Source organism: Anser brachyrhynchus, assembly GCF_964034855.1.
Source record: "Anser brachyrhynchus genome assembly, chromosome: 25".
Taxonomy (NCBI): domain Eukaryota; kingdom Metazoa; phylum Chordata; class Aves; order Anseriformes; family Anatidae; genus Anser; species Anser brachyrhynchus.
This window is the reverse complement of record NC_137718.1, coordinates 7667730-7929495: the sequence shown is the minus strand read 5'-3', so window position 1 is coordinate 7929495 and position 261766 is coordinate 7667730. Positions and strand designations below refer to the sequence as shown.

General features: G+C 51.6%; 14 protein-coding genes and 1 long non-coding RNA gene across 60 annotated transcripts; 8 read left to right on the top strand and 7 right to left on the bottom strand.

Annotated features, from left to right (window-relative positions):
- Positions 1-14263: 14263 nt before the first annotated feature.
- On the top strand, positions 14264-20276 carry PUS3 (pseudouridine synthase 3; the record flags this gene model as incomplete). Of its 5 annotated transcripts, none has more annotated exons than XM_080567599.1 (6): positions 14264-14462; positions 15740-15893; positions 17086-17628; positions 18669-19237; positions 19628-19818; positions 19939-20276. In XM_080567599.1, 5 exons carry the CDS (start codon positions 15774-15776, stop codon positions 20190-20192), a joined length of 1677 nt encoding a protein of 558 aa, XP_080423725.1. In that variant the 3' UTR covers positions 20193-20276. The 5 variants fall into 5 exon arrangements, with proteins under 5 accessions (XP_080423725.1, XP_080423727.1, XP_080423726.1 ...); XM_080567601.1 differs by having other exon boundaries at positions 14307-14462; positions 17086-17523; XM_080567600.1 differs by lacking the exon at positions 14264-14462 and having other exon boundaries at positions 15629-15893; positions 17086-17523.
- A 783-nt stretch (positions 20277-21059) lies between these two features.
- Positions 21060-23871, top strand: RPUSD4 (RNA pseudouridine synthase D4). The gene is made up of 7 exons (XM_080567607.1): positions 21060-21249; positions 21354-21507; positions 22075-22276; positions 22507-22600; positions 22679-22829; positions 23095-23192; positions 23327-23871. The coding sequence occupies exons 1-7, from the start codon at positions 21085-21087 to the stop codon at positions 23522-23524; spliced, it is 1062 nt and encodes a 353-aa protein (XP_080423733.1). The 5' UTR covers positions 21060-21084; the 3' UTR covers positions 23525-23871.
- Positions 23872-24011: 140 nt separating this feature from the next.
- PANX3 (pannexin 3) lies at positions 24012-28356 on the top strand. 3 transcript variants are annotated; one of them, XM_080567605.1, is made up of 7 exons: positions 24012-24746; positions 24836-24861; positions 25087-25248; positions 26037-26179; positions 26368-26582; positions 26705-27348; positions 28180-28356. In XM_080567605.1, the coding sequence occupies exons 1-7, from the start codon at positions 24685-24687 to the stop codon at positions 28239-28241; spliced, it is 1314 nt and encodes a 437-aa protein (XP_080423731.1). In that variant the 5' UTR covers positions 24012-24684; the 3' UTR covers positions 28242-28356. The 3 variants fall into 3 exon arrangements, with proteins under 3 accessions (XP_080423731.1, XP_080423730.1, XP_080423729.1); XM_080567604.1 differs by having other exon boundaries at positions 24997-25248; XM_080567603.1 differs by having other exon boundaries at positions 24836-25248.
- Positions 28357-35881: 7525 nt separating this feature from the next.
- Positions 35882-40524, top strand: NRGN (neurogranin). Its single transcript, XM_080567908.1, has 3 exons — positions 35882-36167; positions 38121-38327; positions 39384-40524. Exons 1-2 carry the CDS (start codon positions 36153-36155, stop codon positions 38325-38327), a joined length of 222 nt encoding a protein of 73 aa, XP_080424034.1. The 5' UTR covers positions 35882-36152; the 3' UTR covers positions 39384-40524.
- A 5-nt stretch (positions 40525-40529) lies between these two features.
- Positions 40530-48025, bottom strand: ESAM (endothelial cell adhesion molecule). 3 transcript variants are annotated; one of them, XM_080567905.1, is made up of 7 exons: positions 47927-48025; positions 42790-42947; positions 42116-42329; positions 41884-42039; positions 41530-41652; positions 41295-41433; positions 40530-40965 (listed from the first exon to the last, which is right to left on the bottom strand). In XM_080567905.1, exons 1-7 carry the CDS (start codon positions 47970-47972, stop codon positions 40632-40634), a joined length of 1170 nt encoding a protein of 389 aa, XP_080424031.1. In that variant the 5' UTR covers positions 47973-48025; the 3' UTR covers positions 40530-40631. The 3 variants fall into 3 exon arrangements, with proteins under 3 accessions (XP_080424031.1, XP_080424032.1, XP_080424033.1); XM_080567906.1 differs by lacking the exon at positions 47927-48025 and adding an exon at positions 46827-46919; XM_080567907.1 differs by lacking the exon at positions 41884-42039.
- A 2241-nt stretch (positions 48026-50266) lies between these two features.
- MSANTD2 (Myb/SANT DNA binding domain containing 2) lies at positions 50267-80463 on the bottom strand. Of its 14 annotated transcripts, none has more exons than XM_080567585.1 (5): positions 79896-80439; positions 66954-66998; positions 66109-66367; positions 60989-61049; positions 50267-52059 (listed from the first exon to the last, which is right to left on the bottom strand). In XM_080567585.1, the coding sequence occupies exons 1-5, from the start codon at positions 80394-80396 to the stop codon at positions 51201-51203; spliced, it is 1725 nt and encodes a 574-aa protein (XP_080423711.1). In that variant the 5' UTR covers positions 80397-80439; the 3' UTR covers positions 50267-51200. The 14 variants fall into 14 exon arrangements, 7 of the variants coding, with proteins under 7 accessions (XP_080423711.1, XP_080423712.1, XP_080423713.1 ...); XM_080567586.1 differs by having other exon boundaries at positions 66954-66995; XM_080567589.1 differs by lacking the exon at positions 79896-80439 and adding an exon at positions 73770-79814 and having other exon boundaries at positions 50465-52059; positions 66954-67760.
- A 5302-nt stretch (positions 80464-85765) lies between these two features.
- On the top strand, positions 85766-96671 carry ROBO3 (roundabout guidance receptor 3). Its single transcript, XM_080567870.1, has 26 exons — positions 85766-85894; positions 86023-87660; positions 89623-89949; positions 90581-90738; positions 90810-90930; positions 91006-91144; positions 91488-91615; positions 91701-91825; positions 91908-92079; positions 92184-92392; positions 92541-92622; positions 92707-92872; positions 92959-93125; positions 93214-93335; positions 93426-93642; positions 93710-93822; positions 94101-94272; positions 94393-94578; positions 94656-94797; positions 94865-94953; positions 95036-95224; positions 95308-95470; positions 95537-95698; positions 95991-96097; positions 96175-96429; positions 96509-96671. Exons 2-26 carry the CDS (start codon positions 87513-87515, stop codon positions 96667-96669), a joined length of 4020 nt encoding a protein of 1339 aa, XP_080423996.1. The 5' UTR covers positions 85766-85894; positions 86023-87512; the 3' UTR covers positions 96670-96671.
- Positions 96672-96707: 36 nt separating this feature from the next.
- Positions 96708-103498, bottom strand: ROBO4 (roundabout guidance receptor 4). 6 transcript variants are annotated; one of them, XM_080567873.1, is made up of 14 exons: positions 103070-103498; positions 102697-102975; positions 102484-102622; positions 102282-102409; positions 101544-101659; positions 101226-101445; positions 101031-101152; positions 100266-100437; positions 100035-100185; positions 99816-99946; positions 99140-99262; positions 98987-99058; positions 98773-98908; positions 96708-98652 (listed from the first exon to the last, which is right to left on the bottom strand). In XM_080567873.1, exons 1-14 carry the CDS (start codon positions 103188-103190, stop codon positions 97119-97121), a joined length of 3444 nt encoding a protein of 1147 aa, XP_080423999.1. In that variant the 5' UTR covers positions 103191-103498; the 3' UTR covers positions 96708-97118. The 6 variants fall into 6 exon arrangements, with proteins under 6 accessions (XP_080423999.1, XP_080424000.1, XP_080423997.1 ...); XM_080567874.1 differs by having other exon boundaries at positions 98773-98806; XM_080567871.1 differs by having other exon boundaries at positions 98773-99058.
- A 135-nt stretch (positions 103499-103633) lies between these two features.
- HEPACAM (hepatic and glial cell adhesion molecule) lies at positions 103634-109568 on the bottom strand. 3 transcript variants are annotated; one of them, XM_080567900.1, is made up of 7 exons: positions 108876-109568; positions 106900-107241; positions 106379-106660; positions 106196-106289; positions 105620-105690; positions 105447-105517; positions 103634-105364 (listed from the first exon to the last, which is right to left on the bottom strand). In XM_080567900.1, exons 1-7 carry the CDS (start codon positions 108937-108939, stop codon positions 105146-105148), a joined length of 1143 nt encoding a protein of 380 aa, XP_080424026.1. In that variant the 5' UTR covers positions 108940-109568; the 3' UTR covers positions 103634-105145. The 3 variants fall into 3 exon arrangements, with proteins under 3 accessions (XP_080424026.1, XP_080424025.1, XP_080424024.1); XM_080567899.1 differs by having other exon boundaries at positions 105447-105690; XM_080567898.1 differs by lacking the exon at positions 108876-109568 and adding an exon at positions 107940-108278 and having other exon boundaries at positions 105447-105690.
- Positions 109569-110487: 919 nt separating this feature from the next.
- On the top strand, positions 110488-127500 carry CCDC15 (coiled-coil domain containing 15). Its single transcript, XM_080567897.1, has 11 exons — positions 110488-110548; positions 110626-110776; positions 113015-113164; positions 114026-114214; positions 115075-115191; positions 119102-119257; positions 121547-121666; positions 123599-123702; positions 125777-125956; positions 126024-126172; positions 127114-127500. Exons 2-11 carry the CDS (start codon positions 110645-110647, stop codon positions 127227-127229), a joined length of 1413 nt encoding a protein of 470 aa, XP_080424023.1. The 5' UTR covers positions 110488-110548; positions 110626-110644; the 3' UTR covers positions 127230-127500.
- Positions 127501-130295: 2795 nt separating this feature from the next.
- On the top strand, positions 130296-138835 carry SLC37A2 (solute carrier family 37 member 2). 7 transcript variants are annotated; one of them, XM_080567880.1, is made up of 20 exons: positions 130296-130455; positions 132004-132085; positions 132171-132258; positions 132598-132676; positions 132809-132944; positions 133184-133260; positions 133337-133503; positions 133892-133929; positions 134225-134377; positions 134459-134549; positions 134637-134699; positions 135191-135276; positions 136112-136160; positions 136497-136570; positions 136897-136975; positions 137091-137188; positions 137315-137379; positions 137598-137646; positions 138137-138169; positions 138623-138835. In XM_080567880.1, exons 1-18 carry the CDS (start codon positions 130397-130399, stop codon positions 137638-137640), a joined length of 1527 nt encoding a protein of 508 aa, XP_080424006.1. In that variant the 5' UTR covers positions 130296-130396; the 3' UTR covers positions 137641-137646; positions 138137-138169; positions 138623-138835. The 7 variants fall into 7 exon arrangements, with proteins under 7 accessions (XP_080424006.1, XP_080424012.1, XP_080424007.1 ...); XM_080567886.1 differs by lacking the exon at positions 137598-137646; XM_080567881.1 differs by lacking the exon at positions 138137-138169.
- A 4532-nt stretch (positions 138836-143367) lies between these two features.
- On the bottom strand, positions 143368-145263 carry TMEM218 (transmembrane protein 218; the record flags this gene model as incomplete). The annotated part of the gene is made up of 4 exons (XM_080567904.1): positions 143368-143761; positions 143850-143986; positions 144948-145062; positions 145154-145263. The coding sequence occupies 4 exons, from the start codon at positions 145261-145263 to the stop codon at positions 143710-143712; spliced, it is 414 nt and encodes a 137-aa protein (XP_080424030.1). The 3' UTR covers positions 143368-143709.
- Positions 145264-152459: 7196 nt separating this feature from the next.
- Positions 152460-240689, top strand: PKNOX2 (PBX/knotted 1 homeobox 2). 10 transcript variants are annotated; one of them, XM_080567894.1, is made up of 15 exons: positions 153614-153712; positions 156067-156209; positions 203884-204006; positions 204385-204469; positions 211583-211683; positions 212854-212962; positions 218255-218394; positions 222836-223007; positions 225870-226058; positions 232299-232431; positions 232506-232603; positions 234241-234360; positions 236523-236599; positions 237019-237197; positions 239040-240689. In XM_080567894.1, the coding sequence occupies exons 6-15, from the start codon at positions 212879-212881 to the stop codon at positions 239288-239290; spliced, it is 1443 nt and encodes a 480-aa protein (XP_080424020.1). In that variant the 5' UTR covers positions 153614-153712; positions 156067-156209; positions 203884-204006; positions 204385-204469; positions 211583-211683; positions 212854-212878; the 3' UTR covers positions 239291-240689. The 10 variants fall into 10 exon arrangements, with proteins under 10 accessions (XP_080424014.1, XP_080424015.1, XP_080424013.1 ...); XM_080567893.1 differs by having other exon boundaries at positions 203884-204035; XM_080567895.1 differs by lacking the exon at positions 211583-211683 and having other exon boundaries at positions 156067-156169; positions 203884-204035.
- Positions 160249-198785, bottom strand: LOC308182776. Its single transcript, XR_013942072.1, has 2 exons — positions 197830-198785; positions 160249-197541 (listed from the first exon to the last, which is right to left on the bottom strand). It is a non-coding gene; the product is annotated as an uncharacterized lncRNA (long non-coding RNA).
- A 960-nt stretch (positions 240690-241649) lies between the features above and the next one.
- On the bottom strand, positions 241650-257352 carry FEZ1 (fasciculation and elongation protein zeta 1). Of its 3 annotated transcripts, none has more exons than XM_080567901.1 (10): positions 257226-257352; positions 254104-254398; positions 249920-250016; positions 248558-248647; positions 247702-247915; positions 245744-246018; positions 244157-244237; positions 243676-243751; positions 242810-242875; positions 241650-241819 (listed from the first exon to the last, which is right to left on the bottom strand). In XM_080567901.1, exons 2-10 carry the CDS (start codon positions 254376-254378, stop codon positions 241803-241805), a joined length of 1191 nt encoding a protein of 396 aa, XP_080424027.1. In that variant the 5' UTR covers positions 254379-254398; positions 257226-257352; the 3' UTR covers positions 241650-241802. The 3 variants fall into 3 exon arrangements, with proteins under 3 accessions (XP_080424027.1, XP_080424028.1, XP_080424029.1); XM_080567902.1 differs by having other exon boundaries at positions 245744-246015; XM_080567903.1 differs by lacking the exon at positions 254104-254398 and having other exon boundaries at positions 248558-248695; positions 257226-257263.
- Between the last annotated feature and the right edge of the window lie 4414 nt (positions 257353-261766).

The following is a 261766-nucleotide window of genomic DNA, read 5'->3' as shown; positions in this document are numbered from 1 at the left end:
CTCCCTGGGGGAGCCTTTACGCAACCCCACACTCAACAGGACTCTGCCTCTTCACTCTTTCCTAACAACCCTAAACATAACCCTAACCGGAACAAGAAGCTGAACCAGAGTTAGACCCGAAAAAACACGCACGGTGCCACTTTCTGCCATCAAAAAGTGCTCTCAGCGGAAGCCTTTGGGTACACCTGAACTCCCTGGGGGAGCCTTTACGCAACCCCACACTCAACAGGACTCTGCGTCTTCACTCTTTCCTAACAACCCTAAACATAACCCTAACCGCAACAAGAAGCTGAACCCGAGTTAGACCCGAAAAAACACGCACGGTGCCACTTTCTGCCATCAAAAAGTGCTCTCAGCGGAAGCCTTTGGGTACACCTGAACTCCCTGGGGGAGCCTTTACGCAACCCCACACTCAACAGGACTCTGCGTCTTCACTCTTTCCTAACAACCCTAAACATAACCCTAACCGGAACAAGAAGCTGAACCCGAGTTAGACCCGAAAAAACACGTACGGTGCCACTTTCTGCCATCAAAAAGTGCTCTCAGCGGAAGCCTTTGGGTACACCTGAACTCCCTGGGGGAGCCTTTACGCAACCCCACACTCAACAGGACTCTGCGTCTTCACTCTTTCCTAACAACCCTAAACATAACCCTAACCGGAACAAGAAGCTGAACCCGAGTTAGACCCGAAAAATCACGTACGGTGCCACTTTCTGCCATCAAAAAGTGCTCTCAGCAGAAGCCTTTGGGTACACCTGAACTCCCTGGGGGAGCCTTTACGCAACCCCACACTCAACAGGACTCTGCGTCTTCACTCTTTCCTAACAACCCTAAACATAACCCTAACCGCAACAAGAAGCTGAACCCGAGTTAGACCCGAAAAAACACGTACGGTGCCACTTTCTGCCATCAAAAAGTGCTCTCAGCGGAAGCCTTTGGGTACACCTGAACTCCCTGGGGGAGCCTTTACGCAACCCCACACTCAACAGGACTCTGCGTCTTCACTCTTTCCTAACAACCCTAAACATAACCCTAACCACAACAAGAAGCTGAACCCGAGTTAGACCCGAAAAAACACGTACGGTGCCACTTTCTGCCATCAAAAAGTGCTCTCAGCGGAAGCCTTTGGGTACACCTGAACTCCCTGGGGGAGCCTTTACGCAACCCCACACTCAACAGGATTCTGCGCCTTCACTCTTTCCTAACAACCCTAAACATAACCCTAACCGCAACAAGAAGCTGAACCCGAGTTACAACCGAAAAAACACGTACGGTGCCACTTTCTGCCATCAAAAAGTGCTCTCATTGGAAGCCTTTGGGTACACCTGAACTCCCTGGGGGAGCCTTTACGCAACCCCACAGTCAACACGACTCTGCGTCTTCACTCTTTCCTAACAACCCTAAACATAACCCTACCTGGAACAAGAACCTGAACCTGAGTTAGACCCGAAAAAACACGTACGGTGCCACTTTCGGCCATCAAAAAGTGCTCTCAGCGGATGCCTTTGGCCACACCTGAACTCCCTGGGGGAGCCTTTACGCAACCCCACACTCAACAGGACTCTGCGCCTTCACTCTTTCCAAACAACCCCAAACATAACCCTAACCGGAACAAGAAGCTGAACCCGAGTTAGACCGGAAAAATCACGTACGGTGCCACTTTCTGCCATCAAAAAGTGCTCTCAGCGGAAGCCTTTGGGTACACCTGAACTCCCTGGGGGAGCCTTTACGCAACCCCACACTCAACAGGACTCTGCGTCTTCACTCTTTCCTAACAACCCTAAACATAACCCTAACCGCAACAAGAAGCTGAACCCGAGTTAGACCCGAAAAAACACGTACGGTGCCACTTTCTGCCATCAAAAAGTGCTCTCAGCGGAAGCCTTTGGGTACACCTGAACTCCCTGGGGGAGCCTTTACGCAACCCCACACTCAACAGGACTCTGCGTCTTCACTCTTTCCTAACAACCCTAAACATAACCCTAACCGGAACAGGAAGCTGAACCCGAGTTAGACCCGAAAAAACACGCACGGTGCCACTTTCTGCCATCAAAAAGTGCTCTCAGCGGAAGCCTTTGGGTACACCTGAACTCCCTGGGGGAGCCTTTACGCAACCCCACACTCAACAGGACTCTGCGTCTTCACTCTTTCCTAACAACCCTAAACATAACCCTAACCGGAACAAGAAGCTGAACCCGAGTTAGACCCGAAAAATCACGTACGGTGCCACTTTCTGCCATCAAAAAGTGCTCTCAGCGGAAGCCTTTGGGTACACCTGAACTCCCTGGGGGAGCCTTTACGCAACCCCACACTCAACAGGACTCTGCGTCTTCACTCTTTCCTAACAACCCTAAACATAACCCTAACCGCAACAAGAAGCTGAACCCGAGTTAGACCCGAAAAAACACGCACAGTGCCACTTTCTGCCATCAAAAAGTGCTCTCAGCGGAAGCCTTTGGGTACACCTGAACTCCCTGGGGGAGCCTTTACGCAACCCCACACTCAACAGGACTCTGCGTCTTCACTCTTTCCTAACAACCCTAAACATAACCCTAACCGGAACAAGAACCTGAACCCGAGTTAGACCCGAAAAAACACGCACGGTGCCACTTTCTGCCATCAAAAAGTGCTCTCAGCGGAAGCCTTTGGGTACACCTGAACTCCCTGGGGGAGCCTTTACGCAACCCCACACTCAACAGGATTCTGCGCCTTCACTCTTTCCTAACAACCCTAAACATAACCCTAACCGCAACAAGAAGCTGAACCCGAGTTACACCCGAAAAAACACGTACGGTGCCACATTCGGCCATCAAAAAGTGCTCTCAGCAGAAGCCTTTGGGTACACCTGAACTCCCTGGGGGAGCCTTTACGCAACCCCACACTCAACAGGACTCTGCGCCTTCACTCTTTCCAAACAACCCCAAACATAACCCTAACCGGAACAAGAAGCTGAACCCGAGTTAGACCGGAAAAAACACGTACGGTGCCACTTTCTGCCATCAAAAAGTGCTCTCAGCGGAAGCCTTTGGGTACACCTGAACTCCCTGGGGGAGCCTTTACGCAACCCCACACTCAACAGGACTCTGCGCCTTCACTCTTTCCTAACAACCCTAAACATAACCCTAACCGGAACAAGAAGCTGAACCCGAGTTAGACCCGAAAAAACACGTACGGTGCCACTTTCTGCCATCAAAAAGTGCTCTCAGCGGAAGCCTTTGGGTACACCTGAACTCCCTGGGGGAGCCTTTACGCAACCCCACACTCAACAGGACTCTGCCTCTTCACTCTTTGCTAACAACCCTAAACGTAACCCTAACCGCAACAAGAAGCTGAACCCGAGTTAGACCCGAAAAAACACGTACGGTGCCACTTTAGGCCATCAAAAAGTGCTCTCAGCAGAAGCCTTTGGGTACACCTGAACTCCCTGGGGGAGCCTTTACGCAACCCCACACTCAACAGGACTCTGCACCTTCAATCTTTCCAAACAATTAAAACCCTAACCCTACACCTAACCCTAACCATAACCCTAATCCTAAACCCTAAATCTACCCCTCACCTTTATCATAAACCTAACCCAAAACCCTAAACCCTAACCGCATCCCTAACACTAACCCTAACCTTAACAAAAACCCTGAACCCTAAACCCTAAACTCTAAACCCTAACCTTAACCCTAAACCTAACCCTAGCCCTAGGCCTAACCCTAAATTTAACCGTAGCCCTAAACTTAAACCTAAACCTAACCCTAACCCTAAACCCTAAACCTAACCCTAACCCTAATCCCCACCCTTACCTGGCCTTCCGCCCTAATATTAGGCCTAACCCCTAACCCTACGGCACCCACGGATCTAACCCTATCCCCCACCCCAAAAAACTCTAGAAACCCTAACCCTAAGAACCCTTACAGCCCTAACCCAATAAAACTTACCACACTAAAGCCCTGAAGACCTATGCCTAAACCCCCTAACCCTAAAAATTAAGACCCTCTAAACCCTAACCCAAAAAATTAAGACTCTCAAGGCCCTAACCCTGGAGCCCCTAACCTTAAAAACAAACAAAAATTGAGACCTTAAAACCCTAACCCTAAATACCTTACCATAAATAAAACCCTATGACCCTAACCCCTAAAAACCCTATCAACACTAAAACCCCAAAAAACTTTAAAACCTTAACACACTAACCCCCAAACCCTAACCCTTTAACTCCAACCCTAACAACCTTAAAATCCTAACCCTAAACCCTGGAAATCCTAATCCTGAAACCCAACCCTAGTGCCTTAGCCCTGAAACCTTAAAACCCTAACACCTTGTTAAAAACACTCTGTAACCAACAACATAGGCTCAGGCAAGGATCTCAGTGAGGTAGCATTTTTATTCACGAGTGCAATGGCAGGTGTCCCGCAAGCCACGTACTAGTTCCATAACACAGTTTATATAAATTTTTTGTTTCCTCTCGGTGACCAGGACCCTCCCCAGTTTCCCAATTGACCAGGTAATCCATGTTCACAATCTATCCAGTGCTTCACAGAAAATACACAGCTGCTGGCCTGTTACAAGTCAATTTTCTTTTTTTCTTGACTGTTTTCCTCTTTGAGGTGGTAATGTTTCTTACACCGTGATTTCCACCCAATTGCTCTAAGGATTCTGGTTGTCTGCATTTTACAAGGTTGTCTGGTAAGCTTTCTTATCACTGCAAGCATATCTCAATACCACCTTCCTTCCCTCTAAACGATGTAACTCTGTGCAAAAACATTTTTATTCCCACAGCCTTGATCCCCTTACCCTAAAATCCTTATTCCCTTTAACCCTAACAACTCTAACCACAACCCTAACCCTTCATATCAACTCCCCAACGCTAACGACACTAATGACCCAAATCCCAAACTGCCCCTAACCCCAGGCAACTGACAAAGAAACTGACACATAGCTGAAAACTACAAAAAAGGCAAAACCCTGGATACACACCCCAAATCACAAACATGCGACCAAAATGCTACAAAAAAGCCCCAGACGCAGGCCCCAAGCACTACAGCTAGGCCCCAGAAGCTCAAGACACATCCCAAAGCCAAAATGCAAGCCCCAAACGCTACAGAAGAGCCCCCAAACACCAGACGCAGGCTGCAGAAGTCTACAAGCAGGCCCCAACCACACCCGGATGCAGACCCCAACTGTTCACAAGCAGCTCCCAACCCCCCCCATGAACTGGACCCCACCCCACCCAGATGCAGGCCCCAGCCCCAGCCCCCACGCCCCAGACTCTGGCCCCAAAGGTGTACAACCAGCTCCCAACTGCCCCCCTCAAAGGGAGGCTCCAAAGCCCACCAGAAGACCCTAGAGTGTAAAAGCAGCTCCCACCCCCCCCAGCACAGACCCCAACCCCCCCCAGACACAGGCCCCAAAGGTGTACAAGCAACTCCCCACCCTCCCCAGAGGCACACCCCAAAGGTGTACAAACAGCCCCAACCCCCCAAGACCCAGACCCCTACAGTGTACAAGCAGCTCCCACCCCCCCCAGACGCAGGCCCCACCAAAGGTGTACAAGCAGGCCCCTACAGTATACAAGCAGCTCACAACCACCCCCCCAGAGGCAGGCCCCAACCCCCTCCAGATGCAAGCCCCAAAGGTGGACAAGCAGCTCCCAACCCCCTCCAGATGCAGATCCCTACATTGTACAAGCAGCTCCCAACACCTGCCCCCAAACGCAAGCCCATACTGTGTACAAGCAGCTCCCAACCCCCACAGATACAGATCCCTACATTGTAGGAGCAGCTTCCAACCCCCCAGATGCAGGCCCTGACCCCCCCCCAGCCACAGTCCCCAAAGGTGTACAAGCAACTCCCAACCCCCCCCCCAGATGCAAGCCCCTAAGGTGTACAAGCAGCTCCACACCCCCCCAAGACACTGGCCCCAAAAGCCTAAATATATGCCAAGAAAGTATTAATGCAAGTGCCAAATGCTACAGACAGGCCCAAAAGCACAGGCCCCAGATGCTCGAGGCCGAGACGTAACTTGGCTTTCTGAATTACTGGAAAGCGGCTTTCGTTCTCAGCGAGGTGTGCACAGGCTAGACAGGATGGGGCTTCAGGCACCTCTTCACCTGTGGAAACACACTGCCATCAGGCACTGCCATGCCAGACAAGCTTTTTCTGTTAAAACACCCTTCTCAGATGCCCTGCGGCATTCAAGTGACCTGCTTTGCTCCAATTCTAAAGACTAACGTCACAGCCCACCTTGCCTGTGGCACCTGATGAACAGAAGAGAAAGCAACCATACCGTTTGGAAACCGTCACTGCACGTGCTGCTCCTTGATGCTCTGTAACCTCTTCTCAAATCCTCAGCCACTTCTGTGTAGAGCCTGCCATGACACCTGCAAAGCAAGATGGATACCCTTCGCAGTCACCTTGCGCAACTTGGCCATTCTGCTCCAACCCCACTCACGACCAGCCTGCCCTTCTCGTGCTGCTCTTCAGAGTGCAGCTTGGCCCCTCTGAGTCTGTGCAGGGCACCTGCGAAAGAAAAAGAAAAGCATAGGCCGTGGCAGCATCCAAAGCCGCAGCACAGCTAGGACAGGTACTCTCACCTGCTCCCTTACTCTGCCCCCTCACCTGCCCTCGAGGCAGATGCTTCCATCTGCTCTCTTAAGCCAGCTACAACACCTCTGGAATATAAATAGGACTTTAACTGTATTTTGTGTAGTTAAGTAACTGCAGTGACAACCGCACCCCTAAAATAACTGCTACATCTGTTCATCGCTCACCTCGCCAAAACCAGCTCTGGTCGTGAAGTCCCAGGTTGTACGCTGTGTTTCAGCTTTAACAAATGAAAACAGTCAGAAGGTAATCATTCAGATGCCAGCATTAGCACCCATCCCTCAACAACACAAGGGACCCCATGGCTAATTTTATCATTTCAAAACAGCAGCCCCCTTGCCTCAGCACCTGGAAAGTAGATCAAGCCAGTCACCGGGTTGCCTACCGAGTCCTTGACAGTTCCAAAAGGAGCTCTTTCCTGTGACCAGTTCCTCCTAAGGTTTACCCCTCTACTGGGGAGGGGAAAGAAATACAAACAAAAAATCAAAACCCCACATCTGTGAGCTTTCAAGATTCAATGACAGACCTCTCCTCTAGCACTACTCAAGCACTATGCAAACAGCTGCTCGCAAGCAGCTCAGGTCTCCCCCTCCACATTTGCCAAACACCACGGAGATGACTCTGTGCCAGCTGCCCTTCAGTACGTGCCCAGAGGCAGACCAGATGTCTTTGCCAAAACAGTCCGGACAATGTATTAGTACACCGATGGACTGCCACGGTAGCTACCATCACTAACTGCCAGGCAGGACAGCTCCAGGCCAAACACACACACACAGGCACGCTACAAACATTACGAACAAAACACAGAACACAAGGCGCAAAAAAAAAAAAAAAAAAAAAAGGACTCCCAGAGGGAAGCCCTACAGCGACAGCTAGTCAGAACAGGTGCTCTGCAGCAGACCCAAGGAGAGACTCAAATGTCACGACCTGCGACTGGAAGCAACTGCCAGAACTGGGATGATGGAGGCATACAAAGCCTGCCTTTAAGACAAGAGACCAGAAGGATGGGGAGTGCAAACCCCGGAAGAAAAATGCTTCGGAAATGAACTCCCAAGACAGAGCTCCTGATGAAGCCCACATGACTTCCGCAACAGCGAGGATGGAAACAGATGCCATCTGAAACCGAATATGATGCACAAGACCTGAAACACATCTGCGCTTTAAGCTGCGACTGCCAGTCAAGAAGTGCTCAGATCAGCCCTACGATGATGAAACAAGCATTTAGGACCTTTGGTGTGGCTACCGAGTTGCCCATCTAATCTGTCCAGTGGAAAAAGGCAATGAGGATATCAAGACCTGAGGAGCGCGTAACATATGATCATCACATCAGGAAACATTTGATACAAAAAGTTACACGCATAGAAGAAATGATCTCTTTAGGCTCCCGCTGCAAGACAAGAAATGCTCGGTTTCCGATTGAGCATCAGCGTTATTCCAGTGAGGTCAAGTGTTCAGCACCATCAGGATGGCTTCCCCAGGGCCTGCCAAGCACCAAGAGCAACAGCACAGCACAGACAACACAGAACACAGACACCAAGCTGGAACTGCCCTGCCTGGCACGTGCTCAAGCCTTACCTGACAGAATCCCACGCCCCCACACACACTGTCTGACCGTGATCAACCCTAAAAGGCCCCATCCACTGCAATGACTTAAAAGCACAGACCCTCGCCCTATGTGTGCATTCAAAACCCGAAAGCAAACATAGCACTTGCCCCACAACTTACCTTGGGAATGATGGGAGGCGGGTTCCATCCTCATCAAGGAACACAAAGGCCAGCCAGGATATTGCTTCCGGCATGAGGCTCCTCTTCACCTGTAGAAATAAAGCGCCATCAGGCACTGGCACACCAGCCAAACTTCTTCCAGTGAAACACCCACCTCAAAAACAAAACAGTAGTCCACTGACCTGCTCTGCTACTGAAGTCAGATAGACCAACTCGAGACAACTGCCCGCCTTCCCCTGCCAACCACCCCCAAACACACAGTATTTGCCCCTGGACTTAAATCTCAAGGGTCAGAATCCATCCTCAAGGTGGACCACAGAGGCCAACTAGGATGTTCCCAGTATCTTCTTTGTCCCCGGAAAAGAGGAGTCACCAAGAGGTGGGACCAATAGACTACCAAACCAAAACCAATGCCCTTTTTCCAACTGTACTCCACTCACCTTCCCGATCCAGGCTTAGCGCTTCCATTTACGGTGCTGAGCCAAGGTCACGTAACTTAGACCAAGGAGAAAGAACAAACAAAAATGACAATCCACGAAACAGTCTATACCCACTCCTCTTCTTTCCTCCCCTACCCCAACAGCCAGGAAGCCCCAGACCCACGTTCCCCAACCCAGTACCACCGCTTCGCTCACCTAACATCCCAAGGAGATGCATCACGCTCCCAGCTCCTCTTGCGCTCCGAGCATCTCCAGCATTTCAGGAACTGGAACCGCTGACGCCTGGCACGCCTCAGGAACGTGGCAGGAGATGTACTCTGCTGTCGCAAGGTGCTTCCAAAGCCTGCCAACAGGCAAAGCAGACTAACACAATCCACTGACCAACTCAGGGCCCACACTGCTGTCTACTCACCCTCATGCCTCATTCAAGTGTTTGTGCCCATGCCCTGGGCTACAAGAAACAAAAAGAGAAGGTCATATCCGTGATGGACACGCAAACAGTACAGCTCCTTGCAGAGGACTCAAACAGAGACGAGAGCCAGAAAAAAAAAAAAAACACACCTTCGGGTCCACAAATGCCAAAAGGCCATGAATGCACAGCAGCCCCAACAGGGGTAATCACAGACTTATCCTTTACAGATGAGAACGGTGACCCTGCTCAGTCTCTCCATAATACTGCACTTATGCGGTCAAGCCCCTTGTGATGCGTACTGAAGCTCCTTGTGAAGCCTCTGGACATTTATGCAAATGGCTTGATATACCTAGAGATTAAAAGATAACTCAAAAAAAAGGAACCGTACCCCACCATTTCTTAAAAACGAGTTAGCCAGCAACACCTCCTAAGCACACCTCTATTACGTGAATTCTAAGCACTTAAAATCTAGAAGGCTGCAAGGTCTAAAGACTCTACAGCCACCCAAACCGCAGGCAAAAGCTCCAAAAATATAACAAACTGTCCCTAACCCTGAGAAAGATTACCCCTTACACGCCTACTGCTGCTGTTTTCAGATACATGCTTACACAGGGAGCTTCGATGATACTTATCTCCTAAACCCTGCTCCATCAATTTGCCACTAAGGTTATAACTTTGATAATATTTGCCTTAATTCTGCAAAAATCATAAGTGACCCAGAACCACAAAGCAAACACACAAAGTAAGATTGCCATCCTATCCGTAAACATGCTATAACAATTACTCACCTGAAGAAGACCTGCATGCAATACAGGCACCTATTACTAGATTGGTTTGCTCTAACAGATCCTACTAGTTGTTACCTCACAAAGATGGGCGTACCGGTCTCTACTTGGAAACACATCAGTCCATAGACTCTGACCTACCTAAAGACCCCTGCAAATGACTGAAGGAAAAACAAAGCACTTACCCCAAAGTGCAGCCCAGGCAGAATGAGCTCTCTGATGGGATGCCTGTGACTCAATTACCACTAGGCCCTGCCTGGAACCCAAAGCCAATCACCTGGGAAAGGGGAGGGGCAAAGCACAAGAAAGTAGAAAGAGAATTAGCAGCAGCTGTGGTTTATTTTTGCTTCAGCTTTGAATATTGAAAGCTTTTCTCCTCTACAACACCTGTCTCAGGAACCAAACAGCATTCAAGTGACCTGCATTGCTCCTATTCTAAAGCCTATCACAGCCCACCTTGCCTGTGGCACCTGATAAACAGAAGAGAAAGCAACCACAGCAGCAAAAGCCACTGCACCCTCAGGACAGTTACTCTCATCCCGTCCTTTACCTCAGCCGCTTACCTACCCCACATGGCAGATGCTTCCACCCGTTCTCTGAAGCCACCTATAGCACCTCTAAAACAGAAACTGGAATTTTACTCTATTTGATGTAGTAAAGTAAGTGCAGCAACAACCGCACCCCAAAACTAACAGCTACCTCTGTTCATCACTCACCAGAGTCACTCCAGAGGTAGCTCGGGTCGTGACGTCCTGTACTGCACACTGCGTTTCAGCCTGCACAAAGGAAAACACAGTCAGAAGACAAACATTCAGCTGACAGCATTAGCACCCATCCCTCAACAACATAAGTGACCCCATATTTAATGTTTTCGTTTCAAAACAGCAGTCCACTTGCCTCTGTACCTGGAAGTTAGATCCAAGCTCGAAAGGAACGGCCACCATCACCCATGTGCCACCTGGGAACACAGAAGGACAAAATGACCACTGTGCTTGCAAGCCACCACCTGCCACACTGCTCCTCTGTCCCAGCCAGCCTCACCTCAGACCCTCAGAGGGAAACACCTGAATGTCTTCCCCTGTGGTAGTTTTACTGGGGTGGGCAACCAAGCTCCACCACAATCACTCTCTCACTCCCCCTCCTCAAAGAATAACAGGGAAAAAATATGATGAAAAGGGCTCAAGGGTTGAGATAAGGACAAGCAGATCACACAGTAAATATCGTGACGGGCAAAACACGCTCAGCATATGAAGATAGTCAGATTTATTGCTTATTACTACACAACCTAGAGAAGCGAGAAACAAAGGAAAGCAACCAAAAGCACCTTCCCCCCCCAACCACCCTCTTCCACCTTCTCCCCCCCAGCGGTGCAGGTGATCGGTGTTTATGGTCAGTCTATAGCGCTTCTTTGCCGCCACTCCTTATCGGACGCCCTCATCCCCTGTGCTGTGGGGTTCCTCCCACAGGATACAGTCTTTGGTGAACTGATTTGGCATGAGTTGCCCACAGGCAGCGGCTTTTCAAGAACTGCTCCAGATGTAGGTCCATACCACGGGGTCCATCCCTCAGGAGTAAACTGCTCCAACCTGGGTCCCCCATGGGCAGCAGTTCCTGCCAGCTTGCCAGCTCACCTGCTCCTGCGTGGTCTCCTCTCCACAGTCTACGGGTCCGGCCCGGAATCTGCTCCGGCAGGGGTCTTCCACAGGCCGCAGCCTCCGTCAGTGCAGGTCCACCTGCTCCACCGTGGCCTCCTCCACCAGCTGCAGCATGGAACCCTGCTCCACCGTGGTACTCCGTGGGCTGCAGGGGGACAGCCTGCTTCACCATGGTCCTCGCCACAGGCCGCAGGGGACTTCTGCTCCGGCACCTGGAGTACCTCTCGCCCTCCTTCTTCACTGACCTTGGCGCCTGCAAGGCTGTTCCTCACTCCTCTTGCTCTCCCAGCTGCTGTGTGGCACAGCATGTTTTGTTTTTTTTTGCTGTCTTAAATATGCTCTCACAGACGCACAAACAACATCACTTATTGGCTCTGCTCGGCAGCAGGGCCCTTATCTAACGTGGGGCAGCTTCTAGATTCTTCTCACAGATGCCACCCCTAGAGCCCACTGCTACCAAAACCTTGCCACATAAACCCACTACATCCCTTCACTTCGGTTAAGGGATGATCAGGCTGACAGCACTCTCACCTTCCCTCACTGCTCCCTGACACGGGGATTTCCCTGTCCAAGACTGCACTAGGCACCTGCAGAGGCAAGAGACAAAGCACACCCTGAGGCACCTCACAGCCACAGCGTACCTGCTGCAATACCTCCCTCTTCCCAGCTACTTTACCTCAGCTGCTTGTTAGCTCGATCTCAGATAAATGTGCCCGGGCGGCACCGCGTGAAAATGTGCCCAGGGGTTTCCCCTCAATTTCGGGTTTTCGCCTCTCCATTTCAGGGTTCTTCCCCACAATTTCGGGGTTCCTTCCCCTAATTTGGTGCTTCGCCCCCCCCAGTTTTGGGGTTCCCCCTCCATTTTGGGGATTCCCCCCCAGTTCCAAGCCCCCCACAATTTTGGGGTCCCCCACCATCTTTTTTTGGCCTGCCACCCTAATATTAAGGTTCTTTCCCCCAATGTAGGGGTTCTCACCACATTTTTGAGGTTCCTTCCCTTAATTTGGGGCTTTGCCCCCCAAGATCTGGGGCTGGATGCTGAAACAAATCCTTTTACTGGCAGGCGGCAGCCCCTGGGCTATGGGGCTCAGGGCCTTGTCCCCTTGCCAAGGGCAGGAGGGACAGGAGCACAGTGGCAATGCCAGAGTCCCCTTGGCTGAGGTAAAATCCAGCTTTTTTCATTATTTTTTTTCCCCCAAAATGAGCTTTCCACTAGCAAAAGCCCTGTGCAGAGGATGAGTGGTACCAAGGCAAGTGAGTGTCCCTCCTCTCCTGTGTCTTTGCCCTCCCCAGCATCCTTGTCTTCCCTAACTAATGTTGTCCCCAGGTTCCTCGCACCTCCTGATCACTCTCATCCTTCTCCACCATCTTCAGCCCTCCCAGATGTCTTTGTCCTCAGGCTCCTCCACCTTCCTTAACACCCTCATCCCTAGTAACTGTCCTTGGCCATTCCGAACCTTCTCATCCCTCCTGAGCATCACTGTCTGTCCTGACCATCCTTATCCCCAACCAAACACCCTCATCCCCTCGACTTGCTGCCCACTTTGCTATCAGCTGCTGGCAGCTAGGTGCACTGCTTAGACAGAAATTAATGAGCATCCTCTGTCTCCCCCAACGCGCTCTGTGTCACTGCCCACACTGCTTCTTCTCTCCCCCTGCAGGGTGACAGGCGGCTGGGTGGCAGTGGTGGCCATTCCCTTGCCACAGTCCCCTGTCATCCAGTGGCACCCCAAGGACCCCCTGTGCCGTGCTGCACCAGAGCAGGATGGAGTGGTACTGCAGTGGCACAGCTGGGTGACAACAGCACATCTGGGTGGCAATGACATGGAAGGATTGAAGCAGGACAGCTGGATCACAGAAGCACAGCTGGATTGCAGTGACATGGCTGGACTGCACTGTCACTGCTGGATCAGTGCCATAGCTGGATCACAGCTGGATGTCTGGGTTAAAATGGCATAGATAGGTGATTGCAAATGCACAGCTGGATTGCACCAGCACATCTGGCTTGTGACAGCACATCTGGATCACAGGCGCATTGCTGTAATGCAAGTGCATGGCTGGAATGGGATGGCACAGCTGGATCACAGCCACGCATCTGGGTTGCAATAACACAGCCGGACTGCAATGCCGCAGCCAGCTTGTGGTGGTGCAGCTTGGGTTGTGGTGCCCTGGCCAGACACACCGCGCCTCAGAAGGGTTGTGGCAACGGGTCAGATGCACATCTGGTCCGAGTAAGGGTCAGGTGGCAATGTCCTCGCTTTGGGGTTCATGGCCATGGAGCCCTCAGCCTCGTGGCAGGCCCTAAGTCATGCCTCAGCTGTGCCTGGGCCCCTGGTTGGCCCCAGCCCTTGTCTCAGCCCAGTGCAGGGTAAAAATGTAATCAAAATGGACAGTCAGGTTGGTTTGTAGATTTTCATGTGCCCTTTGCAGAATGGGAAGGGTGGGCAGCTGCTGAGGTGTGTACCACCCTTTTGGTGAATAATGAAAGGGCTGGGATGAATTAGGGTAAATAAAACCCTTTTGGGGACAGAGCCAGCTCTGCCTCCTTCTGGAATACCAGACGGTCCTGGACCAGGAAAAAAGGCCAACAAAGCGGACAGAAAAAAAAAAAAGGAGGGGGTGAGAGAGGGGGTTGGGGAGAAGAAATGCAAAGGACTTCCCAGTCCTGGGCTGGACTTCAACTGGGTTGGCATTTCTGGGTTTTAAATCCAGCCCGGTGTCAGCCCCGCCCCCGGGAGGGAGCTTCATGAATATTCCGTTCTCGTGCACATTCACGGGGGGGGCGGGGCGGCTGACCCCGGGCGGGCGCTTCCGGGGTAGCGGCACCGGCACCGGCACCGGCAGAGGCAGCGGCGCAGGTAGGGGCGGCCCTAGGGCGGGTGCGGGCGGGGGGCCCTGGGGGGCGGGCAGCGCCGGGAGGAGGCAGCCGCGGCCCTGCCGCCGAGGAGCGGGGGCCCGGCCTTGCTCTTGGTGCCTCCGCTCCGCAATCGGCGGGCGCGGGCGCGCGGAGCGGCGCGGGAGGGGCTCTGAACGCGCGCCCTGGAGGTCGTTGTTAAAATGAGGTTAAAAAAAAAGAAAGAAAAAAAGGGGGGGAGCTTAGAGTTTGGCGGTGCAAGGGTATGCCTGGGACGATAGGCGCTCACCGTGAGCTTTCGGAGAATCCTGCGCCACGTGGTCTTTCTAATTAATCCACCCAGCTATAACAGAATCTTCTCACACGCTTTATTAAAGAAGCATATTGCCAAGACGCCTTAAATAAAACAGCTCACACAGCAACCGATTCAGGGGAACTGCCCCAGTTCAATGCAAAAAATCACAAGCCTCGTTTTATTGTTTATTCTCTAGAGCATGAAAGTCTTGTAATTTGAGTGGGTTTACCCTGTCTGCTTCCTATACCTTCTGATAGTTACTCCAAATGAAGCCTTGCATGATGTAATAGGGAAGCAGAGATGTTCACAGCCCCATAACCTGAGGAGCTCGGTAAAGTTGTACATCATAACCAACACACTTGTACATCATAACCAACACACTTGTATAAACGCAAAGGAGATTTTCAGAGTTGTTGAGGAACTGGAGGAGGAGAAAACATCCGTGAATAGAGTGTGGGCGCTGCGGGACTTCAGAGAAAGGTGCTTTTTCGGGGGATGAGGCCGTTGGCCAGGTCCCAGCGCACCTCCCACCGCAGGGCAGCTCTCTTCTTCTCCGTGGGCACCGTGTAGGCATTGGGGACGCAGGTGCGCTGCGGCCTGCTGGGGAGGCCAGGCTGGTCGAGCATCTGCTCCCGAATGCCCCAGCGCAGGTCCTTCCGCTGGTCCTCGCCTGGCACATGGAACCTCTCCCACTCTCGCTTGTATTCAAAGTACTTGGCAACCCGATCGGTTTTGCCACGGTTTCGGCCCAGCGCTTCTAACCTTGGCGGAATGAAGGACTTGGGTGGTCCTGTTGTGGCCATGTACTGAGAGGTGGGAGAGCCCTGGAGGACCCTGAGAAGAAAGGGGGGACCGTCCCCAGGGGTCTGTCGGTGACAGTAAGGCTCCAGGGAGGACTCTTCAAGGGAGCTGCTGCTTGTCTCAATTTCCCCCTCAGAAAGGCTGTCTTCTGGGCCAGTACTCAGCTGACACATTTTCTGTCTCAGGCTCCAGACCTCATCGCTGGTCTCCCATGTGCTGATGACCGACTCGTCAGAGACCTCAACTCCTCCATCAGGTCTCCGCCTCAGCACCTTCCTCTTCATTGCCAGCCTCCTTGAACTGCCAGGGGACCACGGTGCGGCGGTGGGCTCTGCAAATGTAGGAAGGGCTGGCTTCAGCCCCGTGGTCTCAGTGTAGGGGTCACAGTGGGGGGGTGGTCTCCAGCTTTCACTGCTGCCTTCCTGCTCCTCATCACTCAGAGTGGCCCACCTATACCGGTCTGCTCCCCGTGTGTTCTCCATGGTTTCTGCTGGGCTGGGTGGATCCTGCAAAAATAAACTTGCAGTTAACGTCTTGCAGTGCATCCAAGTTGGATGAAGGCATGTAAAAAGGGGCTCTGAGAAAGCTATCTCTGACTCTTGGCCACCCTGAAGCTTCTCAGGTTTATGGGTGTCAATCTAGGCTCCGGTTACACAGAGGAGTCTCTATATAACTATATACAACTCTACTGAAAACTGTGGCATTGCATATGAAGTATCACTGTGAGATTGGACAAAACACGGCAGATTCACTTCGCTCTGTGGCTGTAAGCCTTGTCAGAGGTACTAATGATTCTCCCTTTATGCAAACCACTGTGCTCTTTCAAAAACACCATACCTAGTTGTGATTAAATCTAGGGACATCAAAGAAAGGGTGTTCTATTTCCACAGATGAGGAAAAGATGTTCATTTAGATGTTGACCATCACAGCCTAAAGGCAGAGCTCCAGGCTGAGTTGTGTGGGGGTCTGGTTGAGGTAAGCGTCTGCTTAGACTGGCTGCTATAGGGATGTGGACACTGTTCACATTCAGTGTGCAGGCTTGGGGCTATCTTTATGCCGTTAAACAGGGTTGGAAATGCAAGTTTCAATCGTGTAGCAGCAATGCCATTATGAAATGTTAGAGCAGATGGTGCTGCGAGATGACTGGTAGCTGTTAGCAGGCTGTCTGAAGTGTTGATGCTAGCTGAGCACACGGCGAGAACGGGAACCGCTCCGTGACAGCTTTGCACAGGAAATGTGGGAATGTGCTGCTGCCGTGCTGGGCTGCTGGAGCAGAGCTGGTCTGACAGCAGTGGCTGGAGGAAGACGAGTGATTAAAAGTGCCAAAGAGATTTGGAGCCTCGAGTAAGATAAAATTGCCCCAGCCAAGCCCCTTGACTGTTCCCACATGCTGCTAGGAACACTGAATGATGAAAAAGAGGCAAAAGAATCATTGTGCAGATAATAATTCCTTTACAGAAAGCCTACAGGCACTTGTGTAGTAAAAACTGCACAAAAAGGCAGAAACACAGATTTTCTCCTTTCTCTGCAGGACCTGAGGAGCTACCAGCCACCAATTAAAACTCCAAGGGACGCACTCACTATGGCAGATGGGAGTGGGGCTACTGATCGAGAGCAGCTCCTGAAGAGGGTGCAGGACTTGGAGGAGGAGGTGAAGCGACTGCAGGAGAAGCTGTTGGAGGGCAAGGAGGGCACTGCGGCAAAAGACACAGTTTCAGCCTCCAGGAAACCCAGGAAGCAGCAGCAGCGGCCATTTGATTTCAGCGCCTACGGCCGCAGGCACGTGGCACTGAAGATTGCTTACCTTGGCTGGGGGTACCAAGGCTTTGCCAGCCAGGAGAACACCAGCAACACAATCGAAGAGAAGTTGTTCGAAGCCTTGAAGAAGACGCGGCTGGTAGATGACAGACAGACCTCCAACTATCACCGCTGCGGGCGGACAGACAAAGGAGTCAGTGCCTTTGGGCAGGTCAGGATGGTTTTACAAGCTCCAGTGTGGGGAGCTCGGGATGGAGATTCTGTGGGATTAGTGATGAATGGTGATGAGCCCGGTGCTCACTACATGGCAGTGCAGGTTGGATTTGTTTTTAAAGAACTTTTTCAGACACTAATAGATCATTAGTGCTGTTTTTTTCCAGGGGAGGATGGAATGCACTTTAGGCTGCCATTTCCTGAGCCAGGGCAGCTACCAGAACAGCTCAGCACTGCCAAAAAGGGGAGATGCCCCTTCTTCCCCACATGCACATGTTGCTCTTCCTGTGCCAATTGCAATGCTTGGCAGACCCCTCTCAGCTGAGTTAACTCACTAACACAGCAAAAATAATAACTGGATGGCTTCCCACAGAGTGAGAAAGCTGAATTCCCGTGCAGAAGGGTCTGAGGAGAGCTGCAGCCAGCGGAAGGGAGCGTGGGAGTGGGAGCTGGAGGGAGGGGAGCAGCTGGCCCACATGGTGGCAGGGAGCCATCAGGAAGGCGCAGCCTCCTCACGCTGCCATCAGAGCTTAGGGTGGCTTTGCTTTCCTCCTCTTCCTCCTCCTGCTTGTGCTCCGAGAGCAGATTGTACTTAGCTTTTGCCTTGCTGGGATGGTTTTAACCTGCATCACTCATCTGCTCTAGGTCACAAAGCAAACCACATGAAATAAAGGAATGGACCACCTCTGCATGTGCTGCTTGATGCGCTCACAAACCTGCAAGTGTTAATTCACCTGTTCCCGTGCTAGGTTTCTCAGCAAGTTGAACTGTTAGTGGGTTCAAGTCATGATCTCCAGTTTGGGGGGGGAGGGAGGTGGGAGGAGTGAAAAAAAAAAAAAAAAAGCACATGGGTATCTTGCAGACTGATTAAAACTGAAGCCATTTAGAGACCATGCTATGTAGGCAGTTTGCAAGTTTCTCTGTTTTATTAAAGGAATCTGTAGCATCTGGTAGGAAGCTTAGTAGAGGCGCTTGCAGTTTTACCCACAGGAAGGAGTGGTAAGACAGACCAATTTAAGATACCTTCCTCTGTAGGAGATCCTGAATTTCTACCAAAATGTAAGGCAGAGGTGTAGGAAGACTTGGCTTTACATGCCAAGTACACCCATCCACTACCTAATCCCAGTTTTCCCAATTTTGCAGGTGATTTCCCTAGATCTCCGCTCAAATCTGTCAGAGGGGAAGAAACTAAATGGTTGCAAGGAAGACTCAGAAGGGAAAAACAGTAAATCAGAGGAAGAGCTCCGCTACACCCATATTCTGAACAGGGTGCTCCCACCAGATATCCGCGTGCTGGCCTGGTCCCCTGTGGAGCCTGACTTCAGCGCCCGGTTCAGCTGCCTCAGGAGGACCTACCGCTACTTCTTTCCCTGCGCGGACCTGGACGTGGCCCTCATGCATGCCGCCGCCCAGAGGTACGTGGGGACACATGATTTCCGTAACCTGTGTAAAATGGACGTGGCCAACGGTGTGATCAACTTCCAGAGAACAATTCTCAGCGCCCAGGTGATGTGGGTGGACAGGGGAGCTGAAGCTGGGCTGCGGGACCCTTTTCGACTATGCCAGTTCGAGGTGACGGGACAGGCATTCCTCTACCACCAAGTGCGCTGCATGATGGCCATCCTCTTCCTGATCGGACAGAGGATGGAGAGCCCAGAGATCATTGACGAGCTGCTGGATGTAGAGAAGAACCCCCGAAAACCACAGTACAGGTATGGACAGCTCAGGAAACCTCCCAGGCTGCTTCTCAGAGACCACTGTGCGAAGCACTGCGGGCAAAGCCCTCTTCTGCCAGCCTGCAAAGCCATCTTGTACAGGAAGGAAGCAAGCTGCCAGTGGCCTCTCTGTAAGATAGCATTAAAGATCCCCTTTTCTTGTTACTGCTTTACTCTTAGACAAGTTATTGGTGGTTTTAGCCCTAGGCATTTGGTAAAAAACAACTCAGAAAAGCAGTTTTGTGAGAGGCAGCACTGTCGTTAGCAGAAAGAGCTGGCTGTTGTGCTGTTGCATTAGCCCTGTGATCCTTTTTATCGCAGGCCCTCTCTAGGATGCCTCCAAACCCTTGGCCATCTGTTTGTAACACCTTCTCTCCTTTTCCCTAGCATGGCCGTGGAGTTTCCCCTGGTCCTGTATGACTGTGAGTTTGAGAACATTCAGTGGATCTATGACCGGGAGGTACAGGAATTCAACGTTACCCACCTGCAGCAGCTCTGGGCCAGCCACGCAGTCAAAACTCAAGTGCTGCATAACATGTTACAAGGCCTGGATGCTGCTCCAGTGGCTGCAGGGAAAGGTAAAAAGATGGCAGAAATGATATAGGGATAGGATTAACAGGTTTTTAAAAAAAACACTAAACAAGGGGATAATCAAACAGATGTTTGAAAGCATTGCTATTTCTTCACTTGTGTTGCAGGCCCAGGGGATGTCACTACTACTGTCCTCTGGGGAGATCTGAAGCCTCCAGTGCAAAACCAGGCCAGCAGCTTCATGGAGGGCGTCAAAGCCCGCGCATACAAGCCCTTACTAGAGCGGCCCAGGTGCGAGGGGCTGGAGTCCCGCATCCAGCACTGCCTGCGGAGGGGCCGCAGCCAGGCTGCCGAGCGGGCCACCAAGCGGCTCCGCAGCACGGGGGGCCCGGAGCTCGCCTCACCAAGCGGTGACTCCTGAAGGGATGCTCACCTTTTTTTTTTTTCACCTCCTCTCCTCATTTCCCCTTGCGAGTTTGATAAATTTCCGTCAATTTGGGTGAAACGCTGCTGCGTCGCGGCCTGTGGAGGGGCACGAGCTGGGGGGCGGGGGTTAGCCTCTTCAGAGCAGCCCCCGTGCGGTGTGGCAGCCCCGGGCTTGAAGTACCGGGGCCTCCCCATGCACTGTGGAAGGCGGGACGGGACGGGACGGGACGGGACGGGACGGGACGGGACGGGACGGGACGGGACGGGACGGGACGGGACGGGACGGGACGGGACGGGACGGGACGGGACGGGACGGGACGGGACGGGACGGGACGGGACGGGACGGGACGGGACGGGACGGGACGGGACGGGACGGGACGGGACGGGACGGGACGGGACGGGACGGGACGGGACGGGACGGGACGGGACGGGACGGGACGGGACGGGACGGGACGGGACGGGACGGGACGGGACGGGACGGGACGGGACGGGACGGGACGGGACGGGACGGGACGGGACGGGACGGGACGGGACGGGACGGGACGGGACGGGACGGGACGGGACGGGACGGGACGGGACGGGACGGGACGGGACGGGACGGGACGGGACGGGACGGGCTCCGCTCCCCCCCCAGCCCGGTACCTGCCGCCCCTCAGCTGCTGCTGTCCTCGCGCCGCGGCCGTTACCGACCCCCAACCGCCGCCCGCCTTCAAACGGCCGAAGGGGCGGGACGGGAGGGCTGCCCTGCTCTTTCCCATTGGCGACGCGCCTTGTCGCTCATCTCCCTCCGCCTTTCCCCGTTGGGTGGGGAGGCTGAGGGACCGCCTTCGCGCCGCCGCCATTGGCCGGAAGGGCGGAGGGGGAAGGAGGGAGGCAGGGAGGGGAAAATGGCGGCGGCGAGCGGCGGGGCGCTGTGGCGGCGGCGGGCGGCGGCCCTGAGGCGGGCGGCGCGCTCCGTCTGCGGGTGGGCGGCGGGGGCGGAGCGGCTGGCGGGGCGGCTGCGGGCGCGGCGGAGCCAGGAGGAGGAGGAGGAGAAGAAGAAGCAGCGGGAGGTGAGCGCGGGCGGGCCGGGGGCGCTGCTCCCCTCGCTCCGCGGGGTGCCCGGCAGCGACCGCCGGGAGCCGTCCTCCCGCCGCCCGCCTCTCGTCCCCCGCAGGTGCCCGGGAACCCGGCGCGGAGACGGGCCCGAGAGCTGGCCGCGCTGCAGCTGGTGCACCCCAACGTGTTGGCCAGAGCGCTGAAGCAGGGAGCCGTGTACCAGGACGAGGAGGTGGTGGTGCTCAACAAGCCCTACGGCCTCCCCGTGCACGGTGAGGGGCGCCCGTCCCGCCGGGTGGGACGTCTGCTGGTCCCCCTCACGGGCAACAGCGCCTTGGGAGGTGGTGGAAAACACCCCCAAACGCGAATGCAGCTGCTGCCGTGCTAGCTGCTGTTACGTTATGAGACTGCAGATACCTCGCGTATTTCCCGCGCGGTGTGGGTCGTTGCTTTGGGTTCAGCACGTAGCGAGTTCAGAAGGGGCCTTGGGCTTGGGGGTTCTCCCATCTGACCAAACGGGAGAATAGCAATGCCCTTCACAGTGCCAGGGGGGTCCTCTGTCCCTGTCCTTTTTGTGCTGAGGTTTCCCTTCTTCCTTTCAGCTCCAAGGAAAGGTGTGGGGTGTTTGCCATCTTTAGATCATGGCTCAAATTGAGTTGCCTTAGCAGCTTGTTTTGTAGAAGAATTACGTAGTGCTGCCTCTCTCACTGATCACTGTTAAGAAGAGAAGAATCCCGCTATATTTTGCAGCCCATTCATCTTGCTTTGTGGGGTTAGTTTAAGCTAGACGAGGATGTGAATACCTGCCCTTATTGCCTTGCTGTCTGTGGGTTATGCAGGTGGCCCTGGGGTCAAGAACTGTGTCACTGATGTGCTACCAATTTTGGCCAAGATGCTGAAAAACATGAGAGCTGAACCTCTGCACCTGTGTCATCGGCTGGACAAAGAGACCACAGGTGTCATGGTACTGGCGTGGAGCAAGGAGGCAGCAGACAGGATCCGACTCCTCTTCAAAACTCGCCAGGTGGAGAAGATATACTGGTAGGAACGGTTTCGGAGGAAAAAAGTCTTTGGCAATTCTCCTTTTGCTCCTCATCAGTGTGCAGATGTTGGAAAGTGGGGCTCTGTGGAAATGATGGGTATTTGATCATGACTATTTGGGTCCCCCATTAGAGGGCTGGCTCCTGGGAAGAGGGATGAGGGAGGGTTCCTATCCTAGATGTGCAAAGGGCTGGAGCCGCACCCCACAGACCTCTGCTTTCCCTCCACAGGGCAATTAGCGTAGGGCACCCTGACCCTGCTGAGGGCATTGTGGAAATCCCCATGGTGGAGAAGGAGGTGCGGAGCCACCAGCCTCACTACAAGGTGAGCGAGCATCCTCTCAGCCACAGTTTGAATGCTTTCTTCCCTTTCCTATGGGCTCACCCTCTCGTTATTGTTCAGATGACACTGGCTCCAAACTACCGCCTGTCTCCTGAGGATGGGAGGGTGCTGAAAATTCGCAAGAATTGCAGTGCTGAAAGCGCTGTGACACGGTACCGCATTCTGGCTAGCTCATCTGCCTGCTCTCTGCTGGAGCTCCAGCCCATCACAGGTGAGGTTTGGCCATGTTTCTGCATTGTGCCAGCTACCCAGCTGCTTTGTTACCCTGACTGTGCTTTCTGTGCAGTCAGGAGCAGTCCTGGAAGTAGGAACAAGCTGTAGAGCTTGGCCAAGGCTCTGGGAAGTAACGGTTTGCTGCCAGCGGTCTCAGCACAGGGTTATCTGGTGCAAGAATGCTGGTGGATGGATGGCAAGTGCAGAGCTGATGCCCACTGTGGCAGATGTGATGTTTCTCCTCTTCTCCCTCTTCATCTCAGGAGTGAAGCACCAGATCCGGGTTCACCTGGCCTATGGGTTGGGGTGCCCAATACTGGGGGATCACAAATACTCACACTGGAACAAGCTGGCACCCCAGGTAAGGCAGGTACCGTGCCACAGAGTGTTGCAAAGACCAGCTGCCTGGTGGCACCTGCTGGGGTTTTGAGGTCAGGCTGCTGACATGGGATTGTGGAAGGGATGTCCTCATGCCACTCTCTGTCCTCACTGCAGAAGCTTCCTGAAGTCACCCTGAGGAGGCTGAAGCTGGAGCAGAGCAAGGCTCGCCACCTCCCCCTGCACCTCCATGCCCGCCGCCTCTCCCTGCCACTGGGTGCCAGTGGGGGCAAGTGGATAGACCTCGTGTGTGAGCCACCTGTCTTCTTTCACAGGACATTGAGGAAGCTGGAGCTGGACATTGATAAAAACTAGGATGAGGCTCATCAGCAGGACAGCACTGGTCCTGTGCATCTCCATGCCTCTAGCACATGGTAGTGCTGGATCCAGCCTTGCTGCAGTGATGCCTGCCTTGCAGCAAGCGGTGTGATATGGTCTGTGGTCTCTGCTGCTTGGGAGAAACCTCACCTGATGGGTAACAGCGTTGCTGGCTTCAGCATGTGCACTTTTGCCCATAGTCCAGGCCTGATTTAGAGCAGAAATGCGGCTAGGTGCACTCAGGAGCCTCTTGTTCATGCTGATAAAGCTGGGTAGAAACTGGGCATCACCCAGTCTGTGTTTTGAACTTGACCCTGCACAATAAAGGACCCATCTCCTGCGGAGGTGAAGGTTGTGTGGTTCTCTGTGGGCAGGGCAGGACGATCTCAGTGCCTGGGCAGGTTTGAGCCCATGTGGGTGCAACCCCACCTGGTTCAGGGCCTCCATGGCTCATCCCTTCTGTGCCGTCTATCATCCTGGCACTCTGATTTGGAGACTCCCTTTGTCTGAAAACGCAGCAAAAGTGAAATTTGGCAGCAGCTGTGAGTTTAGACTGTGTTGAGAGACTGTTCAGAGCTGCAGCATGGTGAGGACTCCCTCTCGGCTTGGCTGAGCAGCCCAGGGCTCCCCCAGCTTGGTGCTGTCAGCACAGGGCTTTGGCTGCCTGCTTTTTGGGCAGCAGCCGTACTGCCAGAGTGGGGGAGCTTTTCTACCCTTCTCTTTTCCATCCCGCCACCCCCCTTCTGATTTCCATATTGCTTATTTCCAGATCCCTCTACTTGCATTGCTCTCCCACTGGAGCTTGCTGCCTTGTCCCTGATTGTGTGGGCTGCTGGTCCCTTGGTGCCAGGCTGGAGAGGGTGACAGAGGGAGAGATTAAAAAGCTGGCATGCAGGGAATTGCAGCCTATGCTCTGCATCAGTAGTGCAGCCACTGACATCTTCTCAGCTCCCACTGTCCCTTGGCCTGTCCCCAAGTCTTGGGACTGGGCAGCAGGACCTTCAGGAGCCCTAGCTCTCTGCCCGTGCAGGATTGCTGGAAAGGGCTCTTTGTACCCTATGGGGCCACTCCGTACCTGGCTGGGGCTTTTTCAGTAGGGTGATGCCCCATACTTGCTTGTTACAGGACGCAAAAATAGCTTGGGAGTCCCACACCCCATGAACATGCTGCTGGAAATACATCTGCTTATGAGAGAGGGGAGTAAAACCACGGAGATCTGGTATGCAGTGGGACAAGTGGTGGCTGGGCAGGAATGCTGTCTTCCCGGCCATGGTGCCGTGACCGCGAGGTTTTTTTTTTCTATTTCAGGGTATGCTATTTGCATCCTCACCAGGGTAAGGCTTCCCCTGTAATTATCAGTCAATTTAATGCACTGTCTAAGCTGTCGTTTACAGCTGCCTGGCTGGTAGTGCTTGGCATGCGATACCTTCAGACATACAAAATCACTTGCCACGCTGTTTGCACCTCAGACAGCACCAGAGCCCCAGGCAGCAGCACCAACTTCCATTTCCCTGTGGCGTGTCCTGTCCCAGATAGAAAAATGTCCCTGTCACACACAGCCGCCGAGTACATGCTTTCGGATGCCCTCCTCCCAGACCCCAGTGGCTCCCGTGCCAAGGGCTTGCGTCTGGAGCTGCCGAGTGACCGCGTGCTGAAGTTCATCACAGTGGGGCTGCCCCTCTTCCTCGTCTCTCTGGCGTTTGCACGGGAGTTCTCTGCTGGTGAGTTGTGGGGGACGGGGGTTTGCACCAGCCAGTGATCACATTTTGTTGCTGAGACAGATTTGGTCTATGGGGGTGGTGGGTGCTGCAAAAGCTTGGTGTTTTCGCACACATGGGCACGCCCTGAGACAGAATGCTGAAATCCCCTAAAATGGGATTTCCAGGTTTTTTGTCTCGGGTCTATTAGTTGATTGTGGATTTTAATTGATTTTGATCAATCTGATGGGGTTGTATTGTTTCGTCTAATTTCTGGTAGCCATCAGAGTGCACGAACAGCAATCCTAATACCCCAGCAATCTTAAAGGCACTGGTGTGTCTGTGCTCCGCTCCTCACCTGCTGCTCTGCTTACAGCACTCCTGTGTGTTCCCACTGCAACAGCAGGGTTGTTTCAGAGGAGTTGCTGGTGGGGTGTCGGGGTTCCCCATGGTGCTCTCTGGGGGCTTTACTGTCCCAGGGTGCTTCCGTGTCTTGGTGCTTGCCTGGATGATGGGGATGGGCTGGTGATGGCAGTACGCAGGGCTTCACTGGTAGAGCTGTTGGGTGTTTCTCAACCTCAAGCCAGAACAGGATTTGGCTAATGTTCTGCTGCAGGGTTTGGTTTCACGCTGGGTTCTGGCTGGGCTTAAATATTGCTGCCATGAACCCGTGGCTGTGCTCAAAGCGAAGTGTTCAGAAAGTGATGGTAAAGCCCATCTGACAGCCAGAAAATGCAGTGGGGACAGACATTTACAAGAGACATTCAAAAAGAGCCCTGTCCCACCTGCTCAGCTCCTCTCCTCCTTTGTAGGCTCGCAGATCAGCTGCTTCTCCCCTTCCAACTTCACGGGGAAGCAATCTGCCTATGCTGACACGGCTTGCTGGGACTCACTCCTCCACCATGGCTTTGATGCTGAAGGACATGCTGTCACCAAGTCCCTTTGGGTTCTCAAGGTATGTCGGTGGGCCAGGATGGGACCACCAAGATGGCGTCTGGGCACTACCGGCTCTCACCATGATGTCAGTGGGGACGGATCTTGCAGGAGCAAAGTAGTCCGGCACCTCAGCCCCCCTAAAATCCCCCTACCCTGGGGATACTCTAAGACGATTTCTCTAACCTGGGGGTGGTCTTCTCCACCCAGGTCTTCCCATACTCGCTGCTGGTGGTGGCAGTGCTCATGTACCTGCCCTACCTGCTGTGGCGCTACGCAGCCACCCCTGCCCTTCACTCCGATCTCCTCTTCATCATCGACGAGCTGGACAAGTCCTACAACCGCTCTGTACGGCTGGTACAGCACATGAGGAAGGTCCAGCAGTCCAGCACTGAGCCAGAACAGTTTTGGGAGGAATATGAGAGGTGAGATGGTGGGATGGGGACGTGCTTCTTTAGCCCCTCTGTGCTGCATTTGGGCCACATCCTCACTCAGGGTGGCTTCAGTGAAGCAGTGGGGTGGCTTCAACTCACCGCTTTCTTTCCAGGGCTCGCCAGGAGAGGTACTTCGAGTTCCCACTGCTGGAGCGCTACCTTGCCTGCAAGCAGCACTCCCACTCCCTGGTCATAATCTACCTCCTGAGGAACCTTCTCCTGCTCTTGTTCTTGGCTGCCACTTGCCTCTACCTGGTCTTTCTCCATCTCAACATCTTCTTTCAGGATGAGTTCAGCTGCTCCATCAAAACAGGACTGCTTCAAGCTGAGCCCCATGTCCCCCTGCTCATCCCTTGCAAGCTGGTCTTCTTCTCTGTCTTCCAGCTCATCAGCCTCACGGTTGGTGGTGTCTATGTCCTCCTTATGCCTGTAGTCATCTACAGTGCTCTGCAGCTCTGCCAGTGGGACAAAGGGCTCCTCTCTGTCTATGAGATGCTGCCTGCCTTTGACCTTCTCAGCCGCAAGATGCTCACCTGCCCCATCAATGACCTCAACATCATCCTTCTCTTCCTCCGGGCCAACATCTCCGAGCTGACATCCTTCAGCCGCCTCAATGCTGTCAGCGCCTTGCGGGAGGCCACTGCTGACAAGCAGGACATTGATACCGTTGTTGACTTCATGACCCTGCTGGCTGGGCTGGAGGCCACCAAGCCGAAATACCAGGCTTGTGTGCCCGTGGCCAATGGCGAGGCCATAGGTAGGTCTTTGGGGTAGCGATGACCTCTTTGCGGTCTTCTCAGCACGCACGCCGTCACATCCTACCTTGTGGATGAGGCTGAACCTGTCCATTCTGTACCTTAACCTTTTGCCGAGACCTTAAACCTTTTTGGGCGAGGGTTGGGGTGCTGCAGGGGTCACTGAGGGGGCTGGTGGCTTTCTCTCCCCTTTCATGTCCAGGGACTGGTTTGGCAGCCAGGGCCGTGATGCTACCACAAGCCCACACGTAGGCAGGGGTTGCTATAGGAACAGTTTTGCTGAGAAAACTGCAGAGCTTAAACCCAGGCTCTGGGCAAACTGGGGGACTGGGAGGGTCCTCATTTTTGAGGAAGACGACAGTCCAGCCTATTAATGGGTGGGGGCTTAGCCTTAAATTTTGGGGTGCTGGTGTAATATTCTCATGTTACCATGGTTGTGGGTGGTGGATGGGCTCCCAAAGCACCAACGCTTCCTCTAGCACGTGCTTAGATTTTGTGGGGAGGTGGGGGGGCACCTCCTTTGTCATCTCCTGGAGTAGCTCACAGTGGTTTCTGGGCTCTGCAAAACAGCTCACCCCTGGCAGGGTGGGAGCCAGGATGCCTCTGCTCCTTTCCTGACCCTGAATATGCAGTCTGAGGTCTGTGGTTTTAAAATGAATAAATATGGAAAGAAAGAGACATTGAGCTGTATTTAGCATCGTTGTTGGCATGGCAACTGCAGGGCTGGCACAACCAGCTCTGGGTCTAGCTGGTAGAGAAAGCCCAGGATGCTGGTGTGAGGTGGCTCAAATGCCCAGGTACTGAATTCTTCCTCTTTTCCCTGCCCTATCCAGAAATGAAGCCTGGAGTGGAAGCAAAGGGAAAAGCTACCCGTGACTCCCTCGGCTCTGCCTGAGCCTGGCCTCAGCAGCTTCTGGATCTAAGCCTGGTCACTTTGTTGGGATCCACTTCCATCCTCTTTGATGGCAGCAGCATTGGTTGTGTACATTAAACTCAGGTTTTGATACAGGTGTGATGGCCTCTGTAATATGGCACTGGCAGCCGGGCTGAGCTCACCTGTCTGTCTCCCTTTCCATTGTGCTGGGGTTGGATCTTCCCCACCTCTCCAGCCAAAAAGGGCCAAAACATAAAGCAGTACAGTAGCTCTCAGACATCTGAGTGCTGCATGCTGTAGTGCTGCTTCCATGAGAATTTTTCCTGATGTCACAGCAGGAGCGGGAAATGAGTGTTTGAGTGATATGATTGGATGGGGTGGGGGGGAGGACCCAAGAACCCCCTAGCCATTCTCTTGTTATTAACTAGGACATCCTCTGCAGCAGACAGTCCTGTTACAAAGAGATGTATGAAACAGGAGCCCTTGGCTATACCTCTGCCCCTTTACCTGATGGGATGTGCCCTGTGCTTTCAGCCCTAGAGGGAAATCGTCCTGCAGGGGGGTGAAATCCTTCCTAGAATGACTCCTGGCACGTTGGGGAGAGCAGTTGGGCTTGGGGGCCACCCAGTACTGCTACAGCAGAGCAAGGGCCAGAAGGTGGGTGGGAAGGGAAGGGAAAGAGGAGCTGCAGGGACTGGGATGCTCCTGGAGTGGAAGGGAGCCTTTCTGCTGGAACACAGAGCCCTTTGCCAGGACCAGGCAGCTTCTGGCAGCTCGGTGGGGACTGCAGCAATGGAGAAGTGACATCCCTGTGACCCAGGTTTCCTCCAGGTCTCCAAAAGCCAAAGAAAAAGGGGGAGGGAAAAGAGAAAGAAACAAAAAACACTTAAAGTGTGTCAGAGCAGATGATGCCAGGAGGAACAGGCTTGCAGGAGCAGCTTGGTGCTTGTGACACTGCAATGCCTCCAGCTAAATTTAGAGGTGTAGGGTGGAGGCATGAAGCCACACTGGGCGTGCGTGGCCAGGATGCTCTGGGGCAGGAGCTGCAGCTCTCACTTGGAGCTCTGCCTAGGGGTGGAAGAAGAGCGAGTTGCAAGCTTGTGGGTAAGGATTAAAGGGCAGGCTACCATGCCTTATACTGTTGTGGGTGTTTGCTATGGGCCACCTGATCAGGAAGAGGAGGTAAATGAAGCCTTAAGACAGCTGGAAGTAACCTCTCAGTCACAAACCCTGGTTCTCCTGGGGCACTTCAACCACCCTGAAATCTGCTGGGAAGACCACGGAGCTAGGTACAGAGTTCAGGAGGTTCCAGCAGTGCACTGATGACAACTTTTTGACACAGGTGGTGGAGAAGCCAACAAGGAGAGTTGTGCTGCTGGACCTTGTATTAACAAATGAGGAAGGATTAGCTGGAGATGTGAGGGTCGGGGTCACTATGGGGGGAACTACAGGCCAGTCACTCTTCTCAGTCCCTGGGAAGCTCATGGAGCCAACTAATGCTGAAAACCGTTTTCAGATGCATGGAGGACAGGAAGGTGATCATCACTAGTCAGCAGGGAATTTACAAATGGGAAAATTGTGCCTAAGCAGCCTGATAGCTTTTTACAATGAACTTGGTGGATGAGAGGAGAACAGTGGAGGCTGTTTCCCTTGGCTTTACTAGGGCTTGACACTGTCTCCTGTAACACTGTCTCCTCATAGACAAACTGATGAAGTATGGGTTAGATGAGTGGACGGTAAGGTGGACTGAAAACTGGCTGAATGACTGGTCCTGGAGTATGGTGATCAGTGTGGAAAAAGTCCAGATAGAGGCCAGTCATGAGGACAGTGCCGCCTGGGTAGGCACTGGGTCCAAGAGTATTTAACGTCTTCGTTAATGACCTCAATGCCAACCTTAATGCCAACGTTAATGACCTAAGCCAACAAGGAGAGTTGTGCTGCTGGACCTTGTATTAATGAAATGAGGAAGGACTAGTTGGAGATGTGAGGGTCAGGGGCAGCCTTGGCTGCAGTGACCATGATACGGTGGAGTTCAGGATCTTGCGAGGAGGAAGCAGGGCAAAAAGTAGGATTGTGACCCTGGACTTCAGCAGAGCAAACTTTGGCCTCTTCAGGGATCTACTTGGAAGAATCCCATGGGTAAGGACCCTAGAAGGAAAGGGGGGTCCAAGACAGGTGGTCAATATTCAAGCATCACTTCCTCCAAGCTCAAGATCGGTGCATCCCTATGAGTAAGAAGGCAAGCAAAGTGGGCAGGAGACCTGCATGGATGAGCAGGGAGCTCCTGGCAAAGCTCAGACAGAAGAAAGAATTCTACAGCATGTGGAAAAAGGGACAGACCACTTGGGAGGAATATGGGGGCCCTGTCAGAGTATGCAGGGATGTGAGAAGGAAGGCCAACGCCCATTTGGAATTAGATCTGGCAAGGAATATCAAGGACAATAAGGGCTTTTTCAAATACATCAGTAGAGAACGGAAGACTGGGGAAAATGTCAGCCTGCTGCTGAATGGGGTGAGTGCCCTGGTGACAAAGGATACGGAGAAGGCAGAGTTGCTGAATGCCTTTTTTGCTTCAGTATTTCCTGCTAAGATCAGCCCTCAGGAATCTCAGACCCTGGAGACGAGAGAGGAAATCCGGAGAAAGGAGGACTTTCCCTTGGTCTAAGGGGATCGGGTCAGAGATCATCTAAGCAAACTCGACGTCCACAAAGCCACGGGCCCTGATGGAACGTACCCACAGGTGCTGAAGGAGCTGGCTGATGTTACTGTTACGCTACTCTCCATAACCTTTGAAAAGTCGTGAAGAACAGGAGAGGTGCCTGAGGACTGGAAGAAAGCCCGTGTTATCCCAGTCATCAAAAAGGGCAAGAAAGAGGACCCAGGCAACTACAGGCCAGTCAGCCTCACCTTCATCCCTGGAAAACTGATGGAGAACGTCGTCCTGGAGGTCTTCTCCAACCATGTGGAGGATAAGAGGTGATCAGGAGTAGTCACCATGGATTCACCAAGGAGAAATCATGCATAACCAATCTGATAGCCTTCTGTGATGAGATGACTAGCTGGGTAGATGAGGGGAGAGCGGTGGATGTGGTCTACCCTGACTTCAGCAAGGCTTTTGACACTGTTTCCCATAACATCCTCATAGATAAGCTCAGGAAGTGCAGCCTAGATGAGCAGTGAGGTGGATTGATAATTGACTGGATGGCAGAGCTCACAGGGTTGTGCTCAGCGGTGCGGAGTCTAGTTGGAGGCCTGTAGCTACCAGTGTCACCCAGGGGTCAGTAATGGGTCCAGTGTTGTCCAACTTATTCATGAACGACCTGGATGAAGGAATGGAGTGCGCCCTCAGCAAGTTTGCTGATGACACGAAGCTGGGAGGAGTGGCTGATACCCCAGAGGCTGTGCTGCCATTCAGAGGGACCTGGACAGGCTGGAGAGATGGGCTGGGAGGAACCTCATGAAGTTCAACAAGGGCAAGTGCAGGGTCCTGCACCTAGGGAGGAATAATGCCAAGCACCAATACAGGCTGGGGCTGACTTGTTGGAGACCAGCTCTGCAGAGAGGGACCTGCGAGTCCTGGTGGACAGCAGGCTGACCGTGAGTCAGCAATGTGCCCTTGTGGCCAAGGCGGCCAAGGGGATGCTGGGCTGCATTCGGAAGAGCGTTGCCAGCAAGTCAAGCGAGGTGATCCTCCCCCTCTGCTCAGCCCTGGTGAGGCCACACCTGGAGTGTTGTGTCCAGTTCTGGGCTCCCCAGTACCGGAGGGACATAGAACTACTGGAACGAGTTCAGAGGAGGGCTACTGAGATGATTAGAGAACTGGGGCACCTGTCATATGAGGACAGGCTGACAGAACTGGGCCTGTTTAGCCTGGACAAGAGAAGACTGGGGAGACACCTCGTTAACGTCTGTACAAATGGCTGAGGGGAGGGGGGCACGAGGACCGAGCCCGCCTCTTTTCTCACCCCGTGGCTCTGTGACGGGAACGGCCTCGTCCCGGCCGGGGGGGTGGGGTCCGCGCTCGGGGGCGGGGTCAGCGGGGACGTGGCCGGGCAGGCGTCGCTCCGCCCCTCCGCTGCCGGTGCCCCGCGGCCGTGGTTCGGCGGCTGTCTCCCCGCGCCGGGCGGCACCGGCGGGGCCTGGTCGGGCCCGGGGGGAGGGGGAAGGGGAGAGCGGGAGGGGGGGGGGGGCTGAGGGCCGGGCCGGGGGGGGGGGCCTGAGGGCCGGGCCGGGGGGGGGGCCTGAGGGCCGGGCCGTCCCGCTCGCCCCGCCCACGCCGCCGCCGCGCGCGTCGGGCCCCGGGCGGCTTCTGCGCGGGCGCGGCGGGAGGAGGGGAGGGGCGGCACCGGGCGGCGCCCCCTGGCGGCGGCGCGGGGCGGGGCCTCCTCCCGCCCCTCCCGGCGGGGCCGCCGCCGGTTCGAGCCCCGGGGCGGCCCGCTCGGGGCCGTTCCGGGAGGGCCGGGCCAGCGGCCCCCGGCTCCGGCCCCGGCCCGCGGCCGCCGAGCGGCTTCGAGGGGAGCCCGGCCTCCGGCCTCGCCTCTGCCCCGGAGAGCTCCGCCGCCGGGGGGGCCGAGGAGGACGAGGGGGCCGAGGCGGGGAGCGGGCGAGGAGGCGAGGAGCCCCCTCGGAGCACCCCATCGCCCGCCCGGGAGCGGGCTCCGAGTGCCCCCCGTAACGGGGACGCCTCCCTCGGGACCCAGCCCGAGCGATCGCCTCAGCCCCCGCTGGGAAACGTCCTAACCCAAAACGAGGAGCCACGATTGGAAAACCTGAATTTCCCTACCAGGTGGTCTCGCAGGGCAGAAAATAATCTCCCACGCTGCCACCGAGGCACTTCCATAATAAGAACTTAATAAAATGCGGCAAATAATCCTCTCCCAAGGTCCCTGCAGTTATTAGCAGCTCTCACCTGAGGTCTCTCCACATAAAGCTCAAATTTAGGAGCTTGTTTGAGTGCACCCTGCCCTTCCAGCATGACCGAAGGAGGGAGAAAATCTCTGTAAGGATGCGAGCCTTGAGATGATATTTAATGCTCTATATTTAGGCCCCTGCATCCCTGGAGGTTGTCAAAATTTAATACCGTCCCTGTGAGAAGGAGGGATGTGACATTGCTCCTCTTCCACCACCCCCCCACCACGAGTGGGGACGAGGTGCTGAGACACCTTCCTAGCTCTGCCGCGATTTGGGGGGGGGGGGGGGGGGGCGGCACGATTCCTCCTGGACACATTTGGGAAGCACCAGTGAAACCCAGCAAAAATGAAAATCCCTAGAAAAGGGGTGATGGGGGGGCTGCTCGTTTTTGGAGGGTCTGCAGCCTCTTCCCCGCCCCCCTCCGCTCACCTCGGGGGGAAGCCATGCCACCCCACAGAGCTGGCGGCGGGAGCTGCCATATGCAGCCTGAGAAAAACAGGAAGGAGGGACGGGGACAGCTGGCGGGGACCCTGTGCGGGGCCGGTGCCAGCTGCTGCACGGTGACCCCGCAACGCCCCACCGACTGCCAGCCCTGGCAGAGCCCTGGCAGCTCCCCTTGCCGCTCCCCAAAGTGCTCGGTGCCGGTGCCAGTGTCCCCAAGTTGGAATGTGCCATCCCCTGCAAGTGCGGCGTGGTCACCCATCTCCATCCCCGCGCTGCGTGGACATGAGTTTTTACCTCTGCGTCCCGGGGTCATGTCTAGGAGATGCTGAGCGCCTGGAAAGCATCACCCAGGGCGGGTGGTTTTCAGGGGGCCCCCACCATGAGCAACAGCCCTGGTAGGAAAATGCACAGGCTGGCTCAGGCTCAAAACACTGCTAATGATTAGAAATGTTCTGGCATTTTGCGTCCCTCCTCCGCAGCCTGCGGGATTTGCGGCGCTAAGAGGCTCTGCCAGGACTGGGGGGCTGCGGATGGAGCGGGTTTTGGGGGGACCTGGGGCAAAGCTCCCCCCAAACTGTGGAATTTTTCAGGTTTTGCATGTAACTGGATGATGCTCCCAATGTTTTGCACAGTGATTTTGGGGGGGGCCTTCCCACTAGCACAGATTTTCCTGGAGCCATCCCCGTGATGCATAGATCACCCCGGCTTCGCTCAGCTCCCCAAGAAATGCCTCGTCTTGCTTTGCTGCAGCAGGCAGCCGTGAGCCAGCGATCAATCTGGAGGCTCTAAAAAGGGAAGGGGGATTGGTTTCCCATCTAAAAGCGCCGTCTGAGCAGTGCAGCCTTTGTCTTGAAGCTGGAGCAGGCTTTTGGGAGCAGATCGGTGCTGGGAGCGCAGCTATTTTTTCCCCTCGCTGGTGGGAAGAGGTGGCATTTGCAGCAACTCGAAACTGGCTCAGGGAGAGCGGGTGCGAGCGGCTCGCAGGGATTCAAGGGATGCTCAACCAGCACCCTGCTCCCCTGTGTGCTGCCTTGGCTGATGCGCCCTGGGGGGGCAGTAGCTGTGGACCCCTCCCACCCCCTCTTGGGCCCTGGAGTGGGATGGGGATGTTGGGATGGGGATGAGATGAGGGACGGGGAGGGGGACAGGGACAAAGACAATGAGGGAAATGAGGATGGGGATGGGGAGGGGGACAGGAACAGGGATGGTGATAGGGACAGGGATGGGGATGGGGACAGGGATCAAGCTGATGGGGACAGGGATAATGATGATGTTAAGGCTGGGGATGGGGACATAGGTGGGGATGATGAGGGGAATGATGGCAGGGATTGGGAATGGGGACGGGGGTGGGAATGGGGACATGGATACAGGGAGGGGATGGGGACAGCAACGGAGATGGGGATGGTGGCAGTAGCAGCAGTGGGGACTGTGACAGTGACAGGAATGGGGATGGTGATGACAATGGGTCAGGTATGATGACCACCTTGATGGTGAACGAGGGTACTGGTGATGCCATCAAAGGGGCAGGTCAGTGCCACCAGACACCCGAGCTGGTGCAGCCCCACAAGCCAGCCTGCCCGGGGGTCCCTGTCCATGCTGGGGGGTGGGGGGCCTCAGCGTGTTTTGGGGGCTGGTTGGAGCGAGCACCAGTGCACGGAGCCCACAGGCGAGTCGTGTGGTTGCTTAGCAACCCCAAAATGGATTCGAGGCATGTGAGGTGGGTGATGCAGGGGGCTGCGGGGCTGCACCCCCTGAGGTGCCCTGTGGGTCCCCCATCTCGGTGTCGTCTGAGGGGTCTGCACACTGCCCCCAAGGGCTGGGAAAATGGCTGGGCTCAGACGTTCTGACAGAAAACATCCCAAACTTGGGGAGCAGATGCTGCTGCAGGCATGCCCCGCATGCCTACCCGGCCTCACCATCTTCATCCTTGGCCCTCCTTCAGGTTTGAGCTCTAAGTAGGTCAGAGCTGGTGCGAGAAGGTTTCCCTCTGCTCCCACAAAAGCAAACCTGGGGGCAAAGCCCCCAGTGTGGGAGCTAAGTATCACCCCCAAACAGTCGCATCACCCCTACTTGCTGCAAGTTCATCCATGTGTGCATGACCCCGGTGCAACCGCTTCCCCAAATCAGCACAAATTCAGGCACAACCCTAATAAATCAGTCCCGCTGAGCACAAAGCACAGCCCCCTGCCCTATTACGAGCCCCAAAGCCCCATGCCATAGGCACAGAGCCTGTCCCATTAAATATTTGATAGCATCCTCTGTGCTGCTGAATTTATATTGCATGAAGCCCCCACGCAGGCTGACGGCTCCTTTAAGCATTAGGAGGGAGTTGGAGGCGAGGGGAGTTGCTGCAAGAGAAATTGGAGGAGGCAGAGAGAGAGAGAGAGAGAGAGAGAGAGAGAGAAGGGGGGAAAAAAAATTAAAAAACTAAAGCCCAAGCCTGGCAGGAGCAGCAGTGCTGGCGGGGAGGTGGGCTGATAGGCTCGCCCCGAGGAAGCGCATTACGTAGGCAAGCAGCTCTGCTCAACTTGCCACCTGCGCCGGGAGAGCGAGCCCCTGCGTGAGCCCCTCACCACCATGGACTGCTGCAACGTATGTACCTCGCGCCCTCCGGCTTTCTGGGTTTAATTACTTTTTTTTTTTTTTTTCCCACTCCTGTTTTCATGCAGGGCACGGTGGCAGGGATGTGGGGTGGGGGGGTGGGGGGTTGTGCTGTTGGGGGGGGGGTGATGCTGCAGGAGTGTGGGTGCAGCACCCAGGAGCCAAACCAACTCCATTCCCTCCCCAAGATCTGCTGCAAAGCCTTGCACCCCAAGGTCCCTGCTGCTCCCATGGGTGCTGCCGGGGCTTGGAGGAAAGCACCCCAAAAATCCCTTTTCCAGCCAGTTTTGCATGGCATCCCAATAGGGCAGGGCAGGAAACCCCCCCTTTCCCCAGACCCAGCGGGCAGATGCCTCTTTCTGCTCTTCTCCAGCATTACATCCCCCCAAAAGCCTCTCCAGGAGGCAATGAAGGTTTCTTACAGTCAAGGGAGAAGCTGGTGCTCCCCCCCGCTCACAGAGGGGATCGCAGCGCTGCACCCTCCAGCCTCACCCCGGGGTGAGCCCCCACTGCCACCCAGCCACCAAACAGCTCAGAGAGCAGATCTAGCAGAATGACCATATGGTTTTTCCTCTTTTCATCCCCCTCTTTTTTTTTTTCTTAATTTTCCTGCCTTTTCCCCTTTTTCTCTCCTTTTTCTTTTTTCTTTTCTTTTTTTTTTTTTTTTTTAACCCTCTTGCCCCAGCTGGCATTACAGCACTTCTGGCTGCATCTGGGGTGGCAAAGCCCACCCTGGATACGGGATTTCCCCCAACAAAGCCCACCCTGGATATAGGATTTCCCTGTGGATACACAAATCCCCCCCCACCCCCACCCCCCCCACACCCCGGATATAGGATTTCCCCTGTGGGTATAGGATTTCCCCCGTCTATAACATTTCCACCCTGACTATCACATTTCCACCCTGGACCTGCCACTTAAGCTCCTGTCCCCCTTTCCATCAGTTCAACAAACCTCGGCGCCTCCTGTGCCACTTTGCAGTGACATCGTGTCGCCTCTAAGGCAGCGCAGGGCTTTAGTGTCCCATGCATCCCCAGTGCTCCCACAGAGCCCTTGTGAGAAAAGGAACACACACACACAGCCAGGGCGCACGCTTTTGCATGAATCAGTCCTGGGCGCTTTCTCTCGTGGGTGGGATAAGCCACGGCTGCCATTCCCCCCCCAGCCCAAACATGCAGCTTGCAAAGAACCCGAAAAAAAAAACTCTTCAAAAAGTCCTTTAAAGCAAACAGGGGTGGTGATGTGAAGGATGCAGTGGGCTGCCCAATGCCAGCTCCCTCTGGTCCCATTTGGGTGCTGTGTGCTTTTCCCCCCCTCCCCCCCCCCCCCCCCCTCCAGTTTTTCACCTGTTTCACTGCTCAGCAGTGATAACTTTAATGGGGTTTGACCACTCCAATTGCAGTGGCAGGAGGGGACTGGGCTGCAGGGCGTTATATGGGGGCCATTGCACAAGGAGGCATGCTTTGGGGTCATGCAATGCACAGGTTGTGCATTTTCAACAGAGTGTAAATGTAGTTATTTCCCCACCACTACTCCTTCCCAATTTTCCCATTGATTTTCTGCATTTTGCAGCACTTTCGGTTAAAAAGACTTGGGCAGTCAGCGGGAGCAAAGCAGGGTGAAAGTGATGACCACCCCAAAACCTCCCTCTGTTCGCCTGGATGGCCCCTCCTGGTATCCAAGCACTCAGGGGACCAGGATCTGGCCCTGGCAGTGCAGTGGGTCTGGATGGTGTTTGCAGCAGGGTGGTATTGGAGGGTGGCTATGGGAAAGAGCAGGGTTAAAAGCGTCTTTCTGACACTGTAACCATGCCCCGTTGCTTGCATGCACCATGAATCCCCTGAGGACCTTGATTTTTTTTTAGCAAAAGACCAGGTTTAGGAGCTCCTGGCATGGGGCAAAGCAGGGTCCCCCACCCCGTAACTGCCCCCTCACTGCCAGCAGGAGGGAGCCTGCACGAAGCTGGACGAGGACATCCTGGACATCCCCCTGGACGACCCCGACGCCAACGCGGCAGCGGCCAAGATCCAGGCCAGCTTTCGTGGCCACATGACCCGCAAGAAGATCAAGGGGGGGGAGATGGACCGGAAAACCAAGGATGCTGAGTGCGCCAACAGCACCCGCGGTGGAGACCTCCGCAATGGTGACTAGGTACCCCCTAATGTCCCTTTCTCTTAAAGCAGGGATTCTTCGAGTAGCCTTCCCCATCCCAGCTCCTGCTGGACCACTTGGGCTGGAGAAGGGTTTTTCTTATTCCAGGAGTCAAAAAGCAAGCAGGAGGCGTTCAGGCAGCCCTGCCTTGCCCTAATTTTGCGGGCGCGCCGTAGTAGTTAGCATAGGAATGGCGGGGAAGGCAAAGCCCTAGATTTGAATTGAATTTCTCCCTTAGCAACACCACCCCAAACGCCTCGCCTCAGCACATGCTATTTTTAAAAGCCTGTGTCACAGTCTCCTGGCAGGAAAAGGGAAATTTAAAAGCGCCCACGGCACCAGGGCTGTGGGGCTGGGGGTGCTGGGGGTGCCGGGGGTGCGGGGAACAGTCCCAACCCCTGGACACTGCTTTGGGGTTGGCAGCTGTGCCATCCTACTGCTGCCCCAGCTCCGCGCAGGGCACTGGAGTGCAGATGCAGCTGGGATGCAGTGGGGCTGTAGCAGGGATGCAATTGGAATTCAATGACAGTGCAGTAGGGCATGGACTTGGGATGCGATGGGCATGTGGTGGGGATGCAATGGAACTGCAGTGAAAATTCAGTGGGGAAGCAGCAGGGATGCAGCTGCCAATTGCCGGTGCTGCAAAGCTCATTAAGGCCACAAGGCTCATTAGGGCTGCCTCTCTGGGTCGCCTGAGCAGGGTCTCTTCCTGTGTCGGCTCCAGCCCACAGTGAGCAGGGTTCAGCTCCCACTCCCCACTGAGGTCCTTGGAAAAGAGGTGCCCAGGCTGGGTGTCTCTGCCCCCCAAAACCCAAAGGTCACCCCAGTGCCCCAGCTGCCTGGACAGGGCAGGGGACGGGCAGGGGACAGGCAGGAGCAGGGGCAGTGGAGGACAGGCAGAAGTTGCAAGGACAGGGTGCAGGCAGGGCGTGGAGGAGGTGCAGGATGCAGCAGCTGGGTGCAGGAGCAGGGCTTGAGCAGGGTGCAGGTGCAGGGTGCAGGTGCAGGCAGGGCCGTGCATGCAGTCTGACTGCTCTGCTCTCTTCTTGCTTGCAGGGCCCACCGGAGCCACCCTGCCGAGCCCCCTCAGTCGCCAAGGCGCAGGAGCCCCCGCTTTGCCCTGACCCCGCATGCATCCCCTGGGCCCCCCAGCTGGGCCCCCCCCTCGCCCCCACCCCAATAAAGGTCCCTGCCGGAGGCCGGGCTGTCCTTGCCACCGTGGGGACATCACAGCGCCGGGAGAGACGTCACCCGATGGGGGGAGTGAGGTCACGCTGGTGGAGCTGCGACAGCCGTGGGTGGGTGGGGTGGGGTAACCGGTAGAACCGCGATGTCTGGTGTGAGGTCACACCTGCACGTGTGATGTCACTGGCAAGCATGCAATGTGTGACGTCATGCAGGCACGTGTGACATCACTGGTGGACATGTGATGGCTGGCATGACGTCACACAAGTGTGCGTGGCACCCCTGGGGGACGAGAGCTAGCTCTGGTGATCCTCTGCAGCCCTCGGTGGGCGGTGTGACATCCCCACGGGACACGTGGTGGCTGGAGGGACATCATACGGGTGTGTCTGATGTCACGACTGGATGTACGATGACGGGTGTGACATCATGCAGGCATGCGTGATATCTCTGATGGACCCGTGACAGCCAGCCTGAAGTCACACAGGCAAGAGTTGAACGCTGTGATGCCACACGCCCCCCCCCATGACATCACACCACCGGCCACTGCAGGCGTGATGCAGACATGGCAGGCTGTGACATCACAGCGAGGGACAGCGGGGCAAGTGGTGCACCAACACACACCGTCAGCGTGACCCCGAGGGCCCTGGCTGCCTGGTGTGACGTTACACAGGCATGTGACATCGCACACTCATTGCGGCTTCACCCTGAGGGACGTGGGGCCAACAACCCACTGCATCCTCACAAAATCAGCCCAAAGCATTTTAATCAAAAAAAAAAAAGAATTTAAAAAAGTGCTCCTCCCACCTCCCCCCATGGCTACCTCCAACCCCCACCCCCAACACTTTTAATGTTCGTTTGTGAAAAATGCCCCATTTCCACTGATACATAAAAAAAAAGAGGACCCCTCCTCCAGTTGGGGCTGTTTCGGGGTGCTGGCATCGGCGGGGAGTCTCGGGCCACCAAAACCCGGAGCGCGGGCACCTCCCACACCCATTAAATAACTGCAGGACAAGTGCAGCTGCTCCAGGTGTCTTTTCAAAAAAAAAAAAAAAGTGGAAAAAAGCCCCCAAAAGTGGGCAGGGTGGGATGTCAGAGGGGGACATCCCATTATTCGGGGGGTCACACCAAGGAGCCAGCCCGGCTCTGCGCTGGCACCATGACAGGGATGGCGCCTGCCCGTGCCAGGCTGGAGGGGGGCAGCCCCCCCGGGGGGCCAGGGGCTTGCGGGGGGTGCCAGGGGGCCCCGTTGGTGGGGGGGGGACGTCCCCCGGCCCGGGGGGGTCCCCGGTAGCTGCCGGCAGCTGTGAGGACAGAGGCAGTGTCGGAGGGGGGTGAGGCCCCGTAGGGTCTGTCCCGGACACCCGCAATAGAAGACAAGGTGCTGGTCTTGGAGATGGCATCTGCGGGGGGGGTCCGCGTCCAGGAGGGGGTTTTGGGGGCCACGGCGTCTTCCCTGTGGACAGGGGAGAGAATGGCAACACCTGCTGGAAATCTGACTGCTCCCCGCCACGAACTCCACCAAATCACCTGTATTTTTGGCTGACACCCCCCCAGCCCCCAAAGCAACAGAAGAGCTCAGCCCTGATGAGCTGCAGGAGCTCCCCCACGTAGGGGACAGAAAGAGGGATTCACCCAGTAGGGAGGGGGAACAGAGGTGGAAAATATCCTCATTAACTCTAATGATGACCAGAAATCTCCTCCCCTCATTAATTCCGAGACATAGCAATAACTTGTTGAACCTCTGTCACAGTTTTGGGGGGGGGGGGGGGGGACTGCCCTTACTTGATCTCGTTGGCTGCCTCCTCCTGGCCGTCACGTTTCTTCCTCCGGTAGCCGACGAGCCGGCGGGCAAAGAAGGCGACGGTAGCTAGAGCACCCAGGGAACCCAGCACGGCACCAGCAATGATGGCCCCCTCGCTGGCTGCGGGGAGAGAGGTGGCAGGGGCAGTTTTGCCTCTCCCTCACCTCGCTGCGAGGACCGTGCCCCCGGTCCCCAGCCCTGCGGACACGTACTCACTTGAGTGCACCTCCAGGATGATGCTGCACTCAGCCGACCCCGCTTGGTTCTCAGCCACACACACGTAGAGGCCCGACATGTCCAGCGAGAGGTTCGTCAGCTTGAGGGTGCCCCTAGCCCGGTCTGCAGGGGAGGAATTGGGGTGCTGCCCCACGGCTACCCCCCTGCCCCACACCCACCTCGGTACGGCAGGGATAGCAGGAAGCAAGGTTAAGGGGATGCTCACCCTCCTCCCCCCTTCGCACAGCAAGGCTGGGAGCAGGCAGAGCTCAGGGGACGAGACCCCAGCCCCTCCACCTCTCCCCCTCCTCCAAAGCTTCCCAGGACTTCCCCCCACCCCCAGCCCCACCTTACCCTGGGCAGGGGGGAAGAAGACCTGCAGGGTGGGTGCCCTGCGCTGCCACTGGTAGGCGGGCGAGGGCTTGCCCTTCTCGGAGGCACAGCTCAGCGTCACGTTGGCCCCCACCGCGGGGCTGCCCCGCAGCCCGCAGGCGGGGGGGGCTGGCGGCACTGCGGGCACCACATTAGTCCCGGCCCCAGGGACACGGAGGGGCACAGGGGACCGGGGCGCCCTGCAGGCCCTTACCCAGCACTGTGAGGTTGATGACGGCCACGTTCTTGCCCGTGCTGGTGGCATCATCCACCACGTTGACAGTGCACATGTACTGGCCCGAGTCACGCTCCCGTGTGGCATTGATGAAAACTGAGATGTTGTGGGTGAGGACAGGGTACAGGAACCCCACGCGGGGCTTCAGCTCTGTCTCCTCCACCTTCACCACCCCATCCAGGTATGTCAGGATCTGCGCAGAGAAAACGCCTGCTCGCACATGTCCGGATGGCACTGCAGGAGGGGAAACCCCTCCAAACCCCACATTTTGGGGAGCAGCAGCAGTCACGTGAGCTACCTCCATCCTCACCCACCCTGAGCATCCACAGCATGGGAACCAAGGGCACATCCCCACCATGGGCACCATGAGCACCCTACCACCATAGGCACCTCCCCATTGTGGGCACCAGGAGCATCCTCCCACCATAGGAACCTCGCTATCAGGGGCACCCCAAGCATCTCTCCATCATGGGCAACCCCCCAGCACGGGCATCCCTCCCAGTGGGCTCCACGACCATCGTGGGTACCATGGACATCTCTCCATTGTGGACACCTCCCCACCGTGGGCACCCCCCCGCACTGTGGGCAACATGAGCATCCCCCATGTTGAAGGCACCACAGGCACCTCCCTACTCTGCCCCCCCCCCAGTCACCTGGAAGGGGTCAGCATCAGCCTTATCCAGCAGCCAGGTGACATAGGGTTTTTTCTGAGAGCGGCTGGTGTACCAGGCAGGCAGCACCACTCCCTGCCCCTCCACGGAGAAGACGGAGCCTGTCCCCACGTGCACCTCCAGCACAGCCGAGCAGACACCTGCCCAGCAGGAAAACGGGACGTGACTCAACCCCAGGTGCCAGTTTTACAAAAAAAAAAAAAAAGAAAAGAAAAGAAAAGGAAAAAAAAATAACAACCCCACCAATTGTTAGAAAAACACCCTGTTCCAAAGAAAAGAAAAGAAAAAGCATATTATCGCCTGGAGGCTGGGACAGGAGGAAATTTTTCCTCCTTCCCTGCCACGGGAAGGGCTTTCCGGCCAGCCAGAGGATGCAGGACAAAGCCTTCCCCTCCCACGGCCACTTCCCCCCACTAAACGAGCATGGGAAAGCCTCTGCCCCAGGCTGCCGGGTGCATCAGGGATAAATCCCCAAGCTCCCCAACCGCTTTTGGAGAAGCCCACAGGATGCCACGCAGCCCTGGGGCTGGGGCTACCTCCTGCCCCGGGCGATTTCATTTTTTATGGGGGACACCCATATAGCACCTGCTTCAGTGTAGGCACCCAGCCAGCACCCCCGCATCATTTTGCACCCTCCCAGGTCCTTTGCCACCCCCACAAGTGCTAAACCAGGATAATTGCTGTGTGGCCTCCTGTGCCCCCCCCACCCCCCAACCGTCATCCCACGGGGCTGTGAGGGTGTCAATGCCCCCACCAAAGTATCCCCCCCCAGCGTCAATTCCCTCAAAAATAAAGTCAGGAGCAGGGGGGGATCAGAGTGGGTGCCACAGGTCAGGGAAGGGGGGTGCCTGGCTTGCGGGGGGTGGGATTATTTCCCAGCTTTGCTCTGAAAAGGATCAGCTGGAAAATAATCTGCTCAGGCGAGGTCGGTTGCCCAGAAAGGGTTTGCATTGGGTTCCCTCCAGGGCTGAGAATTAAATGCCATGGGTGACCCCAGCACGGCTGCCCCATCCCCACATCGCTGGCTGTCCCCATCCCATTGTCCTCATCCCGAAAAAATGGGGGGGTGGGGGGCTTTGCTGCTCCATCACAGCCAGGCATCGTGGCCTGGGGGGGAGGGGATTTGGGGCAAATTTTGCAGGAAAAAGGAGAAAAGGAGCTAACAGGGGGATTTGGGCATCAGTGCACAGCCTGGATGGGTTTAACCCTCAAATTAACTCACACCCAAGCACAGCCCCCGCTCTCACAGCCCCCTTTCTCTCCCTCCCCCCCCCCCCCCCCCCAACACGCACACAAACTTCTCCAGGATTTTTTTTCCAGGGCGGGAAGATGAAAACAAGGCGCCTGGGGGTATTTTTAGCCTCCTGCATGCATCCGCTCTTCCCCCAGCAAGGCTTCGGCGCAGCTTCCCGATGGCGCCTTGCGGCCCCAGGCAGGAAGCCTTGCGCCAGCTGATAACACAGGCTCCCCCTGCAAATTCAAAGTCCTAACACACACGCACACACACACACACCGGTCCCCTCCTTGGGCCGGTTTGGCCAAGGAAAGGCAGGAGAAATCAGCCCTGGCTGGGCGAGGGCGGACACCTCAGCGCTTAAAAATAGCTAAACCCAACCTAAGAACATAAAACCTTAAGTCCTACCCAGGGGGGAAAACATGGTGGAGACAGCAGCGCAGGTCACTCGAATGCAAGCAGCATCACAGAAATAAAAAATTAAATTGAATTAAATTAAATTAAAAGAAGTTAAAATAAAATACAGAGGATGGTTCATTAACTACTCAGATGAGCCCAAGTCGCACAAGTGGTTTTGCATTTTTGATTTAAGGTCGGAAATGGGAAGCCGAAGGGTCACAGCAGGTTGGGAGTGAAAAGCAGTGATTTGGAAACCAATCACCCCCAACATCTGCACTCTTCACCCCATGAAAATTCAGGATTTTCAGCCCATCAGCATCTTTATGTCCCAGGTAAAGCACAGCGAAAGCCGTGCACAACAGGCAAAGTTAAGGTAGAAAGCCAAGTTCTTGGAGCCGAGCAGCGGCCGGGCACCAACATTGGCTCAAGAGGGAGTGAAGAGCAAGATGCTCTTGGCACCGGCCACAGGCTTCCCATCAATTTTGCCTCAAGATAAAGCCCTGAAATCTTTCCAAGATCAGAGACGGCAACAAATACATATATCATTACTCACAGGGTTACCATGGCCATGAGCAAACACTTCTGCACCGAGCTCCTATGTCATCGAGTTGTTATTTCAACAGAGGGCTGCAGGACCAGCCTGAAGTTGTCCCAGTGTAGCCAGCCCAAGCCATGTTTTCCCAGTCCCACTGGGAATCAGTGGCAAAGCTCAGCAGACGCCTTTTTCCAGTGGTTCTATCCCTCCCTGTTGCTGGTTAGTACCCATACACGTGGAAATGTCTAAAACACATCAAATCCACCAGCGCTTACCCCAGACCAAGCTCCCTTTGCTGTTACAAGCATGCATTAATGCTGAAACCTAGTGACAACCAATTCGATAGCGATCTGTGGCCGCAGCATTGCTCTGTCATCCTTCAGCAATGGAGATCTGAGATCGCAGCTCCATCATCACCCCCAGCATGCTGGGGAGAAGCGACGCTATCATCAAAGCACAAATGTTGTCTTTCTGGAGGATGCTTGCTTCCAAAATCACCTTTTTTTTTTTTTTTTTTTTCTTGGAGAACTGACCCACAGCCTCTCGTGCAGGAGGAATCGCCCCAAAAGGTGCTGGAAGAGCAGGTGCTTGAGCTCAGGCCAGGGATGCAGCACCAGTGGTCAGCTCCCTGGCGATCAGGACCGAACCCTTTGGCGCACGGGTGCTGCTGCTGGCATCAGCTCCAGATTTAGCCACCTCGCCGCTGCAAATCCTCTAATGCTTTAAACAGATAGAAAAAATTAAGCTGCTCGGGGTGTGCATATGCATATCGGCATGGGTGCCCGGGGCACTCGCCTGCTGCCGTCCCTGGGGGCCATCCGACTGCTGTTTGGGATGAAAAACTCAGGTTTTTATCCAACTGCCTTGAGCTAAGCACCTGCCTGGGGAGGGCTTCCCTCTGCTTGAGCCCATCTGCCAGTTTTTTTCCTTCAGAAAAAGCCTTTAAATCCCTGCACACCTCTAGCAGTGATTGCGCAACCTCATTGACAAACTGCAGCACCTGTATAAAACACTGAGCTGCCCTCTCCCCCTCCTCCCCCCCACCCCACTGGCTAAATCCTACCATTTCAGCCCAAAATGCTGCCTCCCACATTAAAACGCCCCCCTCCCGTCCCCCCCCAAATCCTCTTGCAAAAAGCATCCTCCCCAAAACCGCAGTGCCCAGCCGGACCCTATAAGCTATTAACCACTTGGGAATTAATGGGCTGAAGACGGATTGTGTTTGATGCCCTCACTCTATAGGATTAAGGCAATCTGGCCATGTGAAACCGAGAGAGAAATTAAACCGAGAGACGACGGCTTGGGTTTAATACGCTCGGCTCGTGCTTCTCCAGAGCGGAAACGGTGGCCGAGCAGGAATCTGACTGGAAAAACGGCCCCTAAGAGCCTTGGAGAAAGGTCAAGAGACCGCCTTGCGTGGCCCTTCAAGGAAACGAGCCTGCACCCACCCAGCCGTGGGGTTTTCTTCCCTCCCTCAGCTCCGGACTATTTATAAATGGGCCGATAGGAGCTGCTGGTCTGCGGAACGGCGCCCGTTGGGAAAATCCACAGCGGCTTTTCTCACGACCCAGGGGCAGAAAGTGCCGTATCCTCTGGAGAGCCAAAATCAGGAAAAAAATGCGACTTTGCTATAGATAGACACGGGCAGCCAGCTTTAACCCCCGCCATGCCCAGCCCCAAATTTCACTGCGCGGCCGGTGATGCGGGGACAAGGAAGAAGCAACGGGGCCACCAAGCATCATCCCTCGTTTTTCTTTCTTCTTTCCCATCTTTCTCCCATCACTAGTTTTGCTATGATCCCATGTGGACCCCATAGAGTAGGATGGGATGTTTGAAAGCATCTGAACCCACCGATTTGGTGCCCAAACATCTTTTCACCGCATTTCTATGCTATGGGGTAATTTGGGTCTTGTAGCATCATGTCCCAAGACTTCATCACGACTTCGTCCAGGCAACCTGGCACGACCCTATGCAAATTTACATTGCAGACAACACAGAAGCTCATCCCAGCACCCTTTAATGGCTTTTTAATGGAAAAAAATAAAAATAAAAAGGAAAAAAAAAAAAGAAAAACAGCTGTCTCCTGGGACCGGGGACCCCTAGACAGTGTCCCGCCATGGAGGAAATGCCACCCAAGCACGCCACACCACTGCCATTGTTTTGGGGGCCATTTCCTTTGCCAGCAACTCAAAGGGCTGTTTCCCTTTGAAGCACACCCAGCACTTCCAACCTTTCCCTTAAGATCACAAAAAGGGATGGAAATGGATGGGGGGGGGGGGGGGAGGAGGAAAAAAGCCCCTAGACAGAGAGGGGTTGAGACCCTCTCCACTTGGCATGGCCAGGCCAGCTTGGAGGCATCGGTAAACAAGGGGGGAGGCAGCAGGTTTTATCATGGGAAAAAAATAAATTGATTTTTTCTGCTCAGCGCTGCGCAGGAGAGCAAGTTGTCAGCAGGGGAAGGGGAGAGCGGACCAGGAGCACATCCACATCCCCGCGCCCCAGTCCCGTCGGGGTGATTCGGCTCCGGGGCTTTGGGGGCGCAGCGGGGTTCCGCACCGCCCCGGGGTAACTCCGCGGCCCCGTTTGCTTTCCCCGCCTCGGAGCACCCAAGGAGCGGCAGCTGCCCCTGGCAGGGATCGGGATCGGGATCCCTGGGATCGGGATCCCTGGGATCGGGATCCCTGGGATCGGGAACACGGAGAGGAGCCGGGGGTGCCCCCGGGGCTCCCCCCGTCGGTCCCCGCTTCCCTCCCGCCCCGCAGGTCCCACCGGCTGCCCCCCCCCCCCCCGGTACCCCCGCGCCGTGCCCGGTGCCCCCCGCTCCCCATCGGTCCCACCGGTATCCCTCCGCCCTCACCCCCCCCCCGGCTTCCCCAGCCCCCGGGAGCCCTGCCGGGAGCCCTGCCGGGTGCCCCCCAGCTCCCCGCCCGGTGCCGCGCCGCGGCGCTCACCCAGCAGCGCAGCCAGCGCCAGCGCGCCCGGCGGCAGCGCGCCCATGGCCGGAGCCGGAGCCGCAGCAGGTGCCGGGGCCGCGCCGGGGCGGGGGGGGCGGGGGGGGGCCGGGGGGGGTCTGGGGCGGGAGGGAGTGGGCGGGGCCCAGGTGGGGCCGCCCCGCAGGTGGGGGCGGGGCTCGGGGGGGGGGGGGGCGGGGCTCGGCGGGGGGCGGGGCTCGGCGGGGGGCGGGGCTCGGCGGGGGGCGGGGCTCGGCGGGGGGCGGGGCTCGGCGGGGGGCGGGGCTCGGCGGGGGGGCGGGGCTCGGCGGGGGGCGGGGCTCGGCGGGGGGGGCGGGGCTCGGCGGGGGGCGGGGCTCGGCGGGGGGCGGGGCTCGGCGGGGGGCGGGGCTCGGCGGGGGGCGGGGCTCGGCGGGGGGCGGGGCTCGGCGGGGGGCGGGGCTCGGCGGGGGGGCGGGGCTCGGCGGGGGGCGGGGCTCGGCGGGGGGGGCGGGGCTCGGCGGGGGGCGGGGCTCGGCGGGGGGCGGGGCTCGGCGGGGGGCGGGGCTCGGCGGGGGGCGGGGCTCGGCGGGGGGCGGGGCTCGGCGGGGGGCGGGGCTCGGCGGGGGGCGGGGCTCGGCGGGGGGCGGGGCTCGGCGGGGGGCGGGGCTCGGCGGGGGGCGGGGCTCGGCGGGGGGCGGGGCGGGGCTCTTCTCCCCAGCCACACCCCGGGGGTCCAAACCGCCCCCCCCCCATTCTGGGCAATCACGGTTATTTGTTAATTGGCAGGATTATTAATAATCAATAATTAATAATTAATAATTAATAACGAAATTAGGATATTATGGCGGGGGGGTTGCTTGTCACCTCCCCAGGGGTCACGCCACTGCTCCCCTAGGGACCCCAGAGCCCCGCAGGGCGCTTCCTCCCGCCAGCGGCCCCTGACCGGCCGCATCCCTCCCCAAAAAGCGCCCAAAAGCCGCTCAGAACCGGACCAAAAGGACAAGACGGGGACGTTCCGACCCCCCGGCTGGAAGCAGCCCCGGCTCGCTGCGTGGCCTGGGCCTGCCTGCGGCTGGGGTGGGCAGCGGGGACGGGGCCTGGAGCAGAGGCAAGGTCCCAGAGGGATTTGGGGGGGATCTGCAGGGCGGGGGGACGCGGCGCATCCTCCCAGAGCGAGGACTGCGGGTACCCAGGAGGCAAGGAGCTTGGCGGGCCCCAACCGACGGAGGACACCAGCGGATCCCTTCGGCAGCAAAAGCAGCCTCGAGCGTGGCAGGACGCGGCCCTGCGGACAGGCGAAGCTTTGGGGACCGCTGGGGGATCCACCCCGGGCCGGCGGAACAGATCTTGGCAAGGGAAGAGCGGGGAAGAGACGGGCCGGGGGCTGCAGGCCGCCGATCCCGGCCGCCGGATGCCCTCTGCTGGGAAGAGCACCGGGAGAGGCTTTGCTGCTGAGCCTGGCCCTAACGGGCGGTAGAACCCTTATTTCTCCCCGAAAAGCCTCCCCACGTGCTGCCATCGCTCAGCACTCCAGGAGAAACAAAAAGTCCCTCTGCTAGGCGAGGCCACGCACCGGACAGCCTGAGAAGCCTTAAACCCACGCAACCCCCCCCTACTGCCAGAGGATCCCAAGTGCAAGAGCCCCATTTCCACCCATTTTTCCAGCCCCACGCTCAGCGCCTGGCCGCATTTGCAGCTTTTTTTGACCTTAGCTTGCTTTTTCCAGTCCCAAATTGTCAGGGAAAGTCGTCACTGAACACACAAGGAGTCCTTCAAATGCTGCCGTGCAGCAGCCAGGAGCCGAGCCACATCGAGCGTGAGGAAAATGATGGGGGCAAAGGCGTCTCCGTGCGTTTCCTAAATGGCGGGGGGTCGATGCAGCTGGGAAGCGGTGCCAAGGGCCACGGAGCACTTCCAAAGGCTGTTTGTCTTCCCTGCTGCCACTCCGCAGATGATGTTCCCAAGCTGAAGACATGTCCAGAGCTGGGGGGGAGGGGGTCAGAAGGCAGAGGCTGGAGGCAAAGGAGGAGACTCAGCTCCACCACGGGGCACGCTGCTGTCCCACAGCCCTTGAGGCACAGCCACCAACCAGGGCCACAAAGCCACCTCCACTCCCTCCTCTCCCCAAACCTTCTGTCCAAGCCTGGCAAGAGGGATGCTCACGCACCCATGCTAGTAACAAAACAAGCAGAGCCGCACTCACCATTCTCCATAGCTGCCGACCCCGGCCACAATGCAAACGAAACGGAAAGGCTCTCGCAAGGACGACCTCTGGAACGAAGCCCCAGGAACGAAATTTCCAGGGTGCTGCTCAGAGCAGGAAAGCTGTCCCCCTGCAGATGGATCCCACCCCAGGAGGAGAAAGACAGCTCTAGGAGTCCGTGCGCATTTGCTTGATTTTATTAGGACCGACACATTCATCGTATGTCACAACGTCACTGATCAATGAGCTTTAGAAAAACCAAAACGCCAGCACCAGCCAGCAAAGTAATGGGGCTTATATAGTAACACTTCTGAAAAGGCTTTAAATGCTTCCTCCCGGCCCTCGTGCCCCCCGCCCCACCCACCCCTTTCCCCCCACCCCAGTTCTCACAGCTTTGATTGTATCCATAAGCATGGTTTGACAAAATGTTTCCCAGCTGCCAGGTTATTCTCACAGAGGCTAAAGAGAACTCAAAAAAAAAAATAAAAGCCCAGGAATTATTTTAACGTTAAAAATAAAATAAAATAAAATAAAAGCAGATATGGCAACACTACTAGTAAAGTGGAATACATCACAGAAACAAAAGTCTTTGCAGGCAACACTGTTTGGATAGGAGAACACTTGATGGGTGAAAAAATGTGAAATTCTAAATTATATACAATAGTATCTAGGGTGGCTTTGAAAAACAGTCTCATTTAATGTGATTCAAGGTTTAACTTGCCATTATCTATTGCTTATTTATTCAGATCTGTAATAACACTTAGAGACAGATGTGTAAAAATGAGACAGTGGAAAAACCGCTTTTCGTATGAAACGCCAAGCGTACGCTCAGTCCGATGTGGAATGTACCTACAGTCATTTCATGTCCAGGGCTCTCATCGCAGCGCTGCTCGGTGCAGATCCGGCTGGTCTACGGCTGTCCCGCATGCCTGGGGCGAGCTCTTTGAAACCGCCCGCAAGCATCTTTCCCTCTGAAACGCGTTTCAAGTGGAAAGTCTTACTTGCCCAGCTGTGAACAGACAGGATCTGAAAACGTCCGGTAGTGAGATGGAAACAGGCACAAGCCCTAATCCTTATGAAGGACGAGATTCAGTTGTTAAATTTTAAGGGGTATCCAATGGCTTTTTCCAGGCACTCTACCAAAGAGCCAGCAGAAAGAAAATCCCTCTCCACTTCCACAAATTTGATGTAGATGGATTTTGGTGAGACACCGGGCTCTACAATGCAGTTCTGAGATAAAAACGCATTGATCCCAACCCACTCTTTGCTGAAGGTTTTGGTGTTTGCCTGAAAATGTAAAAACAGGCACTGCTGGAGAGTCCTGACCTCGGCAATGCCAAGGTAACAGTAGATAATTCGGGCAGACTCCATCTCCACCCCCACCCGGAGAGAAGCCTGCGGTGATGGCACCTCCAGCTCCCCTTGAGTCTCATTGCCAGGATCGGGGCCTCGGTGCTCTGTGAGAGGCGAGTGGGGCTTCTCATGACACTCTTCATACCCAATGGCATACAAGCCCGGGCTTTTGGGGATGCCTCCTGGTAATAAATACTGAACGATATTTCCTCCCGTTGGCTTGGAGTGAGCAATGGGTATCCAGTCAATCTCCATGTGCAGCTCGAGGCACCTTGCTTCACTAATAGTGATCTCTAGGAATTTGTAGTAAACGTTTTTCCAGTTCATTTTCTGTACTCTGGTCATGATAACCCTGCCCTCTGGCTTCTCCGAGTTGAAATACTCCCGGAGCCGTTTGCCAAGGGGCACCTGCGAGCTGATCTCTGCGTAGTGGTAGCGAATGTCCTCCTTCCAGCGCGTGTTGTAACCGATGCCAAAAATGGCCAGTTTGTTAGAGAGATGTAGCCTGGAGAAGTCTGTCCAGCTCTGAAACAGCTCCCACTTCAACTGGACAGACTCCAGGATTTGCATAATGTTCTGCATCACGTCACGCTTCCTGGAAAAATGAACAGAAGGGTAAGCTGTCAGTAACCGCTCGGCTAAAATCAGAGCTGCTAAACCACCCCAGCCAACACACCAGCTTTCAGAAAACACTAATCTGCTGCTCGGCACAAGGCACAGCAGAGAAGGTGCGAGCAGGGCTGCTGCTGTCTGCATGGGGAAGGCTCGATCTCAGCGCTGCTTTACAGAATCTTTATGAATTGGGCAGTGTCAAGGCTGAAAAGACAATTGCGAAAATTCACGTGCTGAGGAGCTGAAGAACCACCACGCTCCACATTTGCTAGACTGCTTTTTAAGCTGTGGGTATTTAATTACTGTATACATCCTACATTGCTACACGAATTTCCAGACTGCAACACCACACTGATGTCTTTTAATTAACCTCATCAAAAACAAAACAAAAAAACTCTCAGAGAAGAAACTGAACTCCATCCAATCCCCTCTAGCAAACTGTGCTTTCTGCTGGAAATAACCCGGAGAAGAAAACGTGAGCTGCCCTGCTGAGAGATCTCCAAGTTCAGGTTCAGAGAAAGATTTCTGCTCTTATTGCTACCACCACACCCAGAACCACGCTGTAGAAATGTACCTGTATTGCTTAAAAGCAACTGCAAGCATTTCTCTGGTACTACTAAATTAATGTGAACTTTTTTTTTTTAACAGATGCATGTACAGCCCTGAAATACTTTGCTTCAGCTTGTCCTGCTGTTTCCTCACAGAAGTCTAAGTGCATTTGCCTTCACCTTGCTCAAAAAAAAAACCAAAAAAACCCAGAACTTCCTTTCTTCTTGAAGCAAAAGGGTTGTCTGTTTTTACCTCCATGCTTCCATAATTCCAAAAATGGAAATGGATTTTGTTTCAGCTTCCCAAATAAAAAAAAAAGTTTGCAAGCACAGTGAGCAACTACAGTGAAGACCAGGGCTGACTTTTCCAGAGCAATCCCCCTCTTTTCCTCTTACCTAAGGCTCTCGTTTCAACCAGCTGCATGCAGACATCCTCTTCTTGCTTATTTGGAAAATTACTATCTTGCCCAGAAGCTGTGCGTGCACATCAGCACGCGGTCCATCAAAGACAACTGAAGCTGCATCCCTAATTTGTTACCAACACTCACATGCTTCCACCTAAGTCATTACCCTGAAATTAGTGTCAGCGAACAACGGGTTGTAATTGTAAAAACACAAAACAAGCCAAGGAGATCCAAAGGCTTGCTGCCAGCACTGGGCAAGAAACAGGGCTCCCGGGACGTGGAGAACTCACCCAGGCCACAAACCACAACCCAAATCCACCCACGACAAGTGCGCCTCTGCAGAGCAGAAGATGCAAGCGAAGATTCCCTACTCCACAGCTCGCTGCTGGATCGGGACACAAGCGAAGCATTAAGCTGCACCATGGTGCATATCTGAAATCCCTCCAGAGATCAAATAAAGAAGCGCTTGCATTACTAAAGATTTCTTTTGGCTGCTAATAACAACGCCAGTGTCAAAGTAAGTTTCGCTGCAGGGATTCACACATTGCTAAGCGATCAGGCAGGAGCATTTGCATACATCTGAAGTAAGCTGAACAGCTTCATTCAGGATGAATGAGACACTTCGAACATAATTAGTAGACAGAACTATTGATTTTGAGAATTCTTGCCCTATAATCCAAGTCATAGGAAGATAGCACAATACTGTTGGTAACTGAGAAACATCTTGGTCCAGCCAAGGTCATTTGAGAGCTAGCTCCACTCAACTCTCCTCACCTACCTGTTACACTACATCTGTAAATCTGCACTGCAATCATACAGGTGTCACCACATCCCAGAGAAGATCAGGGGCTGAAGCTACTGGATGCGTTTTCTCCTCCTACTTCCCATCAGAACAACATAATGCACCTCAGTCCCTGCAGCGGGTGACAGAGCTTTCTTCTGCAGGGTGCACATGAACTCCCTTCTTCGTACGGGCTCTTACCACCCACCTCTGCCGATTCATCATGGACCAGCACCAAAGGCAGCAGAGCTGCACAAGCATGCAGTAAGTGAGGAGCTGCCAAAAGCTTCTTCTTTTTACCTGAGGCAACTTGTGTTTGCTGTGTTCACGAAGATTGCTTTAATTCCCTAAAATCAGCCTTCTGTAACAGCTCCCTATAGAGTTAGGGCATAAGACTGGTGAGACAGTAAGGTCAGAAGTATCAACCGGTTATGAAACAACTCCTTAAGCAATAGCAGACAACACCCCACAAACTGCACAGGACAGACACGGGGCTGAGATTCTCACAGTTACTTTTCTGCCCAAAAAATCTCTACATGGAACACAGGCAGGTTATAAAGGTATCTCTTTCCACTTTTGCATTATATTGATCTAACGGTTCAAAGGAAAAAAAGGGTTGGGAGCTTCAGACCCTTTCCACAGTGCGAGAGGGGTTCAATCATTCAATCAACTTCACAGCTTCTCAGCTCAAAAAGCTTTTTTTTTTTTTTTCCTCTAGGTGCTGCACATCCAAATCAAGCCTAGTATGCTCCAGCTTACTTTACAGGGACAAAAATGAAGAGGCAACAGCATCCCAAGTTTTATCTATTTTACTCAGAGGACTGCTGGGGACTGACTTCAGTTTGCCAGGCAGGTGGTTCAACTCCACAGTGAAGTTTAATATAAAGGAACACGGACTGGCACACTGCGTTTTCCCAAATGCAACACATGATTTTGGGAAAGCTCTCCAACTGCTGGGTTTACTCTAAGCTATCCATTTCTTCCTTGGCAGACTGAAGTCGGCCTGGTCTCAGGACTGTTACGCTCCCTGCTGAACAACTTTACACGTGTTAGGTGACCACTGGCTCTGCAAGCTTCACACAAGCCCAAGCCCAACACACTGAGTCTGAGCAGCCCAGGTCGAAATCACTCACTCTACCCAGTGAGAGGTAGGGCTTTATCCGTCTAGCATGCAGTGTATTTCAGCTTTCTAGCAGCAGCAATCTTGCCAACCAAGCAGAAGAATGTCTGGATAAACCTTAAAAGGCATTTTGGTAAGTGCATCACTACTGTGATCAACACATAACAGAGTTTGTAGAGCACTAAGGAGGGAACCTGCTTGGAAAGCACAGGATAAGAGCCAGAGGTTGTTAAAAACACCTGTTGCATTGTCAACAAACTCTTATTTTAAATTACTTCTAAGAAGTCACTTCCACTTTCCCCAGCCTAGCAGCAGAAGAGAAGGCAAGGAGAGAAACGCCATACAAGAAAAGCGCATGAGTATTTACTTCAAATACATTTATGTTTACAAACCCTACAGCATACAAGCCTGAACTTTTTCAATGGATAAAAGTGGAAAGAACATTCTCTATAGCTTTCCTGATGCTTCTTCAGATGCTGAGCAGCAGTGTCACTACGCTTGAAGATGTCATCTCAGACTTGCACTTTAGACTTTTGGAAGTGTAAGTTCATCCTCTGGGGACAAGACACACAAGGTGACATAGTAAACAGCTGGCTCAGTGCAGGGCTGTGCAACAGCAGCCTGTTTTTACCAGCGTTACACATTCATTCCATTAAAGAGAGACAGCCAAACTCAGTTTAAGGAAACGGTCCCATCCAAACTCAGATACATGAGAACACAGTGTGGGTAGATTTTCATTCAACAGTGAAGGAAAGAAGCTAGGAACAAAAAAAAAAAAAAGCCACCTTTATTAATTACACCATAAATACTATTGCTAAGCTTAGTTCAGCATAAAATAGAGCTGAAGCTCTGGTAAAAAAAAAAATTAGTCACTCATCAAACAACTCCTGCTTGGAACAAGAATAACTTCACTAGAGACAATCTCCAGCAGCACCTCACATATCAGAGAAGATACGGGCTTCCCATGGAGGGAATCTATCAGCTTGAGCACAGAGGAAGCAGTAGGGAAAAAGAAATGTTAAAAAAATGCTCTGCTTTTCATTTTAGCATCTCCCCTTCCCACTTACACCAGGATTCAACAGCTCAGCAGCAGTCCCACTGCTGAGCTTCATTTTCCCAGTCCCCACCCAGCATGTCCAGGTATAAGGGCACTCTGCACCTTGACCAAAACACTGGCTGATGAAAAATGGTACCAAGTACCCCCAAATCATGCTACAGTCACGACTACACACGGGGCCAAGCCCAGCAACTGGGAAGCATGCAGTACTGTAGCTGTGCTCCCCCATTCTCCAGAGCCAAGAGCTTAAGGCACAGCTAACTCTGTGAAGACAGCCCCTCCTTTCACAGGCATGCAAAATTTGGGCAGGGGAATGACACACTGGGTAGGGGCGCAATTGAGTGGGAACTGGGAATAAACCTGTATAAATAAAGCTGTATATGTATATGGAATAAAGCTGTAGTTTTGCAATCACTTACACCGCAGCTCTGTCCTGCTAGGTAACAGCTAAATTAATGTGATGTGGCTCAAGCACAGGCAGCTGCTCTGCCAGAACACAGAGCTGAGAGTGCTTCTTGTCTTTCTGCTGGTTGCAGGAAGACAGAAACACCTAACATGGCACGGTCAGTAGAAGCCGAACTGTTATTTCTCTCTCTCTTTAGAACAAGGAAACAAAATCTGAGCAAGTAAAGAGTTTACCCTGGTTCAGCCCTGTGACACACAGGGCCATCTCATTTTCCATCTGCAGAAGGTGCCCTAGAGCTGCATTTTACCACGTTGCATACTACGACCCTCAGCACCTGGCTCAGACTGGTCATCTGCACTTCCTTCTCAGAAGCTTTTGCAACTCAAATGAGGAAAGTCTCAAGACTTGGTGCAAATTTATTCTCAGGCACTGTTTCTAAACAAAAGCAGACTTCAAAGAAACTGAAACAGCTGGTTTCAGTGAAGGATCTAACTCCCCAGGCTTTTTCTATTTCATCTTCCAAAAGCCTGCAGTGAAAAAAACAAACTCCTCAAATTTAAAATAGTAGAACAGCATCCTAAGTAGCATTTCACTTTTCAAAACAGTTTACTGGGAGGCAGTAGCATGCCAAGGGAATGTAACAGCATGGCCAACAGGGGAGAGTCCACCTGACAGAGTAGTTGTTTTAAAGAGTAGTTGTTTTCTATCTGAAGTCAAGAGGTGCAGTGCTGTCAGTGCTAACAGGCTGTGCAGCTTGCTTGGAGATACAAGGCACTAAGTTTGTTGGTGCATAACCAGGTCCTGGTGCTGGCTAAACTCCAGGAAGAGCTCAACCCCTGGCACACAGCAGGCAGAAGCAAAGCACGCTGTCTTGCTTCTGCAGACCTCTGGTCTGTTGATAGCAATGGTGACTTCTTATGTGTATGTTTTATCGGAAGAAGAATAGTCAGAAAAAATTCCAGTGCTCAGAGAGCTCAGTATTAAAGCCTGAAGCTGTGCACTTGTAGTGGAAAGATAAGTTTCCTATAGCAAGCACGTTAGAGACACCCTCGCCTTCATCCCTCCTGTTAGGGAAATAATCTTTATGTGTTTTCTACAACCATGCTCCCATGTTTTTCTACAAGCTGCTCAGCTCAGCTCCTGGAATCTGCTCCCTCATAAGGGGAGCAAAGGATTCCTGCTGGATTGCTGCTGGTTTTCACAGTGCCACGCTCAGCCTCAGGAGGCTACCACCTATGGAGGTGATAGCACTGCAGAGAAATCCCTTCCAAAACCCCATGGGAGGGAGAAGCAAAGACAGCAATTTAGGAACACATGTGCAAATAGCCAGGCATCTCCACACTGGAAATTCTCCATTTTAAACATCTCAACACAAGATTCACCAGAAAACGTGAATGTATCTTCTCAGAACACATCATCACTTCCACCAATTTTACTGAGATTATTTCAGCTTTAACTTTCCACATGCCCAAGAAAGCAGACAAACTGGAGGCCTGTGTTCTTTGAAATAAGCTACATGCATTTTAAAACACCGTCCAAAAACATGAATAAGTTTGGCATCTATTTATTCTCGGCAGCTTTCAAAATTAGACATTTTTCTCCTTTTTTTTTTTTTTTTTTAAGTTTTTAAAAGTTTTTTAAGTTAAAGATAATAAATACCCAGCTTATCTACAGTATCTGTCAGGCTTCTCCAGACTGCTTGTAATCACTCCAATCTGAATGTTCATTTCCTTATCTGATTTCCAACTGCTGATTTTCCAATTGCTGATCAGCAATTTCCAATTGCTGATTCCAACTGCTGACAACTGCTGAGGTGCTAAACTGGACAAAGTAAACCCTGGCACACCAGCATGCAGCAATCTTCCACTTTTCAAACCCCTAACTTGAAAATCTGCTTTTGACACTGCTGGGCCACACTGCCCAACCACATGAAGTTTAGCAAGAATGCGTGCCAGATTCTTTACCTGGGAGGGGACAACCCTGTCTATACGTACAGCCTGGGGGACAAGAGGCTGGAAAGCAGCTGCAGAAAGAGATCTGGGGGTTCTGGTTGACAGCAAGGTGAAGACAGGTCAACAGAGTGCTCTGGCAGCCAAAAGGGCCAACCGCACCCTGGGGTGCCTCAGGCACGGCGCTGCTAGCTGGCGCCAAGGGAAGGGACTGTCCGGCTGCGCTCTGCCTGGTGAGGCCTCACCTCAGGCACTGTGTGCAGGTTTGGGCACCACAGTATGAAAAGGACATAAAACTACTAGAGAGTGCCCAAAGGAGGGCTAAAAAGATAGTGAAGGGTCTGGAGGGGAAGACGTGTGAGGAGCAGCTGAGGTCCCTTGGTTTGTTCAGCCCAGAGCAGAGCAGGCCGAGGGGAGGCCTCATGGCGGCCTGCAGCTCCCTCACGAGGGGAGCGGAGGGGCAGGCGCTGAGCTCTGCTCTCTGGGGACAGCGACAGGACCCGAGGGAACGGCATGGAGCTGGGACAGGGGAGGGTCAGGCTGGGGGTTAGGGAAAGGTTCTGCACCCAGAGGGTGGTCGGGCACTGGGACAGGCTCCCCAGAGATGTGGTCACAGAATTGAGCCTGTCAGAGGTCAAGAGGCGTTTGGACAACGCTCTCAGACACATGGACTGATGTTTGGGTTGTCCTGTGTGAACCCAGGAGCTGGACTCGATGATCCTTATGGGTCCCTTCCAACTTAGGGTATTCTATGATTCTATAACACCTTCTACTTCACATCCCTGACAGTGCAGAAGGCATGAAGAACGCTTATTTACTTCTTTGCTTTTCATTGCTTGATGTAGCGAAACAGCATATTTTTCAGGTTTCTTTACAGCTTTAAAAGACACAATCTGAGTTGGTTTGATCTGAGTCTGACTTCCTTGCTCCTCAGAGGGGAGAAAAAAAGCCACTTTCTGCAAATCACTGTGTTGGAAAATGCTCTGTGTTTCCACTGAGCACGTAAGATTGGCTTTTCACCTGCATGCTTCACAAAATGCCCAAGAGTTCAGAGACACCCGTGAATTTTAGAGAGCTTGGGAGGAGAAAATAAAACCCCAGCTCTGGACAGTCTGATCCAGCCATGCATCTACACAACAGAAATCTGGAAGAGAAGATCAGATAGTATGAACGCACCACATGCTCCTCTGAGCCTTGACCTCAGAACATTCAGGTTTATTTTCAATGCAACTCCCTAAGGCACATCCTGAACGTGAAATTAACCGTGAGGAGCTTCTTAGGGCTGTTCTAAGAGGCGACAATAATGATTAGAATGAAAAAAAAATATTTTTCTCCAGTTGCTAACTGGAATTTGCTCTACATTAAGGAAAACAAAAGTGACCATCAGGTACAGGCTAATCCTGGAAAATGAATCTGAAGAGAGGAATTTGATGAAGCTAAGCCATTACAAAGGTCACTTTAAAAAAAAAGACTTGGGAGATTTTTTTTAAAAAATTACTCAGTTATAGTAAAAAAAAAAAACTGTTACATTACTAGCTAGGGACACTTTGTAGATGTGTACAGCAATGATGAATTATCATCATACACAAGCTCACTTTCCAGCATAGGAAATACCGTATTTGCTTTAGCCAACCCTATAAAAGGGTTGGTGGTGTAAGACACCATGGTCCACATGTGTTCCCACCCTAAAGGGCCTGCAAGCCAATTTGAAATAGCTCAGTTCATCACATTCTGATCTACAGTTACCCTACGAGTATTAAAACACGAGAGGCTGGAAGAAAGTAGCCCTGGTCTGAAGAAATACGGCACAATTCCTTTCATTTTTTGAAACACTCTGTGTTATTGTTGGCGAGGCAATGGAGATTCACATGCTCAAAACATTTTAAATGCTCCAGTATTTGTCAGATTAAACCAATCCAAAAGGTTACAAGTCAGATCTGGAAAGTTATAAAAATAAAAATCACGAGCTTTGGCATGCCTTCCCACCAAGGAGGGGAAATGCATGAACTTTTCATGCAAGCATTACTCACACCAAGCCAAGTCAACAATACACACTACTACAGAGATGGTGTCTCGTCAGTCTCTTTCCTCCACTTCACCTGTATCCTCCTTTTGATCCATTTTAAATATCTAGTCACTGTGCATCATTGCACATGTAAACACCTAGGTATCCAAGTTATGATCCTGTAATTGGTTTAGTGGAAAAAAAATGTTACAACATAAAGACTGCTTTATAAAAAAAAAAAGTTATTTTTCCTTATGTCCAAAGGGGCAAAATTCAGGCAAGTTCAAGCAGATGGAAAAAACAGATTATAAATAGATTGAAGAGTTTGGACTCAACTCATGACAACTGCAGCCTGCCCACACACATCCCTAACAGTTCTGATGTGTATTTTATCCACGTTGTAAGTCCTTGCATTCATGCAGTGAGTCTTATTTGCTGTATGATGAAGCCAAGAATGGACAAAGTTGTGAAGCTTTTCAGATGTTCTGAGGTAACTGGAATAATGCATAAAGCAGATTCAACTGTATGAATAGTCTTGCACAATGTATTTATAATTATAATCAGAAGTTTCAAATATCCTCCCTCCTGCACAATATCCCCAGGGAAATACATTCCAGGGTAAAACATTCATAAATTACTTACTGAGTGTCTTCTGAAGATTCCTGTTTTATCTTTAATGTTCTTTTTGTGGTAGGCATTTCATCTGAAAGGTAGAATTCCAACACACGGTTATGTTTTAAATAATGTTCCTGGTGTTTTTTTTTTCTTCCCTTTTTTTTTTTTTTTGTGTCTCTGTGTGTGTGTTTTTTAAGGCTGAAATTAAAATCAAACTTGCTTCTTAAGTCCACTAAATTCTGCCACATACACAAGACAGCTCCAGATCCTACACCCTTCTTACAAGAAAAAAAAATAATTCTTTTATATGACATGGTCAGTTACAAGATCTGAATCTCTCTCTGCAAGTGCAAAACCTTTCGAGGACAATAGCATAATTCCTGTTATTAAATCACAAGTCAATTTAATTACGAACTACATTGTGGGGAAAAAAAAAAAAAAGAAGAGAGACTATTCTGCTTTCAATGGCACATTTGAAGAGCAAGCACCAGAACAAATGCATCTGTATTCCATTTGGATTTTGTGTGCTAAATGCTTTTCTCATAACTTCTCTGAACATTAAGAATATTGTAAGCCTAAGTGCACCCAAATGCCTCTGTAATACAACTGAATGAAAATGGTGACAAACTAGGAGACCACAGTTTGAGTCACCAGAACAACTAGATGGAATTAGCTGTCATTTACTTATGTTTTGAAACATCATCATCTCCCCACCATTTCTCTCCTAAGAGAAATCCTCTCACCATATTTCTGACTCCTAAACTCCTTAGGGAAGAACTCTAAGAGAACTAGAATATGGTTAATTTGTAAGTTGGCTGTTTTAATATCAAATTGCAATTCAATCCTCTTTCGAAGCATCTGCATTCACTGGTCCCCTGAACACAGATGTGTATAGGTATGTGACTGCAACTCCAGTTCCTGTTCAGCCTACAAATCACAAGGAAAGGCACACCAACAGCTTTTCCCCCAATTCATCTTCTAACTACTGCCTCACCTGAGTCTCTGCTGAATTTGATCAACTTCAAGTTTCTGACATGAAATAAGACCTGTTTCTCTATGCTTACACAAGGGAAGAACACGCACCATAAGGTCCATAGCTCAAGAGATACAAATATGCTTAAGGAAACCCACTTTTCCACTGCAGCTGGACAAAACTGCCCAGATTCATGTGCTTTCTTTTTTGATTAAGAATATGGTCGTTGGCTCCATTTGACGACATTAAATAAACCACAGGCAACAAGCAAATCTCCAAATCAATTAATGTACTGATTCTTACGCAGAGAAACTGATACCACTAATTCAAGCAGGAAAAGCATGTGAGCTTGCTTACTTTTTGAAAGCCACATCTGGACATAAGCATATTTACATGTTTAAAGCAAACATACCAGTTAGGACAAATGGGAAGAAGGAAAAACATTCTTATAGTCCTTGGTATCAACAGCAGCAGCTTGGACATTGTTGACCTGACCTTGTTCACCCCTCTGATTATTACCCATTAGTGATAATTCAGGCTGGCAGAAATGAAATTGCTGAGAGAAGCCTGAGGGCTATCAAAAGGGACTTCAGGGGATTGGGGTGGTTGCTGGATGGAATGGGTGTGCAGGTGGTGTTTTCCTCAATCCCTTCAGTGGTGGGGAGGGATACTGAGCAGACCTGGAAGGCCCAGCTGATTAATACATGGCTGAGAGGCTGGTGCTGTCACAGCAATTTTGGCTTTTTTTTTGATCATGGGGAGGTTTACTCGGCACCTGGCCTCATGGCTCCTGATGGGTCCCACCTGTCCCAAAGGGGAAAACAGACTCTAGCCCGAGAACTGGCAGGGCTCATCAAGAGGGCTTTAAACTACGTATAAAGGGGGTTGGGGGGAAAAGAGACTCGACAGAGATAAGCCTGGTGGAGCAGTCCCAGGGTTGAGGGCGAAGGCAATGGTGCAACTCAAGTGCATCTACGCCAATGCACGCAGCATGGGCAACAAACAGGAGGAGCTGGAAGCCATTGTGCAGCAGGCAAACTATGACCTAGTCGCCATCACTGCGACGTGCTGGGACCACTCCTGTAACTGGAGTTGGCTACAATGGATGGCTACAAGCTCTTCAGAAGGGATAGGCAGCTAAGGAGGGGCAGTGGCGTGGCTCTGTATTAGAGACTGTTTCAATGCTGTTGACCTCGGGGTTGGGAATGAAAAGGTAGAGTCCTTGTGGATAAGGATCAGGGGGTTGGCCAATATGGCAGGCATCCTGGTGGGGGTCTGTTATAGACTGCCAAACCAGGATGAAGAGACGGAGGAGGAGTTCTCCAAGCAGCTGGCGAAGTCGCTCAATCGCCAGCGCTTGTCCTCATGGACAACTTTAACTTCCCAGACATATGTTGGAAAAACAATACAGCCCCGAGGAAGCAGTCTAGGAGGTTCCTGGAGTGCATGGAAGAGAGCTTCCTGTCTCAGCTGGTTATTGTGCCTACCAGAGGGGGTGCCCTGCTAGACCTCCTGTTCACAACCAGAGAAGGACTGGTGGGAGATGTGGTGGTAGGGAGCTGTCTTGGACAGAGTGACCGTGACATGGTAGAGTTCAATATTATTGGAGAAGTCAGGAGGGGCATCAGTAAAACTGCTACCTTGGACTTCTGAAGGGCAGACTTTGACTTGTTCAGGACACTGGTAGGGAGGGTCCCTTGGGAGTCAGTCCTGAAGGGCAGAGGGGTCCAGAAAGGCTGGACACTCCTGAAGAAGGAAGTCTTCAAGGCGCTGGAGCAGGCTGTCCCCGTGTGCCATAAGATGAGCCGGCAGGGAAGAAGACTGGCGTGGCTGAACCAAGGACTTTTGCTGTGTCTTCAGGAGAAAAAGAGTTTATGCCTGGTGGAAGAAAGGGCAGGCAACTCAGGGAGAGTACAAGGAAGCTGCCAAGACATGAAGAGAAAAAATCAGGAAGGCCAAAGCCTAGCACAAGCTCAACCTGGCCACTAAGGTCAAGGATAACAAAAAATGTTTTTCTAAATATATTAATGGCAAGAGGAGGGCCAAAGAGAATCTCCATTCTTTACTGGATGCAGGGGGGAACATGACTGCTGAGGAGAAGGAAAAGGAGGAGGTTCTTAATGCCTTCTTTGCATCTGTCTTTACTAGCCAGACCACTGATCCTCAGAGTACTCAGCCTCCTGACCTGGAAGTCTGGGATGAGGAGCAGAAGAAACCCCCCACAGTTCAGGTGGAACCAGAGACCTGCTGCTCCACCTGGACTGTCACAAGTCCATGGCACCAGATGAGATCCACCTGAGGGTGCTGAGGGAGTTGGCAGATGTGATTGCTGGGCTGCTTTCCACCATCTATCAGTGGTCATGGTCATTCGGAGAGGTCCCAGATGACTGAAGACTTGATAATGTGATGCCCATCTATACGAAGGGTCATAAGGAGGACCCAGGGAACAACACGCCTATCAGTCTGACCTCGGTGCCAGGAAAGGTGACGGAACAGGTCATCTTGAAGGCAATCATGCAATGTATGCGGCACCACTGGGGGATTAGGCCCAGTCAACATGGGTTCACGAAAGGCAAGTCCTGCCTGACCAACCTTATCTCCTCCTATGACTGGTGACCCTCCTGGTGGATGAGGGAAAGGCTGTTGATGTCGTCTACCCAGACTTCAGCAAGGCCTTTGACACGGTCTCCCACAGTGTTCTCCTGGAGAGACTGGCAGCCCGTGGCTTGGGCAGGTACACGCTTTGCTCGATTAAAAACTGACCGGATGGCAGGGCCCAGAGAGTAGTGGTGAACGGAGTGAAATCCAGCTGGTGTCTGGTCACCAGGGGTGTTCCCCAGGGGTGGGTGTTGGGGCCCGTCCTCTCTAATATCTTTATTGATGACTTGGATGAGGGAATTGAGGGCACCCCCACTAAGTTTGCAGACAACACAAAGCTGGGGGGAAGTGTTGACCTGCTGGAGGGTAGGAAGGCCCTGCAGAGGGACCTGGGCAGGACAGGTCGATGGGCAGAGGCCAAGGGATGAGGTTCGACATGGCCAAGTGCCGGGTTCTGCACTTTGGCCACAACAACCCCATGCAGCGCTACAGGCTGGGGGCAGAGTAACTCAAAAGCTGTGCAGAGGAAAAGGATCCGGGGGTGATGATTGATGCTCAGCTGAACATGAGCCAGCAGTGTGCCCAGGTGGCCAAGAAGGCCAACAGCCTCCTGGCTTGTGTCAGGAACAGTGCAGCCAGCAGGATCGGGGAGGTGATCGTCCCCCTGTACTCTGCTCTGGTGAGGCCGCACCTCAAGTGCTGTGTTCAGCTTTGGGCTCCTCACTACAAGAAGGACATCGAGGGCCTGGAGCACGTCCAGAGCAAGGCTACGAAGCTGGTGAAGGGCCTGGGACACAAGTCCTGTGAGGAGCAACTGAGGGAGCTGGGGTTGTTTCGTCTGGAAAAGAGGAGGCTCAGGGGAGACCGTATTGCTCTCTACAACTACCTGAAAGGAAGGTGTGGGGAGCTGGGGGTTGGCCTCTTCTTGCAGGTAACTAGTGACAGGACTAGCGGGAATGGCCTCAAGTTACACCAGGGGAGGTTTAGGTTGGAAATTAGGAAACATTTCTCAGAAAGAGTAGTCAGGCATTGGGACGGGTTGCCCAGGGAGGTGATGGCGTCATTGTCCCTGGAGGCGTTCAAGGAAAGGTTGGAGCTGGTGCTTAGGGACATGGCTTAGTGGGTGACATTGGTAGTAGGGTGATGGTTGAACCAGATGATCTTGGAGGTCTCTTCCAACCTTAATGGTTCTATGACTCTAAATCCTGCTCATATTTAAGCGAACAGCGTTTGAATGGTAGCTGGCACCCAAGGGCCTCCAAAGCAGAATACTGCTGACAGGGAAAACATCTGGTAAAACCAAGGTAGTGGGTGGAAGGAAAGGAGAGACAGGGAATGCATTGTCTTCTTTTCCAAGGTTTCTGGCCACATAACCCTTTTCTCCTGATCTGGATACTCCACCAGCCTTCAAGAACCACTGTTTGCTTTTGGTGATGAACAGGGAGCAATTTCTCTCCATGGAGATCAGCTGTTTAGCATCTGAGCACATTATGTCCCAAACATCAAAGTCAGTACTGTATGAATGCAGAGCACAGGTAACATCAGAGGGTGGAGACGCACTAACGGGATTTCTTACCCAATTCCTGTTCACCAGTCTGGTAGCAATGAAGATCCTGACTGTGGTTTCCCCAGTCCTCCTGCGAATACTCTTCCATCGTGCTGCCATCTGACTCCAGCTCTTGGTACAAGCCACTGCTGTTAATGAGGACAGGCTGGCAGGGCTGGGAATCCCATCCTCCCTGTCCAAACACCTGCTCCAGCTGTTCAAACGTGTAGCTGCTTTTCCTCTTCCCAACACCATGCTCCTTCACACGGCTGTAACACCTGCGAAGGGTCTAAGACAGAAAACTGCATGTTAATCACCTGGAGGCGATGCTTCGGAAGAGCACACATTCACTTGCAGACAGTTACACAACTGCTAGGCAGAGTTTAGGTTTTTACTTCTGCTGCTCAGTATTTGCCACACGCTCACAAGCTAAATGCAAGGCTGTCAAGTTAATCTATGCCTGGCAGGAAGCATCGTTTTTATCCGAGGTTCCTGATGCAGTGTTTTAGCTTTAACATCTACAACACAAAGTTGCATAGCAGCTACAGGTTCATCAGATTTAACTTGGGCAACTTATTCTCCTCCCCACTTCAGAATCCCCAGACCTGCTATGTAACATAGGGAAAAAAAAAATAGATCCCCAGTCAGAGATACCAACCAGCCAAGAAAATGCACACCTATTACAAGGAGGAGAAAGCAGAGCTGGTGTTGTGGCCACAGCTTGGAGAAGGTGAAGCAGGGAGGAGAAGGAAAGGAAGAAAGAAAGAAGAGTCCCCAAAAGCACAGACAGTCCAACCTTCCTTACTCTGGTAAGAAGACATAAGGTACAAAATGTATGCCTAAGCTATTCAGCTAATAAAATATATATTACTTACATATTTTGCATTCCTTACTAACTCACTCTGTCTCTTGTGAAGCTGCTGAAATTTAAAAGAGGTCAAATCAATAATGCTCCAAATTCCCAGACTTCGATATCAATCATTAAGTAAGAAACAGTACTCAGATGGCTCTGTCTAATAATCCATTACAACAGATTTCAGTGCAGAGGCCAAAACCTCCAATAAAGACAGATGCAAAAACCTGTTCTGGTTTTGGTGATCTCTGCAACATCCTGTACTGATGGCCAAGTTGGCGGCTATGCATAGGACAAAGCCATAACAAGCCTATGAATTCCATCTACATTTCCCCCCTAATCCAGAGCTACAGGCAAGTTATTTGGGGGGAAGTCTTTATGAGCAACCACCATTCTGCTTTTAAAAGATAACACCCTGCTCCAGGTTTATTGTATCTGAGCAATTTGCTGTTTGGTAGATTTCTAGAAAGCGTTTTTTCCACATTAAATTTCTTAGATTGTTCAGGTGCTAACTTAAATGGCAATCAGAGCCAGCTCTAGAGTTCAAAAGAGGCATTCATTTGGGAATAACTAGTCATGTCACCTTGTTTTCTGGTGGAGGATTACAGCTCTTAAATGACTAGCAAGTACACAGCATTGCAGAAAATGTTTGGTTTTCCCCCAAAAGGAACCTTACATCTCCAGAAAGCTCAAACGTACCTAATGCTCCTCATATACTGGTTTAACAGCATCAGCAGGAGAGGAATATATTTCTAACCAGTTTCCTCGTGATATTCAGAGCCCTGGGGGCAGCAGCAAAGCTGCTAAGCAGCAAGTCAGTTTTACCCTGCTGTTTCAAAAACAAAACACAACAGAAAACCCACATAAGCACAAAGGCAGCAATAAGCACAAGAGTCATCCCATGGTTTAGGAAGAGAACCTGAAAGCTTTCACCTCACCCGCTGTTGGGAGGTTTCAAAGCAGAGACCCCTTCTTCCACCACGGCAGAGGCAGTTTCAGACCACTGCAGTTCGGGTCACAAGAGCTACAGCCCAAGTGACACCCGAGCATGATTTTCTAGCAGCCACTTCGGAAGAGTGATCGGGGCAGCCCGACACATCAGCAGTTTGAGGTTTGGTGACCTGATTTTGCCTTTGCTACCTCTCAGGATAAGCAGGCAGGTCCTCTTTGGATGGACACCAGCAAATTTTAAGATTCCGTCACCTCTGCTGCAAATGGGGTAGAAAACAACCGTCTACATAATCCTGAAACCAAGAACCCATCCAAGAAAAACATCAACACTCACTGGAGACAACTTCCATTCCCAGTGGCTGGGCATACAGATGAACTTGGTTGTTAAACTTGGCACCAAGAACCCCTCGGGAACACCGAGGCAGTTTTAAATGGTCAGGTTTGCCCTGTGCTTCCCTTTCAGAGAAGCGCACTCGAGAATATATTGCCTATGTCTTTTAATCTAACTTCTCTCCACTCAGTTCAAGGCTCAGAGCAATACAGGCAAACTCACGTATCCGGCCCAACTCTCTTTTTAAAATCCATACAAGGCAGATTTGGGAAGTATGCTTCCCGATCTCTAATTCCTCCATCTGCCCCAGCTCATGCACCAGAGATAACTACAGTTAGAGTCTCTAGCTGATTTTGTTAGCAGTCAAGCAAAACAAACAATCTTTAGCACAAAAAGTCTGTATTCTTGGACAAGCTCTTTTGGGAACGCTCAACATCTGCAGTTGCTTGCTCTATTTTAAGTGTGTTTCAAACAACACTCCCTACTCGAGTATCTCACACTGAGCTGCAGCCTAGTAGCAATTAGTTATTCCATTCAGGTTATGAACAGGTTTATTTTGTCATGAATAAGTGAACTGAGCATCAACAGAGACCGGTATAAAAACTAAAGGGAGTGATGGAAAAGGGGGGCAAAAATAAGCAAGCAATATTCTTGGTCAAGAGTACTTCTGAGGTTACTGCCCAGATGGCTCTGGACAAGGCTGCGTGATCCACCTGCTGGATCCACCTCCACTTCTGCTGATACGTTATCCAAAGTTTGAGCATTCAAGCACTTCCCTCCGGCCTTCAAAAGCAGGAGAAAGCCTGCAGCCAAGCAGCTGGTGGCTCCTCGGCCCAGTGTCCTGGAGACTGGAGTTTCCCAACAACTCTTCCTTCTTGGAGGTGTTCTCCAGTGCCTCCAACAGACAGGCCCTATCACCTACATGATGTTAACCCTGCACAACACGAGCCAGCTCTGTTTCACAGACGCCCGCAGGCTTCTGCATGGCAGGGATGAAGTGAACTAGACCAACGGCTTTCCCTCTGCAGCTCCTGCAACGATTTTCTTCACTTATTCTCTGATGAGACCTAAAGAATTGCTCGGACTTCAGCGTAAGCTCCCTGGACATTTTATGGCACTCAATGGCTTGGACACCCCTTTGCCCCAGCAGGGTATTTTCCTCACTAAGATTTAAGATCTAGTTTTTCCTAACACACCTCCTGGAGTACAGCTCAAATCTTGCCAGGTGGTTCCTAAAGCAGATATACACGTTGACACATTGACACAGATACAGACAGAAAACCAGCACGTTTAGGGCCAGTCTGTTTTCAGTTCCTTGATTACTGATTGATTTCAGTTCCTCGGTTACTGGTGATTGCGCAGACTGGAAAACACAGAGCCTTCTGCTTACTGTTCTGCAACACTGCCTGCAATACAAGGATAAATTACCCCCACTTAAATTATAGTTTAAACACTACGTCGATATCCAAAGGAGAAGGGAGTTAAGAGGCTCAGTGTGGAGGCTTGCCACCTTCTGATTTTAGCACCACTTGTAGCTTCGGAGCCCTCACCTCCTCTGTGAGAAGCAAAACCACCTGACGGGTGTTACTCTGCAGGAACTGCAGCACAAAGGGTAGGAACGCTGCTCAGAAACACCCTACTAAGAGGTGTGGAGGAAAACTGTAGATGCAGTCCTTTTCCCAGCAAAAAGATGAGGACAAGCTGTGCCACAGCAAGCTTTTCACGTGCAACCCCAGAGAGGTGGTCCAAGACAAGAAGCTTCAGATCTCTGCTCTGAGGTGCGCCCTTACTCAGCCAGACGCTACAGGCTCCACCGAGCAGCTAAGTGGTCTATGTGCGTGTCTGCATTCAGTGGCCACATTTACCTATTGGCATCTATTAAATGAGAGCTGCTGGCCTAGCCCAGGTCCCGGCGGCCCAGAGTAGCACTTAAGTGCTATTCAGCCTTGACAACGCGCTTTCACTTAATGGAAGAGAGGAGTCCTTGGCTTTATACGCTGAATTAAGAAAGGCAGTATCAAACAGCTGCCTGTGGTGCCTCATCGTGCCAGGACACTCGCAAGTAACAAAAGACGAAACCATACGGGGATGAAAGAAATGGTTCTTCGAGTTAGGAGAGGTTGCACCGCACGTGGGGATGACTGGCAGAACGAAAGCTCTTGAACCCTTCATTCCCATGCTGGCAGGTTGGAGCACAACGAAACAAACGACTACAGATGGCCGATACCTCTGCTCAACACGCTAGATCATGAACTGCCTTTGTTAAAAGATGTGAAAGCCAGGAGACCATCAGACGCAAATGGGAATATCACCACAAGAAGCCCTATTTCTGTAGGTTAGGTGTCGTTTCTACCTAGAATAAAAGGAGAAGAAAGCACAGCTTGAACTCAAGAAAACCGTATACCACGGCAGAAAGGCAGCTGAAGACTTCAGTGCATCTCAAGCAGTGCCTGAGACACTGAGTTGTTGCAATGCTCCACAAAGAACACAAGCAGCCTCACAGAAACCCACCCTTAAAACTTTGCAGTCGTGCACTGCAGAAGCTGCTGCAGACCTGTCTGAAGACACTCCAGCCCCGCAGGTGGCTGCACATCTGCCAGATCACAGCACTCGGGGATACGCCGGCAGTCAAAATAAATCATACTTTACACCAAAGAACGAAGCCTCAATTGTATCCTGATGTGCCCCAATGCCCAGAGACTTCCTGAAGGATTTGGCTCCTGCCCAAGGGTGTCCAGAACGAAACAATGAAAGTGACATGAATGTACTGAGGGGAGAAGGCTGGTCGGGGGAATACAGAGAAGTTGCTCATCCAACCGAGAAAGGAACCAGAGATTGCTTTGGTCAATGACTTGAAGAAGCAAAGTCACACTACAAGACGCAGATGAGATGTTCAGTCTGTACAGGTAAGCCACATGTTTTTAAGGTGGATTAGTTAGCAAGAGCTATAACCTAACGAAAAATCACAGTGGATTTTTCGTCACCGCCGATTTCTAAATCACAATTGAATATAATTAAAATAAGCCTGAACAAGAATGACCTGTAGAGGTCAGCCTAGATGATTATCAAGGTCTTCATACACCCCATCGCTAAAGGACACGTGGCTCCCGTTAGCTCTCTGAACTGCCACAGCACACCTCAAGCTAGCCTGTCCATTTTGCTCACCAAGACAGCAGAGTTCAGAAACAGCAGCCCCACAAGCTTCAAGATGCAAGCCTCGTCGTGCTGGCAGGATTTCATAGAGTGCAAAAACAGGCACGGCAGGACTTTGCCAGAAACCAAGAGGGAAAGAAACCAGGTGAAAACAAGCTGTGGCCTGGCTGGGCAAGGAAGACACAGAGTGCCGAAATGGCAAATTTCCCTGCAGTGGCAGTGGGCTGCACCTCGTGGCTCAAAATAGCCGCCTGCAAAGATCCTCCACTGGCTGCTGCTATTACAGAGCTGAGAATAAAATTATTCATACACTTCTCACGGATTTGACGTTGATCAGGCTAGACACCCAGAGAGAAAAAATTCTCCACTACTGCCTGCAAAAAGGCAGACAGTGGCAAACTTCCCTCTCCGGACGGACTCAGCTCCTGGTCTAAGATTGCTCTGGAGGAAAACTACCTAGTTAGCGCTCATTACCTTGAGAAGGCAGATCAGCAAAACCCTCTCTGCCTTGCCAATCTACAACAGCAATGACCTCCAGCTCTGTAAAGCTTTTTGGAGGGATGGATATGTCACAGAGATGGAGCTCAGCTTACAGAGGCGCATGGATAAGGTTCAGCCCAGTCCTGGCACGAACTGCACCTGGCACCAACTGCCCAGTAGCCAGAGGACTGGGATGACATCTCCTCATCACCAAGCCTTTAGTGATGGATCTCGTAATCATGCAACAGCAGCATGTCCAACAAATATCAGGGGAATGAAGTGCCACAGAAACATTGCAAATGCACGTGAAGGAACGCCTGGAGGGACGCAGACTCGTGCTCACTCGGGCTATCAGCTGGCCAAGCCTTTCCCCCCAGGGTTAGACTAAGACTAAGGGACGGCTGGGGGCTTTGCCCTTGCGTAACACAGGACAAATTCCACTTCCAAAGCGCATATGGGACTGCAGACACCTTCACTGCAATTCAACCAATACTAAGGACTTACTTTATTCCCACTAAGACCTAACAGCAAAACTTTTAAGGGCTATGACACCTAGCAATAGTCTTGCACACCTGTTTGCTCAATAAATGTATTCTTTCCTACACTACCCAAAAACAGTTTAAAACTCATTGCTACTTACTCCAAAGCAATGAAGACTACGCTTGTGCAGATCATCTTTTCTCTAGAAACAGAATCACTCCTAAAAAAAAAAAAATCAATCATACTTGGGCTTTCATGCTAACACTGCGAATGGGACAAATATTTCTATGACACCTATCAAGTCTGCCCTGAAAGAAAAGCCCTAAGTGCAGCAGTCTGGACCAAAGAGATCCAACAGGTTAGGTTGGAGGAGAGAGACTGCACAGGTCTGTCCCTGTTGGTTCTAGGTCTCAAATGAACTGGCAGAGCGAGGCCACTGCCTCTCCAGAAGACGAAGAGCAGCACAAATCCTCCTGCAGGTGGGAGGGAAAACACTCCACTCCAAAACAAGCTCCAGATGGGTGGCAGAAAGCATCAACACGGGTGGCACCCCACAGCACACAACTTCTATAGTTCTAAAAGCTGAAAGCTTTACACACAACCTTAGAAGGATGCAAGCGCCCGTCCTAAGGCTGGAGTCCCCAGAGAAAGGTCCCTGCCAGGCAAGTCCAACCTCAGCCTTTGTGCTTCAGCTGCACTGAAAAATCGTTATCAATGGGGAGCAATGTCTACATCCAGAGCAGCAGGAAAAACTGGAAGTGAAATATTAAAGGTTGCTTTAACTCCAGTTTTCACCAGAAATAACGGTCAAAATAAAGGCTGGTGACTGGTGAGACCACAGAGGTCCAGAGAGCATCATCTCCTTAGCCCCCAGATTTACACATTTAACAGGATGCTCATCTGGAACAGTGGTTAAAGTGAACTGGTTCCCACACAGGCACTTGAAGCTCTGCTCTTTCATGCCAGCTCCATTCTGTTGAGCATTTCAGGTGCATCCAGTTGCTTCTAAAATAAATATAATCCATGATAAACCACGTAACAACTCCTGCATCACTGCCACTGGGACTCTTTTCTGACATCAAAGAAATTTCTGCCAATGCAATGTCCAAAATTTCAGCCCACCTTTGTGTGTTGGCTAAGGACAAACGACAAAAATCAGCAGGATTTTAAAACCTTTCCAAGTCTTGCATGGTTCTCCTCCTGAGGGGGACAAGACGTGCTCTCACCCTAAGATGTAACGTTCATAAACATGACTTGCTGCCCGCTTAAAGACACGCGTGAGCTGCTTTTAGCCCTGTAACTTGCAGTAGAAGCAGCAAGCTAACTTTGCTTGCCTGGGTGTGCAACCTTAGTGCACGTCCGCATCATAGAACCACTACCAAAGTGCAGCTGGCAAAGCTGCCCTCCAGAAAAAAGGCAATCTGGCCTGTGGTGCTAACCTACCTCCCTGAATGGCTTGAGACAGCATTCTGGCAACAGGTCTGCTTCCATGGCTAGCTTCTGCCAGCTCTGTTACAGCAACTGAATTTTCTTCCTCCATGCTTTCTTCCATCTCTGCCAGCCAAGTTGTAAGATGTGAACCAAGCTGTAAAGGTAATACACCACCTACAGGACTTCGGGGAAAAATAAAGTTTAACCATTTTGTCCCTCTGCAACGAGTTCCTGGCCTCGACTGTGTGTGTCAGCAGGATAATCTGGTGCCTCACTCCCAAAAAGACAGCAGAAGCTACTGGACAGTAAAGATACTCGTCCAGCACATGCAAAGCAAGACAGATGGAGAAGAGCATGACAGCACTCTGCAAATACACTATAGCAAGTGGCCCAGCCAAAGGGGGCAGATACAGCTGCTGCGCAAGAGGGTTCACTCCACATGATGCTCACATCTTCCAGAGATCCTTCTCTGCTGCAGTACCATAATACATCCAAGAAGGAGTAAAGCAAATAAATCTGTTCTTTGTCACTGAAGAGTGTATTTTTTTCCAGCTTATAAATGTCAACAGAAAGTTGCTCCCACCTACTGGGGTCAGTGAGATTCTCCTGCAAGAAGTGAGTTCTTGGAGAGGATTCAGAACAGGAACTGCAAGAAATGACCTAGCCTGGAAAACTAAAGGCATCTGAATCTAAGCCAAAGAAAGATCAAGAGGTGACTTGAACACTGCCTGTGCACATCTCAGTGAGTAGAACCACAAGGACAAGGATCTCTGCCTGAGGTAACAGGAGAGGAGGTAACAAACACAAGACAAAGGTAAAACATGTAAATTAATAGAAGGCAAAGCTGTTCTGAAGGTAGTCAGTTGGATGGGCTGCTACTAAAGGTACCGATACTCCATCCTCTGAAATATTCAAACTAAAAGACAGCCACTGCTTTAGGTTATTAAGCCCAATGACGAAATTCAATCTCCTGCATCATGCACGAGGTCAAACTAGATTACTGCAGTAGTCTCTTCTGAGACAGTCTGGTTAGCACAGCATTTCCTTCCTTAAAAACACCTTCATGCTACAAAGATTTTAAAATAGATTGTTTACATTGTAAAGCAGCAAAAACCACAGCCACATTAAAGTAAGCCCCTGTCATCATCGTTTTACTTATAGCTTAAAGCAAGAGAACATGAACAGCTGATATTCAAGTGTAATTTTTCATTCCATCCTGTTTCATGTGGGTTAGTGGCATTCACTTCTCCCCTCTGCGCCTACATTCTCCATGTGAAAGCATGGAACCAGTGTCTTCAAGGTGTTTTTTGTCTTTGCGAAACAAATCACAGATTTGCGGACAACCACAACCCAACAGAAATCTCCAGTAACCTGTCCAGGGTGACAGGCAGGTCACCGTGCACGTAAAGTCAAACATGAGGGCAGCAGGCTTGCAGTCAGCAGTAGAACGTGTGAATTGTCACAGCTGAGAGTTAGGTACTAGGTCTGTTCTTTGAATGAACAGCTTGGCACCCACTGCTGGGAGAGGCAAACAAATTTCAGCATCAGTGGCTAAATAAAAGCAGAACCCATGTTTTCACAATTTTACACGGGAGCTGAAGAAACGACACGTTAAGAATGACCCTGAACTCATTTTAACAGTCCCCCAGCTGCTGAACTGCAACTTTTAAGGAGCGATTTCTCTTTGCTCGAGAGAGGGTCGCTAGCTGCAATTGCAGCCAGTGAACTTCTAGCACCGAAACACTCACAGCCCAGCTAAATGACGCGCTGTCAGGACAGCAAGTCTTTTGATTTCACCTTTGATGAAGAAAGACGCACACGGCAGAAACAAATTATTTTTCTGCAGATTTAAAAATGCATAAGCTCCAGTACTGAAAAAGAGCTGAAGCACTTTATAGAACGATCCTTTCAAAAAAAAAATTTCCTGAAAGTTGTCCTTGACTTGCATGGCTCATGCTATGCCACACTGGTCAGTGAAAACCGTAAAGCCTGAGCTCATCCGCACTCCCCCAGAGCATCCACCTCTGCCGGACATTGCAGCCATATGCAGAGGCTGGAAGAGAATGAAACAGCAATGTCCAAGTGCGTTTATGTGACTGAAAGCGATGACAGAACATACGTATTGGATACATCAGCTTTCTTGGCCGTCATATGGGAACTTCAGAGCACGAGGCGAAAGCTCATTTTTCTGCGGTTGGCAGCCTCTGCCCTTTGCAACCCCAGTCAGTAGCTAACCTCCCGCCCTCTGGCTGAAGTAACGGCACTGCTAGGTGAAGGGCACAAAACAGGGGTGACTGCATATAAATCCGGAAAGGGTTTTGCAAAATATCCCGTTCCTTTGCTTTTAAAAAAATAGTTCTAAGGTCAAACTGAAGAGCTGAAGATGCTCCACACCGCTGCATAGAGGGACCAGTTTCAGGACACACAGATGCTGAGCCAGGCTAATTCCCTCGTTATCATTTCTGAGTACGAACATACTTAGCAAAGAGGAGCAGGGCTGGAAGAGAAGCACATGTGTTTTAGTAAACAATTCTTTAACAAGAGCTGTGAGACCACAGTCGTAGGAACAGTCGGAGCAAATTACCAAACAAGTCATGATTAAGGATACAGCTTGGCATGCCAGGATGAGGAAGCTATGGAGCACAACACGGCTTCTGGGAACCCAACCGGCAGAAATCAAGACGCTTCAGTTCTTCTGCAGTTCCTGATCGCTGAGCTAACTTGTCCACACACATCAGAGCAATGAAGTCAGGCTCAAGATCTCTTTCTGCAGAAATAAACTAGGAATAGTTGTTGGAACTGTTACGTGTGAATCCCCAAATTTGAAACAGACGCCCAGGAGTGGCCAAACTGAACAGCGGTCTCATTTCCAGACTGCAGGCCAGCACTGCTTATGTGCAGAAAAGCACATGCAGATGTTAAGAAACAGACAAGATTTGAACTGGGACCTTACTTTACATCCTGTTTGAATTAGAAGAGAACGCATATATGTGATACAACTGGAGAACTGGAAAACTTTCTTCTTCAGAGTTGGCTTTTTCCTTTCCACTTGCTTCTAACTCACTCTTCAAGATTTGGCAGAGCCCAGGAATTAGATGTCCTGAAGAAAGCCAATACAGAGTTCTTATCTAAAATGTATTTATAAGGTAAGTTGGGTCCAAAACATTTTAAGCATGATTTACACTTATAATCAATCAGCAAATACTTACAGTACTCTCCCTTGAGGGACATTAAGTCAAAGTATCCTATAAAGTCATGGAAATATGGAACATTACGACTACAGTAGGCAAGTGGAATGATGCAACTAAGCACTCATTCATCACCATCGCCCTTGGCTCTGCTTTTAGCTCTGACGACCGACAGCATAAGACTGTGAAGTACCTGTGACCTGCCCTTGTTCCCGCAGCAAGTCCAAGTCTTCATGCTCCATCTTAAGAGCACCTTCAAACATCAACCACTCTGCATCCAGAAGTGATTTTCACCCTCGGTTGAGCATGAAAGAGCCAAGCAGCCAATTCTGCCTGGAATTCTACAAAAAAACAGGATTTTAGGATTGGCAGCAGCTACTGCAACTACTTCAATAATTCCCGTAACAATGTCAACTCTTGGCTCTCTCGAAAACCTCAGCTTTCAAAGAGCGCTCATTTTACAGCGATTCTTGAAAAACCTACTGCAAGCCTGAAGGCTTTGTTAAAGCTCCACCATCGCAATGTTTTTGCATCTCCAAGACCGCAGCGATGAAGACCCTCACACCAGCACGGATCCAGGATATGCAAAAACTCGGGCACCAGCAGGACCTCACCACCGGGCGCAGGGTAAGACAGAAGCCCTGCTCCAGGATGTGCACGGGATGCTGAAAGCCTGCAACGAGGAGGCTCCATTGCTGACGTCAAACTGCTGCTGTTCCCCTGGCCATGCTGGCAGAAAGCCCATGACCGAGTAGCGCAGGACAGTGCACCGAGGGGAAACAGGCAGCCCCTCCACGCCGAGCCTTTCAACCAGATGCCGCGGGGCACGTTATTTCAGACTCCATGCAGACGCGCGATGCATCGATCCAGAAGCACCTGTAGACAAACGCCTGGCAGATATTTCGAGCGGTGCTCTTGAAGCCATCGCAATGCGAAAAGTAAAAGCCTTGTAGTCTTTCATTCCCTCTAAACTCTTTGACGCATACATACGGAAACACAACTTGTGGTTTCTTTGCAACTTCAACGTTTCATTGACGACAGATCTGTTGAAGCACTTCTCAATGGGGGAGAAGTCTCTCCTGCAGTAAAGTGGCCAACTGCTGGGAAGAGGGGATCTTTCACCAGCCACAGCCCCTGACCAGCATCCTCCAAAAGCATCGTATGACCAGGACGGGCAGCTCTGGGCTGCTCTGGTAGCCAGGCTTCTCCTTGCTTCTCCCTCGCTTTGCATCCCGCGAGGCAACTGCTTGCGGAGCCTACAGTCAGAATTAAGGTAGCAGTCCTCAACCGCCTCTGCAGGAGCTGCTGCAACAACCAGAAACCATCAGAGCCTTACGGATGAGGAAAACTGCCTGAAGTAGGTTTTCCGTCAAGCAGTGGACTCTAGCAAAACCCAAAGCGTCCCAGTTTTGCGGAAGAAATGATTTATGTTGGAAGCTGCTCAGAAAACAAGGGACTTTGAGAAGTTTTGCAGTGGATGAAGCATCTGTTTAAAAGCAACATTTCTCTCAAAAACATTTTGATGCGTTTGGGGAATTAAAGCCCTACACAGCAAATGCATGGAGACAAAGAGATGACACGCGAAAATACGTTTAGAAACCATAACATCCTTAGGAAGGGGCTTTGCCTCGTTTCAACCATCTTTCCAAAAATGAATGCTGATCTAATTATCGGGTGGATGCTGAAGGCGAGTCCCCTTCTTGCTTATTGCTGAGCATCTCTCAGGATGCTCAGCAGCACGCGTAATTGCCTACAAGACATAACTGCCACTGGTCTTCTTTATCGATACTGCAGAATTGGAGTCCCTTATTTCGCATACTTTGCGAATCAAAGACAGCCTGGGTACGTGTGCCTAGACAATTCCAGACAGGATGGGCCAGCACAGCCGTATTTAGTGGCTAAAACAAGGCACAGAGGAGCAAACGTCCTTGCTGATCCCCAGCAGTAACAAGAGACAACAGGATGTTACTTCTTAATCCGTCAACATTTCAAGTGACTGCACAGAAGACCTAATGGGTCACGAGAGGGAAAAAGAAAAGCCTCGAGGGAATTCAGAGCATTTAACCTGCTGAGTTTCATTCACACTTATGAACTGAAACCCGTAGCAGTACTTATGGACTGCGGGCACTGCTGGGGCACCGCTGCCTGCCCATCGCGTGACCCGCGCCATCCCTTCCACCCCACCACGTGGTCCTCCACGCAGCTCCCTTTGTAAAAGCACACCGAGTAAGGGCACACCGAGTAGCTACTCCCAAATGGAACCCAACCTCTCCCTTTTCGCTAGGGAACGCTGCGACTGGAAACCCTCTAAAACCTACCACCGGAGGAAACACAGCTGTAACACGGCTCAATTGCCGGAGAAGCTTTCTGAGATTGCAGCATGCTCTATGAGGTCGTAACCCAGAGAGAGCTTCTCATCTGCAAAGCGAACCCCGAGCCACGCAGGGACTGCAAACTCCACAGGGCCAACCTGAACGCGTGCTGTTCCTCAGCGCTGCAGAAGCTCCCTTTCCCACAAGGCTGCCAATGCCACCCTGCCGGTGGCCGAGGGCCGCTGGAGGATGCCTCAGGGGACTGATCCAACCCACCCAGGGCCGTGGGGCTCTGCGGAAAGACCTGGGGCTGCCTGGCACACCCACGGCATGGTGCCACGGGGCCACCGGGCCTCCCGCGGCCGAGCCCTGAAGAAACTGCCCGCGCAAGGGGAACCCAACGGCCGAACCCCCGAGGGCGCAGCGACGCCCGCAGCCCTGCAACGCTGCCGGGGGGGGCTCCCCGCGAGGGGCGAGAAGCGAACAGCGGGGGGGGGAGGGGGAGAGGGACCCGCACGACCCCGAACCCCCCGGGACAGGAGATGCCACCGCCCGCCCGCGGTGTGTCCCCCCCCCCCAACCCCACCCACCCACCTCGGGCCCGCCACCCCCCGGTGCCCAGGGCCGGCCGGGGGTACCTTGATGCGCTCCCGGCACTGCGAGGGGGTGCGCTCGTAGCCCAGCTCGGCCAGCGCGCGGGAGACGCGCTCGTACATGGCGGGCCCGGGGGCCTTGCTGCCGAACACGGTGCCGGCGCCCTCCAGCTGCTGGTAGCGCGCCTCCACCAGCCGCTCGTTGCCCCACACGGCGATGAGCGCGTTGGTCTCCGCCGGCGTCCAGGACATGCCGCGGCAAGCGGCGGCGGCGGCGGCGGCTGCGCCGCCCGGCGAGAAGGAGACGGAGGGCGAGGCCCCGCCGCGGCCCCCCGCGCCGCCGCCGCCGCCGCCCCCCAGCCCGGCCCCGCCGACCGCCGGTCCCGGGCCGAGCGGGGAGGCGCCGCTAGGGGTGGACGGGTCGGAGAGGCTGGGGTTGCCGTCGCTCAGCGCGCCCGGCGAGCCCGGCGACAGCACCTCCATCTTGGGGATCTTCAGCGGCGGCTCGGCGGCGGGGAGCTGCGAGGAGCCGCAGGACGCCGCCATGTTGGAGCTGCCGGACCGAGCGGGCGGAAGTGACGCGCAGGCTCCCCTCGGGAGGGGCTTCCGGCGGCCCCGAGTCGACAGGACTGGGGGGGGGGGGGGGCGGTGGAGCGCTGGGGGCGTGGCCACGACGGATGGGGGCGGGGCTTCGCTGGGTTTGAGGCGTGGCCGTGGGAGGAGGGGGCGTGGTTAAACGGCAGGGGGCGGGGCTTCTGACAGCGGGGGTGTGTCCTAACCGGGCGGGGCCGAGCGGGAGGGGGCCTGTCCCGAGGGGGCGGGGCCTGTCCCGAGGGGGCGGGGCTTACCACGAGGGGCGGGGCTTACCACGAGGGGCGGGGCTTACCACGAGGGGCGGGGCTTACCACGAGGGGCGTGGCCTGTCCCGAGGTGGGTGTGTCTGTCCAGAGGGGGCGGGGCTTGCCTCGTGGGGGCGTGGTCTGCCGAGGGGGCGGGGCCTGCCTCGCGCGCTGCCCCGCGGCCTCGGGGTGCCGCCGCCCGGAAGGCGCCGGGCGTGCCCCGCGGCGCCCCCCCCCCCGCCCCCCCCCCCGCCGAGACCCCCGGCACAGCGGCTGCGGGGCCTCGGTCCGTGAGCCCGGGGGGCGCTAACGAAGGGCAGCGGGGGCCGGCTCCGCGCCTCGCCCTTCTCCCGGGAGCCTCCCCGAGCCCCTCGCGGGGTCCCCACGGGTTGGCACCGCCCGGCTCCATCCCCGGCCCGTCCCCGCCCCGTGCAGCCCGTTAAGCGAAATGCTTTAATTCGCGCCGCGGTGGTTAAACAAACCCGTGCTTGGCACAAGGCGGCTCTTCAGGCAGGACTGGGGGGGGGCGGCGGGCTCCCCCCCCCCCGGCTGCTGCAGCACATCTGGCGGGGAGCGGCCCGGGAGCAATCAGAGCCGTAATTATCCAATTCTAATTACGGGGATTACCGCGGTTGTGGCGTTACAAATTTCATGAGCTGCAGGCGCTGGAATACATTAAACCGCCTCCACCCCAGCGAGGGGAACGCTGTCGGGGCACAGGAACGCGGGGCTCTTTGTGAGCGGCAATGGGGGGCAAGGGGCACCCCGTGGGACGCCGCGTGTCCCCGAGGGGTGCACCCACGGCCAGTTTGTCCCCAAAGGGGTGAACCCACCGCCAGCCCTGCAAAGCGTCCCCCAAGGGATGCACGCCCTTGCTAGCACGTCCCCAAAGGGTGCCCAAAGGGACGCACCCGCTGAAACCCTCCCAGCGCGTCCCCTGACGGATGCCCCTGCTGCCTGCCTTGCTGCGTGTCCCCCAACCCAGGTCCCCAGGCAGATGTCCCCCCCTCAGTCCCTGACGGTTTGTCCCCCCAGCTGGGTTCCCGAAGGGATGTGCCCGCTGCTGGAGTGTCCCCAAAGGAGTGCACCCATCACCACCCCTGCCGGCGCGTCCCCAGAGCACATCCCCAAGACTGCGTGCCCCGAACGATGCAGCCGTTGCTGCATATCCTCAGTGCTGGGTGTCCCTGTGCCCAAGCCCCCAAGTGTCCCCGTTACCATCCGCCCCTTCTCCCCCCAGCACTGCACACACACACACGCCCCATTTCTGAGCTAATCAGAACCCAATTAGAGGGGCTCTCCATAATGCAGGGGAGCAGGCGGAGGGGAGGGATGCAAATGAGGTTAACGGTTAATTACATATTGAAAAATTCATTATTCCTCTAGAGCAGCTGATTGCGATGCAGCCCTGCATCTCCATTAGGGCTGTTTGACCATTTGCAAATGAAATGTTGGCATGGGGCTCGTCCCCCTCCTTGCCCTGCCAAGGAGCTCGTCAGCAGTGCCGGTCATTCCTGTAGCGAGTTGTGCCCATCCTTGGCCACCCTGCAGGCTCCTGCTTTGCTCCCAGATATCTCAGGACAGAGGCAAATTTAGAGCATTCTTGGTGTAATGGAGAGGAAAGGGGTGCAAATGGGAGCCAGGATCTCTGCGGTTGCCCCCACACCAGCAAAAAGCTCACTCCGTGTTAATTGGTGCTGATTTCCTCTTCCCTCAGCTTTCCTATTTCATTTGAAGCTCTCTGTTTAATTGGGGAAAGCAGGGAAATGCAATAAAAAATAAAAAAAATAAAAATAAAGACTCTGTGCCGTCTTTTGCTGAGCAGCAGCAAGATGCAGACTGAGCTTGGCACCAGCTGGGTGAGCGTTCGCATCGCATCGCATCAACCAGCACCGCTGGCAGTATACATTGGTCAGGATTAATTTAATTAGGGATGGATGCGGGGTCTGAAATGCCACCACGAAGGCACCCCAGCCGCACACTCTGGGTTGGTACTGGTGTCAAGAGAACGAACCACGTCTCCTTCATTGCAGTGACACCAAACCCAGGCGGTTCATCTATTGACCACAACACACAGTTGCTGTTGTGGTGTCTCCGGGGGTGTTTCCAGCCATGCTGGAGGGTGCTGGTGCAGGTGGTATGACGAGCGGTGGCCATTCTCAGCTGGCATCACCTGTGCAGCGAGGCAGCTTTGGAGACACACGGATGGGGGACAAACAGCCAGTGGCTGCCCCACCATGCTGCCACCCTGGGGACCCCAGCGCCTCGCTCACACCACCCTTCCAACCCAATCACGATGATTAACAATCAGCAAAGAGCCAAGTGGGCAAGCCATTAGATATTCCCGGACTAGTGTTTACTGCAATTTACTGACCTGTTCATAATTAACCTCCCATTGCAAAAGTATGTTGATGAAAAGAAGTGTAAACTTATTAACAGTGATGGTGGCTGATGCCAATTAAAGCAGAAGCTCAAACGGTTTTCCCGGCATGTGGCAGTGGGCAGCAAAGAGCAGGGGCTGATGAAAGGAGATAAAAGGCGTTGGATGCCTGTGGTGGCGATGCAATATTTAGGAGGACGTGGGGATGCCAAGCAAGGCAGCACACTGCCACTGCGCCTGGGGACACCCTCGGGGTCCACATCCCAATGGGCAATGGCGAGGAGGAGGAGGCAGCATCCAGCTGCCCAGCCCCACGCACAAAGGGGCCCAGGCAGGCTTCTTTGGTGGGGGCGGACTGTCACGCCTCCGCCTTTGTCTCCCTTTCAAAGCCAATATCCCAGCCCCAGATGGGTTAATACATAATGCAGACAAGCAAGTAATTGGTTGCCTTTGTATGGCCGTCAGCTATCAGTCCCTGGCCCTCTGATCCCCCATTAGTGGCCATGCAAACAACCCTTCCACCCAATTAAGCACAGCTTTGATAGCGCCTTTCCCAATGATGCGCCAGCCCCAAAGCAGTGATTCGCACATGAGCCACTACCTGTTAGACCCGGCTTCAGGGACGCGCAGCCCTCGCTGCTCGCTGTGGCCCAGCTGCTGGGCTCTGCCTGGCTCCCCTGGCCCTGAAGGGAGGCCCGGCTGATGAATGATCTGGGCAAACTCTGTATTGAAGAGGTGGAAATGGGATGTTAATATACACCAAGCTGCTCATCTCGAGAACACATGGGCTCCGGCTTCCCAAAGGCAGTGGTAATGAGGCAGGCTGTGATGCCCTGCAAGGAGCCCCTGACTCACTGCCCTGCTGCGCCTGCCAGGCATGGGGGAGAAGACATCCCGACGCCACTCCTCTAAGGCACGCCAGAATCTTCCCACAAAGCATCCCGGCAGCAGCCTACAAAGCATCCCAGTGTGCTCACTGAAATCATCCCAGCATCATCCCCTAAAACATCCTGGTATCCTCCCTTGGTGTATCATAGCATCATCTCCTAAAGCAGCTCAGTGTCAGCTTCTAAAGTACTCCCCTAAAGCATCCCAGTGTGCTCACTGAAAGCATCCTAGCATCATCCCCTAAAGCATCTGGCTCCCCTCCTCTAAAACATCCCAGTATCATTTCCTAAAACATCCTGGTATCATCCCTTGGTGCATCCCAGCATAATTTCCTGGAGTATCTCAGTGTCTTCCCCTAAAGCATCCCAGTGTGCTCAACTAAATCATCCCAGCAGTGTCTTCTAAAGCTTCCTGGCATCGTCCCCTAAAACATCACACCATCCTCCCCTAAAGCATACTGGCATCATCACCTTATGCACACCAGTTTGCCCTCCAAAAACATCCCAGCTTCATGGCCTAAAGCACCCTGGCATCGTCTTCTAAAGCATCTCGGTGTCGCCACCTGAAACATCCCAGTACACTCCTCTAAAGCAACCTACGTCAACCCTAAAGTAACCCCTGAAGTGTTATCCCATAAAGCATCCCTCCAACACTCCTCTAAAGCATCATCTCCTAAAGCCTCCGGGCATTATCCCCTAAAACATGCCATTATCGCCCCTGCAGCATCCCACCGCACTCCCCAGCATCACCCTAAAGCATCCCACCACCATCCCCTAAGACACCCCGCTTTGCTCCTCTCCAGCACCCCGGTGTCACCACCTAAAGCGCCCCGTCCCTTCCCCCTTGCTGCGCCCGGGGCCCTCCTCCCCGGTACGCCGTCCCGTGCCCTGTATAAATATTCAACGCGCCGCATTTCCAGGCAGCCGCGGACACAGGCGATAGCGGGGAACTCCCCGGGGGTATGCTAATAGCCGGGCTGTGAGGGATTTACATCCCCCGCATCGGCATGGGGGCTCCTAGCCGCTCATTTGCCCGTACAAATGCCTCGCCGCTTGTCATCACCCCGCTCCCGCCTTGCGGCTCCGTGCCTCAGTTTCCCCACCCCGATGCCACCCGGCGACGCCGCAGAGGGTTGGGAAAGGCGGGGACGGAGACTGCTGAGATAAAGAGGGACGCGGAGGGCGAAGCCTGGGGAGAGCCTCGCCCTTGCCCTAACCTGACGCAAAAATGCCGAGGAGCAATTTTTGGCCACGCCGAACGGCGCCCAAGCCCTGCGCAAACAGCCACTAATCGCCGAATTAAAGGGCAATTAGGCAGCGCGGCGGCGGTGATAAATCTGCTAAGGAGGAGGCGATGCCCCCAGCACCACCCCGCGCTCGCTGTTTGCCCAGCTGATTAACAGGGACAAATCGGGGGATTAGCTGCCGGGACGAGGTGGTTCCTTTGTCTGCTTTCCCCGTCCCAAGAGGAGGTTTTGGGGGCTGGATCTGCGTGTGCCGCCCTCAGGAGCCTCTCTCGCCTGTCTTAGGCCTTGGGTGACCCAGAGCAGGGTTAATGTAGAGGATTTCCAACAAGCCAGGGCTGGGTGCTTTAATCCCCAGGGCTCCCAAAACCCTCGGATTCACATTAAAAACTCTCCTCTCTACAGAGCACTCCATTAAAAGAGGCCCAAAAGCTCTCTGGGGACGGGTAGCTGTGGGATCCCCGGTGCACGGCTTGTCACCGCCTTAGAGGGGTTAACATCCTCCTCTACTCCCTTTCCTGGCCAAGGAGATGCTGGAGGTGCCCTGTCCTCGCTGCTTGGCTTTCGGGGGCACACAGAAACCCGAGGCTTGGGGGGTGGAAGATGCCATGGCATTAAATATGCCAGCACCACTTTCAATTACCAGTGCAGAGAATTGTTTGTATAGTAGTTGGATAAACCTGTTATTCTGCAGGTAATTTATTTCCACTTTTTCCTACCGGGAGTCCCTGGACTGCTGAAAGCCCAGCAGGAGAAATGGAAAAGCTTTGTGTTACTATTAAATTAATATTTATTTGCTTTCTCTTCTTGCCCATGAACAAGAGGAGGCATGAATAATGCATGCCCTGCAGATGCCCAGATAGGAGCTCTGTGGTCGCGGCGGTGACTTTCCTGGCTGGGGCTGAAAGAGGCGGAGTGGCTCCCAGGTGTTCACAGATGTGCCAGAGGGCCTCAGGAATCCAGATGTGCACCCAACACACATGCCAGCATGCCACCAGATGTGTGCATGGCCCGTGCCCCTCCAGTTGTGCACGCCTGCACATCTCTGCACCCCTCTAGATGTACACCTGTGGCCCCCAGCACAGCTCCATGTGTGTGCCCGCTCTCCAGAGCCCTCCAGACGTATGGCCAGATGTGAACTCACCCAGATCCTATTCGCACGTCCAGTTGAAAGCACGCTAAACATTGCCATGGCTCCAGGTGCACACAGATTCAAAGTATGCAGCTCTCCAATTGTGTGTGCACTTCAGCACAAAGGTGCCTGCATCTATGTGCACAGCTGTGGCACCAGGGACCCGTCCAGCTGTGGGCACGCACAACGCCCAAGCCTCCCAGCTGTGCACACCAGCTGCACCCCACTTCTGCATCATAAAAGCCTGCTGTCTCCCAGCTGTGCACAATGACCCAAAAAAAGCCTCCAGATGTGAACCTGTGTTGGAGCACATTCGTACCACAGATGAGCTGAGCCGCACAGGCCCCCTCTCATCTGCAGGTGTGCATCCAGATGTGTGTGCCCGGTGGCTGCTTCTTCCAGCTTTGTGGCAAGGGGGGGTCATAGGCACCTCCAGATGTGCACACAGCTGTCACCCCACTGTATCTCCATCACCCGTTCCCCTTCCCAGCCACCTCTTCCCATCCGCCCCGCACACCCCGAGCCCCCTCGCTGCCCCCACCCTGTCGCCAGCCGCAGCTTTGTGCTTTTCCAGCCTGGTCATTAGTGCCACCCTAACGAGCCCCTTCTCACGCCGGGGGGATGCAGCTGGGGGGCCACGCTCAGGCTCCAATTAGCGCCGGGAGCAGCCAGCTCCGAAAAGGTGCATTGCTTCACACGGTAGCCCGTCGCATTAATAAAGCCGCTAATTGCCAATTATGAATTCGGGAGGCGTTTTGCAAAGGCAGAGCAGGGGGTGATGGCAGAGCTGGGACCCGACATATTGTGGGATCGTCCTGGGCTCCCCAGCAGCCTCTTCCTCCCCTTCATCCTTCTCCTCCTTCCACCCCCCTCGGCTGTGGGGAGTAGCTCAGGACCCTCTGCCCCCCCCCCCCCGAGTCCCCCCCTTTTCTCTCCGCCCCCCACCTCTGAGCCCCCCCCCCCCCCCCCCCGCTTCTCGCTGGCCTCGCCCCCGCTCCCCGCCGGGACCGGGGGGCGGTGCCGTGCCGCGCCGAGCCGTGCTGAGTCCGGCCGTGCCGCGCCGAGCTGAGCCGAGTCCTGCCGTGCCGTTCTGGGTCTGGCAGTGCCGAGCCGAGCCGAGCCGTGCCGTGCCGGATCCGGCCAGGCCGTGCCGGGTCCGGCCGTGCCGAGCCGTGCCAGCATGCTGCGGTACCTGCTGAAGGCGCTGCTGCAGATGAACCTGTTCGCGGACTCGCTGGCGGCCGAGATGTCCAACTCCTCCGAGCTGCTGCTCGGCCTCAACGGCAGCATCACCGCGCTCGACCTCCGCAACCTCACCGCCGGCAACGGTACGCGCCCGGCCCCGCCGTCCCGGCCCCGCCGTCCCGGCCCCGCCGTCCCGGCCCCGCGGCCCCGCAGCCCCGACCCGGGACCCGAACGGGGACCGGCCCCGCGCCCCCACACGCAGATCCGTCCCGCGTCCCCAGGGCAGCCCCATTTTCCAAAACCTGCTCCTTGTCCTGCGACTGGGGGCGGCTTCGCATCCCCCGAACAAGATCCGCGTTTCCCAAACCGACCCTGCGACCCCGAGCCGGGGGCACCGCATGTTCCCAAACCGTCTCTGTGCCCCAAACCGAGGCCGCTCTCGTGTCCCCAAAGCCACCGCGCTCCCCGAGCCGGGAGGGTCTCCGGGGCAGAGGCGGTACCAGAGGGACGGGGGCGTCCGGCTGCGTTAGGGCACTTCTGGAGCTCTTCCCCTCTCTTTGAGCCCCAAATTTTTGCTCCGTTTGGGTCAGGGCGGGCCGATCAGGGAGGGGGAGCCTTGCTGCAGGAGCCCCCCTGCGGGACCCCCTTGTCCCATCGCAGCCGGCTGGGCTCGGGAAGGGGCCCGGCTCGGACCCCCCGGCTCGTCCCAATTAGCCCCGCGCCCAGCAGCGCCCCCCGGGGTGCCTGGACCCCCGCAGCATCCCGTCCCCACGGCAGCACGTCCCTCTCGCCCGGGGCTCCCCTGTGTCCCGCAGGGGTGACCCCCCCGGCTCCCGGTGCCACTTGCCCGCACGCACCCCCCCCGCCCCATCTGCGTGTGACAGCAGTGACCCTCCGTGCCCGAAGCTCCACCTGCAGCGCCGGCGCTGGGGCACGCCGAAATGGCACTGGGGGACCCGTCGGGACACACCGTTGGTGGCCCTGGGGACACAGCGGGCTGTGCCGCTCGGTCACAGCCTGGAGGAAGCCGGGGCTGGGGCGTCATTAAAGTCTCGCTCTTTAATTAACTCCCGAAGGGCTCACCGAGGGGCTGGGATTTCTTGGCCCGCCCCGGTTTGGGGGGTCTCTGCGTGGCAAACGCTGCTCTGAACTCTGGCTTGGCACAAATACAATGCAGGCACCAGCATTAATGAGCGTTAATTAATTCTCCTGCCTTAACGGTAGGGATTTCCCTGGATCCATTGAGAAACAGCCACACAGACTTGATGGGGAGGGGAGGCATTTTATTTTATTTTTTTTAATTAAAACCAAACATTTTCTGCACCTTGATGTCACCAACTCCTGGCGTGCCGCATCCCAGGGGAAGCAGGCAACAAAAGTACCAAACGGGGACAAACTGTGCTGCACTGAGCCGTTCCGTACAGCACCGGGCCAGGCCCCTTAATTACTGAGCCCCCCAGCTGCAGCCACTGCCCTGCCCTGCCGGCCCACCATTCCTGGGACAGTGCCTGCACACTGTGGGCTCTGACTACCCTTCTCCTCTCCTCCACTGCCCAGGCTTCCTGGTCCAGCACCCTCCTCAGGCCAGGACACGTGTCCCCCTCCCTGTCCTTGTCCCCATCCCTGTCCTTGTTCCCACCTCCATTCCCATGCCCATCCCCACCCATGTCCCCGTCCTCATCCCTGTCCTAGGCTGCATCCCCCTCCCCATCCTTGCTCCCATTCCCATCCTTGTCCCCATCCTCATCCCTGTTCTTGTCCTTGTCCCCATTCTAGTCCCCATTCCCATGCCCAACCCTGTCCTTGTCCCCGTCCCCATTCCAATCCCTGTCCTGACTCTCCCTCTCTCCCCCTCTCCCTCCTCCTTCTCCCATTTCCATCCTGTCCCTATCCCTATCCGTGTCCCCATCCCCACATCTCCTGCCCTGCACCCTCCTGGCCTTGCTCCCAGCCCACACAGGGGGACCAGGGAGGGGGACGCACAGGAGCGACATGGGGGGGAAGGATGCATGGGAGCCCTCCCCACTGCCAGCTGAGCCCTGGCCACACTTCATCTCACCTCCTGGGGGCTGAGCATCCTCAGGGTATGCAACACACTTCCTCAGGGTCCCACCCACAGCTGGAGGACTCGGCACCCCGCATCGTGGAGCACCCCTCGGACCTGCTGGTGTCCAAGGGTGAGCCGGCCACGCTGAGCTGCAAGGCGGAGGGACGCCCCCCGCCCGCCGTCGAGTGGTACAAGGACGGTGAGCGGGTGGAGACGGACCGTGAAGACCCCCGCTCCCACCGCACGCTGCTGCCCGGCGGCTCCCTCTTCTTCCTCCGCATCATCCATGGTCGCCGTGGCAAACCTGACGAGGGCGTCTATGTCTGTGTGGCCAGGAACTACCTGGGTGAAGCCACCAGCAGGAACGCCTCGCTGGAGGTGGCTGGTGAGCACCCTCCATACTGCCACCCCCCTTTTCCCAGCTGCTGGCTTGGGGCAGAGCTGCTGCCCCGGTCAGCGCTGGAAAAGGTCACAGGGAATGGTTCATTTGGAGGGGCATCGGGGGATATCAGGGGTCTTCCAGTCCACCTCTGTTTCCCTGTTGTCACCTCCGATCTGCGCTGCTGCCACCCTATGGGGAAGAGGGGGTGAAACCCCCCCCCTCCCCCAGCCCTGGTGCTGCTAAATGAAAACAAGTGAAAATATTATCCCTGGTGGCATCCCCTGTCTTCCCTTGCTTTGTTGGGTGGCTCGGTGGCACCCTGGGGTCCTGTGGGGCTGAGTGTCAGCCCTGGGAATAACCCAGGGTTTGGGGGTGATGGGGGACACGAGAGGGGTGGGGGTGGATGCACAATGGGGGGCAGTCTGCACTGGGCTTGGATTAAGCACCAGAATCGCTCCTCGGTCATGCAAACATTAATTGCAGCATCACCGGGTTTTATTGCTGTCCCCTGGGAAATCATTTCCATGCTGGGAAAGGGTGTTTTTTGCCCACAAAAGGGGTTCCCGCTGCAGAAGGAGCATACAGATGGGGAAACTGAGGCAGGGCTGACACCGTGGCATCCCTCCCCTCCCAGTGCTGCGGGATGATTTCCGGCAGCCCCCCGGGGATGTGGTGGTGGCAGTGGGTGAGCCGGCTGTCCTTGAGTGCGTTCCACCCCGTGGCCACCCCGAGCCCACTGTCTCATGGAAGAAGAACGGTGCCCAGCTCAATGACAAGGACGAGCGCATCACGGTGAGGGACAGGGTGGTCCCCAAAAACCAGGGTTGGTGTTTGGGCCCTGGCTGAGCTTGGCTTCCTGGCAGATCCGTGGTGGGAAGCTGATGATGGCCACCACACGCAAGAGTGACGCTGGCATCTACGTCTGCGTGGCCACCAACATGGTGGGGAAGCGGGACAGCGAGCCGGCTGAGCTGGTGGTCTTCGGTGCGTGGGGGCGAGGATGTGCTTTTGGGGGGGCTGGGGGTGGCAGGGCTGTGACAGACAGCAGCTGCCCCACAGAACGCCCCGCGTTCAGCAAGCGGCCACTAAACCAAGCGGTCCTGGTGGACGAGATGGCCGAGTTCCCCTGTGAGGCGCTGGGGGACCCCCGGCCCACAGCCCGCTGGCGCAAGGAGGATGGTGAGCTGCCACCGGGAAGGTAAGTGGTGGGCGAGGGGCTGGCACAGAGGTTGCCACGGCCGGTGCTGGGGTGGGCATCTGTAATGGGGCTGGGTGTGCTGGTACCTCATCCCATGTCCTCACTGCATCCCACATCCCCACCGCATCCTTGTATCCTGTATCTCCACCACACCTACATCCTCATCACATGGTGCCTCCCCTTCACATTCCACGTCCCCAACACAATGGTTCCATACTGCAACCACATCCCTGCTTGCATCCTGCATCTCCCTCCATGTCCCCATCACACCCCACGTCCCCATGGCACCCTCGTGGCACCCCGCTGCCCCGCCGGTGCCGTGGGCTCGGGGGTTCCTCCCCAGGTGGGAGCTGCTGGCTGACAACACCCTGAGGATCAGCCAGGTGCGCGTGGAAGATGAGGGCACCTACACCTGTGTGGCCGAGAATAGCGTGGGCAAGTCGGAGGCCTCAGGCACCCTCATCGTGCGCGGTAAGGGGGGACCCCTAAGGAGCACCCCAGCGTACTTGCAAGTATGCAACCCCCCCCTTTTCTTTCTGTCTCCCCCCTGCACCAGTGCCCCCCCAGCTTGTCACCTGGCCCCATGACCAGAGCGTCCCCCCTGGCCGCAGCGTGACCTTCCAGTGTGAGACCACGGGCAATCCACCACCGGCCGTGTTTTGGCAGAAGGAAGGCAGCCAGGTCTGTCCCCAGCACTGTCCCCAGCCCTCCGACACCCCTGCCCCCACCATACAGCAGAGCCTTGCCTCCCTTCCTCCCCCAGACGCTGCTGTTCCCGGGCCAGCCCCCCCAGACGGCCAGCCGCTTTTCGGTAGCCCCCGGTGGCGCCATGACCATCGCCGCCGTCCAGCCGACCGACGCAGGCTATTACCTGTGCCAGGCCATCAGTGTGGCCGGCAGCGTCCTGGCCAAGGCACTGCTGGAGGTGGAGGCGGGTAGGTGGGCGCCAAGTCAGGCAGAAAATGTGCATTTTCAGCTCACGTGCTGAACCGTGGCAGGGAAGGGGGGGATTCATTTGGATATTTCCCCCACCCTGCAGCGCCCGCCGAGCATGGGCCACCTGTCATCCACTGGGGCCCCGCCAACCGCACGGTGCTGCCAGTGGGGGCCACGGTGTGGCTGCCCTGCTGGGTGGCCGGTGACCCCCAGCCCCACGTGGGGTGGCTGAAGGACGGCCGGGCCATGCCGGGCCCCGAGACCCGCGCCAGCCTGCTGGAGAATGGCACCCTGCAGATCACCAGCCTGCGGGTGAGCTGTCCCGCTGGGGGGAGCCCTGAAGGGCTGGGGGGGGGCTGAGATGGGGGCTTGGCTGCAAGGGGTGCTGGGTGCCCAAGGTGCCGGGTGCCCAGGGTGATGGCTGCGCAGGGCAATGGGGCAGGAGCTCTTCCCTTTGCAGGTGACAGACTCGGGGCAGTACGAGTGTGTGGCCACCAGCTCAATGGGTGAGACGCGCTGGAGTGGGACCCTGCAGGTGCAAGGTGAGTCGTGGGGGTGCTGTGGGACCAGGGAAGCCACGGGACTGGGGAAGCAGCTGCCATGAGTCTCGGCGCCTCTCCCCACAGGTGATGGATCTGGACTTTCCCCACTACCCCCAGCACCTGCCATCATCCCTCGGCCACCCTCCACCCCCCTGGTCACCAACGTCACCAAAAGCAGTGTCACCCTGAGCTGGAAAGGGAACGAGCAAAGCGGCGGCACTACTGTCACCTACGTTGTGGAAGCTTTCAGGTATCCCACAGCTGCCCTCTCCAGGTTCAATGGGGACCTGGTGGCCCGGTGCCACCCTGCCATGGGTCACCCCTGTCCCCTGGCAGCGAGGCAGCAGGTGGCCCGTGGCAGACAGTGGCAGCCAACGTGGAGGGCGAGACACACACAGTGAGCGGCCTCGTCCCTGACACCGTCTACCTCTTCCTGGTGCGGGCAGTCAGCGCCCATGGGCTCAGCGACCCCAGCGGAGTCTCGGAGCCCATCCGCACCCAAGGTGAGACCCAGAAGAGGTGCAAAGGGACCCAGAACCCTTTGGTGCATCCCTGTGGCCGTGCACCCGACACCGTCTTGCTTTTTGGCAGATGCTAGCCCCACGCAGCCAGGCCTGAACCCTCAGCAGGTGCCAACGGAGCTGGCGCAAGTGGCCGTGCACCTGCAGGAGCCAGTGGTGCTGCCGCCAGGTGCCGTCCGCCTCTCCTGGACCGTGAGTGCAGGGACACAGCGGGAGGGGAGGGGGACATGATGCTGCACCTCCCACGGCCCCCCCACCCCGCCCCATCCCTTGTGTCCTCAGGTGGAGCCCCCGTCACCCTTTGTGCAGGGCTACCAGGTGCTGTACCGGCGGCGTGGTGGGCGCTGGGAGGCACGGGACGTGCGGGCACCGGGCGAGCGGGGTGCCCTGCTCACTGGGCTGCGCCGCGGCCAGGACTACGAGGTGAAGGTGCGGCCCTACTTCCACCATCTCCACGGTCCCGACAGTGCTGTGCGTGCCCTGCGCACCCCCGAGGCGGGTGAGTGTGGGGACAGGATGCGGGGATGTGGGGCAGCATGGCCATGACACCCCGTGTCGCCCTGCAGCCCCCAGTGCCCCACCACGGGCCGTCAGTGTGGTGGGGAACGGCACCAGCGTCCGCATCTCGTGGCAGCCGCCACCGCTGGCTGAGCAGAATGGTGTCATTCGTGATTACCGGGTAAGTGGGGCCAGCAGGGGCCCACATCCCCATCACATCCCGCATTCTCATCGCATTCTCATTGCATCCCACATCCCCATTGCATCCTACATCTCCAGCCCATCCCACGTCCCCACTGAATCCTGTATCCCCATCGCATCCCACATCTCCATCTCGTTCCACATCCTTATCACGCACGTTATTCCCATCGCCTCCCAAGCCCCCATTGCATCCCACGTCCCCATCACACCCCACGTTCCCCTCCGGCCCCCTGCCATGAAGATGCATCCCCCCACCAGATCTGGTGCCTGGGCAACGAGAGCCGATTCCACATCAACCAGAGCGTGGAGGGGACGGTGCTGGCAACGGTGCTGCAGGGGCTGGTGCCTGGTGTCCCCTATCGCGCTGAGGTGGCAGCAGCCACCGGGGCGGGTGTGGGTGCTCGCAGTGCACCTGTCCCCATCCGTATCGGTGAGTGCCCCCGCTGCTGTGCAGCACCCATGGGTGGAGGCTACAGGGGTCCTCCCTGGGGTGGGTGCCATGGATGGCTCCTTGGAACCCGCCGGTGTCCCCATCCCCCTCTGCTTGCAGCACCTCCTGTGGAGCAGGAAGCGGGGCCAGTAGGCCGGGGCGGTGTGGCTGAGCACTTGGCGGAGATGGCGAGACGGCCGGCCTTCATCGCTGGCATTGGCGGTGCCTGCTGGCTCGTCCTCGCCGGCTTTGGCGCCTGGCTCTACGGCCGCCGCCGGAGGAGGAAGGAACTGAGCCACTTCACGGGTATGGGTACAGGCACGGCCCTGGGCGCCCCAGATCCACTTGCCCCCAGCGCCCACACAGGGTTCCTCTCCTTGCAGCCTCCTTTGCCTACACGCCCACGGGTGCACCCATGGGTGCTGCAGGGACCTGCCGCGGCCCCACTGCACCCTCGGCCCAGCATCCATCTCTCTCTGCGCTCGCCTTTCTGCACACCCCGGCTCCGGCGCGAGGCAGCCCCAGGTAACAGCATGGCCCCCTGGGACCTGCAGCCCACCCGGGGATGCGCCCTCAGCCTGTGTCCTCACAGGGCTGCTGCTGGCGGTCACCCATGGCTGGTGGACACGTGGTGTGGCGGTGGCACCAGCAGCCTGGACACCGCTGAGAGATACTACAACGGTGAGGGGTCAGCTTGGGGTTGGGGGCTGGCAAGGGGCTGGGGATGGCAGCCAGCTCTGACAGGGCTGGCCGTGCTCTGCAGAGGCCGGCATCTCCCGCTACATCGCCCAGACGGAGCCATTCGGGGCAGGGGCTGCCGAGGGACCCATCTACAGCAGCATCGAGGCGGGCGGCGAGGAGCTGCGCACCTTCCACCGCCCCTGCTCGCAGCACGGCCTCGAGCCGCCGGCCACCCTGTACGCCCACCTGGCCCCCGGCCGCCCCGAGCACGGTAGGGCCATGGCAGTGCCGGGGGGATGCGGGGACGTTGTGGGGCATCCCTGTCTCTGCAGCCCCGCGTCCCTAACCCCAAAGGGAAAAACCTGGGGAAAGCAGTGCAAACGCCCGTGCTGAGCTGGACAGAGCTGCTGCCCCCACCACCCTCGGCCAGCGAGCTCAGCCAATATGCTGAGGAGGAGGAGGGGAAGGAGGAGGAAGGGGAGGAGGAGGAGGTGGAGGAAGGAGAAGAGGAGGGCAGGTAAGTGCATGTGGCCAGGGGGGCTGTGGCACGCTGGCCCCAGTGCCCACCCTCTGCTCCCTGCAGCTTGGGGCTGGAGGACCGGTGTCCCCTCGGGGAGGGCGTCCTTCAGCCCGCCACCTCCTCACCCACCACCCCTGCCGGCTGCTGGTCCCCTGCCGTGCTGGCACCCACACCCCGCGAGGACATCTGCAGCCCCCACCGCTTCGACAGCCCCCGCCTGCCCCGGTAGGAGATGCCGCTTGCTCAGGCTGCCAGGCCCGCCTCAGCCCATGTCCTGCCGTGACACAGCACAGTGGGGACATGGCACCGCGGCCCGGGCGTAACACTGAGGTCCCGCCAGGGCAGCGCCACCCGGCTGTGCTGCCACTGCGCAAGCTGGCTGGGGCTTTGCAACCCAGCTGTGCCGCCAGGACACCAGCACGGCACGGGGGGGCCCACTATGCTCCCCCCACTTCCCCACCCCTTTCAGGCAGCGGCGGTGACCCCCAGCCCCACGTCACCCCCCCCTCTTTCCCAGGAGGCCCCCCCGTGGCACAGGACTGCCACCAAGCCCCCCGCTGAGCCCCCGCAGCCCAGACACAAGCGAGGGCCGCGTGCCCCGAGCCCACCGCCCCCATGGCACAGGTGAGCCCCGGGGTGCCAGTGCAGGGGCTGGGGATGTCTCACCATCGGGGGGGGGTCTGATGCTCCATCACTCCCAGGGAAAACCCGCTCAGAGACCCTGAAAAGTCGCCCGAAGCCCAAAGGAAGCCGCTACCGCCGGGAGCAGCATCTGGGAGGTGAGTGGGTGCCCGGGGGGCGGCGGGGGCCGCCCGTGGCGCTCAGCCCCCGCTCCCTCCCTGCAACAGACCTGCCGCCGCCCCCGCTGCCACCCCCAGGTGAGACCCCCAGCCCCTTGCCCAGCCAGGAGCCGAGCGGTGCCGAGCGCAAGGCTGCCCATCGCCCACCCCGCCAGGGTAAGCCCTCCCGGGGAGCCGATCGCGACGACAAGCGTCAGGGTGGGGGCCGCCACCAGCTGTGTCCCTTCCCCTGCAGGTGACATCGTCCCCTACAGCAAGCCCTCCTTCCTGGCCCGCGGCTGCTCCACCACTGGCAGCGCCTCGTCCCGTGGCTCCACCAGCTCCCGTGGCCACGGCTCGGGGCGCAGCCGCCACCCGGACCCGCTGTCACCCTGCCCGCCACATGAGGAGCGATGAGGCTGCGTGGGGACAGTGACACAGGGACGGGGACGTCGGGGTAGAAATGGGATGCTCGTTAATTTTTGTCTGAGATGCATAAATAGGTGTGCACAGAGCCAGCGGGGTGGGCAGCAGCTTGAGGGAGGGACAAGGATACTCTGGGTGGGGAAAAGGATGCTAAGGATGCCTGAGGATGCTCGGAAAGGACAAGGATGCTTGGGAGGGATGAGGAGGTTTGGGACAGCCCAGGACAGTCACAGGGGATGAGGGTACCCCAGAAGGATGAGGACCCTGAGGCCAAGGCTTGTTGGGAGGGACGAAGGGAGGAAGAGCAGGAGGGGCACCTGCTGCCCCGGTGCTGCCCATCCTTTGCATGTAGGTTTTTCTAGCAGAGAGCCCCTTTTGGGGGAATCAATGAATAAAGCTGGATTTTAGCCAAGCCAGGCGGGCTCTGGCCTTCCCACCTTCTATACCCTGGGGACCGCTGCGTTCCTGTCCCTCCTGTCCCCGGCAAGGAGCCCGCCCTGCTTGCTGGCCACCCTGGCCCAGGGGCTGCCCGTCCCTGTCCCCAGGGCCACCTCCCCACAGAGAGGGAACGATGCCTGGTGACTCAGGGGGGCAAGGGCTCCATCGGCATCCTCAAGGCTGAAGCAGAGGCTGTCAACAGCCACAGCCAGAGCCCGGGCAAAGCTGGCATCGAGCAGGAAGGAGCCGTCGGAGGAGCTCGCCAGGCTGCAGCGGGTGCTGGGGACGTTTCCCTCCGAGACGGAGCCCCAGCCGTTCAGCAGAGACCCCCCCGGGGAGCCTCCCTGGTCCCACGTGTCTGTCCTCTCTTCCTCCTCGTCATCCTCCTCTTCTTCCTCCTCCCCCTCGCCCAGCTCTGAGGCAGGAGGTCCGCAGATGTACCCGTAGGTGTGCGGAGGGGAGAGGGGCCGGGGCACAGGGACACACCGGGGACGTGTTGGGGACACCGCTTGCATCAGGGGATGCTCCATCCCTGGGGTGTCCATGGGGTGGATGGCCTCCCGTGCCTGCTCCAGGTCCTCGGCCACCTGCTGTGGCGTGAGGACCCCATCGCTGAGCGCCAGTGAAAGGCGGGCAGGGTCTGGGGACACGTCTTCAGGGTGCCTGGTGGCCAGGAGCATGTTCTTGGGGCGTCCAGTGACTGTGGCCGCATCCCTGGGGTGCCTGGTGACCACGGATGTATCCTCAGGGTGCCTGGTGTCTGGGAACACATCCCTGGGATGTCTGGTGACCAGGAACATGTCCCTCGGTCGCTTGGTGTCTGGTGATGTGTCCCTGGGGTGCCCAGCAACTGGGGACTTGTTCTCATGACATGTGGTGAGCAGGGAGTGCCCAGTGGCTGGGGACATGTCCCTGGGGCACTTGGTGACTGGGGACATTTCCTTAGAGTGCCTAATGACTGGGGACATGTCCTCGGGGCACCTGCTGACAGGGGACATATCCCTGGGGCACCCCCTGGCTGGTGACATATCTTTGCCGTGCCTGGTGGCCAGAAACATGTCCCTGCAGCTCCCTGCGACTGGGGACATGTCTGTGGGGCTCCTGGTGACTGGGGACATGTCCCAGGGGTTCCTGGTGACCAGAGATGTATCCTTGGGGTGCCTCATGACCAGGGACACATCCCTGGGGCTCCTCGTGACTGGCGACATGTCCCTGGGTCTCCTGGGGCCTGGGGACGTGTCCCTGGGGCTCCTAGTGTCTGGGGACATGTCCCTGGGTCTCCTGGGGCCTGGGGACGTGTCCCTGGGGCTCCTAGTGTCTGAGGACATGTCCCTGGGTCTCCTGGGGCCTGGGGACATGTCCCTAGGGCTCCCAGTGTCTGGGGACATGTCCCTGGGTTGTCTGCTGACCAGCAAGATGTCCCTCGGTCTCCTGGTGACCGGAGACATGTTCCTGGGACTCCTGGTGACTGGGGACGAGTCTCTTGGGTTTCCAGTAACTGGGGACATGTCCCTTGAGCACCCAGTGGCCGGGAACCTGCAGGCACAAGGGACATGCTGGCTTTTGCCACTGGTCCATCTTGCAGCATGTGGCTGGGGTGCAGGAAGGGGCCACCCCATATCACCCAGGGCATCCGCAGGAGATGCGTAGACTCACCGAGTCCCTGCAGGGTGCCAGGCGCGGGGCTGCCCTAGGGGTGCCACCAGTGTCTCAGTGCCGATGGATGCCAGCAAGGCACTGCCCCGCCGTGCTTTCGGGGAGATGACGGCTGGCAGCCACCATAGGTCCCCTCCTGCCAGCGTGGCGTCACTGTCCTGTCCCTTCTGCTGAAGCCACCCAGCCTCCAGGCCAAAACGTGTCCCCCACTCACCACCACTCGCGGGGATGGGGATGGTCCCGAGTCCAGCTGCCTGCACCGGGGTGCTGTGCACTCGGTCCAGCTCTGCGTGGGGACACAGCCACCGTGAACAACCTCCAGGTGTCCCTGCGGCGCACTCCCCCCATCCCGACGCTCTGTCCCCACCTCTCTTGTGGATGTGCTCCCAGGGTGCTGGGCTCAGGGTGCTGAGTTTGGGGTGTCCCCTGCGAAGGTCGCTGCAGTTGGGGGATGTCGCTGGACTGAGGCTCGGAGGCTCCGAGGACAGGGCTGTCAGGGCAAGAGCTGTCAGGGCTGGGCACCCACAGGTGCTGAGCCCCTTGCCCCCTGCACCCCAGGCTCTGTCTGTCCCCGGGTTCCTGCTGCCTGCGGAGAGGGTCTGGTGGCACTGAGGGGGACCAAGGAGGGGGGGTCCTGTGGCATCAGGGGGTCCCATGCATGAAGTGGGGATCTCGGGCACCCTTTGAAGGTCCCTTAATACCCTGTGGGGGTCCCAGGTACTGTTTGAGGGGTCCCATGGCATCACTGGGGGTTCCCGTTGGGCATGGTAGGGTCCCAGGTACCAGATGGGGGATCCATAGCACCTTAGGGGGGGTGGTGCCAGGTGCTGGGTGGGCATCCCCTGGCACTGGGTGAGGAGTCCCAGGTACTCTATGGGGGTCCTCTAGCACCCGGGGCGGGGGGGGGGGGGGGTTCTAGGCATTGGGTGGGGGTCCCATAGCACAGGATGAAGGGTCCCAGGTACTGGGGGGTGGTCCTACAGCAGCGGGGGGGGGGGGGTGTTCCCATAGCCATGGGTGAGGTCTCCCGACACGGAGCTCACAGGAGGGCTGGGGGTCCCTGCTGTCGCTGCCCAGGAGCCGGCTGCTGAGGCTGCTGCTGCCACTGAGGTTCTGGGGGACGCAGCTGGGTTTCCAGGGGCTGCTGAGCCATGGTGCGTTGCTGTCCCCCTGTCTGCAGGGCAACAGCATCTGCCATCAGCGTCCTTGTCCCTGCTGTGCCAGGGGACCCTGTTGCCACCCCTCCTCCCCAGGCCACTCACCTGTGGCGTGCCAAGGCATCCTGCCTGGCGCGGCGCTGGCAGAGGAGGAGGAGGAGGGCGAGCAGGGCCAGCCACAGCAGTGAGCCGGCAGCTGCGATGACAGCAGGTTGTCGCAGAGCCCGCACCACCCCAGTGCTCCTTGCCGTCACCTCTGCAAGGGCATGGCTGATGTCACCTCTGTGCCACTGCTGCGTCCCCCCACCATGCCCCGTCATGGTCCCCGTCCCCTACCCAGGACACTGCAGGTGGCATTGCTAGGGACCCCCAGCCCCGCGCCGTTGAATGCGGCCACCTGGATGCAGTATCTGGCCCCGGAGACAGGCAGGGGGGTCTCCAAGCGGTGGGTGCCTCCGTCCACTGTCCTGTTGGTGGGGTGCGACCAGCCCTCGCCCAGGGACCAGACCTGGTTTGGGGGGCCAATAGGTGGTAATCCTGCACTGCCACACTGGCATGTGCATGGGTGCCCCATTGAATAGACTCCCATAGGATGGACTTTTATTGATGGGTCCCTCTCGGATATACCCCTTGGTTGATCCCATAGAGAGATCCCCTTGGTGAAAGCCCCTTGAGGAACCCTTTTGGATTAGGTCCCCTTGGATGACCTCCCTTAATAGACTTCTTGGATGGTTCTCCCTGGATGCAATCCCCCCCCCGCCTTGGATGGGTCCTGTTGGATAAACCTCCTTGGATAGTCTCCCTACCTTGGATGGATCCCTCTTGGGCACAACCCCCACCGTGAATGAATTCCCCCTTGGATGACCCCCCTTGGATGGAACTCCCTCCACGAATGGATTCCCCCTTGGATGGACGCCCCCTCCAGAACAGACCCCACCTTGAATGGATCCCATTGGATGGACACCCTGCCATGAATGGATTCCGCCTTGGATGGATTCCCCTTTCACAACCCCCCTACCCCCTCAATGAAACCCTCTTAGATGGGCCCCTCAAATGGATCCTCCTTGGCCAGCAACCCCCAGTGCCCCCTGTCCCCCAAACCTGGTAGCCCCGAATGATGCCATTGTGAGCATCAGGGGGAGGTGGTTCCCAGCTCACGACAACGGTGCCATTCCCTGGCTCAGCCTGGCCCACGGTGACATGCTGGGGCGCCGCGCTCGGCACTGCCGGGACAGCAATGCTGAGACCCCCGGGACCTCCACTGCCCCCCACATCCCACCCACCACCCCAGTGTACCTTCCTCAGGGATCCAGAGGTGCCAGCTGTTGCTGTCCAAGCCCCAGGCCCCCCTGGCATAGGGCCGGACCTTGAACTCGTACTGGTAGCCCCGTCGGAGCACAGGGATGACAGCGCTGAGCTCCCTGCCCACGTCCTGCTGGGACCAGGCGGTGCCGACAGGGAGCAGGCAGCGGTACAGCACCACGTAGCCCTCCGGCGCTGGCCCTGGCGTCATCATCTGGAGGGGATGAAAAGGGCTGTAGGGACACAGCCAGGACGTGGGGAGAGGGCCCCATCCCAGCCCACTCTCTTGGGGTGTCCCAGCAGTACACGTACCCGCCAGCGGAGCCAGGCGGCAGCGGTAGTGGGCAGTACAGTGCCGTTGTCCAGCTGCAGCCGCACGGCCAGCAGGTCCTGCGGCGTGGCCTCCCGCCGGCCTGCTGGCAGCTGGTCTGCAGGGAAGGGCGAGTGTAGCGGTGGCACCTCCACCCCAGATAGCCGTGCCTGGGGACCCTGATATCTCTTTGGATGGACCCACTTGAATGGCCCCCTTGGATGGACAGCTCTTGGATGGCCTCCTTGGATGGACCCCATAATAGACTGCTATTGTTGCATCCTTCTTAGATGAACCCTTTGGATGGATCCCTCTTGGCTGGATCCCACTTTAATGTGAGTCCCCCTCAGATGGATCCCTTGGAGGAACTTGCTTGGTTGGATCCTGCTTATACGGACTCAATAGACTCTCTTGGATGGATTCGCCTTTGACAAACCCCCTTGGATGGACACTCCTTAGTCTGACCCTTACTTGAATGATTCCCCTTAGATGGACCTCATCTGGATGGAACCCCTTGGATGTATCCTCTTGTATGGAACCCTTCCGATGGACCTCCTCAGCCAGAGCCCTCCTTTTGGAAGGACCCCCTAGGATGCACTCTCCCTGAATGGACCCCTTGGATGGCCCTTCTTTGATGGACCCCCTTGGATGGACTCCCCTTGGATGACCCACTTGGATGGGCCCCACTAAGATGGTCCCCACAGACGCCCCCCTAGATGACCCTGTGCACTGGCACTGACCCTCCACTTGGACACGGGCGGTGGCGGCGGCGCTGCCCAACTGGCTCTGAGCTGTGCAGGTGTAGGTGCCGGCATCGGCGGCCGTCATGGCGTAGAGGCGCAGCGTGTGCTCCTGGTCCACCTCGTGCCTGCAGGCACCGGTACCCTGTCACCCTTGTCACACACCCTGGGGAGGTGACACCGCCACCCTGCCACCACCTACCTCCCCCAGGGCAGGTCTCCGCTCTCCTTGTGCCACTGCACCCGTGGCGTGGGATCACCCTGCGCACTGCAGCCCAGCTCCACTGTGCCACCAGCCACCACCACGGCGTCACTTGGCCGCCGCACGATGACCGGCTTCTCTGCAGGGAGGGGACATCGGGGAGGTGACATGGCACATTCCCATGTCCCAGGCCCCTCAACCACCACCACTTACCTAGGACAGTGACGTGGGCACCCCGGCTGTGCCGCTCACCTGCCGCGTTGGCCGCCACGCAGACATAGACCCCCGCGTCGGTCCTGCGCACTTGGGCCACCCGCAGCTTCCCGCGGGTGACCTGATGACGTCCCCCAGCTGGGCGCAGGGTGACGCCGTCCTTCCTCCAGGTGACGCGGGGCTCGGGGTGCCCAGCGGGAGGCACGCAGTCCAGCTCCAGCACCTGGCCCGCTGTGGCCACCAGGTCGCCAGGCTGCAGGCGGAAATTGTCCCGCAGCACTGCGGGAAAGGGGACGCCACCCTGGGTGGGGACACATTCAAGGTGTCCCATCCCCCCGCCCATCACTGTCCCCCGTCCCCAGGTTGTCCTTACCAGCTGGGCGCTCCACCATGGTGTGGGGCTCTGCGTCCCCCTCGGGGGGGTGGCAGCCCCCCAGGCACAGCGCAGTGGCCCAGAGCCCCAGCCCCAGTGCCGTGGCCCAGCCGCCCGCCATGGCCTCCCCGTTTCCTCTCAAGATCCGGTCCCTCCCGGCTAGGGTACAATGGCCGGATGCAGGGGACGGGAAGTGCTGGAGGGACGCAAGCAGTTCAGCTGCGGGAGCAGCCACTGGGTTGAAGGGAAGAGTAGGTTAAGAAGAAATGAGCTGTCGGCTTGGGGCTGGGAGGCCTGAAGGGCAGGATGCCATCAGTAGGGACCAGAGTGAACAGCCTCAAGGGGGCACTGCAATCTGAAATCTGGCAGAAATTTCAGGGTTTCCCAAACTGTCCTTGGTGCTGCTTCTCCCCATCGTGAGCTCTCCCTGCCAGCCGTCCCCCAGACCTCATTCTTTTTGCAGCCAGGACATGCTCAATAGGTGCACCGAGCCCACCCGTCCTCAGCTGCCACCTACCTCCGCCATGTAGCCCCGACCCCCCAGCACACCAGGCACCCTCAGGCTGAGTAACACATTTAGTTTATTGGTTAGTAGCATCCATGGGTGCTCACACACCCCGAGCACCCCGGGGGGCCCCAGCACCCACCCCGGTGACCCAGCCCTCCAGCTTTGTCCTAAACCTATTCCTGGGGAGGCCTGGGGCAATGCGAACGGGTGTGCCAAAAACTGGGTGATTTTCACAGAAAATCCATAGGCAGCAGCGGGCGGGTCTGGCTGGTGGCTGGGAGAGCAGTGTTCACTTGTGGGGCCTGGGCCCGTGTTTTGGGGACAGCACAGCCAGAGAGCTGGGGGGCTTTCCACCTGTGTGCGTGGGTGTGAGTGCACGTGAGAGCCTGCACGCTAGCTCGCGTGCACAGGGCTGTGTGTAGGGGGTGCACAGTGCTCTTGCACATGCAAGGTGCATGCGTGCTCTCTCTGCACACCCTGTGCATGCTCCCTGCACACTCGTGCATACTTCGTTCATGCTCTTCTCACAGGTTCCACGCACGCTCCATCTTCACGCTCCATGTATGCTCTTGCTGAACACTCATGGTCTCTGCACGCTTCAGGCACATGCGAATGCTGACACACTCTTTCTGCAAATGCCATGCACACTTACCTGCATGCCCCATGCACATACCATGCATGCTTTCTCCACATGCTCCATGAGCACTATCTCCACACAATCCGTGCTTTGTGTATGCTCTCTTAACATGCTTTATGCATGGCCTCTTGCATGCTAAATGCGTGATCCCTGCACACTGTATGCATGCTCTGTCTGCACACTCTTGTGCATGCCCTCTTACATCCTTTGTACATGCTCTTTCTGCTTGCTCCAAGCTGCTCTTTCCACATGCTCCTTGCATGCCCTCTTGCATGCTCTGCCTGCATGCTTTCTCCACACATTTCATGTATGCTGTCTCTGCATGCTCTGTGCATGATGTTCCTACACACTCTGCACACACACTCTACATGCACTGCACATGTCCTTTTGCATGCTCCATGCGTGCTCTTTGCACACTGCATACGTGTTCTCTGCACGCTCCATGCACATCTTCTCTGCACACTCTGTGCACACTCTGCATGCTCTGTGCGCACTCTCTGTGCACACTGCACGAACGATCTCTGTGCTCACTCTTTGCCTGCTCTTTCTGCACAAACTGTGCACACTGTTTCTGAGTGCTCCATGTTTGCCCGCTTGCACCGTCCGTGCATGCTCTCTTTGCACACTGTGTGCGTGCTCTCCACGCGTGCTCTGCGCGCACACACTCTGCAGACTGTGCGTGGGCTCCCTCTGTGCATGCTCAGTGCACGCTCCCTCTGCACACCCGATGCACGTGCGTGTGTGTTCCCCGTGCGCCCCACACCCCGCCCCGCAGCCAGGCCCTTCCAGCAACACCCCAGCACCCCTCGCGGGGCGGCAGGGTGCAGCTCCAGCTGAGATCAATACCAAATTAGTGACTTCCCGCCGTGCCCCACATCACCCCTCAACGCCGGGGGGGGCCGTCCACGTGTTCCCCACCACCGCCGCCAGCTCAGGCACTGATCTCCAAGGCGCTGCCTTCCTCCTGCTCCCGGATGGCGGGGACGCCGGTGGCCCGCAGAAGGCGTGGGGCGGTGCGGGAGCGCGCGGGTGAGCCAGGGGGTGAGCGGGGAGGGCGGGCGGGGGCAGGCGAGCGGTGGTAGCGGCGAGCCCCTCGCCCCGGCGAGCGCCCGGCAGGCGGCGGTGAATCCTCCTGGGGTGCTGGGGTGTCCTGCGGGGAGGGCGTGGGTGTTGACACAGGGGCGATGCTCCAGCGTTTGTCCCGGCATCACCTGGCCCTGCTGCCCACTCACCTGCTCCTTGAGGATGTACAGGGCCAGCGGGGTCTTGCGGTCGTGGTCGGTGCCGCGCGGGATGGTGTCGGCTGCAGGAAAGGTGGGGAAGGGAAGGGATGGGAAGGGAAGGGAGGGGAAGGTGGTGGGTGCCCAGGGCACGGTGCTGCCCGTGCTGCCGGCACCACACTCACCCTCGTGCTTGGGGTGCTCCTCGTCCTGCTCGGTGTAGTCGGGGGGAGGTGGCTCCGCTTGCTGCTTTGGTCTGGGGAGGGAACAGAGGCGGTGATGGTGGTGGGGATGGGATGGGATGGGATGGGATGGGATGGGATGGGATGGGATGGGATGGGATGGGATGGGATGGGATGGGATGGGATGGGATGGGATGGGAGGGGAGGGGAGGGGAGGGGAGGGGATGGGATGGGAGGGGAGGGGACGGGGCGGGACATTATGGGGATGGGAATGGAGGTTGGAGATGGAGATGGAGATGGAGATGGAGACAGGATGAGATAGGGTGGGGTGGGATGGGGTGGGATGCGATGAGATGGTGCAGGACAGGGCAAGTCAGGATGAGATGAGATGGGATAAAGGGGGATGAGATGGGACAGGAGAGGATGAGATGGGACAGGATGGGACAAGATTGAACGGGACAGTATCAAATTGGATGGGATAAAACAGGGCAAGAAGTAAGGGGGAAGGGAAGGGCAGGACAGGCTGGGATGGGACAGGACAAGAAACCCCGTTGGCTCCCACGTTCCCCTCAGCCATACTTCTTAGATGGTTTCCAGCAGGCACAAACAGTCACCAGGGTTACAAGGAGGAAGATGCCGCCCGTGGAGAGGATGATGTAGAGGGAGCTCCGGCCTAGGAGAGAGCAGCAAGGGGGGAACCCCCCCCAAAATCTTAACCAGGAGTACCTGCAAGCAATGGCCAGCCCTGGGGACACATCTTACGGTAGACAGTGAGCTTCACGGGGATGCTGCGGCCGTGGCTGATGGGGTTCTCCACCAGGCAGCTGTAGACATCGTCATCGGCCATGAGGACGCGGGTGATGGTGAGGATCTTCTGGTCGGGGGAGAGGAGAAGGCGGGAGTCGTTGCTCAGCGGCCGCCCATCCTTCAGCCAGGTGTAAGTGGGCTTGGTGCCGTTCTCATGTGAGCAGTTGAGGGTAAAGAACTCGCTGAGCTCCAGCACCGTCGAGGAGGCCACCAGCACTTGCGGCTTTGAGATGGGGACTGTGGATGAGGGGAGCCAAGGTGACACCAACACCCCAAAGGACACGGATGGACCCATGGCACGGAAGGGGAGGACATCAGTGCCCTAGTGGGGACCCGACCTCGCTGCAAGCAAGCCAGAGCCACCTCTCTGTATTGCTGAACTCCCCAGACCACCCCCCTGATGGACAGATTCCTCACAAAACACTGTGGGGAGAGATGTCCCAAGGGGAAAACCAAGCTCGGCTGGGCACCCTTACTGTCCACGGTGAGGTTGATGGTCTTCTCGCCGGTGAAGGTGTCATCGGTGATGGAGACCTCCACCTCGTAGGCACCCTCATCAGCCAGCTGCAGCGGGCTGATGAGCAGCGAGCCATTCTCCAGCACGCGGATGCGGTCACGGTAGTCAGGCCGCAGGTTGCCGATGATCTCGGTGCCGATGGACTGGACGACGGTGACAGGCTTGTCCCGCTTCAGCTGCCACTTCACCACCGGCTTGTCGGGGCTGGCGCTGGCGTAGCGCACCGACAGCAGCGCCGCCTTGCCTGCCGTGCCGCGCACCAACGCCGACGGGCTGGTGATGTTCACCCCCGCCAGCAGACCTGGGGACGTGGGGGAGACAGCGGGCGCCGCGTCCCGGCCCTCCGAAAAAGGGGAAAACCCCCTCCCGGAGCCGCGACGAGCGTCCCTGAAAATCCCTCTCCTGCAGCACCCCCACTATTTGCACAGAGGTTTGCAAAAATGCATGCATCGCCCCAAAAAAGTGCTTTGGGAGGGGGTTGATACAACCCTTGGAAAGTGCACTGGAGGAGTTGATGGAACACTTTGCAAAGTGTATCGGGGACATTCATGTAACCCTTGCAAAGATACACACACAGGGTTCCCACCCCGAGACCTAGAGGATGCTCTTGTCCGGCCGCCCCCCCCATGCCAGTGCACAAACACAACACTGGCGACCGAGCCACCATGTCCCAGTTCCGAGGGGACCTCCCGGTACCCTTCACCCCACAGGGAAATTCAAGCTGTCTGTGCTCAAAGCAAACAGCAAGGCTTAAAAATCTAACTTTTGAGGGAAAACAAAAACCAAGAACATAAAAATAAAATGGGTTTAATCTCCAAAATACCCCTGTCCCCACTAGTTTGAGAGCCTCATCCATGAGCCCCCATCCAGACGCTGTCACCTGAAGTTGACCAAACCCCAGACTGAAAGGGGGGGAAGGTGAAATCAGCTGGGGGGGGGGGCGAGGAGGGAGGAGAGCAGAGCAAGAAAGGGTTTAAACAAGCCTGAAAGTCACGGGACCTATTGGTATGCAGCATCCGTCCATCCATCCTCCCCAGCAGCCACAGAGCTCAGCCCCGAAAAGGCACCGTGGGGTGAAATTTGGGATAAAACCCAGGCACATGGTCAGGATGCGACCCCTGCCCCATCCCCACACCCTCGTGTGTCTGGGAGCCCATTCCTGCCCTGCTTTAACCCCATTGCTTTACATTTTCAAGGTCCTGGGGGGAGGGATGGGAGGGATTTAGGAAGCATCACACAAACATCCCCAAAACACCAATTCTTCCCCCAAAAGGCAGTGGTTTCTTCAAGGCCCCCCCCCTTCACGCAATAAATTTTGGGGTGCAAAACCAATCCAATTTGCTCTGCACCCTCAACCTGACCCCGCCGTTGCTGCCTTTGTGTGCAAACTTTTGAGAAATTGTGGAGAAGAATTGCAGCTGCCTTCCTGTGCTGGCCCCAAGAGGCGGTGGGTTTGCTCCTTCAGGGGGTGCTGAGTCCCAGAAATCAGTGTGCTGGCGGAGGGGGGCACTTGGGGCGTTAATGCATTCGGGTGAGATGCAGCGGGATGGGGGAACAGGAGAGAAGCGGGGTGAGAAAGGGGCTTTTGAGGGAAGATGAAGACTGAGCAAGAAAAGGGTTTGGGGAAGCCAAAATCTGTTGTCTGAGCCTGGGGTTCACCCCCCACTCCTCCCCAGCAGGACCGGCTTTCCTCCCACAGAGCTTTTTTCCTCGCTTCTGGGCCCTTTTTTTCCTCCTTTCCACCCCTCTGCCACCGGAGGGGCTGCTCGGCGGCAGCGTGTATCCCCGCCTTGTACCCAAGCCTCCCCCCAACCCCCCAATTTAACGAGAGCCACCGGCCTCCTCCACTCCTGCCCCATTGGGTTAAAACAAACAAACAAACAAAAAAATACAGAAAAAGGGGGGAAAAAGAGAGGAGGCTGGCTGCCCCCCTACCTGCGTGCAGCGCCAGGAGCCAGGCAGCGGGCAGCAGGCATGGGGCGGCCGCTGCTCCCCACATTTCGGGCAGGCTGCAGGGGCCCCGCTCTGCGACACTTCCCCGCTCTGGGCACGTCCCTCTGTGCTGCTGGCCTGCAGCCCGGCCAATTTTTTTTTTCCTTTTTCTTCTTTTTTTTTTTTTTTATTTGTCCCTTGCTCTCTCAATAGAGCCCTGTGTGTTTCGCCTCCCCAGCGGCCTGAGCTGACATTTGTTTGGGGAGAAATCACCCAGATTCGCGATTTTTCCCCCTGCCTGGCTGCACGGGGACGCTCAGCATCCCATGGGATCTGGGGACCAGGGCGTTGCGTCCTGCTTTCTGTTTGTCGTTACTTTTTAAGGGGACGTTTGGGGGGTTATTTCACAAAGCTCCCCCTCCCCCCCCAATCCCCACAAGCCAAGCGTTCCTTTTGCTTTTTCCAGGCTGATGCTTTAAAACGAAGCCGTGGCTGCCCGCGGGCCCCGCTCCAGCTCCGGTGCCAATTAGCAGCGGTTCCCGGCGGCTGAATGGGGCAGCGGGAGCGGGGCAGGGTGCCCGGAGCCGCTTCCCACAGAGCTCTGCCAAGCTCCTCGCACGGGCGATGCTCGGCTCCCCCCAGAGCAGCCTCCCCAGCCCTGGGGTGCAGTGGAGGATGCTCGGACCTTCTTAGGGAGGTGCTCGGGGGAGATTTTTGGGGGGGACGCTCTTGGGAGATGCTGGGGAGGGCGTTATGGGGAGATGCTGGGGGGGGCGTTATGGGGAGATGCTGGGGGGGGCGTTATGGGGAGATGCTGGGGGGGGCGTTATGGGAAGATGCTGGGGGGGGCATTACGGGGAGATGCTGGGGGGGGCGTTACGGGGAGATGCTATAGGGAGGCGCTTTGGGAAGTTGGACCGATGCAATGGGGAGATGCTGGGGGGGGCGTTGGAGGGGAACACCACGGGGAGAAGCTCCAGGGGGCTCTATGGGGTTATTCTGGGGGGGCCTTCAGGGGGGTGTTCTGGTAGGGTGCTCTGGGGATGCTCCGGGGACGCTCTGGGGAAGGCTTCAGAGGGATGCTCTGGGGTGTTTGGGGGGGTGCTGTAGTGTTCTCAGGACGCTCTGTGGGGTGCTGTTGGGATGCACCGGGGGATGTTTCTGAGATGCTCTGAGAACGTATGGGGCCGACACGCCAGGGGTGTTCTCAGGATGTCGGGGGGATGTCGGGGGATGTCGGGGGGGTGTCGGGGGGATGTCGGGGGATGTCGGGGGATGTCGGGGGATGTCGGGGGATGTCGGGGGATGTCGGGGGATGTCGGGGGGATGTCGGGGGTTTGTCAGGGGGATGTCGGGGGATGTCGGGGGGATGTCGGGGGTTTGTCAGGGGGATGTCGGGGGGATGCTCCGAGAGGATGCTTGGGGGAGATGCCCCGGAGCGTTCCAAGGACGCCGAGGGCGATGTTTCAGGGGTGCTCAGGGGGGCGTTTCAAGGGGACGCTCCCGGGGGCGCGCAGGGCGGGCAGCTCCCCCCCACCCCCCCACCCCCCCACCCCCGTCCTCCCGCGGCGGGACGCGAACCCGGGCCCCAGGAGCCGGGGGCGGGGCGGGGCGGGCGGGGCCGGCGGGCGGAAGCGGCGCCGGGATTCAAACGGGCGGCGGAGGCGGAAGCGGCGGTCGGTGGGGCCGGGGGGGGGGCGCCCGAGGGAGCGGGGGCCGGCGGGGCGCACTCACGCTCTGTTTCCTTCCGCAGGCCCGGGCTCGGCGCCGCGATGCCGCCGTCCTGCAGGGAGCGGCCGGCGGGGGCCCCCCGGCGGGTGCTGGCCGCGAGGAGCCCCCGCGTGGCCCCCGCGGGCGCCTGGGTGGAGAGCGGCCCCCCGGGGCCGCGGCACGGCCTGGCCTTCGTGAGTGCTGCGGGGCTCCCGGGCCGCCCCCCCGGCACCCCCAAGGGGCAGGAGCGGACGGAGCCCGGCGTCGGGCCGGGGGCAGCCGGCAGCGTTCGTCTCGGTGGCTGTGGGGCGGGGGCGGCGAGGCAGCGCGCTGCCCGCCCAGCCTGGCTTCCCTTTACATAAGCCCTGGTTTGGTTCCCCTTGAATAAGCCGTTTGTCCTTTTTTTTTTTGGGGGGGGAGAAATGCATTGATTTAAAAATCCGTTGGGTGGGGAATCTGGTTTGTCTCTAGAAAGCGGCAGTTGACTGCCTAATTATTTGCGCCCCGCGCTGTAATTTTAGCTGGAGCTTTGTATTTTCAGCTTGTTACTAGGAACTGACTTCCGTCATAGGTAACGCAGCTAAAATCGTCAGGTTTGTGCCCGCTGCGTGCGTTTTTCCCTCATATTGGTGCTCCTCACCTTGTTTGCTGCCTCCCCGTTCGTCTATAAAGGATGTCTGTGAGCCAGAGCTGTATTCCATGTTGATGATTTGAAAATAGGAATGTTAAATGTTCCAGGCCGTAGAGCCGATATCTGCAGTACCCCATTAGAAACACTTAAGAAAATCTTCGTTGATGCTTTTCTCAGGGATTTCTGCTTTGAGGGTTATTATAAGAAGACTAAAGGTGCATTAAATATAGGATGATGAGTTCAGTCCCCTGTAATTAATGCCTAAACGTTACAGAAGCTCCTGTGCTTCTGAGATGATTTATTTCCATATTGTAATTTAAATTCCGAAAGGTTGAGATAATATATGGAAATGAATTGTCTCCGTATTCGCATAGCTTCCACTGCCAAACTCTGGGGGGAGCTGAAGCCTTCTTGGGCGCTCCTGGTCCTCTGCATTTCAACACGACTGGGAGCTGCTGGTCCTTGCTGGGAGGGCTGAGCCTTGGCTTTGCGCCGGAGCATTGCCTTGGTTTGTCTTGGCACAAATCCTCATCCTCTGCTGGGGAGAGGTGTCCTCACCCTGCGTGTTTGCCATGCTCAGCTGTGCTCCTTACCTCCCCCTAGCCCTTGTGCTATCAGGTGTGGCCAAAGGTGCGCAGGGTTATCAGAACTTACTTAATGCGCTTTTATAAACCAATGGGTCATACTAAAAAAAAAAATAATAATAATAATGCCTCCTCAATCAGAATTGCTAATGAAATTGCCAGCAGGGAGCGTGGCAGGTTGTTGATGGCATCTTCAGCATTTTTCTGTGTAGCTCTGGCTTGCTTTCCCTGTTAATAGTGCAGATTTCTGTCTTCATGCTTTGGCTGTGCTAATGGGGCCCTGCTGCTGTTCGTGTTCCTGACAGCGAGGTATGTGGGGTGCAGACAGCCCTGTGATTTGGGGTTGTAAAAGTGTCTATCAGGAGATATGATGCAATCAGCCACACGGTCTGTCAGCTTCTTACCAGCAGCTCTGCTCATTTCCCTTCGTTCTCTTCCTCACTGCTGTGTTTAATGTAAAGCTGAATAAAACTAAGCATGTAAATAAGTAAAACTGAATCAGCTTGCAGCAGGTGACAGCCTGCCTCTGCAGGTCTCGCTGGCCACCTCTTTTCAGGATTCTGCACAGTTATTTACTGATTTGACAGCCAGGGAAGTGATACTGGTTTTCTTTAAACCTTGGTAGCGCAAGCAGAATTGCCTGGCATGGCTTCAAGTGGGAACCATGGAAAACCTGATTTTTAGGTCATTGCTTTTAATCTTTCACTTCAGATGGTAAAATCATTGTCAGAGCAGTAGCCCTGCCTGTACCGTGGTCAGCAAACTGCTTGATGCACTTCCAGCATGGCTTTTGTGAGACACTTGTCTGAAAAATGGACGTGGGATCTTGTACAGAGTGTTAATGTGACGGAGGTTAGCTTGCTTCTTTGGGTCTAGACTTAGAATTTCTGAGTATTCGTGGGAACGGTGACCAGGAGTCACTGTGTTAGGTTACTTTTTTTTCCCTTTCTCTGCATGTTGCAGAGTCAAAGGAAGAAGCGTGTGTGCTCAGTAGCAGCACCTAGCTAGCTAGATTCAATTCAAGCTAGTAGCAATTCAATAGGCATTGTCCAAGCTGGTGTCGTGCAGTTTATGAAACAAAATGTCATTATTAACTGCTCTGGGTGCTGCTTGCCTGGCCTGTAGATGCAGGTTTTGGACGGGGAAGCAGGAATATGGGCTGCTGTAATGCTGCAACGTAGCAAAAGTCTTGTGGAATCTTCTTTCACCTCTCTCAGGCTTCAGCATTTCGAGTTGAGGAGGAGCTGAAGGAGCAGCAAAGGGAGAAGGCAGCAAGCCTGAGACGCTTCCAGGGAGAAGTAAAGCAGCGAGTGAACCAGCAAGTCAGGATGAGGAGAAAGCAGCAGCTGCAGAAGTCCTGCGAAGCGGTAAGCATCCCTCTTCTCCCTGTCTCACAGACTTCCAAAACCAACGTGTCCCTCTAAGCTGGGGAAAAAAAACAACACTGCAAACCCTAAGTCAAGATGTTAATACGAAAAAGGAAACTTGTGGCTACAGCAGGCCCTGTGGCTGCAAATAGCAAACCCGTGAGTGAGGCCAGCATGGGACCTTGGCTAGCTCTGATGCCAGAGGTGCATTAAGCCTTTTGCCTCCCCATGGAAGGGTCGATGGCTCCCTGGAGCAGTAGCCAGAGAACAGTGTCCTTGGTGCCCTCTCAGATCTACACAGTGTTAAAAAATAGCCAGGCCCGAGTTGTGAATGGTGTGAATGTCTCCTGGTCGCATTGTAGCGAAGCAGCTTGTCCTCTCCCAGGGCAGCTTGCAAGCAACACTTCCACACCTTGTCCATGTTCCCATTTTCTCCCAAGGGCTTGTTTTAGCCTGTGAATACATTTAATCCTTTCTACTTTCAAACAGCCTTCAGTAATACTTGCCAGAAACTCACTGTGCAGCGAGAAGGGGAAGTACCGAAATATCAACAGTTTTGGACACACCCCTAGGGTGTTTGGGCTGTTTCCAAAGATGAGAAGGCATGGTCGAGTGGGTATGTCCTCATGTAACTCTGCTAGCAGCATTCAGAACAGCAGCAAAACTGCTTGTGTTTTCTCATGGTGCCCACTAACGAGTGTTGCTTTAGTGTCTTGTTTTTTTTTACCTCAGAAGGGTGAAATCCTAGAAGCTGAGCATGAGCTGCTGCAGGGACATGTGCCTGCCAAGGGGGAGATGATCACTTGAGATTTACGTGTTGTTTTTTTTTTCTTTTTTACATCGGGGGCTGTGTCCTGGCAGGCAGAGAAGGAGACCTGCCTTGCCATGCGGTACTCGGACTCGGTGCTGCACTTGACTCCCAAGAAGAACACGTGTGTGTTTCGGAGCCACCCTGCACCCGTCATCTGCAGCCCCAGTGCCCGCACCATCCTGGCACAGTGGCAGGAGCAGGGGGTGCCCAGCGAACCCTTCCAGCAGCAGGCCACCAAGGTGTGTAGGTTCCCTCCTGCGCTCATCTTTTCCATCCCTGCTCTGTCGTGCTGTGTGCTTGTTGTTTGAAACAGAAGACGGGCAATATTTGTTTTCTGCCTGTTTTTACAATGGATCCCTAATATTTATACTGAATGAAGCATTGGCTTACATTTTTATTCTGGCTTACAAAATGTTGGTATACCACTCCATGGGATGCTGTGCTTGTATTTTCTCCACTGCTTGTAGACACAGTGAATTTACAGTAAAACCCACGGGGAAACCTGCACAGTGACCTGTTACTGCGCTGGGATGTCATGTTGGAGAGTAGACACTAGATGGTGCCACCTCATTGAAGCTTGTGTCCTGCAAACCAGGAGTGTGTGATTGTGAAATCTTGGAAAATGTGATCTAGGGACTTCTTTAATAGAGATGCTGACGCTGCATTTGGCATCTTATAAGGCATTTGCGTTCACCTAGGAATTGGAGTTGTTCTAGTTGGGGCACTGTTTCCCCTGGGATGTGTAACAATTTCTGGCTGGGCACTGGGGATCTGGCACTTCTAACATCTCAGCAAAGTGATTTGGGAATGGATGAGCTGTAACCATGTCCTTTACCATGGCTGATCAGGGTTTCAGTGCATTTGGGCAGCTCTGAAAGATGCATTGGTGGCAGATTACCCCAATCACGTGTTACACCTGTTGGTGAAGCTGACTGAAAGTTGACCCACACTCCCTCGATAAAGCACTGAAGCTCTCCTTGTTTTGAGCAGGGTGCGTTGCGACATCTCTTCTACGTAATTAAACTTCTTGGCGTGGCCCTCGCAGAAAGCATCTATTGACCTGTTGTTTTGCCTGTCCTTATGTCCCCTCTTACGGCAGCTCAGCAAAACCATGAGGCAAGTTCGTCGCAGGCTGGCATCCTGCCAGACTGTGCCTGAAGGAACGGGGCCCCCTGAGCTCCCCGGTGGCACCTGGAGCCTCAACAGGAGGCATGAGGTGAGTGAGGGCAGCTGGGGCAGGCTAAGGTGAGTTACCTGTGAAGCTGTGGGCAGGTCTGATGCTAATTGGCAAATCCGAAGCATCACTCAGGGAGTCTGTTCAGCAAAAACTGTTTTTGCAACCCAGATGATGATTCACCCATGGATGAATGGGGCTTGAGGGCTCTGTCCCATGCATGACACTTCCACCTTTGTTCTTCTAGGCACCTTTCAGAGAAGGCGGAAGGGTAAAGTGGGTGAAAACACTTCTGTTTGCAGAGACTAATGAAAGATAAACTAGGAAATACAAGTTCAAAAAAGGTTTAAGAGGCTTAGATTGTGGTCTGGGTATCTGGGAGGAATGTAGTGATCGACTCTCCCCTTATGCGCCTTTATTTCTTCAGCAAACCTCAAGAATTGTTTCCATTGCATCAGTCTGTGTTGTGTGCGTGGCTAAGATCTGGAGGGTATTCCTCATCCAGGACTGGCTTCTGGCAGGCATGTAGTTGTTGGCATGCATCTCCTTTTCTCAAAGCGTTAAGTACATAGTAGCCACGTAACAAGATTAGTCCCAAGTGCCTGACCTTTTGTGCTGTTCAATTTCATCCTGTTTTTGTTACTCAAAATCAGCTTTATGCTACAGCTGTTGGCATAGCTGTGTTGTGCTTTCTATGCCAAGACCTTTCTTAAACTGATGTACTTTGCCCACCCACCAGTCCTGGAGAATACCAGCAGCAACCCAAGCTGGTATTTGGTCTTACTGCCTTCACTGGAGCCAGCTTCCTGCCCGTCTTGCAGCTCTTCATTCCCTTCTCTTTTCGGGTTCATCAAGGGTGAAGTACATCTTGGCTAGTTGTTATCTAGAAAATGCCTTTTATGTAAGGGCTGGTCTGGGTCTTCCTACTCCGTGTATTGTTGGATGTCTGTTCAATAAAGTCAGCTTTGAGAACAAGAGTTACAGAAACACTGTAATTATGGGCTCAGAAAACTTGTATCTATTTCAAACACTGCGCATACCTTCTGTTTAAGTCCTCAATGCCTTCAGAATGCTCAGCAAGATGGACCGATAACATTACTTGGCTATTAGCAGTGTTAAAGCCTCACATAAATAATACAGTCCCTGCCCAAGCAAGCCAGACGGTTACAGAAGACAGAGAGCACTTGTGGGATGTGTGGTGTGGGAGTCCTGTGACAAGTCATCCACAGCAGTGAGAAACAAGGCTGGGAGGAATTCTGGGCCACTCCATCCGTCCTCCTACCCGAGCCATAGTGTAGGTACTGTTGCAGAAATATGCTAATCTCCACTCTCTTAAAACTTCTGGCAAGAAGGCTCTAATAGCTTCCCTAGGCAACTTTTGCCAAGAGGGATATGTTGATTTATTGCATTACTCTGTTTTATTACTCCAAGATGGTAGAGAATAAGAGTTCTTATTTTAATGTGACTCTTTCTTCCTATATGAATGCCTTGTTTTCCATATTCACAATTAGACAACAGCTTATTCCCTCCTTTTCGGATGCAAAAGGTTGCCACAGACATCACACCTTGATAATTGCTGCTTGCCCTTTGTGTTTGTTCATGTTGACCTTCCTTGTGTTGTGTTTCCCAGCAGATTTCTGTGATTTGAATTCAGGCGTTTTAACCTGTTCTCAAATATTTCTGCGACTTCATGTAGCCTGGTGGGTTCTTTCTTCTGTCAGTCTGGCCAATGATGAAATTATCAAGCAGAGTCCACCTAGTTCTTCTTCTCTATCTCAGCAAGCTACCTTGACTGAATCCAGATAGCGTTTTTTAGTCAGTATTGCACCTCCCTTGTACTGGTTTCACTTAATGAGTATTTTCCTTACCAAAGTGTTGCATCAGGCCGTGTCAAAAGCAAGGCTAAAATTGAGATGTCTTCTGCTATGGTCTTGCCTGAGGCTTCTTCTCTAGTAGGATAAATTCATACCATCTAGACACTACTTTCTCCTGACAAATTTGTGTTGGTGGCTACTTATCTTGTTTTCTAGCAGCTTACAGGCAATTTGCAAGGTGATTTCTTTTCATTTCTCCAGAATTCAGGCAATTAAAAGCTTTTGAGGCTGAAATTCCTGTAGTTTTCTCTTTAGTATTTCCTTTTCCCCTCCTTAATTTAAAGGCTATTTAAACACTGCGTGTCCTTTCCCAATAACCTGGACCTCCATGCATTTCCAAGGGGGTTGTTAGCAGCTTGTCTGCCAGTCCTGGAGGTAACCCAGGGCAGGTTCTGCCCACTTAAAAAACAAACAAACAAAAACAAACAAAAAAACCCTCAGTTTCTAGGAATAATCTGAATTTTTCTTCCCAGTTCTAGTCCAAGATTTGTCTTGCTTCTGTTACTAGCTCAGGACAACTCTTTGGCTGAAAGCCAATGCACAGAAGCATAAAATCCAGTTTTTCTTGGTGTCCTCTGATAATTTTCCCTCTCCCTGTGTAATGAGTCCTCTTTTGTCCCTCTTACCAAAAGCCTGATTTCTTGTTACCTTGATGTCTCTTGTTTTACTTGGAGCCTTGGCCTTTCTGGCACTTGTTTTATGCCCCTGCATGCTTGTGTTGTCTCCTACATGATTCTTTCAGTAGTCTGACCCATGCTTCATTTCCTCTGTGCTCACATTGATCACAGGCACAAGAAGAGCTTGGGACTAAGCCAGATTTGTCTCACACTATGCATCACGTCTTTCCACTCCAGCAAGGTAGCTTGTTCTTGTTCAGTTAGCATTGTTTAAAGATCTGCTGCTTCTTTGGTTCTGTTTTCCTTTTTCTATTTTTTCTTCTTCCCTGTAAGGAGTCGCATTCTCTGCAATTGTTAAACAAGAAGTCTGTTCCTGAAACCATTGCTGTTCCTCACTTCCGCAGATTTCTTTTCAGGTCAGAAACTGTTTAAAGATCCTGCTGGTCTGTTCCCTGCTGCAATTCTTTCCCAAACAGATACCTAGATTGTAATCCAGTGGAAATTATCTGTCCTGTGTTTCAGGTGATCTTGTTCACCAAGTCTTCATCTGCTTTGCGGAAGGGTTTGTAGGTCTTCAGCATGACAGCACCCAAATTCTTTTCCCCAGCTGACCATTCCCCAGAGATTTTTTTCCCAGCAGTTTCATTTCCTTCTGCCTTCAGGGCTTCAGAGCGTCCTTAGAAAGCAATAACCGTCACTCTCTACTTCCTTGTCCTAACTGAAGAAGCTCCTCTGTGTTGTATTTTTGTCATTACAACGTTGATAGAGTAATTCCTATGCCTATCAAATAATTTCTTGTGCAGACTGGCTCCAGGCTATCCTCCATGCCTCGTATATTGCAGCACAACCATCTTGAGCAAACCCTGGCTTGACCTGTGCTCCTCCTGTTGATCCACCCTCACACTCTATGAACAATCCTACTCTTTCCCACCTGTCTCCCCTGTCTCCATTCCTAGCCTGCTGAAGGGACAGCAAGGAGGAAAAAAAAAATGGCTCAGAGCTTGCTTCTGGCATTTTGATTTCTAGTTTGTAGGAAACAATCTGCTGCCTCTCAAAATATTGTTAATATCCTTTCAGGAGCCTGCCCACTTACCATCTGAACAACTACAGAATGAGTGTCACTCAAGAGATCCCACCTACCCCAAATCCTCGCAGTTGTGAAATAGTGCCTGGAGAGGTCTTTCCCTTTTCTTTGCTTCACCCCACACACATACATCTGTCCCTCACTTTCTACAGTTGGTTGTAGTCACGAGCTACCCTGTTAATTTAGATTTTCTGGCTCTCGTGCCCTGCAGTGATGCTTGAATATGTTGTGTTGCTGCTTGCCAGGTCTCAACTGACTTCACAGAACAAGTACCCTGAGGTTAAAGCTACTTCTAACCCTTGAGCAAGTATATTGCCTTTGCTCTCTGCACCAAAGCAGTCACGTATGAACTTTGCATTCACACCTGTCTCCTCCAGGAACCAGTGCCTCATGCCACAGTGCCCACAGAAGATGAGAGTGAGGAACGTCTAGTAGGACATCATGATCTTCCAGCTGAACTACAAGACCAGGCAACAGCCCCACATCAGGCTGAACAAGAAGATGGCTTCTATATCAAAGTGGAATTTGAAAAAGTAATACTCATATGAGGTTGGGCCAGTTAGTCTGAAGAAGTTCAAATCTTTGGGAGTTGGGTTTGTTTAAGCAGGGATGGTGAGGCTGCTGTTGTAATCAGTTTCAGTTACTCCTTCAGGCCTGGCTAACTCTTATGCCTACTCTCAGCTTTGGTCAAAACAGGCCAGAGAGCAGTGTGAAAGCCAGGTGAGATTGGCTTGGAGAAGGGTCTCTGGCACAGCACACGCGGTCTTGAGGGACACCTTTGCGAGAAGGTGCCTGTGAACTTACGTGTGTCTTGATCTGTGGGCATAAGGTCACCATTTTTAAATACACAAAGCCTGTTAGTGGGTAAGTGTATTGGGAGCTCTGACTGTTGTGCTCTCTTAGAATAGCCGTGCCGTTTCGACATTACTGTTGTACTGCTTTAATCTTACCGCTGTGGCTTCAAAAGTGGTTTATATGTGCTTGCCTCATCATGCCAGTTGGCTGGTGCTCAGCAGAAATCTGAGACTGCGCGTGCAATTGCATCGTGCGCTTAATCTAGTTTCAGGAGGACCTGTGGCTGCCCCTTGTCCTGTGCTGGGGAGGGAGAGCAGTGGGTGCATCACACCAGACAGAAGCCTCCAATAAAATGGAAAAAAAAAAAAGTTTTTCATCAGAGGAATGAACTGGCATCCCTCACCCTTGCCTCAGGGCCGGCAGCTGGTGGGGATGGTACCAAACACCTCCCTTAGAGGCAGCATTTATGTGCCTGCTGCTGGGAATCCGGCTAAGGTATTTACTGATTCTTTGTTTTCAGTCAGAGTTTTGTTAAGCATCTGAGGTGTGGAAATGTTTTGCCCTTTGGATTACTTGGAGTAGTTAGCAAATACTTTATGGATATAGCAACACGTGCCCAACCTTATCTGGTGATTCTGTCCAGCTAGGGAGCAGAAATACTGGCTTGGCAAATATTGTGAGTGGAGTGAAGAAGGTGAAGGTTTGCACTGAGGTTTTGGGAGACGTTGACTGTTGAACTTCCCTGACACTTCCTTTGTTACTATTACTTTCTTGTACTTCGTGAAGTTCAGAATCAAAGTCTGGGAGGTGAGGTGGTAATATGAATCCCTATTTAAACTAATACAGAAAACTCCTCGAAGGATGCCTTTAGAAGTGTTTTGTCAAAGCATTGGTGCTCATGTTCCTATATGGAGGTGTAGAACGTGTCTTCTGTCTGGTGATAGGGAGGGGAGGCCAAACGTAGTGGTGCTTTAACACCGATAGGTAGCTAAGCTCCGCCGTGCTGCTCTGTCACTCCCTCTCCTCAACAGAACAGGGGGAGAAAAAAACTTGAGGTAAGAATAGGGAGATCACTCACCAATTACCATCCCAGGAGAAACAGACTCAGCCAAAGGGAGACTAATTGCCTATTGCTCACAGACAAGAGCAGTGAGGACTAAAAGCACCTTTCCCCCATCCACCCTCTTCTGCCTGCTCCACCTGAGCAGCACAGGGACAATGGGGGCTGCGGTCAGTCCCTGAGGCTTCGTCTCCGCCGCTCCTCGGTCCCTCTCTGCCCCTGCTCCCCACGGGATGCCGTCCTTCCCGAACTGAGCCTGCGGGGGCTGCCCACAGGCGGCAGCTCTTCAGGAACTGCTCCTTACCACAGGGTCTGTCAGGAGCAAACTGCTCCAGCACAGGTCCCCCACGGGCAGCAGCCCCCGCAGATCCCCTGCTCTTGGGTGGGCTCCTCCCCGGGCTGCAGCGTGGGGATCTGCTCCGTGGTGCCCGTGGGCTGCAGGGGGACAGCCTGCTGCACCGGGGGCCTCTACGGGGGAACTTCTGCCCCAGCGCCTGGAGCACCTCCTGCCCTCCTGCCGCACTGCCCTTGGTGGCTGCAGGGTTCTCTCTCTCGCACTTCTCGCTCCCCTCTCCCAGCTGCAGTTTTTTAGCACAGCAGTTTTCCTCCCCTTCCCCTCCCCCTCCTTAATTCTCCTCTCCCAGAGGCCCAACCAGCATTGCTCATGGCTCAGCTCTGGCCAGTGGCGGGTCCTTCTTGGAGCAGCTGGAGCTGGCTCTGCTCTGACATGGGGCAGCTGCTGGGCTCTGCTCACAGAGGCCACCCCTGTAGCCCCCCCCCCCCCCCCCCCCAAATAAAGCCTTACCGTGTACGCCTAATGCACACACATCCTGGAAACGTGCAGCTTGTGTTAGGTGGGTTACCCTGGTGAGGACTGACTCACCTCCAGCTTGGAGGACTTTGCTGAGGGAAGGTGAGAAACTTGGCTGTGAAGATGCTGATGCTGCTCTCTTGTACTGTCTTTCAGTTCTGTGATGGATCAGTGAAGGACTTGAGCCTGCCCAAGTCTCCCCAGAGACTGAACCCCACTTGTCGAGCTCCCCTTGTACTCTGGGCTGGCATAGACCAAGAGGAAACCAAGAAGCAGGTTTGTCTGCTACAGCCAAGCTCACTGCTTTGTCTCCATTTCGGGAGTGAAAGGTATTGAGCCTAGGGAATGCTGCTGGCTCAGATAAGCCTTGGGAGCAGCATCTGCTGGGTTTGTAAGTGCTGATGGTCTACTGGGTTTTCAGCAAACCTACACAGTAGGTAGAAACCTACACAGTATCTGAGATCCAAATTAACACTGAAGTGTTTTAGAAGAAAAGAGCTTGGTTCATTTTGCCTTGCAAAACAAAAGCTGAAAGGTGTTGTGATTTGTTCTCTGTAGTTGCACGGGGAGGGGGCGGAAGACCTGCCAAAAATGTTATTTAAAAAATATGCTGGGGGGGGAAAAAAAGAAAAGAAAAAGAACAAAACCCTACTTTATCTTGTTTGGATATAAGGCTGGAATATAAAGGTTCCTACCATATCAGTACCTAGCAGGAGGGATAATGGCTTTCAGGCACAGACTGCAAGCCTGACACTTGCAGGAGCTTGGCTGTGCTCTCAGCTTGAGCCGCTCCATTCGGTCAGTGCAAGGCATGAAGTTACGTCCCTCTTGGCTGGCTCATGGGCCCTTTACTTGAGCACAGTAACTTTGCCTAACTTGATTCAGGAGTGGTCTAAGCTTGCTGCGGTTTGTTTGTGTTGTTAATGGGGTTTCGTATCTTACTGTAGCACGCTGAGGGTCTGATTTAATCACAGGGGCCAATCAGTCTGTGTCCAACAGTTTGGCTCATGCTAATGCAGGAGATGCAAAGGGATTGTTTCTCTGGGATGCCTAAAGAAAGTGGCTTCTTTTTTTCCTGCTTCTTTCTGACTTGAACATTTCTCTCATCTTTTGTCAGCTTCCTTGCAGTCTACAGCATAAAACTTGAAAGGACTTTGAACAAATTGTTTTTGTTCTTTATGTGCGTTTTTCTAACAAACTGATCCAAAAATCCGGTTGTGGTTTCTAGAAGGCATGACAGCAGCTGGGGCTTGTCAGGCTGTTGCTTCCCCCATCAGTTCCCTCTGCCCCTTGCTTTGTATCTCCTTGGCTCTGATCCACCTTGAGATAACTGGGTTTGCAGCAGGCTCTTCCGTATGGTTTTTTCCACCCAGCTTTCTACACTTTCAGCCTGCCAATCTCTCCTGCGCCTTTATCTCCAGCTGTGCAAGGCTGTTTCCAGTGAACAGGACAGACACATTCAGCCCAGAGCTCTTGGTATTGATGAGAAAATCCATGCCTTCCACTTTCTGGCATCGTGGAGCTCGAATAAACTGAATGCTGACTGTTCCCCATTCAGGTGGCAGGATCAGATGTGAGATTGAGCCAGGAGGTTTCCCCACCCTCGCTGCATCTTTGGGTTTAAGCTGAAGCCCAAACACTGAACCTCTCCGTGTGGTCCAGCTGTGTGAGAGCTGTGTTCCATGTGGGGCTCTCGGGTTTGTCTCAGCAATGAGTTTGCTGCCTCTGCAGTTCTGCATGTGATGGGTTCAGCTTGATGTCGTGCATTATTTATTGATTGATTTCTTTTGGAGATAACAGGATTTTGTGTAAGGCCTGCAAGTGGACCGTGGTGGATAGAAATTCATGCACTGTTGCTTGTAGCACTCTCCTCTATTGGAATGAAGTGGGGGGAGCTGTTTTTTTTTCTCGCCAGGAAAGTAAGAATTTAGGAATTTGTCAGGTGTCCCGTATCCATAAGAGATTCAGTCAAAGGGTGCTGGTACTAAGCTCTGTGATGCTCTGAGATGCCTTGGACTCCCTTCATCTCTCCAGCTTCTCCTTAGTCCTGGGATATTAAGGGACTTTTAAGGATTGTTTGGGGAAGGAGTGAGGCTTCTATCCAGACAACTATGAGCTCCAAAAGTCAAGCCGAGCATTGATATTACCTGACATTAGATAAGTCTCCTACAAGACATCCTTCTTAAAGTTGCATCTTCATTCCTACAGCGTCAGAATGAGTACCTGAGGTGCAAGCGCCTCTTCATGAATGTTGAGCGAGAGCAAGTGAAGGAGCAGCGGAGGCAGAAAGAGCAGCAGAAGAGGATTGCTAAGTGAGTACGTGCAGATGAGCAACACGCTCTCACTTTCCTTTTGCAGCCCAGTAAACAAAACACAAAGGCTTTGAGAAGACTGTCTTGATAGGAGGAAAAAAAAAATGTGATGAGTCACATTCTGACTCCTTTGCCACTTTATCTACTTTAAAAAAATTGATTTTTTTTTTAATTACGCAGTAAGAAATGGGAGTTAGAAATGTCAGGCTGAGAGAGGTATGGTTTACCAAACCACAGCCCTCTGGGGCACTGATCCCAAGACCCTGTGCCCATGTTCAGAAACTTTGGGGTGAGATCACGTTCTCATTAAACTACTTTTCTCTGGGATGTTTATGTCAGACCCTTTACCCTCATAACTATAAACATATATATGGCATAATAAAAAGATTTCTTAGCACTTGTTCCAGAGTTGAAAACTCCTTATCTATGTAAAAAAAAAAAAAAAAATCCTTACCTATGTAAAAGTACCTGTTCGCGTTTTGGTTGTTTCGTCTCCACTTAAGGAGGAGCTCTGCAATTTCAGACCAAAAGAAGAAAGATGCTCTACGCTTTTGTCTTTGACTCGCTATGCAAGAGCATCTAAAAATTGCATCTAAAATGATCCAATTCCACACCGTAATCACCTTGTTTTCTGACACTGGGTTTGCAGTGAGCAGGCTCTGTGGGAGCAGCACCGGTTTGTGAGGGCAGGATTTGGACCTCCCGTTTGATTTGATTTGAAGTGCCATTTCAAAAAAGCAGCGTAACCCAGATGCCACCTGCAACCAGCTCCAGCCGATCCAAGTGGACAAACCAGCAAGTAGAATAAATGAGTGAGCCTTTAAATGAAGGGCTCAGCCTGCTGTGATGCATTGTTCCTGGGGCACAAGATCCTGGTGGTTGGTTTTTTTGTGGCCATTTTTCAGAGAGAAATTGCAAATCTGAGGAAATTCTTCAGCCACATTCCTGAAACTTAAATTGGCGCTCAGAGCTTTGGAGACCCTTTCCTGCCCTGCAAGTGCTGGCGAGACACCAGGGACTTTCTAGTTAGTGATATCTTCTCCCCCCCTCGCCCCTTCCAGTCCCAGGGTCTCTGCTAGACTTGCAAGCTGCTCAGAGCATGTGCAAAAAAAAGCTGGTTTTGCAATTACTTAGTGTAAAGCTAAGTTGGCCTTGGCCTTAGCTTCTACAGTAGAAGATTTATGGTGGTGTAGTTAAGGCTCTATTACCACTTCATTTAAAAGATGTTTTGGAGTTTATAACTTGACGAGAAGTTTGGCTTCGGTACTTTCCTTCTCAATGTGTGAGTACTTCATTCTCATATCTGACCCACCAAATGGAGTAACATCCTAAAAGTCCCATTCTATTACGCTTTCTTTCCCTGGCTTCTACCCAGCTTTGACTTTTATGAATGCCTTTTGGCAGTGATCAGTGTGTAACATATTATTGCATTTGTTACTCATCAGCAGGAATAAAATGGCAGATGCTTCGGTTTAAAGTCTTTGTGTTTTGTAATTGCCACTTGTCAAGGGAATGTGCTTTGCATTTTTGTAAATTATACAGTCCAGATTCCATGGAAGGGCTGGAGTGCCATTTAGGTGCAATGGAAATTGAGGCAATGGAGGAAGATTTGGTTTAAAAAAATAAAAAAATTAAAAAAATCACCTCTTCAAGTCTATTTAGAAGTCTATTTAGAGTAGACATGGGATCCTTGGAGTTTTTCTGCTGTACCCTGCATTCTTCTGCAGTCCTGTTAAGTTCCTTGTCATGGAAATTTTGCAAGGACAGCTTATGGTAGGATCCAAGCTGCCCTATAATCAGAAGATATCACAAGTGGGGTGGCTGGATAGTTGGCCCCATGGACTGTTGCCCTTTGGGTGGATATAAAAGAGCCCAGGCACCGTTCTTGGTTTCAAAAGAATGGAAGAGAGCATCTCAGGAGCTTTTTTGGAGCAGTGGAGGTGCCACTTCAGAACAGGAACATGTAAATGTGGTGGGTGTAAATGTGGTCCAGCACATGTCAGGAAATGGGGCTCACGTGGGGAAGCTCCTTCCTCCTCTAAGGAAGCCCAGTGACAGTTGTCTGTGCCTGCAGGATTAAGAGCAAGAAGGAGAACCAGCGCCAAGTGGAAGAGCAAAAGATGCAGGAGATGGCTGAGCAGCAAGAACCCTGCTTGGGGGAAAGTGTCTGTGAAATCCTGGCCCACCTTGAACTGGAGGAGAGAAGGCTGAAGAAGATTAAGGAAAAGCAGCAGCGAAATAAGGAGTATGTGAGGTGAGCTGCCAACAACTGAGTCCTGGCTCCTTGTACAGAGCAAAAGTGAATGCTTTGTCCCTTGCAGGTATGTAGAAGCTCTAAGAGCTCAGGTGAAGGAGAAGATGAAGCTGTACAACATCGAATTGCCTCCCTTGTGCTCCTGCAGCTCTGATTTCTGGGAGTCCCACCCAGATACCTGTGCCAACAACTGTGTCTTCTACAAAAACCACAAAGGTAGGAGCTCCTGCTCTTCACGAGGACTTAGCACAGACCTAGCAGAGGGCGTATGTCTGACTGCACTGGGAGAAATCAATCCTGGCCAGAAGTTCCTGTTGGTCCTGGGCTACTGTTTGCTGATACTGTGCAGAAAAGCTCATGGCTGCCAGGACTGCAAGCATACTCCAAAAAGAAAAGGGCCCTGCTGCTGGTAGACTGAACATTGTGTTTAACTAGATCTTCCTGTGCTGCAGGTACGTCTTGTAATACTGCGCAGATGTGCCCAGCTGCTAGCTTGCATAGTGTAAGACTAGGGCAACTCAAACATGTTGCTCAGGGAAAAATCAGGTGTTCAGCTGCTCATTTCTAATCCCCTCTTCCTTTCTCTCTCCAGGGAGCTTAGTGGCATCCACAGCAAAATGCCAGCCTCTGTGTCAAAGTGTTGAAAAATGCTGCTGTAAATATGTAGATGTGTTGACAGGGGGAGAGCCATGAGGAAAATACTGCAGAACGGGCTTGTTAAGGGCATGGGAAACCAGTGGCTTTTGGAGCTCTTTGCTTAAATGCTAGATCTGCACTTGGGGAGGTTGGTTGAAAAAAGGTGATAGAAATCATTATCTTTACACGAAAAGTGCTCTGATCTAGGAAAAATACCTGCCTGAGTAATTGGGAGTTATCTTCTAGGTGGCTTTGCAAAGTGGAGAAATGGAGGCCTTAAAAAAATCTCTGGGTTTCCTGCTTTGGCTGACGTACCACTCTGTAATTGGGAGTGTACAGACTGCCATACAGCCTGCAGGGTGCAAAAAAAGAATGTGGAAAACTACAGGCATGTTGATTAATCTTAAAAAACAGGTCTTCTCTCTTTGCTTTGCAGTAAAAGACAGAAGCTGCCCCCAGCTTTGGGCCATAGGTGAAACTCTCATCTCCTAACGCTGCTTCTCGGTTCTTTCCCTACTCAGCCTACAGCCATGCTCTGCAGTCTGTTGTCCTGTCCTGTGACCCCACAGATGGAAGGATTAAACTGCCCATCCGTGACCTCGCTGCTCTCTGCACACACCCTGTGAAGCACCAGTGAAGAGGGTGGCTGTGTGCCCCTGTGGCTCAGGGACTGGCGTAAGTAGGCATCGTGTCCCAGCATGAGAGCCGTGCCGTGCCAGAGCACTTGCTCCTTGTGCTCAGGTTTAAGTCATGCATCTTTGGTTTTGCTCCCTTGGTGCGGTTGGCCAGACCAGGAGCACAGGGCGGCTGGCAAGTGTGAAGGGGCTGATTGTTCTTGTGGGCTTGTTTAGAGGCCAGCATTTGAATTTTGGTGTTCAGCTGCTCAATAAACTTTGCAGCATGTGTGATGCTCTGTAGTCTTGTCTGCAGTGAGAAATGAGGAGAAACAAGGTGCCCAGGGTTGAGTATCGCATCGCCTCATCCATCGCTTTAAGCCACACTTCTGGGATCACTTACAGAGTGTTTTGCCGTGGGTGCTTGGCCCCAGCTCCTGGCAAAGGGTGCGCATGCCTGCCGCCAAACCTTTGCCCGCCCTGATCGGTTCACAGAGGAGTGATCTTGGGCATGCGGCCAGCCCGTGCTGCAGGCACTAGCAGTGCTTGGGAAGCACTATGTGTGATCCAGCTGCTTTGAATGAAACCCTCCCGATCCTGAACTTCTTCCTTCCCGCTCCCTTCTATAGATTTCCGTATCATGCACTCTGGCCCCTGCTTCTCAGGTCACGGGGCAGAGTAAGGTATGTATTGCTCATTTGCTTTCTTCCTGGAGAGGACCTAATTGCCCCCACCCAGAGTAGCACCCAATCCACGCTCCCGTGGCCTGTTTTCCTCTGGAAAGGAGCTTTGCCCTGGGAAAAGTCTGTTTAAACTCTTGGTGAGCATAGTGCTTTTCTGGGTGCTGCTGTTCTTGGGATGCTGGGATGGATTTGCTTTGACAAGGAGTCTAGTCATGGGGATGCTGCTCTGTGGTACCAGCATCGCAGGCTGCTCCTGTTGCTTCACTGGGGTTCTGAGCATCCCAAAACCCAGAGCATCCCAAAGAGAAACCTCGTGCCTGGGTGCTGTCAAAGCCACTGGTGCCCCTGGCACCTTCTGCTTGGTATCCTGCAGCCAGTGGGGAACATTCAGGTGCCAGGATGCAGGTGGGTGACCCCATCCGTCTCCACACAGTGCAGAGGAGCCACGGCCGAGCCCAACACTGCCAGACCCACTGATGGCACTGTTTTTCTCCTTTTCTTTGAAATCCAATTCACAGCCCAATTCCCAGGCAAAACCTCCACTATCTTCCTGTGAAAGCGATACTGTGAGTGCGATACTGTCCTGGACAGAGGTTGCACCATAACCCATCATTAATGCTTACTGCTTGCCACATGGGTGCTGGCTGACGGGATGCCAGGGTCATCGCAGCGTGGCCACCGCTGGGCACCCTCCTGCCACCTCTCCAATATTAACCCAGGCAGGAAGGGCAGGCGACCGAGCGCGCAGCCCTGCTTCCACGCTCTTCTCCCCAGGATTTCTGCTTCCTGCACTGGTCAGGCGTGCAACAAACCCACGACCCCAAACCATGGTCCGGAGGTGGCTCATCAGCTTGGGGCTGGTGCTATTTATTAACCATGATTTGCGTCATGGGGAAGATGCCGGAGACATATGGGGCACTGAGAGTGGTTTAATGGGGTGCCAGTGCCTGGAGGGGACTTGTTGCCCTCGGCCGCCCCTGGAGCTGGGCTGGGGACATCACCAGCCCCTTCCTTGTGCCCTGGGGATGGGGAGAGGAAAAGGGACCCCCCATTTTCACCCCTCTGATGGGGTGCAGGGCCCCTGGCCAGGTGCAGGCTGCACTGGGGCTGAACTCAAGGGGATTGAGGTTAAATAAAGCTATCAGTGCAGCATCCTCGTGATCTGCCCCTTCTATCACGCCAGCTGATGCTGAGTGGTTCCACTTGCACCCCCACTGCTGTGAGTGGCAGTCTGGAAATCCCTGCAAATAAACTCAAAGCCAGCCAAGGGCAGGGCTGTAGGGGCCAAAATCAGGCCAGGGAAAGCCTTGCCCCCACAGCCATTTGCAGCCACGTGCTTTCTGGGCAGGATGGAAAGGCAAGTGGAAAAGTTGAAACCAGCATTTTCTGCTGGAAAAATCGCATCCAAGGGAAACTTTCCAGGTGCCTACCCACTGGGGAAAGACTCTGGCCCTAAAACAGCTCCTTGGGGAGCCAGTGGGGCAGCTCATCCTAAAAGGCTGCGAGTGATTCAGCTTCTGAGGGGTCGGGGCTTGGCTCCAGCAGCTTTCCTCGTCCCACGATGCCCAACTCACTTCTCCCTCTTTCCAGCTGCTCCAGCTGCCTGCGGGGCTAGAAGCTGATTTTTTTTTTTTCCTTTGTTGCCAGAAGTTGGGTGGGAGCAGCCGCTGCTTTTGGTATCACCTCCTGCAGCTCCTTGTCGTGGGCATCGCACCCATCCCAGCTGCTGCTTCCAAGTTGAGGCTCCATTGGACATGGGAAAGGGATCTGAAAACCCCAGTGCCTGGGGGCTGGCTCCTCTGCTGTGGACAGTGACTTTTCTTGGGTTTTTCCTTTGGCCTTTTTTGGTTGTCCTTTTTTTATTTTTTGTCCTTTTTTTGTCCTTTCCCCTCTTACTTTTTTTTTCCCCCTCTTCCATCCTTTTTATCCCATTTCATCCTTTTTTGCCCTTATTTCTCTTTCTTGCCCCCTTTTTTTTAATCGTTTTTTCTTTCTTTTCTTGTCCTTTCTCTTTTTCCCTCTTTCATCCTTATTTTAGTCCTTTTTTTTTCCATTTTCCTTTCCGACCCTTGTCCTCTTTTTCCTTTCTCGCCCTTCTGGCCTGTCTTCTTTCTCACCCTTTGTCCTTTACTTTTCTTTCTCGCCCTTTTGTTCTTTTTCCTTCTTTTTTTTCTTCCCTTTTCGTCCTTTTTTTTTTTTTTTCCCCTTTTTCCCCCTCCTTTTTTCCTCCTCCCCCCCCCCCCCCCCCCAGTCCCTCAGCCATTTCCCAGCCCTTCAGCCGCCCTGGGGCTGCCCTCTCGGGCCAGGCTCCGAGCGGCCGGCTCCTCGCCTCCCCTTCGCGATGCGCCCGCGGCTGCCGCAGGGCCCCGGGGGCACCGGGGGCAGGCGCGGGGCGGGCGGGGCAGGCCCGGGGGGGCGGCGCCGGGGCGGTGCCGGGCGGGGAGCGGCGGCCCCGGGGGCCGTAAAGCCGCGGGCGCGGGGCCGGGGCAGCTCCGCCGCCGCTCGCCATGAGGGCAGCGCTCGCCCCCGGCGTCCGCCTGCTGCGCGCCCTGCCCCGAGACAGCCGGTGAGCGATGGGGGCTGCGGGGCTCCGGGGCCCGTCGCGCCTCGCCTCGCGCTGCCCGCGGCACGTGCCGGGAGGGGACCGGGCCGGGGGCCGGGTTGGGGGGGCTTGGCCGGCGGCAGGGGGAGCCGCCCCCGGGGAGCCGCCGCCTCCGGGATGCTGATTTCGTTCCCGGCGTGGACGTGCTCAGCCCTCGCAGCCGTCCCGCCGGTGCCGCGCCGCCCGGTGCGGAGCCTGGCCCCGGTCTGGCTCCGTGCCGGGAGCTGCCCCCGCCGCGGCTCTGCCGCCCCCCGTCCCCCCCCGGCTCGCTCAGCTGCGGGAGCCGGGACGTGCGCGGAAAGTTTCCCTTCCCCTTTTTCTGCGGCCGCCGGCAGCGCCCCGATTGGCCTTGCGGTGCTGCCCTGCGATTTTTATTCTATTTACGAGCAATATTATTATTAAGCTATTTATTTTTTTTATTTTTGGGGGGTGGGAAACAGCGATTTCTCTGCGTTCCCAACCGCCGCCGGCCCCCCAGAGCAGCGCTGTGCCCCGGCCCTGCGGGGCCGCTGGGTGCTTCTGATTCCTGCCGCCGGCGCTCGGAAGAAGAAGCGAAACTGCGAGGAGGAGCAGCACCAGCAAAAGACCCCCCCAAAAAGCTTTTAGCTGGTTGTTTTTGGGTTTTCCTCTGGGGCTGGAGTGAGCCATAACGCTCCTTGGGCTGGGATCTCCCAGCCGAACCACTTGTTTCCGTTGGCTCTGCTTGGCGCAGCATCCTCCAGAGACCCCCCCGTCTCCGCGTTCACCTGCACACCGGCGCACAAGCCCCGTGTTTCCCCGTTTTCTTACATTTAATTGGAGCAAACAGGAGGGATCAAAACGGGCAGTTCCCCCCCCGGCCCCGCTTCCCCCTTCTTTTTTCCATCTCAGCTTCAACAAACGCCGCCGGCAGCAATGTGAGTCAGCCGCTGCTTCCACCCGTGCCCCTGCGTGACACCGGCAGCACTGCCTCACCCCGCGGTGCTGGGGGGAGGCACCAGCCCCAACCCAGGCAGTCGCTGGCGATTAGCTGTAATCCCACTGTTATCTTTAATCCTGATGAAAATCCCAGGGACGGGCTTGGCCATGGGGCCGGGTGCTGCTCTACCCTGGGAAATACCTGTTGTGGAGCAGAGCCAGTTCAGCTCACCCATCCTGCGTGAAAGCTCCCACCATCCTTGTGTGGTTCGGGGGGCGGGGGTGGATTGAGGGGGAACTGAGCGGAAAGGACCCTGCTTTTCTTCTTTTCTGTGCATTTCAAAGGAAGACCCCCAGGTCTCCAGTATGGGTTAAATAAGAGCAGCGTGCATATATCCAAAAATTGCATTCACCTGATAGGATTCATCCTGGCACCTCAGTGGTCCAGGTGGCTCTCATCCCCCTCATGTCATGTTTTCTCCAAAACGCATGAGATTTTTTTTTTTTTTTTTTTTTGGAGGGGAGGGGAAGCTGGGTTTTGTCAGCTGGGACAGTTCTGGTGTCCCCTGTCCCCATCCCACCAGCCCTGACCCCTCTGCTCGCTCTCTCCTGCAGTTACCGGGGGCTGACGCTGGTGCTGACCTTCCTCTGCTACACCAGCTATCACCTCTCCCGAAAACCCATCAGTATCGTCAAGGTGAGTGATGCAGCATACCCGCCCCCCCAAACCCAGCCATGGCAGGGCTGATCTCGCTCCACTTGCTCTGTGTCCCCCCTCGTAGAGCCAGCTGCATCCCAACTGCTCGGCGCTGGGCACGAACCCCCACAACGGCTCCAACAGCACCACGTGGTGCAGCTGGGCACCCTTTGGTAAGACTTGGCCTCCCTAATCCCCCAAATGCACCTGCATCTCACTGTGCCCCCCCCCCATGCTGGCTCTGTCCCTGAAGCCGGGGGTTGTTTTGGTCATTACTGCGTTGGGCTGGGCGGGCAGGGGGGTGCTCATTAAGCTGGTGGCAATCAAGTGGTGTGCTCATGCCCAGTGCCCTGGGCCAAAGGGCAGGAGCAGTGTAGTGGATGTTGAAATCGGGACTGGACTGGGACCATTCCCCTGTTCCCAGCCCTACTGTGAGACCCCCAGGGAAGAGGATTTGGGGGTGAGGACAAGGACGGGGATGTGCCTGAGCCCTAACATCGTCTCTTTTCCAGACCAGGACAACTACAAGGAGCTTTTTGGTGCACTGGACAATGCCTTCTTGGTGGCCTACGCCATCGGGATGTTTATCAGGTACCCAGGGGTCAGCTCAGCTCCTCTGACTCAGCCCAGTGCCCACCAGTTTGCACCAGTCTGCTTGGAAAGCTGTTTCCCATTGGGATGGAGGTGTGCAAAGAAGAAACCAGCTCTTCCCTCTCTCCACAGTGGCATTTTCGGAGAGCGGCTGCCCCTACGGTACTACCTGTCAGGGGGAATGGTGCTGAGCGGGCTCTTCACGGCGCTCTTTGGCCTTGGCTATTTCTGGGACATCCACGTCCTCTGGTACTTCATCATCGTGCAGGTGTGTCCCAGCCTTGTCTCACTTCAGGAGTGGGAAGCACCCAGGCATTTCCTCCCCGCTCAGCGTAGGCGCCGAAACTGCCGGCCCGGTTTGGTGAGCGCCAGGCACGCCTGGCCACCACTCCCAAATCTGCTCCGGGAAGGATGCAAACGCCCCCAGGATTGTCCCACTGCCTCCTTTGGCCACGGCACAGGGAGAAAAAAACACCCAAACCCGCGTGTTTGCTCTCTCCCTGCCAGGTCTGCAATGGGCTGGTGCAGACGACTGGCTGGCCGTCCGTCGTGGCTTGTGTTGGGAACTGGTTTGGGAAGGGAAAGTGAGTGTTTGTCCCTGTCCCTGTCCTCGCTTGCACCCGCTCGGCGCTGCTGACCCCACCGCCTTGTCCCCACCAGGAGGGGTTTGATCATGGGCATCTGGAACTCACACACCTCTGTGGGCAACATCCTGGGCTCACTCATCGCGGGCGTCTGGGTCTCCTCCGAATGGGGCTTGTCCTTCATCGTGCCCGGCATCATCATCGCTGCTGTGGGCATCGCCTGCTTCTTCTTCCTCGTGGAGCGTGAGTGGTGGCAACGCGCGGACACCCAGCACAGTGCTGAGATCAGTGGCACCGCAGTTTCTGTCTTTGTCTGTCTCCGAGGGTTTTGGTGACCCCAAACAGCGATTTCCCATTGGTGACAAGCAGGGATATATCCTTGCTTCAGCACTAAAAGTGGAGCAAGCACCACAGGGATGCTCAGCATCCTTTGGGGTCACAGCCTGGCCGCCTCAGTGCCATTCGCTCCTCATAGCCTGCCCAGCTCAGAAACATGAAGGAGGACCCCATGCCTTTTACCGGGCTGTTTTGCTGCCAGGGATGCGGGTACCTGGGGGTGCAGCCCAGCACAGGCAAGCAGCTGGTGCAGGGCTGCTCCAGCGCTCCCAGGGATGCCCTTTTCTTCCGGCAGATCCTGAGGACGTCGGCTGCAGCCCACCTCTGCATCACGTGAGTCAAATCGCTTCCAGCCTGCCCTGTCCTGGGCTGGGGGGGTTGGTGGTTCACAGCAAACAGTGCCAGGGAAGTAGGCTCTCGCTGGCCACCAGCTCTGTCATCCAAGCTTGTAAACCCCTTGGTGTTATGTCAGAAATCTGAGCGATGTTTGACTGCCGGGGAGGATGCTCATTGCATTGGTGCAGGCATCCTATGGGCCAGTTCTCGGCCTGAGCCGTTCACATCCCAGCAGCAAATCTTAAGGTTTCAGCCCTGTGCAGCGACCAGAGCTGCATCTGCTTGCTTTTAGGTGATGTCAGATGAGAAGGACCCTGAAGGGGTGACCTCTGATGATGGGCCACTGGGTGCCTCAGGCCACAGCAGCGCTGAGAGCTCGGAGAGCCCCAAAGAGCCGCCTGAGGAGCCCGAAGCCATCAGCTTCCTTGGGGCGCTCCGGATCCCTGTAAGTCCCTTGCTCCATACTCTGGTGGCAAAAAATTGAGGGAAAAAAAAGCTCTCCTGATGTCTTCTTCTCTCCTCCCAGGGCGTGGTGGAGTTCTCCCTTTGCCTGCTGTTTGCTAAGCTGGTGAGCTACACCTTCCTCTACTGGCTGCCCCTCTACATCGTGAATGTTGGTGAGGTTTGGGAGGTGCTGCAACAGAGCCAGGTGGAGGGAAGCCCTTCTCTGCACCCGGCCCCTCACCCAGCTCCTCTTTCTGCAGCGCATTTCGGTGCCAAGGAAGCCGGGGACCTGTCCACCCTCTTTGACGTCGGGGGCATTTTAGGTTTGTGGTATGGCCGGGCAGAGGAGGGTTGGATGGGGATGGGCTGGGGACAGTCCTGCCTTTCCAGGGGCCTGATGGAAAGTCCCCTTCATAGGAGCACCGCAGCGAGGTCTATTCCCTGCCTGTAGCACTCAGTGGGTACGAAACACCCCTGGCTTTAATTTTGTCACCCAAGTGACCATTGCAACACCTTTCCCTGGGTCTCTCTTGCTCAGGCTTGCCTTTTCCTTAAATGAAAAATACATTTCGCAAGCATGGAGGAGAGCTGAGCTGAGTGCGGGGAAACCCTCGGCAGGGAGAAAGAGGCTGTTCATGGATAAAGCAAAGCTCTTCACTCTGATGTTCAGATATTTAACGTTGGGGGATCCCACTCAGAAGATGGGACAAAAGAGCATCCTGACACAGCAACCCATTTGATTTTGGGCTAGCCCGGTGTGCAGCTTTCCGCTGTTTTGCCCTTGGGACTGATGCCAATGACTCCTTTTTCACAGGAGGGATCTTCGCTGGGCTCATCTCCGACTACAGCGGTGGCAGGGCCACCACGTGCTGCGTGATGCTGGTGGTGGCTGCTCCCATGGTTTGTGTCATGTTGGGGACAAAGCCCGGCCACGAGGGCCCCAGGCAGCTCCTCTCCTCTGGCCCCATTGTGTCAGAGCCACTTTTCCCCTTCCTGGCACTGGTCATGCATTTGGCTGGGATTGATCAGTGATTCCCGGGGTGCACATCCAGACCTGGGAGTTGTAGAGTCCTGAACAGCTGGAAAAAACATCCTAAAGGGATCTTTTTCCTCCATCCTGCTATAACTGCGCTCTGTCTTAAAGCCCAGGCAATGCTGTGGCAAAGCCTTGGGAGCCAGCTGAGCCAGTCCAGCTTCTGTCGCTTTGCTTTGCACCCCAGAAGCCTGCAAACGCAGCTCCCATGCTGAGAACCAGAGCACCTGCACAGAGCTCACTTGGCTTCGCCTCTGCAAAACGCAGCTCATCAGCTGTAACCGCAGCCCAGCTGGCTCGGAGCTGGGGGCCTGCTCCTTCCCACAGCCCCTCCAAAGCTGGCATGTGCCGAAACACGGCGCAGCCGTGGGACACGATAGCACCAGTGGGGCAGGTCAGCAGCTGGCGAGCCATACCAGGCCATGAATTGCAACAGACCCTCTGTCTAGTGTTCTGTCTGGCAGGCAGACAGCGGGACACGGAGCCAAGCCTGCATCTCTCCGCCCCCACCCCAGCTGATGCTCGCCCCTTCCCACCCCATGTGGCAGGGGGCTGCAAGCTTGGCACGGGGCACAGCCATGATTCTGGTGCCCGGTGGGCTCCTGCCTTCTCCATCCCATGCCCTGGGTGCTGCTCCAGTGAAAACACTCGGGAAAGTGGCTGGGATATTCAGGAGGGGTTTGTCCTGTGTCTGTCTTCCAGCTGTTCCTGTACAACCGCATCGGACAGACCGGCATCGGCACGTCCGTAGGTAGGAAGCTCCTTGGTGCAGTGGCTCCCATCACTGACAGGCAATGGGGCAAGAAGCTGAGGACCCTCCTGGCTTTATTTCTCCCCTGGGGATGGGATTTGGAGAAGGAGGTCCTGGATGGTTGTTTGCTACCATTTGGGGTACCGCTTTGCTACTTCACTGGGGAAAACATGATATAGCGAGCGCCGTCTCCGTGCACAGACCAGGGACCGCTGGGGACAATGCGCCCAGTGTCCTGGTGCTCCCTGCACGCAGACTGAGAGCATGCAAAGGCTCAGCTTCTCTCCATGTGCCCTGGCTCTCGGCCTGACCCTGGGGCTGTCTTGTTCCTCACAGCGATGCTGATTGTCTGCGGCGCCCTTGTGAATGGCCCCTACGCTCTCATCACAACGGCGGTGTCAGCAGATTTGGTGAGAGTCACAGGATTTTTGCATTTTTAGCTGTGTTCCCCAATGCTTCCGACTCACGGCAAGGAAGAGCAGGGCTGTCGTGCCATGAGATTTTTTTCCCTTCAGTTCCTCACCTCCTCTGCCACATGACTCCACTCCTGTCCCCTTGCACATCCGTCAAGCACAAACCCAGTGGAAATATTTACTCGTAAATCATCTGGGAGTGCTGCAACGCTGCTCGTGCCAGGAGTCAGCATTCAGTCATCCCGTCCAATGCTGGAAATTGCCAGCACGAACGGCACTCGATCTGCTTTTCGTCCTTATGCCTTGCTCCTCTCTCCCCACAGGGAACCCATGAGTCCCTCAAAGGAAACGCGAAAGCCCTGTCCACCGTCACAGCCATCATCGACGGCACGGGATCCGTGGGTCCGTGTGGCTGAGGGGTGCTGAGTGCCTGTTTCTCCGGGCGCTGTGAGGGGGTCCTTGTCCCCTCTTGCCCTTGTTGGGGGCATCCCCTAATGTGCCTTGTGCCCCCTGGCAGGTGCTGCACTGGGCCCACTGCTGGCGGGGCTTATCTCCCCCACAGGCTGGAACAATGTCTTCTACATGCTGATTGCAGCTGACGGCCTGGCTTGCCTGGTAGGTCCTTCCGAGAAGGTGCTGCAGGGGTCCAGTGCAGGCTTCAGCCCTGCAAACAGGACTTTTCCCAAGGAAAAGCCTTAAAATGCATCTGCCGGTGATGGCACCTCACTTTTCCTCTTGCAGCTTCTTGCTCGTGTGGTGGTCAAAGAGGTACGCGGGTGGTGCGGCTACATGGCAAGGAAGAGAGGGTACGTACGGCAGGGCCTGGCGCCTGCGCTGCTCCGGACAGACGTTTGCTACCCCTTGCTGTCGCTGCTGCACCTCCATGCGGGTGCCGTGCCCCAAACAATTCCCAGGGCCATGTCCCATTCCTGTGGGGACAAAGACATTGTGGGGGCATCATGGGGGAACTGCAGCCGGCCGTGTCTCACAAGGCGCTGAGCGCACCCTACTTGTGTCGTTGTAGCTCTAGCGTGCAGCTAACAGAGTCAGTGCTGGATGGGAAGTAGCTTGGTGTGAGTATCGCCAGCCGCCCCCCGCTTAAGCCCCCAGAATTAAATGCAAATGCGAGCCTGATTTGTCCTGATGTCTAGTTTGGCTCAGTGGGGTCACGAACAGCTGCTCTACTGACAGCTTTACAGCCGAGGAGGCAAAGGATCACACTGCAATGGCCAGGGAAGGGAGTGTGGGTGGGCATGCAGCAGGTCCCCATCTCCAGATGACTTGTGACACGTTAGCCCAGACGCCTGATTAGCAAAACATTGATTAATGCACTTGAAATGACCGATTGATAGGCCAGCATGCCCACCTATGCTAATGAGCTAGGTTATGCAGATTCTGAGCCTGCTAATCAAATCTGTGGCCAAACCACTGTGGGGAGGGTGCACACAATCTCCAAATCAGCACCGGCCATCTCTAATTGCCACCAAAACCTGTTTGTGAGCACCAATGAGGAAGGGGCCCAGGCCCCGCGAATGTTCGGTCCTTTATGTCTTGTGTTTGCAGGTGAAAGAGCAATAGGCTGGGCCATGTGCTACGGTAAGTGTGGCCCAAATCTCCTGCTCCAGCCTCTGGTGGAGGGCTGTCAGGCTGGTGCCAAGGCTGGTCAGGGTGAGGCCAGTCCCAGCCATGCTGGAGCCATCCCTGCCTGCACCGCAGCCCTGCTGTTTCATGCTTCAGGAGCAGCCAGCTCGGCTTGCAGCAGCTCTGCGATGCCTTCTGGCCTTTGGAGAGCGCGTTGCCTCCAGAGCAGCTTGCAGATGTGCAAATGCTGGGTGGTTTTTGGGCCACTTGCACTTTGGCTGGAGACAAAATGGTGGCTGGATGCCCTCCTTGTGCCTGCTGCTCCTGGTGGTGCGGACGGGGCAGGGGTTCCCCAGCACAGCTGCTTTTCCCTTCCTTCTCTCCTGATGCCGCGGATGGTGGAGGATGCCTCGGTACCCGGCGAGCAAGGCCAGGCACCACGCTCAGCCACTTGCTTCTCTCCCGCAGGTTCGAGCAGTTTTGATGTGCCCCCGCCAGCAGCCCTGTGCTGACAGAGGGAGGAGAAGCCGGGGCAGGCCGGCAGCGCGCCATTGCCACCACCACGCTGGCCCTGGGCCCGTGCCGCCGCCATTTTGCCTCAGAGGGAGGAGCCAGCCGGCCGCTTTTCCGGGCCAACTCTGCGCCATCGGCCATTTTATCAATAAAGAGGTGCGAAGCCTGTGTTGCTGCTCCATGCCCTTTCCACCCCATGGCAAGGCTTGGCCAGATCTGCCTGGAGCCTGGGGTGGATCACATGTACCAGCGCTCGGTATTTCAGTATGTCGGACCAGGAGGATGGCACCCCAGCACCTAGAGCACCGCCTCACCGACAGTGCCTCTTATTCTTCATAAAGGACATTCCTAGGTTGTTTGCTGAGCCCACATTAAGCTGGTTTTGCTCCGTGCTGCTCAAACAATTCACAAAAACAACCACAACAAAAAAAAGCATTTTTCTCAATTCTGCCATTTAGCTGACAAAAAGGGACCGGGTAGCCAGGCATCAGGCTCCGACGGGTGGCTCCCCTTGTGCTCTGTGGCTGCTCTCCCTTGCTGCAGTGCAGGAGGCTGTCGGTCTTTGTTAGCCACCTCCTAATTAGAGGAGAAGTGCAATGGGCGCAGGCCTCTGTGTGGAGGCAGGTCCAGGAGGCCTCATCAGTGCTGCCTAATTAGCGCAGGGCCAGCTGTGCTGCCAGCTGTGTGCTCGGGGGGGCTCCACCTTTGGTACACGAGGGGCGATGGCAACCCGATGGCAACCGGCATCTGCCGTGGGCTGACGTTTGCATGCAGCTGGCGGCTGAACTCCGGTCAACTTCACCTCCTCGGATCTCAACCCAAGGAGAAAACATCTGGGCCCGGTGTTCTTTTATTAAGTGCTGATTTCATCAGCAGAGGGGAAAAAAATGGATAAAAGACGAAAAAAGACCTGCGGGCCAGTTGGACTGGCTCCCCGTAAATCCCTGGTGTGGGAAGCGGCAGCCGGACAGCCATGGCCATCGCTACGCACTGGGCCCCGGGCAGCCGCGCTCACTGCTGGGGCTCTGAATGTTCCCCCCCAGCGGAGAAAATGGGGACGAAAAGTGCTGGGGCTCACAGAGAAAAGCGAAGATGCTGCCGAGCCGGGCCAAGAACAGTTGTTTCAGTACACATGGGACTACGCTTTTCCTTAACAGCCAGCCACATTGTGGAGGAGGACAGGGAGGCTCAAAATACAAGCTTTAAACAAGCAAAAATCCCACAAGCAATTCCACAAGCTCTGACATACACAGGGGGGCTATTGCAAAAGCAAGTTTTTTTTCCTTTCTTTTTTTTTTCCTTTTTTTTTTTTTTTTTCCCACCTCCTGCCCTTTCTTGCAGCAGCCTGTAGTTTTTCTGGGATGAATTTAAGTTGGGCTGCGTCCCTCTCCAGCTGGGTTTGGAAAATTTGAGCAGCCTTGGCCGCGGCTCTGGCAGCGCTGCTGAGAGTGAGACGAGAGGGCGGACAGCCTGATGCAGTTTTCAACAGCATTCATAGAAAACGGAGCCAAATGCCAAAAATAAAACAGATTTCAAAGACCAAGGGGTGGGTGGGAAGCCAGGGGCATCCCCTGGGTTTGTCCTGGCCAAAGCCAATTTCAGCATCACAGCAAGGGCTGTGCAAGCCTGCTGCCATCCTGCAGCTGGGAGGAAATACTGTGCTGCAAGTGAGCTCATTCAGAACCTCCCCGCACCCCCCTTTCTGCTTTCGACCTGGGAAAAGCAGGATTTTATGGCATGAAGGCTCTCTGATGGCGACGTGCTTCAGGCACATGTGGGGAGCAGTCACCATGTGCCCTTCCACAGCTGTCCCCATCCCCGTGTGCTTTCTGTCCGTGCCGCCAGCGTCCCGTGGCGATGCGGAGAGGTGTGCCGGGATGGGGCCACGCGTGCTTCGGAGGGACACCGGCTGCAAAGGTGAGGAGGTGGCTTGGGCAAGGTCCGTAATTACCCATCCAAGGAGCAGCCAGCAGGCGCTGAAGGGCTTTTTAATTAGCAGCCAAAGGCAAAGCGGGATTCAGCAGCAGGAAGCTGAAGTCAGCAAAGTCAAGGTGGAAATAAGAGGCCAGTTTTTACCAGTGAGGGTAATTAAATGCTGGCAGAGCGCAGCACGAGGCATGAGGAATTGCCATCACTCAAGGACCTTAAATCAAGAAGAGCAGATTCTCCAGCAGACACTTGTGCTCCCTTTGGCCCCGCTTGCCGCCCAGCAAGGAGGGAGCAGCCACCCTGAGGATGCCCCTCGGCTCGCATGAGCCCATGGCAGCCAGCTGGGTACCAGCATCCCCACGGCAGAGCATCCCTGCTCATTTCTAATGAGCTGGGCAGACAATTCAGTGGAGGAAAGGGCTGTTTTCCCACCTGACCTGCAAGCAGCTTGGCAGCCCTCCTCTGTGCGCACAGAATCTAATGCAAACATCCTATTTGGCACGGAGGGAGGGCTTCTCTTGGTGGGATTTAGCATGATTCTCCTGGATGGGGCTGGCTCCTGGAACACGGAGCACCCAGTGTAATCAGCCTGCAAGAGGAAAGCCGGGAGCATTTGCTTGCGGTCATGGGAGAAAGCTGGGCTGGAGCAGGGCTTCTTGACTGTAACATCTTCCAGACTCCCAACGTCTTCGCCAGCGACTGAGAGGTTAGGATTTAAGCCAAAACCACCCTCCTGCTGCACTCTTAATTACAAAATAAATAAATAAGTACATAAATGAGGGTGCTAGACAGAGGTGGCCACGTTTTCAAGCAATTATCCTCCAGGAGCTGGAGGTTTGGGTGGGGAACAGCAGCAAAAGACAGCATTTGAGGCTGCTTGGAAAGCAGCTTCAGTTCATACCAATTCCTTGACGTGGTCCTTCCTTTCCCAAAAATAAACAGGAACTGTCTGGAAAGCCCTTGCGCAGGGGTAACAGAATTGTGTTGCTGTGCCCAGAATAAATAAATATGCAGAGGGCACCCGTGCCGAGCTCACCCAGCCCGATCTCCCCCTCCGAAGGTGGCAAGGGGTGAGGATGGAGCTCAGAAAGCCTCACGGGGAGGCTCCCACCAGGAGGTGAGAGGGCATAGGATTGTTTCTCCAATTAGCACAGTTCTGGGGGAAAGCACAGAAATGGCCTCCACAAGTCAGGGCCACCTCGTGCCTCCTGTGCGCAGCTTTCTGGTCCCCCCAAAATACCCCCACAGGATGAGCCTTTCAACCCATTTTAGTTAAACTGGATGATTGAGGCGGGGTGGAAAGCAAATATCTTGCATTTATTTACGCCAAAACTCTAGGAAGCTTCACGCTTCTACTTTTTGGTTTTTTTTTTTTTAGAGCTCCAGCTGCTTTTGCCACAGCTTTCCCCTTTGTCGGACTCGAAGCCTGGCAAGCACAGTTTGCCCCAGCGCTTTGCCAATCAGCCCCCTGCTCTCAGACAAGTGTGGGGAATAAAGGCACAGCAGGCAGGGAGCTGAGGCGAGCTGTGAGGCTAACTTCATGTTCACAAATGTTATTAAGATGATGAATTAAATATGAATTTTGTTTCAGGTGTAACTTCAAACTCTCCAAGAGACTTGATGTGCTTGTGTTGCATAACTGCTTGGCGTGTTCCTTAACATGATAGCTTGAATACTTTCGACATCATCCTCAGTATAAAAAGGGATCAAGCATTTACAAAACTCAAAAAGTCAAAGCGTAGAGCCCCCTCTCTCCTTTCTTGGGTGTAGGGGCACTTTCTGCAGGTGCAGTGTTGTCCCTGAGCTTGTTAGCCTCAGCTAATTAATCTTTCATGTCCATGTAGCACTTTTTGACAGCAGGCAGGAGACGGCTGCAATGCGGTCAGTTCTTTTATTGTTGTTGACCACCTTGAGTTCAAAACATAAAAAGGCAAAAAAAAATCAAAATGGAAAAAAAAAAAAAAAAAAAAACCACAAATGGATAGGGAGCTACGTGTTTCTCACCTTCTGCCCATGTCAGCCCCGAACATAGCATGGGGCTGTGTTTTGTGGCTTCAGCCCTGGGCTGGGAAATGTGAGCACTGAAGGCTCCTCGGCACTGCTGCTGGACACAAAAAGTGGTTCCCTCCCTCCCGTCAGCTACCAGCTTCAGCTGCAAAACATGAGTGGGGTTTTTATGTTGCGGGATAGCAGAAGCTGGGAGCCTCCGGTTCCCAACGCAGGATGACAGCCAGGGCCTGGCAAAGATGCTATTATCAGCACAGGCCCCAAAAAACAACAGGGGTTCTGGTGGACTGTCAGGATTGCTGAGCATGGGCAGGCGAGACCTGGCTTTCCTCTGCATCCTTGTGCAATTTCAATTTGCCCCATTTGGCATTATTTTGCAGGTTGTTCCCGCCCTGTTCCAAAGCCTCGGGTTTTTGGTCAACCAGCAAAACCTTAGCTTGAATTTCACTCGACAGCTGTCATCCCCTTGCACCTGCCATTTCAGAGAGCAGGGATTACTCCCCTGTTTCAAGTCCCTGGCCAAATGAAGCCAGATCGTTTGGCTCCTTCCTCGGGAAGCTGGAATGACGCAGGAATGGTGCCGACTGCAGGGACAGCAGAGGAGTACCCAGCCAAAGGGACCATCCCAAAAGATCCACAACCACACACAGACAAGCTAAGCTTCCCCAAAACCTCGGGAAAGGGCACTCGTTGGAGACACTGACACCAAAAGGCTGTGAAACACGACATTCCTGTGAAATAAATAAAAACTGAGCCAGGGGTTCTTCAGAAAGTTTTATTAGTCTTAACATTAAAAAAGAACAGTAACAAAACAACTTGGGATATTGACTCACTAACTCCCCACCAGTCTCCTATTTTATTGCCATGAAAATTGGATTTCCTCTTCCATGCTACCAAAATAAAACAAAGCAAAGAACCCCAAATCCTAAGTTCTCTTGAAAAGTATTGAAAAGCCAACAAGGAGTTAAAAAATATTGACCGAAACCACCCCAGGCCTCACAAATCCATTGTTCAGGCAGAAACTGGCTGGATCTCTGAGTTCAGTTCTCTTTACCTTCCGCGTTTCCCGGTTTAGGCTGAAAGCAGAGGGAAATTGAGAAGACCGCTCAGTGCTGCGTCCCGCAGCTGGCTGCCACCCGGACCTGCTGCTGTCCTACCCTGAAAAGGTTTCTCACACCATTTCTGCTCTCCAGTGCCGGGGCTTATCTGCCACCACCTGACGCGGCATCTGCGCTGGTGGCCTCACCTCCAGCTGCTGCGCAGCGGCTTGGCGTACACCGGCTCTGCGAGGTGGTGAAGCAGCAGAAAGAACAGGCACCCGAGGAAGACCAGGGCCATCACAGCCAGGAGGATGAGGCGGCCGATGAAGAAGGTGTCCACGATCTGCGGGGAGCGGAAAAGCCACACGTTATGGTCCCGGTCCACCCGTGGGCCTGCGCAGTGGCCTGGGAAAAGAGGTTTGCAGCAGAAGGCTGGCAACCCAGCCCCACACGGAGCTCTCCTTCTGAAAACGGGGAGGAAAAAAAGAGGTTAAGAAAGGAAGGTGCGAGGCAGGGTGAGACGTAAGGAGAAGGCTGGTCACGACATCGGCAAACCAGCTCCTCAGGGTGCCCCCGTGCTTTGCGTCGCCCCCACGGCCCCGTTTTACACGGCCTGGCCTGGAGCTGCTGCGGGAAGCCTCCTGCAGCTGACACAGTGTTTTCCTGCAGCACGTTTCACTCTTTAATTAGCCAACTAGCAGGGTTTCAGTGCAGAGAGCCCAGCTGGTGTATTATCGGTGGTCAGGACGCATCCCGAAGACCCCAAAAACGCCTTTCCATCCTCGCCAGCCAGGCGGGCGGGCACGGCCGCGCCTTCCCTGTCGCAGCCCGTCCGCGCGCTGGTCCTGCGCGCGGCAGAGGGAAAACCACGAGGATTCGTGGCACGGATTGACAGATCGCTGCCTAAGCAGTAATTAATCCGCATTAATAACGGCACAGAGGAAATTCTGCCGAAACTGTCACGGAACCGCGCGCGGCCCAGGCCCTCGGGCAGCAGGGCCGGAGCCTCGCAGGGGGCCGCGTGCCGGGCGAGGCACAACCCTGAAACTCGCCCTTTTTGCCCCAAACCAGCCTCCGCACGGGCTCTGGGCGCCTCCCAGGAGAACCGGCAGCGCCCGCAGGCCCGGCGGGGACGGCTCTCCGGGGCCGCTGCTGCCGGAAACCGGCAAAAAGGGGGAAAGGGGCGAAAAGGGAGGGGGGAAGACCGGGGAAAGGGGGAAAAAGAGGGGGGAAGGGGGGCGAGGAGCGGCCGCCGCTCTCCGGGGCAGCGCTGGGGCGGGTCCCGCGGCCCGACTCCGCCTCACCTCGGTGCCGGGGGGCGGCCCCGCGCCTTCCTCCTCCTCCTCCTCCTCCCGCGGGTACAGCAGCAGCGCGGCGCTGAGCAGCGCGGCGACCACCGGCACCGGCAGCGCGGCCAGCCTGCGGGGAGAGGCGGCGACGGGCCTCAGCGGGGGCTCCGCTGCGGGCCTCCTCGCCCACCCCGGCTCCCCCCTCCTCCGCCCCTCCTCACCTGGCGGCACCGGGCGCGCGGGCGAGCGCCAAGCAGAGCAGCAGCGCCAGCGCCCAGAGCGCCGCCAGCAGCAGCGCGCCGGGCCCCGCGCCCAGCACCGGCCCCGCCATGCTGCCCCGCCGCCACTTCTGCCTAGCAACCGCCCGCCGCTCGGCCAATCGGCACCGCCCGCCGCTCTGCCGACGCTTGCCATTGGCTGCGGGGCGGGGCGCGGCCGGGGTTTTCCCGCGCGGCCGGGGCCGGGCTGCAGCCGGGTGCCGCTGGCCGAGGCCCGGCGGCTGCGGGGGGCTCCGGGCCCAGCCGGCCTCGCTCGTGGGGCCGCTCGCTGGGCTGAGCGCAGGGCTCGGGTTTACAGCCCCAGGAGGACTCGCTGCTGCCCTGCAATGAGATTTTTTTTCCCCGGGTTTTACCCGCCGGGGCTTAGCCTCGCTGCCTGCTCGCGGCAGGGTCGGGCTGCCCTGAAAAACTGAACAGGGAAAGGGGGAACAGCGGTGCTGAGTGTGAATCTGGGTTAAAAAAGACGCAGAAGTAGCAGAAATCGAGGAGTTCCCTGGGTGACACGTGATACGTGTGGCTGTTTTTGCGTGGGGACGGGTTTTGGCTTTGCATCCAAACCCTTGCACCAGGCAGGACACGCCAACCCGGGGAAATCCTGGCACGCCAGGCACTGCTGGCGTACAGGACTGACGGATTCCTGGCCCAGCGTATTGCTTACCAGTAATCAAGGTAACACGAAGCATTTACTCATTAGGCTCTCCGGCGATGCAGCACTAGATGCAGTAAATAAAGGTCTGCTGGAGTCGGACGCAGGATGCTTACAGTCCAGCAAAGCCTGGTGGCGAGGGGAACAAAATAATTCTCCATTACGGTTGCTATTGTGTAAATAGTATATTATTGAATAATTATATAAATATAATTATTATGAATTTGGAAACAGGCAATAGTTCATTCACAGACTGGGGAAGGCGGTTTCATCGCCACAGGTGGATTTTCTTGAAGGAAATGTGGGGTCGTGGCGCTTCAGCAAAGGCATGAAGCGGTCCTGTGAGCAGCTGCTTGGTTGGGTCAAATGGAGCTTTGCAGAGAAATGCAATTTTCCAGCACGCAGGCTAATTAAACACCAGTCCGGGAGGGTGCAGAGGTCACCTTCCTTCAGAGACTACAAGGCAGGATCAGCTGGATCAAAGCTCATTTGGAAAACACACAAAAATTATTTGCTGGGATATAGGGCAGGTTTGAATCAAGTGGGTCTCTTTTGGGGGTGATAACTGCAAATCCGTGATACTGATCGGCTGCAGAGTGAGCAGCATCCTGCTGCATCCTACGTAGCACTCGGGGATGCCTGCCAAAGGTTTTTCACCCCCAAAACTTCGTCCAAGTGAGTGTGAAATACGAAATACATGAAAACCTCTTCCCATGTGGGCCAGCATGGTTCTACACTGCTTTTTGCCCCAGAACATGAATTTTTTGGTGGGAATATCCCACCCCACTTCATCCCTGGCATGACGGGGCCTCCATCTCCAGAGGAGCAAAATGCCGTCACCCAACCCAAATTACCAGTACCTGGGTGAGACTTAACAGCCTGTGAAATACAAGAGGTCGGACAAGGCGATTGAATGGTTTCCTCTAGCCTCAATGCCGTGGAGCGAGCAGAGCTGAAGGAATTGATTTAAAACTCCTTGCACTGTCATAAAACTTGCAGTTTTACAGCTCCAGCCCCACAATTTGGGCTGGGTTATCAAATATTAGAGTTGTGAGAAACAAGCATTGATGCAAGTAAGAAAATATCCTGCTCCTGATTTAAAGACTGGTGAATTGCTAAATATTTTTATTAGCAGCAAATTTGCGGCTTGCTGGAACTAATTTCACGCCCGGTAGATATGGAGCTTAAGCTGGGGATGGCGTTAAATTACTCTCTGGTGAAGGCGTTTAAGCCCTTGGATGGGGATGCTGCTGGATGGGAGTGGGTGCCAGCGCCCCTTTGGGTGGCTCCGCCGGGGCTGGGGGTGGTGGCCGGGGATCACCGGCGTGATGGGAAGCACGTCAGTGCCGTGAAATGCAAAACCCCATTTGCATGAACCTGGTGGAGGCTGCCCCAAGCCAGGCGTGCCGCAGAGGGAGCGGGGACTGATGCTTCAGGCCGGGAAGGTGCTTTATGTATTTTAGGGGTGAGCTTGGCGTATTTAGGAGCTGATGTGTGATGCTGCAAGTGATGGCAGCCTCTGGTTCTGCAACGCCTCTGGAGGCAGAGAGGTCTTTGGTGGTGGAAGGACTGATGGCGAGGATGCTCACCCGTAGTCCAGCTTATCGCAGTGTGAACGGGGAGTCAGACCGGTTTAGGAGATGGACAAAGGGTGTGCTGGAGGGTGTTGGTTGCAGCAGGTGCTGAGCACAATGTGGGACAGGTGCTGGGGAGGTGGGGAGGATGCGGCGGGTGGCCCCGGGGAGCCGGGAGCACCGCGGAGGCGGCGGGGATCTGGTTACGTCTATAAATACCCCGGGGCGGTGAACAAGAGCTATTTAAATCCCTGCCCCATGCTCCCCTTGCGTTTCTCCGACTTTGTGGACAACACGTCTCAACCGAGGGATGAGCTGCCCTTTTCCAAAGAGAATCACTAATGAAAGAAAGTTAAAATAATATAGGAGAGTTCATAATGGCTCCGGTGGGGATACAGCTCTCTCTCGCAGGAACCCGTTTCGTATTATCTTTCTCCTGCTCATGGCGGAAATCAATTTTAATAGCAGTGACAGGAAATGAGGATGTAAGACTTCAAACAGAACAAATCCTGCAATGCTCAGAAATAATAAAATGGGATATGAAGTCACTTTTTAAATAAAAATCTGATCCCATCTAGAGAAAACGTGTCTAAAAGCCCCAAAGTGTCCTGGTTTATGGGACAGAAAGTGGTTCCTGCGGTTGGGTTGCATGCGTGCCCAACCTGAACCCAGAAGGTGGATGGAGGAGGACGGGGTGTCCTGTCATCTCTCACGATGGCCTGAAAAGTCCCAGGAGGGAGGAATTTGGCCACCTTGTGCCTTTGTTGACTATTTATACTTGATTCAAACTGAACTCCGTGCAGTCAGTTGCTTTTCAAGCACACATCCATACACAAAAGAGCTTCCTGATACTTTGTGCACTGAAGTTAAAGCAGCTGAAGGATCATTTCCCTAAAAAGCCCTGAGCAAGAAAGTCTCTGGGCACGCTTAGATGTCATCTCTCCCACCCTGGGTGATAATTTCCCCTGAAATTAACCAAAATCTGAGCTTGGACCCAAACCTCTTTCTGGCGTCCCTTTTTTTCCAGCTAAACCTCAGCCAGGGCATTGTCCAAGGATGAAGGGGGGAGAAGAGAAAGCCTCAGTCAGTCAGCATTCAGACATCAGCATGGGATGAGCTGCCTCGGCAGTGGCCCTGCAAACCTGGGGCTCTTCTCTGGATGCAGAAGCAGGTGTTTTGGGGCTCTACAGTTGCCACTGATTTGTTTATTAATTGTTATTGATTTTTGTTAATTATTGTTGATTTGATTATCAATCTCTGGTATTCTCTTTCTGCAGTACCCCAGTGGTATTCTTTTAATTCAGGGCTATTTTGTTTTTGGAGGTTTTCCTCCACAAGAAAAGAAGAGCTAAAATTCTAGGGAGCCTTACAAACCAGAATGAGCTTCCTCAGACGTGGCATTCCCCACAGCACTGAAGCACATCACCAGATGTTTGCGTTGCTGATTCCCGCCAAGCAGAGAGCAGAAATGTGGTCCCTCCTTCCGTCCTTGCTCCCAGACCCCCTTGCCTTAGCCGGGCTGTTCCCGCAAGCACGAGACGAGACGGTGGAACCATCAACACCTGAAACTCCCCACATTTAACTTGAAGTGGCTCATCATCATTAGTTCTTTTAGTATTCCTCATAACAGCATTAATCATGGGCCACTCATTAGACTTTAATGCACCTGTAATATGTTAATCCATAGTAATTCAATCGCAGTTTGGCATTAGGTGACGTCTGCTTGTTGGGGTCCATTTGCAGCACCGTGCTTTCCACCTGGTTTGTCAGCCAGCGACCAGGCACTTTGGCTGTACCTTCTATCTCCCAAAATTAAATCCTGGCTTTTCACAACCCTCGGGTTCAAAGCAGTGACACGGTGCTTGGCCAGCTCATAGCCGTGTCCCACCACGCATGGGCTACCCAAGGATGGAGGTCACCCACTTCTTGGGGACAGCAGGCATTTCTCCTCCCCTCCTACCTGCGTTTGTATTGCTGATGGATGGCAAAACAACCATCAAGAAAAAGTAAATAAATCGTTTTTGCCACACTGTGACTCCTTCCAAAAACACACACTGGCTTCCCCGTGTTCTCCAAGCACATCATTTTGTTTCAGCCCGGGGGTTTCGCACTTGGACCCAGAGGAAACACGTGGTGCTTTGGTTTTCTCAGATCCATCTGTGAGTCTCTGGGATAACTCCAGCAGCCAGGGTATGCAGCATTTAGGTGGTATTTAGCATACTTTTGCGTAACCTGTGCAAAAAATTAGAAGGTGGCTCATCAAGTGGCCACTCATTATTCCGGTGCGAAGGTGCATGGTCACAGGGGGCTGGGGGGGGCTGTAAAAAAGCAGATTCCAATCCCTGCAAACTTTTGTGGATATAATTTCAGGAGAGATCAAAAATGATACTAACCTAAGGATGTAAAGCTACTCAAAATTCAAAGTTTATAGTCCATCTGTCTCTTTGCTTCAGGGAGCCTGTATTAAATTTATTGCTAAATAAAACAAATAAGCCTAGCAAAAGTCAGCACTGAAATCTGCATACTCAGTTGAGAATTAACAGAAGTCTCTTGCTATGATGGCTGCTTCTCAATTTGCATCTTTAAGGAGTTGTGACCAGTGCGTCTCTAGCGCCGCACCGCATCGCTGCCCCGGTGCAGAGGGACGCGGGTGGCGGTGAGCTCCCGCCACGGGCCAAACCCAGCCGAGGCGGGGAGGGACCCTGAAACACAGCCAAAAAAACCCTCAGGCTGAGCTAAAATCTGCCAGGCTGCGGCAATGCAAAGCTGGCTGTGGCGTTGCGTGGAGGGGAACCGCGGCCAGGCAGCCAGGAGACCCCGAAGGAGCAGCGAGACTTTATTACGGCTTGAAATTAAACATTAAAAAGGAGCAAGTTGGCAGTGGGGATTTTCTAATAAAAATGATCTCGCCTGCCATTTATCCAGCACTTTCATCCGGAAGGACCCCAAAGTGCTTTCCCAGCTTGACGAGACATCATTAACCCCCGGCCGGCTGGTGCAGGAGCAGGCACGGCGGCCGTTTGAAGCCATTCCTCTTCCTTGTGCCTAGGGGTTATTGATAAAGCTCTTCCTTCTATCCCCCGTGCACTTATCTATTAGTAGCTGTCAGGTTGGAGCAGCCGTATGTTCCGTTAGGAGGCTATTTAAAATGCACCGCGGCTTCTCGTGGTTTGTTTTTCTGCAGCAAACAATGCTGCTGCGTTGGTGCTGTAAATCTTTTTGGTTTACTCTCCCCATATTCCCAGGAAAATCATGAACGGAGATAAAGATAACGTAGTTAAGATGAGTGCTTATTCAGCGGGGAGCTTAAGTATCGCAAACGGAGGGAGATCAGTCTTAACAAAAATCCTCCATGAGCTGAGGTCTGAAAACAGGTGAAAGTTGGGGAATCCCTTCATTTCACCTTGGATAGCGCTGTACAAGAATCGGTTCTGTCCGTGTTCCTGGCAGCACGTTGGTTTTAAGGCTGCACCAGACAGCGATGATTTTTTTCCCCCTTTTCCTGAAACACATAACTGGAGAGAGTTTGGAGAGATGTGGGAAAGTGTGTGTGTCCTGAACGCCTGCATCTCAGAAACCCAGCACAAACCCGGGGAGCTGGGAGGCGGGCAGCACACGGGCAGGGAGCTGGGAGCAGCACCTGCTGTGCAGTGGGGGCTGCGCTCTCCGTCGGGCTCCCTTCAGAGCATCCTTTTACTTATGAATGGGTTTTTGAGCATCCTTTATCTCGCAAGCAGCTTGGCTTGCCCCTGTGCTCAGGAAGCAAGCTTGCAATTTGGGGATGCTCTCGTGTCTCCTTACCCCCCTGCCACACATTACCGGGCTCATCATCAAAACTCGTGTTGTTTTTAACATCTATTGTTTAATAATTTACCCTGCTTTTCTCTTATATATATTTCAGAAGGTTTCAGCAGAGAGCCGTACGCATTCATTTCCCATAGCATCCTGTCACAGTTTTCTTTGAGAAATTCAACACCAGCCCTAATGTAATCTTGGAGAGAGAATTGAATTATTTATGGCGGAGTAGTCAAATGACTGAGAGTAAAATGCTATACTTGGTGTAATTTGTTTTCTCCTGAAGCCAGTTATGTAAAAATGTAAATATTACAAGTTATCTATGTCACTGCTCTTGCCAAATGTTTAATATTTTAGTAAACTTGCTCCAAGTACTCTTGCCACTTTGCAGAAGGAACTTGGTGTGCTCTTGAATAAGTGCTGATTAGTTTGCTCTAATTGCATATTTACAGCTTCAAGTGCACAAAACACAGCCTCAGTGCGGGTACATGGCACAACCTACCCACTTAGGGTGTCAAAAGAGGGTTTAATTTCAGGGAGGTTTCCACCCCCTGGTGTGGGATGGGGATGGGGAATAAGGCATTTGATCAAGGGTTTTGTGTTTCAGGGGGTTTGGGCTCCTTTTCCAGTAGCAGCAGCATCAGCCTGTGGCAGGGAAGGTGCCTCTGGGTGTATTTGATAAAAAGCTGATGGAAATTTGGGTGGAGGAGAAAAGATCTGGGCTGAGAGCTGGAGAGATGCTGGAGCAGCAGGGAGAAGCGGGGTGCTACCCAGCTTGACATCCCAGCAGGGATGCTGCTGCATATCCCTGTTCTCACCAGGCAAATCTGTGGGTCCCACTGACAAGATCAGGGGTGACCTGGTACAGCAGAGGGGCGCTTTCTTAGGGAAAAAAATTAAAAGTTTGAGCACAGGCGCCATTTAATTTACGGGCAAAAAACACGGCAAGACCCAGTGGCTGGAGGTTGAAGCTAAGCCAATTCAAATGGGAAATCAGGCGGGGTTTTTAGCAGGGATGATAATTAACCTCCGGCAAAACTCTCCGGGGAAGATGTGGCTTTTGCATTTGCAGAGGAGAAATCTAGGCCTGGCCACGTTCCTGGAGGTTGCTGTAGCTCAGCAAAATAAAACCAAACCCTCTGCACCCCCGTGGGATGCTCGTGGTGAGTTGCTGATGGCATCAGAAGAAACGTGTCAGGAGCAGCAAATAACCCTGAAATATTGGGCAGTCGGTGAAGGGGCTTAAGAGATGCACAGAGGGGAGCTGCTGGGGAGGAGGGGGGGTCTGGAGGACCACAGGGGTGGGAGGACAGGCATGATGCCGAAAATGCAGGATGGCTTTAATTGCCTTTCCTACACATCCATTTTGTGCCTGCTTTTCATCTCTGTCTGGCAAAATAAGACACGAGCGTGGTGATCCTGCAGCCCTCTGATACCTAACGAGTGCTTTATGTCCTCCCCTGCGCATCTATCCCGCTCAAATCAGGGTCTCCACAGACCAAAATATTTTTCGCCTGGCCCTGAATCTGGCTGAAACAAGGGAGGACTGAAGACAGCTTTATGGCTCCTCGTCTTGGATGGCTCTCGCGGAATAGCAATGAGGGCGGGAAGAGCATCCAGCTCTGATTTACGCAGCGCGCGGAGGTCTCCGTTGTATTCCGGGCCCAGAACAGCAGGAACTGGTTATAAATCACGGCCCCAGCGCCCGCACGGCCGTACCCACGGTGAGCGGGGCGAGGGGGATGCGCGCTGGGGTGGCACCCGTCGCAGCGGCACGCGGCGCTACGGGAAGAGCTCGTGACGGCTGACGTCCCGTGGGTGTCGCGCGGGGCGCAGGGTGCGCAGCCGGCCCCTCGCTGACCCCTGCGCTCCGCTAGCTTTGGGTTCCCCGCAGCTGGCCCCACAGCTGGCGCCCCCAGACTGTGCCGGGCGCTCCCCGGGGAGGCTGCGGCCGGCGGGGCCTGGCTCCTGCCTCCTGCGGGCCTTCGGGGCCCCGCGGCGCCCCGGTGCCTTCTTCGGGGTAATGTGGGGCCGTGCCGGGCCGTTGCGACGAGCCTAGAGCCAAATAGCCAGGCTATTGCTTGCTTTGGGGCAAAACCCACCGGTTTTGGTTCAGGGCTGGGCGCGGGGGCTGCGGGGCCTCGCGTGGGGAGCGCGGGGCCAACGCACGGGCAGGGACGGGAACTCCCGTGAGGGGGGACCGCGGGGGGGGGGGGGGGGGAGTCGGGGCTGCGGGGGGGGGGGGGCGTGGCGAGGAGAGGGGGCGTGGCTTCGGGGGGGCGTGGCCTAGAGGGGGCGTGGCCTAGCGAGAGGGGCGTGGCCTAGAGAGGGGCGTGGCCTACCGGGGGCGGGGCGGGGCGCGGGGCGGGGCGCGGCGGGGCGGGGCGGCGGGGCGGGGGCGGCGCGGCGCGGCGGCGGGGCCGGGCCGGCGGCGAGCGGCGGCCGCGCTGTCAGGCCGGTGTCAGTGTGATGAAGATTGGCGGGCAGGTAGGCTGTCATTCACCGGCGGGCCGCCGCGCGGGGGCGGGCGGAGCCGAGCCGAGCGGCGCGGACAAAGCGGCCCCGGGCGCCGGGGCACGTGCGGCGGCGGCGGCGGCGGGCATCTCCTCCGCTCCCCCCCCCCCCCCCACCTCCCTCCGGTGCGGGAAGTAACTTGCCGTTCCGCAGCGGTGCCTCGCGCCGCCCCCCCCCGCCCTTAGCCCCCCCCCCCCCGCCCCCGTTCCCCTCCTCCCCTCCCGGTGCACGGCTCGCAGCGGCGGTGCGTGGCCGCCGTGCAACGCCGCGGAGCGCCGCGGGGGCCGCGAGCAGCGGGGGCACCGGCACGCCTCGCACCCGGTCGCCGTCACCCCCCCGTGCTCTCCCCCCCCGCCCCCCCGTCCCCGGTCGGCCGCCGCCGTGCCTCCGGGAGGCTGCGCTTCGCCCCGGCCCTTGCGATGCTCTGCAGCCCTCCGGCCGGCCGCGGTGCTCCCACTTCCCCCGGGGGGTTGCGGTGTCCTTGGGCGGGGGGGGGGGGGGGGTCCGGTGTCCTCCCCCCCCGCACTCCGGCGGCTGCGCTTCCCCCGGCCGGTTGCGGTGCCCGGGGGGGTCGCGGTGCCCCCCCGGCCCGTGGCAGTTCCTGCCGGGGGTTGCGATCCGCCCCCCGTCGCGGCCCCCCCGCCCCCGCGCTCCGGTTGCGGTGTGAAGCTGCCCCCGCAGGCAGGGCAGCCCGGCGGCCGGAGCCCCCTCGCCCGGAGGCGCCCCCTCACCTCGGGGAGCCCCCGCGGAGCCCCGGGGCCGGGGGGGGCCGTGGCACCCTGCGGGGCCGAGCCCCCGCAGCATCGCGCCGCCGGCGTCAAACCCGCCTGGCGCGAGCGGACCCCACGAGCCCGCAGGCCCTGGGTCGAAGGGCAAAAGCGGCGTTTTTGCAGCTTTTTGCCTTTTTTTTTTTTATTATTATTTTTTACCCCCCCGCCCCCACCCCCCGCGCACGCACGCTCGCGTCCCCAGGGGGCCCCAGAAGTTTGGGGCACCCCCGCCAGCTCCGCTCTTTGTTCGGGCTCCGGCCGCGGCCCTCCCGCCTCCCTCCGCACCTCGCCGCCGGCCTCGCGGCAAACGCCTCCCTCCCGCGGGGAGCCCTCGGCCCGGCGGGCTGTTTGCGAGCCCAAGGTGGGGAGGTGAGCTTAGGGCCCCCGCCACCGGGGGTTGTTTTTGGCCGGGGTGCGGGGGCAGCTGGCTGGGAACGGCTCCTCTCCAGCTTTTCAATGGGTTTCCCTCCCCGGGGAAAGCTCTCGCACGACCCGACCCGACGCCAGCTTCGGCGAAACTTTCCCTGCTCCGTGCTCCTAAGCGTGCCTTCACACGTCTCGGGTCTCGTTTCTCGTCCCTTTCAAACCAAACCAAAAAAGCCCTGCCCGGGACCCCCCGGCCGCTCTGGGGCTGTTTGCGGCTCCCGGGCTCAGCCGCGGTGGTTTGGGCAAGGAGCGAAACAGCGCCCGGGGCAGGGGCGCGTGGCAGCCCCGCGGAGCAGATGGGCGAGAACGTCGGCATTCCCCCTTATTTTCCTCCCCCCACTCCCCCCCCCATTTGTTTAAGTCCTCCTGCTGAGATTCCTTTATTATTTAGGGGCAAAAGTTAATTGATCAAACCTAATTACGGGTGAGATTAATCCGGGAGCTGGTGCCCACAAGCATCAGCATCGGTTGCGGAAGGAGCCACCGTCGACTAGCCAGATTCTGTCCAATTTTGCACCTGAAACAGATTTCCTCCAGCTTTGCCGTCCCCTGGAGCCCCCACTCCCTTTACCATCAGCCCCCACCGGCACCCAGGGTCTTTTGGCCGGGAGTGGGTGGGAATGCCCCAAACACTCAGGAAAACTAGGAGGAAGCGGGGAACCGCGTGCCCGAAGCCGCTCGCGTGTTTCCTTTGAGCTCCCTCCTTCCCTGCGCGTTTGGGGGAGCAGCACCATGGGCACGCGTCCCCTGCGTTTATGGTCACAGCAATGCTGGGGACCGATGGCGAGTGTGGCCAGGTTGCAACTGGGAGGATGCTCGACATCCCCACTGGGCTTGCAATAAACTTTTTAGCTGCTTAAATGCAGCTCCCTACTTCATTTTTATTTTTTTTATTCTTTTTATTTTTCCCCCAGGAAGGGAGATAAAGGAAAATCCCCACTTTTTTTTAAGGAAATGCAGAAAAGTCGACGCGGGTAGGACCTGCATTCTGGGTGATGCCCATCGATGCCCACTGCTCCGCTTCACCTCAGGAAAATGCATCTATTTTAACATTACCAAGTTTGGAACCGCTAACGCTAACAGGACCTCCCGGTGTAGCTTTTCTTTTTTTTTTTTTTTTTGCCTTTCCAGGGAACTTTCTAATGGCTAAATGGTTTCTTCGGGTTGATCGACCACCAGAAAGCTGCTGCTTGCCTTCACCTCCCATTCCTGCTCCGGGAAGCCTCCAGGACGGGTCCGTAAGTCCCCGAGCGATGGCTGATACTCCAGCGTAGGTGAGCAGCGGCGCGGTAGGCTGCACGTGGGGACGTATCGCAGTGTGCTGGGGTGCGCTCCCCAGCTATTCTCCTCCCTGCCCTACAACACCCTGGTGGCTGCACTGGCTAAAAATAGTTTTTAAAAGACAGGATCGTACATCTGGGTGCTGGCGGGCAGGTTGGAAGAGTTGCACAACGGCAGGCAGAGAGCCTGGGGTAAAAATAGGAGGAGCTCAAACTTGTGCTGGAAGGGGAGACACTCATTTAAAATACCAAATTTGAGTTTCTTGAGGCTGAGCATTCTTTCCCCTTTCTCCTGGCTCTGGATGAGACGCATCTTCCACGAGGTCTTTCTTTTTTTTTCCCCTTGCAGAAATACCAAACATGAACAACAAAATGCATTTTCCTAAAGTTTCCCGAAGTCTGGCATGGCAAAAAACAAAATATTGTTGGGTTTTGGGGGGAGAACCAGCTTGGCATCACAGGTGTTGTCTGAATGGTGGCTGGGGACCACGCGGAGGTGAAGGCACCGCTCCCTGCCATCCACTCGCCCTCTCTCGGTCTAATTCCTGCTCTTTCGGTGGTGGTGGGATAAGGCGCTGGATCCAGGCGTGCTGCCTGCAGAGCTGAGCGCTGGCGTGGTGTGGTATTAATGATACCTCAGCTGCGAGGGGCTTCTTCCAGACAGCCACTGCTAACTCCTGGCAGCTTAACCCAAGCAGAAACCGTGTGTGTTTTTAATGGTTTGGGGTTAAACTCTCGGGGTTGGAGTTAATTTCATGCGTGCTGTTGAGTGACTCCATTCCGGAGCAGTTTTGCAAACAGCCTTCACCGAGCTGCTGGTCGTAACGATCGCTAGGCTGACCGCGGGAAGCTTTTACGGAGAGGACTAAATACGGAGCAGCTTTACCCCTAATGAGAATTGGAATTGGAATCCTGTTAGGAACAAATGCCCGTTAATTAGAAAAAAAAAAAATTAACGGCGTCATCAGACCAGCCAGTGAAAGATTCCTCCTCAAAATAAGAGCACGGAGGGAAATGATTCTGGTCCTCGCGAGTGACTGGAGCAGGGATGCAGCGCTGGCCGTGGAGGTGATGCTCCAGGTGATGCACGGCACAAAACCCCTCGGGAGAGGCAGGCGGCAGGGACCTGGGGTCGCCTCCGCGCAGCTGGAAACCTGGCGCGAGCTCGGCCAAGCAGGGATTTGCAGCTGTGTCAATAAGATGAGAATTTGGCCTTGGCTCTGCTGGGCTGATCGCGTCTTTTTTTGTGTTCCCTCTTCACCGCCTCTGCCAAGAGCGCGGCGGTGGCGGGTGAAAATAACCTCTTGTTAGTCTCGAACGTTTGCTGATAAACTTAAATTAGCATTTGTTAAATATTTGCAAGCGTAGCGAGATGGAGAGCTGTGTCTGGCATATTAGAGTGATTTTTTTTTTTTTTTAAAGCCAAATAGTGCCTTTTTGGTCAGCATTGCTGGAGCGTGATGCTCTTTGCAGCTAACGAGATGCAGATGCTTGCATCCAGCTCCAAGGGGCCAATGCCTGCGACCCTTCCTCGACTGTGCCTTGAGCAGAGGAGCAAAACCAGGAGCAAAAGTAGGCTGAACGGACTCAAATGTTCGCCTTGAACTGGAAATGCTTTCTGTGCCCAGCTGGAGTGTTTTTCCCCTGGTGCTTCCATGCCTTTTAGCATCTCGCAGTGCAGATAGGCGGCACATAAAATCAGAGCGCAAGGGGGTGGAAATGCAGGGGAAGGGGTGCTTTGCAGGGACACACGGCTCCCTGAAAGACAAAGCGCTGCGTCCTGCCAGCACACTGCAAGCCCAATCCCACCGAGCCCCCAAAAACGGGGGAGCAGCGAGGAAATGCCCGGCCGCCCCGTCAGTTGCAATGAAATACGACTTCAGCGCATTAGGAAAGTGCCACCAGTCATGTTATATGTGTAGCTTTCAACTTTAATAAGGTGTTGCAAAAACTATGAAAATAGTTATAACCAAAACCACATTTTTCGGCGAGCACCAGCTCTGTTCTCCCATTCCCCGGTCACAATGTCTGGCTTTGTACCCTCAATAAAGCTGTTAAAGCCAATTGAAAAATGGCAGCAGGGCAAGCGACGGATTTGGGGTTAATCTACACGATGTGGATATCCGAAAATCGCAGCCTTATTTTGAACCATTTTAGACGACTCGTATTTTATTTTGTGTCACTGCTACGCGTTTAAAGAATGCACATCAGAAACAGGATTCGGAGCATTAAAATCGCATCGCCCCGCGTTGGGAAGCTGACCTGTAATTCCAGAAAAATAGAATGTTTCGGTGTCTGCAGGAAGCTTGTGCCGTGCGATCAGCTCTGTGTTATTCCTCATTTTTTTGGGAGGCAGGACCGGTCTTTTTAGATGCATCACTTCTAGGTTTGTTGGAAGGCGCTTTATAGCTTTATAAAGCCCTTAAAATGTTTTTTAAACACTGCTTCCAGCTCATAAGGCTAGTTTTAGAATAGCAATTACAAGCTCCCTTATCCCCAAGCAAATTCCCACTGTGATGGTGTATGTAAACCGGTTTAGACATTTTTAATGCTCGTGAGCAATAAATTTGAACGAGGAAGCAAGCACCTCAGCCCGCGCAGCTGAAAGACGTGCTGTCCTAATTTATGTGTCATATAAAACTCCGCCAAGTTGCCGAGCGGTGGGGGGAGTTTTATATTTTTACAGTTTTAAGCTCTTAATTTTTCCGTGCCTGTCCCACAGCGAGACTTGTTGGTGTGCTTTGTGCTTTTCTTTTTCGCTCCCCCCCCCCCAGCATCTTCTTGCTGCCTCTTAGTGGCGGTGAGCGAGGCTGTAGCACCCTGATCAGCCCCGGGTCGCTCCCAATGAACTGTCCGCCCTCGTCTTCCTCAGTGGAGCCGCCCCTGGCCTCCTCCTCCTCAGTCACCCATTTCACACCCCCACCCCCCCAAAAAAACCAAACAAACACACCAGAAACTGGATCCCGAGTGCATTAATAAAACAACAGAAAATATATCTCAATCCCAAGGAGATCACGTTTGCACAAAGTGTCCGGAACAGCCTTTAATGCGTTTGTGCAGAAATTGCTTTCCTTATATCCTAGTGACAGAGCCGATGTATCTAACTATGGCAATTAATTCGGCGGCATAAAAACCAAAGTGGGGCGTTCTGTCCACCGAATGTGTCCGTGCCCATGCCAAGGCCCTCCCTTTGCTTCGGAGGGCATTTGCGCCTTTAAAAATAGCATTTAAAATGCATTTTGAAGTTGTCCGTTAGATGGAAATGGCACTTTTGGCAAATATTTAGCAGAGCATGTGAATGCAGAAGCTGTTTGGCTCTAAGCAAACGCTCTATAAATTGGAGCACTTTGTCAGCCTGACAGCAAAGAACAAACTTAATAAACAGGATCGGAGGGTTGTTTTCCTGCACGGATCCGAGCTGTCAGCGCGTGATGGGATGGGTAACACAACTGGGATCAGGAGGCAGATTTCCGTGTGTGGCCTTGATTGAATTAATCTGGTGCAAATTTACCCTGTGAGCCTTGCCTGTGTTTCCCTCGGAGCTGGACACAAATGGTGCGGGTGGCTCTCAGCGCCCCGACGTCGGCAGAGCAAGGTGAATCTGATAACTGCGATTCTCCTAATGAGCCAATAATTAAAACTCCTATCAGCACTGCAAGCTTGCCCCACTGTGTCTCCACCTCACTCCAGGGATGCCGGAGTGATTTTAGTGATGCCGCTCCAGGGATGCTGGCATGATTTTAGCGATGCTCCTCTGGCTTTCGGGGGTGACTCTGGCCAAAACTGGTCCCCGTCACAGGCGCGTTCCCCGTTCCCCATTTTTCCTTGGTGCAGACCTCAGCACCCAAATCCCACCGGAGGGGCTGTCGCTTTGTACTGCCCGTGTTGGCTTTTTGAGTATTGCAGCCTCATCCACGCATCCCGGCGTTGGGCAACCTTCCCTGACATCTGACCTTACCTTTTCCATTTGTATGGGCTTCTTCCCTCCTCACCCTGCTGGTCTCCCTAGGCAGGATGCCTTCAAGGCATGAGGTCTGTTTTTTTTTTTTTTTCCTCCTTATTCCTCCACTTTTAAACATCCCAAACTGTTTGGCTGGAGGGTACATGTGCTGAAAGCAGCAAATCCTGCTGTTTCTCCGAGGGGGAGCAAAGTGAGCGGGCTGCTTCAGCGGCACGGCTGGCAGAGCACCTGGGAAGTGGCCAAGGTTATCTGAAGGTGGGCATCGCCTTGCTCCCCGGCAGCCTTCACGGTGGGATTTCCTTCGGAGGGGATAGAAATGTTCCTGGGGAGATGGGCTGTTATCGCCACGTGAATCGGAGCAGCGTTTTCGCTCTGTATTCGTTGTACCCTCGGAGGGCCCCGGGGCATCGTTCTGGTCCTGCTGGCTCGCAGGGCACATGTGTGATGAGCTGGGGAGGGCTCAGCATGCCCGGGCGAGAGCAGTGCAAGAGGGCACGCAGGGTGGGGATGCACCGAGGGGCTCCGTGACTGGAGGGGGAGAAAGCTCGTTTTGGGCAGCAATGGGCAAATTGTGTTAGCGCTTTCTGTCCCCAGGTCACACGTTGAATTTTACTGCAAAAAGGGAGCATTTGCAAAAGAAAGTGGTGGTGCCTCAACACTGCACCAAAGCTCTCCTGCAACTTTTTAACCAGCAATGCACCAAACTGTTCCTTCAATAAAAATTGCAAGCATCTTTTTTTTTTGTTTGTTTTCCTTTTTTTCTTCTTTAACTGCTAGTCTTTTTTTCAAAGGAGGCCGCTCCCATTGGAGCCAAATTTAAGACCCAGTCTTCAACCTTCTCGCGGGAAACTTGCACAAATGCTGCGCTCCTGGCCAGAAGAAGAGAGATTTTCAGAAGCAAGAAAGGGATTTGGGAGGAGATTTGGTATCTCCCTGTGGGACGCGTGGGAGAAACTGGTCCTCTAAGGAGCTGTGAAACCCGCGGCCGGTCCAGCTGTTTGGCCATGCAGCGATGGAGGCCTGCACCAAAAGCAGCTGAAATGCACCCAAATTGGCACCTTGGCCTTTCCTTCATGACCACTGAGCAGGGAGCAGCGGGGGTGGGAAAGCTGCCAGGTGAGGTTTGCAAAGCCCTCTTTGCATAGCCCCCCCTGCGACGCACCCTTTCAGAGCCCACCCTTTTGCAATGCCCCTTTTGCAAACTCCTTTCACAACACCACCTTTGCAAAGCTCCCGTTGCAAAGCCCCCAGTGCAAACACCCCCTTTGCAAAGCCCAGCGTTTTACCCTAGGGGATTTTACCACCACCCCCAGGCTGGTGCAAGCCGGGGGCGGGGGGCAGCTTTGGCCCCACTCCAGCGCCCAGCCAGGACACACAGCACCCTTCATGAAACCAGACAGAATTAAACCCTTTGTTTCCTGTTTGCCGGCCGCTTTAGCCGAGGCCAGGAGCGCTCAACAAACCCGCCTTTGTGCTAATTTAATTAATCGGGGCGGCGAGGATGAGAGCGCAGGCTATAAATACCTGCTTCTTCCCGGGGGCGAGGGGACCAGTGGCCCCACAGCCAGCCCCCGCCGCGACGTTTCGCGTGGCGGGGCTGCATGGTGGTGGCACTTGGCACTTTGCTGATGCCACCGCTGGCTTGTGAAACCTTGGTTTGGTGGGAAAAGCATGTTTTTTGGGAAAAGTGCCAATGTGCCGCTATGAAGCTGTACATGCTCCGGGGATGCTGGCGGTTGTCACAACCCCACTCCCTCCCTTTCTCTTCCCCTCCCTTACCAATGCAACCCCCCGAAGGGAGGAAAATCAGAGGAATGCAGCAGCACAGCAGCTTTTCTGCTTCCCCCTGTTCCCAGTGCTGGCTCGAGCCTTCCAGCAACGTCCTGTTTTGTGCTGGAAAAAAACACCACCACGATGCATGGGTGCATGCTTCTGCCCTGCTTTTGCAGCGTTGCTGGTGCATGTGCTCTCAAAAAGCGAATGTTTAGCCTGAGTATTCAAATATTTGCAGACAGCAAATTTGGAATTGTGCACAACTGAGCAAGGCACGCTGTGTGCGGGGCCGCTGCTTCTGTTCAGGGGCTTGGGGAGTGCTGGACCCAGCAGCCTGCGGCTGCTCTCAGCGTTTTCCCGATGAGACGTTTGCCTTGCGCTGCTGGTCTTTACTTGCAATATGAGTTTCAGACTGCCCAGGCCCTTTGCAAATGAGGAAACTAAATCGTGCAAAATGGGACGGTTTCCCCAAGCTGCAGAAATAAAGGACAAAATAGCTTCAAGACTTGTTGCTGAGCAAGTTTTGGCTGCACAGGGTGACCTGAGTCTGCTACAAATGGTTTCTTAAGCTTATGAAGAACAGTTTTAAATCAAGAAATCCACATGGGGCTGTTTTAGCGCGACACTTTTGATGCATAGTAACCTAATAAGCATTGATACAGCTTTTGGAGTGCCGGGGTAAGTCCCAAGCTAAAGAGTTTGGGCTCCAAACAGCAAAATTCCCCACTGGATTGCAGCAGATGGCAAATAACAGCAAATCAGAGAACAGATAAAACTATTCCCAACAACTTTGCAATAGCAAAGAGCCATGCGGCAGCTGGACATCACATCCTCACTGTTTTGGGTAGGAAAACCCCAAGCGTACATGGTGAGGGACTAATCCTGCCTGAAAAGCAGCGCAGGAGGGAAGGAGAAGGCACCTCGGGGCTGAGATCACAGCGAGGGATGCTCCTGAGGTGTCCAGAGTGAGTGTGTGATTAGACAGATACCTGTTCAAATGTTTCTTTTTCAGTTTTTTAAAGATAAAAGGGGCCTTCCGCAGCATGCAGGCTGAAAGATTTATGAGCGTTTCATGGCTTGAATAATTCCACCTGTGGGATCCCTTCTGCAATGCTGCCTTTTCATCTTGCAGAGGGCATTGGAAGCCTGTGAGGGCTGTCGAGAGAAGAGCCCCAAGTGATGCTCCAAGCCCCGTGGGGACCAAGCTGCTGCACGATGGGTTGGGAAATCCGCCTCCAAGCCTCTTTTCTAGACTCTTATTTTTGGGCACCTTCTCAGCTTCTGTTAGTTATGCTCCAACCCCCAGCTGGCTCCCATGGCACCAAAGAACGCCACCAAATGCCTCTAAAAAAAACAAAAAACAAAAAACAACAAACAACATGAAGCTAATTCAGGTGCTGGAGCAAAGTCATCTTTTGGGGGCTAAGGGGTTAAATCGCACAGTTTGGGGAGGAATCAGATGTCCTCCCAAGCTGAGATTCACCACTCCCAGCTTCACAGTTCCAGGGAACAACCTGCCCCTGCCCCATCCCCCTCAGCCTTTTAATTAGCTGAATTTCAGCGTTTGACCAAACCTAAAGCACTGCACAAGTTTGGAGCTCTTTTATCATTGCTCCGATGAATAAGACGCAGTAAGAAAAATTGGTCATAGAAACTCTTCGGGCATCTGGGTTGTTATATTTAACGCTCGTGCTATTTCTACAGTGTTTAAAACGGGAGAGAGTTTGCCCATTTATTTTAGGGTTGCATTCAACTGCTGGGTGATGTCACATGAAACCCAGAGAAATTGTCGGTGAAACAATATCTCGGTTGAGCCTCGACGGCTGGCTTAAAATAGCCGCTTCATGGCATGGCTGCGCAAGGGTGAGCAGAGTGGTGGTGGCGGCAGCGTGGCTGCTTCCTCCTTTGGGCATCGCCTCCGTTTGTTGCCTGGGATGAGTTGCCCAGCTTGGGCCCCGACCCGAATTTAAGGGAGATGACAATAATTCGGTCCTCAAAAGGTGAAATGTAAGAGGAAGGTGGTTTTCCAACCCGGAGCCTTTACTCCTGGCTTGATTTGGGGGAAATCACAGCAGCAGGGTGCTCGGACCGATGCAGTGGGAATAAGTTGGTGGTGCAGGGGGGGGTGCTGCACCCATTTCCATTTGGAGAGCCCAAATCTGGCAGGCTTTCCTTGCAGGAAAACTCTGCATCTCCCAGCTCGGCGCCTTTTCCCCACTGTGCACAGGGAGCTGGAGCATCCCCGGTCAGCCCCATGCCCCGCTGGCTCCTCGACCACAGAAGGCTGCAATCTGAGCAACCTTCTGTTGCTCCCTTGGCATTTTGGGGGAAGAAACGGCATTTTTCCCACAGGAAAAAGTAGCATTGGGCTTGTGAGTTGCTAACGTAGGGAGATACTCCTGCTTCTGCTGTCTTGGAAAAGAGTTTTTTTTAAACCCGTAGCAGAAGGAGTTAGGGATTGCAGCCTGGCTTGGTTGCTGTCAGAGGGGAGACCCTTGCAAAAGCCACGGTATTGCCAGCATGCTTTGGGTTATTAATAAAAGTTCTGTTTTTCCCAGTGTTTTGGCTTTGGGGTAGTGAAAAACACTAATTTTTCACATCACATCTCATACTTGAGATGTTTAAAAGCACTCGTGACGTCCCCGGCCTTGTCGCGTCTCTATTTACACAACCTCGTATAAATATTCCACATCCGCTTTTAATCCTGGTTTTCCTGGAATTTAAGGGCTTTGGTCACGCTGAAAGTTTCTGTGCAAAACTTCTTTGTGCCAGGCTTTTTCTCCACAGGGAAAGCAGTCTGTCGAGATGTGCATCTTCCCCATCCCTTCCCACAGGGAATATTCACACACTCATATTTTGTTCCAGAATGAGCCAAAGCCCACCAAAATGATTAAACCTTTACTGGGATGAAGCAGACCAGGACTCTCAGCCTGAAAAAAGGGTTGAACAGGAGCATGCTATAAAACTACAAATAGCCTAGAGAAATATCCAGGGGATTTGTATGCACCTTCTTAGGGAGAAAAAGAGCTAAGGGATCCTGATGAAAATTATGGGCTGACATGCTTAAAAAGAACAAAAAGAGGTATTTTTTCAGTTGTTTTGGGATCTCATTGAGCAAAAGGTTGGCTGGGTTAAAAACAACAATAAAAAGGGATTGGACGAAGAAATGCCAGGGAGTTGTTAACTGCTGGGGTATCACATTTGATATCAGACATCCTTCCAGGTAACATTTTCCTGCAACAAAATAGCATTTTCCTGGATTTTCTGGTGGCTGCAGTGTCTGTCCAATTTATTATTGTATTTAGGGTAGCATAAGAGGAGATTTTTTTTTTTGTTCTTATCAATATGCTGGGGGAATCTTTCAGTTTTTCTGGTTTGGCATGATAATCTTGCAAAGCCTCACATTTCCTCCTGGCATCCAGAGTGGCTGCAGCATCCTTGGGGGGAAAAAACAAAAGAAAACAAAGCGCAGCCTTGGGTACAGCCTCAGCAAGGCGTTTTGCTGTGACACCAGGCACCTTGAAGCTGCAATTGTAGCAGAAAGGCCCCTAAAAAAAAGACCAAACAAGCCCACCCACTCGTAGTTGTTTCTCCTAAAGGGCGAAGGATGCTCTTGTGATCTCCTCCCAAAATAATCATGGCTGGGTGAGCTCGGGCAGAGCGTGGCTGGGTTTGCACATGATTAACAGCAGCGTAAGCAATCTGCATACATAGCGAAGCCCCGTTGGTATTACATTATTCTATTAGAGTTTCAAAGCTGGTCTTAAGTGGACATGATTTCTTCCCATGGACCATTAATTTTGTTTTATTGCTGGTCTGATGGCCATTACCCTTTTTTGCCGGTGCATTCCCCCATTAGGTTTGTACAATTAGCAAAACACGCCAGGAAGGGTGTTGCACCACGCTCAGCATTGCAGCATGCTCCTTGTACCCTCCGGGCTGCAAAGCTGCTCTGAACCTTAAAATGCACATGGGAGAGGAGTGGATGCGGCCACTGTGCATCTGCTCGTGTCCCGCAGCCCAGATACCTAAATTAGCAGAGACCCTAATGTGGCACTTTAATTATCAAAGCAATAGGATGGTAACCAAATCAGGAACGACCAATACCAGCTGCTCAAATCAGCAAAGAATCTTGAAGTTTAACCAAATTAGCAAAAATTCTTTCCAGGCACCAAATTAGCAAAGCCCCTAGCATGGCACCTGAATGAGCAACGATGCTGGAGTGGTGCCCAGATCAGCGAAGATCCTTGCAGGACACCTGAATCAATAAGCATCCTGTCTGGGTACCCCAGTCAGCAAAGATCATCGCCAGGCACCCAAACTGGAGATTCCAGCAGGACACCCAAATTAGCTCAGGTCCTCTCAGGGCGCCCGGGTACATCTGGGAAGCCACAGAAGAGAGGTGCTTGCTATCCTCCCTGACGGGGCCATCTCCCACTTTGGCTGCTTTATTATTTTGCAGTTTTTTCTCCCTTAGTGCGGCCGGTGCCCATGCTCTCCTCTCCCTCTGGCTTTGGCTTTTTCTGATCCATCAGCATCAGGGTTTTTGCTCATGAAATACTTCCTGGCAGAAACCCAGCGGTGGGATGCTGAGGTCCTGGGACCCTTCTCCAAACTTGGGCTTTTTCTGCACCTGCTTTTATGTATGGCTACAAGTGTAACCTCATTTCTACAGTTAAAAATCAGTAAAAACTAGCAGAAAGACTTCTCTCTGCCAAGCTGGTTGCTCCTGCCTCGTTAGAATAAAAACTAATTTCTCAGCATCTTTGGTGTCTGAGGCTCATAAGTGCTGTCTGTGTCTGGTGCCCATTGGTGGTTGTCCTTGCAAACAGAGTGCATGTACGAAATCTGATTTTCTTACAAAACCAAGTTTCAAAGGAAAAACTAGGAAAACTTCATACCGTTCCTGGTTTCAAAGTGCAATACCGCCCTTTAGGCAGCACTGAAAAAAAACCTTTTGCATGCAAGGAGAGTGCAAAATAGTTAAGTGGGTTTTGCTCCAAACTTGTAGCAAACTCAGATTGAAATCGGATGGTGGTGAGCAGAGCCCGAGAGGTGGAACCGTGATGAACTTGGTGAAGGATTCGAAGTCATCGCAGCCCAGCACTGCATCACCTCATCCCTTCTGGCTTTGGGGAGGTTTTTGGTGGCACCTGCTTGTCGCTAAAATAATCGTTTCTGATGAACACAGCAGAGCAAGTTCAGCTTTGTAATCAATGAATATAAATAACCTCTTCTTTGAGTTGAATCTCTCTTCCTCGTTAGCCCTAATTAGAGCTGCTGGTTTTGCTCCTCATCAGTTAAGGGCAATGTAAACCAGGACATTTCCGTGCACACCGTTGGTGCTGCGGGCATTTACCAGCTGGGGCAGCTGGCCATGGGTATGCTTAGGGGCAGGGGGGCAGAACTACTGAATTCCTCTGCTTTTTGTTGTTGTTTTTTATCAAAAGGGTAAAGTTGGGTCTGCGGCTGCAGTGCAGCAAGGGTGGTATTTAAAACTTAATTAATCCCCCACCCCCCCAGTTAAATCAAACTAAGAAACACATTGCAGCTGTGCAGAGGCAGGGAAAAGAGGCTTCGCCAGCAGTGTGGGGTGCTCTTTTAGCCCAGAAAGGGGACAAAAAGCATCTATGACTGGTGCTGGCCTCCATCCTTCTGCACGGGGCTGGTCCTGCTGCATCTTTGTGGTGAGATGATGCTGGTATTTTCTCTTTGATACTGCTATTTTCTCTTCTCTTTCCTGGGTGCCGTGTGGGGTCACCTGGCAGGGCCAGTATGCAAAGGGGGTTGAAAAAGCCTGATCTGCCTGGGCTTGAGAAAGCAACCCACTAACGAACGAAGTGTTCATTTTAATTAGTCCTTATTGATTGTGCACTAAGGTAGGCCTCAGAAGTTACCGGGTAACGAGCTCGGTGCGGCGCTGCAGGCCTGCAGCAGGCACTGTGTCCTGTTTGCTCGCCCGTGGCCGCATCCCGACTTGCGGCCTTCCCTCCCTGTAGCGCGCTGGCTTGGCCTGGCACTGGAAATGTTAAACCCTCCCCGGGCATGGCTGGACCTCGGAGTAAAAATAGATGGCTGGAATGAGGAGCTGAACAGCTCACGGGACGGCCGAGCTGGTGTCGCCTGACACCACGCAAGCAGCCGGGCACGCAGGGTGTTTTTGGCGCGTTTCTTACGAAATCCACTCAGGTCTGGCGGGACGGAGAGGATGGGGTTCCCCACGGGGATGAAACCCTCCTCTGTCACAAAATGCCGGCATGTTGCCCAAGGTTTGTGCTCTCCGGGTATGATTTATTGCTGGGCAGTGACCTCTGTGCTCAGAAATACCTGGGAGTGAACCGCTCAGCGTTGCCCGCACTGCGGCTCCGCGTGTCCTTCCCTGCTGCGGGTCTGCCTCCTCTCACAGGGAAGGGGGGGTGCTTTTGCCCAAGATCTGTAACGGGGAATTTGGCTTCGTGGTAATTTCTCCATTCTGCAATGCCCTGGCAGGGTGTTTTATTCCGACCCTGGGAGCAAAGAAGGATCCTGCTCCATGCCCTGTGGTTTTTGGGGAAGCTGTAGTCATTTGGGGACCGGCTGCCAGCTGGGCATCCCAAGAGGGTCAAATCCTGCACTTGCTGCCAGGTTATTGAATTGCATGGTTTTCCCCCACCCAAAACCGCTCTGTTCCTGCACGGGGGTGGCCATGAGCCCTCCCACTTTTGGGACCTGGCTCTCCCCCCCTCCGCTGTGTGTTGGATCAGATGTCACAGCTTTCCCCTCTCCTCTGATAAACATCTCCCCACGCAGTGTGGTTTTTGCTTTGCCCCTTGGGTTGGTGGCTGCTGAAACCTGAACTCGTATTTATTTATGTTCTTGCATGTTGTTTTCAGTTGGCTCCTTGCAAGCTGTGCCCGGCCCCTCCTGCAAGAGCTTGTGCTGCCCTGGATGCCTCGGCTTTGCCGTTAGACTCAGAGCCACAACTCCTGCCTATTTTGCTGCCAGCACCTTAAAGCAGCCAGGATTTAGTCCCGAGCAGAAGCATCCGTGCATCACATGTGTCTTTTTTGCCTAAGCACGCAGGAGTGGGCTGCTCTGGCACTTTCTGCCCCTATTGTCCAGGGAAAACCCGGACCTGCTACCCTTCTCGCCCTGCGTGGTGAAGGAGGATTTCAGTTGTTAAAGTTAGGGGATGCTGTTGGCGAGCGGCGAACACACTGTTTGTAACACCTGCAAGCCTTTCAGCCATCTTCGGCTCCTGGGCTCCTGGTTGAATTTTAGCATCCTCCAAAACCCCAAAATCTCCCTTTCAGCCCTGCCACTGCAGAGCCCCTGGCTGCATCCTGAGCCTTGGTCCCTCCATGCCACGGTCACATGCCGTGCTCCAGCCGCAGGGGTTTCACTGAGACTTAAATGGGATTGCTTCATTACCCACTGCTGCTGTAGCTCGGCCCTCGCTGGCATCGGGTGGGTTGTTCCTTGAATCTAAACCTCCTTCCAGGAGCAAAAATGGCAGCAAAACCCTTGTTGTATGGCAAACCTTCAGCTTTGGCAATGACTGCCACCAAAAATACATTGTTATTATGTAGGAGCTGGGGTGCTTATTTACTCATCTTTGCACCAGGAGAGGCAAATATCCCCAAAGATACTTCTTGGAAATGATGAATGAGGATGCACATCCTGAGGGGACGATCTGATGTTTCAGTGATGGATACAAAAGCATGAAAGCTCCCAAATTTCGGGGTTTTCCCCCCATTGGCGGGGCTGCAGCTGTGATGTTTCAGCTCTCCTCCAAGCATTGCTTGGGAATTTGTTGTGGGCGGGCGGGGGGGGGTGGCATTGTTACAGTAATGCTAAAACCTGGAGACAGAGAAGTCAAGAAGTTCCAAAGACAGGAGGTTGCTGGGGCACATTGGCTTGGCCACAAATTACTCTTCTGCTACCAGTCTTGGAAGAAGTAGCTTTTTTCCCCACTGCCTGTTGACGCTGCTGGGAGATGTTTTGCTTTGAGGAATTTCTCCTTTTCCCCTGCCTGCATTCGGATATATTGTTGGGGGCAAGCAGCCTGCTGCCGCCACGGGTGTGAGGGCTCTGGCAATTACCGTTGAACAAGAGTCATAAAATGAAAAGAAACGCCTGGCTATATATAAACCCGGAGTGTTCACAGGGTACCTATTTTTATGAGTTTTTTTTTTTTTAAAAACGATCCTGGAGTACTTCCTGGAAAACGGAGGCATGAATTGATGCTTTTTATAGGTCACTCCATAAGACACTAATAAAGCGAAAGGTTAAGAGAACGGCCACGTTTCTCTTCTCTCCTCCTGCCGGTTGTTAGAACATCAGATTTTAAATCATGGGGAATTATGAAGTGCGGCAGATTGTGCCAGCGGCTCTTTGAGCTTTCCCCACAGTGCCACGCGTCTCCGGGCCGTGGGGCGGCTCAGCACCGTCCCGCTCGCAGGTGGCCCTGGGGACAGGAGCAGAGCAACCCCTTTTGGCAAAACGCCAGCAAGCAGAAATATTTTCTAAATCTCTTTAAAATAGTGGGAATGAGGCATTGCCGTATGCAGGGCTCCTAAATATGTGTTGTTTTGTGGTTTTTTTTTTTTTCCTTTTTTGTTGTAGTGGTGGAAAAAAGCTACATAAAATAGCATTGGGTTTGTGTGTGCCACCCTGGGTGGTGGGAGATTGCCAAGGCGCCTGAGGCACTGAAACCAGGCTGGGATGTGAAAGGTCCCCGTCCCCTGCTGTGCCCCAGAGGGGCCCGGCCATTAACCCCCCCAAACCCATCCTCGTCTCAGCCCCAAAGAGGTGAAATGGAGCCGGCAGGAAGATGAATGAAGCCAGTGAGCTGTTGGAGCTACTTTCTCAATTAATGGCTTTGTTTAATCATACCCCCTGTCCAGAGGAGTATTGTCTTACGGATAATTTCGTTTGCCTAACGAGATTTTGCTAATTAAATCTCCTTTCGGTCGGTGTGGCTCTCCCTGCAGGATAGGGGAATGTTTGTGAATCCTTCTCTGCTGCTGGCTAAATAAACCTTTCCACTCCGCTACCAAAGAAAACACGGGAATTGCAGTATCCAAACACTGGCTTGCAAATTAATTAGCTTTTGCAACCCTGAGAAGGTGCTTTGTTGCATGCGCATCCCCAACTGCAGGGCAGGAAAAGGCAGGGATGCTTGGCGTTGCCTCAGGTTGCTCGTGCATCTGAGCTGGATGCCTTTGCTGTTGCAAACTGTGCATCGGAGGCTTATCCAGGGCTGACAGACTGTGAAAACCCACTGTGGGGTTTTGAGCCCCCAAAACAGTCAACCAGCTCCAAAATTTTGCGTGGGTATTGGAGCAAAAGATGGGTGTATTTCATCTGCTGCGTCTCGGCGGTGATTGCTCCAACACTCCCAGCTTGCTCCCTGACACCTGGGAGAAATCTCAGCCCTGTCACAAAGTGGATCTAAAAAATATAAGTTTGGAGAAGGAGAGAGGTGTGTCGCCTGTCCTGCCCTGGATGGCAAGAGATCCTAAAACAGGATCTTCTGCAGCGTTTTTGAGGTGTTTTAGGGCTGACGTGGAATCAGGTCCCATTGCAATGCAAGTTTTGGGACAACTTGCATGAAAAACCTCCCAGCTTTGAATCTGGCACCTATTTAGCACCTGGTTAATCACCATTAAACTACTTGGCACTTGCTGCATTTATGCTAATAGTGACCCAATTAAGCAATAGTCATTACCTTGCACTGTCACTCAGCTAAATCATTTTCCAGAGAGACAGCCCAAGAAAATCACTGTCCCTTTAGCTGGAGCTCCAATGAAGAAGAATAAACTATATTAACTCAATATATTTATTGCACAGCCTCCTTCACATTATAGCACTTCTGACTTGGAGCTGATCACACCGATGGCAGCTGAGCTGCACCAAGCCCAAATTACACCCAAATTATTAAATATATTATCTCCAAACTAATCATTCAATTAAAAATCCCCCTGGCATCACCATCCAGTTGGCAAGTGCAGGGGTGCACCTGGACCAGCCCTGATGGAAGTTTGTTCACAAACTTTCCTGATCCCAGCAAATCCAAAGGGATTTTGCCTGGTTGCCTCCTGGGGCATGACCTCTGGAAGGGGCATTCGTCAGTGAAATTTCATCTGTCAGCACCAAAAGCTGGGGCTGTGTGAACGTTCGGTGCCCTCTTGGATGTGCTGTTAAATAAGAAGAAAGAACAGACTTTTTTTTACTCTTCTGCATTAAAGGGCCAATGCTGCTCTTACTGTTTTTTTTTGGGGGGGGAATTTTCCTGTAAAACAACTTTCTGTGCATTTTCCACAAGTTTTACATGATTCTTCTTCAGTTTGAGGCTTTTCTGGCTGCTTGGCGTGTTTCCTGTGCACGCTCCCCACACACTGCCAGGCACATGTGCTGCTGTGCACACGTGCTCTGGTGCATGCTCCCCCGCACACTCCCATCGCCATGCTCTCTCTGTGTTTGCTTCTTGTATGCTCCCATGCACGCTCCCTTGCATACTCCCAGCTTCTGTGCATGCTTCTTTGCATACTTCAAGCTCCCAGGTACGCTCCCATGCATGATCCGTGCACATTTAGGTGCATGCTTCCATGCATGCTTCCAGCTCCTGTGCACACTCTGTGCACGCTCTGTGCACCCTCCATGCCCACTCCTGTGCACGATCCAATGCACACTCCCTACATGCACCACATCAGGCTGGCCCTTCCCTTCTTCACCGTCAGTGAAATAAAAAGCTCCAAAATAACCCCCTTTCCTCCCAGTTTGCAAGAGCTTTGTCTGAGGTGTTGCTGGCTGTACCAATTTTCGTGAAATTTGTGGGGAATTTGTTACTGTGGGGCCACATCACCCAGCATGGGCAGTAATTGCACAGGCAGAAATCCCCGCTCACCCTCATCAGCAGTCTTTGCCATGGAGGCATTCTGCAGCCCCCAAATAGTTCTGCGTGCAGCCTTGCGGGATATTTAATAATATTTAATAACGTGGCATTGTGGCGTAAACATTGCCTGTGGCTTGTCAAAGGCAGTAAACCTAAAAAAGTTACAGGGAGCACAGGGAGAATGGTGATAACCCCTTTGAGAGGCAAATAATTGGCGACCGAGGAGAAATATGGAAAATGAAAAGAAAAAAAAAACATTTATGTATATGTATATATATTAACGAAACATTAACTCTCAACACGACTTCCATGGGAGCCAGGGGTAGGATGGGGGGGACGCGTGGCTGAAAATCCCACCATAAGTAAAAAGAAAAGAAAATAAAAATGTTTTATCTCTGATCTCTTTCTGTGATAATGATCTTAACTGATTTCCGAGATGGCAGTATAGCCGAAGAAAAAACGTGCATGGTTTTTAAATGAAAGTTGCCTCGGTTGGCAACCAGAAGAGGAAAGGTCTGTGTAAATACCGCCTGCCCTCTGCAAAGGCGTCAAGGTGTTGGGTTGGGAGCGCTGGGTTTATGCACCAAAAATACCTTGAGAAGGTGAAAAAGGTGAAACGGTCCCAGAGGGCTGGAGCGGGGACTTGGGGGATTTGATTCCAAGGGCTTAGATGCTCCCAGCACGGACCTGGGACCCAGGCTTTGGTTGGCTGAAAGAGACAAAACCTGAAATTCCCTACCAGTATTTCACCCGTATTTGGTAAAACGTTGCAATAATAAAGTGGCATCCTGCTTTGCCAACTGAAAATAGGGAGGAAGGGGGAAAATTCCCCTGCTTTCTCTGGGAGCGCATCCACACGCGTGCCAGAGCTTCACCTGCCCAGCGCCCTGCGTCCTATGGTGCCAGACCCAAAATCACAGCTGGGTTTCACTGTTCGATTCCAAACTGTGTAAATATATATTTATATTATTTTAATAGATGTATTTTTTTCCAAGAAGGTTTTCAGGGCAGCTTTTCAAGTTGTACAGCGTTTCCGATATTTATTTATTTATTCATTTATTTATTTATTTTGCCATAAGTAAATGGCTTGCATAAGATGGCTTGCATAAGAAGCAGCGTGGCCAGCAGGGCTAGGGAGGTGATTGTCCCCCTGTACTCGGCTCTGGTGAGGCCGCCCCTCGAGTGCTGTGTTCAGCTTTGGGCCCCTCGCTACAAGAAGGACGTCGAGGTGCTCGAGCGAGTCCAGAGCAGGGCGACGAGGCCGGTGAGGGGTCTGGAGAACAAGGCTTACGGGGGGCGGCTGGGGGAGCTGGGGGTGTTCAGCCTGGAGAAGAGGAGGCTCAGGGGCGACCTCATCGCTCTCCACAGGTACCTTAAAGGAGGCTGCAGCGAGGTGGGGGTCGGTCTGTTCTCCCACGTGCCTGGTGCCAGGACGAGGGGAATGGGCTCAAGTTGCGCCAGGGGAGGTTTGGGTTGGGTATCGGGAAGAACTTCTTTACCGGAAGGGCTGTGAGGCGTTGGGACGGGCTGCCCGGGGAGGCGGCTCGGGCACCCTCCCTGGAGGCCTTTAAAAGACGTTTAGATGTAGAGCTCAGTGATGTGGTTTAGTGGGGGACTTGTTAGTGTTAGGTCAGAGGTTGGACGAGGTGATCTTGGAGGTCTCTGCCAACCTAGATGATTCTGTGATTCTGTGATTCTGCAATTGTGTATGGTGCCTTTGGGGCTGAGCAGCAGCTGTAATGCTTGGGAAGGGAGGGGAAGGTAAATCCCGTGTCAGGTACTCAGCAGCTTCTTCCTTCTTGCAATAAGCATTGCCGAGAGTGACTTTTAGGGGACAAGCCCTGCGCCCAGGGGGAAGGGAGTGGGGAGGAGCACCAAACCCCTTCAGAGGGGTCAGGGTCCCCAGACGCCTTTGAGACCAGTGCAGCTGCAACATGCACATGAGCCCCGATAATGCTTTGAGGTTTAACCCGCGTTTGTGCCTTTTGCACCATTTTCCTGCCTTGATGAAGCGAGTTGCACGTTGTTCCTGCTGGCCAGGGTCATTAGTCCAAATCCTGAGGAAATCCCTGGCTGTAATCTGCAAATAAGAAGCTGGCAAGTTTTGTTGTGCATCGGGAGCCTTTCTGAGAAATGCTTTCCTTGGCCAGGGGCCAGGCTGGAGCCGGGACCGCCGTGATTTCAACTGCTATTTCCATGCGCTTTTCTTCCGAGGACAATTAAAGGAATACGTGAGCGCTGCCTCTGCACCGGGCTTCAGTGAGAATAATTGCATTTTGTTTGTAAAGAGGAAAAACTCCACGTTATTTGATGGCATAGCACATCACGTCACCCCATGTCACTGCATCCTGCATCTCCCTGTCAGCAAAACTGCTTTTTAGGTGTCTTTTCTCCAATTTAAGCACCGAGCGCATGCTTGAGGATTCTCCCACCCTGGTGTGGCAACAGGTTCTTGCTCGTTGCAGCTCCTGAGCATCCTCCACCGGCTTCGGACAGCTGGCAAAAACACTTCCCAGTGGCTCAGCCCCACATTTTGGGGCAAAACATGAAGTTTCCCTCACTTTCCCCTCTTCCTCTCCGTGCTGAGCGCTTGCCACCCCGCTGTCTGTTTTTCCTCGCTGAGGTTCAGTTCTAATTATGTTGATTTTCTCCAGCCCACCCCCTCCTGGAAAGCTTATTAGGGTGAATATTTTTATTTATTATCATTTCGCCCAACTCCTGCCAGCATTTCCAATTACTCTCGCCGCTTCCTTGTAATTGTCTTTCTGTAATGGCTCCGAAACAATTGCGCTAAATGAGGTGTCTCCGGCAAGATGAGGGTTTCACTTCATTAAAGGCTAATGTATTCTCAGCTCCAGCTCTGTGGGGCTGGCATGGAAGGAAAAAGGAAAAAAAAAAAAAGAAACAAAAAAGAGATTTAAACAGCTTCTTTTATATTATTGGGAACAACTTTCCCTCCAGGAGAGGCTTTTCGGCTTTTTTTGTGGGATGCTGGAATGGTTGAAGGGAAGCCTATGGAACAAGCAAAGCATCTTACTGGGGAAATGCCGACTACGGGGAGAAAATGGGGAGTTTTGGGTTGTGGAAGTGCTAGATTTTATTCCCAGCGACCACTGCACCAAAAAACCCTGCTTGCAAAGAGGGGCTGAGTAAATCCAGGAGGTTTGGTGCTTTTTCTCCCTTTCTGTGTGATGAACATTGTATTTTCACCTGCATCGAGGCGTGTGGGTTTTCCCTTTCTCTGGGCTTACACATTCTATTTTTATTTTATTTTATTTTATTTTATTTTATTTTATTTTATTTTATTTTATTTTATTTTATTTTATTTTATTTATTTTATTTTATTTTATTTTATTTTGACTAATTTTCCTCTAAGCTCCTGCTGGCTTGAAAAATCTGGCTTTTCCCCCTTTTTTTCCCCTCTCCCTCCTGATGGGAGATGCACAGATCAGCCTCGGCCTCACAAAGCAGCACAAGAGGATTTCCTTGTGCAGTGGCCAAGCCCCGCGCTGCGAGCCCTCCTTGCACGAAATAATAATAATTATTGCTGCAAAATATCCTTTTCTCTTAAGAAGTGTCATATTTGCCCAGCAGCCAAGGATAGACACAAAGCTTTTTGTTTCTTCAGCGAAATTTCAAGGCTCTCTGGGTATTAGTATTGAACCGGAATCAGATATTGTTATTCTTATTTATAAAAGCTTATTTTTAAAAACTTTTCTCTCATTCCCCCACTGTTTTTCCGTGTTTTCTTGTTGGTCCAATCTTGCAGTGAAGAACTCAGCATTTACTCTTTTGGAAAGTGAAGATGCTGGGCTTAGGGTTTGGGGATTTTCTCTCAATTTGTAAGGGTCTTTCACATTATTTATTTGGGCCCTGATTCAGCAAATGGCTGAAGTCCTGCTCAGGCCTGAAGCACTCCAACCTGAGCATCGTTAACTCCGAAATGGGGCTTCAAAGCTAAAACTGAGCTAGAAACTCATGGGAAAAGCTTCCCAGTTAGGTAAAACACAGTCAAATCAAGTGTGTGTGGGGGGGTGTTGCTGTCTAAACATGGGTAAAACTCAGTTTGGAGTCACACTTCGGCTTTAATGATCATCATGCCTGCAAAAAGCTGCAAAAATGGCTATTTTTGGAAGTAAGCTGCAAGGGGATTCCCCAAATTGGGGAGAAAATGCTTTAATCTGGGGATGATGGGGATTGTTGAGGGCATAGCAATCAGAGAAAAACTGGAATTATTGCTATCGTGATTGAGTAGAAAAAGCCAAAAACTCCACCAAAATGCAGTGCCCAGGGAGGAATTAGAGAAAAAACACAAATGTTTGATAAAGAAGACAAAAACCAGCATTGAGACAACTTTTTTTTGCCATGTGAACAAGGATTTCTTGTTGCGTGAATATGCTTTATCTTTCTGTGTAATAATGGAACTCGTGAGAAGTCTGTATCCTTCAGGTTTTCAGTGCTGCACCAGATCCCCTGCGTGCTATTCCCATTCCCAGCCCGGGACTACTCGCCCTTGCTCCTTCTAAGAGATGAAACGAGAGAAAGTGCATTTAAAAACACATATAAGTTTATAAACTGCATTTAACAACACATGCATTTTTTTCTTTTAAAAATAATCCTGAGTGACCTTCAAGCCTTAAATTTCATCGTCTTCCAGTGAAGTGCACACCGTGGGATTTTTTCCTAAAACAAAAAGTCATTTTTAGGGGTGCAGCCTTTGGAAAACTCTGCCAGCCTGTCAGCATCCCTAAATGGCTGAAGAGCATTGAAAACTTGGCAGAAAGTGCAAAAACTGGGGTTTGCTGGGGTTGGCTGCCAGAGGAGCACCCAGGAGGCACCCAGGCTTGCAAAAGTCCAGGCTGGCGTTGCTGTCCTGCACGTGCAGAAATAAAGCCGTGTCCGTGGCGGTGCTCGCCGGGGCAAGGAGCACTTTACTGCTGTACCTGCACGGAGCTCCACCGTGTGCACCAAAGCTCCCCCATTTGCCATAAATCTGCAATCCTGGCTTTGGAAAGCATGAAAGATGTTGATGGCAAAAAAATTGTGGCTGTAGCACTTTGCACCGGACAGAGCTGATGCAGCCAAGATGCTGCAAAGTTACCCCCTGCTGCCCAAAGCCCCTGCAATAAATAGCCTTTGTGTACCCAGAAGGGGAAAGCACAACATCGACCAAGTGGGACCTCCGCTCGGTCGAGTTCCCGCTGGGGTGGCTCCCCTGGATTTTTGCTGTGTCCTTTCAGGGCTCCTTGCCGTCCAGCGACCGCCTGGGCAGCAGAGCTGTGCCCCGCGACGGATTCATCCTCCTCCTCCTTTTGCAAACATCCTCACCCCTCTGGCACCCCTCCAACTTGCAGCTTTCATCCCCCCTTATTTCCGATGAGGTTACCGGTGCCTGCACTTTTCCACCTCCATGGAAGTGCCCAGAAAACAAACATAACCTCTTTTTGCATGTGCACCGCTTTGCTTCACCGGCAGAGCATGCAGAGGGAAAACAGTTGGGATGGTTTTTTGCAGGACAGCTCTGGTAGCACCTTTTTATGGCTTTTTCTTTCCTGGAAACACGAGTATCAGCTCAATCAGAAGCATAATTTGGATTTTATTTTGGGTGGGCTGCCGGGAGCAGTTGCAAGAATACTTCAGCGCAGAGCAAAGGCAAACCTGATAGTGCAGGGACTGACCAGCTGGAAGAGCAGAAATCCCTAATTGCTGAAAATCCTGAGGTGACACAGTGTGACTGAAGAGCTGAAATCCCTAATTATGGAAAATTGGGAAGTGAAATGGCGTGACCTTGCTTGCGCACTGGTGCGGTTCACAGGGATGAGTGAGCAGACGGCCAGGGATGCTCAGTAACTTGGCTGCACCAAAAGCAGGACAGACCTGGTGGCCAGCAATCCCCAACTTTTGTTAGGCATCCCTCATTAAGCACAGAGCTTGTGCAGCCGCACGTTCACACCTCCTCAGCCCAAATCATGTCAGTTTTGCACTCACCTGCACAAAAAAGAAGCCTGGTGGTGTTGCAGAGCATCCAGCTCAGGTGCGCCAAGGGAGTGATGAGAAATGAGACCTTGCTGATATTTCTGTCAAACATCACTTTTTTTTAAAGTGCAGAAAATACAGAATTAAAGAGCAGATGATGGAATTTCATAATATGAGGGTTGGTTTCCTTTTTTTTTTTTTTTTCCTGGGTGTGTTTGTGGGGGGGTAAAGGGGTAAAGAACGTGTGTGTGTTAAGAAATAACTGGGCTCAATGAACGTGCCCTGGAGTGTCTGCCGTCACTGCCACAGTTTGGTGCTTACAGGTGTAAAAAAGAAACACTAGAAACACAAACCTTGGGGTTTTATTATGAGTTTGGAAACTCAGAATACTTTTTTGTTGTTGTTATTGTTGTTATTGTTGTTGTTTTTAAGTGCCACTGAGGACAGCTATCTGTTGGGAGAAATTCCTAAGGATTTGGTTGATTTTGGATTGGCTAGAAGCCTTTGAACAAGACTGAATATACCTCAAAAAGAAAAAAAAAAAAGAGTATTTAACAGCCAAGCCATGCATTTGGTCCAGAAATTATGAGCAGATCCCCTTGGTTTGTGTTTTGCAAGAAATCTGGGGAAGACAGCCAAATTTGTATTGCTGAACTTGTGCACCAAGTCTGTGTGCTGAGTTAAAGCATGGCAGCGAACGCATTTAGGGAAAAAAAGCAGGAACAGGGCTCGGGGTCTGGGGGAGGCAAAGTGACTGAAAGGCATGTCTGGAGCACGCAGGCAGCATGATGCAGACACACTGGGGCTGCCCTGAGCTCCAGAGCCAGGAGCGGGTCGGATGTTTTGGGATCTGAGATGTGCCAAAAAGCATCTCTGCTTTTTTCAGCTATTTCAGTCAAGCTGAGAAAAAATACTGCTGCCTCGAGAAGTGGCACTGTGACACCCTGTGGACTCGTCCCCAAGCAGCTGGCAGTCTCGGGAGACATACAGATTTACATTTTTTTAATGGTTGTATGAAAATGGCGTCACAGCTTTGCTTCTATCCAGAGTCCTTGCGTCAGTCCCAGCTATTTTTGGTGTCCTCCTTGGTCCAATCCTAGCCAGCATCCCTGGTTTGATTTCACTGGGGTCCTTGGTTCAGTGCCAGCCAGATCCATCCTTGCTTTGATCCTAGCCAGATCTTTGGACTGATTTTAACCAGCAACTTTGGTTCAGTCCTGGACAGTATCTTTGGATCAATCCTAGCTGGGGTCTCCTGTTTTAGCTAACTTAGCCATCATTTTCTGTTTGCTTTTAGGTAACATGCTCAGTTTGGTCCTAGCCAGCTTCCTTGCTTTGACCCTAGTGAGCATCTTTGGTTCAAATGCAGCTAGTAGCATCCTCGGTTTGAAAATAGCCAGCACCCAGGGCTTGATGCTCACATCCTCGACTTAATCGTGCCCAGTGTCCTCGCTTTGGTCCTGCCCAGCATCCCCAGCTTGGTATCAGCCAGCATCCCCATATGATCCTTGCCAGAATCCTTCGTTTAAATTTAACACAATTTCAAGCTTAGCACTAAAGCTGCGTTTCTGCCTGCCACGTCAGGGGCATGCAGCCGACGCACCCAGCTCCTCCAAGCCCTCTCGGCTGTGCTGCTTCCCTCATTAGCCTGCTTTTGCTGCAGCGGGATTTGGGTTTGGCTGGGTCATTCAGCTTCGAAGGGACATGAGCCTGTTGCGAAAAAAGCAAGGGGAAAAAAGGGGGACAAGAGACTCAATCCATTCCTAAAGCATCAGCAAGAGAGCTGAATTGGGGCATTTCCCCTGCCCATTCCCATTTTTCCAATGTTTTTTCACAGCTGTCCTTGTCCTGACAGACCTGAGTCCAGCTGCCTGGGCTGGGTGAGCAGAAATGCAGGTGTGTGCTTGCTCACTCCATGCTCGCTTCTCATCCTAACCCTTGCCCGGCATTAATGCGCAGGGGATCATAGTGACGGCTGCCACTGGTCCTGCCCATTTGTTTTTCCTGCCTCGAAGAGCTCAAAATACAAAGAAAAAAGGCTGAGCAAAGAAAAAAAAAACACACCTCATTTTGCATCAGCGAGTGAGAAATTGGGATGAGAAGGCCCAGCTCCTCAACAGAGCTGCAGCATTTGCAACAACTCCGAGACAGCTTGGGCCAAGCACATGTAATCGTGGATTTGCAGTGCGTGCTAAGCGATGCAAAAGCCATTCTGCTCACTCCATCTGGGGCATGCAGCCCTCTCCTCCCTGCTGCCTTTGGAGGTGGCTGCAAACTGTCTGCATGTTCTGCATGCACAGATAATTAAGTTGCATTTCTGCACATTGCTTACTGTTCCCCTGAACCAGCAGCCCTTCCCTGGGGAGTAATCTTGGGTTTTTGCAAGCCTCCTCACAGCACTTTCTTCATTATGCTTGGGTAACAATTTTAATTTTGCTATTATTAAACCTTCCCAGACGCTGCCTTATTATGTGCCTTTGAGCTGAAATTCCTGGATTGGGGACTCACATCTGGGCTTGTTCTGCAGATGCTTGTTCTCCTGTACAAAGGAGCAGACATTAAAGCCCGACATTGACGCGATTTTCCCCAGCTCCCCGGGATGTGCCTGCACAGGCCGGTGCGGGCACACCATCCCTTGGGAAAAGGGGCTTGGCACAAAGAGGAACCCAAAAACTTAATTTCATCCGAGGCAGGAACCGAGATGAGGTTTGGCTTTTCAGGTTGTACCCTGAACAAAAAAATAAAATAAAACCATCAGGGGGTTTTGCAGCAAAGCTGGGGATGCTGTGGCCACTCGCTGGGTGCACGTCTGCTCTTTCTCCCTGAGCTCATTTTGCCCTGGGGGGGTCCCAGTCCCCCTCACTGAGCTGCCAGGTGGGGAGAGGTGGATTTTGCAGCTTTTGCATATTTTTGCAATGAGATGCAAAACAAACAAACAAAAAAAACAAACCAAACCCCAGCTCCTCTGGCAAGCTGCAGGGCGGGAGCTCTGCTTTCTGGGTTTTCCACCCCAGACCTCCAGGAGCATCACTTGTGCGTCTGGGAGCATGGGTGCAAACACTTGTGCATGCACAGGAGGACTTGGAGCAAAATATATATGGTTTTGTGTGCTAAGACACATGCATGATCTCGGCAAGGCAGGGAGGTGCACTCCTAGAGAGAGACACGTGCAGCTGTAGCCCCCCATATGCAGATCTCCTGATTTACACACAAACACACTCAATAACTTTCTTTTCTTCCCATTATCTCTAACCCATATACTCCAGGAAGTTTAATTTGTTCTCGCTAGTAATCACCATTAAATAGAAATTGTCTTTTTCTGTGTAAACACGTCATTAGTGAAGCTGGTTTCTGCAGGGTCCAGATTCCATTTTTATTAAAATGAAACACTTTTCGGCTCCTTACTGTGTCCGGAGATGAACAGTATAATTTTAACCCGTTGGGTTGGCCACAGATAATTGCGCCGGCATTTGATTGGGGCGATTAGGGAAATATCCTCTTTTCATGCAGAAGAATTTGCATTTTTCCCCTACTTCTCTAAAGCTAAGTCATGCTTTCGTACACAGCCAGTTTTAATGAGCATTATAAATCCTAATGAATATATTTTCATGTTCATTTTATTGGCTTGTTTTTATTACTGAAGGTCTGAAAAACAGGTCCGGTTAAAAACTGATGAAATGACTGCGCAGCTTGGGTTGCTAAAAGGCACCATATTTCTGCTCCTTTTCCTTCCTTTTAATGGGGATAGCGGTGAATAAGGGAAACCTCTTTTTGCAACCAGAAATATCCATTACAAGACTGGATTATTTTGGAGCACCAAAAGCTTTTGCCTTCTCGATGCAGTATCTCCCTGGAACAAAGTGTGTGCGGGGGAGTGGGAAGAGTTGGGGAAAAAAAGTGTGATTTTGGGCCCAGGGTGAGGGCTTCGAAGGACTCTCAGGGTTGCAATCTGGCATCATCCTTTTTGAACGAGGGCAAATAAATCAGAGAGGCCAACATATTTTGCCTTATGGTCCTATCCCCTTTAATCCCTCCATGTGCCTTTTTTGTGTCAGATTTGCCCCAAATCTGCTTTCTGCAGCCCTTCCCCTGTGTCAGAGTGACCTCTCGGCTCTTGTCGCGCTGCCTCTGTCTCTCATCAGGTACCTCTTTGAAAAGACGCTTTTTCCCCAAAATACCCCATAAAAAGAATGAAGCTCATGTGTTCATAAATCCATGTATAATATACATATAGGCAGTAATAATACACATATATGAATACATATAGAATACATATTATTATACATTATAATAAATACTGCAAAGAATGAAGGTCACATACATAAATGCATATATATAATACGCGTATGTATGTACAAATAAATGCATATATACAAATGTATATTCTTATTACTTTACTTTATAATATGTGTAAAAATATTTCCCTTGTGTATATATATAATGTGTATAGATATACATTTACATATTTATGGGAATAAGGTGACCATGTGGCCTCTCCCTTCCCGTCCTATCTGCAACAACCAGACCTTGATTTTTTTGGCTGTGGCACTAAAAACAATGCAAATCCATTACCAAGATGCTCCAGACAGGATACAGACCATTTGCAGTGCTTAGTTGGGCTCTGAATATGGCGTTTCCCGTTCCCATGCTACCCAGAAAATAGCATTTTCGGCTGGGGGGCACAAATCTCCCCAAAGCCAGCTCTCGACATCCTCTAGATGCAGAATCACCGGTGTTTTCTCGCTGCTGCACTGGGCAGCCATGGCTCGGTGACGCCGGTGCTGGGAGCCCATGTGAGCACGGCTTCACTTCCCCTTGCAGGCAGTGATTTTGGGTTATTTATTTAAAATCCCAGCCCCAAGGAGCATGGCCGGAGCTGAGGCTGAGCCACCTCACACTGTTTGCACAAGACCACTGGGGAACAGCGAGGGATTATGGGGAAGTGTCTCAGCGAAGCTGATTTCAAGCTTTTTTTCACCAAACTGCTCCAACAAGCCTGCTTTATAAAGATTTTTTTTTTCATGCGGACAGACCTCCTCTCCCTGCTGGGAATTTTTTGGGAAAAAACCTTTCTTTTTGTGCATCGAGGCGCTGCTGCCCTTAAACTGCTCTTGCCTGCCTGGTTCCCACTGTGGCCAGAACCTCGTTTCTGCTCCAAACTGGTGGCTTTGGGGGATTTTTCTGCACAAGGAAGGTGTCACCTGGGTAAGTAAATTCCTGCGGTTGCTTCTGAGCCCAGCAGAGCATCCCACTAACAGCTACAAATCATCAAACTGCCCCCAAACAGAGCTTTTCCTCCTCAAATTGCAACAAGACTGTGACCTTTTTTCTCTAGACAAATTAAATGATGAAAAAAAAAAGCCAACACTTTTTTTTAAAACAAACAAACAAACAAACAAACCACAAAACAATTGTAAATAGTCATTTGTGGAAACAGCAGGGTGCTCTCACCTGGAGTTTTGTAACCATGACTGGGGGCATTTAAAAAACATCATTTCAGCTCAGCCCGAATTTTGCAGAAATCTTAACCTGCTTTATGGATGGTGAAACCAATTCAACACTTCCAGCACAAATGCCTGCATGGATGAGCCCGTGGCCCTTCTGTTCAATGGTGCAAAGGTCCAGGCAAAATTACAAATAAAAAAATGCAAACAGACATTGCACTGCAAAGTCAAAAACACACACTTCCCACACACAGTACAGTATATTGCATTGGAAATTTGCAAAAATGCAAGCAAGTCCTGCTTTGCAGTTTCAAAGTCCTGCAAAGAAGCACATTGCATTGCACTGCAAAAAGAGCAAGCAAAAAATACAAGCGCGTTGCATTGCATTGCAAAAAGGAGTATGTGCAGTGCATTTCATTGAAAAAGCCTGCAAACCCATTGCAAAAATGTGTTGCAAAATCTGCAAATTTTCATCTTCTTGCAAGTGCCAGAATAGAGCCGATTTATTGCAGTCAACAACAAATTAGTTCCGGTAAGTCTGTGTTTTTCTGAAGAGAGGAGAGAATTCCCTCTTCTGTTTCACCTTTGGAAACTCAAGTTTAATGATGGGAATCTTTCTTTGCACAGAGGATTAACCATGCCCCCTTTTAATTCATAATCCTTTTATTACTGTTTAGCTTTTGTTATGCGACCTGCTGCCTATCCTTTGGCTTGTGATACCAAATTTGTCACCTTATTATGAAGCCAAAAATGGTTTGTTTTCCTTTGAGCATGGTGTTTCTCCAGCTGGGGCTGAGCAGCTTTGCTGAAACCACCCCAAAGTTGTTTCTGTGTTTTAATAAAGCTGGCGGCTGAAAATGCTCAAAGCCATTGATGTTGCAGGTGCCGCTGGAAAAGTGGCTGCACTTGCTGAGCATCAGTGGTGCTGAAGCCTCATTGTCATAATTTAACAATTGTTAAGGGCTTGTGGTGTATTCTGAGCAAAGAACACCAAGTGTTATGAGTGGGTTTCCGGTTGAGAGGAAAGCGATGAATGAAAAACCCTCACATTGCATCTCTCGGGATGGCACCCACAATCCGGGGATTTATTTTTATTTTTATTTTTATTTTTAATTGTCTATGAAACTCTAAATGGTTTTGGGAAACATCCAGCAGTAGGAAAACATCTGTAAGGCAAAAAGGGATGTTGAATCCTGCTGGATGGGTTGCGCAAAGCTCAGGTTCCTGCTCCAAAAACCCCCAAATGCCGATGCAAGACTGCGTTTTAAGGACCGAAATTAGTGCAAGGTTAATTCTGATATTTTCAAACTCTGGAGTTTATGTTCCCATGGCAACCAGTATTTTTATCCTCTTCGTTCTGCGCCCTTGTGCGATTGAGCCGTCGGGGAATATCTTGCCTCCCGAGACCCATGAAGGTGTTGGGGTCGAGTCAGAAAAAATAAATACATCCCTGCCTGCCAAAAAGGGCAGGAATTTCCAACACATCCCCTTTGCAGACAGCAGGAAATCATCACTATCGAGCTGCTTTTACCCTGCAAAGTCTTGTTGCTACTTGTATCTACTCACCAATGCTGGAGTGGTGCAAAAAGATTGGTTTTTACCCATTTCTCCTAATCTTTCAAAGCTCACCTCTGCAGCTTGTTGCGTTTTTTCCTGCGGAGACAAGTGGATGTCTCTTTGCTTACAGCTGCTGGTGAACACAAAAGTTAAAGTGGTGTTGGGTAAAAAAGTGGCCAAGTAACCAAAACTGAGGGGTTTCATTCTTTTTCTTTTTCTTTTTTTTTTGATGAAAAGATGTGCTGTAGTTAGGGTCACCTAGTTGAGTTGTCTGTGTTGCAAAAGCAACAGGAGTTAGAGATTCCCGAAAAATCCCTACGGGCAGTGAAAATGGAAAAGAGGGATTTTCAGAATTTTGCATATTTGGAGTTTTGCGTGGCCGTTTCCATAGGAACAAAGGTCCGCAGGTGGGGGGAGATGGAAAAGGAGACAGAAAAGAAGTTTTTAAGCTGAGAAGAAGCTTAAAACCACAAGATTTGGCTCAAAACCAAACCAAACCAAAACAAAAAAACAGCGATGGGAATTTCACCCAAAAGCAATGCCAGGAATTTGAGCAAAATTCTGCAGCCAGACCTTGTGGTCTGTGGCTGAGTATTCCATGTTCTTCTGCTAATTTTTGAACCCTATCCATATTAATTAATTTTTAATATTAACATTCTTTTTCCTGAGATGGGAGGTTTCTATCATGCAATCCACGACGCTGAATTAAGTAAATTAAAGGCAGTTTCATGCTGTATTTTTCTCTCAACTGAATCAAACAATGCTGTTGGCATAGAAACAGCCTTTTGTGAAAAGGTCACCTGCAAGGAGGGTGTTTTAGGTGTAATTCAAGGAGATTAGAGGGGATTAGGGTATGCTCATATATATATTTTTATATAGAGAGAGAGCATATGTATCATAGCATGCATATATATGTATGCATTTGTCCTCATGTGCGCATGCATTTCCCTATATATATATATATGTGCATTTCTTTAAGGAAATATGATAAAGGAGCAATATCCAACTGAGCTGGAAGGTTTGGTAAATTAAAAAGTCTGTGATAAAGGTTTTATTTCCCCTTTTCTTTTCTTTTCTTTTTTTTTTTTCCCTCACATGTGGCAGGGCGATATCTACTCGAAGCGCTTCTCCTCTGTGTTTTTGCGCTTGGCTTTAATTAAACCTCAGGCAGGGCTGGAAAAATGTGGCGAGACGAGATAATTGCGCTATTCCCCGCGCGGGGCTTGGTGCCATGGAGGGAAAAAGCAAGGAGGAGAAATTTGGGGACAATGCTGTCAAGCTAGGGAGGTGATCGAGGATAGCAGAGCTGTGAGCTTTGGGCCAAACAACTTGCTTGATAGCCCAAAAACTCTAAAACTGCCAGCTTTCGTCCCATTTTGCAATGCTGCATTTTTCCAGTGAATGGGAAAAATCAGTAAAATTGATTTAATTAATTTATTTATTTATTGAGACGACCAGCCTGGATTGCTTTTCTTTGCTGGTTTTTTTTTTTGTTTTTGGCAAGGAATTTTAAAGGTGAGATCACTGGAAAATGGCTTTTATATAGGATAGCCCCCATGTGTGTGTCCCCTGCAGCTCCTGCTGCTGTCTTCCCCCCAAATCCCCTAAACTGGTGCCAATGGGAGGGCGGTCCAGTGTTGCAAAATGAAGCATAAATCTTACAAAAAGAAAATGCAAAGGCGAAGTAATATTATTTTTCCAGGGTTTTCTCCAGTATTAAGTCCCTTTAACAAAATGCAGTGCGTTGAAAATAGCCGTGCCTGGTGGCTTCCTGCACCCACCTTCTGCTGGGTCCCTGTTGGGTTGTAATAGGAGAGAGAGGCACTGGAAATGTGGAAATAGCTGGGAAAAAAAAGGGTTCAGAAAGACTATAATAACAAAACCTCCATTTCTCATCTCTTCCTGCATATCTGTAACAGACCATGGTAGCAAACATTTGGTTCAGATTAGTTTTTGGTGATTACAGCTTGTCAGAAAATATTGTTTGCATCCTGCAGGAAATATTATGTTTTAACTTTGTTTTCATTCCAAGAAGTCAAAATATTGATTTTTCATTTTTTCAGGGTAAAATTCCAAAAGCGATTTCTGTTTGGACACATGGAAGCAAAAACTATCAGATCTGTCTGCAGACATGAAATGTTTTGACATTTTAAAATGTTAGTTTCAAATTGACATTTCAACTTAAAATAGCATTAAAATGGCATGGAGTGAAGCTGTTGATTCAAACAAAAATTAAATTTCATCGAGGCATTTTAGAACTTAACATTTTTCTCCATTCTGAACTCATGCTTTGGAGAAAGGAACATTTATTGCTGTTGATGCTCTTTCTGCCTTCAGAGGATGCCAGATGGGGAAAAATACAATGTTTCACCCTAGTTTTGCTTTCAAATAATCCCAGCCCCACTATTTGCCATTTTGGACCAAAAAAAAAAAAAAAGAGCTTTCCCCATGCTAAGCTAGCGAGACATTGGAATGAATCAAATGGCATCATAGGGATTTATTCATTGAAATTTTGCCTTTGGGGTTTGCAATCTTGCCTCAAGATTTTGCCTTTTTCCCCCTGGAGGAACTTGCTCTGCAGATGGATGGGGACAGCTTTTGATTTCCTGGGGTGGCAGTGGGGGCTCTTCCATTGGACATCTTTCGACTTGCCCCCTTTGGCAGGGAAAAAAAAGCAAGGAGTTTTTTTTTCTACCTACGTGCAATATTGGATATATCACCGCATATTCCTCTGAGTGAAAAAAATATGCCGAAATAAGTCAACTGAAAAAAAAACAAACATGAAATAACACTTGTATTTATTCCCATGTTGGTTGGTGGCCAAATACCATCGCCCGCCGGCTTTGGAGGTGGGCTGCATCTATTCAGCTGGGAGCAGCTGTGTAGGAGATTAGCCAATAATATCTCAACAGAGAGTAGAAAAGCTACAGTGAACCTCAAATCGCTTTTGCTCTTATTTATCCAAGTGCCTGCAGTTCCCATTTCAAGGTAAATAAAACGGGGACAAACACCAGAGTCGAAAAACAAGCTGTGTCCAGCGCAGGTGGCCATACGGAAAGTGCATCAGGCAGCGGGTTGGCTTCCATGGGTATGCAATTAATTAGTTGGCTGCATTTCCAATTCAGTTGTGGTTGTCATTTTGTTTTGTTTTTTTTTTTAGGTCCTATTTTGGGGCAGGTGCATCTGGAGGTTGGAGGGAAAGCAGACATCAGAAGTCCTGCATGTATGGGAGGGATTTGTAGATCATAGAATCACAGAATCTTGGAATATCCCGAGTCAGAGGGGACCCACAAGGGTCTTCAAGTCCATCTCCTGGCTCCATATAGGACCACCCAAAACAAACAGACCCTATGTCTTAAAGCGTTGTCCAAATGCCTCTTGAACTCTGACAGGCTCGATTCTGTGACCCTGGGGAGCCTGTCCCAGTGCCCGACCACCTCTGGGTGCAGAACCTTTCCCTACCACCCAGCCTGACCCTCCCCTGTCCCAGCCCCATGCCGTTCCCTCGGGTCCTGTCGCTGTCCCCAGAGAGCAGAGCTCAGCGCCTGCCCCTGCGCTCCCCTCGTGAGGGAGCTGCAGGCCGCCATGAGGCCTCCCCTCGGCCTGCTCTGCTCGGGGCTGAACAAACCAAGGGACCTCAGCCGCTCCTCACACGTCTTCCCCTCCAGACCCTTCACTATCTTTTTAGCCCTCCTTTGGGCACTCTCTAGTAGTTTTATGTCCTTTTCATACTGTGGTGCCCAAACCTGCACACAGTGCCTGAGGTGAGGCCTCACCAGGCAGAGCGCAGCCGGACAGTCCCTTCCCTTGGCGCCAGCTAGCAGCGCCGTGCCTGAGGCACCCCAGGGTGCGGTTGGCCCTTTTGGCTGCCAGATCATGGTGATTTGGGTGTTTTCCCTGGCGCCAATGGAGGGGTTGGGGCAGAGTGCTCTCTTCAGTGTGGCAGTGACAAGGAGGAGTCATGTTGTGGGTTGATGTGGTGTTGGTTAGAGAAAGGGCATTTCTGAATGCGAAAAGGTGATGAGCACCATGTGTCTGCAGCCAGAGATGTTGTAAGAAGGTTTTGCTTCTTCTCATGGTTCTTCCATCACCCCAACAAAGAAATGCAGAAAAATGCTTTGGGGGCACTGTTTTTGGAATTTCTAGTGGTGCCGCTTGGTATCTCTTAAGTGAAGGGAAATCCATGCTTTTCCCTGAAAGTCTCATTTTTGCCCACCAACTCCTTCTCCTAGACAACTCCTCTTCCAATAGAACAAAAACAACAACAACAACAAAACTTTGGAAACAGACAGCTCCTCTTCTTTCCACAAGTTAGGACAAGGAAATATTGAACAGAGAGGAGATTTCAGCTTTGGGAAAATTTCCATCTCCACCGGGTCCCTCAGTGGCTTTTTTGAAAAGATCCTCTCAAGTTTGACCAGAATTGATGGCCAAGGCTACAACCGCAGAGTGCTGTTTCCAGCCTAAATTGCCAAACGAGGTGATAAATAGTCTCTTTGGGGGGATTTCTTTTAATATCTGAAGTCACTTTATAGCAGTATTTGATTTTTATGGCAGTCTTTGGGCAGTTGGTTTGAGTCACGCTTCTGTGTAGCATAGCCACTGACACAGGATCAGCTCTTCTCAGAAGGGTCAGTGCGTTACTAATTGCTGCTGTTTAATAAATGCACAAAGAAATCTACATCCAGAAGTTGCTCACAACCATGCTTTGTTACTCTAGGCATGTGGGAAGCAGATAATCAATTTTCAAGAACTTTCAAGAATTTGCCTTTTTTCTTGTTTGGAATTTGACTAAAAATAGAGCAATTCTCAACTTCTATGAAAATAAAAGTACAGAATGATGATGATCTGGGAACATCCTAACATGAAGTTTCTGGAGTGTTACACTGCTAAATGTGAACTTTATAGCTTCCACTCATTTTCTTTGAATACTAATAACTAACAAACGCGGATCAACACCGATTAACGGGTCAACAGTGTGGGTTAACACCACACCAAACACTCTGCAGGGTAAACGCCTCATCAGCACTTATGCTCAAATTGCCAGATTTCTTTCTGATGGAAAAAATCCTGAAAATATACATTTTACCATGAGAAATGCCAGATTTCCTGGAACTGGATTTTTATTGAAAGATTTCTGTGGGTTTTTTTTTGGTGTGCACTGACTGCAGACATCAGTAATAACACCTTGCACTGAGGCGCACATAGCACATGCAGCTCAAATCTATCACAGGCTTACTGCAGGCTATTAATAGTTTATTAACTCTGTTTAAACTCTGCCTGAATGTTACTGGTGTGCCAAGTGTCTCTGCATAGAAATTATGAAGAAAAGAGCTTTTCTATAGAATTACAGAATGTGTCAGGGCATGTTTGCAACTGTGCCGTGCCCTGCATAGCCACATTTCTGAAAATAATGGTGTGCATATAGTATTTGTGAAGAACTGGGGATGTTGTCCTTCTTTTTGTAAGAACTGAAGTGTCACCAAAAAGAAATGCTTCCTGAAAGCTCATTTCAAGAGTTGTTTCTTGCTGAGCCAACCCAAAACCTGGGGTTTTGCATGTGCAACAAAAAGCAGGCTGAGGTTTGCATTTGCTGCTGCTTATATTGGAGTGACTCAGGTAACAGGAGATTGATCAGCCCCAAACTTCACAAATTCATTCCCATAAGAAGGAAAGAGAAGTTTTTCCAGCCCACTCCTGCCTATGGGGAAATAAAAGTTTGGGGAAGGGATTACAGATGACAAAAAAATTCTGCCACTGGAAGATTGGTGGGAACCTATAATTTATATTTGCTGTCGTTGCTAATCCTCACCCATGGGGATCCCATCATTTGATCTCAAGCACTCCCTTCCTGCCAAACATGGAAAAAATACATTCTTTTTTCATCTCCCCACTTCACTTTGCTGTGATGTTTCTTTGTCTTCTGCCAGTCCCCGGGTATTGAGAGTCAAGCCAGGACATTAATATTGATGCAGACCTCAGTTATTAGGAGCCGCATTTCTGAGTGTGCCAGCAGCATATAAATACTATTACTGGGTAATTAGTGAGCATCAAGCTGAGTTTGGATCTAGCAGGGCTTAGTGTCCTACTTTTGTGGGGTTTTTCTGCATGGAGTTGTTGGGGTTTTGCCCCCAGTAGGAGCTGAAGGCTGGGTGGAAATCCCAGCTTGGGAGCACCTGGTTGTTCAGTGAAATGGGAAGAAGCAAAACAGAGGTAAACATGGAAGGAAAAAACCTTCCAGGGTTTTTCATTTTTGAAAACCTTGTGTATTTGAAGTGCAAAGTCATTTCCTAGTTTCTTATTCAAATTTTCCCATTTTTTGTTTGCTTCTATCCCTTCTTCCCGGAATGGGGTTTCTTGGTTTGTATTTTCTCCTCCTGTGCCATGTTTTAATTTTGCTCCTGCAGTCTTGTAAAGTTTGAGAAGGCTTCAGCATCGCCAAAGGGCAAATGCAGCACTGCTGCTCAGCAGCTTGCTGAGGGCCAGAAATGTTGCAGATCTCCCAGCCTCCCAGAACAGCAACCATCTCATGCTTAAAAAAAAAAAATGCAATGGGGAAAAATAACAATTAATTCTTGGGGGGGGGTGGGGGGGGGGGGAGGAGTAACATCCAAAACATCTGGGTTATGTTGGATCTGAAAAATAGGTGCTCCTTGCGTTTCCTCGCTCTCCAGCCTTTTCTAGACTGGGGACACCCTTTTATTTTACCCTCTCCTCCACTTCCTTCCGCCCAGCATATTCAGGAAGGGTTTTTCCACCCAAATGGAGACAAGGAGACAACACAGGTCCATGTCTCCGTCCCCAGATCCTTCGCTTTATCCCACACTGGTGCTGTTACCAGCTTCTACTGAAACACTGTGTGAATAATTCAGGGGCATTTTACATCTTTTATAGCTCTGAACTTCGACTAAAAGGAGTTTCAAGATGGTGCTGCCTGTGCAATAAAGTATGAATGTGGCTGAAGGCGAAAAACCTCAATCTTGCATGAGTGAAAAGGGACATGGATGGGGGGGGTGACAGCAGCGGGTGCTGGGGAAGCCTCTGAATGCTGAGAGCTCTTAGAAGTGGTTTAACACATTATTTTCATGTGTTGACATGGGTGAAAGGGCATTCGCTTGCAGGCTGGAAAGCACAGCTTGGCCCCAGTGTTTCCCTGACTGGGACTGTCAAGGGAAGTGGGGAGGTTTGGGCTTTGTCGTTCCCGTGGGGAGCCAGCGGGGTAGTCAGGGCGGTGCGCTGCGTGGGGTGAATCGCTGCGGCTCAAAGCTCCAGGGGACAAAGCCACCTTCCTGCTCTGCTCCGGGCCACCCCATGTTACCACCCCCCTGGTTTTTGCAGCTCAGTCGCTGCTGTTCTCTAGTGTTGGGTTTCCTTCTCCATGGGGTGTTTGAGCCAAATCTTACTGTTTTAAGGACTCTTCATTGTTTGAGGCTTTTAATACAGTTGCTGGGGGCGAACAGGAGAGGTGCAGCCTCATTAGCAGCGTGCTAATGGGTGCACACGTCCATGTCCCCTGCTTTGGGATGCTAGCACAGGACTTTTCCTTCAGGGGCTGGCTGCAGCCCTGGGGCCATGTAAGCACCAACATGTGGGCTTTGGCAGGCATCTGCATCAAGAAGCTGGAAGGATTTAAAATTCCTAACTAATTTCTTTTCCATAAAACAAATGAATCTTCAGAAGGGCCTTTTGTCGCAGCTGCTAAGCCATTAAATTTATCTGAGTCGTTTACAATTTGTGATGGGACTGTTAATGGCCTGATATGGGGATCAACATCACTTAAAGACATGGAAGTTGGTTTCTTCATTCCCCCTCCCCCCCCCCTTTTTTTTTTGTTGTTGTTGTTTTCTCTTTTTTCCTTTTGGTTTTTAAGTTGCTTCTGGATTTGCCCCAGAGACACAAAGCTGTGTTTGGAAAACGTCAGCTCTGTGTCCACAGCCCCTTTGTCACGCCAGGGCTGCTCGGGCTGAAAGCACAAACCACAGCCCACCCAGGGGGATGTGCCGCCCTGCTACTACTTACTGCTTCAAAGTACCTGTCCGTGATATGAAACATGCCATAAAATGAATATATTCCAGATGTCCCTACAAACTCCCATCGGCTTCGCCATCCACCTGAAGGCGGCTGATGTGGTGAGGCTTCTCAGCATCCGTCGCCTTGTTTGCATGGGGCTTCACTGCCCAAATGCATGGGCTGGTGGCTTGTTCGGCATCCCTGTGGCTAGCAGGGCAGTGGAGGGGGCTAGCTGGCCTGCAAGGTGATGGAGTGATCTCCCTTCTTTGGATCAGGGAAAGGGGTCTCCATCCTTAGGTTTCGGTGAGATCTTCATCCTCGTGGACACAGGGAACCTCTCCTTGGAAGGTCTGCATTCACACTTTAGGGAGGGTCTCCATCTTTGGAGTTTGGGGAGTCTCCGTCCTCAGGGCTGGGAGGGCCCACATCCTGGGTTTTGAGGATCTCCACTTTTGTAGTTGGGGGGAGTTGCCATCCTGGGAGCCAGGTGTACTTCTGTCCTTGGGGTGAGGAGGATCTTTATCCTTGGTTTTTGTGGTGCTCCATCCTTGGAGCTGAGGGATCTTTACCGTCAGAGTTGGGGGACCTTTTTCTTTGGGTTACAGGGATCTTCTTCCCTGAGGTTGCTAGAGTTGCTTTGTCCTTGGAGTTATCAGATCTCCATCCTCAGAGACAGATGTCCATCCTTGGATCCATCCTTGGACGATCTCCGTACATGGGGATGGTGGCAGTGGTGGGATCTCCATCGCTGAAGGTTCTCCCTGCTCAGGGTTGGGGGATCTCCAGCCATGGAGGCATCTCCATGCTCAGAGGACCTCCGTCCTAGATCCTGGACAAAACCAGGACCCATTGCTTCCTCCATACAACACCCACCTTGCATGAGAGCCATGGGTGCCTGGCCAGGCTCCTGCCCTTGGGCAGCTGCAGTTTTGGTATGCCGTGAACCTGTATCTGTGCGCGGTGCCTACTTTGCAGCCAGCTTAGCAACCACAACCTTTATTTAAAAGCAACACAGAAAACACACAGGGCAAATGTTTGGTGTTGGATGGGGGTATTTTCAGAAGACAGGACAACAATTTCCTTGGTACCCTCAGTATTAGGGCCCAGTTGGCTGGAAGGACCGTTTAAAAGCTGGAATACTGGTGGTGTGGAAGGCAGTGAAATAGGTACAAAGCTAGAATTATTATTCATAGCTAATACATTGCATGGCACTAATTAATTTTTAAAGAGACTCACTGGGGACCTCATTGCTAAAACATGATGTTTTCTCCTCCGGCACCATAACTGTTAACTCAAAACAAAGCAGAAGAAAGGAAGATGAACCTCAGCGCCCACGATACAGCATCGGAGCCGCCCACTTGTGAAGGGGATTTCTCCAATGGCCAAATCCTGCCACCGGGGTTGGGCCAAGGTCGACCAGCTACACCCCTCCAAGGGGATTTTTTTGGGGGCTGAGTCAAATCCAGCTTCCCTGAAGTGCAGAAATGTCACCTTAGCTGAGAGCATGCTCGAGCAAAGGGAAGAGCTATTTTTGGCTCTGCTCTCACCTGTCTCGCTTTAACCGAGCATGGCTTTCCTGAATATTTTTAGCCGTGTTTTATTACCAGTCTTGCAAGCCCCGAACCAGGGGATCATAGCATTGCACAGTTACTTGCCCATAGACAAGTTATTTTATTCAAATACTCTTTGGGAGTGCTAAGAACAGACTTCCCTGAACATACTTGTCACTGGCATCTAGCAGAAATCAACATCCAAATATATTTATCTGACATTTCCCATCAGGTGATGTGTGGAGTATTGCTCCTAACACAGCCAAAGTTGTAAATGCTTTATCTTTGTGTTTAACTATTCTTTTTATCAGGCTGGACACTTTTCTCACCATCCCCTTGAGTCTACCTATTAATTCCAGCACTTCCACTTTTCATCAGGGTGCATTCCTCCAAAAGAATGAGAATTTATCAAGCTTCTGCAAAACTGTTTAAAAAAACCATCAAATTTGATGGTTCTATTTCCACCCCCATGTTTATCTTTTCATTTAAAAATTAGGAAATTTGGTGGCTTAGGCCAAATCTTCCCTGCTAATGTCCAGAGCAGGTGATACCAGGGTCCGGTCTGAACTGGACTGGGGGCAAGGAATTATAACTGCAACATTGCAATATTATTATTTTTTGTTGTCGAGGGGAGGCTTTGTTGGATGCTGGTAGCAGCCCCAGGGTCATAGAGTGCTGCAATCACAAACACCCCCAGACGGGGTGATTTCTGTTTCCATATGGAAAAGGGATGTGGCATCTGGTTTCACTCCCAGCAGCTGGCAGCTTGAAGCCTGTGTTTTGCGTGGTGTGGAGTAAAGAGAAAATAAAGTGTCGAATTGTTTGGCATTATCAAGGATTTCTGCTCCCCAGGACTCCTGCATAAAGAGATGGAAATTTTAGCTGCTGGAGCCAAGAAACACACAGAAGTATATGAATTTATTACATTTTATCTCATTCCCCTGCAAACAGCGCTGGAAATGTCAAAAGATCATCTATTGTTTCATCATTTATAAAGAATTTTTGTTTTCTAGTTGTAATTTCTTTGATGCATGGCTGAGGGGAAAGGAAAGAAATTGGAGCAGGAGACGGCAGGTTGAATGTGCAGTTTGTCTGGCCGCAAAGCTACGTGCATTTAAATTTCTCACATCCCAGTTTTTAATTTAACAAATGTAATTAAGGATGGGGTAGGTACTCGGATTATTCATTTACTCCAGATGGAAAAATTAAATTGAATGCAAATTCTGTAATCAGACATGAAGTTGAGAATGTCGGACGTGATGGGGAAGCGTCAGCACATTAATCGGACCACTTTCCCTAAACAGCCCCCAAATCTAGAGCCAGGGATTATTTGAATAATTGAGCTGGCATTTGATAAGATATCTGATTGCTGATATCTCCTTAAGATGGAGCCCTAATTGTAATTCTCCATCAAGAAGGATTAATCTGCGTAACAGAGTGCGCTGGGAATAGTGCAGTGTCAGGCTGCCTCACTTGAGTTTTGGTCTTTTATCGAGGGCTGCCATTCCCAGTAAGTGTGCCAAAATGATTTATCACTTCTCCTGGTACACTATACGTGAGATGGGAGGCCAACAGATATCATGGCTTGGCCGTGGGATTTCAAGGCTGCCTGAGTCCCAGTAGTGTTGCTCATAGCCTTGGGTGTTGGGGCTGCATTTTGGAGGTGCCTCCCATCCTTGCAGAGGGATTTCCTCAAGAGTTGCACCAATGTTTTAATGTCCATACTGAAGACTGCCTTCGCTTCCCTCTTCGTGGTGCAATTAAACCCTTAGTTACCTGCGAAACAGAGAAACAAGGAGAATTGCCCCCATCTTCAGAAGACCATGGACTTTGGACGTCCAAAAATCAAGACGTTGGACCATGACTCTGGCCACTATGCTGGTCATCTGATGGGTCACAGCCATCGGAAAGCTGTTGGGAGTGGATGGACATTGACTCCCAACTCAGCCTTGGCTGGGGTAGCAAGAGGAGTTTCTCCTCAGTCTGGTGGCAGACACCCAGTCACAATCATGGATTTCTTTTCTTGCATTTCCTCAGCAATTATGTATTCACTTCAGAGAAATAGCATTTCTGTAGTCTTCTTCACGACTTGCAGCGTTTGTTCCTCTTGAAACAAGACATGGCAGGACAGGGAGGTTGGGGCAGAATTTGCTTCTTAAATCCCACACCATGGCAGATACTAGAAATAATTTTAAATGGTCATTGTTTTTCCTGAAAAAGATTATTTAAATTAAAAACAAAACAAAACAAAAAAACCCACTTCCTTCAATGTTGAATATCTGAAGTTTTAAACAAATAATGATTGCAGTCTTTCTCTCTCACCTCCTGTATCTAGCAGTAAATGAAAAAAAAAATGGCAAAGAGATAAAGCTTCAAAGATATCTTGTTTTGAGAGCATGCATATTGTGGAACAAAATGTAAATGAAATTAAAAAAAAAAATGGGGAGAAAACACTCATGAGCCCTACCTGTAGTTGCTAGAATTGCCCAGCAGTGAAAAGGGCAGCTTATATCTGTTTTCACTAAAGTAAAGCCAAATGCAGTGATTTCTTCCTTTTCTTACCATCCCACCTCCTCCTGTGGCTGGGTGCTAATATCCACTTCTGTTAAATGGGTGCATTAATTATGTCAGCAATGTAATTTTAGCCCAAGTGCATGCGTTCAGACAGTTTCTTTGGTCAGCATTCACGCTCCACAACCAGAAGGGCGTGATTTCCCCCCAAAACTTAAATCACTTGAGATGAGTTGGGTGTTATCTTCAAGGTTGCAAATTGCTTGTTTGCTCCTCCAGCTGGAGCTCTTAATTCAGAACAATTAGCATGCCATTTAAAACAGAAACAAAGCATATGGAGGTAATCCCAGGGAAAAGAGCCTGTTTGGTTTGGGGAGCCCCAGCACATTGCCTGGCATTTGCAGAACCGACTGCTTGGCTCCAGTTTGTCTTTCTTTTGACATCCCAGCTGAACTGGTGGGCATCATGGGGAGTGATATGGATACCTAGAAGCTTCCCCCCAAAAAAACATTGAGCACTAAGTTGAGTGATGCTTTCTATCAAAGCAAGAACCAACTTGGTCTCTCCACTGGACTAGAAATAAAGTGTTCATTGTTGGGACAAATTCACCATTGAGACAGTATTGTCACCACTGTGTCTAGCCCTAAAATATTGCATATTGACCACACCTGTGAATACTAGAATAGTGCCCAGCTTGCTTGACTAAACCCCTTTGCAGTGCTACAAAATGCCACTCCAGCTCCCTCCTTCAAACCTTTTTGCAGCATCATTACAGGTACCTGCTATCTACTTGCTCAGGTTCCTTTTTTTGATGCAGGTGAATGACAAAAGTGTAAATCTGGAAATAAACCCCCCAAACTCTTCAGTGGCGAGTGAGCTCAACCCGTTTAATGAATTTCTGTGCCAAGAAACGAAGAGGTGAGCTACTTGCTTTTGTGCAAGGACATAAAGCACTTTGTTAACACTTTATTACATGAGACTGTGTAAAATATTGCTACACTGGAAGATGCTGCATTTTTGCAGTCTGGTGGCAGCTCTTGGGACAGTGCCTGCCTGCTTGCCTTCCTTCCTTCCTTCTTTCCATGCCTCCATCTTTTTTGTTCATGTGGCTCACACTATAATTGTACAAAATTTGATTAAAAGCACTCAATAATTTGTTTTTCATGTGAAAAAGAAAAAAAAATCCAAATATTTTCCCTCAAGTCTTTGAAGGAATCAGCATTGCCCAACATGTATTGTATCACAGGAGTTTTTCTGATTCCCCCACAAATGATCCGTACATCTTCCCGATGTGCTTTTCTGCCCTAAAGCTGGCACTAGGGTTTTCGAGAAGTCCTGCAGCCTGAATTCCCCCAGACCTGTAGACAGTCAGGCTGTGAAAGCCACGCAGGTTGTCTTTAAGAGCTTTTCTGCAAACCCTTTCCTGCTATTCCCTGTCTGAGGATGGATGGAGGCAACATCGGCAAATCTGAATAACTAATCAGAGTCCTCATTAACCCCCCGCAGAGATGCTCAAACATTCACTTTGCTGTTTGTGAAGCAGAAAAAAAAAGGGGGGGGGCAGAGGGGAGAACAAAAAACAAAACAAAAAAAAACCACCCTGCATTAAAATTGATGTGTTATTAATCCCACTGTTCCAGACCTCATGGGCACCGAATTTTCCTCCATCTCGCCTGAGGCTGAACAGTATGGTGCCACTTCTGCAGGGCACTTTGACTTTCCATTATTTATCGGTGTGATGCTTTTGTTCCCCATGCCCAGATGTGCACACGTGCACAGGGGGTGGTTTCCAGTACTTCCATACGTGCCCCCCCCAGGATAATGCAAATCGCCTATAGAGGGGCTGGGCTCTGCTGGTAGACTCAGCTGGCTCATATCCTGGACTGCGTCTCACCATGGTGCTGGGTGCCATGGCTTCACTGTTGTGCAAGTGCAGAAATATTGCATGCATCTTAGCATGTTTTAAATCTTTTTGCTCTCTTTACCATCTGAGCAATGAAACAGGTTAGGCCTCATCAGGTTTAGCCTGTGGATCTGGGGAGGTGGAAGGATGAAAATGCCATATTGCTCTTTGCGCCTTCAAGCGTCCCCACCTTGCAGCTCTGAACCATGTTCGGAGGCTGCTGAAGTTAGAATAGAAATTGCACAGCTGGGAAAAAAACACACAAATCAAAGGTTTTTTTGCAATGCTCCTCATTCCAGATTGCACTGGCTGTTGGAGCTGCATGACTGTGCTTGGGGAGCCATGATCACCCCTTGGGTAAGGCTGGAGCTCCTAAAAGAGTAAACCTGAAATTTGAGCTTTTATACTGTTTTGCACGTATACAGGGTTTCTCTGGTTTTCACCACGGATGTAGAGTTTGGGGCCGGCACAGCTTGCAACAGACTCCTAAGTGTAGAGTGGGTAATAAAAATAATTCAGCAAAGCATTATTAGGGGGACTTCACCGTTTGTTATTTTCACTCAGGTCAAAGGAGCTGGTATTAAATTTGTTAAAAACCAATAGCTGCAATTAAACAGCACCGACCTGCTGACATTGGAAGCATTGTGATCTGCTCACCCTGGAAGCAAGGCAACTTGCCAGAAAACATCTTCAGTCAGAGCTTAAAAACCCTAGATTTTTTGCAAAAATCCTGGAATATTTTTTTTCTAACTAAATATCATCTTAATTAGCATTTCCTTACCCTTATTTAGATGTTTATTAACAGAGATGCTCTAGCGGACCATTTGTTTGCAGCCTGGGTACAGGCTGAGGTCCTGGGATTCTGATACCTGACCTGGGATCCCATCTCCGCTGTTGTATGTCATTCAGGTTGGGAAGATGGGGATTTAGGGTGTTTGGGGGATTGCCATTGATGCAATCCATGCAATGACATGATGCAGTCATATTATTGCCATTGACAGGTGTCTCATTTGTAACCCTCCTGCGGATGCTCCGTGTGACAGTGGGTACCCACGACACCGTGTGTCTCAGCAGCTTGTGTTGCCTGCAGTGAAACATCTTGGAGAGGCATCCCCTCCATTCCTCCTGCATCAGGAGGACTTCAAAGGCCTCTGCTAAACTTCAAAGGATGCGTTTTGAAGTTGCTGAAAGTGTGTGCTGGCTGAAAAAGACTTATCTCCCTTTGCAAGGGTGTTTGGAGAAATGTTGCTGGTGGGGTTGGCTATTTGCGCTCTTTGTGACAGGGACAAAAATTGCATCTTTTGTGCAGAAACTACACAAACACTGTGTTTATGTCCTGTCAGTGCAGGTACATGCAGCATCCGAGAGCTCAGCCCTGATCACCTCCAAAGAAGAAAATCTGCATCGCTGGGGACTGCAGAGTCTGCCATAGCTATTTTAGCACTAGCAAAGCCCTATTTATCTGCTCCTTTTCTTCCAGTTCTCATGTTTTGTTCCTGCAGCAAGCCCAGATGACAAAAGTCTCTCCCATGGGAGGAAAAAAGACTCTACAGGGATGACAGATTGCTGCAAAATACAAAGTTTTTGTAACATTGTCAGGACAAATCCAAAGCAGGTCAAGTCCTGGGTCCTTGACAGGTATTTGGCGTCAGCCCTTGCATGCTCTTCCAAGGCACGAGCCCATTGGTTTTTTATTTCTGATCGTAAATATCCTTAATGATATTTAAGCTGCTGTTGCAGTTGGAGAGTTTGGGAACTCAAGACCCATCTGAGTGTTTAGCATAGCCCAGATTAAGTCTCTAAACCTTTTGGCAGGACTTACACGTGCCTGAGGAGTCAAGAGGCTTCTTGCCCTTTCTGCTCCTTCACCAAGGTTTCCATGTTTGGAGGTTTTGGGTCCAATTTCTGGATGGAAGAAGAAGGTTTTGCAGCAAGAGCGGACTCAGAACTGTGTGCTCAAACAATAGTGTTGGGAAGTCAGATGGTGTTTTGGGAGGTTGGGTGGAGAAATCACATGCGTGATACTGAAACACACTGTACAAACAGCTATTTTGCATTATCACTGTTGGGCTGTTTCTGCCTGGTTTTGCCTTGAAATCACCCACTTGCTTCCAACATCTGGAGGCCTCAATGTCGCCGAGTTTTCTGGGAATGGCACTTTCTGTGAGACCTTCCCCATGGCCCCTCCTCTTCTGTACCCTTGGCTGCAATCGTGGATACGGTGTGTGAAGGCATGAAAAAGTGAGTGCTGTTATTACAGGGGACTTGGGGTAGAATTACAACCAGAGGGAATGGCTGTCGTGATTCTCCCACCAGGCGAGGTGCGGCTTTCTGCCGGTGACGTGTTGAAGATGCGTACCGCAGGCATGTGGTGCAGACTGGAGGAGCTCCCCAGTGGTGGTGTGTGGCACGGTAGATGTACTGGGTGGATCCTGAGGATCTGAGGAGTGCTCCACCAGGTGATACACACCCAGTGCATATATCAGATGTATACTGGAGGTCCGAGGAGTTCTCTAGAGGTGATGTGTATTGAGGCACATATATCAGATGTACATTCAGGATCTGAGCACTGGTAGATCAAGGGATGCTAGACATATGTTGGTGATCTGAGGAGCTCTGTACCAGGTAACATATATCGAGGCAGACAGACGTATTGAAGATCTGAGGAGCTTTCCAGAGGTGGTGTGTATCAAGGGATGCAGATGTTTAATGGAGATTTGAGGAGCTTTGTAGAGGTGTTATATATAGCATGGTAGATGTATTTGACATACATTGGAGATTTGAGGAGCTCTCTAGTGGTGATGGATATGGTACATACTGGGACATGTATCAGATATATATTGGACATTTTAGGAGCTCCAGACCTGTGGCATGTATCATAGATGTATATATCAGACATATATTGGACATCTGAGGAGCTCTCTAGAGGTGATTTATATCAAGGTAGATATATCAGACATATATTGGAGATCTTAGGTGATATTTATCACCTAAGATAGAGGTAATATCTAGAGGTGATGTATATCTGTGTATATATCTCAGAGATCTGAGGAGTTTTGTCTCCTACTGCCTGGTTTTGCCTTGAAATAACCCACTTGCTTCCAGTATCTGTTGGAGGCCTCGATGTTGTCCAGGTTTCCAGGAATGGCACTTTGCTCACTTTTTTTTTTTCAGAAAACACGCAAAAGGCATTCATGGCCACGCCAGTCATTACTCAGTCCAACTTTTTGTCTGACATGCACAAGGTTTTAGGCAACACATATCTTTTTCTTGATTTTGGTGGGTCTCTGGTTACTGTCTTGCCAAGGACTAGCACCAATTTGCCAAATTTTAAGTTGCCCTTACAGACCTTCTCCTGTGTTGTTGTTTTTCCCTTTCCCTTTCCCTTTCCCTTTCCCTTTCCCTTTCCCTTTCCCTTTCCCTTTCCCTTTCCCTTTCCCTTTCCCTTTCCCTTTCCCTTTCCCTTTCCCTTTCCCTTTCCCTTTCCCTTTCCCTTTCCCTTTCCCTTTCCCTTTCCCTTTCCCTTTCCCTTTTCTTTTTTCTTTTTTCTTTTTTCTTTTTTCTTTTTTCTTTTTTCTTTTTTCTTTTTTCTTTTTTCTTTTTTCTTTTCCTTTTTTAATTTTTTTTTCCTTTTTCTTTTCTTTTTTTTTTGACATGGGAAGCACTGCAGAGAGGGAGATCTGTGAAGGCATTTAGTGAGATAATTAAAGCTGAACTGAGAAATACAGTAATTTGCAGACATGCTTAAGTGGGTTAGGCAGCTAAATCCCATTTAGGCACGGAAATTTTGCCACTTGATCTGGTTGGATGGACCTAGAAATCCCAATCTCAGCCTCCTTAAAAACCAGATCCTTGGGAGATGCAGCATCATCTCTAACATTTGTATGGACTTTTGCTTATTAAATAACCTCTTGATCCAGCTCTCCTTGTTTTTGAATTAATGTTTTTTTCCTAATTCACGCTGTCTGAGCTGGAGTGTAAAAGGCATATTTACACTCAAGCAATGATTATAATTAACCCCAGGGATGGTGACAGCCAGTGCAAAACAGGGGCATGGCCAACAGCAGCAGCAGCTTCACAGCTTTTCCCCTATTTTCTCCATTTCAGACCCAGATCGTACTGCTAATCCACTGTGAGATCCCGTGCCGGGGGTTTGCCACCAGTGAGGAGCAGCAAGGGACAGGACAGGACATACTGGCAGATATTCCTTTGTGGATATACTGGCAACAAGCACGTCTTCATTTTCCAGACACATCTTGGTTCGCCCCCTAAAACTCTGATTTATTTTTGTCCTTCCTTGGAGATGTCCAGAGCTGCCTGGGCATGTCCCTGGGGTCTGATCTAGCTCAGCCACTGGCCCAGCTTTCCCAGGGGGGAAAGCTTTTCCAAGGGGCTATTCCCACCTGTATTTTCCTTGGTTCTGCTTTCTGCCCCGTCCTGCAAAAAACATGCTATAAGAGCAGACTTGCCTATCGACGATGGCCACGGTGGCTTCACTGATGATGCCAAAGGACCTAGCACAGAAAGCTTCATCCTCTGCTTAATGTTTAATCTTTTCATTTCATTGTTTTCTTTCAGTATTCAATATTTCACTGTTTACTTTCGCAGGTCGTGACCCATACCCAGAAGTCTTGCTTTTGGGGCTGGGGGAGAACACCTGAAGGACAGCAGCTCCCTGAGCACCCCCCAAACGGTAAAGTGGCTTCATTTTATATTAATTGGGCAATGATATGTATTAATTGACTGGGACATGGTGAGTTGTGACCTCAGTGGGGCTTTATTTGGGGGATTTCTGCTCTTTTCTGGTACCCCTGTAATTAAGTTGCCTCTTCCCTTCTTCCATGAGCATTTAGAGGGGGATTATATATTTTTGCTGAGTTTTCTGTTATTTATTTATTTTAGAAATCAGGCAGTGCAGGGAATCTTGCTTTAAAGCTCAAGTATTGAGAACACGTTGTTAAAAGCCATAAAGCCATGGCTAGCCTAGAGTAAAACACAGATTTCTGTGTAAAAATACCCAAAATATGGGTGTTATCACTGCAAAATATTGGCAGATCAGTAGGATATGGAGAAATGGTCACCAGTTAAAAATAACTTAAACACAGAGCTTAAAATAAGATGTACATGAAACCAAGGGTCTCACAGTTCTTTAGTCAGCCCCAATCACTAAAATTAGGGCTTGACGGAGTGACAAATGTGTTTGCTCTGTGCCAAAACTGTAAGCACCCGGAGGGTGACAAAGAAAATAAATCTTGGTTGGCTGCAACTTTCCTCCTAACGGAGCAAAGAGAAATCTTTGGTCGTTAACAAAATAGACTGAAAACGGAGGTGCTCCTTTTGAGTTGTGTAAATGTCCTGGAAAGGTGCTTTATCTCTTCCTAAATCAGTGAAGATTAGAGTGGGAGCATCTCAGGGGAAAACCCCAAAGCTATTTCTGTTCTTCCAGCTCAAAGTGAAGCTTTACTTGGTTTGCTGCATGGCAGAGCACAGTGCAAGACCTTTGGCTTCTTTTCTTTGAGTTTTGCCTACTCTGACAGCACTTTTAATAAATGGCAGCCAATAATGGCAGGACTATTTTCCCTGGACTGCCCTTTTACCCCCAGTTTTCACCAGTGACCTTCCCTCGGCCAAAAAAATGGCATTAAGTGTGTGATGAAGTGGCTGAATTTCTCATAATTCCAGATCAGATGTGGGTTTGCCCCATTTCTATTAAAGGTGCAGGTTGGGTTGACCTTGAAAACGCTTCTCTGGTTAATAATGAGGGCTTGGGGTCACCACATGGACTTCTTTTGGGGGCGATCCTCCATGCCTTGATGCTGTTTTTGCAATGAGCATTTTGATGTGAGCTGCCTGGTGCTTATAGGGCTCAGTGCCCTACAGTGTGCTTTGGGGACGTTGGGTTGCTCCTCTGGAGGAAGCCAAGGCTATGGAAAACATGAGCACATGCCCATGGAGGACACAGCCTGGCCTCCAGCAAGGAGGCCAGACCCAATATATGCAGCAGACTGTGGCGAGGGCATGCAGACATATCGCACTGAAGGTACGGAAAGACATGATGCTGAGCGCATGCTTCGATACCTTCTGGAGCAGAAGGCTGATGTTGCTCTCGGCAGTTAATGATAGAAATTATCTACTCCAAAACCACCTTCTGAGACGGTGTTTCCCCTTGGCCCCCATGCTTTCCAGGCACAACCCCTTTTCCACTTTCCTCCTGAAGCCTGCACAACTGTAGAGATGCAGCTCTGAGGCCAGGTTGTGCCTTTTTTCACTGTACAAAAAAAAAATGGCACATTTCACACCCTAAACACTTCGCAGTCTTGTTTTGTACACATTTCATTTATTGGGCTGAGTTCAAACCAGGCTTTTTTCATATGCTATCTCACATATTTTGGGGTCTACCATTTAGAGTAAATGGAGAAGAGACTGTATTAAATATCAAACATGCTTAAAGGAGCTCAAAACTATTTGTAACTCCCTAGTTAGCTGGAGACTGTATAAATCACCATGTCATGTCTCAAACTGCTCTTATGTCATGAAGGCTGGAAATATGGGGAAAGAAAAGCTTTCAAATGGGCAAATGAAAGATATTTAAATTGGGGCAATTAATCTAGTGGCTCACATCACAATCATTGATGTCTGGGTTGAGTTTCAGTAGCAGAAGCTGCAATGTATTGGTTCTGGGACATGGACAGCACTCTGCTGATGCCAGAAAGCCTGGAATTTCTTTTTGTCAAGGAAAACCTCACTGTGTCTTGTGGTCTGGAGAGCCATTTCTCATCAGGAATTATACAGTTACCAAAAAAAAAAAAAAGTAAAAATCCACACCCATTTCCATGGGGGAGGCAAGACAGGGAGAAGACGGAGAGCTGCAGGAGAGGGATGTGAAGCAGAAACTCAGCGAGTTGGGAGCTCTGATTTATCTGCCATATGGGAAAGAAGAAAACAGCCGGCTCCAAAGGGATTTCTTTCCCTCTCCCAAAGGGAAAATTCACAAGCGTGTTAGCAGAATTTAGTAAGAAACAAGGCAGCTTTGAGTGAGGAAAGGGTTTTATAGGTGTGCCATAGCATTACGCTGCTTTTGGTGCTTTCCACAACCAGGGAAATCTCTGCTTTGGTTCCTGTGCATGTCTCGCCGCCCGCATTTCTGAAGTCAGGGTAGGTGGGCTGTTTTAATCCAATTCCTGCAATCTGACCAAAAAGTGGGTTTCCACTGGCATTTACTCATTGTAATCATTCACAGAGGTGTTGTGAGATTTGTGTGAAAACTGCAAGCATGGACACCCCAAAAAGGTGTTACTACAAACTGCACTGTCACTCACGGGATGTTTACGGGCTGCAGCAATGGTTGCAAAAAGCCATTGCCTGTTATCTGCTCCTGACTGCGTAGTTTGTGGTCAGATCTTTGCCAGGATCTTTGGAGCATCAGGGTTGGCTTTTGCACCAGTGCTGGTATGATCCATGCTTTGCAATGTTTGCGCCGGCTGAGAAATTGGTGATGGACTGCAGGATGGAAAAATGTAGCTGACAGTTAAACTTCTGCTGAACAGGATTAACTTTGACCTCCAAAAAGCTTTGTGACAAGGTCTGAACCTGGCTGGGACTTTGGGGTGAAACCTTCCCATTTTGGGACTGGTGTGGGATCAAAATTTGGTGTTTGGGTGCTGGAAATGTGGCTGCGGAGCAGTTCCTCTGTCATGGGATTAGCAGGTTGCAGTCAAAAGTGAAGTGTGCAAGGCAAGTTTTGAAAGCATCGGGCAAGATTTTGATCATAGATTATTCACAGTTAATTGCTTGCAGCGAAGAACTGTTAGAAAATTAATTCGCTCCCTATTTTTGTTAATACTCTCCAAGTAATCAGAACCTTTTACCGGACAATTCATGTCCGGCAAGAAGAAGTGTGCGCATTTTTGGGATCATCAGCTACATTTCACTTCAAAGGCTTTCAATTTGCCCTCCGAAAAAAACTCTCAATCTGCTCTTTTGGGAACTTTTGCTGGGCTAGGGGCTGTATTGCCCAAAATTCAAGTATTTTCATGTTACTTTGAAGAAGCCTCTTTGATGTTTCCCTGTGCCAGCTTTTTTTGGAAGGTGCTTTAATGGTCTCCCTCTATAAAAGTAACACTTTAAAATGTGTGTAGGTATCTCAGCTCTCCACTTGAAAAAAGAACAAAGTTGTTTAATGCTGCCGTTCAAGGTACATTAACCTTGTCTACTAAAGCTCTGACTGGCTCTTGCAGGTTTTATTCTTGTGTTTATGTTGCAGAGATATCCCTGGAGCATTTTAGTCGGCAGCGGGGATGGGTATCTTCGGAGAGAAGAGAAATATTTAGCAGTAATTGTTGTTCTCATCAGAAATGCACCACAGCAGCTCCCCCCTCCCACACCTACTCCTTTCCATGCAGCTGGAGCTGGGGGCGATTTGCAAATGCAAAACATTCTTTTCCCCGCCAGGGGAGAGATTTCCCATCCTGTGGGGAAGTCAGTTGGTTTTCGGCAAGTGTTTTTTGGCATCCCCAGCAGTGCAGCGTGTCCCTCTCCCTTTTACTGGTGCTTACGTATCAGTCAATAACTTTTCTAAGAGAAGAAAAGGAGTTTATCATGAAGAAATACCAAATCCCAACCTTCTTTAGACCATGGCAACAGCGGAAGCCCAGGCTTGGTTTGTCATTTTTTTTTGCTTTGGGAAATAACTCAATAATGGGATGTCAGGAATATTTCAAAGGTCAGCATTTAAAATATATTATATATATATCTATATATGTATTTGCTGGCCTAGTGCTATTTCTGGCACATATCTGTAATGAGGCATCATGCAAGCCCACTTGGTACAGAGGAATCATGAGAATCAACTAAGAATGGGTAATATCTTGAAAAATGTGTTTGTTCCCCATTTTTGACCATTTAATACCATCAGGTGTGTTTTTAGTGAGCTCAGGGTGGCAGTAGGGGGTTACTTTAACAGCTTGTGAAAAGATGGTGTTCATCTGCAGCTGGAAACTTTTGCTTTCAGGGAGATAGGTGAATTTTGACAATGAAGGTTGGCGGCAGGGGGAGGTTCAGACAGCAGATAGAAATTCAGTGTTCGGGGGTGGAGAGTCGCTCCCGATTCACTTTACAGGCAAGCAGAGGGATGCTGTCACCCGCAGAGGGTGAACCTGTCCTCGCTCGTGCTTCAGAGCAAGATGTATAGTTCTCTGGAGGTTCCTCTCCCTTCCTGTCAGCCGTATTTCTTCATTTTAACTTTTATATACACATATAATGAATGCATATATCATAAACATCAGCATGCGTAACCCCTCTGTGAAGACAGTGGCATAAAAAACTTGTAGCCCCTTGCGGAGCATGACTAACACACCATCGTTGCGAACCTCCAGTTTAAACACCTTTTAGAAAGGTAATCTTCCACTAATACACTGAAATACCTTCCTGTGGCTGGAAAAACACAGTCAAGTGCCTTGAATAATTTTGCAACTTTGGGAAGAGAAAGGGAAATGCATGAAAACCTGGCTTTATGGTTTTCCACTTTGAATCCTCACTTATGAATCACATGCTGCAGGGGAGAAGCTGTTGAATTAGCTGGAAAAAATGATCCCTACTTTCCATTGGTTTGGAAACAACAGTTGTATCTTGCAAAGCTAATATTAATGTTATCCACAGAAAATGGTAACGTGGAATCCAACATGGTTTTTTTCACATTCGGTGCTATTTCTAATACAGTTTTATAGCAATTCTGCTAATCGCGCAGGTCAGGGATTATTTCCTCTTCACCTCCAGGATGGCAGACGACTGTTGGCGATACTCGGATTTTTTTAAACATTTTGAAGCATCAGCGGCCACTGTGAAAAGATGACTTCTCAACTCATTGTAATTATTTTAATTTGAAAGAAGAGATAATATATGGCTGGCAAAAAGCAGCCTATAAATCTTTCTGAGCTGCGACTCTTTTAGGTAGACACAAGCTCTTCGGGAAATACATTTCCAATTCAATGGCAATGTTTCAGTGGTAGCTGAAATATTTTTTATTTCATAAGGAAATTTAGGATACTTTGATCTCAGGTTGCTGCCAAAACCTAAAGTACTGCCCCTTCTGGAAATGAAAAGAGCATTTATTGACTTTATTGCTCAAAAATTCTCTGCTCCACATGATGCCCTGTGAGGGGGCTGCAATTACTCCTGCCCTCGTCGGCTCCCTGAAAATTCACTGATCGCCCAAGATGTGACCATTTGCTTGAGCTGGTCTGCAAGGTGTTGGTAGGGTTGGGTGTTGCTCTGTGCATCCTCCCGTTTCTCTTTTCGTCATCTGGATGACTATAGCAAAGAGCTCACTCACTTAAAATCATTTGGGGGGGTGGAAGATGTTAAAAAAATAAGGATTAATGCATAGTATAGCAGCTTTTGAACCGTCCCTGTGCTTAGAAGAAGCGCCTCGCTGCCAGTAAATCTTTGGGGCTGCAGGAAAGTGCTGACAGCTTTGCACTGTTATCCCAAGATTCATGGCTGGGGGCTCCCACACAAGGCACCCGTCCGGCACTTCCCGTGGGCGCCAGCCACTTCCCCGGATATTTACGGCACCCAAGTGCATTTGTTTCCCTGAGATAAATATACCGCTATCAGCAACAGCTGTCTCTCATTTTTATCCCCTTTTATATTTGGCTATAAGTCCTATTCTCCAAACAAATCAACGCCCTTAAAGCCTCAAAGAACGGCTTGATTTAGTGAGCAGGTTAGATGATATTCAGCAATTAAATTGGGCTCCGGACTGCCACCTTCTGGGAATATATTCAGCCAAAAAGCCCGCACCCTGTAATAAATTGCGGCCTGCTAAAGGTAGGCTTGCTCCAAGCATGAACAATAGATGCTAAGCAGGGTTTTTCCCCCAAAATATCCGTCTCTGGGTGTGTGTTCTATTTTTTTAGCCTCCCACCAAGATGTCTGGACTGGCAGAATGCTGAGCTCTTTGCTTTTCTCCCGGCTGCAGCTATTTCTGGTGAGGCCATTTCCCCCAGGGGCTTTTGCACTGCCTCTTGAGGATGGGGATGCTTGAGCCGCAAACCGAATTTTAACATCTGACCCCACAGATTCTAAGCTGCAAGGAGCCGATAATTTTGCTAGAGGAAAAAAAGATAAAAAGCATCATTTCAGGACTTAGACTCAATGATCCTCATGTGTCCTCTCCAACTCAGGAGATTCTATGATTCTAGGGTTTTAATCCCATAAATACAATAGCCGCCTTCAAGATGTTTGTGTCATGCAAGGACCCCACTCTGCCTTCCCAATGCACAGCATTTTGGGTGTGCTCTCCTAATAAGCTATTCGTGGGGCACCATACTAGTGCAAAGTGTGTGATAAGTAATTACACATTGCTTTTTTTTTTTTTTAATTATTCATTCAAAACAATAAGGGTGGTTGACACTTGTGCCATGTAGACAGCACTCAGCTTTCCACATGGGCATGGCCACCTGTGCTCTTGGTGCCCTGTGGTTCCTATAAAGCCCAAAGCCTCATGAAGAAGACTAGAATATTGCAGATCTACCGCTGAATGACTGTGGGGACTGATCTGAAGACTCCAAACCCACCTCTGCTCTTGTGCCCTGGGTGAGAACATTTCTTCCCGCAGGTCAGCGTTGCACTGGAGAAGCAGCTCTATCGCTACTTACTGGTAGATCCGTTGGCAATATCAGAGGACTTTGCATGGGGCTCCTCTCCAGACGAGAAGCCAGCACAGCTCAATGACAGGCAGAGCGACCAGGCGAAGCCTTTGAGAGATATCATCTCTGACAAAAATGAGCTGTGCCTTGTTTTGCAGGGAGAAATGCACCTTTGGAAGCTCTGGGGAGATTTCGCCAGGTGGCTTTGTGAATTTGCTCAATACAGAGCTCAGAGCCTCAGAGAGGACCCAGGATGGTGGTGGGTTGCTTTTTTTTTTTTTTTTAGGTTGGTTGGCTTGTTGTTTGCTTGCTTGTTTATTTATTTATTTATTTTAGCAAGTTTATTGGCTTGATTTTTGAAGCCACCCTCCATCTGCAACCAAATCATAAGAAAAGAGGCATTTCTGAGCAAAGACCTGCTTCTTTGGTTGCTCTTGGCCATCAGGTCTACCTTGGAGATAGTGTCCAGCCAAAAGCTCCTCTGCATATTTGTCCCGTCCCAGTGTCTCTCTTCTTTGCCCGTTGCCATGGGGCCTGAAGATACCTCCAAAAAAACTCTGTTCCATCCTCTCCCCCCCCCCCCCCCCCCCGCCAAATAGGTATGCATTTGCAGAAAGAACGGCAACTTCAGGAGAGGTTGAGGGGAGAGCATATCTCAGCCTGCCCCTGGCTTCAGGAATGTCCATTTGGGGTGTGCAACCCTGTGCAATCAGGATTCTCTCCCTAGCTCAAATCAAGCAAGGATTTGAATCTACTTTCCTCATTTCTGTGTGTTCAATTGCCATGGGGTCAGTCAACTCAACATAAGAGGCAACTGGGTTGGTCAACCCAACATCGGATACTCAACATAAGTTGAGTGTGCAATGGGTTGAGCATACAGCATTACTCCATGGCGGCAAAAGGCGAAGAGACATCATTTTTTAGGTTGTTCTTTTTTTTGGTATGTAGTTTCAGGAAAGAGAAGACTTTGCATTTTTGACTTCCCTTCCCGCTTCCCAAAAGGAGGAATAACTGGAAAAGGGAATGGAAGTCTCCATATAGGCACATAGCTATAGGAGTAAGGGGTGGAAAGCAAAGCCCTGGATGCACCGGGGTTCACATGGGGGAAATCACAATGAGCTCCACTAATTGCAGCCATCATTTCCAAGAGCTCTGCTCTCACCTGGCCACTCCCCAGGGAAGGTCACCTCACCAATAGCCCTCTTCACTTTGCCCTGGAGGCATTTCTCATCCAAAATCGCAGATCTCAATGAATCATCAAGTTAAGGGTCATCAAGTCATCTTGTGTTTGTTCCAGGGACTAGCTGGGGGAGCACTGTGTGCTCATGTGAGGGATGTTACCTCTCCTTTCTGTCTTTTTTTTTTTCCTTTTGGGAGGGTTTGGGGAACAGTTTTCCCCTTAATCCAGCAGCATTTCTCTTGCCCTCAGGTTCTCGATGTGACTCCCACCCAGGATGCACCATGTCTCCCCGGCACCGGCTCTGACGATGATGGCCACCCAGACGGTGCCCCCTCCTCCCTACCAAGACACCCCACAGGTGAGTGTCCCCCAGCACCTGTGCCCCCCCAAAAAACTCTCTGTAACCCCCAGCCCAGCTCATCTTCCCATGCATTATTTACCCTGCCTTGCTAAATATGATCAGTATAAAATATTTCATCCCAAACTCTTCATTTTGGAGACTGGCAAAAATGAAACCCCTCTCACTGCATCCCAGGTTGCAGTATTAAAGGATCTGGGGAAAACCCCCTTGTGTTTTTGTTGTTGTTGTTTCTTCCCCCATTTTTTGCCTCATTTTGGGGTTGCAGGGTTTTCTTGGTGGCATTCTTGGGGTGTGCGTCTTGCCTCTGTTGATGCAATGAGTGCCCCCGTCCAGTCCAGTCTCCCAGTGCAGTGTCAATATTTTGCAGTAAAGTGTCTTTTGAGGCAATTTGAATGGCATTTTGATTGATTTTACGGCACTTTTGGCAATCCGTCTCAGGGAAAAAAAGACTTCATCTACAATGTTGCTCCAAGGGGTCAAATAACCTCCTTTCCAAGCGTCATTACAGAGTTAGCTATTATAAGAACAGGAATTTGTTCCAAGAGAAACTCAGACGGAGCACCCCAATGTGCTGGATGTGGGGATTTGGGCTTTACTGAGGTCAGATTTTGGGGACGGTCCCACTCCTCACAGCCTACTGCAAACTTTTTGGGGGTAAATCCATATTTCTGATTTGGGGTGCAGTGACCATCTGCAGAGACTGAACGTGAATGATCTGGATGAAGCACTGAACTGGCACCATGTTTAAGGCAGTTTTTTAGGGCTTTTATGGGAAATCATTATTTTTTCCCCATTTTGAAAGGGGCATTTGCTGCAAAGCATGGCCCTGCTGCGTTTCTCCACCATTTGTATCCCGGTGTTGCTGCAAAAACAGAAAATCCCCCCCAGGAAAAAAAATAGAGACCGTTCTCTGCAAGTAAAATAAATAAATTGCTGCCTTGCCGTGAGTTTTACGCTCCCCCGAAGCCACCCGGGCCTCCTTTCTGCTTGTCTCCTTCGGTGGGAAAAGGTCACTTTTGCAAATGACGCCTCGGTGGGGCTTTTATGGCTCCTCCAACTTCTGTGTCATCATTTGCTCGCTCCACTGCTCCGCTCGGAGCTTCTTTTTTTTTTCTTTCCCACTTTCTCCTATTTTTTTAGTGCCTCTCTGTCGAAACGCAGTGCCTTTCTCGCTTACGCAGCAGGGAGCAGGGACACCGATTTAGTCCTAATGGGCAATTTAAGGGACTTTTAAAATAGCCGAGCTTTTCCATGGCATCCTACAGAGACATCCCCTATACCTTTCCCTGTCCCTTCTGCGCCCCCGTTTTCTTTTAAAATGTTGCATATGGGGGCCCTTGGGACCGTTGCCATCCAAACACCTTCTTTTTTATCCTATTGAGGGGGTTGCTCAAGCATTTTTTCTTCGTTTTCGGGAATTTAGAGGAAATGCTGCTGTGAAGAGCACTTTGTGTTGTTTTTTTGTTTGTTTGTTTTGCTTTGTTTTGTTTTTCCTGTATGCTGTGGCTGCTGTGATCTCTTCACCTGAAAATGGAAGGATTTGGTATTTCTTGGTTTTGGAAAAGCAAATTGCATGTTTATTCCTCTTCCCAAAGATGGGGCAGAGATGGGGAGGTCAGTGGTAAATAAGAAAACAAGTTGAACCATCAATTACAAGAGCTACAACCAACATTGCAAAGCTCCCCTCACCAAGGGGACCATCCTGGGGAGAAAAATACTAAAAAATGGGTTTGGGGGAGCTTTGCATTAATATTGTTACTGCAGAGGCCGTGCAAGCAATCAACCTCACTGTCGGAAACGTGCAAAAATGAAGAAGTGATGGAAAAAGCTGCCTTTCAGAGGAAAAATATGCTGTAATAATCACCTGGTTCTGCTACCAGCATATAACACAGAGCGTAATTTATACCGTGATCACGCTCGCCAAGTGACTCTACCTGTTGGAAATAAGGAGTCTGCATAAAAATCCGTGTGTTTTCCATAATAAATTAAAAAGAAAAAACAACAGAAAGTCATCAGCCATTTCATTGTCAAAACTGGACAAATATAGCTAGCAAAAAGAGGTTGTTTTAAAAATACATTCTCATTTTCATCACAGAAAATGATGAAAGAAGGCTTGCCCTGAAAAAGTGTTTTGTGGATGGTGTCTGATATATCACAGACAAAAACAGAAGCTCTACTGTTGTTGCAGCTTAAAAATTGGGTGGAGATGTCAATTTTTCACTAGGATCAGTAACACACACACACGTTGGGTGGAGATGTCGATTTTCCCTAGGATCAGCCTGACACACACACACACGCCGGTGTCCTTGGCACATTTTGGGCTCGGAACCAGCGTTAATGGCATCTGGATTTCACGCAATTACACTGAGAAATTTCACTGTGAAATGCTGATGAATAAGGTAAATAATGCTAATTTAGCAGGTTGCCTTGACCTGAAGACTTTCACCGTGGTTGCTTTCAGGACTTGACATACTATAGGACTACTTTGACCGTAGTTTTCAAAACTGTGAAGCAAAAGGGATTGCTGCAGTTACCTGTGAGACACCCTGGATCACCGACAGGGAGCCAGGCGAGCAGCCACTGGTTCTGGCAAAGCTTTTTCTTCCTAAAGAACCAAAAAAAGAGGAATATAATATAAATACAAATATAACTGGGAGGTGATGCAGCAAGTGATGCTGCAGAAATCCTTGATGCTCCCTCAGCTCAGAATTCACCCCTGGCTTTAACCAGGAGTCTTACGAAAGCACAGGGATATTTTACATTTTTTTTCTCGTGCATATTTTCGGCTGTTTTCTGGAAGGAAAAAAAAAATTGCACTGATGCAGCTTGTGTGGGAAACTTGAGCATTTACTGGGCAGGACATCTCAGAGGCGAGAATGCAGGCACGACATCCCTATCTGCATTTTTTCTGTTTCCTGCACTTCTACCTAAATCCAGACCCTTTTTCCCAGGTTTTCCTGCATTTTCTCCCCATTTTCCCACCATGGAGACGCTCATGCTCCTGGGACGGAAACCGGCTGCATTTTTCTTCCCTTCTTATCCCTGTAAAGCCCCTTTCAGCCGTATTTTTGGCTTCCTCCCTGCCCGGCACCCCCATCCGTCTGCAAACACTTGCATTGGAGCAACCTCTCCTATTTTTTTCCGCCAACTTGGCACGGCCGGGCTGTTCATCAGAGGTTGCATTAGGCGCGGGGATTATTTTCTTTAGTCCAAGGTGAGGTAATGGCTTCGAAACAGCCGCAGAGGAGGCTTTTTTGTGAGTAATAGCCCAATTAGTTGCAGACTCAGCTGCAAACAGCCAACTTGGCAGGATTTTGGGGCTCCGACTGCCGGCGAGGACACGAAATGGGCTTCTACGTCCCAGTAAATGAATGTTAAAGTAAAAAAGGGGAAAAGGAAAAAAAAAAAGCCATTTCCCCCCCAAAAATGTAAAGTAATTCTCAGTGGAGCTAGCAGGGAGGAAAAAAGGGAAAAATGAGAAAAGAGGAAGGGGAGGTATTTCATGGCACAGCCAGAGTGCCGTGCAAATGCAATACTTGCATTTTGGTTTTAGTTAGAAATTGGGAAAAAAAGAAGACAGAAACCCAAACTGATAGGGTGAACCCCACTTTTTTACCCAAAACCATGTATTCTCCCAGGGGAGAGAAGACGGAGGGAAATCAAGGCAGTCCAGCAGCTTACTTCTGTGTTGGGAGCATTCGAAATTAAATGGTGCTAGGCGACTTTACAGGAGCCAAACTTTGGAGTTATGAACAATAACAGTGATTAACAAGAGCCGTAGCAGCAGTGAAAGGTCAGGCAGGAGATATTAAAGTCAAACATTTTAGAACCAATGGGTGCCGCAGGTTGGGCCCAACGTGGGTTTACGCAGCTTTTAATCGAGGTGAGAAATCTGCTTTTCCATGCCAAGACCCTGACTATAAGGGTGAGTTTCGCTGGAGACAACTGTGGGCATCTGCACATATACACACAAGTCTTTATATACATATATAAAATACTTAGCAAGACACAGAGGTTTCTTTTTGCTACCCAGCTTGGTGGAGGATAGAAGATTTATGGAGGAAAACGGGCAAATGCTAATTTTTAGAATTTCAGCATGAGAGCAGGTAAAGCATCCACTTTGTGCATTAATTTTACACTGGGATTTTGAGTTGAGAACTGGACAAGTTTGGAGAGCTGGGGGTGCTGATGCATTTGAACCCAAAGAGATCGAACTTCTCCCCCAGGTTTTTTTTTTGTTTTTTTTAAACTGAATCTTGTAAAGCAACATGTTGCATGGTGTATGTCAGACCCATCTGCAGTCTGGCAGGAACCAATGCAGATTTCTCTAATGCAATGTTAAGCTTAGATGGAAATTACCCTTAAATGTGTGCACAAGCATGTGCAAATAAGGAAACACATCCTGTGCACATGGGCATGGATGTTTTGGATGTGAAGTGATTTGCATGTGTGCTGGTGCAGACTCGTCTCACATATTAAACTCACATTTATTTAACTAAAATAATTGCGCACTTTTTAAAAGCAAGTCATTAGTTAGCAGAGCCATTTATTACATAGCAGACATAATTTTAATGGTAGATTTTCAACCCTGGTGCATTGTGCGTCCCGTCCCAGCAGCCTTCTGGGGCTGCATCGGCAATAAAGGCAGGTGATTTGAACCAAAAAAAAGTTGCTTTTCTGTCTGGCTGCTTGCTTTGCTAAAATGACTCATCCCTGGGCTCAGCACACCAGAGAGTTGGAAGAGGCTCCCATAATTTTTGAAGAAAGCAGACTGCCTGTGTGTCTAGAGACTCACACCTTCTTGCTTTGAGCAGCCTCTGTTCAGTCACGAGACAAATGTTGCAGCCGATTTAATCAGGGACTTCTGAGTGCTTCTGCAGAGAGGAGGTCAGAGCACCTGCATTTCCCCCTAACAAATTACCCCCGTGTCTGCTGTGCTCATGGTGCACTGAGGAAGACATCAAGCTTTCTCCCTTGCAGGTCTGACTGTATCTCCCCCATGAAGTGGAATAAGTGCTAATCCTGCTGCCAAACTCAGTGATGCTCAAGCTGGGCGACGTGAGCAGGAGAAGTGCAATAAACCCCATTTTTGTGTTTCTTTCCTTCTTCCTTTCCTTCCCCCTTCCTTCCTTCCTTCCTTCCTTCCTTCCTTCCTTCCTTCCTTCCTTCCTTCCTTCCTTCCTTCCTTCCTTCCTTCCTTCCTTCCTTCCTTCCTTCCTTCCTTCCTCCCTCCCTCCCTCCTTCCTTCCTTCCTTCCTTCCTTCCTTCCTTCCTTTCCTTCCTTCCCAGATGACGGCCACAGCCCAGCAGCCCACCAAGGCACAGCCAGTGCACCTCACCACCACGCCAGCGGCCGCCAACGCACCCGTGCCCACTGCAGCTGGTGACCCCCAGGCGCAGCTGGAGGCCGACAAGCGAGCCGTCTACAGGTGATGCAAGCCAACATCAGTGTGCATTAATTAATTAGTGCATCACTGAATGCATGATTTCATTAATGCATTCCTTAGTCTCGTGAATGCCTTGAGTCAGTAATGCATTGATTTAACGCATTGGGTAATGCAGCAACTCACTGATGCATTAATTATTATAATGCATTACTAACCTGCTAATATTCAAACACATTAATTAATGCACAGGAATGTGTTCATTAGCAATTAGCTCCTTTTTAGCAATAATAGCTATCAATAATATTGCATAGTGGTGGAGCTTCTTTGTGGAACTAGTTTTGCAGCACCATGGGATCCCCTGTGTTCAGCAGCACCTGTCCCCCCTGAGAAATATTCACCACCAGAATACCCAAATCGGATGTTTTTTTTCAAAACTCTGCGATTTGAGGCAGAAAAAGCACTCAGGAGGAGCAAAGACAGACATTAACCTGAAACATGCAGTTTGTGCATCCATACAGTGCTCGGGCGACTATGCCTTGGCCCCTCCAGTCTGCTTTTTTGTCACTGTGGGTATAATAATATATCATACTATAATGTATACAGCAATGTAGGATAATTGTACTAAGTAATATAATTATGCAAATAATATAATAAGTAATGTAATTATATATGATATGTAATTAATTACAATATTGTAACGTATACAGTACTTATATAACAGTAATGTATAATCTTATAATATAATAAGGCTTATATAAGGCTTAAGGTTAAGAGTAACCCCCAGTTAACCGCCAGGGCTATGGTTCATGGATGCGTGGAGCCACATGGGCCCTGTGGGGGGTTCTGGGGGCACCTGAGCCAAAACCTGCAGATTGGAAGTTAAGAAATTAAAATATTTCACCTCCAAATATTCACATATAGTGAGTCCAAACGGCCCTGAAAGGGAAAGGGATCAGTGAAGAAAAAAACACCTTTTTTCTTTTGCAGCTCTGCAATGACTTTCTGCTGGGTTAAAGGAAGGATTTCCACGGCATTCATGGGTGTGGTTTTATTGCAAAACTGAAAAATATTTTGGAGGTTTAACAGCCTTAATTTGATGGGTCAAAAATGCCATACATGCCATTTTGGGTGTATTTCCTACATGGGAAAGTGGTGACAAAATTGCAGGCGGCATCTTGGCTGGTCCTATGTGTAGACTCAGCCATCCAAACCCAGGTGCTCATTTTTTGGTACCAGCCACAATTAGCCCCAGAAGTATGTTTTTTTGTATAAAAGAACACTGAATGAACCGGTTTTGCTGCATACATGGCCTGTGGGGTTTCAGCCCTGTGCAAAATCTGAATATTAACCTATACAGTTTTCATGTAGAGTATGTATATGTAATTAGATATCAAATAGGTGTTTTAGCAGCTGGCTACATGCCACGTTCCCAGTACTGCATCCTCTACCGTAAGCAATGGATTTTTGTTAATTTTCAGTAATTACACAAAGGCAGAAGGCAACGGCTGTACACATTGGTCAATCAACTTGGAGGGAAATCGCCAGGAAAATGCAACGGGAAATATAAAAGGCGATGGATGAGTGGCCGCTAAGTCACCACCAGGTTTTATGCTCTAGCAGGAGTCTTATCACCCATTAAAAAAAAAAAAAAAAAAGGAAAAAGGAAAACTAATCCACCCCCTCCCTGCTTTGTGTGGTGACAGCCAAGCATCTTTGTGGGGACTGGTCCCCAGCAGCATCACTTCAGGTTTTGGACAAACAAAAGATGATGTCCCAAAGAAACGGGCACTGAAAACTGCCCTCGTGAGCTCTGTGTGCTGGATTTCCAAGCAGGACAAGTCCATGCTTCTTTGCAGCCTGTTTCTTTTTTTTTGGAGAAAAAGAAAATGAATTTTGGCGCTGGGGGAAAGAATACGAGTGCATGTTGTGCTGTGCTGCCCTCCCTGTGCCTGCGTTGCAGCCCCGCTGCCAGCTCGCAGGCAGCACCCTGCTGAATGTGCGAAATTAGGCCATTAGAGGAATTCATTTCTCTTTATTAGCCCGTGTCAAATCCTTTTTATTAGTGGCTGCGAACGACCTCTCTCCTGCAGGAAAATGTCAGGCCAGTTCAGCCCTTTTATTTGCTCGATGCCACTGCGGAACAAGCTCTTCTACTTTTATTCCCTCTTGGCTTGGGGTGGGCACAAATGGGGTGGGAAGGCAGGCAGCTGAGTTGAGTACAGACCTCATTTGGGGCCAGATCCGGAGGATTGCCCCTCAAAAAAACGGATTTTTGCAAAAGCAGATTCTGCCAAAGCAGGTGTTTCTACCCCCAAACTCTTCCCAGTTCCACAGGGCTGAATCTCTGCCTCCATAACATCTGTGGTGTGGAGAATACCCCTGTTTCCCCATACATCCTGGATATCCATCCCATATTTCACAGTGAGGGTGGGATCCAGATGTAAAATGCCAAAGCCTCACGGTGCCCATACCATTCCCCTACATTTGGCAGCCACAGGAAGGCTAGAAATGCAGAAAACTGCATTTTTTTCATGCAAAAGGAAAAAGAATTTGCAACAATTTAGCACCCAGCTCATGGCAGAAATCCAAATTTCACTGCTCCTCAACACTGTTCAAAAAGGGGCCTTCATGCTCTCCCGTAACCTGCCCCTGGGGGGTTTGCAATTCCACCTTTGTTTTATTTTATTTTATTTTATTTTATTTTATTTTATTTTATTTTATTTTATTTTATTTTATTTTATTTTATTTTGTTTTGTTTTGTTTTGTTTTGTTTTGTTTTGTTTTGTTTTTTATTTTATTTTATTTTATTTTATTTTATTTTATTTTATTTTATTTTATTTTATTTTATTTTTTATTATTTTATTTTGTATTTATTTATTTATTTTATTTTCCAGATAAAAATCAAACCATCATACCCTCAGCCACATTGCCTCCCCATCTTGCCAGCACTGCAAGAAATTTGTGAAGGTCAATCATTAATACAGAAGAGTACAGGGATGCTGGTGATGGCTTTAATCCCTCTTGGTACCTGCAGATCCTCAAAGCAAAGGGGCTACAAAATGCAACTCCCCCACCAAAAAAAAAAAAAAAAACACAATAATTTCACTCACTAGCGCAGGGTGGGTTCATGCCTTTGCTTCCTCATTGGTTTTTGAAATGGCATCTGCTGCGAGCCATGGGTTCATAAGGCCAATAATTCATACCACGGCTTGGAATTTGCTGTTCATATCCCTCAGCTAAGCCCCAGCGGGGTGGCTGAAATTATGGAATTATTCCCCCCCCAGACCCTCCCCATCCTCTCCAGCCTTGGCAAATCTTGCATTAAACCGGGATCAGGCCAGATTAGACCATAATATGCTGCAGTATTAGCAGTTGCAAATGAAGACTTAGCCGAGGGGTTTAACCCCTTCGCCTGACTCTGGTTTGGAAGAGACCTGCAGGAAGCCTGGAATTGAGCGGTAATCATCTCTCCTTTGGGCCAAAATTGCTTTTTTCCCCAGCACTTTGTAGAGCTGTATGTATTAGAGGCACCCCCAGAGTACTTTTCTGTAGGAGGTGAGACCAGGAGGCAAACCCTGCTGCACTGGGATAACTGGCGTGCCCTTGCTGCGCACAGGAGGAACAATCCCTGCAGCAGCCTTTTGCCTTCCTCTCCTGAAAGTTGCCTCCAATACTTCCATATTTTTAAAATTGCACCACTGGAGGGGCTCCCTGAGAGCGGCACTAACTCCTGGTCTTCATCACCTGCTTTGCCACGTGTTTTGGTGCAGCACGTATATTTGCATTTTATATTGCGTCGATTTAGTGTCACTGTTAGAGCTAATTGTGGATTCACAAACTGGAAGGCAAGCCTGTTTTTGAAGGGGGTCTTGTGTTGAGAAAGAAGAGGGACTTGGCCCAACTCCTCCTTTGTGTGCGGACACGAATGTGCTCGAAGAAGGAGAAAAGAGCCCTCTCAATGGGGTAGCAACCCATGCAGCAGAAGCGAGTGGTATCTGTGGCATAAACGGACGTCATGGGTGTGTAGAAATGCCAGCCCTTCCCTGCCCATCATCTCCAAATGACCCATATTTTTGGGTGCCTTTTGGCCTGGATCCCAGTGCAGATGTCAATTCCTGAAGCACGAAGACATCGGGATGGCAGCCAGTGCCAAGGCAACTGCCCCAAAGCCAAAGCTTTTTGCCCATTGCAAAACAATTCTGAAACAGACGACTCTGGTGCAATGCTGTGAAGCACCAAGATGTCAGGAGAAGCCATGCCTAGAGGAGAAGATGGTGCATTTCGCAATTTTTAATTTTTATTTTTTTATTTTTATTTTTGTAAAAGGTCTAGAGGGACCACAGTCAGTGTTGGCTTGGGAGTGAGGTTTGCAGTACCAGGCTCTTACAGGCTGGGAGGGAACAGATAGGTGGTGTGGGGTAAAAGCAGATGGGGGATCTAAAAGAAGTTGACATTATGGGGGGATCTTCTCTGTCCTTCACAGGCACCCGTTGTTCCCGCTGCTAACGCTGCTCTTTGAGAAGTGTGAGCAGGCGACACAGGGCTCTGAGTGCATCACCTCGGCCAGCTTTGACGTTGACATCGAGAACTTTGTCCACCAGCAGGAGCAGGAGCACAAGCCCTTCTTCAGTGATGACCCCGAGCTGGACAACTTGGTAGAGGGGGCTGAGGCTTGGTGTATGGCCTGGGGGGCTGAGGAGGGGGTAGGGGTGAGGAACGTGTCACTGGGGCCTAACAACTTGGGGATCCGATTGTAGCAGTGGCCACCTTGGCAATGTTCTCCATAGGCCCTGAGAGATTTTTCTCCAAGACCTTCTCTGAGACTTTTTCTATAAAATCCTCTGCAAGAACAAACTCCAGCCCAATTTTTGACTAGTTTTCTTGCACAGATACCACAGAATCAACGCATCTGGAAACAGCCAAGCTTAATGGCTGGTTTGTGCCCCTAAACCAGCAGTCTTTGCAGGAATCGCTCTTTTTGGTGTAGCGTGTGATACCATCTACCTTCTTGTCTGTCACCACCTCAGCTCACTCATGAGCAGCTCTTGTTCAACAAGCAGGGCAAAGTAAGAGTTTTTTTCCAGAAAAGGAGATGCATATCAAAGGTTTGGGCCACTTTGGGCTGTTTTTGGTACTTTCCCCACAGTAGCAATCTACATTTCCTACCAGAAACATTTCCTGAGAAGACTGTGCTTGGAATGGAGCTTTTCTCTTGCAGGGACTTAGGGTACATCCCCAAATCCTATTACTTTCTCCGGGAAGCCTCCATACGTGGTCTCCATGGCAGGCGTGTGGGTTGGCATGACCACAGCACTGTCCTATCACTCTCACCCAGTGCTCCGCAAACAGGTTTTATGGTCAAAAAGAAATTTCACCCGCCTGAGATGATGCAAAGAGCAAAACTCCTTCTCTGGGGGATGGCATGGCCCCTGGGACCCATTGCAGAGGGATTTCCACCAGAAAAGAAGCAAAATCATGCAATTCACAAGCAGTTTGTCTGATGACCTGGCACAACGGAAAGAAGAACAAGCAATGCACATCCAAAACAAGTGCTTTCCTAAAATAAAGTATTTTCAAAATGGATTAAAATACTGCATCTTTTGGGCCAAATTTCAGCTCATGGAGGAGAGCTTTGTGAGATCCCTAACTCCAGACTGGCTTAGCCCCTCCAAAAATTATGGGATGTGCAAAGTTCTGTTTGCAGATTACTGAGCTCATTTTGTCATGTCTTACAGACAAGAAAAGAAACTGCTCTGGGACAAGTGACAAAAAAAGCAACATTTTGGATTGTTCCGATGTAGATCCTTCTTTTAATGTAGATGGCTTCTTTTAATAAAAAAAAAAACAACACACAAGTGATGGGTTTGGGGTCATAAATGTTTCATTTGGGAGCAGCTCTTGCTGCTGTGGTGCAATTTGCCTGTGGCAATTTTGCACCAATCCCATGTATGTCTTGCAGCACTAGATATGTCTATATTCATGTGCACATATATGTGCATATATGTACATGTGCATATATGTACATTTGCCTTGTTTCTAGGACATGTATATAAATTATATATATATATTCTGACCCAGTCCCCCAAACTTCTCCAAAGCCATCCAAATCCCTAAGTGCACATGGCCTCCAGCAAGGCAGAGATGGATGGGGATGCTGAGGAAGGACCACTTCTGTTGGTGGGAAGCACCGATTGGAGGGGATTTCAGATGAAAACGTCTTGCAGTGCTCAAAACTCAACATTTCCACCTGTTCCTGAGGCAACACTCTTGCCGGGCTTTTTCCCATCCAAAATCTGTTTGCATTGTCATTTTTTTTTTTGTATTTTTTTAACGCCACTGATTCCCTGGAAATCAGTGGTGGCAAAGTGGGGATGAAAAGGCCAGCGGCATTAGCTATCATTAGAATAAGAGTCATGTATTCCTCGCTGCCGAGATGCACATAATTAGAAATTAGAAAAAGGTCAGATCTCACCATTATCAACTCAATCAGCTGCCGAGTGCCACACAGTCAATTAATTCAGCATCTGTATTTTTTACAACCCCGCGCACGTACGCCGTCGGACTGTAACTCTTTATCCGGACAGATATACGGCGCAGCGGAGCAGGGACATAAAATGAGACCCTAAGCAAATGAGCTGAGATAATTGAGAGATTTATTTTTTATACATATATGTGTCAGGTCTTCTTGCCTGTGCCCTTGAATATTGACTTTCATGGCCATGAGCCCCGGGAGGTTGCGGAGAGCTGGGGCGCGACGCCTCCACCTTGCACTTAACCTGTGCCAAGTACAGAGGAGGGCAAAAACACAGAAAAAGCATAAAAAAGGGAAAATTTCTGGCCACACCAGAAATTTGTTTGCAAACCAAAAATTGGCTTTCTCCATCATGGAGCTGCTACCTGAGTTTGGCCCTGGATTTTTCGGGATGTTTCCCAACCTCGGCGACTCACAGTTTGTAAAGATGACCACTAAAATTTGCAAGTTAAAAACACCCTTTGAAATGCAAAGACTCTTTGTTACATAAAACTGGATTTATTGCCCCGGAGTGAATAGCTGAAATTTTATATATTATGCAAGATTTCAAACAGCGGCTGTAAAACTTAAGGTTTCAGCTTGGCAAGAGGAATGTTTCATGTGTAAATTTTTTAACGTTTATGGGGTACGTTTTAATGAGGCCCAGGCTTTGCACCAGCAACAGCTTACGGCAGTGCTGCAGCCCCATAATCTTGTTAGAAAAAGTGGCCTCTGGAGAATAACCAAACATGTTCCTACATCCAGGGCTTTGCATCAGACTTTTTTTGGGCATCGGGAGAAATTCTCTTGAAGGCAATGGTAATTTTTGTGAATTTTCACCTCTTGGGATTGCAGAGATAGCAGGGGTGTGGAGGGAAAAGAAATGCAGCAGTGAAGAGGGATGGGCTCTGGGATGGACTTCGGGTGAGAATATTGATCTTTTTGGCTTTTTTTGGTTTGTTGAGAAAGGAGATGCTTTAAACTCTGCCATTGTGCCCGTGCGCAGATGGTGAAGGCAATCCAGGTGCTGCGCATCCACCTCCTGGAGCTGGAGAAGGTCAACGAGTTGTGCAAGGACTTTTGCAACCGCTACATCACCTGCCTCAAAACCAAGATGCACAGTGACAACCTACTCAGGAACGACCTGGGGGGGCCCTACTCCCCCAACCCCTCCTCCATCAGCCTCCACCCTCAGGTAACACCTTAAAATCGCCTGCAATTGCCATCGTTGCACGTTGGCCAACATGCGAGTCACATGAGGTTTGGGGATTGCTCTGCAGCTCCCGTGGGCTCCAGGAAGTTTGTTAAAATCCATCCCAACCTGAGGAAAATCATTTTTAAAAAAGGTATCTTGCTCATATCATGCAAAAATTGTGACGATTTTCTTTTACTTTTTTTTTATTATATAGTTTTGTGGTGGATTTTTCTCATGGCCTTTTTGTGTGCATGTATGTGTGTGTGTGTTTGGATTTGGCTGCAGCCCCAATGCTTGCAGCTCCTGTTGCAATGCGAGGACTTCTGCTTAAACTCCTATTGCCGCAGCAACAACATGCACAGGGAGGGAAATGCAGAAGCCGTGCAAACGCATGGGCAAATGGACAAGAAATTTGCATTTGTGCTTTGCAAGTGTTTCATGAAAAATACAATTGTTGGTGGGAGGGACAGAAACACCTCAGTTTTCTCTGCCACTTCCTCACTCCGCATCGTCATCTTCATTTCAAGGTAGCTCAGCAGATTTTGGGTCTCAAGTGACCCTTTTTTGCTTTGCTGCTCCAGCACTCCCTGCAGTCCATGCTCAGCATGATCAAGGTCCATACCTTGGTATTTTTTTGTATAATCTGAGTTTTAGCCTGGAGGAGAAAACAGCTGGTGCCTCAAGCACAGTGGGAAAGTACAAGGAGATGCACAAGAACTGCAGAAATATCAACTGAAATAACCAAACTGAAAAAAGCCACCACCTTGGTGGCTTTAGGGACAACACAGGGGATTTTACCTTAATATTTGGAAGAAAAATTGGGCATTGCTTGGGTATTATCTCTTTCCAATACTGATTTTTTTTTGTGGGAAAATGACACTTGGGGTTGCACAATCCCCCCAGAAATAACGGTAGCCAACTCAAAATTAGCCAGAAGGTTGCCAGGCACCTCTTGGCACTATTCCCCCAAGGGAGGCAGATGCCAGGGGCTTTTTATGGATTTTCAAGGCACTTTGAAGGTGGTGGAAAGGAAAAAAAAAATAGTCATTTTTAGCTGCTTAGCTCCAAGTACTGCACAGATCAAAACTCCTGGTGTGACACTCGGGGCCACTTTGTTTCCCCAGCACAGGGAAGGAAAACATGGAAAAGTTTTATTTCTTATTTGGGTTTCCTGAGAGCACCAAACCACTTAATCATTGATCTAAAAAACCAGCTTCTCTCTATTTTCTAATAATCTCTAGAAATGGACTTATTATCCCTTCACTGCTTTATGGTAGCATTCCTTATGATCAAAATTAGCAAGACACTTGCATAAAAGAGAACAATAATTGCTCAACGAGCATCTCGTTTGTAATTTATTAGTTTCTATTATTGTGCATTGCCATGGCAACAGCTCGCATCCCGGGTGATGAGAGAGATGTTAGATATGAGCCGACGAAGCTCCCGGTCCCAGCAAATGGAGATGCACGTTTTTTATCAGTAATTTTCATGAAAATAATAAGTGAGGGAGTTAATGAGATGGAAAGCCGTCCTGTGGCTATTGTGAATTTTTTTTCCTCTCTTCCTTTTTTTTTTTTTTTTTAAGTGTTGATCTAATTAGAATGCATCGGTCAGGAAAAGTAATGAGGATTTAGTGCCTCACAAAGAGGTGGGGATCATATCAGAAAATTAGCACAAGTCTTTGGAAAATAATCAGGCCCATGTAGAGGTGCTGCGCACCTCGGATTTCTGCAGTGCTGGAGCTGCCCCCATTTCCCTTCCAGGCAGGACAGGAAAGTTGAGAAACTCAAGTGAGGCTTTGGAGGCAGTTGCTAAATAAATGGGAACGCACCCAGGAAAAAAAACAATTGGAGGGAAAACGCTACAGGATTGTCACACTGGCTCAAGGACAAAAGGATTTTCAGTGGGCAACAGCAGCTGACATATCCACGGTGACAGCCCAGAAGGAGCCACCATCTCATCTGGTCACTGAATGAGGATGACATTCCAGTGTCGACATAAAGACAATTTTTTTCCAATTACCCAACTCAGCAACGTCAAGTGCCTGAGTGCTTCAGCTCATTGAGTGTACTTGAATTGAGCATGGATAAAGCTTAGAAAAACAACAGTGGACACACTTTGACTTGTTAGTATTAGGTCAGAGGTTGGACTAGGTGATCTTGGAGATCTCTTCCAACCTGGATGATTCTGTGATTCTGTGACTTTTTGTCCATCAGCTAGGTCTTAAGAGCTGGGGATGCTCCTGAGAACTGAAGAACTGTGGGATCTGTTTAAAAGATGGCAAGTGGGATAATTTTGCTAATTATTGTTCTATTAATCTCACACCAAAGGTAGGTAAAACACCTAAGCAGCTACTAATTTAGGATTTTTTTTTAATCCAAATAATGGAAATTTGATTAATTGATGAGGTTTCTCAGGAAATAGGTTTTCTCAGAGCATGGGAGGGACATCAGTCATTTTGTGAGGAGATACACCAGGTGAGTTGTGAAAGCTTGTGCAAAGTTTTTGACCACATGACAGCCTGCTTAAAAAATGATGCATATGCCATAACAAGGATGTCAACTGAAACTGAGAAAACAGCAGACGGAACCGTCAAAATGCCACTGTGGAAAACTCGCCGTTGGATTTTCCTGTTGTCTCTGAAAAAGAGAGCTCATGGCTTGGCTTTATGTGGGCTTTCTAATATGAAAAATTCAAGAATTGCTGGAAATGCAAAAATGCCAGAAGATGATGAGAAGATGAGAGAGAACCTGGACAGGTGTGTGATTTGTAAATTGTGCAAACAGAGGTGTTTCCTCTGTTGCTGAAATCTTCTCATGTCCCTAAGTTTGTAGGTGACTCCTGGCATTGACCAACTTCAGGTGAAAAGTTTTTTCCTGTGCAGTGAGCCTTCCCCAAACCTTTGGTAACTTAATGATATGTTTTACCCCATTTACTCCATTGCTTTCTCATTTGCTTGCAAGAAAAAATACACTGCAAAACCAATCACATTGGGAACCAAAGCACCACCAAGGAGGTTTAATTTCGATTACATCTTCTGGTTTTCAGTCCCTGTTTTAAGTGAGAATTGCAGCAGATTAGCAGCATTTGTATGGGCATTGCCAGGGTGGCATTTCTTCTTGTCTTCCTCCTCAACTTTGCTGATGATTGGAGACTGGTGGTTGGATTGCCCTGACTCAGTGAAGTTTTTTCTGTATAGGCCTTATTTTATCCAAGTTTTGCCAGGTGGACATGCCTTGATTTCACAGTTATTTAAAACCAACATATTTTTATCCCCATCCATCCACCCATTCATCCTTGATAAAGCCCTACATTTCCTGTGTTTGAGTTTGGCCAACTCTCCCTTGGCAGACTCGTAGTTGTCTTTTTTCTCCAACTAATCCAGATTTTCCCCAGTTCAACTCAAGAACAAATAAATTTCACAAATTTAGGAGGGGAAAAAAACTTTTATGCATGTGTGCCACCCAAAAATAAATTGCCATATCATGAAGCACAAGCAGTAGGACAGCTTTGCAAGTGCACTTACTCTTGGGCACTTGGCCTTTGACACTTGCCTTGTTGTGAGAAAGAGGTTTTTTTTGTTGTTCAATGCAATATGTACCAGGTCTGTTTCCTCATTAAAGTACTTTTAATTTGGAGAAGGCATGTTTTGCTGTAGAGTTATAGAAGGTTGGTGCCAAGAGGTATCTGCAGAGACACCTAGTGATGCATTTTTTTACACTCAAGTGTGAAAATTGCCAGAAACATTCCAACTTCTCTAAGTCCTGAAATATAAAACATTTTCCAGTACAACAAAATAATGAGCATAATGTAATTTGGCTGAATAATTGCAATCCAATGCAATTAGTGTGTGAAATAGATATTTAAAATTTTCTTGGAGATATCTATATTTATTTTAAGGCAGAGCCTCCACTTCCATTGGGTACTCTTGGTTTTACAGTGCTGATGTAGAAACACCATGAAATTCTCTCATTCTTTTTCTAATAATTCCTAGTATTCATTTCTGGACACAACTGAGCTAGTATTTTGGGACAACTCTCCTTTACACCACCAAAATATCTTTCCAGGGAGGGAAAAATGCAATTTTTGTCATCATAAAATGCTGCTGAAAATGGCTATGAGCATTATGTCTGGAGTTGGTAGTTTCTCGTTCCCACTTTCAGCTATCCTGAATTATTTCTTCCCAATGCAATTCCAGGAGAGGAGCTCTGGATGTCCCCAGGCCGATCCAAGTCTCCAGTCACCCCTTGCTGTATCTGACTGCTTCTCAAGGCGCTGCAAGGAGCCCATTTTGTTTTATATGACTACTTCTATCATGTTCGTTAGGTGGCCACTTACCAAAAACCTCATCACAGTGCATCAAAACTGACTGGTTTTCACTTTCTGTATGTTAGGCAGCCCTTCTTTTTCCAAATTCCTCTGGAACTGGGGAAAGGATATAAAAAAATCACAAGTATTTTATGGTCCTATTTGCAGTCTTTTTATTAGTTTAACTACTAGTTACAAGGAATGTCTGGGATTCAAAGCAAAAATTCATTGTCCCGCAGCTGTTGCAGCACAGTTTCCAGGTAAATAATGTTCAAATTGTCAATGCAGAGGATAAAAACAACAAACTATGGAGACAGTGGTTATATTGTTTTGGGCTTGCAGAGGACAGTAAGTTTGATGGCAAAATTGGAGGGAAAAGTGGAGCAGGGGATTTTAACAGCAAAAGTATGCAGGAGAATCAGAGCTTATTCAGAAAATTTTCATGGGGAAAAAAAAGCAAAACAAGATGAAATGTGCCTCGTGCTGATGAAAAGCACTATCTCTGTACTGGCAGAGAGGGTGACTTTGTGGGATTATTCAGCATAAATAAATATTTAAGCAGGGAAAACCTTTTTAATTGCATGATGACCTGTCATGCCAAAAAGTGGTCTCCTTTGCAACAATTATTTTGGGGCACTGCAGTAGCATGACAGCTGAAACAGGAAAAGAAGGAAGAAAAACACCGTGTTGGTGATGTCATCATGATGTCATCAGTGATAACTTGGGGAAAAAGTGAAAAAGGACCGTGGAAAAAAATTAATTGATCTGTGTGTTCAAATTATCTCCATCATTTTATTGCTAGAAAGAGAGGATCTATGGCTTTTTCTGATCCAACCATGTTTGCGTTGCCAGTGTTCTTGCACATCGATAGTCCGGAGAAATCCTCTTTTCTTAGACCAAGAAATAGGTTTCTTGAAGAAAAGCATCAAAATGAGGGGAAGTTTAAATAAGAAGATAGAAAATCCCTTCCGTTGGTATTTTGTTCAACAGTTGAGAAACAGTAGGACAACAGAGAAGTGAGACAGAATGGGAAAATGGGTCAAAAAGGGGGAGAAAAGATCCTGCTTTTCTGAAAAAAAAAATGAATGCAGTTTTATCTCAACTACAGCTGGGCAAATTATAGATATATAGCTGTCTCAGGCTTATTTTGAAAGGATGATTTTATCAATATTAATGGCATAACAAACGAAAATCTTGCACTTCCAGGAGGCTGTGGTACTTCGCCTTGTATTCCCTCATATCCTCCCATTGTGGCACCCTTTCCTCCCCAAAGTGTTTCATTAAATACTCAAATAACCAATTTGTGCTCATTCCAATTGCAGCTCACAGGTGAAAGCCATGCTGGAGCTGGGGTTCATACTGACATTACAGTACTGGGGAAGAAATGCCCATTTTTGCAGAAAGTTAGCTTAAGGCTACAAAGAATTACGTCAAATGAGTCATATTATTATTATTTTCACTTTATTATTATTATTCTGGCAAGGGGAAACTGCTGATTGTTATTTTCTGGTGCTCTTATTGGAGACCTATGCTGTTTACATGCTTTTTTTGAAAGTTTAACTTCTTTTCTGAGCTCTCTGTGGTGCTTGCCCTGGCATTTAGGAAAAGCTGCTTCATCCAGTTCCAGCCAAAGGACAAAAAAATAAAGACATTTGTAAAAAGAAGATGACAGTGGGAGAAATTGCTTCTCATCGTCTAGTGTGTACTGTTTTTCTTACTGGAAATAGTGGCTGCACAAAGAGGGTGGGGCTGGTTAGACATGAAGCAAGAGTTTTGCAAAGTGCCATTCCTTATTTTTCTGTCTTTTTTTTCTTTCCAGCTGCGACAAAAGGAAAGCCCCCTTCCTTCTGCACTTTTGCCTGTAAAAAAGTCAGGGAGGAAAAACCAAAACCCTTACTGCATGCACAACTTATGTCTTCCCTCTTTTCGCAGGAGATGCTGCAGAGCTCGCCCGCGGCACTGCCGGCCGCGTCCAACCCCCCGCCAGGCATTGTGGTGCCCGCAGCCGCGCTGCCCCCAGGCAACCTGGCCATGGGCGCAGGGAGCGGGTCGCCCGCCGTGCCAGGTAGGGCCAGCGGGGAGCACAGCAGGGGCCGGCTGGGGGGGTTGCGGCACCCCCACGAGCCCTCTCTTCCACAGGTGGAGCCCTGTACCAGCCCGTGACGATGGTGACGTCGCAGGGCCAGGTCCTCACCCAAGCCATCGCCCCCGGAGCCCTGCAGATCCCCAATGCCCAGGTACGGCCACCCCCATGCCAGTTCCATTGATTTACCCATTTTCCACGGCGATTTGCACTGCTGAGACTTGGCAGGGGGAAAGGAATAAAATCTCCCCAAATTCCAAAGGGTTCAACCCTTGGAGTATCCCAAACAAATCATGAGCAAGGAAGGGTGATCCAGTCCTTCTGCTGCATGCATCAAGCTTTTTTGTGGGTTCTCTGCTTATATTTCCGTCCCTGTACAAGCTCTTTCTTAACCCCGGTTGAGGAGAATTGCAGTGATTTCTCATAGGGGATTTTTGTGTAGTGTAAAAGATCTGCACCAAAATGATCCACCAAAATGTAGCAATGATCTTGGCAGATCACCTGCATCATCTGTCCCATACAGCAATGGAAAGGCTCCTTTTTTCCCTTTCTTATCGTCACTTAATGGATTTAGGGTATTTTTTAGGCATTTGCTCTATTATTACTCCTTGTCTGATTAGCCATGCAGGGGTTCCCTGCTGTCTCTCAATAAGGCAATGATCTGGGGTAGAAGGACAACTTGCTGTCTGCACCACAAAGACTGCGTCATCTACAATCTCTTAAAAACCCCTGTAATTTCTCAGGAATTTAGGCAAAAATACATCAGTCTCTGCCACACTGTTCCCTGGGGGAAGATTGGCAAAGATCCCCCCGTGTACATTTTTCCTGCAACGTAATTGTAGGAGCCCGCTAATGCTATCAGAAATAAATGAATGTGGAAAAAAAAAAAAAAGAAATCCACTCCCCAGTAGGTTTTAATGCCTGCAAGGCTTTTTTTCCTGTTTCTTTCTTTAATATTTCACTGTCACTGGTTTGGATCTCGCAGAGAAGTCCTCTGAGGTATGAAAAACACACGCGCAGGGAATATTGGGGCAGGGAGAGAGGCCCGGACAAGCACCTCCGGATGCTCTTCCTGCGCCGCTGGCGTGATTTATTCATCTGGAGCCCAGGGGAATCACAGGGACCTGCCTGTCTGATGTTTAATTCATCCAGGAGAAGTGTTTTGATTAAGAGCTGAGAAAAAAAAAAAAAAACTTTTTATCTTAGCACTGTGATTTCAGTTCTTTCTCCATGACCTCATTAAAACTTTTCTTGCAGCTTCCCAATGTATTTATTTTTATTTTTACTTTTAAAAATAACACATTTTCATGCAATGAGCATGTTTGTCCTCATAATGGGAATAAGAGGCGTGATGATCAAGGGGTTAATGTATCACAGGGTTTTTATCTCGTACTGCAAAAAACAGTTTAGAAAGTTGTCTCCTTTTTTATTCTTTTGTTTTGTTTGTTTGAAGTGTCCTCCTTCTTAATTGCACATTGCAGGTGGTTGTGGCGTTGCCCCATGGTCCCTAGCTGGTGCCGCATTGTTGGGAAAAGGCCAATGCCCATTGCAAAACATTGGCAAATGGCACTGGGTGAAAAAATAAATGGAGATGTTAAATGGGCAAATAGAGATCCTGGTGGAAAATGGAATTTAATGGAAATTTTGAGTAACAGATAAGTTTGGGGAGTTTCTCACCACGGTTTGTTTTTTTGTACTCACCACACTCCCATTTTGGGCTGGTTGTGCTCACTGTTAGGGTTCTTGATCACCATTTTCATCTGTATTTCTCCCTGTTCCTCTCCATGGCAGGTGAACCTGGATCTCACCTCGCTCCTTGATGGCGAGGACAAGAAGTCCAAGAACAAGCGGGGCGTCTTGCCCAAACACGCCACCAACATCATGCGCTCCTGGCTCTTCCAGCACCTCATGGTGAGCACTGCAGCCACTGGAATGCCCTGTAGGGCATACCAGGGTGACTGCATGAGGTGGGGAAAGGCTGCTTTGCAAGCTGGAAAGAAAAGAAAAGCAAACAAACAAACAAAATGAACAAATTGTGGTGGTGATTTGTCTCAACTTAGGGTATTTGGAGGCACAAAGTGGCTTTGCTTATATTTGGGGAGTATTTGGGGCATGAGTGTTTTCACCACAGGAGCAAAAATATGCTTTTTATGCCTTAACGCTTTGCATGGAAAAGCAAACAAAACCAAAGGGGGAAAAAGCCCAAATACATGATTTTCACCCATTTTTGCAGATGGGTGAATGAACATTTTGTACAATTAACAGTTCCAAAATACACTTTTCTAGCAAGCCAAAGGGGGCTGGCTGCAACAGCTGCCCTTGCAGATATCATTGTGGCACCGTGGCGACTGACCAAAATGCAAAATTAGAAAATCGACCCACTTTGGGGGTTGTCAGTGGGTGGACATGGACCTACATGGAGGGATCTCAGAGGATGCAACCAGGATATTTTCATGCAAGGAGACTGCTTGCCCACCCATGGGCTGGAAAAGGGGCAAAAAGCTAAAAATAAATCTTTTTTTTTCCTGCGTAATTGGGCCAAGAAATTATTTGGATGTCAATTGCAAAGAGTTACAAGATGGTGTCCAGGTTGGTGGGTGAGTCCCCCCAGGAAATGGCAAGATGGAAGATAGCCCCAAGGAGCACCTTGGGGAAAAACCTGTCTTGAAGGTGACTCATGACATGGAGCAGCATGGAAACTTCCCAGCCTTTTTTTATGGGAAATTTTGGATTTATTGCTTTGAGGACAAGGGCATTGCTGTGTTCGGCTGCATCTCCTGTGCTTCGGAGGGCTGAACTGCAGATTTGCAAGCATAAAAAAGACTTAGAAGACCAGAAGCTGAAGAGCAATTTAATTTTAAGAGACATGCCCGTGGATGGACATTTCAAAAGTTGGATCAAAAAGTTAAAAGAAATTCTTCTGCTACTGGGACAGTAACTGGCCAGAAGATGCTTCAGCTTCCTGATGGGATTACTCCATCCTAAATTCCTTCATGATCACTTATTTCTCAAAGCCCTTTCCTGAAGTTCCCTGGTGCAGAAGGACTAAAAGCCGTTTTGCAAATTTTTGCACAAGCCATTTTGCCAGGCAATTTTTGACCACTTGGGATGATGAGGATAGTTGGCACAAGGCGCTGCATCTTTCTGTATATCCCATCTTCTTACCCCAAGGGCACCAGCATCATAAATGATGTGGTTTGTAACCTGTTAGCAAGATACTCATCATTCTGTTGGGTTTGGGAATTTTGTAGAACCAGCAGGAGGAAGAAATGCTGGAAATAATATGCTGAAAATGCTGGAATGGATAACAACACCACAGGAAATGGCACCAGGAACAGTGAAACACCCCTGGGAAATCCCAAACGCAACCAGCTCTGGGAGCACTTGGCTGAGTTGGTACTTTTTAGGGATGCTTTTGCAAATAAAGAGCTATTTCTTTTTTTCATTTTGGCATCAGTTATGCCCTGGTGAGATGGCAGTCTCCTACATAACTTAGGGTGTCTTTCTGAAGGAAATCACACCATTTTGGGGGCAAACAGATGGAAAAGTCATGTGAATCAATGTTGGGAAATATCCCTCCTTACAATGCTGGCTTGGGTCTCCAAAAAAATGTCATGTGGGGCTGGCTTGATTAATTTTAGGGTTTGGAAAGGAGGATTTTAGCACAGCTGGGAAATGGGGGAGGATGTTGAAATTCTGAATGCTAGTAGCATCCCAGTGCAGACATTTCAGGGTGGTTTTCAGCACAGCACTTGCACCAGACATGGAGCACTGTCAGTAACCACAGGTTTTAAAGCCCAAATCTCAAACTTACCAACAACTGTAATTAGAAGACAGTGGTGAAATCACTAAAACTAGCAAAAGTACTCCTTTCCTTCAAGGAAAAGTCTTGGAAAAGAGCCTTAAGGATACTGGGGAAACAGTGGCGCCTTCAATCTTGCAAGTTCAAGAAGCCACCAAACTTGGGGGGGGGGGAGGAATAAGTGCCTTTTTTTTTTTTTTTTTAATCCCCTACTTGGGGCTGCCACTTTGCACACAAGGATGCCATTTTGCTGCCCATCTTTTTTTTCCAGCACCCCTACCCCACAGAAGACGAGAAGAGGCAAATTGCCGCCCAAACCAACCTGACCCTCTTGCAAGTCAACAACTGGTGAGCACGGTGGTGGCCTGCACTGTTGTCCCACTGGTTTTGGAGATTTCAAGCTATTTTGTCTCTTCTTAATGTATTTGTGGGGGTAACATGGTTGGTTAAGGCTGACTTTTGGGCAGCACCACGGGTATGGGCTGCAATACTCATCTGCAATATCTCAGTGCCCTCTCCTGGCAAGCACAATATACAGCAGCCGGTATTTTCCCTCCTACAATTAATAGCTGGAAAAATTAGGACAGTGGCCTAACATGCCACAGACAAATGAAATGGGGTGGATGGCTTGGGAAAAAACAGCTTTCTGGACCAAGCAGCCAATTATGAAATGGTTTTATAGTGCAATTCATTGTTGTTATAGTTTCTACTCAAAATTGTTATAACAACTGTTATTTACTTTAATGGCCACTGTCTTCCTGGGAAAGGTTCATCAACGCCAGGCGGCGCATCCTACAACCCATGCTCGATGCCAGCAACCCGGACCCAGCCCCCAAAGCCAAGAAAATCAAATCTCAGCACCGGCCCACCCAGCGGTTCTGGCCCAACTCCATCGCTGCTGGAGTCCTGCAGCAGCAGGGTGGCAATTCGGGGACAAATCCTGACGGTAAGGACAAATCCTAATGGCCCCTGTTCCTCCTGGATGGGGTGGCTGCATGTTAAATTAGGGCCTGATGTTGGTAATTAAAGATTAAAGGAAAAAACATGGTGAAGGTATGGCCCATGCAAGAAAGTCCTTGCAGCTGGCCGTCACAGGTGCACTGACAATGGTGCCACTGCTACAGCAGTGTCATGGTCCCCATGTGCCAGGCACTGCCATCACCTGGGCATGGGAACGGCCCTCAGGGGTGACCTGCTATAGGGACATCAGCTGGGGTATTCCTGAGGTGCACAGAGAGGAGACGAGATGAGACGAGACGAGACGAGACGAGATAAAATGAAGAAAAGAGAAGATGAAGGAAAGGAGAAATGAGTAGAGAAGATGAAAAGAAAGAGAGCAGAGATGAGACCAGAGAAGATGAGAAAAGAGAAGATAAGTAAAGGTGGAAATGAAGAGAAAATGAAGTGAGAAGAGATGAGAAGATGAAATTCTTCACTGAGAGGGTGGTGAGGCACTGTCACGGGTTTCCCAGAGTAGCTGGGGATGCCCCAGCCCTGGAAGTGCTCAAGGCCAGGCTGGATGGGGCTTTGGGCAACCTGGTCTGGTGGGAGGTGTCCCTGCTCATGGCAGGGGAGTTGCAACTGGACGGTCTTTGAGGTCTCTTCCAACCCAACCCATTCCATGATTCTATGATGCCATGAGCCAAAGAAAAAAGACGATGACAGAAGATGAAAAGAAAGAATCATAGAATCATTAAGTTTGGAAAAGACCTCCAAGATCATCTGGTCCAACTATCACCCTGCTACCAATATTGCCCTCTAAACCATGTCCCTAAGCACCAGGTCCAACCTTTCCTTAAACATCCCCGGGGACGGTGACTCCATCACCTCCCTGGGCAACCCATCCCAATGCCTGACTACTCTTTCTAAGAAATGTCTCCTAATTTCCAACCTAAACCTCCCCTGGCGCAACTTGAGGCCATTCTCTCTAGTCCTATCACTAGTTACCTGTGAAAAGAGGCCGACCCCCAGCTCCCCACACCTTCCTTTCAGGTAGTTGTAGAGAGCAATACGGTCTCCCCTGAGCCTCCTCTTTTCCAGACTAAACAACCCCAGCTCCCTCAGTTGCTCCTCACAGGACTTGTGTTCCAGGCCCTTCACCAGCTTCGTAGCCCTGCTCTGGACGTGCTCCAGGCCCGTGATGTCCTTCTTGTAGTGAGGAGCCCAAAGCTGAACACAGCACTTGAGGTGCGGCCTCACCAGAGCCGAGTACAGGGGGACGATCACCTCCCCGATCCTGCTGGCTGCACTGTTCCTGACACAAGCCAGGAGGCTGTTGGCCTTCTTGGCCACCTGGGCACACTGCTGGCTCATGTTCAGTTGAGCATTGACCAACATCCCCAGATCCTTTTCCTCTGCACAGCTTTTGAGTTACTCTGCCCCCAGCCTGTAGCGCTGCATGGGGTTGCTGTGGCCAAAGTGCAGGACCCGGCACTTGGCCACGTTGAACCTCATCCCTTGGCCTCTGCCCGTCAAAGGTGGAGAAGACAAAAACGAGAACAGAAGATTAGAAGATGAGGAAGTGGTAAAGAAAGATGAAGAGAAGATCTTCCCAACCACTTTGGACATCCTCTTGCTGAAAAAAATGAGTGTTTCCTGTTATTCAGCAAAGATGCATGAGCTAAAATGTTAAGGTTTGGACTTTGGGGGATGGCCGGATCAGGTGGGACACCCTACAGAGTATTCTGCATAGATACAGCTTTCCACTTGTGTTATTCTAGGTTGATGCACTTTTTTTGTCCTTTTGATGTTGGCTGGGGAGTCCTTACATATATATTTTAAATTTCAGGCCCACTTGGCATGGACAACCTGCAGCCCCTGTCATCAGCCACAGCCACCATGGCCATGCAGCAAGCCATGCTGGCGGCCCATGATGACTCCCTAGACGGTACCGAGGAGGAGGAGGAAGATGAGGAGGAGGATGAGGACGAGATGGAAGAGGAGGAAGAGGAGGAGGAAGAGCTGGAGGAAGAGCCTGGTGGCCTCCCAGCTGCACCCGGCACTGACCTCGGCTTGGACCACAGTGACTCGCTGGAGTAGCTCCCCCTGCACCCTCCTCAAATCATTGATGGCACCAGAAACACCCCCCTCCCAAATGGCAAAAAATGGCAAGAACAGCAACAAATTGGTGAGAAAAGAGCAAATTGGAGGCACTGACAGGTGCCCTATCTGCCTGTGGGAGCACGGGGGCCACCACACCAGCGCGTGGAAGTGAAGGACATGCGTTTACAAGGCACATATTGTGGCCGGACTTTTTGTTTTGTTTTGTTTTGTTGTTTTTTTTTTTCCAAGTTTTATCCTTGTTTTCCCCCTTTGCCCTTCGTTTTTGGTGAGGAAAGCATTTTTAGTGGAAGATGTTATGCCCACAATGCTTGGATGCCATGGGGTAACACGTTTTTTTCACTGTGGGCTGCTGCATCCTCTTGGATTTCTTGGTGCAAAAAAAAAAAGAAAAAAAAAAACCAGGACTGATGTTTTTTTGGGAAGGCTTCCCCAGAAAAGATCACTCACAGGCATAAATATCAGCAGGTGGGAAAAAATTGCTGAGTGCAAATTCTGCTTCAGATCAGATTTGAGGAAAGTTTCACACTCTTGACCCACTGGATTGCCCAAACCTCCAATGTCGTGGCCATTTGGTGACTCCATACGTGACTTTCTGGAAAAGGGAGAAAGCTCCCCTGAACTCTTTAATTTATGTGCTAAACACCCATCAAATCTGGAAAAAAAAAAAACAAAAAACACCCTTTTCCTTAAGGGCTGAGACTAGATGCAAAGTTGGGCAAAACCTGCCAGGAGAGAGACCTTCCCAGGGTGCTTTGGTACCAAAAAGGAAAAAATGGTTTAAAAAAAAAAAATCCACATACTTTCACCCAAAGTTGAACAGTGAACCCCAGGCTTTGCCCGGGAGGAAGGAAATTCAGTATGGTCGCTGAAAAGATGACTTCTCCCCAGTATCATCCACCTGCACAGGAAAACATTGGGTTTCTCACCCCCAAGTGTCCTGAATGAGGTGTCAGGGAGGGCAGCTCTACAAAAGCAATTCATTTGGAGACTTTTGAACGGTAGTAAAAGGGCAAATTTTGCCTTAAAATGTGAGACAAAAGCAGCCCAGGTGACACAGGGGCTCTTCTTTGTACCATAGGGGGAAACAAAAGTTTTTTTCTGCAGGTTCTTCTCCATAACTGCGGGGTTTGTCCTTCTGTAGTAAGGAAGGATTTGGGCGGCTGCAACAACTGCCATTTTTGTCCTTCATTTGGCTCTTGAGGAGTTGAGAAGAAACAGCAGCCACAGAAAAACAGCTGCAGCAACAAAGCGATGCAATGGGCAGAAAAGCCTATTTTTCGATACTGATCTGGCGTGAATGTAATCCATAATTTCATAAAGGATTCATTGTAATTTAGTATTAATTCATGTCCATTTATTATAAAGTACTAAGAGATGAGGTTTTGCAGCTGTATTTTATTGTCAGCTTCTTCTGGGGGGGGGGCTGTAGAGGAACCCCAAAATGGGTGAGTAACCCCCCCCCCCAAAACAGGCAATTCACTCAAATCCCAAATAGGTGAATCTCCCCCAAAATGGGTAACTCGCCCTAAGCCCACAAATGAGTGATGCAGCCCAAAAAGGATTCCTGCTTGCACAACAGTGATGCACCCCCCCTTTAGGGAAGTGAGGCTTCCCTAAAGAGCTCCAAAATGGAGCGGTTTGCCCTCAATGTGAACAATGCACCCCCCAGATGGGTGACTTTCCCCCAAAATGCATTATACTCCTCCAAATATGCAATATGCCCCCAAATGGATGTCCCAGCCCAAAATGGATGATGTTTCCATGAAATGTGTTATGCTTCCTCAAAATAAGCAATGTGCACCAAAATGACTGAATGATGTTCCCCAAAAAGGAGGGATGTTCCCCAAATTAGTGATTTTCCCCAAAGTGTTTTTCTCAAAAAATGAGTTACTCCCCCCCAAAAGAGTGATGTTCCCCAAAATGTGTGACTCTCAAAAGCAAGTGACGCTCCCATAAATGAGTGAAACTCCCCGTAGTGCCTTCCCCCCTGAATAAGACAAGTTGACTCAAAATGATGGCTGCACCCCCAAAATAGAACATGTTCTCCAAAAAAGAAAGTACCCCCAAACTAGTGACTCTCACCCAAAATGAGCAACACTCCCCAAATCTGATTGGTTCTCCCCAAAATGGAAGCTCCCACCTTCTTCCATGTCCTAACGAGCACCCAGCAGCTCACTAGCCAAAATGTGCATATTTTGCAAAATGCTGAATATTCATGAGCTTCACAGCAGTTTCCTCCTTGGCATTTTCTACAAAAAGCATGTTTTTCTATCTAAAAGCTGCAAAACACGGTGAGCGTTGTAGGCAGGGAAAGAAGATACTGGAGGACAGTTGCTTAATTAATGAAACAAATTATTTATTTCCCAGCTGTGCAAAGGCGGGGGGGGGGAGCGTGGGGCAGGGGGGCCGCAGGCGACCTGTTTTCCTTGTGTTTGGCCCCCATTTTGGGGGGGCGCCGGGGTGGGGGGAGCTCAAGGGCAGCGCCACATCAGGTTGGGCAGAGCACTGCAAAGAGAGAGGCCGTGGGCGTTTGCCAGTGCACGGGTGTGCACAAGGCTGCACTGGGCTGCATGATGATGCACAAGCAGACAGGGGTGCACAACGATGGACAGGCTTGCACCAGGAGGCACAAGAGTGCACTAGCATGCAGAGATGCACAAGGGTTTGTAAAGGTGTACAGTGATGCATGAGCGTGCACCAGGTTGCATGAGGACACATAAGTATGCGCAAATGCATGGGGGTGCACAGGGGAGCCCAAGCATACTTAGGGGCTCACATGCACAAGTATGCGCGAGAGTGCATGAGTGTGCACCAAGGATGCATGAGCACGGGTGCACTAGGATGCACAAGGGTACACAAGCATGCATGAGTGCTGCATGAGGTTGCACAGCGGCTGCAAATGGGATGCACAGGGGATGTGGGAGGAACATGAAAGGGATGCAGGAGGAATGCACAAGGCATGCACAAGAGGTGCATGAGGGGACACAGGGGATGTGCAAGGGGCAGATGATGGTGCAGAGGGTACACGGGATGTACAACAGATGCCTAGCAGATGGGATGAATGGGGATGCACAAGGGATAAAAAGGAGGGAGGCACAGGAGATGTTCATGAGGGTGCATGAAAGATGCAGAAGGACAACGTAAGGGTGCAAGGGGGATGAAGGAGAATGGACAACGAGGGTGCCTGAGGATGCATAAGGCCTGCAGGCCTTAAGCATGCACACAGGATGCACAGGAGACGAGTAAGGGATGCATGGGGATACATGAGGGATGAGCAGGGCATGCAAAAAGGATGCACAAGAGATGCAGAAGGGAAGTGTGGTGGATGCACAGTGGCACAAGCATGCACAAAGGATACCTGGGAAATGCATGAGGGGTGCATAGGGGATGTGTGGGATACGCATGAGGGATGCTCAAGGGATGCACAAGGATAAACAGGGAATGTGCGGGGGCTGTACGGAGGATGCACAGGGGATGTGCAGGGTCAGCAGGTACCTTTGAGGATGTAATCCGTCAGCAGTGTGGGCACCTTCTCGTTCCCCTCCTTCATAGCAAACAGGACTGCGAGGGGGAATAGTGCCGTGAGCCCAGCCCCTGTGCCCCTACATGCCCCTCCAAAATTCCCCCTCTCTGTCCCAAAAGTCACCAGAGACACGGACAGAGTCTCCCACAAAGCACCAAGCATGGCAGTATCCAAAATGAGCATTTTTCACCCCCAATCAGCCAGTCTGGGGTGATGCAGAATGGGTGTTTCACACCCAAATTCGCACTTTTGTAGGGTGTAAAAATGGGGGCTTGCTGCAGATCAGCTGTGCTGCAGTGATGCAAAATGGGTGATTGTACCCCAAATATGCCAGGGCACAACAATGCAAAATGGGCGATTTTACCCCAAATAGGCCATGTTGGGGGTTGCAAAGTGGGTCTGCCACTGTGGCTGGACCACAGTGATGCAAAAAACAGCTGTGCTCCAAATCAGCCGTGCTGGCACAAAGCAAAAGAGGTATTTTCACCCCAGATTGGTTTTGTGGATTGCATCCACAATGCTGCACATCAGACAACTGTGCCCCAAAATTGTCAATGCTGCATTGATGTAAAATGGTGATTGTGCCCCAAAGCAGCTGTACTGCCGTGATGCAAATGGGTGTTTTCCCCTCAAATCAGCTGTGTTGCAATGGTGTTACATGGCTGATTGCACCTCAAACCTCCTGCACTACAACGATGCAACCAAAACTGGCTGTGTTACAACAATGCAAAAATCACAGGTGCTGCAGCAATGTATATTTGTGCCCCAAATCGGCCGTCTTGCAGCAATGCAAAATGGCTGATTCTGATGCAAAATGACTGCCCAAGCGAGGACTCACTGTTGGTGAGCATCTGCAGGTCTTCAACGGAGGGGGGCGATCCCTTCTTCTCATAAGGAATCACTGTGTTCAGGTACTGCAAAACAGAAAAAATGACCACAGAAACATCTTCATGCCACAAAACTATAAATTTTTGTTCATCTCGATGATGCAAATTGCACCAAATTGGCATGAAAGCACAAATGCAAAGTATGTCTGCAACTTTCCTGCAATCACATTTAATTTGCAGACATTTGGGGGCTATTGAATTATTTGGATGCTGCAAAAACTGCCCAAACATAAAGGGAGGATTTTGTGGATGAAAAAAGATGATTTTGCAAGGTGGATTTGCAAAGCAGGGAGAAGTGTGTTGCAAAGCTGTAAGATTAAAGAATACTTTAAAAGGGGAAAATGGGGTTTGGGGGATGCAGGGAAATAGGGTGTGCAAGAGGGCAGGTGAAAGGGGACAGATCTGGGCGATGTGGCGGGAAAAAGGCAGCACCTGCTTCTCGTTGGTGGCAGGGCCGAAGGTCTGGCGCAGGCCGGAGTGCAGGATGCTGGAGATGCCCTCCATGCTGAAGCGCTGGGGACGCGTCACCCCGTCACCTCCCGGGCACCTGCACGCCTCCCTCGGCACCAGTGTCCCCGTCTCCCTGACCCACATCCCTGTCCCCACCATGGCCTTGTCCCATGCCCTGCTGTCCCCCCTCCCCTCTATGCCCGTGGCCCCCCGTCCCCACAACCACCTGCCCCCACATCCCATTTCCATGTGTCCTCTCCATGTCCCATGTCCCCCCATCCCAGCATTCCCATCCCACCCCTTCATGTTCCCTGTCCCATACGCATTGTCCACGTCTCCTGTCCCTCATCCCATCTGCCCAACCTCATGTCCCCCCATGCCGTCCCTAAGTTCCTACCTCCCCAACCCCATGTGCCCCCATTCCTTCCCACGTGCCCCCATTCCATGTCCCACCATCACATTCCCACGTCTCCTGGATTGTGTCCAACCATCCCATCCCATGTTCCCCTGTCCCCACCTCCCCAGTCCCCATATCCCCACATCCCATCCCCACATGCCCCTGACCCATGTCCCCCATCCTGTCCCATGTCATCCCCATTCCATGTGCCCTCATCCCAAGTCCCCCCATTCCACATCCCTGTCCCATTTTATATCTACATCCCATCCCATTCCTCATCCACCTACCCCCATGTCCCCACCTCCCCCTCTCCTATATCACCTTGTTCCATACCATGTCCCCATGTTCCCACCTTCCCCTGTATTCCTCTTATTCCAAGTATTTTATGTCCCCCATCCCATCCCATCCCATCCCATCCCATCCCATCCCATCCCATCCCATCCCATCCCATCCCATCCCATCCCATCCCATCCCATCCCATCCCATCCCATCCCATCCCATCCCATCTCCCTTTGTCTCTACCTGCCCCTGTCCCCATGTCCCCGAATCCCCTATCCCCACATCCCTGGGAGCCCATGTCCCCCTGATCTTACCTCCCCCTGTCCCATCATCCCATCCCCACATCTCCTGGAACCTGTGGTCCCCCATCCCATCCCATGCCCCCCTGTCCCCAGCTCCTTGTCCCCGTATCCCCACAACCTATCTTCAGATCCACAGGATTCTACATCCCCCTCATCCTATCCCACCCTATCCCATGTCCCCACAGTCCCCTGTGGCCATGTCCCCCCATCCCACCTCCTCGTCCCCACTTCCCCACATCCCATTCCAACATCTTCCAGATCCCACATCCTCCCATGTCCCCCTGTCCCTATATCTCACCCCTACTTTCCCTGAATCCCGTCCCCTTTTCCCCCATGCTCACCACCCTCTGTCCCTGTATCCCCACATCCCCAAGATCCTACATCCCCCCATCCCATCCCCCCATCCTCACCGCACCCTGTCCCATGTCCCCACATCCCGTCCCATGTCCCCATGTTTCCCTGTCCCAACGTCCCCATATCCCATTCCGACATCCCCAGGATCCCATGGACCCCCTTCCCATCCCATGTCCTCCCGTTCCCACATTCCCCCGTCCCCCTGCGTCTCCCTCCCACGGCCGCCGCATCTCCCACCTTCCTGGGCATGTGTCCCCCGCGTTCGGGGCGCCCCCCCTGCAGGCTCAGCCCCCGGTCGCGGCGGCGACGCCGAGCAGCCTCCCGCTGCTCCCGCTGCTCCCCCTGCACCGCCAGCAGCGCCCCGATGAACGCCGTCTTCACCTCCTTCTCGAAGGCCAGCTCGTCCCGCCGCGCCAGCTGTGCCACCAGCTCCGCCGACAGCGCCCGGCTCGCCGCCTCCGCCCGCCCTGCCGCCGCCACCAGCTCCCCGGCTGAGAGCTGCTCCAGCCCTGCTGCCGGCGGGGCGGTTAGAGACGGGACACGCATTGCACGACTGCAAAATGCACTGCACCATTAGTGACATGCACTCTGCAATTACTGGGCCGCCCAGTGCAAATGGTAAGATGTCCAGCGCAATTAGTGCAATGCACGGTGCGATACAGCAATGACCAGCGCAATTAGTGCAATGCCCAGTGCAATTCGGCAATGCCAGTGCAGTTAGTGCAATGCATGGTGCGATACAGCAATGTCCAGTGCAATTAGTGCAATGCATGGTGCGATTTGGCAATGCCCAGTGCAGTTAAGTGCAATGCATGGTGCAATACAGCGATGTCTAGTGCAATTAGTGCAATGCACGGTGCGATTCAGCAATGCCCAGTGCAGTTAGTGCAATGCACGGTGCGATACAGCAATGTCTAGTGCAGTTAGTGCAATGCACGGTGTGATACAGCAATGTCTAGTGCAGTAAGTGCAATGCACGGTGCGATAGAGCAATGTCTAGTGCAACTAGTGCAATGCACGGTGCAATTCGGCAATGCCCCGTGCAGTTGTTGGTATGCTTGTTGCAATTAGTGCAATGCACAGAGTCAGTGATATCCCTGGTGCAATCAGTGAAAGGCATAGTGCATTAGTGAAACACATGGTGCAATTAGTGACAAGCATTATTTGAACATACACGACATTAAGTAAAATTCCACAGAGGCAATTAATGAAATGCACAGTGCAATTAGTGAAATGCACATTGAAACTTTTTTAATGTGTTGTGATTATGAAGATGCACAGTGCATTTATTGGAACACCCAACACTGTCATAGTACAATTATTGAAATGCCCAGTGTCATAAATTAAATGCCCAGAGCAATTACAGAGTTGCTTGGTGCAATTACTGACATGCATGGTGCAATAAATGAAATGTACTATGTGCAATTAGGGGAGTACACAGTGCAATTAGCAAAATGCCCGATGAGATTAATGAAACTCTCCATGCAGTTAGTGAAATGCATGCATGGTGCTTTAAGGGGGAAAAAACCTAGTGCAATTACTGAAAAGCACCAAAAAGTTTTCCACACATTATGGATGGTGCACAGTGCATTTAGTGGCACGGTGCATTCAGGGAGGTGCACAAAACATTCAGTAAAATGCACAGTGAAATCAGGAAAATGCACCATCCACGGATCAGAGAAGAGTCTGCTGCATGCAGTCACATGCATTGTGTCATGAGGAAAGTGCAGTTACTGAAATGCAGGATGCAAGAGCGCAGGACACATAAGACATTTTTGCAAAATACACAGGTTATTTAATGAACTGCATGGTATGTTTAGCAAAATGCTTGGTATACATGGAGAAAAGATGGTGATAACAGTGCAAGGTATAGCACATTTAATGAATGGCACAGTGTTTTGCAAAATGTTTTAGAGAAATGCACTACATGCATTTAGCAAAAGGCATTTAGTACAATGCACAATGCAGGAGATACTCTGCAAAATGTGTGGTGTGCTTGGTGACACACAGGGTGCACTTAATGCAACACTAAAAGCAAGATCTCCGTGGGCTTATTTTTTTATAAGAGCCCCCTCCTGACCAAACAGTGCTTAAACACTGGGTCCAGCCAGCCCTGAAACCTGGAGAGATTTGTTTGCCCAATTTGGTGGGAATTTCCCCCAAAAAGGGACTGGCCTGGGTCTTGCTGGCCGTACCTTCATGCGAGCAGTTGTTGTTGAAGGTGGGGGAGAAAGTGTGCAGCTCACGCAGGAGGATGGGCTCCATGCCCCCACCACCACTATCACCCTCTGCATCAGCCTCAGCTTCCTCCTCCTCCTCCTCTTCCTCCTCCTCCTCATCTTCATCACCGTCAGGGTCAGCCTCAGGGTCAGGCGAACTCTGCATCAGCTCCTCCAGCTCCTCGATGACCTGTGGGGCATTGTGCCCTCCAGTTGCACTTTGCACCCCACCTCATTCCATACCTGCACCCTGCACTTGTCCTGCACCTGCACCCTGCTGCCTGCACCCTCCTCCTCCTCCTCCTGCACCGCACCATGCTGCGCCATCTCACGTCTGCACCACGAATCCTGCAGCTGCATCCCTTACCTACACCTGCATCCCGCTCCCTACACCCTACGTTGCATCCTCCATCCTGCACCCCGTACTTGTCCCCACACCCTCCATCTGCCCCCCAGTCCAAACCTGCACCTTGCGCACTACATGGGTATCCTGCACCTGCACTGTGCTGCCCATTCACATCTTGTATGTGCACCCTACATCCCCATCTGCGCCCAAACCCCACACCCCACTTCAGCACCCCCATTTCCAGCTCTGCATCCCACACATCCCATCTGTACGTCTGCATATGGCTTCCCCCTTGCAACCCACGTCTGTGTCCTGCACCCCTGCCCACAGAGAGGGGACAGCATTCCAAAATGATGGGATTTGGCCTTTTTTGCACTTTGAGCATACAGCCATGGGGCTGGGGTGGGCTGAGGCTGTCCTGGGGGATGCGAGCCCAGTGTTATGGGCACACTTGGATGTTTGGGTACCCACAGGGGCTGAGGGTACCTGCTCAGCCGTCAGCAGTGGCTCCTCATTGATGCCTGAGTCATGCTCGCTCCTCTCAGCAAGCTCCTCCTCCTCTTCCTTCTCACAAAGCTGCAGGAGACACAAGCTGGGTGGCCCCGGTGGCACCACGGACACCGCCTGGTGCAGGCACAGACACAGACATGGCCCCCACAGCTCATGGGGAGAGCTGCCAGGGAGCCACAGCTCTGGGGACGCGCTACCTGCAGGGTCTGCATTGGGGAGATATTGGATGGAGACAACGGATGGGGAGATGCTGGATGGGGAGGTAGGACAGGGAGACATTGGATGGGAGACACTGGATCAGGGTGTTGGATGGAGACGTTGCCTTAGGAGATGTTAGATGGAAACCTCGTTTGAGAATACTGGATGGGGACACCAGACAGCCGTGTGTTGGATGGAAATGTTGGACAGAAATGCTGGGTGGGGATGTTGGACAGGGAGATGATGTTGGATGGGGACTTCATATGGTGATGCTGGGTGAAAATGATGGATGGGGACAAGTTTGACGAAGATACAGCACGTAGAGATGTTGCATGGAGACATTGGATGGGGAAATGATAGTGAGATATTGGAGGGGAATGGAAGAAGCCAATGGATGTGGACACTGGATGGGGAGACATTGGATGGAGACATTGGACTGAGAGAAGCAGAGGGATGTCGGAAAAAGACGTTGGATGGAGAGATAACGAACACGTCGGAAGGGGAGATGTTGGACGTGGGATGGAAACGTTAAATGGGGAGAGGCTGGATGGAGATGTTGGATGGGGACATTAGGCAGGGAGATGTCGGAGAGGGATGCTGGATAGGGGGGTGAACAACGAAGATGTTGGATGGGGAGACATCTTTTTTACTATCTTTCAAAGGTTATTTTGCTATTTTTTTAGCAGAAAATAAATCAAGAAATGGACTTTCTCCCACCTTCTCTAGTGACAGGTTGTGTGACATCCAAATGGGCTTAATTCAGTGGGTTTGGGGACATTTTTACTGCCCTCCCACAATCCCAAACACAGCTACTCACAGCACAAACTCACTACAAAGAAGTAAATGCTATTTTCTCCCTCCAAAATACACCACCTTACCCCCAGCTTAGGGACAGATTGGCAGGGACCAGGTTGCCAAACCAAGCACTTAAATCTTGACCGTTTTAGTGCAATTGTCATTGGTACTGCATGAAAGAACAGCCGCCCCAGATACACCATTTCTGGGTGGTCTGAAGCACCCTGTCTCAGCTCCTTCCCTGATGGTTGCTAAGCCTTGGGGCTGATTGACAACTGTCAATCATCACTGGGGCTCACGTGGGGACAGGAGGGTTTTAGGGTGTTAAGAGTGCCACAGCCATACCTGGGGGTCGGTGCCATCGGGGGCCTCAGCTTCAGGGTGCAGCCAGGGTCGGGGGGAGTCCCGGGGGGCGAAGCCATCAGTGAGGGCGTCCCAGACCCTGCAGGGAGGTGGGTGGTGAGCGGCAATTGCCAAAATGGCCCAAAATGCCCCAAAGAAGCACTGCGTCCCAGACAGCCATCCTGAAATGCCATGACGAAATGCCTCAAATGCAGCCCCAGAACACCCAGAAATGCCCCAAAATGATGCCTGGAAACAACCTGAAACGTCACTCAGATGCACAAAACATCCCAAAGCACCCAAAATGCTGCCTCAGAACACCCTAAAACATCCCAAAATATCATTCTGGAATACTGCCCTGAAATATCCCAAAGTACCCCAACACTTGTGATGCCCCCAAGACACTATTTTGTAACTTCACCCCCAAAAAGCCACAGCAATGCTCCGAATGACCCTAAACGCCCCAAAACACCATCCTAAATCACTCCTAAATATCCCCAAATACCACCCCAAAACATTGCCCTGATGCCCTGAAATGTCCCCCCAAAAAATTGGAAGTCCCTAAAGCCCCAGAAATGCTCCAAAATGCTGCACTAGAACACTGCCTCAAAGCCCTGAGATGTCCCAAGACACTCTGAAAAGCCCCAAAGGATCTCAAAATGCTGCTCTGGAACACCCCAAAATGCTCCACAGAGACACTGCCCAAAACACTCCAAAATACCATGAAATGCCTCAAAATGCATCAACCCAACCCCACCCAAATGCACCGAAATGTCCCAAAATGTCATTCTGAAACATTACGCCCAAATGCCCCCAAAAGCAAGATACTCCAAAACGGCCCAAAGTGCCACCCTGCAATGCTCCCAAACACCACCCCGAAACAACCATAAATATTCTCAAATGCCCCAAAATGTTCCAATACACAACCTTTGAACACCCAGAAATTTCACAAAATGCTGTTCCGAAACACTGCCCTGAAACGCTCCAAAATGCCCCAAAATGCTGCAGCAGAACATCTTTGTATATCTTAAAATTCTATCTCTTAACAGTATCCCAAAGCACTCTCAAGTGCCCCAGCATAGTGCCCTGACACCCCAAAACACCCCAAAATGCCACTCTTAGAAGAATCAAAAAATGATGTCCCGAAATGTTGCCCTAAAACTAAGATGATTTCTAGAATGCCTCAGAAATCTGTTCTGGAAGCACCAAAACACTGTTCTGAAACAACCCAAAATGCCACTGCTCTGCTCCAGAACATCTCCAACTGCCCCAAAAGACAACGATAGAAACGCAACACCCCGAAAAGCTTCTGCAACGTCCAAAATGCTTCAAAACTTCCCCAAAATGCTGTCCTGCATCATGCTGAAATGCCTCAAAATGCAGCCACAACACCCCATAGTGCCCCAAAATGCCCTTTTGAAGCACCCCAAACTGTCACCCTGAAAAAAAAACTAAATCACCTCCAAAACTGCCCTGAAATTCCCCCAAAATTGGACCTGGAACACCCAAAGACACTGCTCTGAAATAACCCAAAACTGCACCAAGTGACAGCAAAACTGTCCAGATTCACTGCCCTGATGCCCTGAAACCCTCCAAAACTGCCCTGGAACACCCCAAAACACAGCTGTGATACCCTGAAAACAAACAAACAAACAAAAAAAACCTCAAAGCCTCCCAAAATACACTGATTTGCCGCCCCAGAACACAGCAGTGAAATGCCTGGAGCCACCCCGCAAAACAGCCCTGGAATGGAACACCCCAAAATTCATCTAACACTCCAAAATGAATTGAAACAGACAAAAAAAAATCTAGAAAAAAATATACGAAACATGGCCCTGAACATACCGCAAGTCACTCCACAAAACTGCCCTAAACACCCCAAACCACGGCCTTTATGCAGCAGCTGCCCGGAGCCCCCGGCCACCTCTTCTGCACCACTAACGTGTGCGCCCCACATTCCCCCGCAGGGCTGGACCGATTTGGCCCCATTTCACCAAAACAAAAGGTGCATGGGGAAAAGGAGAGGGAAGGTAGAGGGGAGAAAAAGGGAAAACGAAGAAAAGAGAAAAAAAAGATATATGAGGTAAAAAGGAGGAAAGGGCAGAAAAATGGAAAGGACAATGGGAATAAAAGACGGGAAATGGAAAGAAATGAGAAAAGAGGCAAAAAAGGGGAAAATGGCAAAGTAGAGAAAAGTGGGAAGAAAGGAAAATTGGGAAAATGGAGAATGAGGTTAGACAGTGGAAGGAGGAAAATGGGAAAAAGAAGGAGAAAAGGGATAAAAGGGAAAAATGGGGGGAAGGGAATTGAGGAAAATGAAAATGTAAGAAAAAAAGTGAGTACGTGGAAAAGGGCAAATGGATAAAAAGGCATAAAATGGGGATTAAGTGAAAAAAAATAGGGAAAACTGGATATGGGAGAAGAGGGGAAAAAGAGCTGAAAAGTGGCAACACGGGGAAAAAGGTAAAAAATGGGGAAAAAGGCAAGGTTAGAACACCAACCCCCGTGCATTTTCCCAGGTCTTGACACCTCCCCCCCTAAATTTAGGCAAAACCAGCCATTTTCCCACCACGACAAACTGCAGTTTTAGTCCATTCCATCCAACACAGTGCCACATCCACACACATCCCAATTCCCCCTAAACCATCCCAAAACAGCTCGCCCCTCCCCAAATGCCCCCAGCCCCCAACCAACGACAAAAACATCCATCTTGGGAACTCATCTCATCCCCCTCCTTGCCTGACCTTAATTTCCCCCTTATTCATATATTTCACAAATCAATACACAAAAATGCACATTAAAAAAATATATATTCCCAGTTTTAGCAAAAATGCAACAAATAAGGAAAAAGCAAGTGATTATTCCCCAAATCTGCTTTTTTTTTTCTGCTTTTAAAGGGACAGCACCTTGCAGAACCAGGCAAGCAATGGAAGGAGATTTCTGGGTTAATTATGGCAATAATTGGTTAATAATTAGTGGAAAATGGTGCCTTTAAGGCCACAGCCCATCCCCCACCCACGCACACAGGGCTCATTCAAGAGTGGGGAAAAAAAAGCCTGTTTTGCCCAAACTGACCCAAAACGACACAATAAGCAGCACAAAGCAGCACCGTGGGCCGGCTGCCGGCGACAGCGCGGCGCTCCCGGCACCAGGCCAAAACGCATTTTTTCTCTGAAAAACTACTGATTTTTCTCTGAAAAAAAAAAAAAAGAAAAGAAAAGAAAAGAAAAGAAAGAGATTTGGGAGCTTTGGGGTTGAAAACAACCACTTCGCTTGCTGAAAAATCAGCATTAGGAACTGCAGCCTGGGGAATAATCCCAATTAAACACACACAAAAAATCCACTAGAAAGGCGTTTATAGACAAACACCACTAAAAAAAAAAAAGGCAAATTCTGCCCCCAAACGGCATTTTTGCAACAACAAAAAAAGGTTTTTAAGGAAAATTAAGATTTCAGTGCAAATGCCACCGTTTTGGGCCAAATAGGCAAGGCTGGGCAGATTTTGCCCCAGATTCCCAGACTGGCTGCCCCGCCTTGGTGCACTGCTTGCATGTTGAAAGGAGGAGGCTGAGCCCTACTCACACCTTACTCTAAGTTTACACTTACCCACCCCCTGCTGCACTCACAAAGCCTGGGCCTGCTGTGGCCCATTGCAATGCCATATGGGGCACCCTGCTGTATGTACTCATAGGATACTACACAGCTACTCCAAGGTGTTGCATGATCATGCTGCAATGCAGTGGTGTGACTTGCATGCAGAGGGCATCTTGTGAGCATGCAAGGAGTGCATAGGCCCCAGTGGTGCCTTACTCATAGGATACAATGTTGTTACTCTGATGTACTGCATTAACCATGCTGCAGTGGTGGAGGCTGGTTTGTGTGCTGGGGCAGCATGTGTGCATCTCATAACGTTGCAAGGAGGCATGCAGGCCCAACAGTGCCCTACTCATAGGATACTACACAGCTACTCCACGCTACTGCACAGGTTTGCCATGATGTGAGGGGTTGGGCTGCATGTGGAAGAAGCCTCTCAAGGGTTCAAGAAGGCACACAGGCCCCAAGGGGGCTTACTCACAGGTTACTACACCATTACTTCGGCACACTGCATGACCATGCTGCAATGCAGGGAGCCAGACTCCACAGGGGTGCGGAGGCAGGCATCCCCGGGAGGAAGGGGCCTTACTCACTCCTCGTCCTGGAGGCGTTCCTCCTCCTCCTGCGCCTGCAGGCGGCCCCGCACAGGGGCCAGGCCCTCGGTGGCGGCGTCGTAGTTGCGGAAGCAGACAGTGAGCTTCTCATCGAACTCCTGCACCAGGTCCTCCATCGACTTGAAGCTCATCATCTCAGCTGAGAAGCTCTCCAGCTCAGCCAGCGCTGGGTCCGCAGTGCGCCGGGGGGTTCCCCCATCGTCCCCAGGCCCCTCCTCGAACTCCTCCTCCAGGCTTACCAGGGGTGCCTCCATCCTCCTTGCCCCCGCCTTAGCTGTGGGGAGAGGGCACCTGTGAGGCTCCTGCTGCTCAGGGTCACGCCAGCTGGGCTCCCAATTCCCTTTGCTTGCACTTTGCTGGCTGTAATCCCAGTACAGGGCTAGTAGTGTCCCAGGGGTAACAGCAGCATCCCTACAGCATCTTACTACTGTCTTCATAGCATCTTAGTAGTGCTATAGTAATATGCTGATTGTCTCTAAGTACTATCCCAACATAATTAGTAGCAAAGTATTTTAAAAGCCCCCAGAGTATCTTACTGCTACCCTGACAGTAAGTCAACAGTATCACATCACCAGCTTTATTACTGAACTTTTAGTATCTCAGTAGTATCCTCCTACTATATCACTAGTACCTTAGTAGTGGCATCAAAGTATCATACTAGTTATCAGCAATGTTCTGACAGTATCCTAAGCTCGTGTTGCCCCGATAGTATGCCAGAAGCACCTTACCACTACTTTTTCTCATTCCCTAGTAGTATCTCAGAAGTATCCCCCCTAGTAGCATCCTGACAGCATCCTACTAAAAACTGAGTTCTGTACTGAAAGCACCTTATCAGTGTTGTGACAGTATCATAGCAGTACCCTGATTCTATGTCAGGAGCATCCTGATAGCATCCTGGTCATATCTTAATAGTGTCCTGAAAGTATCACAGTAGTACCTGATAGGATCCTAACAGTATATGGCTGGTATGTTAGCAGTATCCTGATAGTATCTCAGTAGTGCAATGTAAAATCCAGATACGTATTATTTTAGTGCTTTCTTGTGAATATTCTACTGATATCTCAGTAGTACCTTCATAGTGTCTTATCAACGTGCTGAAAGCATTTTTGTAGAGTTCCAATAATATCCTAGTAATATCTTAGTAGTGCCCTGACAGAATCTCAGTAGTATCCTGATAGGATTCTAGCAATAAATTACTAGTAGAGTCCTGAAAGTATCGTGGTGGTACTTTATAAGGTCCTGATAATCTTACTAGTGTGTCCACTGTATCTCAGTAAGATCCTGGTAGTATCCTGAGAATGTCCTAGTCCTGCCATATTATTACACCAAAAGCATCTTAACGCTATCATTTGTAGTATCTTGAGAGTACCCTGAAGGTATGTTAGCACTACCCCAGTGGCACCTTCCTAATGCCCCAATAGTATTGCACTATCATCCCAGGAAAGATCCTGGTAATAATTCAGCAGTGTTCTGACAGCATCCTGGTTGTGCCCTGCTCCATACAGCACCTTACTGGTGCTCTCACAGTACCTAGATAGCCTCCACATAGTATCCTGCCAGTACCTTAGTGCCATCCAGGAAGTACCCTAACGCTATCTTCACTGTATCCTAATGGCATTTTAGTAACCCCCTGATAGCATCTTAGTAGCATCCCATAAGTACCCTATAGGCACACACCCCTGTGCATGCGTGCACCCCCATGTCCGGAGGGGGGCACACCTGCACAGGGGCATATGCACATGAGGGTGCACCTGTGCACTGTGCATACATGTGCTGCATGCATTTTGGGGGGTGCATGAGTGTCAGGGTGCACATGTGCAAGGAGTACATGCACACACAGATGTAAGTGAGCCCTGTGCACATATGCACACACCTCCACGCACACGTGTCCCCATGCATGCACACACACACACCGCTGCATGCATTCACCAGGGACATGCATACCCCATGGGTGATGTTGTGCCTCAGACGTGTGCACTGAGCAGGTACCTCCTGTGCCTGCCTGCAGCTCTGCACACATGCAGCCCCGAGCATGCAGGCACAGTGCGCACATACAGGCATGGGGCGCACCCTTACGGGTGTGTGTGCGTGAAGGTGCATGCATGCACAGTGCACATGCTGCATGCATGCTCGGGGGTACGTGCAAAGCGTGTTTGCACGCACAGGGGTGTGAGCACACACTGCACACACACGCGCCTTCCTGTGTGTGCACCACTGTACATGGATGCACTGCTGTACATGCAAGCGCTGCTGTACATGCATGCAGCCCCATCCCACGCACTGTACGTGTGCCCCGTGCACCCTTCACATCCACCCCCTTGTCTGCCCCCACCCCGAGCTCCCCGTTGCATGCACACGCCTGCACTCGTGCAGTGCGCATGCACGCCCCCCGCCAGCAACCCCCCCCATACGTGCAGCTCTGTGCATGCGCCCCCTGCACCCACCACCCCCGATGCACCCCAAAACGCCTCCACAGCCCCAAATCACCTCCCCCTGCTTCGTGCCCCCCCTCCCCGCGCAGCGCGTGCGCAGCGCCCGGTGCACCACCCCTGCACGGATGCTGATGCGCACCGGGCACCCCCGGGGCACGCAGCGCCCTGGTGCCCCCCACCCCCGCGAAGAAGCCCCCCCTCCCACAACGCACCACGGCCCGACGCCCCCCCGGGCTGCACCCCCCCCACACCTCGTGCACGGCCCCGCAACGCCCAACGCACCCCCCAGCCCCGGGGGTGGGGGCGCAGGAAAGGGGGCACCCCCCCACGCACCGCTGCGGTGCGAGCCGCCCCCCCCCCCCCCCCCGCGAGCTCGCCCCTCGATTCTCCCCCCCCAACCCCTCCCCGCAACGTTGCGCCCCGCAACGCTCGCCTGCCCCCCGGGTGGGGTGGGGGGCGCAAAGCACCGAGCCGCACCCCAAAAGCAACCCCTCCCCCCCTCCCCGCGCTTCCACGCAATGTCAACGCCCCGTGCGCCCCCCCACCGCGGTCACCCCCCCCGGCCGCACCCCAAATCCCCCCCCCGGCCCGTGCGGCCCCATGAAGCCCGCACTGCCCGCAGCGCACCCCGGGGGGGGGGTGCTCCGTGCCCCCCGTCCCCGCACCCACCTGCGGCCCCGCATCCTCCGCGCGCCGGGGGGGGTCTGGGGGGGGGGCGGGGGACGAGCTGCGCACGCGCCGATCGGGGAGGGGGGGTGGGGGTGACGTCATCAGGAGCGTAGCCGCCCGCCCGCCCCCCGGGGAAGGGCAAGGGGAGGGGGAGCGGGGCCAGCAGAGCCCCGGCTGCATCCCCCCCCCCCCGTCTTCCTCCCCTTCATCCTCACCTTCATCCTCACCTTCATCCTCACCTTCATCCTCACCCCCCCCGGCTTCATCTTCTTCCTCCTCCCCCTCCTCGCAGCCGCAGCAGAGGTCCCCAGCCTTTTGGGGGGTCGTGCACCCCCACCAACACGCGATTTTCGCCCCCCCCCCCATATATACATTTATTTATTCATGCTCTTGCCCAAGCGTATGCATACATTGCAGCCATTATGAAAGCAGACCCAAAAAAAAAAAAGGTATAAAAACCGACGAGACGAAGAGGAAATAACGTCTTAAAAAATTCTCAGTGGTACAACCCGCCCCTTTGTCCTCAAAAATATCCCCCGAAAATATCCGGTTCTGCAAAGCGGCCGCATCCTCATCCCTTACAACCTTGGCTCAGCGGGTGGTGGTGCAGCAATTCCCGCACCCGCTCCGAGGTCCGATGCTGGGTCCCGAGGGGGGCCGCGCGCCGTCGCTGTGCTTGCTGCATCCCGATACTCGTTTTCCAATCCCCTCCAGCAATTTTGCGGTGGTTTTTGTCAGAATTCAGCTGGAAATTTCCATCCTCCCTGCTGTCGACCGATCGGTCTTGCGGACTATTGTGAAGGTCTTGTGGTTTTGTTTGTTTGTTTTAAAAAATGGGTTCAAAACGCACTGAAAACGGAAGATTTTTAATGGGTTAGAAAATTCGGTTGCCAAGGTTTTAAGGCTATGGATGTGAGAGCTTGTGTAGATGACACATCACGCTCATGACAGCTGCTTGTCCTCGCAGAAGAGCTCAGCACACCAGGAGCACTGGCCTTTTGGGGAAGAAAAGCTGCATTTTCCAGTTCAACAGCTCTTTGAAGCACTTTGCCATGAGAAAACCAGCAAACCTCTGGGTGGTACAATGGATTTCCATTTTCCTTTCTCATTTCATGATTAAAGCATTGTGAAAATCTGACTATGTAAAGGACTTGGTGCATTTTATTTTTTCTGTTCTGTTCCGTTCGGTTCCATTCTATCCTATCCTATCCTATCCTATCCTATCCTATCCTGTCCTGTCCTGTCCTGTCCTGCCCTGCCCTGCCCTGCCCTGCCCTGCCCTGTCCTATTCACTTTATTTTATGAAGTTAACCACATCCGTGACATCCCCTGGGAACTTCTAGCTCCAAGACCTTTGCTGCGCTAGCTTGTCCAGGGCTGGGGGTGACTTCTCGCTGTGTCCCTGTCCCTGTAACCTCACCCTAGCACGTTTTTTAATTCTGGTCACAGCAGCCACTCCACCAGCAGTTACACTGACAGAGTTTTGCTGTGAAACACTGTTTTGTTAAAGAAATCATTTACTGTTGAGAACCAGTCCTCTCCCCAGGTCTTTCCTTCACTGGCCCACCAGAGCCCTTCTTCGAGCACTTTGCTGTTGAAGCAGAACCCAGCAAATGCCACCAGACAAGGCCACAGACGTTGGTACTTTCACCCAGCTGTACCGCATGTCTCCTGCACCCTGTCATTTGTGCCTCATCTTTCTTCTGATCCCCAGGAGCGCTTCCTGAGCGCCTCCCAGAAACATTTGCAGGCAAAGGCATGCACTTCAGCGTGTCACCAAATCGCTTTCCATTCATTATCTCACCTGTTTTTACTGCGGCAGGAAGAACAAAGGTTTCTCCACCAGTACATGGCTTTTTGCCTTGCATAAGAAACCTCGAAAAAGGCTCCAAAATATTGATCATTAAGCTTAGGGAAATTTTGCGAAATAGTGGTTTGAATATGCGCAGCGTCATGCATCGCTGAAGAGACTGAAGCAGCTTGTCTCCGTCCCGGATGCTCATTGCTGGTTGTGGTGGCTTCACACCATCATTAGCTCACGTCTTCAGGCACAATACACCGTTAGGGGAAGGGTTATGTAAATCCATATTTCAAACAGCCTTCTTGACAATTTTGAATATTTATGGCCGAATTCTTGTCAGATCTCATTAGATCATTGTTGCTTTTACCCCGTCATGTGGCTGACAAAGATTTCCTCTGAGGAGAGAAGTGCCAGCTCTGCTGCTTCCTCACTGCCTGTCTGCACTGGCATTGTCAGTCGTATCTTCAATACGCAGTTCGAGGACAGTGTAGCTACCACTAAGAAACACGATCCGTAAATCCACCGAACACAAAGCACAGTGAGTCATAACAGGCTGAAAGCAAGCAAACCAGCAAGGGCACCACTGCTGTCCCCGCCACGCTGTGAGCACGAGACCCCAGGACACCAAGCGCGTGGCATCCCACAGACCCCTCTGACATGCACGCCATTTTATTTTCTCATTTTTTTGATAAAAATTCAATACAAATAGGAGAACTAATATTTTCTTCCTGCACTTCCTTTGGATACAAGTGCTCTAGAAGATCTCTGGAGCAAACAATCCCCTTGCCATGGCTTAAAGCTTTCCCTGAGCAACCAGAGACCATTCAGACAAGCTCCAAAAACCCTTGCGTAGAGCTGTGAGGGCTCTGGGAGAGCAGGGTTAGGAAAGGAAAGGAAACCCCAGCTCAGTGCAGGAGGAGCTACAAGGACTGAGATGGAAGTTGAGCCTGAGAAGAAGCAGGCTGGGAGGAAGGTGTGTTAGTTATATTTTAGTTCTCACTGTTCTGCTCCCTTATTAATAAGCAATAGATTAACTAACCTTCCCTAAGTCGAGCCTGTTTTGCCCATGATGGTAATTGTCCTTATCTCAACCCATGAGCTCTTCCGTTGCATTTTCTCCCTCTATGGGGACAGGGAGGAGAGAGTGGCGTGCTGGGCACCTGGTGGCCAGCCATGATCAACGCACCACAAGGAGCCTTGCTGATGTCTCCCTGGGTCTTGAGCCAAGGAATCAACTGCAAAGGAATCCGTATAGATCTAAAAAGTATATTTTTGTTAAAGGAGGTTTGAACTTTTCTACAGTTTAAAAATGCATTGGAATGGGAAAGAGAAGGTGGGAGATTTATCCCATTTCTGGAAAATGTTTACTGTAATTTATTGTAGGCTTCACAAATTTTAATGACTGACTTATCCAAAACAAGCTTTCCATATTTAATATTAATCAAGGTAAAACAGTAATAGAACACAACCCTCTGCTATCTTGTAGGTTCAGAAGTTGTAAATAGAAGAGCTCACAAACATTTACAGAGAAATCTATTTAAAGGGATCTCCAGCTGCCATGGAAAACCCGGTAGCACCCTAAGGTTGCTCTGCGTAGAACAAAACTCTTGCAGCTTAAAAACTTGTATATGGAAATTAATGAAAAGAGACATGGCCAACCACACAAAACAGCATGTATGTTATCTACAAAATCTTTTGTAGTTTTCTTCTTTTCTTCTTGCCCTTTATTTATCTTAACCCCCATCAAAAAGCTATACTATATATCACAAAGAAAATCTGTGAAGAAAGCAAATTTATTAAAAATGGGAGGACCAAAGCACATTCTTCTATCAACAAGTGGACAAGTGTAGCTGCTCTTCCTGGCCCAAACGTCATGTTAACCTTGCATTCTGCAGTTAGCATCCCAGCCTCTCAACTCCAAAATTTCCTTCCATTCTCACCTTCATGCTCAGGACTTCAAATTAGATCAACTAGAAACCACTGTCGTAATCTACAAAATCTTTGATCTTCCCAGCAGATTTGTGTCTATGTCATACTTGTCTCCAAGGATATCAACAAGTGTGAGTTTTCATATTAGATGCCTCAGCACCCCGTAGCACACACCATGGTCTTGGCAGTAGTTTTGATGGCTTATATTTTCGTGCCTTTAAAAAATTCCAGGGACATTCCAACACAAACTTGGTAGAAAAGTTTAAATCTATTATTTTTAGTACCCAAACCTCTCACATACTCCTTGGCTACAGCAGGATTCCCTTCTCAACACTTCCAGTTGATCAGGTATTTCGGGACCAGTAGTTGCAACAGAATTAGCTTGTTACTAGGGTCTACCATCATTTAAGATGCTGTATCGTTCAGCCCTTTCCAAAACAGATGTGAAAATACTCTTGCTAATACAAACTGCTATTGTAATTTTACAGACAACTCATAAACACATGGTGCATGGAAGGATTTAAGTTGCATACATAAGTGCTAAACTTTGTGCAGATTCCTAGTAGTGCTGGTTTGATGTTCCCAGAGCAATGAATTACCATCAACACTAATGAAGAATTTAACTGCAGCCATTTCCCCACCAAAGATACATGGTAGCCAAGAAAAACAATGAAAAACTTAAAACAGAGGTAAAAAAGATTAAGAGTCTAGTAGCTGGTCAAAGTCTCATCCCAAGTCCTGTCCTATTCACTGCAGCACCAGGCCACAGTGAGCTGCTGCAAACCACTTTCTTTAGTTGTTCTGTGTCCAG

What these genes read in the sequence shown, in the direction of transcription:
- ESAM (XM_080567905.1), bottom strand. Translation starts at nt 47,972, where the DNA reads ATGGGCGCGCTGCCGCCGGGCGCGCTGGCGCTGGCTGCGCTGCTGG. An exon ending in GGCGCTGGCTGCGCTGCTGG is followed by an intron (nt 42,948 to 47,926) that starts GTGAGCGCCGCG and finishes CCTGCTGGGCAG; the next exon opens with GTGTCTGCTCGGCTGTGCTG. An exon ending in CATCCTGGAGGTGCACTCAA is followed by an intron (nt 41,434 to 41,529) that starts GTGAGTACGTGT and finishes CTCTCCCCGCAG; the next exon opens with CCAGCGAGGGGGCCATCATT.
- RPUSD4 (XM_080567607.1), top strand. Translation starts at nt 21,085, where the DNA reads ATGGCGGCGGCGAGCGGCGGGGCGCTGTGGCGGCGGCGGGCGGCGGCC. An exon ending in AGAAGAAGAAGCAGCGGGAG is followed by an intron (nt 21,250 to 21,353) that starts GTGAGCGCGGGC and finishes CGTCCCCCGCAG; the next exon opens with GTGCCCGGGAACCCGGCGCG. An exon ending in GGAACAAGCTGGCACCCCAG is followed by an intron (nt 23,193 to 23,326) that starts GTAAGGCAGGTA and finishes TCCTCACTGCAG; the next exon opens with AAGCTTCCTGAAGTCACCCT.
- MSANTD2 (XM_080567585.1), bottom strand. Translation starts at nt 80,396, where the DNA reads ATGGCGGCGTCCTGCGGCTCCTCGCAGCTCCCCGCCGCCGAGCCGCCG. An exon ending in TAGTAAGGAATGCAAAATAT is followed by an intron (nt 66,368 to 66,953) that starts GTAAGTAATATA and finishes TTTCTGTCTTAG; the next exon opens with ACCCTTCGCAGGTGTTACAG. An exon ending in GAATCTTCAGAAGACACTCA is followed by an intron (nt 52,060 to 60,988) that starts GTAAGTAATTTA and finishes TCATTTTTCCAG; the next exon opens with GAAGCGTGACGTGATGCAGA.
- PKNOX2 (XM_080567888.1), top strand. Translation starts at nt 212,879, where the DNA reads ATGCACCATGTCTCCCCGGCACCGGCTCTGACGATGATGGCCACCCAG. An exon ending in TGCAGATCCCCAATGCCCAG is followed by an intron (nt 232,604 to 234,240) that starts GTACGGCCACCC and finishes TCTCCATGGCAG; the next exon opens with GTGAACCTGGATCTCACCTC. An exon ending in CTCTTGCAAGTCAACAACTG is followed by an intron (nt 236,600 to 237,018) that starts GTGAGCACGGTG and finishes TTCCTGGGAAAG; the next exon opens with GTTCATCAACGCCAGGCGGC.
- ROBO4 (XM_080567871.1), bottom strand. Translation starts at nt 103,190, where the DNA reads ATGGCGGGCGGCTGGGCCACGGCACTGGGGCTGGGGCTCTGGGCCACT. An exon ending in CATGGTGGAGCGCCCAGCTG is followed by an intron (nt 102,976 to 103,069) that starts GTAAGGACAACC and finishes CCTTTCCCGCAG; the next exon opens with TGCTGCGGGACAATTTCCGC. An exon ending in GGAGCACATCCACAAGAGAG is followed by an intron (nt 99,059 to 99,139) that starts GTGGGGACAGAG and finishes GTCCCCACGCAG; the next exon opens with AGCTGGACCGAGTGCACAGC.
- FEZ1 (XM_080567901.1), bottom strand. Translation starts at nt 254,378, where the DNA reads ATGGAGGCACCCCTGGTAAGCCTGGAGGAGGAGTTCGAGGAGGGGCCT. An exon ending in CTGCCACCAACGAGAAGCAG is followed by an intron (nt 243,752 to 244,156) that starts GTGCTGCCTTTT and finishes TCTGTTTTGCAG; the next exon opens with TACCTGAACACAGTGATTCC. An exon ending in CCTGCAGATGCTCACCAACA is followed by an intron (nt 242,876 to 243,675) that starts GTGAGTCCTCGC and finishes TCCCCCTCGCAG; the next exon opens with TCCTGTTTGCTATGAAGGAG.
- HEPACAM (XM_080567898.1), bottom strand. Translation starts at nt 108,042, where the DNA reads ATGTGCCTGGGTTTTATCCCAAATTTCACCCCACGGTGCCTTTTCGGG. An exon ending in CGGATGCTGCATACCAATAG is followed by an intron (nt 107,242 to 107,939) that starts GTCCCGTGACTT and finishes CCACGTCCCCAG; the next exon opens with GTCTGCTGGCGGGGGTGAAC. An exon ending in TGTACATCCTCAAGGAGCAG is followed by an intron (nt 105,365 to 105,446) that starts GTGAGTGGGCAG and finishes CCCTCCCCGCAG; the next exon opens with GACACCCCAGCACCCCAGGA.
- PANX3 (XM_080567603.1), top strand. Translation starts at nt 24,685, where the DNA reads ATGAACATGCTGCTGGAAATACATCTGCTTATGAGAGAGGGGAGTAAA. An exon ending in AGTCCCTTTGGGTTCTCAAG is followed by an intron (nt 26,180 to 26,367) that starts GTATGTCGGTGG and finishes TTCTCCACCCAG; the next exon opens with GTCTTCCCATACTCGCTGCT. An exon ending in GGCCAATGGCGAGGCCATAG is followed by an intron (nt 27,349 to 28,179) that starts GTAGGTCTTTGG and finishes TGCCCTATCCAG; the next exon opens with AAATGAAGCCTGGAGTGGAA.
- CCDC15 (XM_080567897.1), top strand. Translation starts at nt 110,645, where the DNA reads ATGCCGCCGTCCTGCAGGGAGCGGCCGGCGGGGGCCCCCCGGCGGGTG. An exon ending in TCCAGCAGCAGGCCACCAAG is followed by an intron (nt 114,215 to 115,074) that starts GTGTGTAGGTTC and finishes CTCTTACGGCAG; the next exon opens with CTCAGCAAAACCATGAGGCA. An exon ending in GCCTCAACAGGAGGCATGAG is followed by an intron (nt 115,192 to 119,101) that starts GTGAGTGAGGGC and finishes TGTCTCCTCCAG; the next exon opens with GAACCAGTGCCTCATGCCAC.
- ROBO3 (XM_080567870.1), top strand. Translation starts at nt 87,513, where the DNA reads ATGCTGCGGTACCTGCTGAAGGCGCTGCTGCAGATGAACCTGTTCGCG. An exon ending in GGTGAGCTGCCACCGGGAAG is followed by an intron (nt 91,145 to 91,487) that starts GTAAGTGGTGGG and finishes GTTCCTCCCCAG; the next exon opens with GTGGGAGCTGCTGGCTGACA. An exon ending in ACCTGTCCCCATCCGTATCG is followed by an intron (nt 94,273 to 94,392) that starts GTGAGTGCCCCC and finishes CTCTGCTTGCAG; the next exon opens with CACCTCCTGTGGAGCAGGAA.
- SLC37A2 (XM_080567881.1), top strand. Translation starts at nt 130,397, where the DNA reads ATGAGGGCAGCGCTCGCCCCCGGCGTCCGCCTGCTGCGCGCCCTGCCC. An exon ending in GCCCTGCCCCGAGACAGCCG is followed by an intron (nt 130,456 to 132,003) that starts GTGAGCGATGGG and finishes TCTCTCCTGCAG; the next exon opens with TTACCGGGGGCTGACGCTGG. An exon ending in GGTACTTCATCATCGTGCAG is followed by an intron (nt 132,945 to 133,183) that starts GTGTGTCCCAGC and finishes TCTCCCTGCCAG; the next exon opens with GTCTGCAATGGGCTGGTGCA.